The following is a 288,358-nucleotide window of genomic DNA, read 5'->3' as shown; positions in this document are numbered from 1 at the left end:
GTGCTCCCCAAGTTTTGTGTCCTTTCACAAACACACCCATAATCTTGTGACCAACCTTCCTAAAAAGAATAGAGGCTGCTAGGGTTGAGCGGACACCTAGATGTCCGTGTTCGACGGGTTCGGCCGAACTTTAAAAAAAAGTCCGGGTCCGTGTCCCGGACTTTTACCGAACTTTTCCCGGACACCGAACCCCATTGAAGTCAATGGGGACCCGAACTTTAAGGCACTAAAATGGCTCTAAAACACCAAAGGAAAGGGCTAGAGTGCTGCAAATGGCAGCAAAACGTAATTAAGAGCATGGCAAGTGCTCTGCAAACAAATGTGGATAGGGAAATAACTTAAAACAACAAAAAAAAACAGAAAAATAAAACAATGTTCTTCTTCATCTCTGAAGGACGAGGCCCATATGGAGTAGGAGGGAGGTTGAGGTGGTGGTGGATGTGGCGGTGACATAGGCGTGCGCACAGGGTGTGCTGGGTGTGCCTGGGCACACCCTAATCACCTAGGGCACATAGCATTGCCAGTGAGGAGATGGGAAAGATCTCCCTGGGACCTGCTCTGCTCTATTTCTCCTTGCCTACAGGTACATGGCCCCGATACATTACTCTCCCTGCTGGCAAACACATGCATGTGTATTTCAACTTTGGGGTGCACACCTTAATGCAATAGGCTGCGCACACCTATGGGCGGTGTAGGTGGAAGCGGCGGTGGAGGAGGACCAGGGCCGGATTAACAGCATCATGGGCTTGGTGCTGAGGATTTTGAAGGGCCTTAAGGGCCGTGCCTTGCCATGCACCCAGAGGAGGAAGGGTGCAGCCATGCATGCCTAATTCAACATGGGATGCTGTCTCTGAAGCCCATAAACACATCCATGCATCGCCAACTGTCCCTCCTTGTCCGGCCTTCACGCTGTGTGGGGAGGTTCTGAGGGTGCTGCCTGGGGAAGCGAGCATAGAAGCCAGACTTCTGTGTTTACAAGTGACAGAAGAGCGGTAACAGTGAATATGGCCAACCCGGGGCCTATATAAAAGGTAGGGGCCTGGAGCTGCAGCTCCAATAGCCCCTACATTAATCTGGCCCTGAGGAGGAGGACGAGGTAGCCAACACTGCTTCTTTTCAAAAATTTTAAATGAGGGTACACCCCAAAAGAGTGAGAAAGAGCAAAAATGGAACAATGGGTGGGTAAGGTCGGTATCCATTGCTATTCTGCATAAGGTACGGAAAAGTCCCGTGGGATCCATGCCTGGTTCATTTTAATGAACGTGAGCTTGTCCACATTGTCTCTGGACAGGCGGCTGCGCTTGTCTGTTATAACGCCCCCAGCCGTGCTAAATACCCGTTCAGATAATACACTGGCTGCAGGGCACGCCAGCACCTCCAAGGCGTAAAGGGCAAGCTCAGGCCATGTGCCCAATTTGGAGACCCAGAAGTTGAAGGGGGCAGACCCGTCATTCACTACATGTAGGCGTGTGCACACATACTGCTCCACCATGTTGGTAAAATGCTGCCTCCTGCTAAGACGTTCCATCTGAGCTGCTGGTGCTGCTGTTTGTTGTGGCGTGCTGACAAAGCTTTTCCACATTTCGGCCATGCTAACCCTGCCTTCTGAGGTGCTGGCGGTGCCCTGGTTGCGTTGGCGACCTCCTCCTCCTCTGCCTTGTGCTTCCACTGTGGCCCCGCTGTCAGATGGGAATGCCAGCAGCATGGCGTCTACCAGCGTGCGCTTGTACTCGCGCATCTTGCGATCGCGCTCCAGTGAGTGAATTAAGGACGGTACGTTGTCCTTGTAACGGGGATCCAGCAGCGTGGCCACCCAGTAATCAGCACAAGTTAGAATGTGGGCAACTCGGCGGTCGTTGTGGAGACACTGCAGCATGTAATCGCTCATGTGTGCCAGGCTGCCCAGAGGCAACGAAAGGCTGTCCTCTGTGGGAGGTGTATCGTCCGTGTCCTCTGTATCCCCCCAGCCACGCACCAGTGATGGCCATGAGCTGGCCTGGGTGCCACCCTGCTGTGAACATGGTTCCATCTCCTCCTCCAGCTCCTCCTCCTCCTCATCCTCCTCATCCTCCAGAACTGTGCCCCTGCTGGACAATTGCGTCCCTGGCGTTTGCGTGTGCAGGAACCCACCCTCGGAGTCCCTTGCGAATGACTGCCCTGAAAGCCTTGGAAATGTTACCTCTTCATCCTCCTCCTCCTCCTCATCCTGTGCCACATCCTCTTCCATCATCGCCCGAATTGTTTTTTCAAGGAGGCATAGAAGTGGGATAGTTAAGCTGAGAACGGCGTCATTGCCACTGGCCATGTTGGTGGAGTACTCAAAACAGCGCAACAAGGCACACAGGTCTCGCATGGAGGCCCAGTTAAATTAAATAGCGGAATAGAAAATATGATCCAAAAAAAGTGTATGTATATCACACGTACACAACCACACTGGGCCCCAATTACTATTGTTTGTACCCCTAAAAGGCTAGATGAGGAGTAGGGGGAGTATGGAACAGGCAGCACCCTCAAACCTTCAGAAGTATGAGATGAACCCCAACAACTTGGAAAGGTGGATCTCTCTCACACGTACCAACACAGACTATCCCCCAATTTAACTGATCCCCAAAGGTTTTTGATTAAATAGCGGAATAGAAAATATGATCCAAAAAAAGTGTATGTATATCACACGTACACAACCACACTAGGCCCCAATTACTATTGTTTGTACCCCTAAAAGGCTAGATGAGGAGTAGGGGGGGTATGGAACAGGCAGCACCCTCAAACCTTCAGAAGTATGAGATGAACCCCAACAACTTGGAAAGGTGGATCTCTCTCACACGTACCAACACAGACTATCCCCCAATTTAACTGATCCCCAAAGGTTTTTGATTAAATAGCGGAATAGAAAATATGATCCAAAAAAAGTGTATGTATATCACACGTACACAACCACACTAGGCCCCAATTACTATTGTTTGTACCCCTAAAAGGCTAGATGAGGAGTAGGGGGGGTATGGAACAGGCAGCACCCTCAAACCTTCAGAAGTATGAGATGAACCCCAACAACTTGGAAAGGTGGATCTCTCTCACACGTACCAACACAGACTATCCCCCAATTTAACTGATCCCCAAAGGTTTTTGATTAAATAGCGGAATAGAAAATATGATCCAAAAAAAGTGTATGTATATCACACGTACACAACCACACTGGGCCCCAATTACTATTGTTTGTACCCCTAAAAGGCTAGATGAGGAGTAGGGGGAGTATGGAACAGGCAGCACCCTCAAACCTTCAGAAGTATGAGATGAACCCCAACAACTTGGAAAGGTGGATCTCTCTCACACGTACCAACACAGACTATCCCCCAATTTAACTGATCCCCAAAGGTTTTTGATTAAATAGCGGAATAGAAAATATGATCCAAAAAAAGTGTATGTATATCACACGTACACAACCACACTAGGCCCCAATTACTATTGTTTGTACCCCTAAAAGGCTAGGAGTAGGGGGAGTATGGAACAGGCAGCACCCTCAAACCTTCAGAAGTATGAGATGAACCCAAACAACTTGGAAAGGTGGATCTCTCTCACACGTACCAACACAGACTATCCCCCAATTTAACTGATCCCCAAAGGTTTTTGATTAAATAGCGGAATAGAAAATATGATCCAAAAAAAGTGTATGTATATCACACGTACACAACCACACTAGGCCCCAATTACTATTGTTTGTACCCCTAAAAGGCTAGATGAGGAGTAGGGGGGGTATGGAACAGGCAGCACCCTCAAATCTTCAGAAGTATGAGATGAACCCCAAAAACTTGGAAAGGTGGATCTCTCTCACACGTACCAACACAGACTATCCCCCAATTTAACTGATCCCCAAAGGTTTTTGATTAAATAGCGGAATAGAAAATATGATCCAAAAAAAGTGTATGTATATCACACGTACACAACCACACTAGGCCCCAATTACTATTGTTTGTACCCCTAAAAGGCTAGATGAGGAGTAGGGGGGGTATGGAACAGGCAGCACCCTCAAACCTTCAGAAGTATGAGATGAACCCCAACAACTTGGAAAGGTGGATCTCTCTCACACGTACCAACACAGACTATCCCCCAATTTAACTGATCCCCAAAGGTTTTTGATTAAATAGCGGAATAGAAAATATGATCCAAAAAAAGTGTATGTATATCACACGTACACAACCACACTAGGCCCCAATTACTATTGTTTGTACCCCTAAAAGGCTAGATGAGGAGTAGGGGGGGTATGGAACAGGCAGCACCCTCAAACCTTCAGAAGTATGAGATGAACCCCAACAACTTGGAAAGGTGGATCTCTCTCACACGTACCAACACAGACTATCCCCCAATTTAACTGATCCCCAAAGGTTTTTGATTAAATAGCGGAATAGAAAATATGATCCAAAAAAAGTGTATGTATATCACACGTACACAACCACACTAGGCCCCAATTACTATTGTTTGTACCCCTAAAAGGCTAGATGAGGAGTAGGGGGGGTATGGAACAGGCAGCACCCTCAAACCTTCAGAAGTATGAGATGAACCCCAACAACTTGGAAAGGTGGATCTCTCTCACACGTACCAACACAGACTATCCCCCAATTTAACTGATCCCCAAAGGTTTTTGATTAAATAGCGGAATAGAAAATATGATCCAAAAAAAGTGTATGTATATCACACGTACACAACCACACTAGGCCCCAATTACTATTGTTTGTACCCCTAAAAGGCTAGGAGTAGGGGGAGTATGGAACAGGCAGCACCCTCAAACCTTCAGAAGTATGAGATGAACCCCAACAACTTGGAAAGGTGGATCTCTCTCACACGTACCAACACAGACTATCCCCCAATTTAACTGATCCCCAAAGGTTTTTGATTAAATAGCGGAATAGAAAATATGATCCAAAAAAAGTGTATGTATATCACACGTACACAACCACACTAGGCCCCAATTACTATTGTTTGTACCCCTAAAAGGCTAGATGAGGAGTAGGGGGAGTATGGAACAGGCAGCACCCTCAAATCTTCAGAAGTATGAGATTGTGTTCACTGTACCCCACAAAGATTGAGTTCACTGCACCCCACAATGATTGTGTTCACTGCACCCCACAAAGATTGTGTTCACTGCACCTCACAAAGATTGTGTTCACTGTACCCCCCAAAGATTGTGTTCACTGCACCCCACAAAGATTCTGTTCACTGTACCCCACAAAGATTGTGTTCACTGCACCCTAAAAGGATGTTGTTCACTGCACCCCACAAAGATTGTGTTCACTGCACCCTAAAAGGATGTTGTTCACTGCACCCCAAAAAGATTGTGTTCACTGTACCCCCCCAAAGATTGTGTTCACTGCACCCCACAAAGATTGTGTTCACTGCACCCCAAAAAGATTGTGTTCACTGTACCCCCCAAAGATTGTGTTCACTGCACCCCAAAAAGATTGTGTTCACTGTACCCCCCAAAGATTGTGTTCACTGCACCCCACAAAGATTCTGTTCACTGTACCCCACAAAGATTGTGTTCACTGCACCCCAAAAAGATTGTGTTCACTGTACCCCCCCAAAGATTGTGTTCACTGCACCCCACAAAGATTCTGTTCACTGCACCCCACAAAGGATTTTGTTCACTGCACCCCAAAAAGATTGTGTTCACTGCACCCCAAAAAGGATTTTGATCACTGCACCCCAAAAAGGATGTTGTTCACTGCACCCCAAAAATGATTTTGTTCACTCCACCCCAAAAAGATTGTGTTCACTGCACCCCACAAAGATTGTGTTCACTGCACCCCAAAAAGATTGTGTTCACTGTACCCCCCAAAGATTGTGTTCACTGCACCCCACAAAGATTCTGTTCACTGTACCCCACAAAGATTGTGTTCACTGCACCCCAAAAAGATTGTGTTCACTGCACCCCAAAAAGGATGTTGTTCACTGCACCCCAAAAAGGATGTTGTTCACTCCACCCCAAAAAGATTGTGTTCACTGCACCCCACAAAGATTGTGTTCACTGCACCCCAAAAATGATTTTGTTCACTGCACCCCAAAAAGGATTTTGTTCACTGCACCCCAAAAAGGATGTTGTTCACTCCACCCCAAAAAGATTGTGTTCACTGCACCCCAAAAAGATTGTGTTCACTGCACCCCACAAAGGATTTTGTTCACTGCACCCCAAAAAGATTGTGTTCACTGCACCCCAAAAAGGATGTTGTTCACTGCACCCCAAAAAGGATTTTGTTCACTGCACCCCAAAAAGATTGTGTTCACTGCACCCCACAAAGGATTTTGTTCACTGCACCCCACAAAGATTGTGTTCACTGCACACCAAAAAGGATTGTGTTCACTGCACCCCAAAAAGATTTTGTTCACTGCACCCCAAAAAGATTGTGTTCACTGCAGCCCAAAAAGATTGTGTTCACTGCAGCCCAAAAAGATTGTGTTCACTGCAGCCCAAAAAGATTGTGTTCACTGCAGCTCACACACAGAAAAATGGATGTGGATCACTGACACCTGCCTATCTCCAATCCCACACCACACAGCAATATCGATTGTAGTTTGTAGAACACAGTTTCCCTAAAATTCAGCAGACTCTGTCCCTAACAGGATTGAGAAGAGATCGTAGATCAGGATTGAGTGCAGATTCACCCCACCCCCCACACAGCAATATCGATTGTAGTTTGTAGAAGACACTGACCCTATAATTCAGCAGACTCTATCCCTAAAATGCCTACAACTCGCCCTGCCTAAACACTCCGACCTGTCCCTCAATTCTATCCGGACACAAATGTTTTTTTCCTGCCTATCTTTCCCTAATCAGCAGCCAGCACATTGATGTGTGCTCTGTCCCTTAGCTAAGCAGCAGAATGACGCTGCTGCGGCGGCTGCCTCGAACTTATAAAGACTTGGTCACATGCTTCAGACGGCCAATCACAGCTACTAAGACATTTGCAGGCATGGCTGGGATGGCTTAAGGCACACCAGTTAAACGATTGTTGATTGGCTGTTGAAAGCCCGCCATGAAAAGAGCGCCAAAGCATGCAAAACCCGGAAATAAAACGACCGAACACGGATTTTTACCCGAACATACAGTAAAGTGTCCGTGTCCGTGTTCGGGTAAAAAAAATCCAATTATTCGGTACGAACACGAATAATACAGTCCGTGTTCGCTCAACACTAGAGGCTGCTATAACTGCTCAGAAGGGAGATGGTGGGCAACTGCTTACTAATGCCCATTGTTTAGAAATGGAATGTCCAACAAATTCATTATTTTTTTAAGTACCTTTGTTTATATACAACATTAACAGTGCCCCAAGAAAATGTTTTTTGAAATACAAAAAATGTAAAAAATGTTTTCTCTTGTAGCATGAGCCTCAACTGGTGTCATTTTAGCAAACAGCATGCTCCCTAAAAACCTCTTATTTCAACATTGTAAGTGGGCAGAAGGGTTGTTATCGTATTTGTCCTATTAGTCATAGGAAGGTTAGTTACTTAAAAGCAGAAATTTACTTCACAGTAGGCATCTGCCAAAAATGAGAGCTTCATCCCTCTGGGATCATGGGCTAAAGGCAACATGCGGCACCCTCTTTTTATGGCATGAGATTGCAAAGCAATAATAGCTGTCTTGGTATAAATAAATTAGGGCATTATATGTGCATATCATTTTTCTAAATGCTTCCACATTTGGACAGTAGCCCCAACAAGCCTGAAAATAATTAATTAGAAAGCACTTAAAATGGAAATAACATTTTTAGTTTTACTTTTCAGAGTTTTACATTTTAGATATTTTGTTTTATAAGCTTTTCTCAATTTACATTCTATCTAAGTTTTTATTTATTATTATTTTTATTTTTATTTTTTTTTGGGGGGGGGGTAAGAGGGCGATTGGCTGTAAGAACAATATGCTATGATTTGGCTAAGCTGGTACCGGCCTTGGCAGCCAGCATCATTCACTTAGAAGTCAGAATTATTACAGATATGCTGTAGTTAGAAGTATAGTAGTAGCAGTAGCAGCAGCAGCGCCACCACCTTGCAGGAAAAGTGTGTGTACTTAATTTTGTAAATTTATACTCCATCACAAATATCACAGGCAAGGAAAATGTATGTGGCAACTAATCAGTGGAAGCCACTGGAGGTGTGTGGAAATCATCTCAGATCTAAGCTAATTCATTTTGATAAAATTCAGAAAGCCACCACTGACTATGGACAGGGGGATGCGTCTGTTGGCCATCACACATCCAACTGTGCTAAACACCCTTTCTAAAAAGACACTTCTAGCAGGAAAGCTCAGCACCTCTAAACTAGTAGGGATGGACTCAAACATCAGCTGTTCGTGTGTTCGCTGAACACACAAACAAATGGGGCCCACTGATGAGCGCCCCATAATGCACTGCGCTGGTGCAGTGAATAAATTACTGATGATTGGCCAAAGCATGCAATAAGGAGGGGTGGGCTCCCTCCATTCACCTGTCCTCCATCTATCTCATCAGAATGCATGTGCTCCCATTGTGGAGACTCTTTAAAGGTAGAGTTAGGGACTGCAGATATCAGGGTGCTTTGGCGCGGCCTGCAGCTTACGCATGTATTTGCAAATGTGTGCAACTAAACCCCTGTTTTTAACGCATACTGTTAGACAGGTTAATTTGGCTGGTTGGTAAGTAGTGACTGGAAATCCCTTCGTTTTTGATCTGCGTTTGCCCTTCCAGTGCTCCTTACTATTTAGTCCAGTTATAGATGGAGGAGATGACCACTTTTTGCAATATTGTATAACGTTTATATTGGTCAGGCAACGCACTGACACCTTCGCTGCCATTGTGCTATGTGCTGGGTGCTCAGTGTGACCCTGCGCCTTTATGGAGGGGTGGGCTCCCTCCAGTCATCTGTCCTCCATCTATCTCATCAGAATGCATGTGCTCCCATTGTGGAGACTCTTTAAAGGTAGAGTTAGGGACTTCAGATATCAGGGTGCCTTGGCGCGGCCTGCAGCTTACGCATGTATTTGCAAATGTGTGCAACTAAATCCCTGTTTTTAACGCATACTGTTAGACAGGTTAATTTGGCTGGTTGCTGGCTGGTTGGTAAGTAGTGACTGGAAATCCCTTCATTTTTGACATGACCTGTATGCTTTGGCCAATCACAGCACAGCATCCTGTCAGAGACATGATTGGCCAAAGGCAGGGTGCCCTTAGCCAATCATGGCTTAGGGGCTAAGTCCACGCCCCACACTATATAAGGCTGCTGCTACATAGCAGCCATGTATAGTGTATAGTAATAGAGGTTAGGCAGTTAGTTAGTGGATAGTTTGTTGAGTTAGTTTAGTGCAGTCAGTGTAGTGAACAGGCATACCCCGCTTTTATAATGTATAGATATGTTGTAGTCCCGGGTGCTCTCTCAGTGCTCCCCAAGTTTTGTGTCCTTGTCACTTATAGTTCATGAGCAGTGCCATGTCAAGCTGACCAAGATTTCCCATATACACCAATGTTAAAGACAGGGAGCAGTGCCATGTCAAGCTAACCAAGATTTCCCATAGACACCAATGTTAAAGACAGAGAGCAGTGCCATGTCAAGCTAACCAAGATTTCCCATGGACGCCAATGAGCACTGAAAGCTGAAAATTGGTCTAGGCAGGAAGGGGGTGAAAGTGCCCTGTATTTAAGTGGTTAAGGAAAACCCTATGACAGAGTTAAAAAAAAAATGCCCTCCCCCCAAAAATCTATACCAGGCCCTCTTTTCAGTGTGTCTTTAGTTTTTGTTCAAAACACATGTAAATGCTGGAGCTGGACATATTATATATATTTTTTTACCGATCTGATATTCATCTATTATCTGCACAAGTCTTTGGAATAAAGCTTTTTACGATCTGCAAGATGTCATTTAGAGGGAGTCACTGTCTGCCAAACTACTGACACTGCAAGTTAAGCTAGCTCACAACGGGATCAATTATAACAATAACACTTTCAGTGCTTAGATTGCAGAAGCAGAACAGGAGAAGAAATACTTGTTGTTCCTCAAGGACAAATCATGCCAGTCAGGGATATCTGGCGCCAGGTCTGCCCATTGTGGCCTGAAATTTTGCAATGTCTTTGATAGACAATTGCTGCTGGTAGTGGTGCTATTGCTGCTGCCTGCTTTGCCATTGGTAGCTGAGCTGCAATGTAACATTTTTTAAATGTATCTGTTTAACTTTATTCATACATGCATTTATTTATGTGTGTATTGTACAGAACACTAGGATTAAGTCCCGAATAGCAGGTATATTTTACCACTATTTTGGTTATAGTCCCTTTAAGGAAGACAATTTGAAGGTAGGTTGAGTACTCAGGGGTTCTTACCCATGCAGGGTAAGGGGTTCTGGGGTAGTCTGGCTATAGACTGACTTGTAGTACTCCGGATTGCTAAGTCCTTATTAGGTAGCCGAAATTTCAGAGGTTCAAAGAGTTGTGGGTGGAAAGAACCTCCAAAACCTAATTACAGGGACTTTGGTCCTGAAGGGGTTAACATGTCAGCTTGTGAGTCCTTAAACAAAAGAGAAATCAGTTGGCACCTAGCAGTAAGAGAATGAGCTGAACACACCCAAACGAGCAGGGTGAACAAAGGTTGGAGCTGCGCCATGGCTGCTGACAGTGAAAGTCTCATCTTTTCACCTAGCTATAAGAGGTGAGCCAAACTGCTGTGCATTAGGTTTGAGCAGGGTTCACTGAACTTCCAAGAATTCTTATGCCAAAACCAAACCCTATTAAAATCAATAGGAGCTGAATGTATAAAATTAAAAATGGCAATTTTATGGGCTAAAAGGCAGGAGGATGTCAAAAACAGCATAAGGGGTGGGCAATGACCAGGGTACCAATGCAAAAAAAATATATATACATAACAAAATTCCATTTTGGAGCAGTGATTTTTCTTTTTTATGGTTATAGTAAAACATGACAAATGTCCAATTTCTTTAAATAATATGCTTGGGAGTTGTCCAAACCTGCTTGTAAATGGGCAAATCTCTAGAAAGTGCTGCATCAAAACTGACAAAAAGTGTTTTAATTTACTAGCATGACATGTCATTGACAGTTTCTTTAAAAAAAATAAAAAATAAATAAAAAACAGTGCACAGAGACCCCTACGTGGGTCTGCTATATATTTTGGAGGATCTTTGGAGGGGTCTGTATGCTTCTAATATCATTGGCTGGAAATTAAGCTGTATCATTTTTTTTCCCCTTTGTAAATGTTACTTTTGCAGTGGTACATGCTATATTCTTCTGGTCTTGTGCAGATTTTAAGGGGGGCATCACACAAAAAAATGTGTGAGATCCCCCTAAAAATCCATACAGGACCCTTAATCTGAGTATGGAGCTTGGCTGGCCAGGAAAGGGGTAGGGATGAGCATGAGGCTCCAGCAGCTTATTTTGACTAGATCACAAGCCCTCTACATGTAAGGGATGCCTTGTTGATGAGGATGAGAGCCTCTTCCCCTCACACCTGGCCAATGGTTGTGGGGGTCTTTGGGTTGGAGAATGTGAAAGCTTCTTTAATAATAAAATGTTCCTAGTTACCCCCCTCTATTAATGAATATGGGGTAACCTACAATTAAAGACACCCAAATGTTTGACAAGTCCCTTATTTAAATAACTATTTAAATGCCCCCCCCCCCCAAAAAAAAAAAAATCCCTAGCTGTACGTGCATCAACCATAATGTTCACTGCCTCAAAAAAAAAAAAAAAACTGACAACCCTGGCTACACAATTAAACAATTGAATGAACATTTTCCAAGAGTGGTGATTCCAAACTCTTTGCCAGGGGTTGTATAAATTATTTTTGGCTCCATCCGAACAGGGATCTTAACAGGAAAATGTTTGGGAGTTCATTCGAATGCCCAAACAGCTAAAGTTTGGTCCAAAACTAATTTCGGACCAATCCATCAGCTCATCCCTACTAGCTATTCTTAGGGATCAGAGATGTATACTAACTAAGTAGAACTACTTCACTACTGTACTTAAGTACCGAAAGGCGGTATCTGTACTTTCCTAGAGTAGAATTTCTTTCTCCTACTTCCACTTTTACTTCACTACATTTTTTCGATGATTTCAATACTTCTACTCCGATATTTTTTTTTTGTGCTGCATAGTTACTCGTTACAATTATAAAAATTACCACTGCAAGAACAGTAGATGGCAGGTTTCATGAAGCTCAAAACATGTGTATTATCAGCGCATACGAAAATAAATGCTACTGTATGTATAAATAAAAGCTGCATTTGAAATAATAAAAAACAATATGATGTTCAAACTTTTGACTTCTTTCTTTAACCACTTAAGCCCCGGAGGATTTGGCTGCTAAAGGACCAGGGTTTTTTTTGCGATTTTTTACTGCGTGACTTTAACGGACAATTGCGCGGTCGTGCGACGCTGTACCTAAACGAATTTGACGTCCTTTTTTTCCCACAAACAGAGCTTTCTTTTGGTGGTATTTGATCACCTGTGCGGTTTTTTGATCACGCGCTATAAACAAAAAAAGAGCGTAAATTTTGCAAAAATAACAATATTTTTCACATTTTTTTATATGAAATTCCCCCAAAAAAAAAGTAAAAATCAAAATTTTTTAACATTTTTCGGCCAATTTGTTTTATGCTACCTATGTTTGGTAAAAAAAATCGCAAAAAGCGTATTTTGATTGGTTTGCGCAAAAGTTATCGCGTTTACTAACAAAGGGAAAGATTTTTGTCATTTTTGGTGTTTTTTATTTTAACGCGTAATGGCGGCGATCTGCGATTTTTTTTTCGGTACTGCGACATTGCGGCGGACAGATCGGACCCTTGACTGACATTTTTGACACTTTTGGGGGTACCAGTGACATTACTGCAGTAATCAGTGCTATACATATGCACTGTTACTGCAAAAATGACACTGGCAGGGAAGGGGTTAACTTTATTGGACAGGGAGGGGTTAAGTGTGTCCTAGGGGCGTGATTCTAACTGTGTAGGGACATTCCTATTGGTGTAAAAGCAAAGATCAACCGTTCTACATAGTAGAACGGACAGATCTTCACTTTTACACAGGGAGAACTGACAGGCAGCTTGTTTACACAAGCCGCTCTGTCTTTCTCCCTTCACAGGAGCGATCGCAGTGTGACTGGCGGACATCGAGTCCGCCGGTCACACGCACTGACTTGTCTGTGAACGAGCCGCGGCGGGCGCGCGCCCACCCGCGATAGGCTCGCAAGTCAGTGACAGGCGAGTGACGTACCGATACGTCACTCTGCCTGGCCGGGGCTGACCGCCGCAGTATATAGTCGTGCGGCGGTCGGCAACCGGTTAACTACATAACACAGTACTTGTACTTTTACTTTCAGTACTTGAGTAGCAATTTTTTTTCAAAACTACTGGTACTTTTACTTTCAGTACTTGAGTAGCAACATTTAAAAAAAAAAACTACTTGCAATACTTAAGTACAAAAAATGTTAAATACTTTAGTACTTCTACTCAAGTCACTTTTTGATCGAGCACTTCCACTTCTACTCAAGTCACTTTTTGATCGAGCACTTGTACTTTTACTCAAGTATGGGTTTCGAGTACTTTATACAACTCTGTTAGAGATAAGCTCCATGATTTAGGCCCTTTGTGAGAATTTGGGATAGCTAAATCTGCCTGGGTTTGATTCACAGGAGGGTAAGTCAAATCTTGTCTGCTGTTTAAAAAACCTGATCTTACCAGTGAACCCGATTTAATTCTGTGATGGGCAAACACCACTGTGAAATTCTTTCCATTTTAGGGGACAATAGGCAAATATTTATTAAATGTGTGAGCAAAAAATATTTTTAAAAGTACTGTACAGCAGGAAGAGGACCTTTTTGATGCAAATTAGGAGGGCGATATGAAAAAGAAAACCATCCTTTAATATACATGTTTGGTAGATGCCTTTAAGTTGTAAATGGGGTACATGGTGTTTTTTATGAACAATGCCAGTAAAACCATATTATGACATCACATAAATTTAATTTTTACTTTTATATTTAGCTTGGCATAAATACAACAGCAGCATGCCAATTTGATTTGTTTTAGTTTGAAAAAAATATATATTTTTTTTGCAGTTTTAGCTGCAACATCTGATTTTTTTTTTTGTTAATATGCCTAAATTACTGATGAATGTAGCAACCACAACAGATGTATGTTTGAACATTGAAGGAATACTAGGAAGAAATCTATGCCAAATTTTTTACCTGCCACATGCTTTCCTGGCTCTAGAATTTCATCCCCTATGGCCTAAGGTATTCCTCTTGCTGCTATGATGACTCCAGTGTCCTAATTGTAATAAAATAAATAAACAATAATATGAAGTCTGGCCCATTTCCTCATTGCCATGACCCCAACCCTCCTCATCCTCGAATTCAGATGTAGTCGGCAATCATGTGGTTAATGAGCTGCCTGTGAGTGCTGAGTTAATTTTAGGGATCAGAGGTGCAGAAGTTGAACATCAGAGGGGATCCTGCCACCATCAGTGCAGCACATTTTCTTTCTTGCAGCATATCCAAATGTGCAAGTTTTGTGCTTCCCCTAGGTTGGTGACAGTAGATTGTCCATTTTTTCCTCATATTGGAGTTCTAATAGGGTAACTACACACTTGTGATCCCCCTCTACTGTGGTTCCCAATTCCACTATCTAATTCAGGCCTATTACCGTTGGATTAAAAAAAAAAAAAAAAAAAAAAATAAGATGTCATAGTCCAAACTATCTAAAAAAATAGCATTTTATATTGGATTAACTTGGGGTGTTGCAACTGTATTTAGGCCAAGCAGTGGTTTAAAAGATAAAAAATCAATTATACATCCAAAAAAATATGTGATGCCAGAGACAGCATCCATGAGAGTTGTACTGTTCTGTAACACCACATACAGTTTAGAAGCATCTCCCAAACATGTAATTGAAAGGATTTGTGTTTTTAGGCATTAAGAGCAGGACTTACAGAATTATATTTTAAACAATTTTGAGGGGACTAATACATGTCTCCAATGGCAGTGTCCACATCACCATGCCCTTTGCTTGACAATTCCAAATGCACAAATTGGGGTGATTTTGGTGTAATTTCACCAATGTGTAAAAGATGAAATAAAGGTGGATGTTTGTGATTTTTAATAGGACTTTAACTGGTTTCTAAGTGTTGTGAAAGCTCCTTTTAACTATCCTGGACTTGTACCTAAAGATATATAATTGTCATTATTTTAGGTATAAAAAAGACAGTAAAAAAGTATATTAAAGGAGAAGTAGAACCAAAACTTGTTTCTGCACTCCTGTGACCCAATTTCAGAAGACAGCGAGCTGGAGCCTGCTGTCGGCTGACGTCACAGCTCTGGTAAGATTACGACAATGGAGTGGGTATCCACCCACATGCCAGGACTGGCACCCAGCTCAGCCACTCAGCAAGCTGCTGAGAGCCTGAGCCGGCTGCTTCCGTCCCCTCCAAAGCCTAGTGAGCGGGGGCAGAGCAGAGAGCTGCTGACTTGCAGTCAGCAGCTCTCTGCTCATGGATCTGTGAGAACCTAGCGACCAGCGGCATTCGATTGCTTGGTTCTCAGTGTTAGAGGCTCTGGGGGACAGATCCAACGTTGGGCCGATCCTAGGTAAGTATGACACTTAAAAAAAAAAATACATATCTCTTTTAACTCCTTTATGACCACCCGCCGCAGATATACTGTGGCACGCAGTCGCTCCTGGGCGAATCGCCATACATGTATGGCGCTCGCTCTCGGGAGTCTAGGGGGCAAGCCTGCGTCGGGGGCAAGCGCTTCCGTCCCAGCTCGTCAGCGGGAAGCTGATGCGTGTGTCAGGCAGCTCCAATTCCCGACTGACAATCTTGATCGTTCCCCACTGAGAGAGAAGGACGGTCAGCTGTCCTTCTCCCTGGGATGATCACAGAGCCCATGTGATCCTTCTATATAGGATCACATGTCTCTATGGTCATCTCAGAAGCCATGCCCCCCACAGTTAGAATCACTCCCCTAGGGTCACATTTAACCCCTTGATCATCTATACTGTTAACCCCTTCCCTGCCAGTGTCATTATTACAGTAACAGTACATACTTTTAGCACTGAATACTGTAGTAATGTTACTGGTACCCCCAAAAGTTAGTAGACGCAATACCTTTTGTGCAAACCAATCAAAATACGCTTATTGTGATTTTTTTTACCAAAAATATGTAGCAGAAAACAAGTTGGCCTAAAATGTTAAAAAAAATTTGGGAATGTCATATAGCAGAAATTGAAAAATATTGTTTTTTTTTTTTTTTTAAAATTGTCGCTATTTTTTGTTTATAGTGCAAAAAATAAAAATCTCACAGGTGATCAAATACTACCAAAAGAAAGCTCTATTTATGGGAAAGGACGTAAATTTAGTTTGAATACAGCGCTGCACGACCGCGCAATTGTCCGTTAAAGTAACGCAGTGCCGAATCGCAAAAAAGGGCCTGGTCAGGAAGGGGGTAAATTCTTCCGGGGGTGAAGTGGTTAAACAATATATATATTGACAGCACATAAATAACAATGAAATGCACACACAAACAAATGCAAATAAAATAAAATTAATTAAACTAATCTACCGTTACAAACGATGGTGGAGTCTTTTGAGTAAACAGATTTTTCAGAACATGTCAAGGGGCATTATGTCATGCCACTGTAAGTAAAGATTTAACATGAAAAAGAGTCTTCATGTCTGGGCATTCTTGTGAGTTACATCTTTGATGACTGAATTTCAGTAGGACAAACTGGGAGGAATGAGGGTGGGTGTGGATTGATCTCCTACATGGTAGCAGTTGTATATGAGTGGGGTTAAACCAAGTCTCGTATTTAGGTGGCATTATCAATTGAATATACTGTATGTCCTACTCCTGGTACAACTGGTACAAGTTAAATGCTTTTGGAATAAAAAAAATTGTAAGTATGGGTAAGGAGGAACTAGGAATCAAGAACTAACTGTACAGGACCTAAAAAAATATTTTTGAGCTGGTTTTTAAATCTTTTAGAAAAATTAATTTTATTCTATATATTATGTGGAGTTACCATAGCAGCACAAGGATGGCCTTCAAATCAACTATCATATATAGATAATTACTTTAATAATGTAATATTTATTTTCTATTCTATTCATTGGTTACTTTACAGGGTCACATACAGTATGTACTTTTTAAACATAGACAGTGATTAATGTGCAGTAGAGAAAAGTGGTCTCTACAACAAGTTTGGTGCATTCCTGGAGACACAAAAGGTTTATATGTTTGTAATGCAAGCTTTTCCTGTGACTGTTTCATACAAATCACCATATTCAGCATTATAGTACTTTTCTATCTCTTATTTTAATAGCATCTTTTATTTGCAGGTCTTTTATCTAGAAGGACAAATCCTCTGGACTTAATGACATTTTTAGCATGTTAATTCACAGGTTCTAAAGCTATTTGCCCTTATACATGCTTTTCAACCACTTACATCTGGTTAAAAAAAGAAGCCAGCATTGGTAGCTCCACTAATGCAAATCACTACATATGACACGTATGCCTAAATGAGGGGGAAAAGTAAAGTGAAAGACTACGCACTGGGGATGAAATAATAAAAGAGTGCAATTAGTTAGCTCATACGGATGAAAATTTATTGTAAAACGCTGCAAAGCAAAGAACTTCTAAGTTAAAAGGGTCAAACTACACAAGGACAAATGATGGTGGCATGGCCATGGTGTCATTAAATTGTTCCGTATGAGCATAATTGATATTAAAGAGAAGGATAATTCACTTTAAGGTGAAGCACTACACACACTGACATTTTTGAAAGCAGAAATATTCTTTTATTATATTGATTTATGCAAACACGTTTTAAAGGGTTTCTTAGAGATCAAAGTGCAAACAAAAAGTATATACACCATTTATACATAGATAAATGTGAGTGTACATATGCGTACTAGTATAATATATATTATATATATATATATATATAAATATATAGCGAGAGAGAGACCGGGAGAGAGAGAGAGATACACTTACATATTAACAGTTATGCGTGTATGAACAATAGTAGTAATAATAAAAATAAGAATCATATATTTGTGTTATCGTGCCTTTGTACATTCGTTTATTGTCTTTATTACACACTTCTGCACACGTGAAAGAAGCAGAAATATAAATTTTTCTTTTATTCCCAATAAAAATGATTAAAGCAAACACAATTTAAAAGGTTTCCAGAGTTCCAAATGAAAACAAAACTCTTATAGTGTATATAATGTATTATAAGCAGCAAGGTAATTCTATTTTGCTCTTAGGCTCACTTTACTGTATGGAGCAAACAGACCACTTATCTTACCTTCAACTCCCCCTCTGCCTCCATCCACTGCCAGTCTATTTGAGATTCTTTGCTGAGGAAGTCAAAAGCATATATGTAGAAGTCAGAAGGGATGAAACGTTGGTTGGGGCCATGATCCCTGGTAAGAGTTTAACCATTGGGAGTGGTTTGTGGCAGATTGGTGGAGGAATCTTTAAGGTGCTTGAATTTTACTCAACAGCCACAGCTGGATAGTGCACATGGGACTCTGATTACTCAGAGGATCATATCCATGATTTCTTCACAGTTGGCACCAGTGGTGGCTGGTGCGTTGGGGGCGCAGGGGCGCCCCCCCATCAATGCATCCGGCCCCCTAATCTACATGCGGGGGAGTTCAATGGGTTTTTTTTTTTAATCACCTAATTAGAGCCAGAGGCTCTAATAGGCTTCAGAAAAGGGTGGACCCGGGGCGCAGAGCAGTGCGCCCCGAGCCCACCTATTGTGTGACAATAGCAAATGAAAATTCGCTATTGTCACACGGATCCTCCTCCTGGCCAATCAGGAAGCGGGTCCGAGACCTGCTTCCTGATTGGTCGAAAGGCGAACGCATGCCATTGGCCGAGGAGGAGGCGGGAGGACACCAGGAGATGCGGGGGACTGAGGTAAGTCTCTCTGCATTGAAGGGGACAAGGCACGCTGGTCACTGCATTGATGGGGGCACACTGGTCTCTCTGCATTGAAGGGGGCACGGCACGCTGGTCACTGCATTGAAAGGGGGCACGCTAGTCACTGCATCGAAAGGGGGCACGATGGTCTCTCTGCATTGAAGGGGCACGCTGGTCACTGCATTGATTGGGGCACGCTGGTCACTCTGCATTGAAAGGGGGCATGCTAGTCTCTCTGCATTGAAAGGGGGCACACTGGTCACTCTGCATTGGAAGGGGGTACAGCACGCTGGTCACTGCATTGATGGGGGCACGCTGGTCTCTCTGCATTGAAAGGGGGCACGCTGGTCACTCTGCATTGAATGGGGGCACGCTGGTCTCTCTGCATTGAAAGGGGGCATGCTGTGGTCACGATGCATTGAAAGGGGGCATGCTGTGGACTCTATGCATTGAAAGGGGGCACGCTGTGGTCTCTCTGCATTGAAAAGGGGCATGCTGGTCTCTCTGCATTGAAAGGGGGCACACTGTGGTCACTCTGCATTTAAAGGGGGCACGCTGTGGTCACTCTGCATTGAAAGGGGGCACACTGGTCTCTCTGCATTGAAGGGGGGCATGCTGGTCACTCTGCATTGAAAGGGGGCACACTGGTCTCTCTGCATTGAAGGGGGGCATGCTGGTCACTCTGCATTGAAAGGGGGCACGCTGGTCACTCTGCATTGAAAGGGGGCATGCTGGTCTATCTGCATTGAAAGGGGGCACACTGTGGTCACTCTGCATTGAAAGGGGGCATGCTGTGGTCACTCTGCATTGAAAGGGGGAACACTGGTCTCTCTGCACTGAAAGGAGGCATGCTGGTCACTCTGCATTGAAAGGAGGCATGCTGGTCACTCTGCATTGAAAGGGGGCATGCTGGTCACTCAGCATTGAAAGGGGGCATGCTGGTCTCTCTGCATTGAAAGGGGGCACACTGTGGTCACTCTGCATTGAAATGGGGCACGCTGTGGTCACTCTGCATTGAAAGGGGGCATGCTGGTCTCTCTGCATTGAAAGGGGGCACGCTGGTCACTCTGCATTGAAAGGGGGCAAGCTGGTCACTCTGCATTGAAAGGGGGCACGCTGGTCTCTCTGCACTGAAAGGAGGCACGCTGGTCACTCTGCATTGAAAGGGGGCACGCTGGTCACTCTGCATTGAAAGGGGGCACGCTGGTCACTCTGCATTGAAAGGGGGCACGCTGGTCACTCTGCATTGAAAGGGGGCACGCTGGTCTCTCTGCATTGAAAGGGGGCACACTGGTCTCTCTGCATTGAATGAGGCAATCTGGTCTCTCTGCATTGAAAGGGGGCACGCTGGTCACTCTGCATTGAAAGGGGGCACGCTGGTCACTCTGCATTGAAAGGGGGCACGCTGGTCACTCTGCATTGAAAGGGGGCATGCTGGTCACTCTGCATTGAAAGGGGGCATGCTGGTCTCTCTGAATATAGTGAAAAAACTATCAGCGCAAGACTAAGTGAAATTCAAATGTGTATAAATGTGCTAGAATAAATCAATATATAAATCCGGCTGCATACACAAATTGTGTCCACACCTCACAACAAAAACATAAAAATCAAAAAACGTGCTGCGCCAGAAGTGCACAAAAATAATAAGTGATTAATGAATCAACAAGTGTTATCAACAAAATATAGTGTCCATCATATGTGCTCTGATGAAACATAAATGTTCATATAAAGTGCTCCAAAGTAATGATTAGTATATCCAGGTGATGACAGGACAGCCTCAATCCCTTGTGAATCAAGCAGGAACCACCAGTGTGTGAACTCCCTCCACCAGTAAGATTGGCCTCTCACCTTGATACCAGACCCAAACGGGCCAGCATGAGCATATCAGGGGATAAACAGACTATCACAGGTAACCTCTCCAGCCTTCACCTCCGGGGGTCGCCAGGACATAAAATAAAGATAAAGCAAAGATCTAGTGCTCTCTGAATGTAAATAATGAGCTTTTATTGAGCATAAAGGGGTAACTCACATTTGTTGGGCACTCAGCCGTGCCTGCTGTTATGGCATTCAGTGTTAGAGAGTAGCACCCGAGCGATCGGCGTCAGGCACGCAGGCTCCGCCTCCCTATACGCGTTACGCCTGGAGCGTGGGCTCCGTTTGGCTTCTTCGGTACTCCTCATGTCCTCTGAGCTCAGAGTGAGGAGGACATGTGACCGCTGGCCAATCCACCGTTAGCAGCATTGGTAAATAGGCGAGGCTGGACACGCAAACTTCACCCCTACCGAAGAAGCCAAACGGAGCCCACGCTCCAGGCGTAACGCGTATAGGGAGGCGGAGCCTGCGTGCCTGACGCCGATCGCTCGGGTGCTACTCTCTAACACTGAATGCCATAACAGCAGGCACGGCTGAGTGCCCAACAAATGTGAGTTACCCCTTTATGCTCAATAAAAGCTCATTATTTACATTCAGAGAGCACTAGATCTTTGCTTTATCTTTATTTTATGTCCTGGCGACCCCCGGAGGTGAAGGCTGGAGAGGTTACCTGTGATAGTCTGTTTATCCCCTGATATGCTCATGCTGGCCCGTTTGGGTCTGGTATCAAGGTGAGAGGCCAATCTTACTGGTGGAGGGAGTTCACACACTGGTGGTTCCTGCTTGATTCACAAGGGATTGAGGCTGTCCTGTCATCACCTGGATATACTAATCATTACTTTGGAGCACTTTATATGAACATTTATGTTTCATCAGAGCACATATGATGGACACTATATTTTGTTGATAACACTTGTTGATTCATTAATCACTTATTATTTTTGTGCACTTCTGGCGCAGCACGTTTTTTGATTTTTATGCTGGTCTCTCTGCATTGAAAGAGGGCACACTGTGGTCACTCTGCATTGAAATGGGGCACGCTGTGGTCACTCTGCATTGAAAGGGGGCACGCTGGTCACTCTGCATTGAAAGGGGGCACGCTGGTCACTCTGCATTGTAAGGGGTCACGCTGGTCACTCTGCATTGAAAGGGGGCCCACTGGTCTCTCTGCACTGAAAGGAGGCACGCTGGTCACTCTGCATTGAAAGGGGGCATGCTGGTCACTCTGCATTGAAAGGGGGCATGCTGGTCACTCTGCATTGAAAGGGGGCATGCTGGTCTGTCTGCATTGAAAGGGGGCACACTGTGGTCACTCTGCATTGAAATGGGGCACGCTGTGGTCACTCTGCATTGAAAGGGGGCATGCTGGTCTCTCTGCATTGAAAGGTGGCACGCTGGTCACTCTGCATTGAAAGGGGGCACGCTGGTCACTCTGCATTGAAAGGGGGCACACTGATCACTCTGCATTGTAAGGGGGCACGCTGGTCACTCTGCATTGAAAGGGGGAACGCTGGTCACTCTGCACTGAAAGGAGGCACGCTGGTCACTCTGCATTGAAAGGGGGAACGCTGGTCACTCTGCACTTAAAGGAGGCACGATGGACACTCTGCATTGAAAGGGGGCATGCTGGTCACTCTGCATTGAAAGGGGGCACGCTGGTCACTCTGCATTGAAAGGGGGCACGCTGGTCTCTCTGCATTGAAAGGGGGCACACTGGTCTCTCTGCATTGAATGAGGCAATCTGGTCTCTCTGCATTGAAAGGGGGCACGCTGGTCACTCTGCATTGAAAGGGGGCACGCTGGTCACTCTGCATTTAAAGGGGGCACGCTGGTCACTCTGCATTGTAAGGGGTCATGCTGGTCACTCTGCATTGAAAGGGGGCCCGCTGGTCTCTCTGCAATGAAAGGGGGCATGCTGGTCTCTCTGCATTGAAAGGGGACACGCTGGTGTCTCTGCATTAAGAGGGGGCACGTTGGTCTCTCTGCACTGAAAGGGGGCACGCTGGTCTCTCTGCATTGAAAGGGGGCACGCTGGTCACTCTGCATTGTAAGGGGTCACGCTGGTCACTCTGCATTGAAAGGGGGCCCACTGGTCTCTCTGCACTGAAAGGAGGCACGCTGGTCACTCTGCATTGAAAGGGGGCATGCTGGTCACTCTGCATTGAAAGGGGGCATGCTGGTCACTCTGCATTGAAAGGGGGCATGCTGGTCTGTCTGCATTGAAAGGGGGCACACTGTGGTCACTCTGCATTGAAATGGGGCACGCTGTGGTCACTCTGCATTGAAAGGGGGCATGCTGGTCTCTCTGCATTGAAAGGGGGCACGCTGGTCACTCTGCATTGAAAGGGGGCACGCTGGTCACTCTGCATTGAAAGGGGGCACACTGATAACTCTGCATTGTAAGGGGGCACGCTGGTCACTCTGCATTGAAAGGGGGAACGCTGGCCACTCTGCACTGAAAGGAGGCACGCTGGTCACTCTGCATTGAAAGGGGGCATGCTGGTCACTCTGCATTGAAAGGGGGCACGCTGGTCACTCTGCATTGAAAGGGGGCACGCTGGTCACTCTGCATTGAAAGGGGGCACGCTGGTCTCTCTGCATTGAAAGGGGGCACACTGGTCTCTCTGCATTGAATGAGGCAATCTGGTCTCTCTGCATTGAAAGGGGGCACGCTGGTCACTCTGCATTTAAAGGGGGCACGCTGGTCACTCTGCATTGTAAGGGGTCATGCTGGTCACTCTGCATTGAAAGGGGGCCCGCTGGTCTCTCTGCAATGAAAGGGGGCATGCTGGTCTCTCTGCATTGAAAGGGGACACGCTGGTGTCTCTGCATTAAGAGGGGGCACGTTGGTCTCTCTGCACTGAAAGGGGGCATGCTGGTCTCTCTGCATTGAAAGGGGGCACGCTGGTCCCTCTGCATTGAAAGAGGGAACGCTGGTCACTCTGCATTGAAAGGGGCCATGCTGGTCACTCTGCATTGAAGGGGGAATACTATACATTGATTACCGAAGGCCCCTTTCACACTTTTGTGACCTCAAAGTCACGCAATTTTTTACAGCGTTATTTGCCGCAAAGCAATGCCTATTACATTTTTCTGTTTGCACCCCCCAAAAAAATTTTGAACACCAGCCGCCACTGGTTGGCACGAGTGTTTTCAGCACATTGAGGGACTTTATATTCATTTCTATTTTGCATATTTTCTTCACGGAATTCATGATATAATGTTTATGGAAATACACAGGCACATATTTATTTATTTTATTAATTTGTATTACTTTATGCGCAACTTGGTGTAGGATTTTTGTTTGTATGTACACTAATTTATCAAAAGCGTACATGGCTGTTCATGCTTCCAGGAGGAGCCAAAGCAAGTTAAATTGGTTTTACAGGCTGAAAGTTCTTTATTTTCATGCATTATGCATTAAGGTTAAAAAACTTCTGTGTGCCCCCCCCCCCTCCCAATCCTTACCTTAGCTCCCTCCGATCCAACAATGTTCATGATAGCCTCAGCTGTCCCTGGAATCTCCCTCCTCATTGTCTGAGACAGCAGAAGGAGCCCATTGGCTCCCATTGCTGTCAGTCACAGCCAGTGAGCCAATGAGGAGAGAGTGGGGGTAGAGTGAAACCGCAGCACTATGTGTCTTATAGACACATAGAGCAGCAACTTTGGAGTGAGCATGCCCCCTCTGGGGGCACTTCTAGAGGGGGAGGAGCCAGGAGTGCCAGTTGGGTACCCAAAAAGAAGATAATCAGAGCTGCTCTGTGCAAAACCACTGCACAGAGCAGGTAATATTACATGCTTGTTATTAAAAAAAAAAACGTTAGTATCTCTTTAACTCGCATCTAAAGCCAATAACAAACATTTAATATATTGCAGCCTTCCAGTCCTTAGGTTTTGTGGCTGGATTCATTTTTTTAGGCTTTTTTTCCTTTTATTTTCACCTAGTAACACACATTTTGGTTTAGGGTGGCTAACAGTGACGGCCCATCCTTACAGGGCGCAGGGGCACCGCCCCCCTAATCCATGCGTCCGGCCCCTAATCTACATGCAGGGTGCCAGATGCATGGATTCCAATTGGCTTCAAAAAGGGTGGGCTCGGAGTGCAGAGCACTGCGCCCAAAGCCCACCCAGTTGTGTGACATTAGCAAATTAATATTCGCTAATGTCTCCCTGTTTCTCCTCACGGCCAATCAGGAAGTGGGTCCTGAGTCCCGATTGGCCAGAAATCGTAAGACCCGATTGGCCGCGAGTCCTAACTCCTGATTGGCCAAAGGGAAATCGACTGCCAGGACTCTGGAGGAGACGCGGGGGTGAGGATGCCACCTGCATGGGGTAAGTGCAAGGGCTGGTGGGGGTCCTGACAGGCGATCGATCGATCGAGCGATGGGGGGGTTATGTGGTTGGCTGGCTGGGGAGGGGGCTGTGGGCCGCCCCCCAAAGTACATTAATCCCCAGCCACCACTGCTCACACCTTTATTCTATCTATGGAGGAGCAGCAATTCCACCCTTAGGCGGTAGCACTATCAACTTATAGGATGGGAGTGTTAGCTATATTAGTAGATTTAGGTAGACTTTACATAAATGACTAATAAATTGAAGCCCAACTTGAGCTAACACTTTTTTAACAGTAACAGAAATATTTTATTTTTGATTTTTTTTGATTTTGGTATAAAGGTTTTTCATAAATAAGTAAAAGCTGATCATTGTAAGCATCCCTATCAGTGTGAAATGTTTTTTCATAACCCTCCCACTGCCATCTGTGATGGACAGCTTGGCCTGTTGCTAACAATACACTAAACTTCAGCAATAGCACTAACTGGAAAAATGGACCTCTGGACTACATGGCATATACAGATTCATAGAGTGTGAGGGGCTTGCGCTTAGGAAACCTCGGTTCGGTGAATATAAATAAAAACAATAACTCAGTAATAAATCAATAAATTAAATACATAAGCTGCTGCTAGGTAGAAAAGGTGATACCTTTCAAACAATACTGAAAAACTAAGTACCTGCGCTGCTTAAACCGAAACCATAAACATAAACATCAGTTGTGCTAATAAATAAATATCATCATAAAGTGCTCGTGCAAATAACTGTGCAATTGTGTATATAAATATAGTGTTACACTAAATATAACAGCATAAATATTATAAATAAACTCATATGTGTGACATATCATATATCAAAAGTAATTATAAATATAAAGTTCATAACAATAAATATCTTCCAAACTGAATAAAGTGCAAGTCTCTTGTGCTACTATAAGTGCTCCGTGCTCAAGGTATATGGATAAAGTGCCGGTGCTCAGTCCTTGTGAGTTAGTGCTCCCCTCTCGGTCCCACACTCACCAGAAGCAGAGAGTAATATCGCCTTAAAACTGGTTGTATAAGGTAACCGCCTCTTATGGATCACCAACAGATATAAGCTGTAGATCTCCTGTGCCTCTATATCCAGGTAAATATCCAGGTGATGCTCCCCAGTATCATAAAAAGAAAAGGGCCATCATCGTGCAGTATGTTCTAAAAGGTTTATTTTCCACGCAATAAAAAGATACACTTACAAAACATAAAGAATTAATCCGCCTTTAGCAAACCCACGGGACGCCAAACGAATGGCCGTGCGTTCCACCCGTGTAACCGGAAGCCGGAAGCCGGAAGAGGTTGCAGCCGGAAATGACGTACTACGTGTTCGGACGGCTTGACGCGTTTCGCTCCGCCAATCAGAGCGTTCTCAAAAGCGCTTTTGAGAACGCTCTGATTGGCGGAGCGAAACGCGTCAAGCCGTCCGAACACGTAGTACGTCATTTCCGGCTGCAACCTCTTCCGGCTTCCGGTTACACGGGTGGAACGCACGGCCATTCGTTTGGCGTCCCGTGGGTTTGCTAAAGGCGGATTAATTCTTTATGTTTTGTAAGTGTATCTTTTTATTGCGTGGAAAATAAACCTTTTAGAACATACTGCACGATGATGGCCCTTTTCTTTTTATGATACTGGGGAGCATCACCTGGATATTTACCTGGATATAGAGGCACAGGAGATCTACAGCTTATATCTGTTGGTGATCCATAAGAGGCGGTTACCTTATACAACCAGTTTTAAGGCGATATTACTCTCTGCTTCTGGTGAGTGTGGGACCGAGAGGGGAGCACTAACTCACAAGGACTGAGCACCGGCACTTTATCCATATACCTTGAGCACGGAGCACTTATAGTAGCACAAGAGACTTGCACTTTATTCAGTTTGGAAGATATTTATTGTTATGAACTTTATATTTATAATTACTTTTGATATATGATATGTCACACATATGAGTTTATTTATAATATTTATGCTGTTATATTTAGTGTAACACTATATTTATATACACAATTGCACAGTTATTTGCACGAGCACTTTATGATGATATTTATTTATTAGCACAACTGATGTTTATGTTTATGGTTTCGGTTTAAGCAGCGCAGGTACTTAGTTTTTCAATATACAGATTCATGTAGTCCCAATGTACAGAACGGTAATATGGAACTACAAGACCTATCCTATATATTTATACACATAAAACAACAGAGTTATATGGACTTAAAACACATCTAAAGAAAGCAACTAAATATACAGATTTAATACATATAAAGTAGTTGTTTTACCAGCAATGGATTTTTGTTCCTGTCTATCTATTTCTATTCTGCCAGACAGTGCAGTCCTTTCTTGCAGGACAAAATACTTGATCTTTTTCTAGTTAAGGAGGAACTGCAGTGAAAATAGCTGAATCCTAAAGCAAACATGAGTATGCAGATCAATTATTATACATCATAATTTTTCAATAGTAGTGAATGCTAGCTTACTCTTTCTGTGTCTAGATCCTTTTTGAACCTAAATTATCCAGATAAAACAATGTAATTTATTATTTTAACACAGCCGTTTAAGCATTCTACCTTATATATCCTTTTTTCTTTGTATTTTTTTCTTCAGTATTTTTGTAGCTACTGCAGCTTTGGCGTCCACTAGTTTGGACTTCGGTTGCTCACATTGGGAGACATCTGTTTTGGCTTTATCCATTACCTTTTCCATCTAATATATCTAACGGACGATTCTTATTCTGACAATCAAATGGGACACTGCCAAGTAGACCACGTTTACTTGTTGATTTTAAAGTTCTCTGCAAGCATCATGAACTCTATACATAGTCTACCCTGTAAGTGCTCCAACATTTATATTTCTGTAAAAATGTTTTTTTGTATAATGCAATATGTATATACCACCATATGCACGATTCTATTACTATTTTTCTGTGTTGACAGAGCATTATTCAGAACCACCCCTGAGGAAGAAGAGTCCAATCTTCGAAACATGTTGGGTTTTGGTTTCTAGACTACATGGTTGTAAACTATGATATTGATTGCTGCTTGCTACAGTTTTTAATCTTATCATTTTTTGTATAATTGTTTAATAAAATATCACATTTTTTCTATATACTTCAGTCTTTGTGCCTAAAAAGTCCCAATTTAGGGGAATTCCCCAATCTTTAGATCCTTTTTCTATATCGCTCTCTCTGGTGTTGAGAGCTCCCATTTCTTGTAAGGGCAAATGAAGCCCAGGCCATAGTCTTCCTGGGATAACGCCAACTGCTCCGCCTCGCCGGCCCAGTATATCTTGCACATGCACGGTAATGGACATGCGCAGCAGAAAAGCTTAGTCCCTTCCGACATGGAAAGGTTACTATAGCAGCGGCGTACACGAAGGTCTGGGAGCGCATGCACATGAAGGGCTCCGTTCAACCAAGCCTGCGCAATAGATACAGAGCTGACACATTGACCCTTGCAGTCTCCTCCTATGTGAGCCCACTTCCAGCCCCCTCCGACCCTGCAGCCGTCCTTGGCTTTACAGTCTATCCCCCCAGCCCTGCTCCACTCTCCCCAGCAAACTCTCATGAGAGTAATGCCCCATACACACGTGCAGATTATCTGCAGACTTTTGTCTGCAGACTTACCTTTTCTATGTAGTGCAAGGGCCTGCCGGATTGCATACAAATTGAAAGTGTTTAGATTTGACCTCATATTATATGGTTTTGGTAAGTCTGCAGACAAAAGTCTGCAGACAATCTGCACGTGTGTATGGGGCATAAGAGGGAAAAAAAGAACACTGCAGGTATAGCTGGAGTCAGTGCAAATGCAGGAAACAAAGATATTAGCCTAGGCATTTTACAAACAGGGCAAGCGGAAGTACAGAAAAAAAGGTATTCAATTGCACCAAATTAAATGTTTATTCTCAATGATTGCACGGCAAGAGGTGAAGGTTTCATTAAATGAAAGAAGAAAAAAATGACTGAAGGACCTCTTTAAGTAATGCCTACAGGTACAGGGGGATGGGGAAACGATGCAAGGACACATAAATATTGGGGGATGGAGGAGGGCTTTGTAATTGTTCTAGAGCATTTTTTACCTTTATTCTGTGAATGCATTAAAGTGGATGTAAACCCCATTCAAAATATTTGACGTGGGCACATCTATCTGTAGTGTTTAATTATCGCTCTTCAAAGTCCTAAGTTCCGTGGCTTTCTCCTACTCCATTCTTCTGATATCAGCATGATAATTTATGACAAGTTCTAGTTGACTGAGCAAAAACCAGGCTGCATTTTGTGTCAGGGTGGATGCATAGAAATGGAATAGCAGAGAGCTGGTCTATTCACAGCACAGCTCTTCTTGTTTCTGCCTATGTGGAGGGGGGGGTGTGCCTTTCCTCCAATCAGCAGTCTCACAGTGTATGGCCAAACTTCCCTCCCACAGGTCAATCAGGAAGAGAAGAGTCTAACAGGATGTTCACTTTATAAACAGTATAGAAAGCTGAAGACAGCACATATACAAGGAAAACTTATGTAGGGAGATGTGTTTGATCTCTGTGTATCATCTGAGACTGTTCACTTCAATAGGTATAAGTGAGGGTTTACATCCACTTTAAGGTAAAAATAAACTTTGAGGCTTAAATACTACTTTAATAAATACAGGGCTGCATAATTAGTATCTTTTATATACAATATACCTGGAGTTTAGCTTTTAGTCCTGGAGACAAGGATGCTTAAAAATCACTAGGAGGCTTACACATCCAGGAGATTCAGGTACAAAAAAAAACCCAGATGTCAAATGACTACAGCAACAAAAAACACTAGGATGTGTGTGGCATGGTAGCCAAAAGCCAGTAAATCTGGCAAGTGGTAAGGTTCTGTGTCCCCAAGGAATCCATTAGTCCGATGCAGGCAGGTCCTTTTCATCTTTCTAATGTTCATCCTTTTAACCACTTGCTGACCGCTCTATAGCAGGCGGTGCGCAGGATGACGTATATATACAGTACGCGATCCTGCACTTCCTGGTAGCGGGCACAAATGTGTGGCACCCGCAGCTCGGTCTAGCTGTGATTATGCACAGCGGGTACCGCAGACTCAATGTCTGCTGGCACCCGCTGATCATTCATTACACAGGCAGAACGGCAGTATGCCTATGTAAACAAGGCAGGTTGCCGTTCTGTCAGTACAAAAGGCATGGATCCTGTGATCCTGCAAAGCAGTGACAAGGATCTATGCCTTCCCTTAGTAAAAGCACCTCCTACACAGTGCACAAACACTGGCTAGGCACGCAGTTAATATTTTGATCGCCCCTGATGTTAACCCCTTCTCATCCAATGTCATTAGTACAGTGACCGTGCATATTTTTAGCACTGATAACTGTATTAGTGTCAATAGTCCCCAAAAAGTGTCAAAAGTAAATAATAATAAAAAAATCCACAAATTTATCCCATAGTTTGTAGACGCTATAACTTTAGCGCAAACGAATCAATATACGCTTATTAGGATTTTGTTTGCCGAAACTATGTAGCAGAGTACATATTGATAAAGAAATTTGATTTTTTTTTTACATTTTTTTATTGGATATGTTCTATAACAGAAAGTAAAAAATGTTTTTTCAAAATTGTCAGTCTTTTTTGGTTATAGCGCAAAAAATAGAAAAACACAGATGTGATCAAATACCACCAAAAGAAAGCTCAATTTGTGGGGGAAAAAGAACATCATTTTTTTTTTCGGGTACAGCGTCGCACAACCGCACAATTGTCAGTTAAAGTAACACAGTGGTGCAGCGCAAGAAATAACCTGGTCATGAAGGGGGATAAATCTTCTGGAGCTGAAGTGAGAGGTTTGCGTGCCTTGGCTTCTGCTTTATCTGTCAACACTGCCTACATATTTGCTACACATTTCTTCCTTCATATAAGGGCTCTTTCACACGGGCGGTCCGATCAGATCCGCCTGTCAGTTTTTTAGGCGGATCTGATCGGATCCTCCATGCAGCTCTATGGGGCAGCGGGTGTCAGCGGAGGTCACCTCCGCTGACACCCGCTGCCATCCGCATCCGATCCTGTGCTGAAATCTGGACGGATGGAAACCCTATTTTTCCATCCGTTCAGTAATCGGAGCGGAGTGGATCTGATGAGAGCGGACAAGCGGTCCGCTCTCCTCCGATCCCCCATAGAGGGCAGCGGGTGCTGAGACACCTCCCTCTCCGCTCTGCAAGCGGAGACGGAGCTGTCATCCGCCCGGCTCAGCGGGGATCGCGGATCGATCCCCGCTGAGCAACACGGATCCGCCTGAGGCGGACCGTGTGAAAGAGCCCTAATAGTACATATTTCTCTCTGTTGTTAAGTATTATGTTAAACATGCTATAATTGATATGCTGTTTGGGTTAATATGTAAGTAAACCCTTGTCATAAAAACCAGGATTTTGCACGACATTATGCTAATAAAGGCATCTGCCTCTGTAAAAAAAAAGAAAATCACAAACTCAAAGGTTTAAAAATGTATACTCCCCATTCACACTCGCATAATGGGAACTAGTGTTCCTGCTTGCAATTTTGTGTGGGCGCTTTTCACGTGATTCCAAATATCACGCATAGAGCAGCCCATTCACTTCAATGAGCTTCCCTATGCGTGTTTGTCACTCAAAATAAGCAACAATTATATGCCCCAGTTAAATGAAAAGGTGGAAGTGAGTTGCCAACATCCCTAAAGACTGAACAAAAGTGGACAAGGGGTCCCCCTGGGTTGCGGGATTTTAGCGGCAAATACACTTCCACAAGAAAGTAAAATTTAAATCATTTTATTAACAAAAACATATTAAAATTGTTCTGTAAAAGATCTAGAATGTAGGCATATTACAATATATACAGAGAGTGTGTATGGATGTAAAACCAGGACAATAAAGATGATAATGGTACATATACTCAATGGCATATGTTTGCTTTGAAGAAAATCCTCCCACCCGATGCGTTTTAGGCACGCAGGCCTTTCTTCAGGGGTCTGGATGTGGAGAGATTTTGATTTCCAGTAGAGTGATCCGAGTGTGACAAGAGAGTCACAGCTGATAAAAGCAGAGAAGGGAGAGGTCCATTGTGACAGTGCACCAAGAGGGGGTCCTAGGGGTACCGATCCTCCCGCATGTGGTCCCAGCGAGGATACCCAGTGGAAGGTCGCAATAGCGTCTTGTGGAAATATTAGTACGTCTGTGGAGGCGAGATCCTGTATTGAGCGGGTCCAAATGCAGGAGAGTATGTTTCCAACCGGAATCACCTTCCTTGGTATGTCAATGGGTGAATAATGGGGTGATCGGGGGGCCTCCAAACAGAAGCGTTATGGGGGTCCAGTGTTCCCCCAAATAAACAAGATGTGTGTAGGGATAGGGTGGTCCCAGGATAGGTACTGAGGAGTAGGGATTCAAGTGTATCCAGATCTTGAATTGAGTAGTTGAATCATACACCTGGAGTAGCTGGACCCAGATATTAGGAGCTGTAAATAGGATGAAGCTTCTTGTTAGGTTCCTAGAATAGCAAATTTCGAATCAGATGCAGTGAAATTATTCAAAAGCAGATTTTTAGAGAGAGAAGGGGAGTTGTAGAGTACCTTGCAGTCCTATCTTGGATACCCTGGTCCGGATAAACAGCAGCAGTCACTCAAAATAAGCTCTTACTTCTTTTTGGGCAACAAGCTTCACGTGATTTTGCCACGATTGTAGCGCATTACTGTTGTGTGTCAATTTAGCATTTGGAATTTTTTCATTTAGCATGAATAGCACCCAAACATGCATTGCACAATTTGCAGTGATTGGCAATCAATTTGGATTCGCAGGCAGAATTGTGAGCAGAATCATGGCAATTCCACCCACGATTATAAACAATCAAGTGTCAATGGGGCCCTAAGGGTGGCAATGGTACTTCTGCTTACCAAGCTGCTTACCGAACTTCTCACAGAGCATTGTCACCTAAGACAGGAAGTTCTAATTGGCTGGATCAATAGGTTGAAGAGAAAGCATGATAAAGTATAGCTAATTCCAAACAAGTGTACTAAAATATTTATTCATTTTCAAAATCAAAGTGTATGTAAACTTGAATGTACTTTTCTTATTTACTTCCTTTTGGGTAGTACGATATAGGACTGAAAACCTGGAATATCTCAGCACACGTTGACTAAAGTATATTTATTTCAGCATGAGTTTGCCTCTGTGTTTTTATCAGCAGAACCACAGCAGGGAGTAGGGAGTAACAGGTGTGGATAGATGGGACTTTCAAGCCCAACTGCTGACAACTAAAAAATTATCCCTTGCAGTTGGGCCTGCACTGCAAGAGTTAAAGGGATTGTAAAGGTCCTTTTTTTAAAAAAAATAACAAATATCTCTATACTTGCTTGCTCTGTGCAATGGAATTGCTCAGAGCGCCCATGAAACTCCTCTTCTCAGCCCCCCCCCCCCCCCGCCGGCCCTCCTGGCCCATCCTACTTTTCCAGTGTCCCCATGGGAAACGGCTTCCCATGGGGCACTCATGCGTGCTCACTCCCGAGTGTAACTGCTGCGTCCATTCACACAGACAGCGGGACTCGGCCGCACCCCTAGCTCCCTCATCACTGGCTTTGATTCACAGATGGACAGCAGCAGGAGACAATAGCTCCCAGTGCCCCAGCAAAGTCAGTGAAACCTGGGAGTGACATTAAATGCTTGTTTTGGTTTAACAAAAAATAATGTTTAGGCCTTTTTCACACAAGAGGTCTGATCTGGTCCGGCTGTCTGTTTTTCAGCTGGATCTGATCAGACCCTACATTCAACTTTCTGGTGCCCATTTACACCCAATTATCTCCCAGTCTGGCTGTCCATTCACACCTGACTGTCCTCCAATTCAATCCAGCCAGATGGAGGGAAATGGATCGCCTTCATATTTTTTTTTTTTTTTTTTGTAGGATCAGATTTGAGGGCAGTTGGGTGTACACAGACAGCTGCTCCATTTACATCCGGCTACCCATAGAGCAGAGCAGATACGGACCTGTCATCCAGCCACTCTGCTCAGCTCAGCAGAAAAGCAGCAGATGGGTCCCCTGCTGAGAAAAAAACTGATATGGCCCATATGAAAGGGGCCTTACTTACCTGATTCTCTGCTCTTCACCGCAGCTGCACTGGTCACTGCAGCTTCTTCTCCCTTCAGTGGTCTACGGCCCTGACATCAACAAGATTAAAGCAGCATCCATGATGCCAAGGGAAAGTCCACCAATAGAGCATGGGGGACCACCATCTGCCAAGATCAAATTATTAACCTATGCAACCCCACTGCAAGACATATGTTTTTAGTTGCCCAGATTTGGGCTTTAGGACACTAGCATTTCAAGCCTTTAGGCTCATGAGATAAATCCAGTTCCAAGAGAAATATTGATATATAGCCAATGCTGCTCTTTTTATTCAAGAGCTAAATGCTGATTGGCATCTATAATTCTTGTGTACAAACCCTATGTTTTTTTAACCCACTATGATTTGTAAAGCCACAAAGCAATTCATCTAATATGTTTTGTTTTTCTGTTTATTATCCAAAGCAACATGCTTATACCCCTATGTATGTTATTATGCTGTGCTTTTTTGTTGTATTTCAAGATCTAAGAATATATATTTCATTTAAGGTTTAAACAACCAACCTGTGATTTATCAGTCAAGCAAAAAAAAAAAAAAAAAAACAGAAAAAAAGAGAAATGCAACATATTGACTATGTAAAAATTGGACAAATGAGTCTAATGCGGAGAGGAACAATGCGTAATTACCAAACCGGTGTAAACATCAGCATCCCTTCTGTGCTTATTTAGAATTACTTTATTACCCATAATGTTTATCGAATTTTCTTAAAGGAAGCAATAGTTGCTGAATGAATGACTATGCTATTGTTAAAGGTTATTATCACCTCTGTGTGACTTTTCTCCTTGGAAGTGAGCGTTATTGACTATTCTCAGAGAGTCTGATAATGAATATAATAACAGGACATTTTATCTGTGTCTGCTATAAACTAAATGAATGGCACCGTTTACTCTTCACATGCTTCCACATACCAAAGTGAGCAAATAGGTGAACAAAAAGCTGTAAATCAGAAGACTAAAATATACATATTAAGGGTTAATTATATTAGGTGACCATCGAAAATTGGCAGGCATATGTATGAACTCCCTATTGATATATATCCTTTCAAGTGTGTTACTGGAGATGAAAGCATCACTTCGTATTTTCCTGCCAATCAAGCTGATATGGTCAACTTACTTTCCAGGTTAAGTGAGTCTTCAGAGTATGTTAAACAAATTTTTAATTCCAGTCAAATCTGATATTTCCATGTGGATGGAAGTTATTTCCCAGATGTGAATAGTAAAGCTGTATGTAATAGGATTTTAGATACCCCTCCAGAAAGCACACATCCCATAACTGATGTTAAAAAAATATACAAATTTTTTTTTTATCCCATAAAAACATTTATAGAAAAAAACAGTTTACTGTATATATTTGTACATTACTATCCTTGATTGTCACCCACCAAATGGATATGGGCCATGGGGGTTTGGTTGAAGCAAGCAAGAAGTAAGATCGACACGTTTCGTGGGATTGCCGCTACTTCAGGACCTCCTGTTTCTTACATATACATTAGACAAACAGACAAAACTATAATCCTTCCACTTTATAAATCACTGGTCCGACCACATCTGGAGTATTCTGTCCAGTTCTGGTCAGGAGTTCTCAGAAGGGATGTGTTGGAGCTGGAGAGGGTCCAGAGAAGGGCAACAAAACTTATTAGGGGATTAGAGGACCTTAATTCTGAAGAGCGTTTGAAGGTGCTTGATTTATTCTCCCTGGAGAAGAGATGCATGAGAGGGGACATAATAGCAATTTACAAATACCTCAACGGTGATCAGAGCATAGAAAAAAAACAATTTAGTCGCAAGGAATGCATGAGGACACGAGGCCATATAATGCGATTGGAGGAGAAGCATTTTAACCTCAGGCTACGGAGGGGGTTCTTTACAGTAAGGGCTGCAAGACTGGAATTCTCTGCCACAAATGGTAGTAACTGTGGGAAGTATGGCTACTTTTAAAAGACTCTTGGACATACATCTCAAGGACATTAACATTCAAGGGTATGGGACATGATTAACACCGACACAGGTTGAACTGGATGGACTATTGCCTTTATTCAACCTCAACTACTATGTATTTGAAGATTAATACACTCTTTCAATAAAATGTAAATCTGCACATGTGCAATCCCACTATTTAAGTCATCAAAAATAATATAGCAATGCAGGAAGCAGAACTTGTGTGGATGTGGTCTCAACGGCCCGTGGGAGAGTGACCAAAGCAAAGGTGGATTCTGAGGGTTGACAGGTGTCGCAGGGGCATAAGATGTTACAATGTATCCCTTCTAGTGACCACTAAGCAGTGGATTGATGGAAGGTGGTAATTGCATGCTGATAACGAAGAGTCAACACAAAAGAAAATGTTTGATATACAGAGTAGAGCTAACAGGATAAGCTGGCTGCCTGACATCCGAGCCAGAGTCAGCAGAGAAAAGGGCAGGGGTCAGCAGGGCAGAGAAAAGGGGTCAGCAGGCCAGAGAACAGCAGTTAGTAGGACAGAGGACTTGGGGTCAGTAGTGCAGAGAATTGGGGGTTAGCAAGGAAATGTACAGGGGTCATCAGTGCAGAGGACAGAGGTCAGCATGACAGATAATAGAGGTCAGTAGGGCAGTGGATAATGGCCAACAGGGTAGTGGACAGAAGTCAGCAGAGCAGAAGACAGGGTTAGCAGTGCATTGGACAGAGGTAAGCAGGACAGGGGTCAGCAGAGCAGTGGACTGGGGTCAGCATATTAGAGGACAGGGGTCAGCAGGGCAAAGTGGAGGAGATGGCAGGGCAGTGGACATGGATCAGCAGAGCAGTGGACAGGGGTAAGCAGGGCAGTGAACAGGGGTCAGTAAGGCAATGTATGAGGGTCAGCAGGGCAGAGCACAGGAGTAAACAAGGTAGAGGACAGGGCTCAGCTGGGCAGTGGACAGGAGGTCAGCAGGGAAGAGGACCAGGGTCAGCAGGGCAGTGCACCAGGGTCAGCATAGTAGTGAACAGGGGTCAGCAGGGCAGTGGACAGGAGTCAGCAGGACAATGGGCAGGAGCACCTTCTGGCAGGGCACTCAGCAGAGTTCCTCTTCCCTGCACAGCACATAATTGAGATCAGATTATCTTACAGGCATAGCCTTGATCTACACTGTGTAGCTGGCTGCTGCAGCTGTGCTCCCAATCCGATCTGGGAGTTTCACAGGCTGCGGGCAGTTCAGGGATCGGAGAAGGAGGTCAGTGGGCCAGACTGAGCTTCCAAGAAAGAATGCAACCAAAATCTGGGAAGTGCAACCTACCCCAGAACCACCTTAGATCCAGCAGAACATGAACAATTAATTCAATTTGACCCTGCTAACAATTAGATAGTCAATTGAACATTCTGAAAATAAAAAAATTATACTAGTGTATAGCCAGCTTAAAGTAGAACTCAATGCAAAACTTTTATTTTTATTTTAAATAGAGTATGGGTGGGTTATAACCTCTGTAAGTTTTTTACTGTGCTCCATTGAGGAGATTTTCTTTCATGTCCTGTCACATAGCCAAAACAGGAAGTATGAGGAAATCCCTCCAAAGTGAGGGAATCCCAAGGTGTCACCAGGGTCACCAGAACTTGGGTCCTCATTGGAAGATTTTTCCTCTTTTGCTATTCTAGGGTCAACCGAAATTTAGGATTTTCTTTTAATTTCACTTTCAATGATAATCATAGGCGTGCCCTGGGCTGATGTTGCACCTGCCCCAGGACGCGGAGCGATGCATGGACTATAGGCGGGTCTCTGCCCCTGTCCCATGCTTTGTTCCATCACCATACACTGCCCAGCCACGTCACTTCCACCGGTGGGCCGAGAGGACGATATACATGACATCCAGTCCGGAGACTTTCAGGTCACGGACGCCGATTGTTTGGCGCTAAGGCGGGGGGACATGGGCCCTATATATGGTCAGTGCGACCATGAACAGGTAGGCAGGCAGACATAGAGAGCGTGGGTGCGCAGGTACATGATTGAAGTATAAGGTAACCCTTTGCAAGATAAGATCTCATGGACATATGCTCCTGTAGTAATGAGTGTCTGTATCTCCCAGGGAGGGCTTATATATACCCTCTTATGTACCCTTTCCCTGTGGCTAGCGGAACGAATGTCTCCTTATGGTGAGCACACACAAGATTCCTGCCTGGGGTGACATACTATCCCCATTAAGGTAACCCATGTTCTGATGTTTATGAGATGAGTGAGGAAATATGAGAGTCACTTATAATGGCCACTATTATCTCTTATACTGCCATATCATGCTCTTTTACTAGGTTGGCATTCAATATCATCTCTATGGAGATGGACAGATTCTAAATACCTCTGGACTATTACAAACGATTACCAGAAGCTGTAATATTAGCTTCTTGATTACATATAATATAGTATAATATATATGCACATCTCCGCATATAATATATTAAATTGAAGTGATTACGTGACCCATGCCCGGCGCCTGCACAGACAATGGCTGCCCGCCTGCTATTTTCTTCTAGTGGGGTTAGTGATTATTTTGTTTGGTTGTTTGAATATACCATCAGATATTTTTGAACACTATGATATAAAATACCCTGCAATACAAATATTGTTATGCTATGTACTGACTGTAGTATTTTTGTATACTCCATAGAATATTGGTTGGTTTTTCGTCTCTTGAGCCCTAAAGAAGCACGACCATGCGAAACGCGTCGGCTGTGCAGGGACCACTTTCCACCATTTTCAACTGAGACCTATCACTTGTTTTTTTTTATATATTTGCATTACCGCTATGGGGACAACTGTATTCATGTATATGTTTTGTATGTGATGTGCTTTATGATGTTTATTGTAAGGCATGTATTGTGCATGCTTTTTATCCATTTGATTGAATAAATATGGATTTTATATAACATTTGTGTGGTATATTGTGACCATCCCCTTAAAGGCCTAAAAAACCCCACTTTTTCTCTTCTTTCTGGTCTTGCATATCAATAGGGGGTGTGGCCTATATTTCACAGTATATGTTTTGCACCTATTTTACCTGTTTTAATCCCTCTCAAATCCATCCAAAACTAAAAAAAAAGTTTTGCCTTTCATTATACTTTAAGTGAAACTTATGAGGCAAACTGAGACAGAATACACAAGCGGGTTCCACTATAGACAGGGAGTGGCTGCAACGAGACTGCAGGAGTTTAACAGCACTGAGATGCAACTACTTTCTGCCTGTAGGATGTCCATGGAAGTCCTCGAGTTGAGGTGGTTATACTGAGATGATGCCTGCACCTACAGGTATCATTCCACAATGAAATTTTTCAGCCGGCAATTGCGTTTCTAGCAGAAGTGATTTGAGTGGCTATTTAAATTACTTCTGTGGGGAACAGAAGGGGTACGACCCCCCCCTCCCGCCTCTGCCATCGCTACCTTTCCCGGGCTCTGTTGTATGATCGCAGAGCCCAGGAGTGATGCGACCAGCCTCAATGGCTGAACAGGAATGAGAGAGAGGAACTGACCTTGTTCCTCTCTCTGTGACCCCGGAAACTGGAAGCAATGAGTATGTCATCACTTCCAGTTCCACCTCTTTGTTTCCCTGGCCGTTAGCTGCCAGGAAAGCAGCCAATCTAATAGACCCCAGATTTCACCATAGAGAGGATCTGTCATGGCCCATGCTGTCACAAGGGATGTTGTTCATCCCTTGTGATATCAATAAAGTTAATCAAAAGAAAAATAAATAATAAAAAAGTATAAAAATAAAGTTGTGTATAAAATAAATAATAATACTAATAATAACTAATAATTTAAAGCACCCCCATCCTCCCATGCCTACATGCAAATGTGAATGCATATGTTACTCCCACACACATATGTAAATGGTGATTGCACAACACATGTGAGGTATTGTCGCAAATGTCAGAATGAGAGCAATAATACACCAGACCCCCTGTGTAACTCTAAACTAGTAACTAGTAGCTAGTAAACTAAACTGTAACTCTAAACTAGTAAACTGTGAAGGTGTTTAAAGCATTGCCTAGGGAGAATTTTAAGCACTGTAGTTTTCCGCCATTCCACATGCAGACGCAATTAAAGCATGACATGTTAGGTATCCACAGTATCTCACAAAAGTGAGTACACCCTTCACATTTTTGTAAATATGTTATTATATCTTTTCATGTGACAACACTGAAGAAATTACACTCTGCTACAATGTAAAGTAGTGAGTGTACAGCTTGTATAACAGTGAAAAATTTGCTGTCTCCTCAAAATAACTCAACGCACATTAATGTCTAAACCGCTGGCAACAAAAGTGAGTACACCCCTAAGTGAACATGTCCAAATTGGGCCCAACTAGCCATTCTCCCTCCTCAAAGTCATGTGACTCATTAGTGTTAGAAGGTCTCAAGTGTGAATGGGGAGCAGGTGTTAAATTAAATTTGGTGTTATCGCTCTCACTCTCTCATACTGGTCACTGGAATTTCAACAGGGCACCTCATGGCAAAGCACTCTCTGAGGATCTGAAAAAAATAATTGTTGCTCTACATAAAGATAGTCTAGGCTACAGGAAGATTGCCAAGACCCTGATACTGAGCTGCAGCACGGTGGCCAAGACCATACAGTGGTTTAACAGGACAGGTTCTTCTCAGAACAGGCCTCGCCATGGTCGACCAAGTTGACTGCACATGCTTAGCGTCATATCCAGAGGTTGCCTTTGGCAAATAGACGTATGAGTGCTGCCAGCATTGCTGCAGAGGTTGAAGGGGTAGGGGATCAGCCTGTCAGTGCTCAAACCATACGCTGCACACTGCATCAAATGTATCTGCATGGCTGTCATCCCATGCCCGCAAACAGTTTGCTGGAGACAAGCAGACTAAGGACATGGATTACTGGAACCATGTCCTGTGGTGAGACCAAAATAAACTTATTTGATTCAGATGGTATCAAGCGTGTGTGGCGGCAACCAGGTGAGGAGCACAAAGACAAGTGTGTCTTGCCTACAGTCAAGCATGGTGGTGGGAGTGTCATGGTCTGGGGCTGCATGAGTGCTGCTGGCACTGGGGAGCTACAGTTGATTGAGGGAACCATGAATGCCAACATGTACTGTGACATACTGAAGCAAAACATGATCCCCTCCCTTCAGACACTGGGCTGCAGGGAAATATTCCAACATGATAATGACCCCAAACACGCCTCCAAGATGACCACTGCCTTGCTAAAAAAAAGCTGAGGGTAAAAGTAATGGACTGGCCAAGGATGTCTCCAGACCTAAACCATATTGAGCATCTGTGGGGCATCCTCAAATGGAAGGTGGAGGAGCGCAAGGTCTCAAACATCCACCAGCTCCGTGATGTTATCAAGGAGGAGTAGAGGAGGGCTCCATTGACAACCTGTGAAGCTCTGGTGAATTTCATGCCCAAGAGGGTTAAGACAGTGCTGGAAAATAGTGGTGACTAACAAAATATTGACACTTTGGGCACAGTTTGGACTTTTTAACGTAGGGGTGTACTCACTTTTTTTGCCAGCGGTTTAAACATTAATAGCTGTGTGTTGAGCTATTTTGAGGGGACAGCAAATTTACATTTTTATACAAGCTGTACACTCACTACTTTACATTGTAGCAAACTGTCATTTCTGCAGTGTTGTCACATGAAAAGTAATGAAAAAAAATTACAAAAATGTGAGGGGTGTACTCACTTTTGTGAGATACTGCATTTACTCTGTGTAACATCATCTTTCAGATTATACAAAAAAATTGGGGTAAATATTGTGTTTTTTTGTTATTCATTGACCGCTTCTGGACCGGAAGGATTTGCCCCTTAAAGCGTTTTTTTTTTAAATACTTCCCAAATAATGATCCACCACCCTTCATACATCTGCTAATCCGGTTTTACACAGTTTAATAAGTGATTTTCAATCATAAAATCTTACTTTAGAAATCATTTGCTGAGCGCCGCCATCTTTGTTGTGGTCACCCGAAGCCGCAGTATGAAAATGTATGCCCTGCTTCCTGGTTCTTGCTGAATGGGGCAGATGAATGCAGCGCGAAATCTCGCGCATGCCCAGTACTATGCAATCGGCATAGTAAGGGTTTCCATAGGGACGCCTATCATCGCATCATTTCCTGTTTGCAAATAACGCGATGAGAGGAGCGGCCGGCCGCCTACGTCACTGCCCATTGCCTCCTGGGAGTGATGAGTAAGAGCTCCCAGGACGCATTGCAGGACAGGAAGTGACAGCGTGGCGCAGCCGCAGAGGGAGGAAGTGGAAGGAAGGTAAGTATATTTGCTTCTAAAACAAGGTAAGTAAAAAAAATAAAAAATCGGGAATATCCAATTGTTTTTCAGATGACACTAAGGAAGCAGGTGGCACAAAATCTATTGTGACGATTTTGCGGTCGGAACTCCGTTTTAATGACCAGGCCATTTTTTGCGATTCGGCACTGCGTTATTTTAATGGACAATTGCGCGGTCGTGCGATGCTGTACCTAAATAAACTTGATGTCCTTTTTTTTCCTACAAATAGAGCTTTCTTTTGGGGGTAATTGATTAGCTGTTCGATTTTTTATTTTTTGCTCTATAAACAAAAAAAAGAGCAAAAATTCTGAAAAGAAAAACAATATTTTTCACATTCTGCTATATAACATTCCCAAAAATTTTTTAAAATCAAATGTTTTTATCCTTTTAGGCCAATTTGTATTCTGCTAAATATTTTTGGTAAATAAAATCACCATAAGTGTATATTTTGGTTGGTTTGTGCAAAAGTTATACAATCTAGGGGAAAGATTTATGTCATTTTTATTTATTTATTTATTTCTTACTTGTAATGGCGGTGATCTGCGATTTTTAGCGGGACTGCGACATTATGGCGGACAGATTGGACCCCTAACTGACATTTTTTTAACTTTTGGGAGGGCCAGTGAGTGACATTACTACAGTAATCAGTGCTAAAATGCACTGTTACTGTATTAATGACACTGGCAGTGAAGGGGTAAACCCAGTGGTGATCAAAGGGTTAAGTGTGAGCCTAGGGGAGTGTTTTTTATCTTTATGGGGGAGGGATTCATGAAATGAACGCAGAGACCTGTGATCCTATATAGAAGGATCACAGGCGCTCTGTGATCATTTCAGAGAGAACAGCAGTCTGCTGTGTTTACAACAGCTGACCGTTGTTCTCTCTCAGCGGGGAGTGATCGCGGGTGGCTGGCGGCAATCGGTGCTGCCGGTCCCGTAGATCGGCATCCCCGCTGCCTAGTGGGGTGCACTCACCCCCCAGGACCACTCCCCCGACCCGACGTACCCATACGTCAATTTGCGCAGCCGAGCCAGCCTGCCACAGTATATTTGGCAGGCGGTTGGCAAGCAGTTAACGTGTATTTGTTCCAAAAAAATTGCGTTTGAAAACCTGTTGCGCAAATACCATGTGACATAAAAAATTTCAACACCCATCATTTTATTCTATAGTGCCTCTACTTAAAAAATATGTATACTGTTTGGGAGTTCTAAATAATTTTCTAGCAAAAAAAAGTAGATTTGTACATGTAGGAGCAATGTGTCAGAATTGGCCTGGATGTGAAGTGGTTGTAAACCTCAATCTTGTACTTGCACCTAGAGGTAAGCCTATAATAAGGCTTACATATAGGTACTGTAAATATCTCCTAAACGTGCACCATTTTGGAGATATTTACTATATATGCAGCCAATGACGTCATCGGCGCATGCACTCTGAAAGAACAGCCACCCGGGCCGTTCCTTCAGTATCCTGTGCCATAAATGATAAGTCCCCCCTGCATTAATCAGAGTGATGCCAATGCGGCTCCAGACAGTCACACGGCCGGAGTCCGCGGACCTGGAAGGAAGACAGGTGAAGCTGGAATGCTTTGTTTTCAGGTAAGTTTCACAAAATGTGCAGGTCTACACCTTGGAGGTCTTAAAAAAAAAAAGAACCCAACGGTTTACAACAACTTTAAAAAAAGGTGAAAACAGTAGTGACAATTTCTTATGATGCATATTGCTTTACCAAACTAAATGTCATTCATTCCGGATTGCATTTGCTTTAAATAAGGATTTCAGGTATGGATATTTCATAGCTGGCCAAAACCCCTGGAAGCTGGAAATTGCTGAAGGAGACATCACTACTCCAGTGATCTTCTCTTTCCTCTGGGTGCCATGCCGAGTGGCTGCTCCAAAGTGTTTTGAACACGGGTGTTCAAAAAGTGTGAATCCTGGGTGATTTTTATGTTAATCATGTGTAAAACATTTTCAAATAGACCTCCAAGCATTCATAATGTATTGAAAGTGAAATAAATGCAGGTCCTTAAAAATGTAGTCACCTGTGTTTATCCTGCTGAATATTGAAAGAGCCAAGGACTAATTGCATTGAAAATGTTATAACAGGCTGTAACCACACAAACAATCTAACTGATAGAATGTATCCAGTCAGAAAACTATTCCGTTTTCTGACTTATTGTCATTGGTAAAATTTGTTTCTGGAATGTATTCCGCACTTGTAAGGATGCATACATTAGCCCAGAGACCCAGTAAAAATGTAGGTTAGCATGAAGAATGTTTTAACACACTTTAGCTTAACAACATAGAAATTGAATAGAAACATACTGTATAATACAATCCACTCACTAGAAAATAAATTAAAATTCTAAGGACATTATACTAATTCTTATAATTATCAGATTTTAGGCACTGCTTAAATCAGCAGTAATAATTCTCTTCCTCTCAATCTAAAATATCATTTTTTTGAAATACAGAATAATTAGAGCATGGAGTCAAATTAATACAATAACTTCCAGTAATATTGGCCTTACTTGGCCCAATATTTTGCACTCTTCTTCCATAAATGATATATAAAAAAAAATGTGTGACTGCTTTTATTTCAACAGCTTTAAAAATCTCACTAAGTTATTTTAATCAATATACTTCTTTTAAGTAAAAGGCATTTAATCTTATGACTTTTACATTAACCTTCTATTAAGTATTAGTGAAGAAGTTTAATGTACCTTAGTCAATAATGCTAATGCAGGAACTGTTGCATTACCTATAGAGAAATACGTATTCATATTATGTTAAAGTGCCTATCCTTAACGATTAGCCATTATACGTCAGGAAACTGATAATAAATTTGAAGTATTCCACTGGAAAATGAATTATATCATTGAAACTGAGTTCTTGGTACTATAATAATTTTGAAATTAGGTCATCTTCTTATTCTGGTCAGTGCCTTTTAAGGCAATGATATTGAAGTGATGAAGATACCCTTGGTGACACTTTAACCTCTCTCAGCAGTTCCCCATCTTAGTGGCTGATAAATGAGTCTAGTAATTGAACCATATTGCACTGAGATAGATTAATCTTTTCCAAGTGGAGATAGACGAGGAATATACTGCTGTACATTTTTATTTATTATTTCTTTTTATTTCAGAACATTGATACAATTTTCTCGTGTACAAGTTATGTTAAAAAATTTTTAAATCTTCCTAAAACTTCTAAAATGTCCAAAAACAGGTCGGTACTACTGTAAGCAAAGGAGAATGAAGCCACAGGGGCCAAAATGGTTCATGAGTAGGGATGATCAAACGGTTCGACCCGAACATTGGGTGTTCGAGGTTCGGCCAAATTTAGAACTTTTTGCCCAAAAAGTTCGGAATTCGGCAACCAGAACTGACCAAAATGCAATGGTTCAGGAAATGGGTTTTAAAAGCCCGTGATTAGACCAGAACCATTAGCAAAAGCCAATTGAGGGGGCAGGAGAATGCTAGGAATGTGATTGGAGTGACTAGGGGGGTCCCTAGGCCAATCATTAGTGAATACGCCCCCCCCAGTATATAAGATAGCCCCCACCAAATTCCTAGCATTGTTATACAGGGACATGGAAGAGAGTGGAAGCAGTTCTGTTAATTTTACTTTAAAAGTGTCATTTACCATTTATTAGTGTGAGCAAAGGGATATCTAGTGTAGTTAGGGTGCTCTTTTACACTTTAGTTAGCTTCAAAAATTTAGTTTCTGTAGGGAAAGTGTGAAGTGTCAGGGTGACCGTAATGTAGTGTAGGGTGAACTGACTGCTATGGCAGGGTGACCAAACCCTTCCATATCAGGGTGACCGTAATGTAGTGTAGGGTGAACTGACAGTGACTGCTATGGCAGGGTGACCAAACCCTTCCATATCAGGGTGACCGCTATAGAGAAAAGCTAGTTTCTCTCGTCACTTTCGCTGCAGTAATATGGCTTTGCCCCTGTCAGCTTGCTTTTTGGCTGCAGGTGTCTATAGTGATTTTTTGAGCACATGTTTGGAGTCAGGCATGACATCTGAACATGTGTATAGGGGGTTTATATACACACCAATGTATGTATATATACACCTGCACATATATAGGTGTGAAAGGAGCAGAAAAAACTACTTATCACACCTATATATGTCTAGGTGTGTATATACATATAAGTATGTGTGTATATAAGCCCGTATACACAAGTTCAGATGTTTTGCCTGCCTCCAAAGAACCCCAAAAAATGCCCAAAACAACACTAGCGTAAAAAAAAACGCCCAGGTGTGTTGTTGCGGGCATTTTTTGGGGGTTTTTGGAGGCAGGCAAAACATCTGAACTTGTGTACACACACATACTTATATGTATTTTACACTTAGACATATATAGGTGTTATAGGAGCATAACCATATTAGTGTAAATGATTTCATTAGCGCAAGCATATATTTCTGCTACTATCACACCTATATATGTCTATATACATATAAGTATGTGTGTATATATACCCGTATACACAAGTTCAGATGTTTTGCCTGCCTCCAAAGAACCCAAAAAAATGCCCAAAAAAACGCTAGCGCCCAAAAAAAAAAAAACGCCCAGGTGTGTTGTTGCAGGCATTTTTTTGGGGTTTTTGGAGGCAGGCAAAACATCTGAACTTGTGTATACGGTATATATACACACATACTTATATATATATATATATATATATATATATATACACACCTAGGAATATATAGGTGTGATAGTAGCAGAAATATATGCTTGCGCTAATGAAATCATTTACACTAATATGGTTACGCTCCTATAACACCTATATATGTCTAAGTGTAAAATACATATAAGTATGTGTGTGTACACAATTTCAGATGTTTTGCCTGCCTCCAAAAACCCCAAAAAAATGCCTGCAACAACACACCTGGGCGTTTTTTTTGTTTTTTTGACGCTAGCGTTTTTTTGGGAATTTTTTGGGGTTCTTTGGAGGCAGGCAAAACATCTGAACTTGTGTATAGTGGTATATATACCACTATACACAAGTTCAGATGTTTTTCCTGCCTCCAAAGAACCCAAAAAATGCCCAAAAAAACGCTTGCTACTAAACTGACAAGGTGTGAAAAGCGAGAAGCCACTAACCTGTTCTATAAGTGACCTAATACAAAAATGTTTTTTTTTATGGTTCTGGACATGCTACAGAGCTGAAACTCCACAGGTACACTTTTTAGACCCCCCAGATACTAAATCCAAAGAATTTTTTTTTTTTTAAATTTTTTCAATAATTGGCTCTCTATCAAAAATGACAATTTTTAAGAACTTTTTTTGTGTGATTTTGTGTCTGGGGGGTCTAAAAGGTGTACCTGTGAAGTTTCAGCTCTGTAGCATGTCCAGAACCATAAAAAAAGAGATCATTTGTATTAGGTCACTTATAGAACATGTGAAAAAATAAAGGTGCGCTGATAAACGTGCGTAAAGCTGCTACCAAGATATATAAGTGATATGAATGTAAAAAAAGGTTGGTGCGCTAAACTTGAATTTTCACAAATGAACAATACATACAAAAGTAATAGTGAAAAATTCAAAGGAAAAGTCCATTCTCATTGTGACAACGTGCAAATGAATAAACTTTGAAGTGACTTGAAACAAATTGTGAATCCTGTAACTTGATTGGATGTGTATAACCACCACGTGAAACGATCCCCACCACCGACAAGCTGTTCTTCTTACCAGATAGACAGATATATACGTGAGTTGATTGATAATACAACTACTCACTCCCCATGCAGCTTCACCCGAGGTGTGTGTGTAAGCCGCTTACCAGATAACAATATGGTTGAGCATGGGAATGTAATCTCCTCTCTTCAGAATCAAGGCTGTCTGTTGGTATGACGATCCAAATACAAAGTATAGTGTCTCCTTGTGGCTCCGCAACGAATATGTAAAGAATGCAAGAGGACCAATAGTGCATTACCCCCAATTTATTAAAGATTAAAAGCAATTGCACTTACATGTCTCTAGGTGATCACAGGCATAAACGTTGAGACGTTATATGGATACAGGAACGCTCCCGTGTCCGGCTGCAGCAACGGACGAACGGGATGACGCGAGTGACGGCGCGGCACGCCTCCTCTCTGACGCGTTTCCTCTTACGAGACTTCCACCGATATAGGAATCATCTGAACTTGTGTATAGTGGTATATATACCCGTATACACAAGTTCAGATGTTTTTCCTGCCTCCAAAGAACCCAAACAATGCCCAAAAAAACGCCTGCTATTAAACCGGCAAGGTGTGAAAAGCAAGAAGCCACTAACCTGTTCTATAAGTGACAAAATACAAACCATCTTTTTTATGGTTCTGGACATGCTACAGAGCTGAAACTTCACAGGTACACTTTTTAGACACCCCAGATACTAAATCCAAAGAATTTTTTTTTTTTTTTTTTTTTTTAATTTTTCCAATAATTGGCTCTCTATCAAAAATGACAATTTTTAAGAACTTTTTTTGTGTGATTAATAGTCCCTGGGGTATGACCCAGATCCCTTGGCACTTTTTAGGGGCATTTATTGGGTTTCAGGGCTTCAAAATGGTGTTTTTTGATTACCGAAGTTCGGGTCCCATTGATTTCAATGGGGTTCTGAAATCCGGGCCGAACTTTCGGAAAGTTCGGATGTTCTGGCCGAACCGAACTTTTGAAAAGTTCGATCATCCCTATTCATGAGACCTGGACTACCACAACCCACACTACATGGAATGGAATACCCCTGGTCTCCACTGTGAGAAGGACACATAGGAAGCCACCCTCTTTCTGGATGAGAAGCTTTGTTTACTGATATCAAATTCAACTATGCAAGAGTCTCCCATCAGCTGTATGGAATTTCAAATAGAATGATTGGTGGCAGACATATGCTGTTAAATATTTGGGGGAATCTTAGATAAATGTTCCCTGTGAAAACTGCCCAGTGGATCTTCTATGGATACACACCATAGTGGAAAAACCACAATTAACTTTCCACTCATTTGCTATTAAAATTTGAAGGATATTTTACTTATTCCTATAATTATCAGATTGTAAGCACTACTTAAATCAGCAGTAATAATGCTCTCCCTCTCAATAAAAGTTAAAATGTATTTGAAATACTGAATAATTAGAGCATGTAGTCAAATTAATAACGTCCAGTAATATTGGTCTTATTTGGACCAATCTTTTGCACTCTTCTTCTATAAATGTAATGACACTTGTGAAGAATCTGCCCAACAGGAACACAGACAGCTTTGATAACCTGTCTGTAGTTGTTGGGGTGTACCTAGATCCTTAGAAAGTGAGCTCCCAGGAGATGCCCCTCTAAGACTTTTATGATGTCACAGGGAACAATAATAGCTGTATCTTACCACCGGAACAAGGTTTATATATATATATATACAATTCTGGGACATGTTCTGGTGGGGGAGACTGATCTCTGGGATTTAATTTTTGTAACGCCTAAGAACACCCTTTAAAGGAATTGCAGTGTGTTTCTACACAGCTCAGAAAAGGCAACAAGCTAAAAAAAAAAAAAAAAATAAAAAACCTATGTGTATAATGAATTTCACTGGTATTCTGGAATTATAATAAAGGATGCTAAAACCAAAGGCATTGGTTTCAAATGATCAGTATGATATAACTTTCTGGGTAAAAATATAAAACCCCAGAAGCCATCAGTTATATGTTAACTGTAATAAAGCAGCCCTGGCAACATACAGTATATTATTTTTAGAATAAGTGCATGCAGCATGCATGCTAGGACATTTCTAAGCCTGGATTCATATCCTTCTATGTGTGTTTTCATGCACTTTTCTATGTGTTATCAACAAGCATGCATTTTTGATGCTCTGCCATTGTCATCAATAGGCCCTATAACGTACATTGATGGATTAATAATAGGCTATGGACAACAAGACATCATACAAACATAAACTAGCACTGTTTAAAACAAGGGATAACCTGTGCACTCACGTTGATGATCCATCATTTGCATTAAAAATGCAGTGATGGAATGGACCTTTAGTGCAAGGCTGGAAACACAGCTTTGTGTTTTTGAATAATTGATTTTTTTTAATTAAAATGAATGTTAAGCTGCTTCATGACACACATCTATGTGCATTCATACACTTTGACATGAGTTATGATATTTGTTGATGAGGAAGGTAAAGTGCATTGCAATGAGTGCCAGTTCACACTTGTGCGGTTTGCAAGATCGCATGTAATTCGGAGCGCACTGCTCCTAAATTACATGCGATCTCATGTGCGGATGCGAGTTCAGCAATACACTTTGTATGGCTGAATTCGCAGCGCATCCGCAGCAAACTCGCACATGAGGCATTTTTTGAGCCGCCTCAGGATCGGATCGCACAGTGGTTCACAGTTGTGCGATCCGATTCTGTGCAAACTGTCAGATCGCACTGCGATATGCAATCAAACTGGGGGTGTCGTTAAAATTTAATTGACACCCCCTGCATATCGCATATGGCAGTGTGAACTGCCTCTTGTGCGGATGCGATGCGGGAACACGCTGCATATTCGCAGCCTTCCCGCATCGCACAAATGTGAACCGAGCCTGAAAGTTAAGATGAACGATATTGTGTGTCAATGTGTTTAACATGAATTTTGAAGTATTTCTTTTGATTTTAGTGGACATATTAAAGGGAAAATACACAAAAATATAAAGGTGTGTCCTAAACAGAGATCACAGTAATCCCTTCACAATTCTTTCATCAACTTTTCTCTCTAGAAAGATGGAGTCATCTTTGTTCATCTTGGGTCAACATTAGATATAAGCCAATGTTTGCTGAACAGGCAACCTAAATAGTCATATTTTGGTCTGGTCACATGCCCAAACCTCTGGCTGCAGTTCTAGACTATTACTACCACCACTGATTAAAAGACTTCCCATCCCACCTGCTGGTGGGTTTCACATAGTAAAAAAGCCAGAGTTTATTCCAGGCGACACCCTATTTGGTCGATGACATCAGCCAGCATCACTGGCCAGTTTGTTGAAATTCAGCTGTAGGTTGGGGAGCTGCCATTGGTGCTGAAAGTCTGTACAGAGCATTATTGTTGTGCACAGATAGTCGTGTTTGTGACAGTGGGTTGGAAGGGTGTCGTTTAATGTGCCGCATGCCTGGATATTGATCTGGTATCTGCTTTGAGAGGACCCACATAGTTTTTTTTTTCTGGGGTCCCTCTCTAAATCCATACCAGACTCTTTTCACAAATTGAAGTCTAATATAGATTTAGATTTTTAGGGGGACCATATGCAAAACAAACAAAAATGGCCAGCATTACCGTCTGTTTTTTTTTTCTTACAGTCAATTGCTGGCAAGAAAGTTGCTGTTCATGCTGAGAGACTAATGGGAGTAGGATTTTTAAGAGCTAGGCTTCGTATTTGTGTCCAGAGGACATTGTATAGGTTTTTAAGGGGACCTCTTGCAAAAATAAAATGGCATCAAAGCAATCTGTCTCCATGTTGATGGGAACAAGGCCTTATCCCCACATCCCTTACCTGGTGGATGTGAGGATCTGGGGGGTGGGGACTTAACAGAATCTCTTTTTAAAAAGAGGCCCCCAAGATATCTGCCTCCTACATCAATGATTAAGGAGTTAATAGTACCCCTTGTTACTCATTCCAAAAAGGTTATATGTAAATAACATCCCCACTGTGACAAAGTCCTTTATTTTGAACCTCGCCCCCCCCCCCCCCCCCCAATAAAAAAAAAAGTCCCACAGTATAAATTTTAAATAATTGTCAATTAAGTCAGTCATCAGACGCTTTCCCAATGAAACAATGCCTCGAAGACCCGTCAATACAAATGAGATGACCCATACAAGAAGATTCTGCTCCTGACTGACTCTTGGAGGCTCCCCAGACAGCAGCTGAATCTCAACAAATGGGTCGGGGATGATGGAATCATTGATCGATTTGTCCTGCATTTTATTTAACCACTTCAGCTTCAGAAAGTTTTACACTCTTAATGACCAGGCCGTTTTTTTGCGATTTGGCACTGTGTTACTTTGACTAACAATTGCATGGTCGTGCGATGCTGTACCAAAATACAATTAATGTTCTTTTTTTCTCACAAATAGAAATTTCTTTCTTTTGGTGTATTTGATCACCTCTGCATTTTTAGATTTTGTGCTTTAAACAAAAAAAGAGCGACAATTTTGAAAAAACACAATGCTTTTTACTTTCTGCTATGAAACATTCCCAATAATTTTTTTTTTTTTAATTCAAATTTTTTATCAGTTTAGGCTAATTTGTATTCTGTTACATATTTTTGGTAAAAAAAAATCCCAAAAAGAGTATTTTAATTGGTTTGCGCAAAAGTTATAGCGTTTAAAAACTATGGGATAGATTTTTGGACTTTTTCTTTTTTTTTTATTAGTAATGGCGGCGATCAGCGATTTTTAGCGGGACTGCAACATTGCAGCGGACAGATCAGACCCCTAACTGACTGACATATTTGACACTTCTGTAGGGACCAGTGTCATTAGTACAGTAATCAGTGCTAAATAATATGCGCTGTTACTTTATAAATGACACTGGCAGGGATAGGGTTAATACTGGGGGTGATCAAGCGGTTAAATGTAAGCCTAAATGTGCTAACTGTGTGGGGGGGGGGAGCAGGGCTGTGTGGCAGACACACAGAGATCGGTGTTTCAGCTGAAACATACAGTCTCACTGTGCCTGTGTGGCAGGAGAGCCGACCGCTTTGTTTAGGTAGGCATCAGATATCACTGATGTTTATGGCCACCAAAGTGGCAGAGAGAGGGCTGGAAAAGAGAGGGGGACTTTAATGGTACCTGATAATATATTGTCACTCACAGACAAGATAAAATCAATATATTTTATTGGTGTATAAAAACAAAAAATAAAACAACACATACATATACAATAGAAATATCCATTTGGTGTATAGAACTGTGGAGATGATATGTCACAGTGACCTTAAATGACTAAGCCGAATAGGACGGCTAGTATCCACAAACAGCGTCCAACATGTTTCCCCATTGCTTCCTCAGGGGTGGATAACTAAAGTAGATTTGGTCATATAGGTTCTACATTGAAACATAAGTAAAATATTACATACAGAATTTACATAGCATTAATAGTTTATAAGCATTTCGTCATGTGAACCCAGCACCGCTACACCAAAGTGTATTCACCAGGAAAAACTCACATCCCATAGAGTGAACTGCAGGGCATGCAAGAGGCTGTAACCTTTGGGGACAAGTGCGGGAGCTGGTATTAAGAAAAGGGGGCATAGACTTTGCTAAAGGAGAATTAATTTATACCAGAAAAAAGGAAAAAAAGGTAAAAAAAAAGGGGGGTCCATTTTCAAACAGAGTATGTTGAAAAAATGGAGGGGTGTAATGGACATATCAAAAGTTTGTACCTCTTAGACAGAATATCAAAAGGATGGTTATACACTTGAAGATTTCAAAACAGAAAACAGGGCCACAGGAGAGGGTAAAGCATACCACTAGGGAGCAGGATATGTCTGTTCCACAGGTCTGTGATGCATTGGGCTATAGGAGACATAGAAAGTACATACCTTTAGATAGAAAGGGGAAGGAAAGGTAAACCTACCACCAAATGTGTACATCTTTGTAAGCTTACATGCGTTTAAACGGTTGTATATACTATATCATAATATCATAGATGATATAGGTCCATAAACGGATCCAATTGGTATTGGGTTAGTATCATGTTTGTAAATAAGACAAAAAACAAAAATGTATACATGTACTCATACCTAATGCTTAAATAGCCGCTGGACTGAGCATTTCCCCGGTGATCCTTAATGGGTCACAGGAGGTATGGAGGTGGAACTTTCCACAATCTCTTGACAAGATGGCTATATTGCCAAGTGGATGGAGTCTGGCAAAAACAAGGGGGTCTGTAATGCCAGTGAGGCAGAGTATACTGGACCTACAAGTCTCCAAAGAAAAAAGCCATTAGTATTGTTCCTATTGTCCTTCTCACTTTAAAGCCCATGCTCGTGTGTTTGTGGAACTTACCCGCTCTCTCGGCAGTGTCAGCGGCTCCCATGACCTAACGCCGCCATGGCGGCGTCAGATTATATACCGGCTCCAACCCTGCCGGTCATCTCCTTCCGGAAATGACACAAGCCGGCTCCAATCTCTAACTGTGCATGCGTCGAACACGGCGCAGGCGCAGTGCTCAAAAAGGGAAACAAGGGATGCCCCGAGTTCCTATAGTCATAGGGAAACAGGGGATACCATAGGTCATCCCCTGCTACTCCTATCCAGAGACCGCACACTCATCCCCAGAAAATAAAGCCCATGAACACACCTGCTGTCTCCCGAGGTAGGGAGGAAACCATGACGAATAGTGCAAACTGAACTATTCCAAGGGGACATAAGGGTTCACATAGGGGGATGCCCTTACAGATTCCAAAGTGCAGTCTTAATATGTTATAAAAAAATACAATAACACAAATTACATATACAATATACATTTGAATTGGACTTTATGGATATATAATTTCACCAAACATGTGTAAAGTCAAAACGAAGTTATAATATAAACTCTCAATTGTTAATACAGTAAAAAGGAAATAAATTGTATTGGAGTATAAGGACAATATTGTCATTAGCTGTATAGTTTTGTTTACATAGGCAGCTTTGTTTACATCGGCAGGCGGCTATCCTGTCAGTTTCCCCAAAGATCACGGGAGGCCGGTGGCGATCGAGCCTGCTGCTCCCATGGTCTGGCTCCCGCTGTGTCTAATCCCAGCGGGAGCGTGGCTCCAGGGGGGTGCATATAATCAGGTACATGTACGTGATTATGCGCAGCCAAGCCACCCTGCCACAGTAAATGTGCGTGGGTCGGTCGGCAAGTGGTTAACGGAGGTAAAGGTGTGTGATGTTTTGGGTGCACAGTGTTTGTAATATTTTTTAACAGGTGGTTTCCAAAGGATGCAGTGAAGTGTTGGGCTGATAAGAACAGGTCTGGAACAGATTGTCAGCAACAAATGACTGATGCAGTCTGATTAACACAAAGCTAAATGTTATATTTGAAATTATACATTTGAAATTCAATATATAGAGATGAAATAAAAAAATGACAATTATTCAAATACGATTTTATTTTATTTCAGAAATAACATTCAGAAATATTGTAGAGACTTTCTTCACAATATGTAAGCATGTTTACAAGGCTGAAATTTCAAATGGAGAAACAAGACAGGCATTGAATTATGCAAGCAAATAAAATATGTTTTCAGGGGAAAATCCTGACATATTGCACAGATTCGATACACACACAATGCAAGCATCTTTAGTGGACCATAGGTTTACAGGGTGACAAAAGGCAGGTATTTGATCAGGAAATCCAATATAAAGGTTTATTATTTACCAAAGAGCCATATTGTACTGACAGCATAAACAGTATGTAAGAAGTTTTACTAAGCCACAAGTTCAGAGGAAGAGATCGGGCAGAAAGTGTATTATTTTAAAGAAGAAAAAAAAACTGAAATATTATACACAAAACATGAGCAACATAAGTAGGCCACAGTTTAGGTGGGACAGACCAGGCAGGTGCTCATTAAAACAATCTAATGTTTAGTGTATTGATTAACACAAAAAAAGAAAGAAATATTGATCAGACTTCATTCAGACAATACAGACAGCTTTAACATGCAATACATCAACCTTATAGTGCATTATTTCACAGAAAAACCATACATACTGTAATGACTACATGCACAGTGTTTTTTTTTTTTTTGCTAGGCTGCTTATTTAGCAGGAGAGACACCAGATACATTTTAAACCAAAAATCAGCAGTAGAGTACATTTATTAGGTGAGAAAAGCCAGCAAACAAAGAATTTAGGTACTTTTGCATTGTCAACAGGTTGCATTGTCAATAGGACACACACCAACCAGCTTTTAATATAAATATCAACACTAGATTATATTTCTTTAGACAAATAGGGGACTTTAAAGGTATCATACTGAAACTGATGACACACTTGAGTAAAAAAAATATTTATTATATCCCGTTACAAAATAGTGGAGTATTACACAGTCACCTCATAAAAGTTACATAAATATAATATTAAAAAATATATATAAAAAATTATACAAATGAATAAGTATCAGCATCTGAAATATAGAAAAATATTTTGACAGTACAAAAAATCATCCTCAATTTTTTTCAAATAGAATACAGTACCATGTCACCATACATATTCAAATGCTTACCACAGCCATTGTCACCTATATAGTCTCCAGCCACTTTCAAAAGGATGCCACAACCAAGGTCTAAAAACCCCCAAACCTCCAATGACACAACACTGGGAGAGGGGAGTAAGTTTTATGCGTTGACTGTGTAATACTCCACTGTTTTTTAACGGGATATAATAAATCTTTGTTTTATTCAAGTGTGTCATCAGTTTCAGTACGATGCCTTTAAAGTCCCCTATTTTTTTTGGAAGAAATGTCCTTGTTGGTTGTTTTGGTATAACTTGGGATAACGCATTGTGTTCCTTCCCTAAAATATGGTAATCTTGTTTGCAACATTAGATTATAGTAATTCACTGGCACAAAAAAGGTGTTGTAGTGTCTACATGTACACTATTCAATGGCTTGTACGAGGCCCTGTTATTTAATAAGACCCCCAAAGTATTTTTACATGGGAAGAAATAAACATTACATCGTGAAATATTCACAGAAAAAAATCCCCAAAAATATTTTTGTCCCCACATGCCCAGTATTTAATCATGTGTACTTAGTCTCATATTTAACAGGACATCCATAACCCATTAAAAAAAAAAAAAAAGAAACACTGAAGTGTATTTTTTTGCTGAAAAAAATAAAATCATACAATAATTATAGTTCCTGAGTGCTTTTTTAACTTGGAATTCATCTTTGAAGGAAAAGATTAGGCAGGATTTCTTGTGAAATAAAAATTACAATGCACCGTGCTAACCAGTGGTTCATGCTGGACACTCAATTGTCCACTGCTCACTTCAAAGGGTGAATCATAGGGTTTAGGCAAATTGTTTTCATTTGCAAATGCAGAAAATGTTTGTCCCCTACTAGTTAGGTAACTAGTAAAGTGCGCATAATATCTGTTGAATGCACATTACATACATAGTATTTTATTCACTTGTAGTTTAAGCAGGTCTGCCAAAATCTAAATAAAACATGCAATTAAAGCGGTTGATTTACTAAAGGCAAATAGACTGTGCACTTTGCAAAGTGCAGTTGCACTCTGCAAGAGCAGTTGCCCCAGAGCTTAGAAAAAGGGCAGAAGCTCTGCTGACTTCCATCATACAATCATGTGCTAGCAAAAATGCTTTTTTTTTTTTTTCCTTGCATGTGATTGGCTATCCTTTGCAAAGTGAAGCTTATTCTCATTTACTAAGCTCTGGAGCATCTGCATTTACAGAGTACAACAGTCTATTTGACTTTAGTAAATCAACACGAATATTGAATCTGGTTGTACTGAGTGAGAACTGTTTTGTACACTAAATGTTTATGACACTTACCTTTCCTGTATTTGCTAACCAGTACTGTTGGTTTATACTGTTTTGTATATGCAAATGTTCAATAAAAATTTTCCTGATTTATAAAAAAAAACGAAATAAAAACTAAAAAAAAAAAAAAAAAAAAAAAGAAACAACATGAGAGTCTCATTTATTTCAATAAATAAATAAAAAAAAAAAACAGCTCAAGAAACTGTTTTGTTGTTCACAGGAAAAAAATTGCAGCCTCAATGTGAACAGGACTCCCAAAACAAACTGTCCAATCTAGAAATCAACTAGCCATTTATTCACAGAAAAACATTATAGGAGAATTTAGTACATACAACTGTACATTTGTATGATTAGGACCCCCAGCAGCCATTTTTAAATCAATATTACAGTGTCATTTATTCCCTGAAGAAAAAGTTCACAAGAGACGTATGTTAATGTTTTCAGTATTAATTTATTTTCTCTCAAGCCCCCAAGTTGAACAGCACCACCAGCACCCATTTTAAATCTAGAAATTCAAACAGGAACTGCTGTCTGCTCAAATAATTTGTAATAAAAACGTATTTGCCATTCTGAAGCTTTCCTCCAACCACTTTGTATATTGTCTTATATGTACTGTGATTCTGTACTTGCCAAATATGCTGCAGAAATCTCCCTCCACTAAGTCTGGCTGCAGCCATTTTAAGTGTGGGCAGCTGAAGCTGCCGACTGTTCACTTCCTGTCACTTCCTGGATTTACACAGACACAAAGAGGCACACAGACTCATACACACACACACACACACACACATACACACACATATATATATATATATATATATATATATATATAAAACCCAATTCCAAAAACGTTGGGACACATAATTGTACAAATTGTGAGTAAAAAAGGAATGGACTAATTTTCAAATCTCATAAACTGATATTTTATTCACAATATAATATAGATATAGAACATATCAAATATTGAAAGTGAGACATTTTGAAATGTCTTGCCAAATATTGGCTCATTTTGGATTTCATTTTGGATTTCATGAGAGCTACAAAAAAAAAGTTATGACAGGTAGCAATATAAGACCGGAAAAGTTAAATGTACATATAAGGAACAGCTGGAGGACCAATTTGCAATTTATTAGGTCAATTGGCAACATGATTGGGTATAAAAAGAGCCTCTCAGAGTGGCAGTGTCTCTCAGAAGTCAAGATGGGCAGAAAATCACCCATTCCCCCAATGCTGCGGCGAAAAATAGTGGAGCAATATCAGAAAGGGGTTTCTCAGAGAAAAATTGAAAAGAGTTTGAAGTTATCATCATCTACAGTGCATAATATCATCCAAAGATTCAGAGAATCTGGAACAATCTCTGTGCGTAAGGGTCAAGGCAAGAAAACCATACTGGATACCCGTGATCTTCGGGCCCTTAGACGGCACTGCATCACATACAGGAATGCTACTGTAATGGAAATCACAACATGGGCTGAGGAATACTTCCAGAAAACATTGTCGGTGAACACAATCCGCCGTGCCATTCGCCGTTGCCGGCTAAAACTCTATAGGCCAAAAAAAAAGCCATATCTAAACATGATCCAGAAGGCATTTTCTCTGGGCCAAGGCTCATTTAAAATGGACTGTGGCAAAGGGGAAAACTGTTCTGTGGTCAGACGAATCAAAATTTGAAGTTCGTTTTGGAAAACTGGGACACTATGTCATCCGGACTAAAGAGGACAAGGACAACCCAAGTTGTTATCAGCGCTCAGTTCAGAAGCCTGCATCTCTGATGGTATGGGGTTGCATGAGTGCGTGTGGCATAGGCAGCTTACACATCTGGAAAGGCACCATCAATGCTGAAAGGTATATCCAAGTTCTAGAACAACATATGCTCCCATCCAGATGTCGTCTCTTCCAGGGAAGACCTTGCATTTTCCAACATGACAATGCCAGACCACATATTGCATCAATTACAACATCATGGCTGCATGGAACAAGGATCCAGGTACTGAAATGGCCAGTCCGCAGCCCAGATCTTTCCCCTATAGAAAACATTTGATGCATCATAAAGAGGAAGATGCGACAAAGAATACCTAAGACAGTTGAGCAACTAGAAGCCTGAATTAGACAAGAATGTGACACCATTCCTATTCCTAAACTTGAGCAACTTGTCTCCTCAGTCCCCAGACGTTTGCAGACCATTATAAAAAAAGAAGAGGGGATGACACACAGTGGTAAACATGGCCTTGTCACAACTATTTTGAGATGTGTTGATGCCATGAAATTTAAAATCAACTTATGTTTCCCTTAAAATTATACATTTTCTCAGTTTAAACATTTGATATGTCATCTATGTTGTATTCTGAAAAAAAATATTGAAATTTGAAACTTCCACATCATTGCATTTTGTTTTTATTCAAAATTTGTACAGTTTCCCAACTTTTTGGGAATCGGGCTTGTATATATATATATATATATATATATATATATATATATGTAGCACCCTCCTAGGCAGGTGCTAGGCAAAGTATATGTGTGGTCCTGTCTGATTATCAGGAGGGCCTGATCTGTTAGTTAGCCTGTCACATGCTTCTAGTTGTAACCTGTTGAGTCTAGGGAGTCTCCCCACTGTACCAATGAGGGACCTTGTTGGACAGTGGTGGAAACCTAGCCAATAGCACACCAGGGTTTATGACTGTCCCAGTGGGTGGGCAGCTCTTTTCACAGCAAGTGCCAAGTGAAATAGCGGCTTAGCCGTGACTAGCTCAACTCAGCGTTAATCAGCATTAACCAGCATTAATCAGCTTTTTTAAGATCATCCCTGCCTATTGTGCATAGTTGAGTTCAGTTGGAGTATCCCACTCATCCCTTCTCCTATCCAAGTTCCTAATAAAACATAAAAACCAAAGAAACTGGACTGGTCCTTGTCTGAGGTAAAAACACTTGGAAACAGAATGTCAGAATGTTCTACCATTGCTAGTGGTAACCCAGGAAAACCCATCATCAGCAGCTCCCTTACAGTACACAGACACACACACACACATATATACAGACAGACACACTCACACCACTGCTTGCCTGTACATTTCTTCTCTCTGGATGAATAGATCTCTGCAGTCTCCAGTTATCTCTGCCGTCATCCAGCCCCCTCCAGCTCTGCAGCTATCATTGGCTTTCCTATGACTCACTCCTCCTCCCTTGCTGGTAAACTCTCATGAGAGTTACAGAAAGAGCTGTGCATGATGTCACTAGCCTAGGCTAATTACCAGACAAGAAAGAGGAATTGGGCTGTATAAGGTATTTACTGGCAGAAAAAAAAATATTTTACTATCCAAAGTTAAAACAACATGGGCAGATGATTTAATAGATGGAAAGAAGAAAAAATAACTGAAGAGCCGCTTTAACATTACAATGTCATTTATTCCCAAAAGCAACCCACAAAAGATTGCTGAGCCCATGATCTCAGTATTAATACATTTGCACTTCATCTCCAATTTTAACAGGACCTCCAATAGCCAGTTTTAAATCTAGAAATAAACACAAGAGTGTAATTTCATACCAGAAAAAAAACATCACAAATATTGTAATGGGTGGGTTGCCAGTATTCACTTCTTTGCACCAGAAAAAACACCCCCAAAATTGTAGAGATTACACCGCTTTGTCAATAGAACACAAAACAGCCAGCTAAAAAAATAGCTATGTAGTGTTTTTATTTCACATTAAACAGTCCCTCAAAATATTGGTGCATGGACTGAAAAAGTCACTTTAATAACATGACTCAAATCTGCCAACTTTTAATGAAAATCAACATCAACATTTCAGTGTATTTATTTTGCTGAGAGAGAGAAAAACAATATCTAGTGAGTATGTGTTCAGTCTTTTAGCACTTTTTCTGAACACTAAATCCCACCTCTTTTTTTAAACCTACTAAAAGAAAAAAAATGAAAACACGAAATATAAAAGTACCCTCAAGAAATAAAACAAGGAGGGTATAGCAATCAAACAGCAACTGAAGTTGTTGCTGTAGCATTGTCAGGAAAGATGAAATGTGCCCAGGCGTAAAGTTCTGCGCAGACAGAGAATTTCTGTTAACCAAACCTGTGCTCATACACATGTGCACACATGTGTGCTTGCTGACACGCACGCCTTTCCCAAAGGTGGTGCTAAGTGGGATATTTAAACACCTCTGCTGCACGAGGACCTTGCCTTATGGTCTACAGCGTGCTGCCCTATGACCTTGCCTTATGGTCTACAACGTTCTGTTACCTTTAACCTGTTCCTGTGTTTGATCTCCTGTAGCTGTTCTGATCTGTCTGACCACGCTTGTACTCTGCCTGAACTGATCCCTGGCTTGCTCTTCAACCATGTCCCTGTTTGATCCCTCAGCCTTTCTGTTTACCATTGCCAATGCCAACCTGAACCTGACTACTCTTCTGCTTGCTGCTCCGTTCCTGACATGCCTGCTACTGACCTACCCGGCTTGCTTGACCCTGCTCTGTGTCCAGCCTGTGGTGGCCATCCTAATTTTTGCTGCCTGCCAGGTACCTGCCTGCCAAGTGCCTGTTGCCTGTGACCTGCCAGCCAGCTAATTGTCTGCTGACTGTCTACCAGCCTGATGTGCCTGCTGCCCTGCATCACGATCCAGCATCCAAATGCGCACTGACCTCTCATCTGCAGCCGTCATCACCCAAACTGCCAGGCACTCACGCAACGTCAGGCTCTTGAGTCTCCTGTTACTTAACCACAGGTACCAAGCTGGAGATGTAAGAGATCACCTTTCTTTCCACATCAGGCTCCATCACCAGGTATGTGATAAGCATACATAGAAAGGTATAACTAACTAGGAAAAACATTATGTGATGTCCCAAAAATCTGCAATAGGAATGTACAAAACACACCCTGTGCCTTTATATAAAGATTGATGTTTTTATTAAGCAATAACCACCAGCATTTAACTGTCCCTGATAACACTTTGAAAATCTCTACCTAATTTGCTATAACACTGTAAAACAAATTCTGTTAGAGTGTCTGTGATTGCATTTAAAAATAAAGGGACATTTTTTTAAAAAAGAAGGAGTTTTCTAATAAAAATACATTAATGATGTGTATTGTAACATGTCAGGAACTTATGCAGACTTGTACAGTTACTGAAAGGTCCACTTTAAGCCTTCACTGGTGGCTTAATTGATTGCTAGCACATGTAGGACTCAAGGACTCAAAGCATAGAAAAAAATAGAAGAGTAATGGAAGAAAACAAGATCAAGTTTTCTATAAAATTTCTACTTTGTTAGCTTTTTATCTGACTATATATCTATGTTTGCCCCAAGTATGTTTTTCACTGCCATCAATGTATGCCATACGTAGGCAGCAGCAGGGGGTTTACACACATTCCCTGTCACAGCAGCTGGTAATTTGTGTAAATCTGACAATCCCAATGTTGACCTCTAGTGTTGAGCGAACACGGACTGTATTATTCGTGTTCGTACCGAATAATTGGATTTTTTTTACCCGAACACGGACACGGACACTTTACTGTATGTTCGGGTAAAAATCCGTGTTCGGTCGTTTTATTTCCGGGTTTTGCATGCTTTGGCGCTCTTTTCATGGCGGGCTTTCAACAGCCAATCAACAATCGTTTAACTGGTGTGCCTTAAGCCATCCCAGCCATGCCTGCAAATGTCTTAGTAGCTGTGATTGGCCGTCTGAAGCATGTGACCAAGTCTTTATAAGTTCGAGGCAGCCGCCGCAGCAGCGTCATTCTGCTGCTTAGCTAAGGGACAGAGCACACATCAATGTGCTGGCTGCTGATTAGGGAAAGATAGGCAGGAAAAAACCATTTGTGTCCGGATAGAATTGAGGGACAGGTCGGAGTGTTTAGGCAGGGCGAGTTGTAGGCATTTTAGGGATAGAGTCTGCTGAATTATAGGGTCAGTGTCTTCTACAAACTACAATCGATATTGCTGTGTGGGGGGTGGGGTGAATCTGCACTCAATCCTGATCTACGATCTCTTCTCAATCCTGTTAGGGACAGAGTCTGCTGAATTTTAGGGAAACTGTGTTCTACAAACTACAATCGATATTGCTGTGTGGTGTGGGATTGGAGATAGGCAGGTGTCAGTGATCCACATCCATTTTTCTGTGTGTGAGCTGCAGTGAACACAATCTTTTTGGGCTACAGTGAACACAATCTTTTTGGGCTGCAGTGAACACAATCTTTTTGGGCTGCAGTGAACACAATCTTTTTGGGGTGCAGTGAACAAAATCCTTTGTGGGGTGCAGTGAACACAATCTTTTTGGGGTGCAGTGAACAAAATCCTTTTTGGGGTGCAGTGAACAACATCCTTTTTGGGGTGCAGTGAACACAATCTTTTTGGGGTGCAGTGAACAAAATCCTTTGTGGAGTGCAGTGAACACAATCTTTTTGGGGTGCAGTGAACACAATCTTTTTGGGGTGGAGTGAACAACATCCTTTTTGGGGTGCAGTGAACAAAATCCTTTTTGGGGTGCAGTGAACAAAATCATTTTTGGGGTGCAGTGAACACAATCTTTTTGGGGTGCAGTGAACACAATCTTTGTGGGGTGCAGTGAACACAATCTTTTTGGGGTGGAGTGAACAACATCCTTTTTGGGGTGCAGTGAACAACATCCTTTTTGGGGTGCAGTGAACACAATCTTTTTGGGGTGCAGTGAACACAATCTTTGTGGGGTACAGTGAACAGAATCTTTGTGGGGTGCAGTGAACACAATCTTTGGGGGGTACAGTGAACACAATCTTTTTGGGGTGCAGTGAACACAATCTTTGTGGGGTGCAGTGAACACAATCTTTTTGGGGTGGAGTGAACAAAATCATTTTTGGGGTGCAGTGAACAACATCCTTTTTGGGGTGCAGTGATCAAAATCCTTTTTGGGGTGCAGTGAACACAATCTTTTTGGGGTGCAGTGAACAAAATCCTTTGTGGGGTGCAGTGAACAGAATCTTTGTGGGGTGCAGTGAACACAATCTTTGGGGGGGTACAGTGAACACAATCTTTTTGGGGTGCAGTGAACACAATCTTTGTGGGGTACAGTGAACAGAATCTTTGTGGGGTGCAGTGAACACAATCTTTGGGGGGTACAGTGAACACAATCTTTTTGGGGTGCAGTGAACACAATCTTTGGGGGGTACAGTGAACACAATCTTTTTGGGGTGCAGTGAACACAATCTTTGTGGGGTGCAGTGAACACAATCTTTGGGGGGGTACAGTGAACACAATCTTTTTGGGGTGCAGTGAACAACATCCTTTTAGGGTGCAGTGAACACAATCTTTGTGGGGTGCAGTGAACAACATCCTTTTAGGGTGCAGTGAACACAATCTTTGTGGGGTACAGTGAACAGAATCTTTGTGGGGTGCAGTGAACACAATCTTTGGGGGGTACAGTGAACACAATCTTTGTGAGGTGCAGTGAACACAATCTTTGTGGGGTGCAGTGAACACAATCATTGTGGGGTGCAGTGAACTCAATCTTTGTGGGGTACAGTGAACACAATCTCATACTTCTGAAGATTTGAGGGTGCTGCCTGTTCCATACTCCCCCTACTCCTCATCTAGCCTTTTAGGGGTACAAACAATAGTAATTGGGGCCTAGTGTGGTTGTGTACGTGTGATATACATACACTTTTTTTGGATCATATTTTCTATTCCGCTATTTAATCAAAAACCTTTGGGGATCAGTTAAATTGGGGGATAGTCTGTGTTGGTACGTGTGAGAGAGATCCACCTTTCCAAGTTGTTGGGGTTCATCTCATACTTCTGAAGGTTTGAGGGTGCTGCCTGTTCCATACTCCCCCTACTCCTAGCCTTTTAGGGGTACAAACAATAGTAATTGGGGCCTAGTGTGGTTGTGTACGTGTGATATACATACACTTTTTTTGGATCATATTTTCTATTCCGCTATTTAATCAAAAACCTTTGGGGATCAGTTAAATTGGGGGATAGTCTGTGTTGGTACGTGTGAGAGAGATCCACCTTTCCAAGTTGTTGGGGTTCATCTCATACTTCTGAAGGTTTGAGGGTGCTGCCTGTTCCATACCCCCCCTACTCCTCATCTAGCCTTTTAGGGGTACAAACAATAGTAATTGGGGCCTAGTGTGGTTGTGTACGTGTGATATACATACACTTTTTTTGGATCATATATTCTATTCCGCTATTTAATCAAAAACCTTTGGGGATCAGTTAAATTGGGGGATAGTCTGTGTTGGTACGTGTGAGAGAGATCCACCTTTCCAAGTTGTTGGGGTTCATCTCATACTTCTGAAGGTTTGAGGGTGCTGCCTGTTCCATACTCCCCCTACTCCTCATCTAGCCTTTTAGGGGTACAAACAATAGTAATTGGGGCCCAGTGTGGTTGTGTACGTGTGATATACATACACTTTTTTTGGATCATATTTTCTATTCCGCTATTTAATCAAAAACCTTTGGGGATCAGTTAAATTGGGGGATAGTCTGTGTTGGTACGTGTGAGAGAGATCCACCTTTCCAAGTTGTTGGGGTTCATCTCATACTTCTGAAGGTTTGAGGGTGCTGCCTGTTCCATACTCCCCCTACTCCTCATCTAGCCTTTTAGGGGTACAAACAATAGTAATTGGGGCCTAGTGTGGTTGTGTACGTGTGATATACATACACTTTTTTTGGATCATATTTTCTATTCCGCTATTTAATCAAAAACCTTTGGGGATCAGTTAAATTGGGGGATAGTCTGTGTTGGTACGTGTGAGAGAGATCCACCTTTCCAAGTTGTTGGGGTTCATCTCATACTTCTGAAGGTTTGAGGGTGCTGCCTGTTCCATACCCCCCCCTACTCCTCATCTAGCCTTTTAGGGGTACAAACAATAGTAATTGGGGCCTAGTGTGGTTGTGTACGTGTGATATACATACACTTTTTTTGGATCATATTTTCTATTCCGCTATTTAATCAAAAACCTTTGGGGATCAGTTAAATTGGGGGATAGTCTGTGTTGGTACGTGTGAGAGAGATCCACCTTTCCAAGTTGTTGGGGTTCATCTCATACTTCTGAAGGTTTGAGGGTGCTGCCTGTTCCATACCCCCCCTACTCCTCATCTATCCTTTTAGGGGTACAAACAATAGTAATTGGGGCCTAGTGTGGTTGTGTACGTGTGATATACATACACTTTTTTTGGATCATATTTTCTATTCCGCTATTTAATCAAAAACCTTTGGGGATCAGTTAAATTGGGGGATAGTCTGTGTTGGTACGTGTGAGAGAGATCCACCTTTCCAAGTTGTTGGGGTTCATCTCATACTTCTGAAGGTTTGAGGGTGCTGCCTGTTCCATACTCCCCCTACTCCTCATCTAGCCTTTTAGGGGTACAAACAATAGTAATTGGGGCCTAGTGTGGTTGTGTACGTGTGATATACATACACTTTTTTTGGATCATATTTTCTATTCCGCTATTTAATCAAAAACCTTTGGGGATCAGTTAAATTGGGGGATAGTCTGTGTTGGTACGTGTGAGAGAGATCCACCTTTCCAAGTTGTTGGGGTTCATCTCATACTTCTGAAGGTTTGAGGGTGCTGCCTGTTCCATACTCCCCCTACTCCTCATCTAGCCTTTTAGGGGTACAAACAATAGTAATTGGGGCCTAGTGTGGTTGTGTACGTGTGATATACATACACTTTTTTTGGATCATATTTTCTATTCCGCTATTTAATCAAAAACCTTTGGGGATCAGTTAAATTGGGGGATAGTCTGTGTTGGTACGTGTGAGAGAGATCCACCTTTCCAAGTTGTTGGGGTTCATCTCATACTTCTGAAGGTTTGAGGGTGCTGCCTGTTCCATACCCCCCTACTCCTCATCTAGCCTTTTAGGGGTACAAACAATAGTAATTGGGGCCTAGTGTGGTTGTGTACGTGTGATATACATACACTTTTTTTGGATCATATTTTCTATTCCGCTATTTAATCAAAAACCTTTGGGGATCAGTTAAATTGGGGGATAGTCTGTGTTGGTACGTGTGAGAGAGATCCACCTTTCCAAGTTGTTGGGGTTCATCTCATACTTCTGAAGGTTTGAGGGTGCTGCCTGTTCCATACCCCCCCTACTCCTCATCTAGCCTTTTAGGGGTACAAACAATAGTAATTGGGGCCTAGTGTGGTTGTGTACGTGTGATATACATACACTTTTTTTGGATCATATTTTCTATTCCGCTATTTAATCAAAAACCTTTGGGGATCAGTTAAATTGGGGGATAGTCTGTGTTGGTACGTGTGAGAGAGATCCACCTTTCCAAGTTGTTGGGGTTCATCTCATACTTCTGAAGGTTTGAGGGTGCTGCCTGTTCCATACCCCCCCTACTCCTCATCTAGCCTTTTAGGGGTACAAACAATAGTAATTGGGGCCTAGTGTGGTTGTGTACGTGTGATATACATACACTTTTTTTGGATCATATTTTCTATTCCGCTATTTAATCAAAAACCTTTGGGGATCAGTTAAATTGGGGGATAGTCTGTGTTGGTACGTGTGAGAGAGATCCACCTTTCCAAGTTGTTGGGGTTCATCTCATACTTCTGAAGGTTTGAGGGTGCTGCCTGTTCCATACTCCCCCTACTCCTCATCTAGCCTTTTAGGGGTACAAACAATAGTAATTGGGGCCTAGTGTGGTTGTGTACGTGTGATATACATACACTTTTTTTGGATCATATTTTCTATTCCGCTATTTAATCAAAAACCTTTGGGGATCAGTTAAATTGGGGGATAGTCTGTGTTGGTACGTGTGAGAGAGATCCACCTTTCCAAGTTGTTGGGGTTCATCTCATACTTCTGAAGGTTTGAGGGTGCTGCCTGTTCCATACTCCCCCTACTCCTAGCCTTTTAGGGGTACAAACAATAGTAATTGGGGCCTAGTGTGGTTGTGTACGTGTGATATACATACACTTTTTTTGGATCATATTTTCTATTCCGCTATTTAATCAAAAACCTTTGGGGATCAGTTAAATTGGGGGATAGTCTGTGTTGGTACGTGTGAGAGAGATCCACCTTTCCAAGTTGTTGGGGTTCATCTCATACTTCTGAAGGTTTGAGGGTGCTGCCTGTTCCATACTCCCCCTACTCCTAGCCTTTTAGGGGTACAAACAATAGTAATTGGGGCCTAGTGTGGTTGTGTACGTGTGATATACATACACTTTTTTTGGATCATATTTTCTATTCCGCTATTTAATCAAAAACCTTTGGGGATCAGTTAAATTGGGGGATAGTCTGTGTTGGTACGTGTGAGAGAGATCCACCTTTCCAAGTTGTTGGGGTTCATCTCATACTTCTGAAGGTTTGAGGGTGCTGCCTGTTCCATACTCCCCCTACTCCTAGCCTTTTAGGGGTACAAACAATAGTAATTGGGGCCTAGTGTGGTTGTGTACGTGTGATATACATACACTTTTTTTGGATCATATTTTCTATTCCGCTATTTAATCAAAAACCTTTGGGGATCAGTTAAATTGGGGGATAGTCTGTGTTGGTACGTGTGAGAGAGATCCACCTTTCCAAGTTGTTGGGGTTCATCTCATACTTCTGAAGGTTTGAGGGTGCTGCCTGTTCCATACTCCCCCTACTCCTCATCTAGCCTTTTAGGGGTACAAACAATAGTAATTGGGGCCCAGTGTGGTTGTGTACGTGTGATATACATACACTTTTTTTGGATCATATTTTCTATTCCGCTATTTAATCAAAAACCTTTGGGGATCAGTTAAATTGGGGGATAGTCTGTGTTGGTACGTGTGAGAGAGATCCACCTTTCCAAGTTGTTGGGGTTCATCTCATACTTCTGAAGGTTTGAGGGTGCTGCCTGTTCCATACTCCCCCTACTCCTCATCTAGCCTTTTAGGGGTACAAACAATAGTAATTGGGGCCTAGTGTGGTTGTGTACGTGTGATATACATACACTTTTTTTGGATCATATTTTCTATTCCGCTATTTAATCAAAAACCTTTGGGGATCAGTTAAATTGGGGGATAGTCTGTGTTGGTACGTGTGAGAGAGATCCACCTTTCCAAGTTGTTGGGGTTCATCTCATACTTCTGAAGGTTTGAGGGTGCTGCCTGTTCCATACCCCCCCCTACTCCTCATCTAGCCTTTTAGGGGTACAAACAATAGTAATTGGGGCCTAGTGTGGTTGTGTACGTGTGATATACATACACTTTTTTTGGATCATATTTTCTATTCCGCTATTTAATCAAAAACCTTTGGGGATCAGTTAAATTGGGGGATAGTCTGTGTTGGTACGTGTGAGAGAGATCCACCTTTCCAAGTTGTTGGGGTTCATCTCATACTTCTGAAGGTTTGAGGGTGCTGCCTGTTCCATACCCCCCCTACTCCTCATCTATCCTTTTAGGGGTACAAACAATAGTAATTGGGGCCTAGTGTGGTTGTGTACGTGTGATATACATACACTTTTTTTGGATCATATTTTCTATTCCGCTATTTAATCAAAAACCTTTGGGGATCAGTTAAATTGGGGGATAGTCTGTGTTGGTACGTGTGAGAGAGATCCACCTTTCCAAGTTGTTGGGGTTCATCTCATACTTCTGAAGGTTTGAGGGTGCTGCCTGTTCCATACCCCCCCTACTCCTCATCTAGCCTTTTAGGGGTACAAACAATAGTAATTGGGGCCTAGTGTGGTTGTGTACGTGTGATATACATACACTTTTTTTGGATCATATTTTCTATTCCGCTATTTAATCAAAAACCTTTGGGGATCAGTTAAATTGGGGGATAGTCTGTGTTGGTACGTGTGAGAGAGATCCACCTTTCCAAGTTGTTGGGGTTCATCTCATACTTCTGAAGGTTTGAGGGTGCTGCCTGTTCCATACCCCCCCTACTCCTCATCTAGCCTTTTAGGGGTACAAACAATAGTAATTGGGGCCTAGTGTGGTTGTGTACGTGTGATATACATACACTTTTTTTGGATCATATTTTCTATTCCGCTATTTAATCAAAAACCTTTGGGGATCAGTTAAATTGGGGGATAGTCTGTGTTGGTACGTGTGAGAGAGATCCACCTTTCCAAGTTGTTGGGGTTCATCTCATACTTCTGAAGGTTTGAGGGTGCTGCCTGTTCCATACCCCCCCTACTCCTCATCTAGCCTTTTAGGGGTACAAACAATAGTAATTGGGGCCTAGTGTGGTTGTGTACGTGTGATATACATACACTTTTTTTGGATCATATTTTCTATTCCGCTATTTAATCAAAAACCTTTGGGGATCAGTTAAATTGGGGGATAGTCTGTGTTGGTACGTGTGAGAGAGATCCACCTTTCCAAGTTGTTGGGGTTCATCTCATACTTCTGAAGGTTTGAGGGTGCTGCCTGTTCCATACTCCCCCTACTCCTCATCTAGCCTTTTAGGGGTACAAACAATAGTAATTGGGGCCTAGTGTGGTTGTGTACGTGTGATATACATACACTTTTTTTGGATCATATTTTCTATTCCGCTATTTAATCAAAAACCTTTGGGGATCAGTTAAATTGGGGGATAGTCTGTGTTGGTACGTGTGAGAGAGATCCACCTTTCCAAGTTGTTGGGGTTCATCTCATACTTCTGAAGGTTTGAGGGTGCTGCCTGTTCCATACTCCCCCTACTCCTAGCCTTTTAGGGGTACAAACAATAGTAATTGGGGCCTAGTGTGGTTGTGTACGTGTGATATACATACACTTTTTTTGGATCATATTTTCTATTCCGCTATTTAATCAAAAACCTTTGGGGATCAGTTAAATTGGGGGATAGTCTGTGTTGGTACGTGTGAGAGAGATCCACCTTTCCAAGTTGTTGGGGTTCATCTCATACTTCTGAAGGTTTGAGGGTGCTGCCTGTTCCATACTCCCCCTACTCCTCATCTAGCCTTTTAGGGGTACAAACAATAGTAATTGGGGCCTAGTGTGGTTGTGTACGTGTGATATACATACACTTTTTTTGGATCATATTTTCTATTCCGCTATTTAATCAAAAACCTTTGGGGATCAGTTAAATTGGGGGATAGTCTGTGTTGGTACGTGTGAGAGAGATCCACCTTTCCAAGTTGTTGGGGTTCATCTCATACTTCTGAAGGTTTGAGGGTGCTGCCTGTTCCATACTCCCCCTACTCCTAGCCTTTTAGGGGTACAAACAATAGTAATTGGGGCCTAGTGTGGTTGTGTACGTGTGATATACATACACTTTTTTTGGATCATATTTTCTATTCCGCTATTTAATCAAAAACCTTTGGGGATCAGTTAAATTGGGGGATAGTCTGTGTTGGTACGTGTGAGAGAGATCCACCTTTCCAAGTTGTTGGGGTTCATCTCATACTTCTGAAGGTTTGAGGGTGCTGCCTGTTCCATACTCCCCCTACTCCTCATCTAGCCTTTTAGGGGTACAAACAATAGTAATTGGGGCCCAGTGTGGTTGTGTACGTGTGATATACATACACTTTTTTTGGATCATATTTTCTATTCCGCTATTTAATCAAAAACCTTTGGGGATCAGTTAAATTGGGGGATAGTCTGTGTTGGTACGTGTGAGAGAGATCCACCTTTCCAAGTTGTTGGGGTTCATCTCATACTTCTGAAGGTTTGAGGGTGCTGCCTGTTCCATACCCCCCCTACTCCTCATCTAGCCTTTTAGGGGTACAAACAATAGTAATTGGGGCCTAGTGTGGTTGTGTACGTGTGATATACATACACTTTTTTTGGATCATATTTTCTATTCCGCTATTTAATCAAAAACCTTTGGGGATCAGTTAAATTGGGGGATAGTCTGTGTTGGTACGTGTGAGAGAGATCCACCTTTCCAAGTTGTTGGGGTTCATCTCATACTTCTGAAGGTTTGAGGGTGCTGCCTGTTCCATACCCCCCTACTCCTCATCTAGCCTTTTAGGGGTACAAACAATAGTAATTGGGGCCTAGTGTGGTTGTGTACGTGTGATATACATACACTTTTTTTGGATCATATTTTCTATTCCGCTATTTAATCAAAAACCTTTGGGGATCAGTTAAATTGGGGGATAGTCTGTGTTGGTACGTGTGAGAGAGATCCACCTTTCCAAGTTGTTGGGGTTCATCTCATACTTCTGAAGGTTTGAGGGTGCTGCCTGTTCCATACTCCCCCTACTCCTCATCTAGCCTTTTAGGGGTACAAACAATAGTAATTGGGGCCTAGTGTGGTTGTGTACGTGTGATATACATACACTTTTTTTGGATCATATTTTCTATTCCGCTATTTAATCAAAAACCTTTGGGGATCAGTTAAATTGGGGGATAGTCTGTGTTGGTACGTGTGAGAGAGATCCACCTTTCCAAGTTGTTGGGGTTCATCTCATACTTCTGAAGGTTTGAGGGTGCTGCCTGTTCCATACCCCCCCTACTCCTCATCTAGCCTTTTAGGGGTACAAACAATAGTAATTGGGGCCTAGTGTGGTTGTGTACGTGTGATATACATACACTTTTTTTGGATCATATTTTCTATTCCGCTATTTAATCAAAAACCTTTGGGGATCAGTTAAATTGGGGGATAGTCTGTGTTGGTACGTGTGAGAGAGATCCACCTTTCCAAGTTGTTGGGGTTCATCTCATACTTCTGAAGGTTTGAGGGTGCTGCCTGTTCCATACCCCCCCTACTCCTCATCTAGCCTTTTAGGGGTACAAACAATAGTAATTGGGGCCTAGTGTGGTTGTGTACGTGTGATATACATACACTTTTTTTGGATCATATTTTCTATTCCGCTATTTAATCAAAAACCTTTGGGGATCAGTTAAATTGGGGGATAGTCTGTGTTGGTACGTGTGAGAGAGATCCACCTTTCCAAGTTGTTGGGGTTCATCTCATACTTCTGAAGGTTTGAGGGTGCTGCCTGTTCCATACCCCCCCTACTCCTCATCTAGCCTTTTAGGGGTACAAACAATAGTCATTGGGGCCTAGTGTGGTTGTGTACGTGTGATATACATACACTTTTTTTGGATCATATTTTCTATTCCGCTATTTAATCAAAAACCTTTGGGGATCAGTTAAATTGGGGGATAGTCTGTGTTGGTACGTGTGAGAGAGATCCACCTTTCCAAGTTGTTGGGGTTCATCTCATACTTCTGAAGGTTTGAGGGTGCTGCCTGTTCCATACCCCCCCTACTCCTCATCTAGCCTTTTAGGGGTACAAACAATAGTAATTGGGGCCTAGTGTGGTTGTGTACGTGTGATATACATACACTTTTTTTGGATCATATTTTCTATTCCGCTATTTAATCAAAAACCTTTGGGGATCAGTTAAATTGGGGGATAGTCTGTGTTGGTACGTGTGAGAGAGATCCACCTTTCCAAGTTGTTGGGGTTCATCTCATACTTCTGAAGGTTTGAGGGTGCTGCCTGTTCCATACTCCCCCTACTCCTCATCTAGCCTTTTAGGGGTACAAACAATAGTAATTGGGGCCTAGTGTGGTTGTGTACGTGTGATATACATACACTTTTTTTGGATCATATTTTCTATTCCGCTATTTAATCAAAAACCTTTGGGGATCAGTTAAATTGGGGGATAGTCTGTGTTGGTACGTGTGAGAGAGATCCACCTTTCCAAGTTTTTGGGGTTCATCTCATACTACTGAAGATTTGAGGGTGCTGCCTGTTCCATACTCCTCCTCCTACTGCTCAACCATCCTTTTAGGGGTACAAACAATAGTAGTTGGGGCCTAGTGTGGTGGTGTACGTGCGAGATACATACACTTTCTTTTTGATCATATTTTCTATTCCGCTATTCAATTAAAACCTTTGGGGATCAATTCAATTGCGAGATAGTCTGTGTCGGTACGTGTGAGATCCACCTTTCCAAGTTGTTGGGGTTCATCTCATACTTCTGAAGATTTGAGGGTGCTGCCTGTTCCATACTCCTGCTCCTACTGCTCAACCATCCTTTTAGGGGTACAAACAATAGTAATTGGGGCCTAGTGTGGTTGTGTACGTGCGAGATACATACACTTTTTTTGATCATATTTCCTATTCCGCTATTCAATAAAAACCTTTGAGGATCAATTGAATTGCGGGATAGTCTGTGTCGGTACGTGTGAGATCCACCTTTCCAAGTTTTTGGGGTTCATCTCATACTTCTGAAGATTTGAGGGTGCTGCCTGTTCCATACTCCTCCTCCTACTCCTCATCCATCCTTTTAGGGGTACAAACAATAGTAATTGGGGCCTAGTGTGGTTGTGTACGTGCGAGATACATACACTTTTTTTGATCATATTTCCTATTCCGCTATTCAATAAAAACCTTTGAGGATCAATTGAATTGCGGGATAGTCTGTGTCGGTACGTGTGAGATCCACCTTTCCAAGTTTTTGGGGTTCATCTCATACTTCTGAAGATTTGAGGGTGCTGTCTGTTCCATACTCCTCCTACTCCTCATCCATCCTTTTAGGGGTAGAAACAATAGTAATTGGGGCCTAGTGTGGTTTTGTACGTGCGAGATACATACACTTTTTTGGATCATATTTCCTATTCCGCTATTCAATAAAAACCTTTCTAGGGCAAGATCTTAAATTACAGAAATATGAGGAGACCGTCAAATAAGGGCCGTGGCCTGGGTCGTGGTGCTGCTGGTAGAGCTCCTGTTGCAAGGAGAGGACGTGGTCGATCTGTGCCAGCTACACGCACAAGTGAAACACCTTCCTCAAGTGTGAGTAGGCGACAGAACCTGCATCAGTATTTGGTAGGGCATCAAACGCCCCTAGAAGTGATGAGGCCAGAACAAGTTGAGGCGATAGTAGATTGGTTTGCTGCTGACAGTGCCTCCAGTTCCTTCACATTGTCTCCCACCCAGTCTACTGCAGAAAGGTCAGAGTTGGCACCTGCAGCCAATGTCCAACCGTCTTTCACCTCACCCCCTTGCAAATCAGGCCAGCAGTCTGAGCCCCAAGCCATACAGCAGTCTCTTATTCTTTTTGAGGACTCTGTCAGCAGGGTTTCCCAGGGCCATCCACCTAGCCCTGCCCCAGAAGTGGAAGAGATTGAGTGCAGCGATGCCCAACCACTTATTTCTCAAGATGAGTACATGCAAGGATCATCGCAGCACGTCTCCGATGATGACGAAACGCAGGTGCCAACTGCTGCGGCGTTCAGCATTGTGGAGACCGACAAGGAGGGCAGGGGTGAAGACTGGGTGGAAGATGATGTGGAGGACGATGAGGTCCTCGACCCCACATGGAATGAACGTCATGCAGGTGACCTGAGTAGTTTGGAGGAAGAGGCGGTGGTCGCACAGAGCCACCAGCACAGCAGAAGAGGGAGCAGGGTGCAGAAGCAGAGCGGCCGTGCCCTAGACACTACGCCCGCTACTGCCCAACGCAGCAAGGGAACGAGCGCACCAAAGTCAGCTCAAAGGAGTTCTCTAGCGTGGAAGTTCTTTAGAAAATGTGCTGATGACAGGACACGAGTGGTTTGCACCCTGTGCAATCAGAGCTTGAAGCGAGGCATAAACCTTCTCAACCTGAGCACAACCTGCATGATCAGGCATCTAAGTGCAAAGCACGAGCTGCAGTGGAGTACACACCTTCAAAACCAAGAAACGTCTCTGGCTCATCCTGCTTCCTCTTCTGCTGCAGTCTCGGCCGCTCCAGCCACATCTGTAGTGATACCGGCACCTGCCACCCCGCAAACAGACGATCTGTCAGCAACACCACCACCTGGGTCACCAACAACCATCTCCACAATGTCCCGTGGAAGCGTTCAGCTTTCCATCTCCCAAACACTTGAGAGGAAGAGGAAGTACCCCCCTACCCACCCGCGATCCCTGGCCCTGAATGCCAGCATTTCAAAATTATTGGCCTTTGAAATGCTGTCATTCCGTCTGGTGGAGACGCACAGTTTTAAAAACCTTATGTCGGTGGCTGTCCCACAGTACGTCGTGCCCAGCCGCCACTACTTTTCCAGGCAAGCCATCCCTTCCCTGCACAACCAAGTGGGGGAAAATATCAGGTGTGCACTGCGCAACGCCATCTGTGCCAAGGTCCACCTAACTACGGATACGTGGACCAGTAAGCACGGTCAGGGGCGTTATATCTCCCTAACGGCACACTGGGTAAATGCAGTGGCGGATGGGCCTGAGGCGGATAGCAATTTGGCGCATGTCCTTCCACCACCGAGGATTGCAGGGCGCTTCAGTTTGCCTCCTGTTCCTAACTCCTCCTACTCCGCTTCCTCATCCTCTACCGCCTCCTCATCCGGACAGCGTAACACCTTCACCACCAACTTCAGCACGGCCAGGGGTAAACGACAGCAGGCAGTTTTACAACTTGCCTGTTTGGGGGACAAACCACACACCGCGCAGGAGTTGTGGAGGAGCATGGAACAGCAGACAAATGAGTGGTTGCTGCCAGCGAGCCTCAAGCCCGGCCTGGTGGTGTGCGATAACGGGCGAAATCTCATAGCAGCTCTGGGCCTAGCCGGTTTGACGCACATCCCTTGCCTGGCGCATGTGCTGAATTTGGTGGTGCAGAGGTTCCTTAAAAACTACCCCGATATGTCAGAGCTGCTGCAGAAAGTGCGGGCCGTTTGTGCGCACTTTCGGCGTTCTCACCCTGCTGCTGCTCGCCTGGCAGCGCTGCAGCGTAACTTCGGCCTTCCCGCTCACCGCCTCATATGTGACGTGCCCACAAGGTGGAACTCCACCTTGCACATGCTGGAAAGACTGTGCGAGCAGCAGCAGGCCATAGTGGAGTTTCAGCTGCAGCACGCACGCGTGAGTCGCTCTGCGGAACAGCACCACTTCACCACCAATAACTGGGCCTCCATGCGAGACCTGTGTGCCTTGTTGCGCTGTTTTGAGTACTCCACCAACATGGCCAGTGGCAATGACGCCGTTCTCAGCTTAACTATCCCACTTCTATGCCTCCTTGAAAAAACAATTCGGGCGATGATGGAAGAGGATGTGGCACAGGATGAGGAGGAGGAGGAGGATGAAGAGGTAACATTTCCAAGGCTTTCAGGGCAGTCATTCGCAAGGGGCTCCGAGGGTGGGTTCCTGCACACGCAAACGCCAGGGACGCAATTGTCCAGCAGGGGCACAGTTCTGGAGGATGAGGAGGATGAGGAGGAGGAGGAGCTGGAGGAGGAGATGGAACCATGTTCACAGCAGGGTGGCACCCAGGCCAGCTCATGGCCATCACTGGTGCGTGGCTGGGGGGATACAGAGGACACGGACGATACACCTCCCACAGAGGACAGCCTTTCGTTGCCTCTGGGCAGCCTGGCACACATGAGCGATTACATGCTGCAGTGTCTCCACAACGACCGCCGAGTTGCCCACATTCTAACTTGTGCTGATTACTGGGTGGCCACGCTGCTGGATCCCCGTTACAAGGACAACGTACCGTCCTTAATTCACTCACTGGAGCGCGATCGCAAGATGCGCGAGTACAAGCGCACACTGGTAGACGCCATGCTGCTGGCATTCCCATCTGACAGCGGGGCCACAGTGGAAGCACAAGGCAGAGGAGGAGGAGGAGGAGGTCGCCAACGCAACCAGGGCACCGCCAGCACCTCAGAAGGCAGGGTTAGCATGGCCGAAATGTGGAAAAGCTTTGTCAGCACGCCACAACAAACAGCAGCACCAGCAGCTCAGATGGAACGTCTTAGCAGGAGGCAGCATTTTACCAACATGGTGGAGCAGTATGTGTGCACACGCCTACATGTAGTGAATGACGGGTCTGCCCCCTTCAACTTCTGGGTCTCCAAATTGGGCACATGGCCTGAGCTTGCCCTTTACGCCTTGGAGGTGCTGGCGTGCCCTGCAGCCAGTGTATTATCTGAACGGGTATTTAGCACGGCTGGGGGCGTTATAACAGACAAGCGCAGCCGCCTGTCCAGAGACAATGTGGACAAGCTCACGTTCATTAAAATGAACCAGGCATGGATCCCACGGGACTTTTCCGTACCTTATGCAGAATAGCAATGGATACCGACCTTACCCACCCATTGTTCCATTTTTGCTCTTTCTCACTCTTTTGGGGTGTACCCTCATTTAAAATTTTTGAAAAGAAGCAGTGTTGGCTACCTCGTCCTCCTCCTCAGGGCCAGATTAATGTAGGGGCTATTGGAGCTGCAGCTCCAGGCCCCTACCTTTTATATAGGCCCCGGGTTGGCCATATTCACTGTTACCGCTCTTCTGTCACTTGTAAACACAGAAGTCTGGCTTCTATGCTCGCTTCCCCAGGCAGCACCCTCAGAACCTCCCCACACAGCGTGAAGGCCGGACAAGGAGGGACAGTTGGCGATGCATGGATGTGTTTATGGGCTTCAGAGACAGCATCCCATGTTGAATTAGGCATGCATGGCTGCACCCTTCCTCCTCTGGGTGCATGGCAAGGCACGGCCCTTAAGGCCCTTCAAAATCCTCAGCACCAAGCCCATGATGCTGTTAATCCGGCCCTGGTCCTCCTCCACCGCCGCTTCCACCTACACCGCCCATAGGTGTGCGCAGCCTATTGCATTAAGGTGTGCACCCCAAAGTTGAAATACACATGCATGTGTTTGCCAGCAGGGAGAGTAATGTATCGGGGCCATGTACCTGTAGGCAAGGAGAAATAGAGCAGAGCAGGTCCCAGGGAGATCTTTCCCATCTCCTCACTGGCAATGCTATGTGCCCTAGGTGATTAGGGTGTGCCCAGGCACACCCAGCACACCCTGTGCGCACGCCTATGTCACCGCCACATCCACCACCACCTCAACCTCCCTCCTACTCCATATGGGCCTCGTCCTTCAGAGATGAAGAAGAACATTGTTTTATTTTTCTGTTTTTTTTTTTGTTGTTTTAAGTTATTTCCCTATCCACATTTGTTTGCAGAGCACTTGCCATGCTCTTAATTACGTTTTGCTGCCATTTGCAGCACTCTAGCCCTTTCCTTTGGTGTTTTAGAGCCATTTTAGTGCCTTAAAGTTCGGGTCCCCATTGACTTCAATGGGGTTCGGTGTCCGGGAAAAGTTCGGTAAAAGTCCGGGACACGGACCCGGACTTTTTTTTAAAGTTCGGCCGAACCCGTCGAACACGGACATCTAGGTGTCCGCTCAACCCTATTGACCTCTTTTAAGAGAACCTGTCACTTAAAAATAAAAATCACATTTTTTTGTCCGGTAAATGATGAAAAATAAAGTTTAAGTAAAAAAAAAAGGTTACGCCAAAGTGCCCAAGCACTTAATCCCCCCCCCCCAAAAAATTTTGTAGCCTAATCCTACCCCCACATATATGCACATACAAACATACAAGTGTTGGGGGGCAGTTGCCAAACAGTTACGCTAATTTTGTTTGACTGAAAAATCTAGAAGCTACCACTATTTTATTCTTTAGGGTCTCTACTTTCAAAAAAATATATCATGTTTTGGTTATTAAGCAATATTCAGGCCTAAATACATTTTAAACATGGGTGCACATGTGTACAAAAAAATCTAGCAGCGAAAGGGTAAATCAACTTACGTTGAGTGTCTCACTACCTCTGCTGGAAGTTTGTTCCAAGTATCAACTACATTTTTGCAGAAAAAAAACCTCACCATTTTTGTTGCCAGTCTCTGGATTCATTCCTATTAAGATATTTTTGTAAATAAGATCTGGACACGGTATTGTAAGTGAGGTTCAAGTAAAGATCTATATAGGGAAATTAGGACCTCCTTCCTCATGTGGTAGTCCCTTAGGGGTTGTTCCTAAGAAAAAGAGCAATCCTTAACCGCTTGCCGACCGCGGCACGACTAGTTACTGCGGCGGTCAGCCCCTCACAGGCAAAGCAACGTAGGTCTACGTCGCTAGCCTGTGAGGCTCTAGGGAGGCGCGCTTCCGCTCCCGTGCGGTCACGGACCCCCCCTCCCCCGTGCGTGTGCCCGGCGGACCCGATGCCCGCTGGGCACTTGCGATCTTCCGTTACACCGGAAGAAAGGCAGGCGGCTAATGTAAACAAAACCGCCTGTCATTCTTCCCTGTGTAAGAATGGAGATCACACGGTTCTACTATGTAGGACCATTGATCTCTGTTCTTACACTAGTAGCCACAGCCAATCACAGTTAGAAACATGCCCCTAGGGACACACTTAGCCCCTCCCTCTCCAATAAAGTTAACTCCTTCATTTTTACAGTAACATTGCATATGTATAGCACTGATTACTGCAGTAATGTCACTGGTAACCCCAAAAGTGTCAAAAATGTCAGCCAAGGGTCGGATCTGTCCGCTGCAATGTAGCAGTCCCGCAAAAAAAATCGCAGATCGCCGACATTACTCGTTAAAAAAAAAAAAAAAACAACAAAAATGACAAAAATATTTCCCTTTGTTAGTAAACGCAATAACTTTTGCGCAAACCAATCAAAATACGCTGTTTGCGATTTTTTTTATCAAACATAGGTAACATAAAACAAATTGGCCTAAAATGTTAGAAAATTTTGATTTTTACATTTTTTGGGGGGAATTTCATATAAAAAAATGTGAAAAATATTGTTATTTTTGCAAAATTGACGCTCTTTTTTTGTTTATAGCGCATGATCAAAGAATCGCACAGGTGATCAAATACCACCAAAAGAAAGCTCTGTTTGTGGGAAAAAAAGGACGTCAAATTCGTTTAGGTGCAGCATCGCACGACCGCGCAATTGTCCATTAAAGTCACGCAGTGCCGAATCGCAAAATAGGCCCTGGTCAGGAAGGGGGTAAAATCTTCTGGGGCTTAAGTGGTTAAATATATCTTATCCAAGCTGCTTCTTAGCTCCAATATTCCTCACATTAGAGCTGAAGAAGCTACTTGGAGGATTAGTAAAAAATCTTTCCACATTACAGAACAAGTCCAGGTGAATGTAACTAACTACTGTACTACCTACAGTAAGTTCTAAATACAAGGTATTAATTAGAAGGCTCTTAAAAGTTAAATAAAGTGATTTGTGACTTGTTATTAAAAAAATATTGTTGCGTATTATATTCACATGAACATTTCAAAATGTGTTTAAATGTTGACTTCCCTCATAGTTTAGTCATATAGCAGCCATATGCAACTCGAGATAGGAAAAAATGTTACACACGCTAGATCAAGGAGAGAATTTCATCAGTTCACAAAGCATTATTAAGTCTGAAGGTTTAAAGAAATAAATTATATGTGATAACGCCCTTGAAATGCTGATTTGACAGTCACACAGTACAATAAATTGCAGTCCTCTGCAACGCACCATGTGACACATAAAATATTATTTAGATAAATCTGAAATGCTTTTGAAATCATGTTACCATTAAAAAGAGGCTGAACCTGAAAAAAAAAAAGCATTTTCCTTTTACATTTTTAATGCCTTAGGTATTAAATTAAAGAGGAGTCAAAAAGTCATTTTAATGAAAAAAAAAATCATATTTCTGTGCAGCTCTTTGCCATTAGGTTAAAGCTGAATTCCAAACAGATATAAAAGACTGATAAACATTCTTTTTAATGCCAATTCCTGGGCAGAAATGAACCCCTGCTCCCCCCAGGACCACTACTTAAGTGGTGTCATTCAGTTACCTGTGGTGCTTGGTAAGACTGTATGAATTCCTAGAATGGATGGACAGAAGTACAAATTCTTTAGCAGGTAAACCAGCTCCTAAATACATATTTTATCTGTGTATTCAGCTGTTTGCATGAAACTCAGATTTCTTTTTGTCAGAGTAGGCACTCCCTTTTGTTAGCTATAATTTAACCACTTTACCACCAGAGGATTTTGCTGTCTTACGTCCAGGCCACTTTTTGTGATTCGGTACTGTGCGACTTTAACTGACAATTGCGCGGTCGTGCGACGCCGTACCCAAAAGAAATTTACGTCCTTTTTTTCCCACAAACAGAGCTTTCTTTTGGTGATATTTGATCACTGGTGCGATTTAACTTTTTGCGCTATAAACAAAAAAAGAGCGACAATTTTGAAAAAAATAACAATATTTTTCACATTTTTTTATATGAAATTCCCCCCCCCCCCCAAAAAAAAAGTAAAAATCTAAATTTTTTTAAATTTTTGGCCAATTTGTTTTCTGCTACCTATTTTTGGTAAAAAAAAAATCACAATAAGCGTATTTTGATTGGTTTGCGCAAAAGTTATTGCGTTTACTAACTAAGGGAAAGATTTCTGTCATTTTTTTTTTAACGAGTAATGGCGGCGATCTGCAATTTTTTTTGCGGGGCTGCGACATTGCGGCGGACAGATCGGACCCTTGACTGAAATTTTTGACACTTTTGGGGGTACCAGTGACATTTCTATAGTAATCAATGCTATAAATATGCACAGTTACTGTAAAAATGACACTGGCAGGGAAGGGGTTAATTTTATTGGAGAGGGAGGGGTTAATGTATGCCTGGTGCTTACTGACGTGTGTGGGGGGAGGTTACTGAGTGACACAGGGACAGATCGCATGTTCAGCTATGCTGAACCCTGCAATCTGTCACTGTCTGTCACTTAGGAGATCCGCCCGCTTTGTTTACACAAGCGGGCGGATCTCCAGACTCGATTCCCCGATGATCGGGGAAGAGCGGTGGTGATCACCGCCGCTCTTCCCCTGGCCCGACTCCCACTGTGACTGAAAACAGCGGGAGCGAGCCTCCGGCGGTGCACGAGCGCCGCCCACATGGGGAGGAGTCCAGTGACGTAGGCTGGACGGAATCAAGACACTTTGCCGCAGTACAGTCCCAGTGACTGGTCGGCAAGTGGTTAAAGAGGAAATTCACGCCTTCTTTCCTGGTCCTATGAGGTGAGCTATAACAGGATACTCACCCACTTAGCAAATCCAGCTCTGTACAGCTGTTACCTGAGAAAAGCCCCAAAGCCCCCTGGGATATGTGACATGGCTATCCCAGAAGGCTTTGGGTGAGGTAGCACGTAATTGTTTAGAGGAAAATGGAAGCGCTTCATGTGCTCTGCCAAAGCTTTCCCCACCCCCACAAAAAAATGTTTTTTTGCAAACATGAAACCTGTACCAAAGGAAAAACATTTTTCAAAAATACTATTGGAGGGGAAGCAATGATATTAATAGTGCTTAACCACTTCCCGACAGCTTACATTATATTTACTGCGGCAGGCTGGCTCGTACAAGCAAAACAATGTAGGTCTACGTCGCTCGCCTGGGAGAAGCTAGGGGGCGAGTGCGCCCCCCATCATCAGCGGGGAAGCCGATGCGTATGTTAGGCGGCTCCGATTGCCGCCTGACACCCGTGACCGCTCCCCGCAGAGAGAGAAGGATGCTTGGCTGTTGTAAACACAGCCGACCATCCTTCTCCCTGAAATGATCACAGAGCTTATGTGATCCTTCTATATAGGATCACATGTCTCTATGGTCATCTCAGAAGCCACGTAGTAATGTCACTAGTACCCCCAAAAGTGTCAACAATGTCAGTTAACCACCTAGGCGGTAATCCCAAGCATGACTCGGGGTTGATTTTTCATATCAGGAGCGGTAACCCCGAGTCACCCCCCAAGGTGGATTGCAGAGAGTGCAGCGGTGTTCTCTTACCTTATCCTGGCGATCCAGCGATGATCTCTCATTGCTGCGTCCGCCAGCCGAGAGTCCCGCCGCTCCTCCGTCCCTCTGTCGGTATGATCACTTCCTAGTTCCGTTCCCTGCAGCAGCAATGCTGCATGGGAGCGGAACTAGGGAGGGAAATTAAAAAAAAAACAAAAAAAAACGTTGCACAAAACACATTTTATATTATATATATATATATATATATATATATATATATATATATATGCATATATATATATATATATATATATATGCATATATATATATATATATATATATATATATATATATATATATATATATATATATATATATATATATATATATATATATATATATATATATATATATTTATTTACCGGTATATATATATATATATATATATATATATATATATATATATATATATGTGTGCATCTATATTTATATGTGTATATATATATATGTATGCACACACACACACATATATATATATATATATATAAAATTATATTATTGATTCAATTATAATTCATGCGTTATATATTATATATAGATATATGTGTGTGTGTATATATATATATATATATATATATATATATATATATATATATATATATATATATACATACATATATGTATATATATATATATATATATATATATATACACACACACATATATCTATATATAATATATAATGCATGAATTATAATCTAATCAATAATATAATTTTATTATATATATTATATATTAAATAATAAAATAATATTATTGATTCGATTATAATTTATCACATCTGGGAGTCTTGTTTTGGTCAGGTTTAAGTCAGTAATTACTAAGAATTGTAGGCCTATAATACATAATGCCAAATTTCCATGAAAACATTTGTACCGCTTTTGGTATGTAATTCCTGACATAATCATACCGCCAGGGAGGTTAATAGTCTGATCTATCCTCTGCAATGTCGCAGTCCCACTAAAAATCGCAGATCGCCGCCATTACTAGTAAAAAAAGAAAACAATAAAAATGACAAATCTTTCCCGTAGTTAGTAGACGCGATAACTTTTGCGTAAACCAATCAAAATACGCCTATTGCAATTTTTTCTACCAAAAATATGTAGCAGAAAACAAATTGGGCTTAAATGTTAAAAAAATTAGATTTTTACATTTTTTTGGGGGAATGTTATATAGCAGAATGTGAAAAATATTGTTTTTTTTTTTTTCAAAATTGTCGCATTTTTTTGTTTATAACGCAAAAAATAAAAATTGCACAGGTGATCAAATACCACAAAAAGAAAGCTCTATTTGTGAAAAAAAAGGACATCAATTTTGTTTCAGTACAGCGTCGCACGACCGCGCAATTGTCCATTAAAGTAATGCAGTGCCGAATCGCAAAATAGGGCCTGGTCATTAAGGGGGCAAATCCTTCCGGTCTTAAAGTGGTTAAAGAGCAGCTTTAAAAATGCAAAATGGCCAATGTCCCTAGCATGGCTGTGAAGTAACACATCTGTATGATAAACAACACCTACTACAGCAAAACTGTCATTTACAAAGAAGAAAAATTCTGTTTAACCACTTAAGCCCCGGAAGATTTTACCCCCTTCCTGACCAGGGCCTATTTTGCGATTCGGCACTGTGTGACTTTAGTGGACAATTGCGCGATCGTGCGACACTGTACCTAAAGAAATTTGACGTCCTTTTTTTCCCACATGCGCTATAAACAAAAAAAGAGCGACAATTTTGCAAAAATAACAATATTTTTCACATTTTTTTATATGAAATTCCCCCCCAAAAAATGTAAAAAACTAAATTTTTTAACATTGTTGGCCAATTTTTTTTTCTGCTACATATGCTTGGTAAAAAAAATCACAATAAGCATATTTTGATTGGTTTGCGCAAACGTTATTGTGTTTACTAACTAAGGGAAAGATTTTTGTCATTTTTGTTGTTTTTTTTGGCGGTGATCTGCGATTTTTTTTGCGGGACTGCGACATTGCGGCAGACAGATCGGACCCTTGACTGACATTTTTGACACTTTTGGGGGTACCAGTGACATTACTACAGTAATCAGTGCTATACATATGCACTGTTACTGTAAAAATGACACTGGGAGGGAAGGGGTTAACTTTATTGGGGAAGGAGGGGTTAAGTGTGTCTCTAGGGGAGTGTTTCTAAATGTGATTGGACATGGCTACTGGTGTAAGAACAGAGATCAACGGTCCTACATAGTAGAACCGTATGATCTCCATTTTTACACAGGGAAGAATGACAGAAGGCTTTGTTTTACATTAGCCGACTGCCTTTCTCCCTTCACGGCGGACGATCGCGAGTGACCGGCGGACATCCTGTCCGCCGGTCACACGCACGGACCTGTTAGGGAATGAGCCAGGGTGGGAGCGCGCCTCCGGGGGCGCGCGCTCGCCCGCTATTGCCTTACAAGCTAGTGACAGGCTAGTGACATACCGATACGTCACTTTGCCTGGCTGGGGCTGACTGCCGCAGTATATGTACTTGCGGCAGTCGGCAAGAGGTTAAATTTCAGCTCCCAGCAGGACTGTAACAGATTTTAGTGAAGGTTCCCTTAAGAATACATACCAGACTCTTATGTTGACGAGAGTATAGTATGGATGTCTGGGGAAACCATGAGTTTGATATAAATTTGAAGGGGGAACTCCATGCAAAAAAATTTAAGATCCTTCCAAAATCCATACTAGACCCCTATATGATGCTGCAGCCTCGCAGGCCAGAAAAGGGGGGTACAAGGCTGCGCCTTATCCCTCCTGAACCATCCCTTAACATGGAGGGTACTTGTACTAATACCTAAACAAGCAAAGCTCATTCCAACTCTGTGTTCAGGCCAAACCTTAAACTCATCCCTAATGACTACATGTGAAAGTGCTTACGTGGAATATATTACTTGTATTTATAAAAAAAGCTAGGGAAAAATAAATTTTACTATCTGCAATGTGATGCATTTGAAGCACTGCACAATTTCTCTTGGTCCTGGAATTAAAATCCCCCCTGAAGTTGTAGCTATTACAAACAATGTGTTCTAAAGAAAAAAATCTGTAGTCAATTATTCACAAAATTAAAAGTTGCCCATCTGGTTCTAGCCTTATGCCTCGTACACACGATCAGATTAGAATCGGACGTCTTATTGTTTGCATTTTGCTGCATGATACTAATATCGAATTCATAATGTGTACTAAACGTATGATTTTTTTTGTACGATTCTGGAAAAGCTTCCTGGTTGCGTAGCTACGTATCGGATAGTGCAAAACAAAAACAATGGCAGCCAGGCTTTTTCCGGGTTATTTTAGTGTTTCTGATCATGCGTGGTCTTTGAATATCCATTTTTAGCAGACGCATACTGTACTGATTAACCTCCCTGTCGGTATGATTGTTTTGGATTTTAGGTGCTGAAAGCGGTACCATTATTTTGCATGTAATTTTTAGTGATGAGCAGCCCAAACCAACTATTTATATATATTTTTTTTTTACTGTGCGTTCTTCTTTATAACATCTCGGTTATGATAAAGTTTGAAACACAAAATCATAAATTATAATATAATAAATAACTATAAATAAGTTAAAGTATGTATGTATATATATATATATTTATATTTATATATACATATACATATACATATATGTATACATATATTTTATATTATTTCATTCACAACATACATTTACAACAAGGGAGTGCTAGCGGCATCCTAAAATTTACACCACCATAGATTGCTAGCAGTCCCATTTAAATGTATTTAAACCTCAGATAAGTTTAAAGCAGGACTTAAAGTGGTTCTAAAGCCTAAAAATTTTTTACCCTAATTAATTCCTTGCGTTAATGTTAAAAATGTTTAGGTGTCGAATTTAACGCCTCACCCCCCCCCTTTAAACTTACCTGAGCCCTCACTTAATCCTGCACTGTGCACGTCTGCAGCTCTTTTCTCCCCTCCTTTCTGTGTCTCACTGGCTTTGCTGGGGCATCGGAAGCCATTTGCCCCTAGTGCAGTCAATCAAAGCCAGTGATGAGGGAGTGGGGCGGTGGGGTGAGCACGCACGAGTGCCTACACACGTGTGTGCTCACGCACGAAATTTAACTTTGTAACTTCGTAAATGTAACTCATGCAAAAAATGTATTTTTTACTGCAATCCTCACCTCATCTCCAGCACTGTTCTCCCTGCAGGCACTCCACTCTGCGGCTGCTTCTCTTCTGTAGCGGGGAAGCTGAGGAAAAGGCTCTTCTTCGATACCTGCTTTCAGCTCTGCTCTTGTGCTGATTCCCCTTTCTGAAAAGTGTCTCAGCAGGGAGGGTGGGTGAAGGCTTTTGGTCCCAGATGTGTCTAAACAGCTGGAGGGTGGTGCCCTCTTCTGCCTCTCGCTTCAACTCTGCTCCGAAATCAGATCAAATCTAAGCTTTTTAATTGGAAGGAAGATACAAGAAGACTGTTCTCCAAAACCTTTCCCTCCATCACACTTCCAGGAATGACCTACCCTGCAGCCCATGGTTCCTGTCTTTTCAGCCTCTCCTTACCACCTGTCAGTGATCTACCAATCAAGTAGGACCTCTGCCCAAAACTCTATCTTTCTCACTTTAACCCTTTCAGGACCTGTCCCTTCTTTTTTTACACAGTAAAATTTCCCATTAGCTTAGTGATTTAGGTAAAGCAGTGCTGACTTTAATCAGCCAATCGTGTGTAAGAAAAAATATCTTTTATATTTTCCTTACTTATTGGTTTTTAGTTTGAAAGCCAAATTTCCACTTGTCTTCAAACTCATTTATTAACCACTTTACGACCGGCGCACGACGATCTACGTCGGCACTCAGCCCCGGCCAGGCAAACTGACGTAGGCCTACGTCAGCACAATTTGCCGGCCCTGTGCGCGCTCCCGCGCGTCCCCGCCGCCGATGATGACTCGATTGGGTTCAGAACCGATCAGTCATCAGGTCCAGGCCAATCATTTTTGGTCTGGACCTGTTGATCGGTCCTGCCCAATCAGATCATCCTCTAAGCCTGTGAAATGTAAACACAGGCTTAGAGGAGATGTGCCCTCCCCCCACAACGGTCTTTTCGGATCCAGCGTGAGAGGAGAGCACATCTTACTGTGAGTACTGCACCAAGCACACCCACACACAGTTAGATAGGCACATTTCACCCCCGATCGCCCCCCCAATTAACCCCTACAGCACCTGACACAACACACACTATATACAGCATATAGCATATACCTATATACCTGTATAAGTGTGATTTGTGAACAGGTGTAGCCCTTGCGACCCCCCCTTTTCCACTCAAATTACCCCCCACCCCCCCCTAATAAAGATTTAACCCACTGATCCCCCCTGAACCCCCCCTGATCACCGCCGTTAACCCCTACACCCTCTGTCACATCAGCACTAATACAAACGCAATATACGGTGTTATTGTATTTTTGTATTAGTGTCATTGTGATCAGAATTAGCGCAGGCGACTAAGTTTCTGTCCCAAGAAGGTTTAGGGTCCCCGCCACCCGCCCAATAAAGATTTAAGCCCCTGACCCCCCCCTGATCACCCCTACACCCCCTGCCATAACACACACCGTATACAGTATATAGCATTTTGCTATATACCCGTATAAGTGTGATTTGTGGTCAGGTCTAGCGCTTGCGACCCCCCTTTTTCCACTTGAATTACCCGCCACCCCCCCCTAATAAAGATTTAAGCCCCTGATCCCACCTGATCCCCCCCTGATCACCGCTAGTTAACCCCTACACCCTCTGTCACATTAGCACTAATACAAACGTAATATACTGTGTTTTTGTATTTTTGTATTAGTGTCATTGTGATCAGAATTAGCGCAGGCGACTAAGTTTGTGTCCCAAGCAGGTTTAGGGTCCCCCCCACCCGCCCAATAAAGATTTAATCCCCTGATCCCCTCCTGATCACCCCTACACCCCCTGCCACAACGCACACTGTATACAGTATATAGCATTTTCTATATACCCGTATAAGTGTGACTTGTGACCAGGTTTAGCGCTTGCCACCGTTCCTTTTATCCTTAGGATACCCGCCAGTCCCTTCCAATAAAGATTTAAACCCCTGATCCCCCCCTGATCACATCCCGTTAACCCCTACACCCTCTGTCACATTAGCACTAATACACACATAATATACTGTTTTTACTGTATTTTGTATTGGTGTCATTGTGACTTGAGGTTGCGCTAGCTAGCTAGTTTCTTTCCCAAAGGAGGTTTAGGGTCCCCGCCACCCCCCCCCCAGATCCCCAGCGCATAGTTTAGAAGTAACCCCTTGATTGCCACACACGCACGCACGCACGCACGCACGCACGCACGCACCTACACTTCCATTTCTAGTATAGTGTTTGAACAGATCAATATCTGATCTGATCAGAACTATACTAGCGCCCCCATAGTTTAGGGTTCCCAAAACGCGGTGTTTGCACGATCAGTACTGATTCCGGCCAGCACCTGCGTTTAACCCTTTCACCCAGGCAAGTGTAGTAATCAATAGATTACTGTCACTTGCAAAAAAACACAAGACACAAAACCGCTGTGTTAGCAGAGTCAGGCCTGATCCCTGCTAGCATTAGCAGTTTTTTTTGTAGCGCTTGAAATAGTCTTCGACAACCAGGTGCTTTTATTACCTGTGAGTCGCATCACTGTACGAGTAAATTTAGTTGCCAAAATGACCAAACGTTCGTACAGGGATGAAGAGCTTCTCAGTTATATGCTGACCGAGTCATCTGATAGCGAAGGGGAAGCTACAATGACCGAATTAGTGTCAGTATATGAACCTGATGACGGCAGCGGCTCCCTGACAGATAGCTCCGACGACAGATGGGTCCCTGTTAGACCCAGGCGTACCCGACCCCATTCTGAAGTTGTTGTGATGCAGGAATCGCAGGGTGCTCGTATGGAGCAGAGTGTGGGTACTAGTGCCGCTCATCCTTCTGGCGACCTGGCAAGCGCCAGCGGCCTAGTACAACCTGGACCTAGTACAACCAGCACTGCAGTAAGACCTGGTGACGTGGCGAGTCCCCTAAGTGCAGTTGAAGCTGGTGCGGTGGCTAGCACAAGTAGTGGCCCGCAGCCACCGCGTATTCGAAGACAGGCCCGTAGAGCCCATAGTGCCCTCCCTGATGCGCTGGCATTTCCTAATTGGCAACCCACCGATACTACAGCGCCAGTACTTCCCCCATTCACCGCCCAACCTGGAATCCACGTGGAGACAGCTGGTTTTACGCCCCTGAACTTTTTTGAGCTGTTCTTCACGGAAGATCTTTACAGATCTATTGTGGATCAATCAAATTTGTATGCACAACAGTTCATCGCCGCCAACCCAAATTCACACCTTGCCAGACAATTCGGCTGGAAACCTATAACGGTTTCCGAATTTAAGATCTTTCTGGGCCTTTCCCTCCACATGGGCATAACTAAACAGAGTGAATTGCGGCTATATTGGTCCACTAGCCCAATTCACCATATGCGCATGTACTCTGCCTCTATGTCCAGGACGAGATACGAGAAAATTCTGCGATTTATGCATTTCAGCGACAATGAACTCTGTCGTCCTCGGGGAGACCCTGCATACGATCGGCTCCACAAAATTCGGCCCCTCATAGACCACTTCAATCAGCGGTTTGCAGCCTTGTTTACCCCCGAACAAGTTGTCTGCGTTGACGAGTCCCTGATTAAATTTACTGGCCGCCTTGCTATGAAACAGTACCTCCCCAGCAAGCGTGCCAAGTACGGGGTCAAACTGTATAAATTGTGTGACAGGGCCACAGGCTATACAGTTAGTTTCCGGGTCTATGAGGGAAAAGATAGCTGTGTGGAGCCCCCCAACTGCCCAGACTACATAGGGAGTAGCGGTAAGATCGTTTGGGACTTGGTGTCACCCTTATCCGGAAAGGGGTACCATTTGTACGTGGACAACTTTTATACAAGCGTGCCACTATTTAGTCACCTTCTTGATTTACAAATTGGCGCATGTGGCACCGTGCGACCTAATCGCCGGGGCTTCCCCCAACGGCTTGTAGATTCCCGTCTTAGTCGGGGGGCGAGAGCCTGCTTGAAAACGGACAAATTACTTGCGGTGAAGTGGAAGGATACACGGGATGTTTATGTTCTGTCCTCCCTTCACCCAGACACGACGATCCAAATTCCTACGGCAACTGGCGTTATGGAGAAACCCCTCTGTGTCCACGAATATAACCTTAACATGGGAGGGGTGGACCTTAACGACCAGCTTTTGGCGCCGTATTTAGTTGCCCGTAAAGCCAGACGCTGGTACAAAAAAGTGTCTGTTTACCTATACCAATTGGCTATGCTGAACGCCTTTGTCCTATACAGGGCGTCAGGACGAACTGGATCTTTCCGGGAATTCCAGGAAGAGATCATCCTTGCCTACCTGTACCCAGGAGGCATGCCTGCCCAACTTCCCCTTCCAGATGCAGTGAGCCGGCTGCATGAGAGGCATTTTTCACATGTCCTCCCGAGTACCCCTACCCAAAGATGGCCCCAAAGAAGATGTCGTGTCTGTAGCAAGCGCGGATTTAGGCGTGACACCCGTTATTATTGTCCCAAATGTCCTGACCAACCTGGTCTCTGCATCGGGGAATGTTTCGAGCGCTACCATACACTAGTGGATTATTAGCGTAGGGTACAGCACGACACAGTGTAGGGCACATAAACACAGGGTCTCGAAGGATGTTGGATGTCCATCGACATTTTGAGAGACCCAAGCTGGAAGAGAAGATCGCAGATGATCGCAGTCCCTCCCAAATCAAGAAGTAAAGGAACAGTTAGAAAGAAAAATAAAAGGATCCAAAAACTGTTGTGGTGTCAGTAATTTTATATGTCCTTCTACTCCTTCCTACTATACTTTTTTTCAATGTCCTTTGTTTGTTTTTTCATTCTTTTGTGACCTGTTTCTCTTGCAGGTCCCTCGTCGGCTACCACGCATTGATTTTATATATTCTGACACAAACAGCGTTTGCGCTCAGCATATATGGATACCTTTGCTGATAGCAGCTGTGGTGATTTTCTGATTTCAGCACTGCAGTTAAAATCCTATTTTGGTATACGTGGATAGCGCCGTGTATACCCATCATTAAATTCAGTGGGTGGTTGTTTGGGCGGTTAATGATGAAAATCCAAAAACTGTTGTTGTCAGTCATTTTATATGTCCTTCTACTCCTTCCTACTATACTTTTTTTCAATGTCCTTTGTTTGTTTTTTCATTCTTTTGTGACCTGTTTCTCTTGCAGGTCCCTCGTCGGCTACCACGCATTGATTTTATATATTCTGACACAAACAGCGTTTGCGCTCAGCATATATGGATACCTTTGCTGATAGCAGCTGTGGTGATTTTCTGATTTCAGCACTGCAGTTAAAATCCTATTTTGGTATACGTGGATAGCGCCGTGTATACCCATCATTAAATTCAGTGGGTGGTTGTTTGGGCGGTTAATGATGAAAATCCAAAAACTGTTGTTGTCAGTCATTTTATATGTCCTTCTACTCCTTCCTACTATACTTTTTTTCAATGTCCTTTGTTTGTTTTTTCATTCTTTTGTGACCTGTTTCTCTTGCAGGTCCCTCGTCGGCTACCACGCATTGATTTTATATATTCTGACACAAACAGCGTTTGCGCTCAGCATATATGGATACCTTTGCTGATAGCAGCTGTGGTGATTTTCTGATTTCAGCACTGCAGTTAAAATCCTATTTTGGTATACGTGGATAGTGTCGTGTATACCCATCATTAAATTCAGTGGGTGGTTGTTTGGGCGGTTAATGATGAGTAATACTACGCATTATTCCTGTGCTGATTTCTGATAGGTTCTCTTTTTTTCCGTTCAGCCCACAGGCTGCATGAAAAAAAAAAAAACCTATATGCCAAACAAGGACCAGCAATGTACTGGTACGTTGCTGGACTTTGAGTGGTTATACCAGGATGATGCCTGCAGATTTAGGCATCATCTTGGTATCGTTTTTTACAGCCAGCGGTCGGCTTACATGTAAAAGCAATTCTAGCAGGTAATTGGCCGCTAGACTGCTTTTACATGCAGTGGGAGGGGCCTCCCCCCCCCCACCGCCGCCTTCCGCAGCCTTCCATGGTTTTTCTCTGGCTCTCCTGTCCCACCGGTTAACCCGAGAGTGCAGCCGGTGGTTCAATTATCTAACCATAGAGCTAATTGGAGATGAGAATGGCTCCAATCATCTCTATGGCCTAAGATGCCGGAGGCTACGAGCATTTTATGACTTCTGTTTCGCCAGAAATAAACAGGGCCATTGGGAAATTGGGAAAGTATTTTATCACACCAATTTTGGTGTGGTCAGATGCGTTAAGGTCAGAGGAGAGATCTAGAGTCTAAAAGACCCCAATTTTTTTTAAAAAGAGTACCTGTCACTACAGATTGCTATCATAGGGGATATTTAAATTCACTATGATAACAATAAAAATGATTTAAAAAAAAAAAAAATTAAAGGAAAGGTGTCAAAATAACATAAAAAAGCAAAAGAAAAAAAAAAAAAAAAAAAAAAAAATTGAGCCCCCCCCCTTACCCCCGGTGCTTGCGCGCAATGGCGCACGCAAGCGGTGGTCTAGTGTCATATGTAAACCACAATTGCAGCATGCATGTGAGGTATCGCCGCGATCGCCAGATCGAGTGCAGTAATTCTTGCAGTAGACCTCCTCTGTAAGTCTAAAGTGGTAACCTGTAGAGACTTTTAAAGGTTTTCAAAAATGTACATAAGTTTTTGTCGCTGCGCAGGCATGCGCAATTTTTAAAGCATGTCATGTTAGGTGTCTATGAACTCGGCATAAGATCATCTTTTAAATTTTACCAAAAAAATTGGAATTATATAGTGTATTTGTGCAATAAATTAAAAAAAAATGTATTTTTTTCGCAAAAATTGCGTTTGGAAAATCTGTGCGCAAATACCGTGTGACAAAAAAATTTGCAACATCCACCATTTTATTCTATAGGGCCTCTGCTTTAAAAAAATATATAATGTTTGGGGGTTCAAAGTAATTTTCTAGTAAAAAAAAAATATTTTTTCATGTAAACAAAAAGGCACAGAAAAGGCTTGGTTTTCAAGTGGTTAGAAGAGTGGGTGATGTGTGGATAAGATTGAGTATAAAATGCCGGAACTGTTCAAACACCCCCCTAATGACCCCTTTTTGAAAAGTAGACACCCAAAGCTTTTTTCTGAGAGGCATGGTGAGTCCATGGAGTATTTTATATTTTGCCACAAGTTTCGGGAAAATTATTATTTTTTTTTTTTTTTGTTGTTTTTTTACAGAAAGTTGTCACTAAATGATATATTGCTCATGCATGCCATGGGAATATGTGAAATGACACCCCAAAATACATTCTTTTGCTTCTCCTGAGTACAGGGATACCACATGTGTGAGACTTTTTGGGAGCCTAGCTGTGTACGCGCCCCCGAAAACCAATCCACATCTTCAGGTTTTCTAATGGCGTAAATTGCTGATTTTACCCCTGACTACCTGTCACAGTTTCAGAGGCCCTGAAATTTTAAGATGGCACAAAACCCCCCCAAATGACCCCATTTTGCAAAGTAGACACTCCAAGCTACTGGCTGAGAAGTATGGTGAGTCCATGGAATAGTTTATATTTTGCCACAAGTTTCGAGGAAAAAAATTTTTTTTATTTTTTTTTATTTTTTTACACAAAGTTGTCAGTAAATGATATATTGCTCACACAGGCCATGGGTATATGTGAAATGACACCCCAAAATACATTCTGCTGCTTCTCCTGAGTACAATGATACCCCATGTGTGAGACTTTTTGCCAGTCTAGCCGCGTACAGGACCCGGAAAACCAATGCGCACCTTTAGGCTTTCTAAGGGCGTAAATTGTTGATCTCACTCCTTACTACCTATCACAGTTTTGAAGTCCATAAAAAGCCAAGATTGCACAAACCCCCCCCAAATGACCCCATTTTGCAAAGTAGACACTCCAATCTATTTGCTGAGAGGCATGGTGAGTATTTTGCAGCTCTAATTTTTTTTGGAAAATGAAGAAAAAACAGGAAAATGCATTTTTTTTCCTCTTTTTTCAATTTCCAAAACTTTGTGACAAAAAGTGAGATCTGCAAAACACTCAACATGCCTCTCTGCAAATAGCTCAGGGTGTCTACTTTCCGAAAAGGGGTCATTTGGGGGGGGGTTGTGCTGTCTTGGCATTTCATGGCCTCCAAAACTGTGATAGGTAGTCAGGAGTGAAATCAACAATTTACGCCCTTGGAAAGCCTGAAGGCGATGATTGGTTTTCGGGGTCCTGTACTCGGCTAGACTGCAAAAAAGTCTCACACATGGGGTATCCCTATACTCAGGAGAAGCAGCAGAATGTATTTTGGGGTGTCAGTTCACATATACCCATGGCATGTGTGAGCAATATATCATTTACTGACAACTTTGTGTAAAAAAAAAAAAAAAAATATATATATATATATATTTCCCGGAACTTGTGGCAAAATATAAAATATTCCATGGACTCACCATGCCTCTCAGCAAATAGCTTGGGGTGTCTACTTTCCAAAATGGGGTCATTTGGGGGGGTTTTGTGCTATCTTGGAATTTTAGGGCCTCCGAAACTGTGATAGGTAGTCAGGAGTGAAATCAACAATTTACGCCCTTGGAAAGCCTGAAAGTGGGGACTGGTTTTCGGGGACCTGTACTCGGCTAGACTGCAAAAAAGTCTCACACATGGGGTATCCCTGTACTCAGGAGAAGCAGCAGAATGTATTTTGGGGTGTCATTTCACATATACCCATGGCATGTGTGAGCAATATTTCATTTACTGACAACTTTGTGAAAAAAAAAAAAAATATATATATATATATATATTTCCCGGAACTTGTGGCAAAATATAAAATATTCCATGGACTCACCATGCCTCTCAGCAAATAGCTTGGGGTGTCTACTTTCCAAAATGGGGTCATTTGGGGGGGTTTTGTGCTATCTTGGAATTTTAGGGCCTCCGAAACTGTGATAGGTAGTCAGGAGTGAAATCAACAATTTACGCCCTTGGAAAGCCTGAAAGCGGGGACTGGTTTTCGGGGACCTGTACTCGGCTAGACTGCAAAAAAGTCTCACACATGGGGTATCCCTGTACTCAGGAGAAGCAGCAGAATGTATTTTGGGGTGTCATTTCACATATACCCATGGCATGTGTGAGCAATATTTCATTTACTGACAACTTTGTGAAAAAAAAAAAAAAAAATATATATATATATGTATTTCCCGGAACTTGTGGCAGAATATAAAATATTCCATGGACTCACCATGCCTCTCAGCAAATAGCTTGGGGTGTCTACTTTCCAAAATGGGGTCATTTGGGGGGGGTTTGTGCTATCTTGGAATTTTAGGGCCTCCGAAACTGTGACAGGTAGTGCAGAGGTGACATGCACAATTTACGCCATTAGAAAACCTGGGAGTGTTGATTGGTTTTCGCGGTCCTGTACACAGCTAGGCTCCCAAAAAGTCTCACACATGGGGCATCCCCATACTCAGGAGAAGTGGCAGAATGTATTTTGGGGTGTAATTCCACATATACCCATGTCATGTGTGAGAATTTTATCTTTTAGTGACAACGTTGTGTAAAAAAAAAAAATAAAAAAAAAAAATAGTAATATTCCCAAAACTTGTGGTAAAATATAAAATATTCCATGGACTCACCATGCCTCTTAGCAAACAGCTTGGGGTGTCTACTTTCCAAAATGGGGTCATTTGGGGGGGTTTTGTGGTATCTTGACATTTCAGGGCCTCCTAAACCGTTAGAGGTAGTGAGAAAATGCAATGAAAAATGTACGCCCTTTGAAATTCTGATGGTGGGGATTTGTTTTTGTGGTCCCGTACACAGCTAGGCTCCCAAAAAGTCCCACATATGTGGTATCCCTGTACTCAGGAGAAGCAGCAGAATATATTTTGGGGTGTAATTACACATATACCCATGGCATGTGTGAGCAATATATCATTTCAATGACAACTTTGTGTAAAAAAAAAAAAAAAAAAATTTTTAGTCATTTTTCAAACACCTGTGACAAAAAAATGAAATATTCAATGAGCTCAACATGCCTCTCAGAACATTCCTTAGGATGTCTACTTTCCAAAAAGTGGTAGTTTGGGGGGGTTTTGTACTGCCCTGCCATTTTAGCACTTCATGAAATGAGATAGGCAGTCAAAAATTAAAGCTGCGTAAATTTCTGTATTTACACCATAGTTTGTAGACGCTATAACTTTTGCGCAAACCAATAAAAATACGCTCATTGAATTTTTTTTTGTCAAAGACATGTAGCTAAATATATTTTGGCCAAAAAAAAATACATAAATTGAGTATATTGGATATTTTTTAAAAGACAAAGTTGAAAATGTCATTTTTTTGCAAAATTTTCGCTCTTTTTTTATTAATATCGCAAAAAATAAAAAGCGCAGAGGTGATCAAATACCACCAAAAGAAAGCTCTGTTTGTGGGAAAAAAAGGACGTAAATTTCGTTTGGGTACCACATTGCATGACCGCACAATTGTCAGTTAAAGTCACGCAGTGCCGAGTCGTAAAATACCCCCTGGTCGGAATGGGGGTAAAATCTTCCGGGGCTTAAGTGGTTAAGCCAGATAAAAGTTCACTCTACAACGTGAATGGGCGGTTTTCCTTTAGTATATGAACCCCAATATGTCAATATGCCAGTGTAATCAATAGGTGTTGAAGCCTAGGTGTTGCAGCCTTAGTGACATGAAAAGTGCAACAGCTGTGCAACAGAAAAATTCAAGGTGCTGGCCAGCAGTAAGACTAGATCAGTCATCAGAACCTCCACCTGGACAGGTGGTGGAATGCTAATGCCCAGAGCAGCAGAGCAGTTGTATCCACTCCTTTACAATGCAGTATGTGGAGAACGCTGTACTGCTGCCTTCCTAGGCAGCACATTTCACCATGTGAGTGTATCAGCTCAGTAGTCCAGGATCACAGGAGGATGCCTAAGAGAAATGCATGGCCACCAAGAGGAAGAGGGTTCCAGGATGGCACATGACCATTGGAACATAAGTGGGCTGGAAGGGGACAAAGGTTAGGTGTATGTAAATTTAAACAGATATATATATATACACTTATTGATGCACAAATATAGGAATATGTGAGGTTATCCTGTTGTACACCACTATTAATTATATATATACATAAATTATTACCAATCTCTAAAACACGTATATATCATATGCATTGATAATACATATATAAATTGATAAATAAAGTGACTAAGTGACGTGATCTAGGCTCCAATATGTTGGCCTAGTAAGGTGACTAGGTGATAAATGGTGCAAACAAAAACTGATATTGTAACCATAAATAAATTAAATAACTAAAGCTGCATAAATATATAACAAATAATGTACCAAAGAAAGGCGAAAAAAAAATTTGGAAGTGATATTAGAAAGTTGGCAAAAAGACAATTAATCCAGTATTATGTGGTATTAAAAGTGACCAGTGCTCAGTGTAATTTGTACCATGCTATAGAATGCTATAATAATAATAATCGTGATATTTTAAAGTGACCAGTGCTAGGTGTGGTCTGATAAATAACTTAGACCATGTGCAAATATAAAGTGCTAATGGGATCTTAAAGTGACATGTGCATACATATTCCAATATTGGCATATAGTAGGCGTAAGATGAGAATTGGTAATCATATGACCCCTTAGGGTATGGATGATATATTGCACAGTCTAGTCCCAGAAATATATATAAATAATTCAAAAGTTGGAGTCCATATATGGGAGTAAAAATTCTGCAGCCTAGTTCTTTCATCCATAGCGTGGGAGTTTTCTCAATTCATATGGAAGAGGACAAAGGTGTGAATAATGGAGTTGGTTTTTAATAAAAAAAAAGAGATGATAGATTGTATCTACTGAAGTAGATCACATTAGGGGACCTGGAGTTTTGACAAGCCAACATGTGATTCAATATTTATAGCAGTTGCACAAAGCTAAAGTAGCAGGTATAACCAGAGATGGCCTTTCCTTTAAAATTAGGGCTTACAGGGGGGCGTGTCCGGCCGGCGCTGAGTATGGCCGCATAGTGTGAGAGCTCCCTGCCATCTCTCCTCACAGCGGCTCACAGCGACGGACCGAAGCAGCTCTTCGTGCCAGCACCTCACCTGCAGTCTCCCGAGCCTCCCGCTGACCGTTCCCGACATGTCTAAACGGCGCAAGCACAATAAGCCGCCGCAGCGGCTGACGGACTTCTACCCGGCGGCTCCTCACACTAGCAGGCAAGATGGCGCCGGCTCCGGACCCGGTCTCCCGCGCTCTGCTGCAGGTATCATCCCTACTTCAGTCCTGTCTCCTCCAGCCTCTGGATCCCCTCAGAGCGCCCGGGAAGTGCCATCTCCACCCCTGTCTCCTACCACCAGTAGCCCCACTAAAACTAAGTACCGCAGGCATGAGGGGGAAGACCCCCCTGGAGCTCATGCTGCGGCCTATCAGGCACTGATTATGACTAACCCGGGCATAACTATTGAAGCATTCCCTGCCTCAGATCAGGCAATCTCAGAGGCCACCATGAAACGGATGCTCCTCTCCATGAAAAGTACCCTGTTCAATGAGCTTGCCACCATGTTCTCTCCACTTCATGACACTGTACAAGTACATGATGACAGGATACAGCATCTAGAGTCTAAAATGGCGGATCTGTACACTGCTCACAATGACCTTGTTGATGCCTATGCTGACCAGGAAAGTGAGATGCAGCGCCTCCAGTACAAAATTGCGGACTTAGAGGACCGCTCTAGGCGCAATAACATTAAATTCAGGGGCATTCCTGAATCGGTGCCGCATAAGGATTTGACCAACTTTGTCCAGCGCCTCATGAAGTCACTTATCCCCTCTCTCAGTGATATTGAGTTGTGTGTGGATAGGGCTCACCGCATTCCTAAGCCTAACTTCCTACCGGACACCGCACCTAGAGACACTCTGGCCCGTATCCACTACTATCATGTTAAGGAGAGAGTTATGGCGGCGGCCAAACACAACCCGGTTGTGCCGGATGAATTTACGGGTATATCCCTTTACACTGATATATCCCAACAAACGGCCCTCAACAGGAAGAAATTGTCCCCGCTTACAAAAATTCTCCGTAACAACAGTGTCATCTACAAATGGGGCTTCCCCACTAAACTGCTTGTCACGTGGAATGGTAAAATGTTTCCTATTCACAGCGTGGATAAGGGCATCCAACTGTTCAAACAATGGAACCTGCTGCCAGCTGACTCTGAGCCGCCTGGGAGGTCCACCCCTGAGCGTCTGAACCAAACCGGGTCTGGGATGGATACCTGAATGACTATGCTTCTCTGCTTCCTTATGCCACTATAGGATGGATGGGACAGGGAACCTCTCACATTGGTTGATTTTTTGTCTCTCAGTGATGCTTCTCTGTCATCTCCCCCGCTGTGCTGTAGCGGCCTCGGCCGCCCATTGCGCCTGCATGCTCAGGTTTTTTTTATGTGTAACTGTGTACTTTTTTGGTTTGATTTTTTTTCCCCTGCTTTCCCCTCTTCTGGCTTTCTCCCTCCTGGTCCAGTGTCCACCGTGGCTCATTATGCTCACCATCGCCCTCCTATTTGGCTGTCAAAGTGCACTGTTGCTCCGAAGATGTCGTGATGACTGCTCCCCAGGTTGCTTGGACTTCGTGGCGTATACCCAACTCCGGTGCAGGACATTCTATCGGCAAGTAGTAGTATTAGATCTTCTCTTAATGCATTTCATTGCCACTAATCTACACAGCCCTCCTATGCTGTTATGCCGCTGAAGTTCGTGTCATTGAATGCTAAGGGCCTGAACTGTCCAGCTAAAAGGGCCTCGTTGCTGAGAGAAGCGAAGTCCCTCCGCGCAGACGTTCTGTTTGTGCAGGAATCCCACTTCGCCAAGGAAAAGTGTCCGAAGTTCTCCTTCCCTGACTATCCTCACCTGTATATGGCTAATGCTCCTAAAAAGGCATGCGGGGTTTTTATAGCCATAAATGCCTCAGCTACCTTCCTGCACAAATGCACCATTGAGGATCCGATGGGGAGGTATATTGTTCTGATTTGTGAAATTAACGGCTCCCTTTTCACCCTGGTGAACTTGTACGCTCCCAACGTCCGGCAGAGATACTTTCTCACCCGCCTCTTTAAGTTGCTAGATGGGTCTGTGCAAGGCACGCTTATCGTTGGAGGGGACTTTAATACTGTTGTGCATCCAAACATGGACTCTACGGCCCCGGCTAGGAGACCGACTTGCTCTCTTTCATCCCTGCTTCAAAAATATGACTTGTATGATATATGGAGATGCTTCCATGGTAACGAGAAGGACTTCACCTTTCTGTCAGCTGCTCACTCTTCTTATTCTCGTATTGATTATTTTTTGACGGATAAGAGGTCCTTACAAAATGTTCTGCGCGCTGAGATTGGTACGATATCTTGGTCCGACCACGCCCCGATTACATTGGAATTTGACGATAATCTAAGCAACTCGCCTCCCCCCATTTGGAGGATGAATACCTCCTTGCTGGAGGACAAGCTTTCGTACCAAAAGATCGTGCAGGCGCATGAGGATTTCTTTGAGTTTAATGATAAAGCTGATATTTCCCGTTTCACCCTGTGGCTTACGTATAAGGTGTATATGAGGGGTATTTTGCTACAACTGGCTTCAGGTCTTAAGAAAAGAAGGAGGAAGCAGGTTGAGGAACTTTTAGCTGCCATAGCTGCCAAGGAGGCAACCAACAAATCTAATCCGACTCCTACTCTTACTCAGGAATTGTTGCTTGAGAGGCAAAAACTGCGCTCACTACTTCTCTATAAGTATGAGAACGACCTGAAATATACCAAGGCCAAATTTTATGGTCTTCGGGACAGGGCTGGGGCGTGGCTAGCCAGGCGGGTCAAAACGCAACAAGCCAAACGCAAAATTGCTTCCATCCTGCACCCTGACACAAAAGTCCCTAAGACTAATCCGAAAGATATAGCCGACGCCTTTGCAGATTACTATCAATCGCTTTATGACCTGCGGTCGGACCCTGCCACTCCTCAGCCCAGCCCTGAATTGATTGCGGACTTTCTTAGCAAGGTCCAGCTCCCCGCTCTTTCGGTGGATCAACTCCAGTCTATATCTCAACCCTTTACTTCTCTTGAAATATCATCGACCATCAGCAAACTCCCCAACCATAAATCTCCGGGGGAAGACGGTCTCCCCAATGAATTTTATAAGGCGTTGGTTAATGACATTACTCCGCACCTGCAGCCTGTTTTTGAACTTGCTTCCTCCTCGTCTATGTTCCCTCCGGAAATGTTGAGGGCTGTGATAGTGACTCTTCCTAAGCCAGGCAAGGACCCTGAGGTTACGGCCAATTATAGGCCGATTTCCCTTCTAAACACCGACGTTAAAGTATTCGCTAAACTGCTAGCCCTCAGGATCCAAAAGGTTCTGCCTATTTTGGTTCATCCGGATCAGGTTGGCTTTGTCCCTGGCCGTCAGGCTCCGGATGGAACGAGGCGACTTGTCGGTTTGATCTCCCGGGCTGGGGCCGCTCGAACGCCTTCTCTGCTTCTCTCTTTGGACGCGGAGAAGGCGTTCGACCGGGTCCACTGGGGGTATCTACGGGCGGTTCTTGGGGCCTTTGGGATTGGAGGATGGATACAGTCAGCCGTCCTGTCTCTGTACTCCAACCCATCAGCCACTGTCCTCACCTCGGGACTGAAATCGAAACCCATCCAGATATCTAATGGCACTAGACAGGGCTGTCCTCTGTCCCCCATTATGTTCGCCCTTCTCATGGAGCCCCTGGCGGAACGGTTTCGCTCCCACCCAGGCATCAAAGGCTTGTCGGTGGCCGGCTTGGACCACAAAATAAGCCTTTTTGCCGACGATGTTATGCTTATGCTCACAGACCCTGCCTCCTCCCTACCGGAAGCATACTCCCTTCTGACTGAGTTCAGTAGGGTATCATACTATAAACTCAATGCTACCAAATCCCAAATTTTGGGCCTTAACGTGCCACCCGCCCTGCAGAGTTCCTTGGCCAGGAGGTTTCCCTTCATCTGGTCTCCTCATTCAATCCCCTTTCTCGGTATTCACCTTACGCCTCACACGTCACAATTGTATGCTCAAAACTTTAAACCCTTCCTAGATTCCCTGCCCTCCCTTTTGCAACAGCTGAGAACGCAGGAACTATCCACTACGGGTCGGATAGCTTCCTTTAAAATGCTTGTCCTTCCGAAGCTACTTTATCTATTCCGAACCCTTGCCATAACCTTGCCGGTGTCCTTCCTCTCTGCTCTCCAAAAACAACTGACCTGTTTTGTGTGGAACGCAAAGCCTCCGAGATGCCCTCTTAAAACCATGGTCTTACACAGCAGGCACGGCGGTATGGGGGTCCCTAATTTGGCCGCCTACCACAAGGCATGTGTTTTAGACCAACTTAGGTATTGGTGGGTGCCATCCCCACACAAGTCATGGACTTCCGTTGAGTCCTCTGACGTCTCGGGTCTTGACTTACAGTTGGCTCTTGTAGCTACTGCATTGGGAGACTGGCCTGGGACGTCCGAGAACCCGATGGTGCAGGCCTCCCTCTCCCTGTGGAGGGAGTTTTGTCATTTAAAATTACCTGCCACTTCTATGCACAAATTACATGTCCCGTTGAAGGTCCTGGGCTACATCCTCCCACACCTAGATGTACAACCATGGTTGCGACATGGAGTACTGCTCCTCAGTGACCTGTATCTCGACTCTCGCATATGTACATTTGCTAGCCTACAAGCCCGCTACGGCCTCCCGCAGGGGGCATTCCTCTCATACCTCCAGATTAGATCCTTTCTCCACAAACATCCGCTCCCCACTTATATAGAGATACCCAATTTGGTATACCTTTTCCTTCAAAACACAGCAGCTCACATGAAAGGTATCACGCTGTTTTATGCCATTTACAACAAACACAATTCTTTTGCTAAACCCCCTTCAGTCCTCCAATGGGAACGTACCTTGGCGTCCTCGTTCTCTGATTCCACCTGGCTTAGAACATTTGCCTCCACTTACTCAGCTACAAAATGTGTGACCCATTGGGAACAGTACCAGAAGGTGTTACACTCCTGGTACCTCACCCCATTCAAACTTTCTAAGTTCTACCCAACCCACTCCTCCCTCTGCTGGAGGCACTGCGGGGAAATAGGTACTCTATATCACACGATGTGGTCCTGTATGTCGCTGCGGTCCTTCTGGAATGCTTTATTTGCACTCATTTCGGACATAACACGAGATAAGGTCCTTCCATCACCGGCTTTGGCCATCCTCCATATCAATGTACATGACTTTAAACCCTGTCATAGGACGATTATCATACATCTGCTTCTTGCAGCAAAAACTGCCATAGCTAAATACTGGAAATCCCCAACACCCCCTTCTTGCACCGAAGTTGTCCTTGCACTTAACCACCATTGCATGATGGAGAAAACACTTGCAGTTGTCAATCTTGCTGCTCCCTCCTTCCGGAGGAAGTGGGGAGTTTGGCTATCTCACCCCAAGTGCACAGTCTTAGACTGATATAGAGGTTCCTTACTTGGACCCCGCTGGACCTTTCCCTGTCATGTCCTCCCCATCCTTCCCACTCCTCTCTTCTGCTATTCCCACCCCTTGTTCCTGTTCCTTCCCTTTGCCTCCCCTCTCCTTCGTTCTGCCTTTCTATTCCATGTCTCCTCCAAGTGCTCTTCCTAGGTATCTGGGTCACCCTCCTGTGCCTCGCTGTTTGCCCCGGGCATGTTGTTATTATTAATGGTTGCAAGATTGTTTGCACTGCGACTCATGCACCTGTCATGGGGTTTCTCCTTCACCCTCTCCGGGCACAGTTTGTTCCCCTTGGGGTGCCCGGGGGGGGGGGGGGGGGTGATGTTTCAGGTGTTATGATTACCAGTAGTTGTTTGTTATGCTGCCATGTTATCAGTGATTGGTTATCTCACTACTATGCCTTTTATATATTTTGGACCCATTTGTAATGCATTGTTTGATTGCACACTTGGCTGTTTATTCGGTTATGTATGTCAAACTTAATAAAAACTAATGAAACTAAAATTAGGGCTTACACATAATTATGCTTAGCCATTTTAACACCTTTTGGTGGAGTTCTATAATAGATCAAATGAAAACACCTAAGTGAGAATTATTAGAAAGGTGTCCGGCTTTTATGCTGAAGGAGAAAATGTAATTTCAACATTATTTAACTCGTGAAGCCCTTGTGCAGGCAGAGGAACATTAATGAGTTACCAGTTATCATACATTATTTTGTGTCATAAATGTAAAGCCCCCACAATAAATACAGGTGGCTTTCTAGAGATCACATTTGTAAAGTGAAGAGCCGTATAAATGTAATAACGTATAGTGCTTCTAATGCAACTATCAATAACAGCTGGAGAGCTCCTATTGATTTTTGCTCTCCGTACAAATGGCAGCAGCCTGACTGCACTTATTTCTCATTCTCATAAAACTGTAATTCTGCAGAGAGAATGGAGAGGGAAAAAAGTTCAGTCACTAAAGTGCATCCCTGCAATATTGATGCTCCTGGAAAAAAAAATATATGCCATACATCTATTCCACGGTCAATTCATTACGCTGACTTAATAAAAACAAAGTTGAATCTGAGCACAGAGGGTTGTGTGTTCTTAGTTCAAGGCAATCTCCCTGGTGTGTACAGATCTATTTATTCTCCGAGAGCCTGGTCTAATATGCGCATTGAGTGGAGAGCCATTTCTGCTCAGGACAAGGTGAATTTTTCAGGACATAGAAGTGATAATTGGTCAACACCTTTTGATTTAAGGCAAATTAACAGTCAAAGGGCAACTGCATTTCTTTAAAAAGATCCACCCCCCCTGTTTGGGTATTCTGACAGCCACAGGAGCAGCGTCTGCAAGAAAATAAAGCTGGCAGGGGAGATTCCATCATCCTAAATTATAAACTTTTCTGCATGACAGTGGCCTTCTGTGGTGTTTACATACAAGGTAAAGCAAAGCTTTCCATAAATGCCTCTCACACCTAACCTAATGTAAGAGTACTACCCCTTTAACATGACACTCTATTTGTACTGCCTGTGGGGGGGGGGGGAGGTGCCTGTGGAGCGGGGATGCCTAACCCCTCAGACCTTTACTCTCTCCCTTCCTCTCATCTTCCTCCCCCTTTTTGCTCTTCTTTTCCTGTAGTCCCTCCTCCCTTCTTCACTTTAATTGCTTCTCTACTCTCCTATATCTTACAGTCTACAAAGCCCTGGAAGTGCCATAATATTACTGAAACTATATCTCTAACTTGCTCCTGAATGCTACATTTTTTAATCTTGTTTCTAATCTATAGTATCCATGGTGTACAAGATCTGCAGTTGTATATTTTCTTGTCCTATGTTTTGAACATTAGGCATGCCTTGCATTCCTGTGAGCAACCTGTTCTGACCAAATTTGTTTTGGGGCTTTAGTGGCCTCCTGTATTGTCTCTCTCCCACTGATTTTGTATTAAAAGTCTAATTAGAAAGAAAATAGCAATGTTTCCATGCCGGGTAGGACCCCTTCTTCAGGCATGGTTCCGAAACATTGCTGTTTTATACTGTGATGTGATCACTTCAATAAAACTTCTGGCCACTATCTCAGAGATCCTTGGTGTATTGGTGACATATAATTTTATCTGAGCTAACACTGGACCCTAGGCAGTAGTTGCTGCAGCATCCACTTACTTTACAGCCATTTCCAGGAATGTGTGCAATAGGAATATTTCACTCTACTACTAAAGTAGGGATGCTTGAGTTAAGGTCCCATTTGGTGCTCACCCCATACTTACCTGTCCTGCCACCCTCGCTGCACAACTAGATGGGCAATTTATAATAAAGGAAATCATCTTTTCGGTTCAGCAATTCAGCATTCTATTTCAACTCTCCAGCTCTTGCCTTGAAAATGGAAAATTAATCAACATCATTGCCTTAATCCAGTGAGCAGGAAGTGGACCTACAAAACAGGTGGTTGAGTGACCTTGCTGAACAGCATAGTGTGTGTAATGGCTGAACGTTTTAAATTGTTCTTATTGGTTTCTATTTTGAATTTTGCTGGATTTGGGGCTTCAGCTGCCTTGTAGCTGTACAGGGCTTCTGGTATTGATGTACCTTTAAAGCAGTGCTTCAGCCAAAAATAACAAGATAAAAACAAACAGCTCGTTAAATGTGAAAATGACGAACCAGTGTTCATATCAATCATGTGATTTCCCCCAAAATACCTTTTTCTGCTACTGGGTGTCCTTGGTCAGCATCATTCAACTTACTTAATCTGAGCTGAGGTCATCCTGTATTTGCCTCAGTGTGTGGCTGGATAGTGAAAGGTGAATCAGCATATTAATGAGCTACGCTCTCTGTCACTCTGCTTTAGATTCCTTTCAGTATTCTTCTTGCCAGTACATGAATTTAGTGGTTCATTGTTCTGCTTCTTTCCTTAACAATTCATCCCTGCTTTTTAGGGACTGCAAGAAACAGATATACGGTCAAAGTTAGGTACTTACACTGCTTACATTAAAATATGAATTCCAGATATGAACATGGTACCAGCTTGGACCAATGGAACCATGTATAAACATAGTTGGCCGATGCCTCTGAAAGCTGAAAATCACTGAAGTAGACACCAATAATCCAGTGATCTCCACTGCTATATTGTGAACATAAGAGGTTAACTGGTGGGCATTCAGAAAGAATGTAAAGCATTCTCTGATTGGATCATGGGAAAGCTAAGAATACAAAAATGCACATGAATGCCCATCTGCACTGTTGCTTCAAAACAATTAACATCAGTCGCTAGGTCTACAGATATATATATAAAGCAATAATTAGTATGCATATGGAGCTAGTTAGTATCCCTCTTTCATTAGCTATAAGTACACAAAAAAAAATACTGTGTATGTGATATATAAGAACTGTAGTTGGGAAATCCATATGTAAAAGAATCTGTTAAAAAGAAGAAAACTGTGCGAGAAGCCTCAGATAAAAGCTGCCATTCTTCGCTTCTCAGGCAGCAAAGTAGTTCATGAAAATGAAATGTCCAGGAATTTGCATGCTGCTCTAAAGTCAGGGAATGGTAGTCACCATTTGAATTATCTCTCATTTTCATACATTATGGGTTCTCTAAAATCCAAGCTCATGGGGTTCCTGGACAAATTCCAAAGTTTGCTGAACTTTGTGACTGAAGCACAGAATTAGCATTAGAAGGATACATTGCTGCCAGGAAGAAATGCATCTGACTGCCAGCCATATTTGGATATCCTGTAGCTTATAAATGTTGCCCTTCTTATGTTAAATGGGGGCTATAAAAAAACCTTTTAACTGAGCACTCACCTGCCATTATTTTATAAAGGATAAATGCGACAACCATGAATTACTCAAATGGCAAAACTGAAATTTGCCTACTTCTACTCCCTTATAAACTGGAATGGGTTCACAAAGAGGGCAATGCTTGGAACCCAGAAGCTCCAACACAACCCATTTTGTTAGATAGTGAATACTGTGCCTCACCTAGAAGTATTTATAACATTCTAACATTCTAAATGACACTTGGCATCTACAGCATAAATCCAAGGCAAAATTATTATATTGTAAAATGAAAAAAAAAAGGTCTCACCTCACCGTCCTTTGTATTATTATTTTTCCTCAGAAAATTCTGTAAATGTTGAGTGTCATGGATCCATCCCTGAGGGTGAATCACCACGGCACCCTGCACTTACAATTTAAAAAACACAGACTGCTAAACTTATATAATCTTTTAGGACTATCCACTGCCAGAAGAAGATCCAAAGAGGAAGAGGAATCTGGTCATCTTGTGACAGGCCTATTGACAGCTTAAAAAGTAATACATAGAAAAAACATAAAGTTCATACTAGGGGCCTGGGGCTCTGGGGGAGTATTGGGTGGGGGGGGGGGGTTGGAGGCTTTAAAACAGAACTAAACTCGCTCAATCAACATTAACTATTTTCAATCCTTATGCTGCTAGTTATAATAAATAGATAGGAAGGTATACTATATTTACTTGTCTTTTGTATTTTTTTTTCCATTTCTTCAGTTGCTTTCTGGTTTCTAGCCTAGGCTAAATGATGTCATGCATCCAAGGAGTCTTCATGGCCTTTTTTTTCCTTTCATCTGGAGAAGAGAAGGAGGGGCTTTCTCAGCAATGCATGCCCTCCTGCCTGCATAGGTATGCAGGGCAGATGGATTCCTAGATGTAAATGCTACATGAATCATTTGCTTTTACTCAAGATTGCTGGAGCTATAAATACTAAAGGAGTGTTATTCAAAGTGATTTCTTAACAAAATAAAGCATGGAGACATAAATGGATGGGTAAGTTTTCTTTGGATATTAAGAATGAATTAAATATTATTTTCAGTTTGTGGTGCTCAGATACAGTTAACTTTCATTTTAAACAAATTCCTTTAAAAAATTCACTGATTAGATTAAGTCCATGTTTTTTAAGAAGTGAGGGATAATGAAGTCTTTAAGTAGAGAAACTTGCATTTTATGAGGAGGGTCACATTGGAAGGTTTGGAAACTTGGAACACCTTTACAAAGTTTCACTGGTCCAAATTCAAGATCGTTCAAAAGAACATGATTAGGGATGAGCAAAATCATTTTCACTTAGCTTTTAGGACATCCCCAAAACATGTTATTTGATGGATTTTTGCATGTTCAATATTGAAATTATAAAATAAACTCTCCTGCGCACCAGATTGTGTCACTAAAAAACTCAAAATTAAGTGAATCACAAACTTTAATACAAATAAAGTGTTGCACAATCAAATTTACACCAAATAATTACTAATCAAAAATATCTGATAGGTTGTAAACCCTAAATAAACAAAATTAAACAAAAGTATAAACTATATCAGCATATATCCAATTCAAATAAAATAATCAATCTGTGTATTTTGTTTCACAGTCTCTCAAAACAAAAGCAATGTTGTGTCCAAACACATTAGTGCACTTGTTTCTTCTTCGTGAAAGAACTCTTTCAAACAATTCACTCCAATTTTCCGTTGTTTGTAATAGAACATCCGTGCTCCACCACCAATGTGCAAAGAGTGCCCTCACCTTCTTAAATTGACCCACATCATATAGATCTAATGCGCTTTGGGACACTTCCAATGCACTCAAAGAATCCAGGTATCAATCCCTCTTCCCTCACTGGTTTATCAAAAATTCTGGGTGTGTCCCTTTGAAGGGGTCAAGAGGTCCATTGTCCTCACTCATTACCTCAAATGGGAAAGGTATAGCAGACTCATAGTACAGTATGAATAGTAACCAATACCTCTTAATTAAATAGCTCATAAAAGGTAAAAAGTACTGTGATAGTACTCACCGTCACTGGGAGTGAAAGACAGATACTTAATGGACACTGAGAAAATGGTTTGGATAACTTCAAATGGGAGAGTAATATTTATCAACAATATCTCTCAAGAAATATGAAGATCTAATCCCACTTTACATTGTGAGACCTATAGCCTGTTGCCATGAAATCTTTTACTCCTAAATAATCAAAGCAATGCATAGATGTGTATTCCATGTACTTCAATGTAGGAGATGGACAGACTGTCACTGGCAGTATTTTCCTTTTTTCTGTCTATTGAGGTGTGATGTGGATTGTGTTGAGTCTGTCTGTTCCATTGTTAAATGTTAATGACCTCACATTGTTTCTGTCCAGATGTGATTACATTACCCGGCTCCACCCTATGTTTTGTGTCATGTTCATGTAACCATTCCCTTGATGAGTCATGTGGGCCTGGCTTCATCACGCCCATGAGAGACTGTTTCAAAGAATTAATAGATTCATTATTTTATTTGGATACTGTATATGGTGCTAAGCTTATGCTTTTGTTTATAAAGAGCTTATATCTTATCAGATATTTTTTGATTAGTTATTATTTGGTGTAAATTTAATTGCACAACACTTTATTTTTATTCTTTGTTTTGTTTTCAATATTGCCCTCAGAGTCACATGAAGAAATCCTCTTTTCACTGTACAGTATTTAATAGTATTTAAAAAAAATGTATTGGTACATGCCATCAATGGTAGTGCCTGGATTTCCATGCCTTTTGTTGACAGCATTTTTTCTATTAGTCCTGAAAAAAAAATACATTATTATTTGTCTTTATTTAGACCAGGGGTGTCCAAACCGCAGGCCGCATGCGACCCCAGAGAGTTTGGCATGCAGGAAAATGCCCATCTTGAGAGACGCCAGGGATGCTGTGCAAGCACAGCAGCCACGGCAGTTGACACAGACAAGCCCGGCCCAGCTCATACATGTCTGAAGGAACACCATGGATGCCGTGCAAACATAGCAGCCACAGCAGCCTACATTGGCAAGCCAGGCAAATGCATGGTTAGAGGAATGCCATGTTTGCAATAACACAGGCAGCAGGGGGTGCAGGGGTACCAGGTAAGTAAATGCTACATGGCTGGATCTAGGGGGGTGCTGGGGTGGGCTGCACCCCCAGATTACAATTTTGTCCCCCCCAAAGCTCCCCTGCTCACAGTCCCCCACATCCCTGTACAGCACATACAAAGGCTACATTCACACCGGTGATTGGGCTAGTGCAAACTGTAATGGCAGTTCCTTCTACGGCTCTCAGCAGCTCCCAACAGCTAGGTGCAGCTGCCAGCCCTGTTCACTATAATGACAGTTCACTGGCAGCCGCACCTATTCACGGCTCTCTACACCGCCAGGGGTTACCTGAAGTGATCACTGCTGGACAAATTTTGTCTGTGTCCCGAAGTGATCACCGCAGGTAATTGCTGGCTGTGTAGAGAGCTGTGAATAGGTGTAACTGCCGGCGACCTGTCATTATAATGAACGGGCCCAGCGGTCTGCACCTACCTGCTGAGAGCCACAGGAGAAACTGCTCATCATCTATCCTTATTGTTAGTGTATTTTATGTGGGCCCCAAGACAATTTCTCTTCTTCCAATGAGGCCCAAGAAGGTCAAAAGTTTAGACATCCTGATTTAGACTGTGTAACATTTTTGTGGGGGTCATTTAATGTATTTAAAAAATGTGTTTTTTTCTTTGTGTTTTCTTTTCTTTTGTAAATGTGGTTGTTATTTTTGTGCTGCCACCTACATATTTTTTTTGGCTACTTTTTCAGTACAAGAACAGATCCATATCCCTCAGAAATAGTAAATAGCAGGGCTTTTTTTCAGCTGGAACTTGGTGGAACTGAATTCCACCACCTCTGGCTCAGGCCCTCTGCTCCCTGCTCACCCCTATCACTTGTAAACCCAGAAGTCTGACTTCTGTGTTTACAAGTGACAGTTTGTCTCCCAATGGCTCCCACAGATACAATCTCCTGAGCGGCTCTTACTCAGTGCAGGATGGGGACAAGGAGGGATGCAGGTCACGTGCAGATGCCGACACCCCCACTGGATAATCTCCATGCAAGAGAGAGTCTGAGCCACCTACAGTGTGGTCGTGGTTGAGTTCCTGCACCTATTTTCTAAGAAAAAAAGCCCCGGTAAATTGTAAATCTGCCTCGGTTCAATTTGCCAAGGTTTTGGAGAAATATGTTCAAAATTCAATTAATCTGAACTTACAGGTGAATCCTATTAAGATCTGTGGGGAGGATATGGGTCTGTGTGTCTAGCTCTTTATAGGGCTAATAGGAAAATTGCTGTTAACAATAGGCATGGGAAACCAGGGCTTACTTAAAGGGATATGTTCCAATGCAAGAAAAAAAAAGATGACCCATAAAAACAATTTTAGAGCACCAAGGTGCACCACAAAAGATTTTTTTTCCACTAGATAACATGCCCTTAACTCTTTCACTGCTAACTTTAGTCAAATATTTAGTATTGCCATTTTAATCTGCATGGTTAAGAAAAAGCTTAGCTACGGTTTAAAAACAATATCAGATCTAATTTTGCTTTAATCTTTGGGAAGGTGAATTGGGTAAAATGGTTTTTAACACATTCTTGTCCTACATTTTCCTCTTTATAACAATTGTAATACAAATATATAAAAAGCATTAAAAATTGCATACAAAAAATGTAATACCCATCACTGTTTACCTGCAACTATCCTTGGTGCATGCATGCTTAAGTAAAAAAGGAAGAGGGGCAGGAGTCCTCTTTATAGAAACATCAGGGGTCTATTGCACCCTTGATATCCTGCTTGCAAAAAAAATTGAGTACAGAGAGTACTTGGTTTATATACATTCCTGGCCACTGCTGGCCAGAATCTGAAATTTGCAAACCCGAAAATTGCTCAGAGAGGGAGGATCAGAGAATTCTTAAAAATGCCTTCCTGAAATTGGGTCTTCTTAGCATTTACCAAAAGTAATGTTCTTGGGGTTCATTCAAAGGAAAAAGATAACAAAACCCTTTGTGCTACATAAACATATATTCAATCATACCCTAGTTGGTGGTGCCTTGACGCAGCTGAGCATGTGTTTCACATTCCACATTTTTGTTATGTTAGCCAAGGAACATAATAGTAACAATACATGGAACAGACAGGAGTGCTTGTAACAAAGTACAGTACATACAAAGAAGGCAGGAATAAAACAAGGGGTGACTGATGGGTGATGGTTTAAACACTTAAAACCAACATTCGATCAGCACTGATCAGTGTATCAGCACTAATCAGTGTTTTACCGCTGTCAGAATACAATAGTGCAGCAGGGGAGATCCCTTTATCCACATCATTTGTGTGGATGCTGGAATCTGTTGTGTGGATGCTGGAATCTGTGAGGTTTCTTTTTTTTAATCAACCCCCTGATTGAAGAAAATAAAACTCTGAACGTAAACCAAGCTTAAGGGTGGCCATACATGTTCAACTTTTGTTGTACAATTTTATGTTAGAATTACCACAAACCACATAATATGAGGTCAAAGCTAAACAACACTTTCACTTGTATATAATTAGGCAGGCCTTTGTACTACATAGTTGAAGGTAAATTTCAAGAAAATTGTTCAGAAAATTGTAAGAAAATTGTATCGTGTATGGCCAGCCTAAGTCTCCTTAAGCTTGCCTGATTAGTTATGGAAAGAGATCAAAGACTCTCTGTGCTCTGTTTCCATACGATTCTCTACACAAACAGATACCTATTAGTTGTGCCCAATCAGGTGAACATTTTCTTGTTAAAATGCTGCTGGCAATTTAAAGCCCCAATCTAACCCACTGATATTTTAGTTAAAGGTAGATGCTGGAGAGTTAAACCATTTGACAATATCTAAAAACTCTTTCAGACTCCTATTACCATAGATTCATGGAACTTCCAATTTGCTTAGGGATCAGGAATTATTTATTTATTTTACTTTTTGAAACAAATTGAACCATTCTTTCATGGGGATTTTTGCCTTCCTCTAAACTGTGGGTTTAGGGTTCTATGTATGCAGGTTTTTAATTTAACTATTTTCATTTAATTTTTCTATTGGTTAAACTTGATGGTCTTTTTAGTCTATGTAACTAATTTCTTTGTGATATATTAATTTATGGAGAATGTAACAGGAGGTGCTGGAACACATAGTAGTCAAGCTTATTCCATGATACAAATTGCTTCATTCCACTCTGTGCCTTACAGGACCCAATTTACTAAAATAAAAGATAAAGGTAACACTGTTAAGGTGCACTTTGATTATGGGCTTGCATGAACACTTACTATGCACATGAATGTTACCAACTTTCTTTGCAATGATATGCTAATAAGCCAAAGTTAAATGGCATATCAAAAACGCATCATACAAAAAGATTTTGTATGAGTATTTATCACTAAGATCTGCATTTTAATCACAAGTACATGAAATCTTGTGAGCTGTTCTTGAACTTTTGTGGATGTCCGCAAGAAATGAGCATGGTTCACTGATAAGTATATATGCACTGCATGAAGGTAAGAAAGATCTGCTGCTCCAGGTGAGATGTGTGAATCTAATGGAACCTCCTCATGAGTGCCAGCCCCGGCTCACCTCCGTGAACCATGTTAAGATAAGAAGAAATGGCCGCACATCACTGGAGTTCCAAATTCCTTTATTGTGATTACCAAAGTGGCATGACAAAAGACGAATCAGTCCAGGTAGATGCGTTTCACACAGTACAACTGTGCTTAATCATTACACAGAAATGTCACACTGGTACATCTTATGGCACTTTTTCACTGCAAGTACCGGCTTGGCTCTACTCGGCCCTGCTTGGCCCGGTTTGCTTTTCCACTGCTGGTACCGCATGGTACGGTGGTGGAACAGTTCGGTTCGGTACGGTATGGTATGGTTTGCTTTTCCACTAAAGTAGTACTAAAGGTAAGTGGGTGGGATAACAACGATTCTCTGACCAATCAGTGGCTAGTAGTGACTGCATGCAAAGGATTGTGGGATATGGTACCGGGTATGGTACCTCTTGGAACCACAATTGAGCTGGTACTGTTTTTGAGAGCCGTACCGTTCGGTTCCATGCAGTGGAAAAGCGCCGCCGTACCGTACCGAACCATTCCTACACCATACCATGCGGTACCAGCAGTGGAAAAGCACAAAAGCGAGCCGAACCGTTCGGTTCCATGCAGTGGAAAAGCGCCTTTAAATAGACCCATCCCCAGTAGTCACAGATATTGAGGTGGTAGTAATTAACAACAGGTGACTAATTCAATCAACCTCAAGACAAAAGATGAACAAATAATCAAACATATAAAAACAAATCTTCTCTGGATAAAACCTCCAGTAAATATAATATATAAGTGCTAGAATAAACCCAAATATATGTGCAAATGAAGGGTATCATATTAGGCAAAAAATAAAAAATAAAAAAGATGGAAAATATATATATAAACAATCACGACAATGTATATATGTGTGTGTACATATATGCAAACACACGTACACATATAATAAAACGCATTCAGAGCAACAAGCTCTCCCTGCATGATTATACTATGGAGCCCTTCTTCAAAAAATGCATTACACCAAACCACTTTATAAAAAGTAAAGAGGAGAAATAGAGAGGAAAATAAAGATGGAGATGACACATAGGTATAAAAGACAAGTCCATGATATAAAATGATCAAAATGTATAGCTACCTAAAGGCCACAGTATAGACAGTAAAGACCACACCATATGTTCCATAAGATGATACGCCCTAAATCGGTGATGCCTGTAAAGTTATGTCCATGCAGGTAAATTCCCGATCGCAACTGCACTCTTGACTCATCACATGTGGGTAGATATATGGATGTGTCTATGTAGGGAGTATACTGGCCTTCAGGTCATAAACCTCTGTACTGTCATCAGGCACAAAAAAGGAGCCTGATGACAGTACAGAGGTTTATGACCTGAAGGCCAGTATACACCCTACATAGACACATCCATATATCTACCCACATGTGATGAGTCAAGAGTGCAAGAGTGCAGTTGCGATTGGGAATCGCACCCGAATATTGGAATGCCTTTGACCTTCACGGGTCTTTCTCTGAAAATACACATTGGTATCATCTGTTTAAAGGGATTATTTGATATTGCTCTCAGTCCCTAGTAGGCTAGGAAGAATACGTATCTATATGGTTGTGCATTGTATATAAAAATGTTTTATTCATGTTTTTTATCTTTTGCATCTAATATTTCTTAAATTGAGTGTTTCACAAGCTGCTTTGTTTAAGTGCTACTGCCTTGACCTGGTACAGTGGAGGGGTTAGGTGGATGTTGCTGGTATCGGTGGGTGCTCCTTCCATCCCCACGCCTGTCGACCTTTGCCCCTTGTGGGGCGGGACAGGAGTGAGTGGAGCCAGCCTCCATTTAGCCCCCTGTGGGTGCAGTGTGTGATTTAGCAGCATTTCTTGGCTCTGAGAAAGGGGGTTCGTCCTCGAAACGCATCAGCCTAGCCATAGCAAGTTAATGCTGTACACTGCATGCTATCCAGCATTGCACAGTGCCGTGGCTAACTTGGAGATTCCATGTTGACCATGTTGATATTCACACCTGCTTTGTGAGTATAATATATATGTTTTACTATTTTAATAAATGTTTTTAGGGGTAATGCACTAAGTCGGTGCGCCCCTCTTTTTGTTGTTGTCTTCCAATAAAAGGGAATTGCCAGACAATGGCTTCATATAGAACACGAGAGACATATAGCGGAGGAGAGTAAAAAGAACCCCAAGAAGTTCTTTAAGTATATAAACAGTAGGAAAGCGAGGCCAGAGCACATTGGCCCCATAAAAGATGATAAAGGAAAAAAAGGCCACAGAGGACAGAGAAAAGGCGAAAGTGTTAAATAATTTATTTTCTTCAGTCTTCACAAAGGAATCGGGGGGCTACACGAACCCAGCTTGTAAGGCCGAACTAAATAATACACCTCAGGAAGTGCCGCCATGGCTAACAGAGGATAGACTTAGAGCTAAACTAGAGAAACTTAACATAAATAAATCCCCGAGACCGGATGGCTTGCACCCGAGGGTTCTTAATGAGCTCAGCCAGGTGATTGCCAGACCATTATTCTTGATCTTTAAGGATAGTTTACAGACGGGTATGGTGCCAGCTGATTGGAAAAAAGCCAACGTGGTACCAATATTTAAAAAGGGGCCGAGATATATCCCGGGTAACTATAGGCCGGTCAGCCTAACATCAGTAGTCTGCAAAATTTTGGAGGGGATGATAAGGGACCACATACAAGACTTTAGTAATGAAAACGGTATTATAAGTAGTAATCAGCATGGATTCATGAAAAATCGTTTGTGCCAAACCAATCTATTAACCTTCTACGATGAAGTGAGCTGCCACCTAGATAAAGGTAAGCCTGTGGATGTGGTGTATCTGGACTTTGCAAAGGCCTTTGACACCATTCCCCACAAACGCTTACTGTACAAACTAAGGAAGGTAGGTATGGACCATAAGGTGAGTACCTGGATAGAGAACTGGCTCCAGGGGAGAGTACAGAGGGTGGTGATTAATGGGGAGTACTCGGATTGGGCGGGTGTGGAAAGTGGGGTCCCCCAGGGTTCTGTCCTGGGACCAATCCTGTTTAATTTATTCATAAATGATCTAGAGGAGGGGATATCTAGTACAATCTCAGTATTTGCAGATGATACTAAATTAGGCTTGCCAATATCTTCTATGCAGGATGTGGAAACCTTGCAAGCGGACCTGAACAAAATAACGGGGTGGGCAACTACATGGCAGATGAGATTTAATGTTGAAAAATGTAAAGTAATGCACTTAGGGGCCAGAAACCAGAAAGCAAGCTACTCACTAGGGGGGGAACCTCTGGGTGAGTCTAGGATGGAAAGGGACCTGGGGGTACTGGTAGACAACAGGCTTGGCAGTGGCATGCAATGCCAAGCCGCCGCAAGCAAAGCCAACAAATTACTGGGTTGTATAAAAAAGGGGATTCACTCCAGAAATAAAGAGATTATTCTTCCACTCTACAAGACTCTGGTCCGGCCACATCTGGAGTATGCTGTCCAGTTCTGGGCACCGGTCCTCAGGAAGGATGTGCTGGAACTGGAGAAAGTCCAGAGAAGGGCAACAAAAATAATTAGGGGAATGGAGGACATCAGCTATGAGGAAAGACTACAAGCACTGAACCTATTCTCTCTGGAGAAGAGACGATTGAGGGGGGATATGATATCAATGTACAAATACTGTACTGGCGACCCTAGCATAAGGAACAAACTATTCAGAGAGAGGAGATACAATAAGACACGTGGCCACTCACTAAAACTTGAGGAAAGGCGGTTTAACCTTAAAGTGCGTAAGGGGTTCTTCACTGTAAGAGCGGTAAGGATGTGGAATTCTCTTCCACAAGCAGTCGTATCAGCAGGGAGCATTGATAGTTTCAAAAAACTATTAGATGGACACCTTAAAGACCACAACATACAGGGGTATACAATGTACGGTTAAAAGCAAACACACACACACATCATAGGTTGAACTGGATGGACTGATGTCTTTTTTCAACCTCACTAACTATGTAACTATGTAACTATATAGAGGTTTGAAGATACCAACCCATTGGTTCCAGTCAGGTGAACATCCAAATAGCACACTTCCCTATTATCTGCATAACCAGTGAAGGATAGATTTCTGTCATTACAATTTAGGTATTCCAGAAGTGATGGTAGACATTCTACCTCATTCTGCACAACTAATAGTAGGTCATCAATAAATGTTAAATAAATCATATTGGGCGACCTAAAGGGGTTCTCTACTCCAAAAATGTGGGACAGCTTCCCCCAACCCATATAAAGGTTGGTGAGAGAGGGTGAAAACTTTGCTCCCATAGCGGCCCCACACCTCTGGAGGTAGAACTCTCCATCAAAAACAAAATAGTTGTGAGACAATAGGTACTCAAGAAAATCTGCAATGTATAGCCTATATTCAATTGATAGGTTAGTAAAGGTTTCTAGATAAAATAGAACGACAATCACTGCAGGATATAGAGAAATACAGACTAGTTACATCACTGGTGATCCACGAAAAACCATCTTCCCAAATGAAATCCATCAAATCTTTTCATGCACTGCAGCCTGTGCATGTGTTCACACACATCAGGGGTACATAAAAAATATCTTAAGTCTGCAATTTAATTGACCCAAATCAATTATACATCATCATATGTGCATATCTGTTAGTAAATCAACTCCACTGTTAGAGTATAAATAATTTAGGCTGAGCACCCCAAAATATAGCTGTATTAAAAAGCAGTTGAAAGACAGGGCTAAACTTGGAAGAAGTCAATCAGCATGCAAATGAACCATAAATAATAGGGTCGTCTGGGAATCTCACCTTCATTCACAAAAAAAAAATATATATATATATATATATATTATATATATTATATATATATATATATATATATATATATACATATATGATTTTCTCCATCTAAGTCAAGTGAAGGTTGCCCACACCTGTCAAATTGTTGCCATACATTATCAGACTCAAAGTGTAAAGACATTTTTGCAGTTGATTTACTAAAGGCAAATAGACTGTGGACTTTGAAAAGTGCACTTTCTCCAGAACTTGATAAATGAGATAAAGCTTCACTTTGGAAAGGAAAATTGTAAAAAACAATGAATTTTTGCTTGCACATGATTGGATGATGGCTGTCAGCAGAGCTTCTGCTTATTTACTAAGCTGTGGAGCAGCTGCACTTTGCAAAGTGCACAGCCTATTTGCCTTTTGTAAATCAACCCCTTTGCTGAACAATTAAGTTAATATGCAGTTGCCCCTTTTGTGGCTATTACAGCCTCCACTCTTCTGGTAAGACTTTCCACAAGATTTTGGAGTGTGCCTTTTGGAATTTCATTCAGCCAAAAGGGCTTTTTTTGGGTTTAGGTGCTAAATTTGAACAAGAAGAGTTGGTTTGCAATTAGCATTCCAATACACCCCAGGGATATTAAATTTGAGGTCAGGGCTCTGTGTAGGCATCTTAAGTTCCTTCAGAGAAAAATTGCCGGAAAACACCTTAACATAAAAAGTCTGCTCACAGAGCAATTGATAAGGAACACTTCTAACACTGGGTAAGGGCTCCCTTCATTCTTCACAATTCTTTGTAGAATAAATTCCATATTTTGTAACACATTCCTTTGAGATTTGACATGGATACATTACACAATTTCACCAGACATGTTAGCTGCTCATTTATGCTCCAGGTCTCCAATTGTACCACATGCTAAAATAATATTTACCAAAATAATTCATACCACAGGACACTGTCATCTACACCATGGCCCACACTTGACAAGCCTACTTTCTAGTCAGTCATGCCAGACTATACCCACATTAAAGTTATGTTACACCCATAAAAATATAGGAGCTCATCAAAATGACTCCCTTGGGTAATACCTTTTTTAAATTAGTGTGCATTCTCAGTAACTCACATAATGGTGATTTTGTGGTCCTTAGACAAGGCCTGGAACATAGCATCATAACGACATAGGTCAATTCCAGGACCAGTGGCATCCATGCAAAGGTCTTTTATTGGATTTAGATCTAATGACCTGCTTATTATCTGTGTGCCTAAGTGTGAATCAAGATTGATCAGACGGGCTACATTTTGTGTCCACTGCAGCCTCATCTTACTGTTCTTGGTGGACAGAAGTGGAGTCCAAAGTGGTCTTCTGCTGTAGTCCAGCCACCTCAAGGTTAGATGTGCTTTCTGAGTGCTTTTCTGCTTAGCAAAGTTTCAAAGAGTGGTTATATTAATGTTCTTAGCCTTTTTGTCAGCTTTATTAAGTTAGGCCATTCTTCTCTTACTTTTGTTACTAGCAAGATGTTTCCATCTGCAGGACAGTCACTCAATGGATGTTTTTTCTGGTTTTCATACCATTAAAAAGTAAACCCTAGAGACTTGTTTGTATCCCTGGAGATCAGAAGGCACATAGATACTTAAATCAGCCACTCTGGTATCAGCAATCATGCCAAGGCCTTAATTACTGGGATCCTATTTTTTCCCCATTGTGGTGTTTAATGTAAACAATAACTAAAGCTCTGTATGTGCTTTGTAGTGTATGTGGTAAAATTTGATTTTAGGCTCAATCCCCAAATCAAGGTATTTCATTGACAGAATTGTACCAAACCTGTACAAAATAATTGCCGCAAGATGTGAGCCACACCCCTGTACAGTACAGAACCAGAAATAGACAAAAGTGGGGCTTTCAAGGCTCGAATGTGATGGTCAGTTCACTCAACGCCACACAATGGTAAAGTAAAAACACATTTTATTAACTATTAATTGATAAAAAGAGGCATGAAGACATGCCTAAAAAAACACATATACAACCCAAAGTAGGTAACCAGATGGTAGAGTCTCAGTCAAAAGGACCACATCAGGGACCACATCCATCCTTTTGACTGAGACTCTACCATCTGGTTACCTACTTTGTGTTCCTCAGTTTTAATTATATGTGGTATATGTATATGTGTTTTTTTAGGCATGTCTTCATGCCTCTTTTTATCAATTAATAGTTATTAAAATGTGTATTTACTTTACCATTTTGTGGCGTTGAGTGAATTGACCATCTCATTCGAGCCTTGAAAGCCCCACTTTTGTCTATTTCTGGTTCTGAATTGTACCAAACCTTTTGAGGCATACAAGAAAATCATTAACAAGTGAAAAAAAAAAAAAAACAAGTGATGAGGATTTCTAGAAGTATTCATTGTTATTATTTTATGCACTAACAAAACTGTTTAATTACACTACTGAGCACATTTTAAAAAAAACTGCCAAAAATCAAACCATTCTATTTTTATTTAATATTATGCATATTTTTTTCCAAACAATGTTCATACCTGTAGGTTGCCAATTTCTTTATGAACTATGTATAGGGACATTTGCATTATTTTCACTTAATTTCCCTAAAAGAGAGGTCAACGTGTTTTGGCAGTGAGGTGTCCTGTGGCTGGTCAACAACTTTTAATGAATTTTAGTTTTAATGTTTAGTTGGTTAACTTTTAACATTTTACAGTGTTTAGAATCAAATTTTAACATAATATAAAAGAAGAAGGTCATACACTGGATTTAAAGGAAATTTTCCTGAAATTCAATACACAACTGGGTGATGGGTACCAGGAGTTACAGTACATCATCACTGTCTACCCAAAGGCTGAAGAAAGAAGAATCAAAGAATGTGTCCAAGAATAGTGCAATGAGGGAGAGCATGGAGCTCTCAACTCTCTTAGTTTTTGCAAAAAAAACAAAGAAAAAAGACTAGGAACATTTAAAATACATCTGGCCAACAACTATTTCTCATGGAACAGATGCAAAATTCTTAAGGTGTTTGCTTTGATCGGAATGCCTTGAGAACATTGCCTTTAAAAAATAAAATTGATTTTGCTGAGTGCGAGTTATCTGACACATGTATTGTGTGAGAATTGATACTAAAGAATAAGTGAACCGTCATAGTAGTCTCATCTTGTGACATCTAGTTAGATGTCATCTGATTTGTTAGAAGAGGTTTGTTCCTGACTTGAAAAATCATGGCTGTTGCATGAGAAACAGATGTTATTGCATTTTAAATATTTTTAGCCATTGCTGTTTTGCTACATTAAGGAGAATTAAATGCAGAGAGTTTTTTTGTAGTTTACCTTTGCATACTTTGATTACAACATTGCAAGTGAATACCTGTAGAGTAACACAGAAGGGAAAATTGAGACTTCTCTTGAGGCTGCCTCTTTTGCATATGAATTAGTCTGCATCTTCCTTGGTTCAGCTGTGAGTAACACATATCTTTTTTTCTTTTTAAATATGAATCTTCCAAATTCACAAGATATGCAGTTTTGGTGATTCATTTTCAGTCTCAGCATTTTGCTCTCTCTGCTCTTTTTGTGCACCAACTCTGTGTTTACATTACAGATCAGAAACCTGGCAGGTGGCCAACTCAATGCTGGCAGGGAGGGGTAGAGGGAATGGAGGGTTGGATTGGTTTCCAGCATTAAGATCTACAGTGCATGAAGAAAACAAAAATTAAAGTGTTTTTTCAGGATCTTGAGGATGAATTGTTCCACAGTGCAGACCACAGAGGTCAGAATGGGCTTGTTTTAAAATATTTTTGCTGCTACCTAATAATATATAAACGGTTGACTGTCTTTCTTTGTGGATAGCATTTAAATCATAATTTTCAGAAATATAAATAAAGAAAAATTGTTACCATAACCAGGATGGATGCAGGAAAAGCAGGTCTCTTTTGTAACTTATAGATAGATAGATAGATAGATAGATAGATAGATAGATAGATAGATAGATAGATAGATAGATAGATAGATAGATAGATAGATAGATAGATAGATAGATAGATAGATAGATAGATAGATAGATAGATAGATAGATAGATAGATAGATAGATAGATAGATAGATAGATAGATAGATAGATAGATAGATAGATAGATAGATAGATAGATAGATAGATAGATATTTTTACGTAATTTTTCTTATGCAGTCTTTTGTGTTTACATATTTTTGTTTCTGCATACTTTAGATGATATGAAACCACTGTGGAACCTTAGAAAGGACACCATAAACAGTTCTCCAGTAAAGAGCACTGCAAAGGAGAGCTTTTAATCTGATTGACGAAATAAATGGGACGTAATCTATCCTTCTGTTCAACAGTTTGTTGATGATATGAAAGAATTCCTGTTCAAGCCAGCGTGGCACTGGAGGAAAAAAAAAATCGAAATCTGGAATAAAAAGGGCCATTTTATCTTTTTCCTGTCAGCCTCTCATTTTTTGCAAAAGTTAAGTTTTTCATCATGGTTCAGGGGAGATCTTGTAAAACGTTCATTGAAAATTTTAGAGCAATTACGGTGTCAGACAGCAAGGAAAAATTGCTTTTACTGAGTGAGAGTTGTCTGACAGATGCATTGTGGGAGAATTGATTCTAAGGGATAAGTGAACTGTCATTGTAGTCTCATCTTGTGACATCCAGTTAGATGTCACCTGATTTGTTAGAAGAGATTTGAATGAGACAACGGTGCCCAGTATCAGCCTATACCTACGGTTCTGGGAGAAATTACACTCCTTTCTCTATATGGGACATGCTAAATTGTTCTAGCTAAAAATCAGCGCATGGCTAAAAAAAAATAAAAAAAAAAGTTGGTATTGAAAAAAAAAAATCTTTGCAGGCACTTTAGTAGTGCCTGGCTTCTTTAAGCAGCGAGAAAGGCTGTCAAATGCTTGAGAAAAGCACATAGTGAAAAGATCAATCTAATCTAGAAGCTCCATTAGTCTGATTTATAAGGGGAAGAAGTAAAGCAGTTCTTCTGTAGCAGAAAAAAAAAAGAGGCACATTATTCTTGGGATTAAACAGGATCACTACTCCATGCAGCAGAGAAGATGAAGAGTACAAAATTAAAGAAAGAAGATTTGTGTTGGGGCAAATCTGAAGAGAAGGGGATTTGTCAGGTAAATGCACTGTTGATTTTAAAAAAATGCATTGTATTTCATAAGTGGCATCATTAAACAAGTCTGTAGTAGCATGACCAGTACTGATTAGCAGCAGCAACACCTAGATAAAGAAGCTAGTTAGTCTGGAGTAAAACTTCAACATGCTCCATCGTGGCATTCTGCAGTACATTTCTTCTTCTTCTTTTTTTTTTTTTTGCTTTGCACTTGATATGATTATTTTACATTGTTGTTTAACTATAAATCGAAAGACCTATTTATTAGCAATTAGATGAACATAGTTGCTGCAGTAAGATTGTGGAATAAAACTTTCACATGTTACATTTGGGCTGTTGAATTACATATTATTATTTTGTTTTGTGTATTCCTTGCTACTGTTTTTATACCTTTCTGATAACCGATTTGCCATGTTATGTATTAATAGAAAGGAGTTTTTCTATAGCAGTGTAAAGTCCCTTCCCCAAAATTTCTGTTTACTTTTGCTTTTTTTGTTTATAGGCTGCAGATGAAATAGCTAGCATATCAAATAGACCTGTACTAGCTGTAAGTAATATCATAATTAAAAATAATTTATGTAGGTCTTGATTAACACTGCTGGTATACATCATTAGATGGAGAATCTACTTCAAATAAATGACTCTGGGATACTTTCACTTGTTCAATCACTGCTTTCTATTTTTTATTTTTTCTGTTGTTTGCTTTGCTCCTCGTGTAGTTCTTTTGTGCTCTTTTATACCTGTAAAATAATAATAATAATAATACATTTGTCAGATATTAACTGAACATGTTGTATAAAACCTAAGCAGAGGCACTTTCCTGCTTTGCTATTTTCTTTTACTTTTGTTTGTTTTCCTATTGACTAATAATGAGAATGTTCCTGCGCGCAAGTAGACTTGTTAAATCATGCTAGTTGTAAGTAATATAATTATGGAAAGGCAGGCAGCATTTGTTTGATTGTTTGTTTCTATTTGCCTCTTAGTAGGTGCTGTCTGTTTAATGAGTTTAATCTGTATCAGTGATCTCTATTTAAGTAGCTGTTAATTACCAGTTTTTCTGATGTTCATTACTGTGTAGTGCATTTGTTGAGTTATAAATGTTCATTGGAAACACATATGTAGACTTCACTGCCAAATGTGTTTTAATCCTATTTTTCTGCAGCATCCCTCAGGATAATTAAATCATTTGAATATGTAAAAATATTTGAGTATATGCAATTTTTTTCTATTGTTTGGGTTATGTGCTATGTTATGTGCTATGTTGCACGATATAATAGTTCTGCTGAGGCTTTACAGTACTGTAATCAGCTGGAAAGTTAAAAAGCACAATAGTGACTTTGTCAAGGACATATCTGATACATGCATGTAAATAATTTCATCTAACTCTCTTTTGTCTCATTTCAATAACCTTGACTCAAATGAGAATAGTATGCATGCTAGCTAATTAAAAGATGTGTCTGAATATACAAAAAATTGATATTTCAAGAGAATACATAATAGTATCGGTTGTTGAAATGATGAAAAGATGTTTTATGAAAAACTGAGCTTAATAAATGTTTTTAAGGTCAAAAAGTTATACATTAGTGAATATACTGTATATAGATTATGTTGCCATCAACATAACAGCATCAATTGCTGAAATAATGAAAAGATTATTTTATGAAATCAGAAAGTCTGAACTCAATTAAAGTTTTTAAAGTCAAAAAGTTATACAGTAATGAATACACTGTATATAGCTTATGTTGTCATCAAATAACCATTGATCTGATTTTAGTTCAAAAAGTTTATTTAATGATCTTCAAATTCCTCAGGATTTTGGGATTAAAATATGATAAACATTTATTTCCCATCAATTTATTTTCTATTAAGTAAAGAAGAACTAACTTTTATATGTCATAGTTCATCCTGATAGTAAATTATGCCTACAATTGAATTACTTTTAACATTAAATAAAATCCTAATTTTATTGAACATTTGATTGTGAAACTGGAAGTGCAAAAAAAGTTAGCAGAAAATCCCTCATAAGATAATTAAATTACATTTTACTAAGACATTTCTCAATGTTATGCATAACATGAATGAATGAAAATCAAATTGTATACATTATTGTATTGTTTAAAGATCAGAAATCATATTAAGCAGAGTGTTAAGTTTAGATACAGTATATTAGTTACATTTTTCTTTAAAGCTGAACTCCAAGAATTCAGACACTTTCTAAAAAGTGCTGGCTGGCTATGAGTTAAGTCCAATGAGGTGCATGTCATCTCTTTTATTTACAACTGATAGTTTTACTACTGAGCACTGGGTACATGCCACCTTATGGACTTATTTCTTTAATATACAATTTCCATTTCTACTGAGCACCAGTAATATACCTATCACTATACTTCCAGAGCTCTGACGCTGGATCTTAAGGTCTCAGCTACTACAGTTGCAGAGTTGTCTGTAGCTGCTCTGCCCACCCCTCCTCTCTTCTTGCCCTATGAGAAAGCACTTTGTATTATGTAAACCCATCCACAAAATACAAAGCTTTCTGTGACTGGAAAGCATAAGGGAGGGGTGGGAAGAGTGATAACTGTGTGAGAAAGCTGCATCACCCCTGTTAGAATTATCAAGATTGTAGATATAGCTGTCTCCCAACCCTCTGTAAATATATACTGTATATGTACAGAATATCACAAAAGTGAGTACACCCCTCACATTTTTATAAATATTTTATTATATATTTTCATGTGACAACACTGAAGAAATGACACTTTGCTACAATGTAAAGTAGTGAGTGTACAGCTTGCATGACAGTGTCAATTTTCTGTCCCCTCAAAATAAGTCAACATACAGCCATTAATGTATAAACTGCTGGTAACAAAAGTGAGTACACCCCTAAGTGAAAATGTCCAAATTGGACCCAATTAGCAATTTTCCCTGTCATGTGACTCGTTAGTGTTACAAGGTCTCAGGTGTGAAGTGGGAGCAGGTGTGTTAAATTTAGTGTTATTGATCTCACTCTCTCTCATACCGGTCACTGAAAGTTCAACATGGCACCTCATAGCAAAGAACTCTCTGAGGATCTGAAAAAAAAATTGTTGCTCTACATAAAGATGGCCTAGGCTATAAGAAGATTGCCAAGAACCTGAAACTGAGCTGCATCATGGTGGCCAAGACCATACAGTGGTTTGACAGGACAGGTTCCACTCAGAACAGGTCTCGCCATGGTCGACCAAAGAAGTTGAGTGCACTTGCTGAGATTCATATCCAGAGGTTGTCTTTGGGAAATAGACGTATGAGTGCTGCCAGCATTGCTGCAGAGGTTGAAGGGGTGGGGGGTCAGCCTGTCAGTGCTCAGACCATACGCCGCACACTACATCAAATTGGTCTGCATGGCTGTTGTCCAAGAAGAAAGTCTCTTCTGAAGATGATGCACAAGAAAGCCCGCAAACAGTTTGCTAAAGACAAGCAGACTAAGGACATGGATTAATGGAACAATGTCCTGTGGTGTGATGAGACCAAGATGTCATGGTCTGGGGCTGCATAAGTGCTGCCGGTACTGGGGAGCTATAGTTCATTGATAGAACCATGAATGTCAACATGTACTGTGACATACTGAAGCAGAGCATGATCCCCTCCTCTCAGAGACTGGGCCACAGGGCAGTATTCCAACATGATAACGACCCCAAATACACCTCCACAACAACCACTGCCTTGCTAAAGAAGCTGAGGGTAAAAGTGATAGACTGGCCAAGCATGTCTCCAGACCTAAACCCTATTGGGCATCTGTGGAACATCCTCAATGGAAGGTGGAGCTGCTCTGTGATGTCGTCATGGAGGAGTTGAAGAGGACTCCAGTGGTAACCTGTGAAGCTCTGGTGAACTCCATACCCAAGAGGGTTAAGGCAGTGCTGGAAAAAATGATGGTGGCCACACAAAATATTGACACTTTGGGCCCAATTTGGACATTTCCACTTAGGGGTTTACTCACTTTTGTTGCCAGTGGTTTAGATATTAATGGCTGTGTGTTGAGTTATTTTGAAGGGGACAACAAATTTACACTGTTATACAAGCTGTACACTCACTACTTTACATTGTAGCAAAGTGTAATTTCTTCAGTGTTGTCACATAAAAAGATATAATAAAATATTTACAGAAATTTGAGGGGTGTACCCACTTTTGTGAGATACTGTATATTGTAAATAAAAGAGATGACATGCACCTCATTGGACTTAACTCATAGTAAGCCAACACATGAATTGCTAGTGATCAGCTTTGAATATTTTTTCTTTTAAAGTTGTAAAAGAAAGGGTAGTTGCTATATTTAACACACTGGCAGCATATCTATCAAATCATTTACCTATCCATAAATTTAGAGGCAATCTCATTACTGCCATTCTAAAGGAACAACTAAAATGACCCACAGATTTGAGATAATAGTATCTGATATTGCTGATTTGGCCGTATCAGGTGACTATCTTCCAACAGTCTGAACTAAACTCCCCAACTAATCAGTCTTTTCACTATAAGAGGTTTTCTGCAGAATAAGCTGGCTTATGAGGGGTTTTTTATGCCCCTCCCCCACTCTCAGCAAAATATTTCTGAGGTCTATGGCCATCTTAAAGTGATTGTAAAATCTGTTTTTTTTTAAATAACAAACAAACTTGCTCTGTGCAGTTGGTTTTGCACAGAGCAGCTTGGATCCTCCTTTTCTCGGGGTTCCTCTTCCGCTCTCCTGGCCCCTCCCTCCTGTTGAGTGCCCCTACAGCAAGCAGCTTGCTATGGTGGCTCCCGAGCCGAGTCACAGCTCCCTGTGTCTATTCAGACACGGAGCCACGACCTCCCTCCCCCCACCTCTCTTCTCTGTGGCTGAATTATTTTGATTGTCAGCAGCGGGAGCCAATCTCATCGCGCTGCTGTCTCAGCCAATGAGGATTTAAAAAAACGTCTGCCTTTACAATCACTTTAAATAATGATAAAAAAGCTCTCTGCAATAGAATCTGAAACTCCTTACTGTCTTGAAGTGCAACAATCTTTAAATCTGACACACATCTGAATGTGTCAGATGCCGGGTCCCCCACTGCGCTTCATGATTCCTCCCATTGACCTCTGTCTGGTAGGGATGTTGGGACTGGCAGATGAAACAGTCCCCTGTGGCAGGGGATGCAGTAATTTGAAACCACTCAATATGTGTCAGATTTGTACTTTGTAGACTGTAGCCTTGAAAACTGTGACGTTTAGAAACCTTGAATGCCAAGGAATCTGCTTGAGGTCATTGTGCTTGACGAAAGAAACTTCAATTATGGAGTATGGGAGAGGGGGTTATTACTGTTTACAGATATCTTCCCTACTACTACCCTAAAAATGCATTGCTCTGTATCCCTACAGTATGTGGAGGTGGCCATCTTGGTTAAGGCAGGGCTTTTGATTCCTCATGACAGAGCCTCCATTAAGCAAAACAGTTGATAAAACCTAACTTTGAATCTAATGAGACTAGCAGTAGAAATAGCAGCGCTTTAACCCTTTTGCTGTGTCTGGTCCACTTTTACCTTCTGGTAACCAGACCATTTTTGCAATTTTTCACTTCTTTTTTTATTCTTTACTTACAGCTTTTAGAGTTTGTAAAACACCCCCCAAACCATACTTTTTCCAAAAGCGCACAAACAGTAAAATAAAAACATGGTGCTCCAGATTTTTTAAGTCCCATGATATTTCCATAAATGTTTATTTAACCATATTTTCTATAAAAATAGTTAACTGTCATTTTTACTGTACGCAAACACAACATAACTTACAGACATCCTACTAAATCGAAAAAAAATTATGAGTTTATAAATAACATATATTTGTAATTTTTTAATTTTGCCTTTATGCCAAATGGTGAAAATTGAAGGTGCGCAAATCTGTAAACAAGCAACTAAAATCTGGAGGTTCGCTTCACATATACAGTATGTGTTGTGTCTGTGCTGCATTTGTGTGTGTGGTGATAAAATGAGGCAGACTTTTTTACCAATCCTGGGGCTTTTGGGCTTTTAGGAACCATTAGGGGTCTAAGTCACATAGTCACTGTCATGGTTCAGTGTACATTGATCTGGTGCCAGGTTTTACATCCTGTTTGAGCTGATCGGGTTCCGGCCATTCTGCCCTGAGCCTAGGTACTATCAAACCTGTGCACCTGTGGCTTAGTGTTCAAGCAATGTGTTTCCACACTGAAGCTGGACCCTCCTTTTTCTTCTGACAACTTCTCCAAAGGCTCAGTGCTCAACAGTCTTGTCAAGTTCAAGTCATTCATCAGTCACCTCCAGACTCTAACCACTAGTCTAGATAAAATCCAGACTTTGCTTCCGGTGCCTGCAGACTTAACTAAGGCACAAACCACTCCAGTGGCATCGTCCACGCTTCACCTTTCGGCCCCTCCTTGATTCTCTGGAGATCCTAAAGCCTACCTTGGGTTTATTAACCAATGTAACATTTATTTTGAATTACAGATGCACTGTTGAAAAAGGTTGATCCTGCAAGCAATGATATCACAGTATTTGTGTGTCCTCTGTTGCAGCTGCATTTCACCTCTGTCAAAGCAACCTCACCATTGGATAGTTCACTATTCAGTTCTGCACCTTTGCAGCTGAACTCTCCTGGAACAATGAAGCACTTACAGCAGCCTTCTGGCAAGATTTGATGGAACATATCAAGGACGAGCTGGCAGGTCATGAAATTCCTATCAACCTAGAAAATCCTATTTCTTTGGCAGTGCAGATCAACACCCATTTCCAGGAGCACTCCCAGGAGAGGGCTCGACAGTGCAAATTCTCAGCTCCTCATCTGGCTCCAACTTTTCAACACCCCATAGTATTTCCCAATGACTGCTTTCCCTCCTCTCAAGAAGAGCCTATGAATATGCAACTAGGCCATATACACCTATCAATGGAAGAAAGTACTGTCATCCAATGCAGGTGCATCTACTGTGGGCTAAAAGGACATTTCCTGAAACAGTGCCTACAGCGGTCAGGAAACTTTCAAGGATAGTTTACCTAGAGGGGAGTATTCTAGACTGCAATTCTTGCCCCTCAAGTCCAGATCCAACTTTTATTGTTCAGTTGCACTTCCCCACTTCCACTGTCTCAATAGAAGCATACGTTGATACTGGTGCAGCGGGACAATTTCATCTCTGCATCCCTGGTAAAGGAATTGGCTTGGACCACAGAGCCCCTTCCTCAGATCCTTCGAGTTTCGGCCCTTGATGGAACCATTCTGGCCTGGGTACCTGTGTTGCCATGCAGCTTTAACTGTCTAGCAGTTGTTATTACATGTTATGTTATGCTATGTTATTGGTATCTTCCTTGCACCCCTGCTGTTTCTGGCTAGTTGGTTGCTCCACCCTCCATTTCCTGCTTAACTTCATTTTGTGTAGTTGTTATGGAGATACTGCAGAGTGTGGAAGCTGTGTAACTTCATTGGAAATTTAACTATGGAAAAGCCTCTATGTTAATGCCTTTGCTAACTTGAAGCATAAAGAAGCATTGGAGAACACCTCTGGAGTCTTTATTCATTGAGTAAACTATCTGTTAAAGTCATCATTCAACCTGCTGCACACACTTACAGACTGGGTCTACAAGAAGGTCACAGGTACAATCGATGCTGAGACAGAACAGTACCTATTCGTTCCTGCACCACTTCCATCAAGATGTTGGTGGGAGTGCTTCACCAGGAGTCCATCTCCTTTTTGGTATTACCACTGGCTACCTATAAGTTTGTTCTTCCTTGACTTCAAAAGCATTCCCTAATAATATTCGACTGGTCTGGCCCTTATTTGTTGTCTTGGGGCCTACCTGTCACACCAAATGCCTTGGAAAAGTGGTCCCAGTTAAGACCTTTCCCATGGCATCCGCTGAGTTTGCTTCCTGGTGCCAAAGCACTATTCTGAATTTCTGGACTTCCAAATGTAAGGCGGATTAACTTCCTCCTCACAGACCCTACAATTGTTCTATTGACCTAGTAGCAGGTCCTAGCATCCCTAGTGTCTGGGAATATCCCCCCAGTCTCCCTGAGACCAATGTTATGTCTGAGTATGTTGCAGAGAATCTCTAAAGGTTAGGTTGTTAACAAAAAAGAAGGTTCCCTCCATGAAGTTTACTCCCCATTATATGTCATCTCTGCCAGAATCAATCCAGTTTGCTATAAACTCTGTTTGCCCTCTCATCTTAAAAATGCCCAATTCCTTTCATGAATCTCTACCGAAGCTGTTGGTCTTGAATAAACTTTTTCATTCATCAATGCTGGCAACCCCTCCTACTGAAAGCGAAAAGAGAAGAGAACTGCACACCGACCTAGTGCAATACCATAGGATATTTATTAAAAAATAGTAAAACAACATATATTCTACTCACAAGAGTTCGCTATAAACAAGAAAAAAGGAGAGAGTCCGTTCAGCTGTCCAGAGACCACAGGACCGTAATACTTAGTTGTGACAGGCAAGCTTGAAGGTGTCCATATGGCTAACGCGTTTCGACAGAGAACCCTCTTCCTCAGAGCCGGCTCAGAGTGTACTCTTGTGAGTAGAATATATGTTGTTTTTACTATTTTTTAAAATATCTTATGTTATTGTACTTCTCTTGTCTTTTTGCTTTCAGTTTGTGTGGATACCCATCATCCCGAGAGGGCAGTAAGACCTTTGATGCTTATGATGCAGCCAATGCCTCTCTGGCCTACATGCATCTTTTGAGCGCAGGGGATATTTACTTGTCTTTCAACCCCTCCTACTAGTCCTTCTCAAGAATATGAGGTTAACTAAATCCTGGATTCCAAAGTCTCCCAAGGTAACTTCCAATATCTGATTGTTTTGAAAGCTTTTGGTCCCGAGGAGAGATCTTAGGTCCCTGCTTCTGACGTTTCTGCTACTCATCTGGTGAAAAGATTCCATCTTCGCTTTCCCTTGAAACCAATACCCTGGCAGCTAGGGAGGCCTGTAAAAAGGAAGGTCATGTTGTGGTTCCATGTCTGGTACCAGGTTTTACATCCTGTTCGAGCTGCTCTGCCTAAGTATTATTAAGCCTGTGCAACTATGGCTTAGGGTTCGAGCAACATGACTCCACGCTGAAGAAGGACTCTTCTGTTCCCCTGACAATTGCTGTTCTGAGTATTACCTCATTCTGTGTGTTATTTTATCCTGTTTTTGTTCTCAGTGTTTCCCTCTAGCCTTATTCCCTTTGGTTTCTTTCAGTTGTTTCCCATATTTCCTGTTGCTATGTGTGTCTCTCTCTGCTTAGGCACACATCACACACATCACAACCATTTTTTCACACTTAACAATGTATTCCCAACAGCTCAGTGTTTGGGTGATTGAAGCTATCCCCAAAAATTTCCCTATAGCCAAAAGGTTCAAACGCCTTTGTTCTTGAGAGTCATGGTTCTACCGACTTGATACCCTGGCACCTGGGGGGTTAAACGAAGATCTAGAGGTTAGCCCCCTGCTCTAATCACTCCTGTTTCATTTGAATTTACATCTACAGTGTTCCCTTTTCTTCTGTGTGTTTGCCTTTAACTTAGTTTCTATATTGTGACGTCTTTATACTGTATATACTTATATCATATCAATTATTGCAACCTATGTCCCATCAGAGTGTATGATTGACTTTAGCAAACTCTACAATATAGTCCCTTATCATCCCCTCCAGAAGTTTACATACTATCGATGTCAGACTGACAGGCCTATAATTTCCCGGGACATGCCTCTGCCCTTTTTTGAATATCGGTATCACGTTAGCTTTCCTCCAATCCCCTGGTACATTTCCTGTCATACTACTGTCAGCAAAGATCAGGAACAGTGGTCTAGATATAATCTTACTGAGTTCTTTGAGTACTCTCGGATGTACGCCATCCGGGCCTGGTGATTTGTTTGTGTTAATTTTATCCAGCCTTTCCCTGATTTCACCCTCTGTTAGCAATAGCGGCAAGTCCTGTGTATTACTACTAACCATATAGTCGTGGTCAGTGTACCCCTCCTTTTCCTGTGTAAAGACTGACAAGAAAAAAGCGTTCAGCACGGTTGCTTTTTAGTGTCCTCTGTAACCATCCTCCCATCATCGTTAATTATGTGTGCAATTTGCTCTGCCCTAGTTTTTTTGCTGTTGATATATTTAAATAATTTCTTTGGATTTTTTTTACTATCCTCCGCTATTTTTCTCTCAAAGTTGATTTTAGCCATTTTGATTTCGTATTTACTTTTCCTTTTTGCCTCCTTGTATTGCTCGAAAGCCGATACTGTGCCCTCTGATTTATATTTCTTGAAGGCCATTTTTTTCCCCTAATACATTTTTTAACATTACGGTTTAGCCAGCCAGGTTGTACCATCCCCATTAAGGTGCAGCCCATCCTTACTAAAGAGCCGGTAGCCGACTGAGAAGTCAGCCCAGTTCTCCAGGAACCCAAACCCCTCCTTCCTACACCAATTCCTCAGCCACTTGTTAAGTTCCCTAAGCTCCTTCTGCCTCTCCTGTGTGGCTCGAGGTACCGGCAGTATTTCAGAGAAAACCACCTTGGTGGTCCTATTCCTCAATCTATTCCCTAAGTTCCTGAAATCGTTCTTTTGGATCCTCCACCTTCCTTTTACTTGGTCATTAGTGCCCACATGCACCATGACCGCTGGGTCATCCCCAGCCCCGCCCAATAATTTGTCTACCCGATCCTCGATGTGCCGAACTCGAGCGCCCGGTAAACAACATACTGTTCGGCTACCGCGATCTTTTAGACAGATCCAATTCATTGCTTTAGGTTAGGGACCCTATGGTCTCTATCCCTGTGCTGACACTCATCAAAAGCAAGTACACCTTTTACCCCCAATGTTCCTACCAGATCAAACATAGAGGTTTATTTTTTACGATTTGGTATATATATAAATATATATATATATATATATATATATATATATATATATATATATATATATATACATATATTTATATATATATATATATATATATATATATATACATATATTTTATTTATTATTATGCACAATTTGAATGTATCTTTTTCTGCTTGTTATAGTATGAGCCACATTACTTCTTATTATTATTACTAGCTTGTCATTGTTCAGTTCTAGATTCACTTGTTCAGTACTGCATCATCTTTTGATAGTTTTAGTATGAGTTTCCAACTTGTTGATTTGTTGCCATGGTGCTGCCCTGACACTCCCACTGGCGTCAGCCCAGTATTTATACCACCTCCAACATGGCTCCATTGATTGCCTGATGAGGGAGCATGCATGCTCCGAGCCCGTGCATCCCCTGCTCTAGCCAGAACCCAGATGTAATGTCAGCATCTTTCTCTGAGTTGCCAAGGATCCAGGAAGCGTTGGACATCACCAGCGTGACCAAGACCAGAGGCTGCTCTCTGGTCCCTCTGCCCCACGTCCTTCCTCCCTGAGCGGATGAACTACTACCAGCTACATGCTCTTTTGTACCTGACACACTGTTACACTCATCACTTGGAAAAAAAGTTGTTTTACTACTGCACTTAGGTGGCGCTGCTCTTTCCACTCACCTTTTGTTCCTGTGTGTACTCTGTGTCCTTCCAGCGTGCTATTTGGCTGCACTGTGCCCACACAGGTGCACTACAAAGATACAACCTGGGGGCTGCCACGCAGCGCAACATCCACATCTCCAGAAGACCAGGTGGTTTCTTAGATCCTGCGACTCTGGCACACCACCGTTGCGTGCATTCACACTGCTGCGCCCACATCTGTGAAGACCTGTTCCCGGTCACAACTAGTTAGTTGTTGCATTTGTTGACAGATCTTGAGGTACAGTCCCAGGTGATCCTACCCTCTGATTGTGACAGTTACACAGTTAGGTTGCAAAAAAAGCACATTTTGTTAAACCAATAGAAAAATAGACAACTAAAAAACCTCCATATTGTAACGTTCATGCGTTTTTGTTAGTGGATGGATTTACAGCTACAGAATTATTACACTCAGTAGCCTTGTAGAGAATCTGTTGAACAACATATCCAACTCTCAGGACTTCATCACCGTGTACAGCCTGTTATATACTATATATATATTAATAGATGTTTAATGGAGGAATAGAGTATATGAGGATATATAGATGAGAGACAGGCTATTGTATGGTGAGCACTAGAAGTAGTATTAGGAGAGTTGCAGGTGATGGTAAAGCAGATAGGTTCTGATGTCAAGTATAGTGCAGATGGTAAGAGGACACAGATGGAGTATACTTAGACAGAGTAACCTAGTGCAAGGATAGTTGAAGGTAGTCCCAAGAGCTAACAGTCTATGCAGATGATAGTGAATAGATAGATACAGATAGTCTTGGTAATTGCAGTAGATGACAGTAGGAGATTGGTTAGCAAGAATCCCCTGCGGGGTACTTATCACTTAGATAGGTTTAGAAATAACAGTGTCCATTGGAGAGGGGTGATCCCGTAGCGAGATACGGATCACCAGCGAGGTTTCCGGCTTCAGTTCAGCAAGGGAGGTATGTCAGCAGCTCCGACTTCTCAGGCGTAGATGCGATGAACATGTGGGTTTGAACGAGCGATGAGTGAGAGCAAACCGGCGATTGAAATAGCCGCTCATAGCGGCGCTCGGCAATGATGTCATCCGGTCTTAAAGGTATATGCGTCCCTTGTTACACAAGATGGGACGCAATTAGGAGAGGAGAAATATGAAGACAAGGGTACCAGAGGTACCGGAACATTACACATATACACAATTCTATACTCACAGCTGATCCAGAGGAAGGAAACAAACCCTATGAAGCATGGATTTATTTGTCCCAACAGGGGGAAAAAATTCCTTTGTGATCCCCTCGGAGGCAATCAGATATTGCATAGCTCCCAACTATCCCTGATTTCAAAGGACTGTCCCTGATTTGGAACAAAGTGTATTTATCCTCAATCTCCAAACCCCCATGCATCCCAGCGCTCATGGATGAACAGGAAGTGCTCTGCACAGAGTTCTTTCTGTTCATCCACAAACTGAACTATTAATATGAACTGTGTATGTTCCCTCCACAACCCGCTGTCCCAGACAGTAAAGGTGTAAGGGGAAAAGCGGGGATCTGAGGGCACACAGAGGACATTCAGGGATGTAGAACGCATGTAGAGTGTTAGTATTTCTTTGCTCTTATCTACAAAATATCTCACACTGCAGATATACAGCTATAAGGTGGAGGGCACAGGAGTGCCTAGGTGACTTTCATGTCAAGAAGTTCCTTGCTATTTTTCAGGAGGCATTACAGACAAAGGGTACTAATTAGGCACAATTACACTTCAAAATTTTCCCTATGAAATTATGTAATTTATGAAATTAGTTACACATTAACAATGAAACCTGCTAATTATTGTCATGATAATTTAAATGGTATATAAGGATAGAAATATAATACATTGCTGCTAACAGTAATTAGCTGTTAGCTGCATTCTTTTCTTTTTTTTCAGACCTAAAACGTAATTTTCAGCAGGTACAGAAAACACCTGTGAATCTTTCTATCAATAAAGTTTCCTTATCATGTCCTGTAATTTGCCTCAAAGATGATATTCCTTCCTAGCTATATTTGGTAACTACCTATAGCCCTGACCACCCCCCCATGCAATAGAGATGAAGAGATATGGACATGTTTGTAGCCTAGATCAGGAAAGCAGCCTAGAATGACAACCATGGCTCCTTCCATAGTTACAGTTAAGGGGTGTTGTAGCCACCCTTGGTCAAGAAGTGTGTTAAATGCAGGATCACCAGATATAAATAAAGCAGAAAAATCTTGAAAAAAAGAAAATGAACATAAGGACTGGTAAACTCCAATGCTTAAAATATTTTTTTTGGGTGCAGATACAGTTTAACGGTGGTCTGTTTTAGTGTTTAATTAGACTTAAATTATACAGCCTTACTCAAAGATACTCAAAGATACAACTACTGCATGTATTTTTCAGTTGCATCTTATATCTGACAATGTATTTAAAACAGATGCCAAAAAAAAAAAAAAGCTGAACCAGCGTTCTGTTGTTCTGAACTATTGGAAATACAGTATAATTAAGAAGTCACATTTCTCTATCTAGGAGAAAGTCTACCTACATCCATTGAATAGGTACTTTTTATGTATAATAGATATCCGAATCTGAAGGTTTTATTGTGCTTCCCCTTATTAATTTTTACAGAGCTTGTACAAAAGGAATCTATCGTTCAAGTGTGCTTAAAGCAGTTTTGTGTCTAATTATGGCCTCAATTCTGTTCCCACTGCAGCAGAATATTAAAGCAATGAAATCACAAAATTCATGTGGCTAAAGAAAATGCTTACCTATTGCTTTGAATTAAAGTGATTGTAAAGCCTAGTTTTTTTTTTTTTTTTTTTTACAACATGTTATACTTACCTCCTCTGAGCAGTTTGTTTTGCACAGGGCAGCCTGAATCCTCCTCTTTTTGGTCACTCTTGGCTGCTCCTGGCCCCTCCCACCTATTGAGTGCCCCCACAGCAAGCAGCTTGCTATGGGGCACCCAAGCCGGGCTGCAGCTCTGTGTGTTCATTCAGACAGGGAGCTGCCATTGGGCTCTACCCCCTCCCTCTCCTGATTGGCTCACTGACTTTGATTGATAACTGCGGGAGCCAATTGCTCTGTGGCTGTATCTCAGCCAATCAGGAGGGAGAGTCCCAGGCAGCCGAGGGACTTGTGGACATTGCTGGACAGAGGGGGCACAGGTACGTTTTTGGGGGGGCTGAAGGAGGCTGCTTCACACAGAAGACTTTTTATCTTAATACATAGAATGCATTAAGATAAAAAAAAATAATTCTTCCTGCCTTTACAAATCTGTGCCTAGAGAGATTCAGTATGAGGCTTCTATTGATGACTGAAAATGCTAGTTTATTGACTCTCATGCTAACTTATTGGTGTTTATGCTTTCTGAGTTACTTGGCTATACCAAGCATGCTGGAGTTCTGTCTTCGCTATGACTTCACTGGTTACATGCTTGCCCCTTCTGGGTCAAATAATAACTTATGACCATCTGGTTCAATCAAAAAAAAACAGTATTGAAAACCCAACCATACAATCTCATATACACAATTCTATACCCGCAGTTGATCCAGAGGAAGGCAAAAAACCCCAGCAAAGCATGATCCAATTTGCTACAGCAGGGGAAAAATTTCCTTCCTGATCCCACGAGAGGCAATCGGATATTCCCTGGATCACCTTTACCTAACAACATTTTAGTACCCACTTATATTATGTACACCCAGGAAATAATCCAGGCCTTTTTTAAAGCAATCTAGTGAGCAGGCCAGAACCACCTCTGGAGGGAGTCTATTCCACATTTTCACAGCTCTTACGGTGAAGAAACCTTTCCATATTTGGAGACGAAATCTGTTTTCCTCTAGACATAAAGAGTGCCCCCTTGTCCTCTGTGATGACCTTAAAGTGAATAACTCAACAACAAGTTCACTATATGGACCCCTTATGTATTTATACATGTTGATTATATCCCCCTTAAACTCCTCTTCTCAAGAGAGAATAAATTCAGTTTCTCTAATCTTTTCTCATAGCTGAGCTCTTCCATGCCTCCTATCAGTTTGGTTGCCCTTCTCTGCACTTTCTCCAGTTCCCCAATATCTTTTTTTAAGAACTGGTGCCCAAAATTTAACTGTATATTCCAGATGAGGTCTTACTAATGATTTGTAAAGGGACAAAATTATATCTCTCTCTTTGGAGTCCATGCCTCTCTTAATACAAGAAAGGACTTTGCTTGCTTTGGAAACCGCAGCTTGGCATTGCATGCTATTATTAAGCTTATGATCTACCAGGACACCCAGATCCTTCTCCGCTATGGATCCCCCCAGGTCTACTCCACCTAGTATGTATGATGCATGCATATTCATAGCCCCCAAGTGCATAACTTTACATTTATCAACGTTAAACCTCATTTGCCACATAGTTGCCCAATGAAACAGTGCATTGAGGTCAGATTGTAAGTTGGAGACATCCTGTAAGGAAGTTATTCCACTGCAAAGCTTGATGTCATCTGCAAAGGCTGAAATTGTACTTTTAATCCCAGACCCTATATCATTTATAAAGATATTAAAAAGTAAGGGTCCCAACACTGAACTTTGGGGTACTTTACCACCACTGGTGGACCACAGCTGTGGAATACAGCTGATTATACAACTGGGTAGGGGGAAGAGGGGTTTTTGGTGAGCAGGGCCTAAGGGCAAAAAGCATAAGTGCATTTCCTGTTATATTTCTGTGCCTACTTTTTGCAATAGCTGTCAGAATGAGCAGGTAAGCACTATACACAAAATAAATGTGAGGATACTGTTTGGTTGTCCATGCACAATCATTGCACAGCATACAGTATGGGCATAAGCTATAATAAATTAGCCCATAGACATGAAGTGTGAGAAGAAGCAATAATGCACAGCCACTGTGCGGCATTGATAAGCAGAAAAAAAGAGCCTGCATATGTAATGAACAAAAATGTCTGTCCCTATGTACATACTGTACATATTTCCAAGCTATACACAATGATATACATAGTGTTAACATTATTTATATCAAGCTGTATTTTTTATTGCTTGTGTAACTAAAAATAAATAAAAAAAAAGACTATACATTCCCCGAGGATGTTAATACTTGAGAAAATCTAAGCCTGCTTCTGTGACACCTAGCAATGACTCCTTTTCTGTGTTTGGCGCACATCTTTCACTTGGCAAGTACATCATGTTTCAAGGTCATAATCAACTAGAGCACACCGAGTGAAACTTTCTTGAATGACTGAAGGTCATTTAAAAAATTGAAACAAGATCTGGATTGAAGTCAGATTTTGCTATGTTGCAGTAAATGTTGGTAAACCAGCTTTGACTCCACTTTTTTTCTGTAAGAAAGGAAATTATCTGTTCCTCCTAAGTTATAGAAAAATGGTTGCAGGTCCCGAATGCAAAAATTAGATGCACGGGCCTCACAATATCTACTCATTGGACTTGTATTATTAAAGTAGACATGACCTAATAAAAGTGAAGATTTACTCTCCTATAAGGAACATTTCGGAAAGTTGCTTGTGCATAAGCCAGAGGTGGGGGACTCAAGTCACATGACTTGACTTAAGTCAGACTTAAGTCACCAGTTTGAGGACTTGAGACTTGCTTGAATAAAATTAATAAAAGACTCGACTTGACTTTGACTTGGTATTCATGACTTGAGACTTGACTTTGACTTGAGACATATGACTCAAAATGACTTTACTTTTTTAAGTTATTAAATATTTGCATTTTCTCAAGATGTGTTAAAGCAAAATTAATGTGCCTGTTATGTTTCTGACACCACAGTCACTTAAAACACCTCAGTGTGTTCTGATTTTTAGGACACTGGCTGTTTAACAATGGAAATACTTAACATGTCTTTAGTGACTGTGGTGTTTAAACACGACGAAGGATTTTGAGCTGTTTGGGCATTCAAAGTGTTTCTTTAATATGCCAAGAAAAAAAGCACTAAGCAGTTTTGTTAATGTGGAAAATAAAACAAAACCTTTCCTTTCCTGACCACTGACTTTTAACTGATTTAAAGGTGAAAATTGGGGTGGATCAGTATTTTGACTTGATTTGTGACTTGACCAAAATGAATGACTTGACTTGATTTGCTTGACTTCTAGCAGGGGCTCGACTTGACTTGCTTGCTTTTTGCCACATTAACTTGGGACTTGCTTGAGACTTGAAGGTTAAGACTTGAGACTTGCTTGTGACTTGCACATGTGTGACTTACTCCCATGTCTGGCAAAAGCAGTACCTTGAAAAATGTACCATTTGTCTTAAAATCCTCCTAAAACAGCAGTGCACTTCCCATACCTATGAAGTCCTCTGCTTTCAGTTGCATAGCTGTATATCAGCAGTGTGAGATCATTAAAAGCACTGCTTTCCCTAACTGCTAATTTAACGACTACTGTGCTGCTTGCTGGAGTACCTGAACACCAGCAAGGCAAGGATCTCCCGCATCTGCTTCAACCATTCTGTGGATCTGTGCATTCTGATCATGAGGAAGTAAAGCACCCCACCTCCATTAGTATGGCTACCTCCAAAAAGAGACACGGTGTGGGACAAGGCATGGTAGGTCAGTTGTTTAGGATGAATAAGGGTTAACTGGCGCTCTGGTCTGATGTGGTACGGTCAATGTTAGGATATAAGGGATATTAGTATCCACAGTACAATAAAACTAGGTTACCTATGTGACATGCTGCAGGGAATCACATGAAGTCCATAGGTAAATAACAAATAAAGATGATGAGGCTGGGATAACGGATAAAAGGTCTGCAAAACAAAGAGCCAGCTTCTCCATACAGGAAGTCAAATCTGTGAATGATGCAAGAAAGAGAAAAACAGGCGAAGCGCCTCTAAGTGCAGTAGATTTATTAAATTTTGGCACACAAGTAAAAAGCAACTCACAAGAGAGTAGATGACAATCAGCTCATTCAAAAGTCAAGCGGTGAGCGGACAATCCAAGAAAGCCAATTCCGAAAGGAAGGAGAGGGTGGAAGAGTCCTTTCTGATGGATGGCAAGCCGGCTTCCTTCTGTCCTCTATTGCCATCCACCGGAAAGGACTCTTCCACCCTCTCCTTCCTTTCGGAATTGGCTTTCTTGGATTGTCCGCTCACCGCTTGACTTTTGAATGAGCTGATTGTCATCTACTCTCTTGTGAGTTGCTTTTTACTTGTGTGCCAAAATTTAATAAATCTACTGCACTTAGAGGCGCTTCGCCTGTTTTTCTCTTGGTTGTTTAGGATGGGATGATACTGTCTCTGGGAGTTTTTCATTCAGGCTTGCATGTAAATGGACTAAACCTATAGCAAAGGCATTATCCAACTTTGATCAAAGCTGTATAGTTCATTTGTATCTACAGATGCCCCTTAGCTGCAAAGGCAGTTTTTATAAAGGTAAACTAACCATTTAATGTGCCTCAGATAGCTGTTCTTATTGTCCCATAGTCTAATCAAAAAAATCAGCAAGAGAATGAGTATTTGAATGCGACTGCCTCTCGGGCTGTAAACACAGTTTATATGTGACATATTGCATGAGGTAAAAACTATTGACACCCCCACCCCCACCACAACAATGCCTCAGAAAAGATTTTTAAAAAAATGTCAATGGATTGGGCTTTTACTTCTCCATTTTGTTAAACCATTATTTTGTTTGTGTAGATTTGTATCTAGGTTTTCTGACAAAAAAAAAAAGAAACACATGGACTGGAAAAAGACTGTACATTCCTCATAAAACAACTTCACCTGCACTAATCTCACCGATTGATAAAGAGACGTGTAAAACATTTTCATGGCCATTTAATGAGTATACATATCTAGCTTGTTGTTTTCAGTGACAAATTCCTTCTCTATCTTCAGCTGACTTAGACAAGTATTGCAATGTTAGGAAATTGAATGTGCCTGTCCTATTATATTATAAAGTGTCCTCATATACTGAAGAGGACATGAAAAGTTCTGTGTATTTCCATGAGCACATAAATAATGACATTGGAAATATTGTAACTATAAGTGATAATTTTTTTTTTCCAATTTTTTATTTTATGATGTATTTTCAACAACACGAAGTACAGATGATACATATGCAAATGACCCTGTCCAAGTCCTCATAATGCAACTCAATGAACAACACTCAATATCAGAAACAGCAGTCTATTTAACCCTAGCAGCAACCCATCCAATGGATAAATTGTTACAGAACTCTTCATTGGTCCCAATGTGGCAAAGCATAATGCACAAAAAAAAAATACCAAAACTACTACATACAGCAAATCATTCTCTGCACACACACAAAAAAAGTCAGTAAGACAAAATTTGGCAAATTTAGGGGACATAAAAACAAAAAAAGGGAAAGGGGAGGGGAGATTGGGGAATGGGGAGGAGAGGGGGATAGCCATCAGAGTGGGGAGGAGAACAGGAAGAATCTCTCCCTGACCATCGCATTACAGAGCCTTTAAAGGTGCACATGCCAGCTCTTTCATATCGTGTCCAGCAAAGATTTGCAAGCAGAGAAATACACAAAGTCTGACAATCAGGGCTAGCCCAAGACATTGTGCTGCCTGGGTCCAAGAGTGAAATGCTGACCACCCCCAACAAAAAAAAATGATACATTTCAATCAAGCAAAGAGACATCCCTAAATAGTAAAGAGAAAGCCCTATCCATAAGATATATCCATATGTATTCAGCGAGAGACATGCCCAAATTCAGCAAAGAGAAATGCCCAATCCAGCAAAGTGAAATGCCCCCTGAAGCAAAGAGTCATGCCTCTTCCACCAAAGAGACATGCCCAGTCCAGCACAGAGACATGTCCCTTCTAGCAAAGAAACATGCCCCCTTCAACAAAGAGACATACCCCCTCCAGCAAAGAGACATGCCCAATCCAGCAAAGATGTGACATGCGGCAAGAGCAGCACTGCAGTGGCAGCGAGTGCTCCTGCTTTTGAAGCCTGTACTGTTTTGGGACTAGGAGAGCTGCTCTCCCCCACCCTTCACTGTTCCTCTCGACTCCCTAGCAGTACAAGTTGTACTGCTGTTGAGTGGAGCAGGGCTGAACTGGGGAGCGGAGTGGAGCATGATGCAAAGATGACACTGCATGCTAGAGGGAGGGAGCCTTGGGTCCTCAGGCAGTGCGCCCCCAGTCCAGCAAAGAGACATGCCCCCTTCAGCAAAGAGACATGCCCCCTCCAGCAAAGAGACATGCCCAATGCAGCAAGAGACATGCCCCTCCTGCAAAGAGACATGTCCCCTCCCGCAAAGAGACATGCCTACTCCCACAAAGAGACATGCCCAAAACAGCAAAGAGGCCCAAATCCCTCCACAAGAGTACCTGTAAAATAAAAAATAAATAAAAAAAAAATGTCTTAAATGTCCGGAAATATTGGCAAATATCAGCCGATACCGACCAAAATATCGGTATCGGCAATAAAAAAACTATATCAGTCGATCACTACTGTATATAATAAACCTGAGGGTTAACATGAAGAAGTGCATTGAAATGTGCCTAAAGCCAAAACTTTTTTTTTAGCTTTGTACGGAGTAGGGAAGGATCAGCCTATAGGCTGGCGAAACGCGTTGACGTAATTTCCTGTTAGCTATACGTCACATTACGTCACTTCCGCAAACCACCATGGAACGCACGCCGGCAGCGTACCCGGAAGTGTATCGGCTGATTGTGACCACCGATCTTTACACAATGCTATGAAAATTTGTATGTTTGTGAGTAACATTTTATACCTTTTTACAATAAAATTACCCTACGGGCTTCACTATTTTCGGCTCCTTCCCCTTCTTTTGTCTGAGACCCTATGTGCAAAGGAATCTTGGAGGCACTCGAAAGTTCTTTGGAGGCTTATTCCCATTGTTATCCTGGGGGACACCAAGGCTTTATAGCATCCTGTATCTGAGGCTGGAGGCTGATTTGGAGGTGTTGCTTGTCATACATAAGGCTCTTGATTCTCTTGAGTCTGGTGAGTGGATCCCCAAGAGGGCTCTTTGGAAGCACTGGGCACTTTTTTTTGTGTGGAGCACGATATTCAGTACTTTATATACAAGTGGACTATTCACCTTTTTTGGACTGCACCTTAACTATTTTATATATTTTTTTGCACTTTTTTGCACATCTTGGCACTTTATATTTATTGCATATTTTTCTGCACTTTAACCATGTATGTGGTACATTATTTTCATTTATCTATGTGAGTTTATGAGCATATATTTTTCAGCACTGATGCACTTTTTCTATTAACATTTTAGAGAACTTTAGTGCACCTTATATTTATTCTTATATACCTGGTAGCACTGTTTTAATATTGTATTTCATTGCAGACTGGAACTGCTGACTGTCTGGGACAGAAAGTATCCAGCACTAAGCGCAGGAGCTGAAACAATCAGCACTCCACAGAAATGTTGTACCAGAACAGTGAAAATCATTCTTCTATGGTTTCTAAATTCTGGAAAACATATCATATCAAAGATTCATATCAAATCTCCTTTTTGAGCAAGGTTACAGCTGCAAAAATGACTATCCTGCCTAAACTTGTACTGTATACCTTTTAATGCCCCCCCCCCCCCCCCATTAGAATCACTAAATTATCTATCACCTCCTTTCAGAGAGATTTAAATATTTTATATATGGGCAGACTCTCCCTCAAGATTCTCTAAAACTGTGTTATATTCCTCTACATATAAGAGGGGACTGGGGTTACCGATTCTATAGAAATATTACCTAGCATTCAGATTCTCTCAACTAGTTTTTAAATACTTTAGTATGCCAATCATTCCAATTATGGTACACCTATGAGGGCAAATTTTCTCCACAGATGGCCTTCTTGGGTGGCCCAGCGTTCCCTCCAGGCTTTACTGATACCTCCAGCTTTGCTGATACCTCCAGCTTCAGCTTTGGTGGATGGACCCTGATCTACTCTCCATACATAAACTGGTTGAAAATTCAGAACAGTGAAAACCAATACTCCCACACTGTGCTCAAGTCAGAAGTGCAATGACATCTCCTGTAACATCACAGCACCTTCCTAAAATGAAAAAAACTCAAGGGGATTTAGAGAGAAAAAGGCCCTGGCACTTAAATGGCTAAGAACCAGAACTAGATCACCTCCCTGTCCCTAGTCACGACCAGTCAAATTCCTCCACCCCAAACTCGCTCATCCATGTCTTTATGGAGCTTGTTTGTGCACTGGTGAGCAGTCATGATGGAACAGGAAGGGGTCATCCCCAAAATGTTTTTACAAAGTTGGGAGCATGAAATTGTCCAAAGTGTCTTGGTATGCTGACGATTTAAGAGTTCCCTACACTGAAACTAAAGGGGCAAAGCCCAAACCTTGAAAAATAACCACATACCATAATGACCCCTCAACCAAAGGATTTAGACCAGTGCACAAAGCAAGGTCTATAAAGACATGAATGAGCATGTTTTTGGTGGAGGAACTTGACTGGCCTGAAAAGATTCCTGACCTCAACACCTTTGGGATGAATTAGAGCGGAGACAGTGAGTCAGGCCTTCTCATCCAGATCAGTGCCTGACCTCAAAAATGCGCTTCTGGAAGAATGGTCAAACATTCCCTTAGACACACTCCTAAACCTTGTGGACAGTCTTCCCAAAAGAGTTGAAGCTGTTATAGCTGCAAAGGGTGGGCCAACTCAATATTGAAGCCTACAGACTAAGACAAGGATGCCATTAAAGTTCATGTGTATGTAAAGGCAGGTGTCACAATACCTTTGTTAATATAGTGTATGTGCATTTGTTTTATTTATTAATTTTTTTGTAAAAGGTGGGCTTAGGCTTTAAATTTAAAAAATAATAATACTACATATCTACTAAAGCAGGCATCCCTAAATGGTGAACCACGGTCGGAATCTAGATTGAGTCACTGTCTCACCCAGACAGCAGTGGTCCCGACATTTAGGAGCTGGTTCTTCACTTCAGCCAACACTATTGCTGTCATTATCATAGCAGAGTGGAGAGGTAGCCAGAACAATTGATTGCTAGGATACAGGGTGGTCCTAGCAACCTGCTGTTTAACTTGAAAAGTTGTTGATGGAATTTTAAGTGTCACCATAGGATGGCACTATGGACACTAGGATAAATCCGTGCCTTGTCCTAGTATGTATAGGAAAAAGAATATACCAAGCGGGGACTACTTTGCCCCAGTGTGAGGACCGGAACCCCTGTTTTCCAGGTGAAGACTACTCTAACACATCGCATTATCAGACTGTGAAGCTGCCACTTTTATCGTAACCCTGGAGACACTCGAGGGATAGCCTAAAACATGGAGGGATACAGGCTTGTCCATCTTGCCCCACTCTAACTTTCTTGTGTTACTACACTGCGATTTATACATTGCTCTGTCTCTCATATTGGACCTTGGTCAGAAGACTTTCTCCATCTTAAATATCCCCTTACCTCCACTTGGTTTGGGCTTTGACATGTGTTTTATCCGCCGCTTTAGCTGATTACTCAATGTTTTTGGATTATTCAATGTATTTTGCAACATTTTAGCTACTATTGACTTTGTGAATAATACATTTAACGATATTCTCCAGAAGAAGTGTGGCAGCACGAAACATGTAGGGAACAATATCGTTTGCAGTGAATCCACCACCACCGTTGGAAACTTACCATCAACCAATTTACTACACAGTTCTAGCAATAGAACATATGGTTTTCGTTTTTGCTTATTATTTTGAATTGTGTGGTATGGTGGGGTTCATCTGTGTTCACTAACAATGCGCATACATTTTTTTCTAACAATGCTTTTTGTATATGTTTTTCTAAAAAAATTTAATATTTTTTGAATAAAATTATAGTTTTTTACGACATTTTGTCATGGTGATGTGCCTGTAAAGACCACTTTGAGAGTACTATTCTTTTTCCTAACTTGAAAAGTTAACTTGGCAGCTCCTGCTCCTGCCCTTCATTCAGAGCTGCTGTGCCTCCTGCTCTCTGCTCTGTGTACCCAAGTAAGGTAGGAGGATGAAGGGGCAGAGGTGAGGAAGGCTGTGATGTGAAGGGGGCAGAGGACACTGCTGTGGGGGTGGTGTAAAAGGGGGCAGAGGACACTACTGTGTGTGGGGGGGGTGATGTGAAGTTGGGGGGAAGAAACTTCTGTAAAGGGGGACTGAGGACACTGATGTAAGAAGGGGATTGTGATATAAGGGTGGCTGTGATGTGAAGGACCTGAGTCATCACACAAACATGTGATTCAGGCCTCTGCTTGAAAACATTTATACTGATCGGACCTCCGTGAATTATAATTCAATACCCCTGTATTAAAGATGATTATAATTTATCTTCAATGCAAAATGGAATTATAATGGAATACTAATAAAAAAATATCAGAAAGCATATGTGGGGGATTATATGTATTTATTTTTTTTAATCTTTTAGTTTCTTATTATTCTGATAAAGTATGAGTACTAGCTTTCTGATCTAGCTAACCTTCAACAAATTTTCAACATTTTTTTCAAATCTTTCTTCCAGAATTAAATGCGCTTTTAGCTTTTATATATAACAACAGAAAATGTTTAAAGATGACAAGCTGTTTTCCATAACACAATACGTTTTATTTTATTTATTTTTGTGTAAGTTGCTTTGCAATTGTTAAAATGATACAAACCAAAAGATTGAAGAAAAAACATTTCCTTAATTAATCAGCTTGTATAAGCTTTTTCCAAGTCCATGAATAAATATTTCATTTACTTTCCCTGTGAAAAAGATAAATAGTATCTTGTGTATATCCTTGATGAAACTCTTATCTTTTTTATAATTAATGAACCCATTTTAAGAACTCGTGGCCGTATCCATCTTTTGTGGTATTGAAAAGAATGACATTGTGATTATGTCTGTAAAAGATAAGTACATATATGTGTACTTAGATCATCCGAAATTACAAATTGCTGCAACCCTATGCATAGACCATAATCTGAGCTAAGAAAATAAAATAAATGGAAATGGAGGAAATAATCTGCAAGTGAAAGTGATTTTTAAGACAAGAAAAAAAACGAACCCAAAAATGAATAATACTGGAAAAAAGCAAAAGAAGATACAAAAATAATATATAGTGACCTCAATCAATGATAGAAACTGTCCATCAAGGACACCTTTAAAGTAGGAGGTACTGAGTACTTTCTAAGGGAAAAATTTTTATGGTAATATAAATATTTTACTTTAGGTATCTAGAGTAAACCAAGATTAGAAACAAAAAAGCACAAGGCCAAAAAAGGATAACTTTGCAGAACGTAAATTGTCCAGCTATTGATAAAAGTCTTCAACTTGTGAACTGGAATAGACTTTCATATTACTGACACTGTTAGCAAATGCTTTTCCAGACGACTAAACCAGTATTTTTACTGGTATTTTGCAATATTTTTCCCCTTTTTATCATAATTGACTTTTTAAATCTAATATTGGTTTACTGAGACTGTAAATTACCTATAAAATTAGATAACTTGGTATGTAAGTGTCGGTTCACATTATTGCGGCTGCGGCAATCGCATGTAATTTGGAGCTCACTGCTCCTTCATTACAATGGTATTATTATAGCATCCTAACAAATATGTGTATGTGTTTTTTTTATTTTTTATTGTTGGTATTATTTAACAACAATAAACAATTTATATTAATTAATTTAGTTAATGGCCTCTCATACAACATAAACATCCTCAACTTGAGAACTGAGTTTCTAGGAGAGTTCTGGATCATCATTGCTTTGGGCAAAAAAAAAAAGGTTTTGCTTATTTCATTATCTGATACTATATGTACGTTTTTTGTTGCACATTTGTCATTTTCTTATTTTGTATTTTTTTAGGTAAAGTGTATGATAAGCCAAAACTTTTTTTACTTGTTTTGGGTGGAGCAGGGAAGGGTTAAAAATGTTGTCTGTTTTTTATTGCTATTCTGTATCCCGACTTGGGACAGTCACCCTTTCTATTTGCTCTAGTGACCATTTTCACTGGGATGAAAAGTGATGGGAAACCCAACTTTTACAGCTGTGACCAGAACAGGTGGTGAACATAAAACTTTTAATAAGTGTACCTGTTCAGTGGCAATAGACTAAGAAGTGAATTTTCCTTAATTGTAGAGATTTCCTCTCATTTCCTGTTGTGCATCAGGGACAGGAAGTTATGGAAAATCCTCCTATTAGAACAGATAGAAAAAAAATGGTGAATTTAACACTTCTCTACTCTATCCAAAATGTAACAAAAACAAATGGCTATACGTATGCCAATGGACAACTGTACACAAAAGAACCCTTTATGTATATAGATATACATATCGATATATATGGTTGCTAGAAAGAAACAAAATTGATTAAAACTTCAAACAAATACTTGTTGTAGTACAGCATAGAGATTGGTGACTGTCCCAAGTGGGGATACAGATAGCAATAAAAACCAGACAAAGTTTTTACCCTTCCGTGCTCCACCCAAAACATCAGAAGATTTTTTTTAATAATATTTTTTATTGGGTTTTTTGTTTTTCATACCAAAAAGTAGAAACAATACAAAATAGTCCAACATGTGTACAAAAGGTACTGGTAAGAGCATAAACAAACTCATAATAAGAATAAAATCAAACATATAGTAGTCCGTTGCCACTGATTCCAAGGGAAGTTAGTATAGGTAACTAGTGTTGAGTGAACACAGACTGTATTATTCGGGTTCATACCAAACAATTGGATTTTTGTTACCCGAACACGGACCCGAAAACTTTACTGTATGTTCGGGTTTAAAATCCATGTATTGTATGTAATGGCGCGCTTTTAATGGTGGGCTTTCAACAGCCAATCAACAAGCGTTTAACTGGTGTGCGCCATCCCAGCCATGCCTACTAATGTATTAGTAGCTGTGATTGGCCATCTGAAGCATGTGACCCATGTCTTTCTAAGTTCGAGAGTCACAGCGCGGTGCGTCATTCTGCTGTAGTATACGTGCTGGCTGCTGATTAGGGACAGACAGTGAAAAATTGTGTCAGAAAAGAATGCACGGACAGGTTGGAGTGTAGGCAGGGAATGTTATTTGAGCATTTTAGGGACAGGCTGGAGAGATTAGGCAGGGACAGTCTACATTGATTTTGCTGTGTGGGGGGTGGTGCAGTGAACGATCTTTTTGAGCATTTTAGGGACAGGCTGGAGAGATTAGGCAGGGACAGTCTACATCGATTTTGCTGTGTGGGGGGTGGTGCAGTGAACGATCTTTTTGAGCATTTTAGGGACAGGCTGGAGAGGTTAGGCAGGGACAGTCTACATCGATTTTGCTGTGTGGGGGGTGGTGCAGTGAACGATCTTTTTGCCCTCTCACTTGAGCCCACTGAGGAGGAGGAGGAGGAGGAGGAGGAGGAGGGAGAAAAAATCTACTTTTATCAGTCTGTTGTGTGCAGCGTTCAGCTATATTTTACTACAGATAGCTGTTCTAATCTGCTATTAAAAAATTAAGTTAAAGGGGATTTTTTTTTTTTTAAGAGCACTTGCCATGCTCTTAACTACGTTTTGCTGCCATTTGCAGCACTCTAGCCCTTTCCATTGGTGTTTTAGAGCCATTTTAGTGCCTGAAAGTTCGGGTCCCCATTGACTTCAATGGAGTTCGGTGTCCGGGTAAAGTTCGGAAAAAGTCCGGGACACGGACCCGGACTTTTTTTTCAAGTTCGGCCAAACCCGCCGAACACAAACATCCAGGTGTTCGCTCAACTCTATAGGTAACATACATACTATCTGAGCACAATACTGGTTTGAATAATTACAGAGGTAAGATCAGCTGGTTAGCACCCCCGATGGGAACATAACGAGCCAGGGAGACAGAACTCTCCATTGGGATATATGTGTTAGATGAGAGTATGTATACTTCGGTAGTAGAAGTTATAATAGGTTACACTAAGCATTCAATTGTGATACATCCAGTTTTTCCAAGAGAGGTTAAACTTGCGGTAGGAAAGTGAATTAAATGCCAGAGATTTCTCTAGTTGATAATTATTATTGACAATATCTATGACTTCAGAAAGGTTTGGGGCCTTTGTGGCTTTCCACTTATGGAGTATGAAAGACCTAGAGGCTTAGAGGATGTGTGGGACCATCTGTCTATAGACTTGTCGGGTAATTATCAATGCCTGTGTTCAGTAGGGCAAGTTCTTTTTTAGGTGGAGAGAGCAGACCAGTGCAGGAGGAGACGCACTGAAAGAAGAAGACCCTTTTTTAATTGGCTGTACACACCTCAAATCAGACTCTTAGATTACAGATCCAGAAATATGTAAGGCATGTTAATTATCAAAGATTAGCTTGTTTTCTAATGAACAACATGGATCTATGTATGGTTTGTTCTGAGGTGTTAACGTGAATTTTTTGACATGTAAATATATAATGAATAAAGAAAACAAAAAGAAAAAAAAAATAAAGAAAAATTGTAAATAAAAGAAAATTCTGCATTTTACTTATGTGACACTGATTGTAGGCTACAAGAGTTTGAGTGTAGCACAAAATGGGTCTGATTCACTCAAGAAAATTCTTGTAAGCTGTTGCAATAAAGTACCTGAAAACCCAGCTGAACAGTCAACATGTATTGTATTTACTACACACGTGTAATGCAAATAGAGATGCACACAACTGAGTACAATCAGTTGTTGATGCACTGACAAATGTGGTATTCAAAATTTCCATGACAGCAAAAAATGTCATATTGCATATGTGAAAAAATTATTGGTAGGTCTTTATGATAGTGCTTGACAGTTATTTCTCCATTTTCACTGCTTTAACCAGTTCTGGACCGGAAGGGTTTGCCCCTTAATGACCAGGCTGTTTTTTGCGATTTGGCACTGTTTTACTTTAACTGACAATTGCCGAGTCATGCAACACTGTACTGAAATACAATTGATGTCCTTTTTTTCCCCACAAATAGAGCTTTCTTTTGGTGGTATTTCATCACCTGTACCATTTTAAATTTTTTTTGCGCTATAAACAAAAAAATGACAATTCTGAAAAAAAAAAAAAAAAAATATATATATATATATATATATATATATATATATATATATATATATATTTCACATTTTGCTATATAACATTCCCAAAAAAAATAAAAAATGTAAAAATCAAACTTTTTCATCCTTTCAGGCTAATTTGTACTCTGCTACATATTTTTGGTAAAAAAAAAAAAATCGCAATAAGCTTATTTTGGTTGGTTTGCGCAAAAGTTATCGCGTCTACAAACTAGGGGAAAGATTTATGTCATTTTTATTTATTTTTTTTTTTACTAGTATTGGTGGCGATTTGAGATTTTCAGCAGGGCTGCGACATTGCGGTGGACAGATCGGACCCCCAACTGACATTTTTGGCACTTTTGGGGGAACAAGTGACATTACTACAGTAATCATTGCTAAAAATATGCACTGTTAATGTAATAATGACACTGACAGGGAAGGGGTTAACCTAGGGGTGATTAAAGGGTTAATTTTGAGCCTGGGGAGTGTTTAGTAACTGTGGGGGGAGGGACTTGTGAAATGATCACAGAGACCCGTGATCCTATATAGAAGGATAACAGGCGCTCTGTGATCGTTTCAGAGAGAAGAACGGTCAGCTGTGTTTACAACAGCTGACCGCGCTTCTCTCTCAGCGGGGAGCGATTGCGGGTGCCCCCAGACATCACTCCCAAGTACCAGTACGTTGATTCGCGCAGCCGAGACAACCTGCCGCAGTATGTATGCGGTTGGAGGTCGACAAATGGTTAAACAAAGATTTTCACAGTGAACAGCTAAAATAAACTATTTGATGTGAAACTGCAAATCATAGGGGAAAAAAAAAAAAAAAAACACAAATACAAAGAACAATAATAATAATAAAAAAAAAAGTTAACTACCCTATAAAAACATTCCATCTAAATAATTGGGGAAACAAAAGAGTAGAACATTTGACTAAGAAGCTCAGTGATCAGACCTGAGTATTTCTACTTTGCGGAGACTTACCCAAGGAAGAAACTGGTAATTTTGCAGCTAAACCAATTTCACCAAAATACCTCAGCTTATCCCTACTGACCACACACATCTAATCATACATTCACCTTATCAACAACTATGCAGCCCAACTGCCTGCTTGACTGGATGTTAAATAAATGAGTAGATTAGGTAGGCATTTAAACTTACGATGTAAAGGATATCATACTGAAACTGTACAATTTGATTGTAATAAATGCGGCTAGGCCTGGTCACACAGTAGTGCAATCACAGAAGCACCAGCGTAGCAGACTTCTTATAATTCCTCATGATATGTTAATGGTAAAAGAAACTGAAAAAAAATTCTTTACTTATCTACTGTGCATTTTTTAACCTGCTGAGTGACATTAGGAACATTAATGGACTCGTTCTTTTCCTAAAATCTACAGATTCAATCATAAGTTATATTGTATATTATTACTGAACTTCTTGATACAGTAATGTAAACAAGTGTAATTTTATAGTGTACATAATATGTGTGAAATGTGAGTATTGGTATGGGAAAGCCTACAATTTTATCTCTATAATATATTTGCTTTGTCAGCAGATTCAGTTACTTGGCTTGACCAAAACCAGACCACCCCCTTTTATCTGAGCCAGGTCATCCACACCTCGTATATTCCCACAGTGCATACACATACAGTACGACTGCCCCTGAGAGAAAAATAAATATCTCCAAATTCAACATATCTTCAAAATGTGGCAGTGCCAACTATTAAACTACCGCTCCCCTGCACAATAAATAATAAAAGCAGGTTGCCCAGAATAAAGGATTAACTTTTATGTCATAAGCTTTCTTGAATTAGGCAGGGGAAAACATATGATTATGAAGAAAGAAAGAAAGAAAGAAAGAAAGAAAGAAAGAAAGAAAGAAAGAAAGAAAGAAAGAAAGAAAGAAAGAAAGAAAGAAAGAAAGAAAGAAAGAAAGAAAGAAAGAAAGAAAGAAAGAAAGAAAGAAAGAAAGAAAGAAAGAAAGAAAGAAAGAAAGAAAGATTATATGTTATACTGTATCATGTTTTTGGCAAATGTTAGTTAATGCTAGTTAGTTGATAGCTGATAAAGTTGACAGTTGTTAGTTGATAAACTGATCTTTTTTTTTCAATTTTTATATATATTAAAAATATATATATATATATATATTCTTTAAAAATAAATGTTTAACCCCTAATGACTGAAGAAGATAAAAACGATATATTTATAATTGTTGTTTTTGAGTTTTTTAAAAAAAATTGTCAAGGTTACAAGAACCAAATAAGTGTAGGATTATTCAATACAGAGTACACATCAAAGGACATGGTTGCTTATCAGACTCACTAATACACATTATGTTTCCTATAGCTAATCAATAAGTACACTCCAGAACGGATACCATCTTTCAGTTTATAATTAATGCAGGGTGGAAATCTCATTAGAGGGGATGGATTGTATATTATTAGGTAGGCTATAAGGTGAGTTATCCCAAAAATACCATGTTTGGTTAAAGTAAACTAATTGGTCCTTCACTTTTGCCGTAAGATGTTTTATTCTTCTTAAGTCTGCTATACTATTTAAACATTGGGGATGAGATGGGATCAAGGTTGTTCTCCAAAGAAGTGGAATAAGCCACCTGGCTACTGTCGGAATGAGTGGCAATTTTTTTATTTTTGCGTGTTTGGACAAACCCAGAAAACCCAGTAGTCCTAGAAGGCAATGAATAGGGTCCAATTGTAGAGATACATCTAACACCTGTATGTGCATATGCATCACTTGTGTCCAAAAAGTTTGTATAAGGGGACAGAAAATGTTATATAAGGTTCCTGTTGCCTGGTCATATTTCCAGCACTCTCCAGGTATTGTCGGGTCATAAGCATTTAAGACCTTAGGTGTCCTGTACCAGAACATCAGGATCTTATAAATATTTTCTTTGTATATCACACATAATGAGGATTTGGCTGTCACTGATCAGATTTTGTACCACCAAGCCGAGGGGATAGGAAGTTAAAGGGCTTTTTCCCATTTTGTCATACAGAGGTGGCGCTCTCCAGGCAACTGAGAGACTTTGTGTAGAAGCTTATAGATAATGAAAATCAACTGTATTTGGGAGGGGCCCTGTGAACAGATATATTCAAATTTTGTGGGGCGATCCAAGGTTAAAGAGGGTTGTTTAGTTAAGAAATCATGTTTAAATAAGTTGTGGTACAGCTTAGAGATGTAAAGTAAAGTAGGTGTGTTGGTAACTTCTTTCTGAACCTTAAATCATCAAAAGTGTGAAGTTTGCAGGTGGCCGGGCTGGTAAAGTGTCTAATTTGAAATAATTTAGCTTGGGCCAGATCCAACCAGGACAGGGGCATTTTGAGGGGACTGCAGGCTAGTCTCTTGCGTACTAACTATGGGCCCTCGATTTTGAGGGGGCTCTATTCTTGGGAGGTGTGTGCCTGGGGGACCTTTGGAGTGGTCTTGCTTTGGGTTCAGATCCATGTCTCTGCGAAACACACATTGTTAATTGAGTCACCTATTGTTTCTGTCTGTCTGCTCATCTCTTGGAGATATGATTAATATTATGTCTACTTTACCTTGTTATTGAACCATTGTGGGATGTTTATGTGTTTATGCTTATTATAATGTGTCATTTACTTTGTGTATCCAGGGTTGTGGGCTTGTTGCAGGATTGTCTGCGCAACCCCTGACTAATCAAGGTTTGTTGTTAATTAGAGTACTGTGTATGTTTATGTTGGCTGTACCTTAGATGTGTTTATTGTCTAGGATAATGTGATCAAGCTATTACCTGATCTTGCATGGTATATATTCTGTGTGAATTTACAATAAAGAGTTCAGTTTCAATTTGCACTTAAGCTAGTGTCATATAGTCCTTGGGTGCTCAGCTATAATATCTGGTTTGTGGTTCCAGAGTGGAGGAATCTGTATACTGACAGAAGCACCCAAGCTGGGTGCTGGACAGTCCCTCACAGGCCCAAGGTAACATTTCTACCATAGACAAACTGTCTCTGGGTTAAAGGAACATTAAACCTTCGGATTTTTTGTTTTAAAAAAAATAAACATGTAATACTCACCCACCCCGTGCAATGGTTTTGCACAGAGCAACCCCGATCCTTCTCTTCTCTGGTCCCCCTCTGGCATTCCTTCCCCCTGCTGAATGCCCCCAGAGTAACCTGCTAGCTCTGCGGGCACTCGTGTGTACTCCCTCCTGAGCCATCTCTGATCTGTCTGTCTACAGGATTAGTCAGAAAACATGCCAATCACCAGGTAATTGAATGCTGGAACCCAGCGATCAGGTCTGAGTCTCACAGAACACAGCTCTGTCAGTGTAAACAGCACAGAGCTGTGTCAGTGACAGGGGATCTATTTGGTTTTTCATTCCCTGCTAAGCAGGAAATAAAAACAACTAGATCCACAGTAAAAGCAGCATACAGTACACACACAAACACATGTTAGGCACATATTTAACTCGTTGATCATAGTAGATGGTAACCTCTTCCTGCTCAGTATCACTGATCATGCTAATATTGGCACTGGCGATGTCAGTGGCAGTTAGTTAGCTCCCCCCAGTGTCAGTTAGTGTCAGTTGCGTAACTGTAACATGGGTGCTGGGACAGGAAGAGTCTCAAAAAGATACAACAATTTAGGGGAAAATGGATATCTTAGGAGCTGAAATATGCCCAAGGGTAATGTTTAAATGTAGGTTAGCAACGTTGGCATGTGTTAGTAAAACTGTACATATAATTTTGACTACTTAGTTTATCTACTACAGAATCATTTGGACCTTCTAGTGGTTGTAAAGTCCACTTGTTTATTTATACCTACAGGTAGGCCTTACCTGTAGGTACAGTAAATATCTCCTAAACATGCAACGTTTAGGAGATATTTACTTTAGTAACAACCGGTAATGCCACCAGCGCATGCGCACTGCCATCCATTACGAGAACTGTGATGTAGCCATGACTCTTGTGCACATGTGCGGGAGTGATGTCATCATGGCTCGGCCATTCAAGCTGCACGAACCTGGAAGGAAGACCCGGTGAAGATGGAAGCCCCGTCAGCAGTGACAGTGCACCACTGAAGGGCTTTGTTTATAGTAAGTCTTTCTTAACGTGCTGGTGTGGGATGCATACCAGCACATTATGCTCTTAACTTGCAGGGGGAAGATTTTTTTTTTCCGGTTTACTACTGGTTTTATTAGTGGAAAATGCAAAGGGATATCTTCTGTTTTTCTTTTATTATAAGAAAAATCTGCCCCAAAATAATAAAAAGTAATCCCTTTTTTAAACTTTAGCTGTTCTTGCCATTACCATGGTTCACCACCAGAAAAACTCTGCAAATAAATTATCTTACTCCTGACGTTCACAGTGATACCAAATATGTGTATGCTATTACTTTTTACCCATAGTAGGAACAAAAAACAGTGTGTTTTTTTTTTTTTTTTAATCCTATTCATAACAGTAAGACTAAATAAAGTATTTTTCCTACCTAAGAATACTGGTCCTGACCTTTGACCCCTCTCCTGACTTTTGACCCTTAAAATTACCTTTGATCCTGACACTAACCTAGATCAAGCCCTGATCTAGCTAGTTTACCTTTAATTGTTTTCATTATTTTTACAGACACAGACTTTTCTCCTCCTCTGGCTAGGAGAAAAAGATCAATCAGAGGCTATCACAGTGACCATGTGATCAGGAGCTGGATCTCCTGGCTCCCAATTGTTAGTCGGTGACAGCTTGATCTCTGTGCTGAGAGTGAGCTATGGAGTGCGCTTCCAGCTTGGGTGCTGAGTGCATTTCTGTATTGCCTGTGAAGAAGTCCCATTTCCGAGATATCAGGTTAAAGGCTACGATCATTATACTGTTAATTCTATGAAGAAATTTGGCCTCCTATTAAAAAAATATGTGCTGCAGCATTTAATTAAAAATGCATTTGCCCTCACAATTTTCTCTTACTCTCCTTGCAAAGTCCTACAAATGCTTGTTGATCCCACCAGTAAAGCCCACCTAATCCAGCTTGTGATGCTGTGGCAACAATGCTGCACTGCTCCTTAATTAATTGCAGAGATAGTAGTGTCTGCTTTCACTACAGTGGGATGGGAAAATGTTGCATAGGGTGCAATTATCAGCATTTTCACTGCTGATTCAAAAGTCTGTAGTTTCTCACTTGTATTTTAAAATGCTGTGTTTTTTTTTTTTTTTTTGTGGCGGCGTTACAAAAAAGAGAGCACAAAATATGTGAAAGAAAGTACTAAAAAAAATGTTAAAATTGTGCAAAGAAAACTAAAATGGGAAGGTGAATGAAAGGTTAATAGCAGCTAATTAGTTAACCAGGCGGATTTCTTCCTTACATATATCTGTACAAAGAGCTGGAAGGCAAGGCTTCACAGAGGTACCATGCTGATTATTGATTAAGCAACAAAGGATATGGAGAGGAGAGCGGTTTTATTGAGTGAGCTATGGACTATATTTAGTACAATATATGAATGTGGAAAGTTGCAGGGATTTCTACTGATTGATACAATTTCCATGTACTGTACTTGGAGATTTGGGATTTAGGAATCTGGGTGGATTCTGTGCAAAATAAGAATAGGAAAGTTGCAAGCAGCAGGAATTATTGTTCACTGGCACACTATTGATACATTCTGAGATTTGAAGTAGTCAATATTGTATCAAGAGGAGGGTGGGTCGGCTTTTGGTGGACGGCAGCTTTTCTCTTCTAAGCTCAGTGACAGATTTACATTCTTTTACAATTCTGTATATAGCTGTAACATTATACAGTACATATGGAATACACTAAAGGAATAAACTATGATACATTTACTTATTTTAGTATAGGTAGCACCTAGTACAAAAAATCATTACAAAAGAAATCAAATCAGATCAAAATGTTTATTGAACAAAGGTTTTAGTTGAAGCCAACGTGTTTTGGGGGAAATGCCTCCCATTTCCAGAAGGCTGGGGCTGAACCCATGGATATGATGAATCACAATGAGATACAATTAGGAGGCCTATGTTAGGATTTAATCCAAACTGTCAACCTGGATATATTGCAAACTGTGGGCAAAAAAAAAAACAATGCCAAAATAATATCGAAGAGTTAATCCCTGAGGAAGAGGAGGACATTTCTCCTGAAACATGCTGGCTTTATCTAAAACCTTTATTCAATTAACATTTATATTTGACCTCTGAGTGTCATAAACCTTTGTACCAGACACTCCTCAATACCCACCCCAAAGTTTGTCACCTACTGAGTTTTCTCCTTGAGGCTATCATAGAGGCAGCAGTCCAGGATCAGAACAAGGTGCCTATCTGCACTACACCTTCTTTGCACATCAGCCCCTTTGAAGGAGGACATTGCGTCTATTAGTCCAGCACTATCACACCTTCAGATCAGTAGTTTAAACATTTAGATTCGTCTTGATACAGTTTTCTGTAACCCCCTGCACAGTTGACTGGTAGGGAGAGGGGCAGCTCTAGGAGCAGCCAGGCTGTTGCATGCATATGTATTTTATCAGGAATGCTGCCCTCCTAGGGTCACTGGGAACCCAATGGAAACACTGTAAAAAGAACAAAAAGAGGGCACACCAACCTTGTGCATTACCCAAGTGGTGTTTTATTGATAAAAGAGAAAGGAAATATAACCACAAACACAAAAATCTTAAAAGCGTATCCATTCCACAATGGACAAAAACCAACCAGGTCACCAGAACAATGTCCAGCATGCCAGAGGACCCTCCAAGTGACTGGCGCGTTTCGAGGGGAGACCCCCTTCTTCCTCAAAGCCAGACTGGCTCTGAGGGAGAGGAGATCTCCCCTCAAAATGAGTCAGCCATGTGGAGGGTCCTCCGGCACGGTGGACATTGTCCTGGTGACCTGGTTGGTTTGTGTCCATTGTGGAATGGATACGCTTTTAAGATTTTTGTATATTTCCTTTCTCTTTTATCAATAAAACACCACTTTGGTAATGCACAAGGTTGGTGTGCCCTCTTTTTGTTCTTTTTATAGTATATCAGCTCATGTATGTGCGTTGAGTTAAAAGAAAAGTTTGAGTTTCCAGGGAAAAAAAATATACCTAGGTGAATGCAGCATCAATCCAATTCTGTATCTGTCCCCTGCCGTTTCTAAGACTAAGAAATTAGAGATCAAAGACTGCAGATTGCTCAGTTCTCAGTCTTCACTTTCAGTCACCGACTCTCTTCTCTGCCCCTCCTGAGCCCCTCTGCTCACTGAAGCGCCGGGCTAAGGAGAGGGTGGGAGCAGCTGGCTCAGTCTCCCAGCAGTCCATGCTGGTCCACATCCAGGCAACTGGGTGGATCTTGACTGTAAAGGTGGGATTTTTCCTGAGTCTGGACCGGTTGAGTGACATCAGCCGACAGAAAGAACTGCACTCCTGTGACCTACAGGAGAAGTATAGCCAAAATAGCTCTAAACCTTTTTTATGGCAGGCCATATGGTCATCCTGCACATGGCACCTTATGGAGCATCTGATAGCATAAAGCTGGCAGAAAGATCCAGCATAAAAATGATTTTCATTTCACTACTTCCTGAAATTCCAAAATATGACTTTATCATAAATATAATTCCTCTCCAGCATGGTGGGGTTGGAAGCTACTTTTCTCCAACACTCCTCCTCATTCCTGAACCTCTCTTCTGTCTCCCCTTCATACCCCAACCCTCCAGTGACTGGTACTAATCACTCACTGTGTTTATTTGGAAAGGCCTGTAAATAAGACAAGCGACTTGCTGTGGGGGAGACTCAGAGAGGAGAAGGATTGGAGGGCACTTACAGGGGACCTCAGACGAGGAAGTTTGGAGCCTCTATGTACAAAACCATTGCAAAGAGTAGGTAAATATATAATGTTTTTTTATTTTAAGAAAAATTCCTTTTTTAATTTAGGCTCACCAAGGCTTGGCTGGCATATAATGAGAGGCTGTAGTACACTCCTGCACAGGATGTGCATGTATTTGTGTGGATCATCAGCTTATAGTAATTTCTGTAAGCATATGATTTGCTTTCTTGTGCAAAATTGATGCACTAGCATACACGAATATCTTTATATAAAGCAGGCCCAATTAATTTTTAGGGACTATATAAAGAGGAAATATGGGTCAACCAAGGACCACTATATAGTGTTTCCATGAAAAATGCACTTTTGTTAGTTTTTCAAGCACAAACCCTAAAATTTTAAGCACGCTTATCCCCTCCATTAAAAACCAGTCAATGTTGTCCAAAAAAATAATCTAGGCTAGCCTTCCCCCCTTATATCCACACTCTAAACTTCACTATATTAAAAAAAAAAGCCTTTTTAGTATAGTGAGGTTGAGTGTAGATAATCAAAGGGAAAGTAGTACCACCTGTAGTGGTCCCTGGTTATCATTTCCTGTTAATATAGTTCATAAACTATTATTAGGTGCAAGGCCTTGCCCTATTAACTGAGGACAGGATTTATTTAACCACTTGCCGACTGCCGCACGACTATTTACTGCGGCAGTCTGGCTCTCCTGGGCAAACCGACGTAGGGCTCCCGCCCCCGCTCGTTCCCGCACATCCCCGTGCGAGTGACCGGCCGCTCTGATGTCCGCCGGTCACTCGCGATCTCCCGCTGGAGAGGGAGAAAGGCAGACGGCTGATGTAAACAAAGCCGCCTATCATTCTCCCTGATGTAACTTCAGAGACGACACGATCCTGCTATGTAGGATTGTATGTCTCTGTTGTTACATCACAAGCCATGCCCGTTTACAGTTAAAATCACGCCCCTAGGGACACACTTAACCCCTTCATCACTAATAAAGTTAACCCCTTCCCTGCCAGTGTAATTTTTATAGTAACAGTGCATATGTATAGCACTGATTACTGTAGTAATGTCACTGGTACCCTCAAAAGTGTCAAAAATGTTAGTCAGGGGTCCGATCTGTCCGCCGCAATGTCGCAGTCCCGCAAAAAAAATCGCAGATCGCCGCCATTACTAGTTAAAAAAAAACAATAAAAATGACATAAATCTTTCCCTTAGTTAGTAAAAGCAATAACTTTTGCGCAAACCAATCAAAATACGCTTATTGCGATTTTTTTTAATAAAAAAAAAAATGGAGCAGAAAATAAATTGGCCTAAAATGTTAAAAAATTTTGATTTTTACATTTTTTTGGGGGGGAATTTCATATAAAAAAATGTGAAAAATATTGTTATTTTTTCCAAATTTACGCTATTTTTTTGTTTATAGTGCAAAAAATAAAAAGCTCTGTTTGTGGGAAAAAAAGGACGTCAATTTAATTTGGGTACAGTGTCGCACGACCGCGCAATTGTCCGTTAAATTCACGCAATGCCAAATCGCAAAATAGGCCCTGGTCTTTGAGTAGGAAAATCCTCCGGGGCTTAAGTGGTTAATTTAAAATGTAGGAACGCTTGCTTCCACATAATTTATTGTTATTTTTTTTATCATTTATATATTACCAATGCATTTTAACTGGGAGATGAGTAAAACGCACACGACAGAGAATCTGTAGCTTTAGAAACACGCTGATATGTGTTGCAAATAAATCACTTGCTGTTTTAGGCCATTTTCTATATGAATTAAGTAGGTTCTTATAGTCTGTGTTTCTGGTAACACTTTTATCAACTGAAATCTCAACACTGACTAATGGATATTTGCAGGTTGTCTGTTTCTGCAGATTTAAGCCTCCACCAATTTGTCAAGCAAAACATAGAACAACCTTATCTGATGCAACGAAAATGTTCTAACATGCCATATTGACACAAAAGGTTCTTCCTGCCTCCTTGAACAATTTTTCTTTATGTGGTTTCTAGGCAGGCTAATATAATAATGGTCTTCTCAGTAGTTTTATTATTTTTAAAAAAATGTACTAGTTATATGCAAATTCTTTCTCAATATTCAGTAGGTAAAACTAATTGAAAATATGTACTTAAGGGCCATACACACTATAAGATTTTCTGAAGACTTTTTCCTTCAGATTTACCTTTTCTATGTAGTGCAAGGGCCTGCCAGATTGCATACAAATTGAAAGTGTTTAGGTTTGACCTCATATTATCTGGTTTTGGTAAATCTAAAGGAAAGAGTCTTCAGAAAATCTTATAGTGTGTATGGCCCATTAGGTAGGTATGTACTGGGTAGCAATAGGCAGAGCTCTGAGTTAAAATCCCTGTATGCTCCAAGGTGAATTACATGTCACTGATGACTACTGCAGTTTACATTGGGGAACCATTCGCAATTGGTTGTACAGATTTTACAGGTCAGAAAATCTCTATGAAACTAAAATGTGCTGATTATCACTTCTTATGGCCCTGTTAACCTCCACACAGCCAGACTGCCAAAAGCAATGCTTACCTCCTTGCTTTCCTTAACCACTTAAGCCCCGTAAGATTTTACCCCCATTCCGACCAGGCGGTATTTTGCGATTCGGCACTGCGTGACTTTAACGGACAATTGCGCGGTCGTGCGACGCTGTACCTAAACGAATTTGGCGTCCTTTTTTTTTTCCCACAAACAGAGCTTTCTTTTGGTGGTATTTGATCACCTGTGCGATTTTTTGATCACGCGCTATAAACAAAAAAAGATAGTCAATTTTGCAAAAATAGCAATATTTTTCACATTTTTTTATATGAAATTCCCCCCCAAAAAAATGTAAAAATCAAAATTTTTTAACATTTTCGGCCAATTTGTTTTATGCTACCTATGTTTGGTAGCCAAGCTATGCATCGTCACCCTAAGGCTTCCTCTACAGTAGGTGGACAGATCTTTCATATAGAACAAGAGAGCAATCCGTTCCTCAATATAGCCATCAGGACATTTTAGACTACCCCAGTAAATATAATACATCAACAATGAAGGGATCATACTATTTCTTAGTATTTATACTGTATATATACATATAGTGTAGATAGATAGATAGATAGATAGATAGATAGATAGATAGATAGATAGATAGATAGATAGATAGATAGATAGATAGATAGATAGATAGATAGATAGATAGATAGATAGATAGATAGATAGATAGATAGATAGATAGATAGATAGATAGATAGATAGATAGATAGATAGATAGATAGATAGATAGATTTATATTACAATTTTAAATTCAGCCTGTTTGGTCAATGTTGAAGTTGCACCTGTCTGTAGGCTTCTTCTTTTGATGTGTAATTGTTTAGCATCATCAACTAACACTTCAATCGAGGAATGCCCTTAATATATCCAGTTAGCACTATTGTGTGTGCTACTCACTAATTGAAAATCCTAGCCAGGCTCACTCTACTGCTAGAGAGCCTATTTAGTGACTTAGAATATCTAGATAAGGACATTTATTAGGTGGATACTCAACCTATGTTCATCCACAATGCCCTTTCTGGTGACTTTATTAATGTTGAACATGAAAGCCATTACTTCTTTAGTTAAGCTGATGACAGCTCATAATTATACACAACATCTGATTCTCCAATGGTGCAGGTGGACATAGCAAACAAATAACTAATTTTGGGGGTGTCTCCTCGTTTATTAGTGTAATGCTGTGTACAATTGTATGGCATTACCAAACACTTGTAAGCTCTAACGAGCAGCGCCCTCTGATTCCTTCTGTATTGAATCGTATTGTAACTGTACAGTCTGCCCTCACGCTGTTGGTGTTATATAAATCCTGTATAATAATAATAGTCAGTGGATTTTTGAAAAAAAAAAAAAGATCCCTAAGGTCTGCCAAAAATACTATTGAAAGCATTTTGTTATATCTGTTTCATAAGTGCAAAAAATGTCTGTTGATCCAGTGCTGACCTGTGCAGTCTCCTGGATTACATCAAACAACGTTATCAGAAAGCCTGTTAAACTGGCCATAGATGGATAAAATTTTGAACAAACATTCTTAAGAAAAGTCTTAGGGGCCATACACACTATAAGATTTTCTGAAGACTTTTTCCTTTAGATTTACCAAAACCATATAATATGAGGTCAAACCTAAACACTTTCAATTTGTATGCAATCTGGCAGGCCTTTGCACTACATAGAAAAGGTAAATCTGAAGGAAAAAGTCTTCATAAAATCTTATAGTGTGTATGGCCCTTTAGGATGTGTACGCACACACACTCAGTTTTTTTCTCTGTTTAGCCTTGCAGGCTGAACGAAAACAAACCTCACAGACTGCCGTGCTAATCAAGCGATGTTAGTGCGGCGATCTCCCCTGCTGTGCCTTTGTGTCAGCGCTGATCAGCTGCTGGTCAGATGTTGGTTTTCCAGCATGTCTGTTTAACAGAAGCCAGTGCTGAGAACAACTTCTGTCGGACGGGCAACTTTACAAACTCAACGAATATTTACAAAACTTTAGGAAAATGCGTACAAAAATTATCAGAATATTTTCAGGACATTCAAATGCTATTCAAAAGATTTAATTTACATTTATTATTTGATTTTGGAATGAATGGACTTTATTAAAGAAAAATTGAAGAGAAATTTGTTTGTTCGAGAAAAAATTTCCTTCCTGCTCCTTCGAACTTTCTCATCACTAAGGTCAAAAATCAACTTTCATTCGACCCCACTAATGATTTAATAAATAAACTAACTTTCTTAGAACATTCTTTTCCTAGGAATTTTAATTTGAAATTCTACTCATCTATGCCCAGCATTAGGAGAGCAGAATACCCCTTCCTTTGTGTTATGGAGAAGAGGAGTTGCTTTGTAGTCCTTTTCCCGTTCTATGGTTCTATGAACGTTGCTCCTCCATAGAAACAGTACAGCGAGAGATTGTTGTCACCCTAGGACAGGAAATGTGTTACTGGCAGGACCAAAAGATGAAAAAAAAAATAAAATAAAAAATAAATAAATTCCTGCAAACTAACTAACTAAATAACTAACTAACTAACATTTAAAGAAGGCAATTAGCCTAGCAGGTGTTAACAAATCTGCAGCCTCCAATCCATTTACCACGGAATAGATTATAAATATATGTGTAATATATATATATATATATATATATATATATATATATATATATATATATATATATATATATATATATAGATAGATAGATATCTACACCTATAGATAGATAGATAGATAGATAGATAGATAGATAGATAGATAGATAGATAGATAGATAGATAGATAGATAGATAGATAGATAGATAGATAGATAGATAGATAGATAGATAGATAGATAGATAGATAGATAGATAGATAGATAGATAGATAGATAGATAGATAGATAGATAGATAGATAGATATTTTTTTTTCATTTTGTGCGGTACAGTTCTGAGCTTGACACTGGCATTAAACTCTACCCATAGCAACTTGATAAATATAATGTTCTTTAATAAAGAACATACATTACACAATAATTATGCTACCAAAATGAGTGTGTGCTGTAAATTTACTCCAGCATTGCTTCTGTGTCTTCTTGCTGGAGGCTGCCATTTTGCAGAAGCCCAGAGCCCCTGAACAATAGTTAATGGTAAAGCGGAACTAAACCTGTGGATTTAACAATTTCAAAAACAGTTACAGTACATTGACAAAACAAATTTTTCAGTGCCTAAAATGGGAGAGCAACTGAGCATGTGCAGAGCAGCGTGAGGTGGTGTATAATCAGACCATTTCTCTCCACACAATTTCCTACCTGAGGTGGTGTATCACTGGATTGTAAATAGTATAGGCATTTATTTTTAATGCTTTATATATTGTTTATATATATATACAGTATCTCACAGAACACTGAGTACACCCCTCACATTTTTGTAAATATTTTATTATATCTTTTCATGTGACAACACTGAAGAAATGACACTTTGCTACAATGTAAAGTAGTGAGTGTACAGCTTGTATAACAGTGTAAATTTGCTGTCCCCTCAAAATAACTCAACATGCAGCCATTAATATCTAAACCACTGGCAACAAAAGTGAGTACACCCTTAAGTAAAAAATTTCCATATTGGGCCCAAAGTGTCAATATTTTGTATGGCCACCATTATTTTCCAGCACTGCCTTAGCCCTCTTGGGCATGGAGTTCACCAGAGCTTCACAGGTTGCTACTGGAGTCCTCTTCCACTCCTCTATGAGGACATAATGGAACTGGTGGATGTTAGAGACCTTGCGCTCCTCTACCTTCCTTTTGAGGATGCTCCACAGATGCTCAATAGGGTTTAGGTCTGGAGACAAGCTTGGCCAGTCCACCTTTACTCTCAGCTTCTTTAGCAAGGCAGTGGTCATCTTGGAGGTGAGTTTGGGGTTGTTATCATGTTGGAATACTGCCCTGTGGCCCAGTCTCCGAAGGAAGGGGATCATGCTCTGCTTTAGTATGTCACACTACATGTTGGCATTCATGGTTCCCTCAATGAACTTTAGCTCCCCAGTGTCAGCAGCACTAATGCAGCCCCAGACCATGACACTCCCACCACCATGCTTGACTGTAGGCAAGACACACTTGTCTTTGTACTCCTCACCTGGTTGCCACCACACACGCTTGGCACCTTCTGAACCAAATAGGTTTATCTAGGTCTCATCAGACCACAAGACATGGTTTCAATAATCTATGTCCTTAGTCTGCTTGTCTTCAGCAAACTGTTTGTGAGCTTTCTTGTCATCATCTTTAGAAGAGGCTTCCTTCTGGGACGACTGCTATGCAGACCTATTTGATGCAGTGTGCGGCATATGATTGAAGCACTCTTAGGCTGACCTCCCCACCCCTTCAACCTCTGCAGCAATGCTCGCAGCACTCATATGTCTATTTCCCAAAGACAACCTCTGGATATGATGCTGAGCATGTGCACTCAAATTCGTTGGTCGACCATGGTGCGGCCTGTTCTTAGTGGAACCTGTCAAGTTAAACCACTGTATGGTCTTGGCCACCGTGCTGCAGCTCAGTTTTAGGGTTTTGTCAATCTTCTTATAGCCTAGGCCATCTTTATGTAGAGCAGCAATTCTTTTTTTCAGATCCTTAGAGAGTTCTTTGCCATGAGGTGCCATGTTGAGCTTCCAGTGACCAGTATGAGAGAGTGAGAGCGATAACACCAAATTTAACACACTTGTGCCCCATTCACACCTGAGACCTTGTGACACTAACGAGTCACCAGGGAGGGAAAATGGCTATTTGGGAACAATTTGGACATTTTTACTTGTGAGGGTATACTCACTTTTGTTGCCAGCGGTTTAGACATTAATGGCTGTATGTTGAGTTATTTTGAGAGGACAGCTAATGTACACTGTTATACAAGCTGTACACTCACTACTTTACATTGTAGAAAAGTGTCATTTCTTCAGTGTTGTCACATGAAAAGAGATAATAAAATGTTTACTAAAGTGTACTCACTTTTCTGAGATACTGTATATATATATATATATATATAATATATTTTAATAGCTATACCAGCAAAATGGGCCAGCCTGAAGTGACCTAGCAGGACTTAAGTTCCACTTTAACAATACAACAGTTTTCACTCATGCTTATATGTGCTAAGTCTTGTAAATGCCCCATGCACTTCCTCATGAGAAAGGCGGGCTGTGACTCGTCAAAACTTTCATATAATAAAACAAATAAAAGCTATTCCCATGTAAAGGCTCTCTAAATGCCTACTACTGTCTACTTGATATTGCTATTTGTGTGGAGTACCCAGGCAGATTTCTTGTGTTACAGTAAAAGTACTGCCCTCCTGAAAATACAGTATATACTGGATGTATTTACAAGCTTTGCTGGCCTTTAGTTTCTGCTGATGCTTTCACTCCCACAAAAATTAAATAAAAAACTAAACAGATATGTCCTTTCTACTTCTACCTGAACACTGGTTTTCCAATGTAAAAAAAAATGTTTAAAAAATTATATTTTATTTTCTACCACCAATCTTGCGTATAATTAATTAAAAATTAAATCAACAACGTTATCATTACATCACTAAGAAGTAAGCTCATTGCAACCCAAAACCTTTACTCTTTAGTAAATACGATACATTTTATATAATTTGTTTATATATATATATATATATATATATATATATATATATATATATAAATAAAACACACATATGCACACACATATACAGTTACGCATACAAGCCTAGCTACTTTTGGTTGTCCCTTACAACCCCTTCTTATTATTTTCATCTATTTTGTTCTTGAACAATGTTAAGAAAAATGTACTCTACATTTATAGCATGACACTATAATCTTCCCTGTCTTTTTTTCAAAGATGGTCTCTTTGTCTACAACAAAACAGACAATGGAGGCCGTTCTCTGCTTTCCCATCCAATACAATGTGACACCTGCTTTTCAGCTATTCCACCACACTGACAGCTCCTGGGTATTTTTCCTACTTTGACAACTTAAATATACCACCACTTCTGTTTTCTTATAATAGTAGGTGTGTACAGAAAATATCACAAAACATTGCCGGCGATCTATCTTTGTTTACAAAGATCTGCTGCAGCTTCATTTTCTTTAGAGATAAGTTTGGTGTATTAATTGCAACTTAGAACATCTGATTTATCTGTATGAAGTGCTGGTAAAAATGAGGAATTTTCACACATAAAAAAAAATCTCTTTTGCACCTTCATTATCGTTTTTAGTTAGACTTTTTCAAATGTTTTTTGATATTGCTTAAATTGCCTTGGTTTCATTTTTTTAAATTATTAGGATTTTTTCCACTAGAAAAGTTGATTACACATCCACAATACTGCTGTGAAAGCAGACAGTTCTACGAGTCTTAGTTTGTAACCTATCTAGAAAGTACTATGTATGTTTTAAAAACAAATGTGTTTTCCTAACCTGTATACATGATGAAAAAAATGATCAGTCAGTGTCGGTTCACATTGGTGTGATGCGGGAACCCTGGGAATCCACTGCGGGTTTCCACATCTCACCCGACTCGCAGGCAGTTCACACTGCCGTATGCAAATGGCTGGGAGTGTCAATAAAAAGTTAACGACACCTCCAGATTAGTTTGCATATCACAGTGGGAACTGTCATTTTGGACAGGAATCAGATTGCATTGGTGTGAAAAACCATGCGATCCGATTCTGGTGCAGACCAAAAAAAAGGGTCCTGCCGAATTTTGTCAGAATGCAATGCAAATTTAGCCATACGATCTGTATGGCTGAATTTGCATCGCACAGACATTGCATGTGATTTGCAAAGCAGTGCGGTGCGAATCACATGCAATGTCTCACATCGCATATGTGTTAACCGGCTCTTACAATTTTTATTCCTTTTATGTCATTGTTTTAGTTTTAAACAATAAACTGCCATGTAAGACAACTCTTCTTGTGTTTTTATATAAACTCCTGTGTATCAGGATGCAGCATGACTTTATATATGAAGGACACAGTAAACATCACTGCTTCAAAATACAAACAAATATGCAACTTTCTTTAGGGCTGTATTAAAGGACAAGTTAAGGTATATTTTAAAATCCCCCTCAATACTATAAACCAGGGATTCCCAACTTACGGCCCGCCAGTTGTTTAGCAACTACAATTCCCATCATGCCTAGTCATGTATGTGAATGTCAGAATTTTACAATGCCTGCTCTAAACTGTAAAAACACTCCCTTGGTCCTAGGGCCCTAGGAGGGCCCCATAGGTCCGTAATTACCTTCCTTGACATTTTTATCCTCCCACGCTGTCTACAGTCCAGACAGTAAAAATCAAGTGTTGGGCTGTCTGTGCCTGCACATTCTCTTCCCATAGACTTGAATGTGATGGAATTTTTGGCTTCAGATAAGGTAATACAATGTCTGACCAAGAATTAACTTAATATTGAATTATATATATTGCAAAAATTCTGATGTAAATATAGTTTACCCACGTATCAGTTTTTCAGAAAACTGGCATAGTATGTCCCTTTTTTTTTTTTTTTTTTTTTTTTTTTTTCAAAAACATTTTATTAAGGAATAAAGCATATATAGCACAAAAGAACACAGCAATAAAGGGCAGGTAATAGAGCCCACAAAAAATGAACAGGTACAAAAGTGATACACATATAAACAGTACAATGCATGTAAGGAGCAACAAAATTAACAGGTAAACCCACAAAGTGTCATGTAGCAACATGGTGCGAAAACAGAGGGCCAGTGGGAGAACCAAGTGGGCGTAAGGCTAATGGAGGGGTTCGCTGGGTAGAGCGCCCACCCACCTTATGAGAACCGGAACAAGAGAGTTACCTATGATGGAGCATAGTGGATCCCCCAAGCCCGACACCCCGTAAAGGGAACTATCTGTGTCAAGGAGTGGGGGACCCACCGCATAAAAGTGGGGAATCCGGTATGCACATCTCTGAACGTGGGCGCCATAGCTGTTGCCGGTGGAGGCAGAGCCACCACAGAGTGCAAAATAGAGAACCCTAAGTGATTTTTGAAAATGCATAAAAGGGAGGGAATGAGGAAGGGGGGCGGGGGAAGAAGATGGGGAAGGAGGCGGGTAGGGCAAATAAGGGAAACACAAAAGGAGGAAGGAAGAAGGGAAGGGAGAGGTGTGGAAAGGAGCAGTACACTCTGGAACACTACTAGCATCAGAAGAGGCAGAACGAACTGAACATCCAGGAAAGCACCCCAGAACATGGGGTTCCTCCTCAGAACAAGCTCCAAGGAGCCACTGAGTGGCCTACGAGTATCAAGTGCTCAATCGTTGGAAGTCTGGCAAGGATTGAAAGTGGGTCCAGGGTGCCCAAGTTGTACGATACTGGCGGTGAGTGTCCTTGGCCTGAGCCACTATGTCCTCCATCTCCGCCACCCGCCGAACCCTGCGAAGCCAGTCGGCAACCGACGGGGGTGAGGTGGACAGCCAATGGCATGGTACGCACATCCGGGCTGCGTTGATCAGATGCAAGGTCAGGGACTTTTTGTAGCTGGCGTAGGAGAGGGAGGTGTGGTGTAAAAGGTATTGCGCCGGTGAATAGTCAGGAGTGTACGTGGTGATACGGCAGATTAAGGCGTGGACCTCTTTCCAGAATGGTTGCAAAACTGGGCAATCCCACCATATATGCAGCAGAGTCCCCTTATGTTGCAGACACCTCCAACACAGTGGGGAATTCGAGGTGGAAAACTTGTGCAAAAGGTCTGGAGTCCTATACCACCTAGAGTAGAGCTTATAGCCGGTTTCTTGGGTCAGCACGTTTAAGGAACCCTTGTGCATGTGAAAAAGCACCCTAGACCAATCCTCCTCTGCGAGGTCCACACCCAACTCCCGCACCCACCGTGCTTGAAGAGCTTCCGTGGGGGCGTGAGAGGGGGGGAATAGCATGGAATATAAAATCGAGACCATGTGTCGGTGCGGGCCAGGGGCGTCACAAACACCATAGTATGTCCCTTTAACCAACTACAAACTCCAACTTCTCCTGGAAGTTCCGGGATTAGGCCAGAAAAGGTTGGGAGACATAATCCTGCCACCACATTCTACGTATACCCTAGGACATTCTGCTAGTTCTGGGGGGCTTCCTAGGAAACCCAAACACCCTCAACTAATAACTCTCAATTTAAAGTAGCAATGGTTCTGCCCACAGAACTTCTGCTCTCCTTACATGTACCCAACAATCCTCTGTGTTTTCTACTATTTACACCCACAACCTTGTTCTTTTAATTATAATTACCCTTTGCCTGAGACTATAAACATTTGGCAGAGCAGACAAACACAACTTACTGGACTTTTGGACTTTTCATGGCAGTTTTCTGTGCATTACACAAGTGTGTTGCTGTGATTGTTAGCCAAGGTGAATGGCGAGTGTTGTCCTAAGGAACATGGTTTATTGTAGTACGTCTTTTCACTGGGGATGAGGTTCAGGTTTACTGCTACTGTAGGTTTGAGGAGAATCGCGAGGCTTCAAGATTTAAGGTTGCGGCAAATTCATGTGCAGATTTACCCAGGGGATATTTTCAAAACCATATTGCAATTGCATTAAATTATGGCCAGTAGGATTTGAAGGGCCAGTAAGTGGGCTTTTGGTTAGGCCAGCCCCCTAACTATAAATTGGGGGAAAGGGATACAGAGCAGCCATAAGGTCAGTAAATTGGAAGCTGTTGCAATGAAAGTATTGTTAAGTCTGACCAACTGTATGGGGAGAGATTACAGTCAATTATGACACTTTACTTCAATTCTGATTGCTAGCTCTTTTTCTTTTTTCAAAAAAGTTTATTGAAGAAACATGGTATAACAATAACATAACATTACAATGTGATCAATGTGGTAAGTATAGTAAACATAGATCATTGAAGTACAGATAATAATATATCTTGAAGGTTGACAATAACAAAGATGCAAATTATTGAATCCATGAAGAGATAAAGTAAGGGGGGGGGGAGTAATAATACATCCCTGTTACCAGCACAAGGAGGGGAAGAGGAGGGAGGGAACAAGGGGGGAGGAAACAATCCAAAAGCTGACATTCCTCATATTAAATATTTCAGTTTATAAGAAGTGAAAAGGGATATACAGTATATAGGAACTTTGTTAATGAAAAATTGTTTGACGGAAATCTAATCAATGCAATGGGGCATTAATCAGTTTTTGAAAATGAGGTGAATTACGAAAAGAGATCCAGTTTTTCCAGGTATCAGAATAGCGGGTAGGGTTATCGTGTGCGGTGGTGATCAGTTCTTCCATTTCTGAAATCCGCTCAATTTGCAGTAACCAGGTTTGTAAAGAAGGAATTTTGGAGGTACCCCATAATCTGGGGATACACAACTTTGCTGCATTATTCATAATCATGGGTAATGATCTAAAATATTTAGGTGGTGGAGCAGAAAAGTGATGCAGGAGGAAATGAGATGGTAATAGTTCTATGGATTGGTTCGTTATTTTTGTAATATGTTGACGGTCCACGCTCCAGAATGGCCTGATGGACGGACACTCCCACCAAATGTGGAGCATATCTGCAGGATGCGTTTTACAATGCCAGCAAAGGTCAGATATTTTGTTATCAAATTTATTTAATAAATATGGAGTGCGGTGCCATTTTGTGAGGATTTTGTAATTATTTTCCTGTATGGAAACATTTATTGAGCCTCTGAGGGTATTCCTATAAATTTTTTTCCCAATGATGTTCTTGGATCTCTATGTTTAGAGCTTTATTCCAATCATCACTCAGTTTGCCAAGATGTGTAGGACATGTGTCCCAAAGAAGAGTATGAATTTTGGAAAGTAAGTGTTGTTGTGGAGATGCTGCAACACATAATTTTTCAAACTTCGTGAAGATTGATGGATGGGAATTTGATTTTTTAATTATAGGGGAGATGAAGTGGTGTAATTGAGCATATTTCCAGAACAAAAAGGAATTGTTTTGAAGCTTTTCTTTTAATTCAGGATGTGATAGTAATTTCCCATTATGTAATAAATGGAAAATTCTTAAACCCATTTCACAAGAAGTTTTGTGTAGAGAATGACGTGTTTGGCCTGGAGGAAATAGAGGGTTATGTAGAATCGGGGTTAAGGGACCAAGCTGTCTTGCCAGAGAGTGATTGGGGTTGGAAGAGTGAAAGCAGTGTATGGTAGGACCAATGAGAGGATGAAGTTTTAACGAGTTTGTTAATTCTGAGTATGGTAACCATGGGATACTTTGGATTGGGAGCTTAGTGAAGGTGTTTTCCAATGCAACCCAATCTTTTTTTTGTATATAACAAAAAAGAAATAAAATATGTAACGCTAAAACATTATGAACAAAGTCCATAAATGAAGTCCATTTCCACCAGTGATATTGCACTGCACCAATTTGCAGTAAAGTGAAAGGAATCCACCACCAAAAGGAGTGTTCAAAACACTCTTACCAGATAGTTATGTATATTGGGCCTTGAACTATCATAGAACTGCAACACACTCGGTGACGAATTGGACCGGACCTCTTCACAAAGATGAATCCCAGAATTGATACCTTGACAATATACTGGACTGATACCTTAACAATATACTGGAATATATTATGGACTTTGTTCATAATGTTTTAGCGCTACATATTTTATTTCTTTTTTGTTATATACATATGCTCAATGTATGATTTGAGTGTAGCTGCTTTGTTAATTATTTTATTGTGCGTTCAATCGCTTACTTTTTAAGTTTTTTTAGCGCAACTATACCCATATTTTAATCTTTTTTTTTGTGTTTGAGTATGCCAATCAACGATTCGTAGGAGGTGCGATGCTTTGTAATAGAGTAGGATATCTGGGATTCCCATTCCCCCTTTCACTTTTGGTTTGGTTAGAGTGAAGAATTTTATGCGTGGGGATTTATGTTGCCAAATGAATGTTCTAATTGCTTTCTTGATGGAGGAGAAGAAACTAGAGGGAAGTTGGATAGGGATTGTTTGAAAAAGATATAGTATTCGGGGTAGTATATTCATTTTTACTATGGCAGCCCTGCCAAACCACGAAAAATGTGCTTGATGCCACCTTTTGAGGTCTTGAAAAATCGTTTGCACTTTGACTGTGTGATTCATTTTATATAAGTCTTGTAGTTTGTGTGGGATTTCTATTCCCAGATAGGTGATGGAGTCCGCTTTCCATGTGAAAGGGAATGATTTTTTGCATTGCTTAACTTGGGTATCAGAGAGAGAAATATTAAGTGCTTCACATTTCGACTTGTTTATCTTGAAGTTTGCAATGTACTGGAATATTAGGAGTTCTTTTTGCAGATTCGGGAGGGATATAACCGGGTTGGAATGGAATACTAAAATGTCATCAGCATATGCTGCCACCTTGTAGTGATGTGAAGAGGTTTTGATGCCAGAGATGTCAGGGTTTTTCCTAATGCAATTTAGTAGTGGTTCGAGTGTGAGGATAAACAGAAGGGGTGAAAGGGGGCATCCTTGACGAGTGCCATTACCAATTGTGAAGGGCTTGGAGAGCGAACCATTAATCTGAACCTTTGCTGAGGGGCGGGAGTACAGGGACAACACAAGGGCAATAAATCTGGGTCCCAATCCTATGGACTCAAGAATTGCCCCCAAATAGTCCCAAGCCAGCCTGTCAAAGGCTTTCTCGGCATCTAGAGAAAGCATAAAGCCTTTCTGTTTTGTTGACGAGATTAGGTGGTGTATATTCAAAGCTTTAATTGTGTTGTCCCTGGCCTCCCGCCCCAGTACGAAGCCCACCTGATCCTTATTATTCAGGGAGGGGATAAAATCAATTAATCTGTTGACAAGTATTTTTGCAAAAATCTTTAAGTCGACATTTAGTAATGATATAGGGCGATAGTTTTGCACTAGTGATGGATCTTTTCCAGGTTTCGGTATTACCGAAATATGCGCTTCCAACAGACTCAAATGGTTTGATTTGCGGTTAGTTAAATTGTTAAAGGTTTGTAAGAAAGGCTCAGTCAGAATGTTAGAGAACATTCTGTAGTACGCTAATGAAAATCCGTCTGGTCCCGGACTTTTCCCAGGTTTAATTTGTTGCAATGCATTAAGGAATTCTTCTTTTGTAAGTGGACCATCTATTTTGTCTGATTGTTGTCTGGTTAAAGGTGGAAAGCCATTGTCTCTGATATATTCTTCAATAATTTTGGATCTAGAATTAGGTTTGGAGAAGGGGTTGTGCTCAGGAGGAAGATTGTAGAGTTTTTCGTAATAAATAGTGAATTCTTGAGCTATGTCGGTGTTTGACTGTTTTTTTGTTACCCGCCGAGTCAATGATGTAATGAATAGTATTTTGGCTTTTTTGAGTGGCGAGGGCTCTGGCAAGAAATTTCCCACTCTTATTACTGAATTCGTAAAATCATTTTTTGGAAAGTACATATCTTTTCTTGATTTTTTTACCGAGTATATCCCTAATTTTTCCTCTTATTTCTTCCAATTCTTTTAAATGATTTTGGGCGTGGGATAATTTATGGATGAGCTCTTTTGGTCATCAATCTTTGTTTTTGTTGTCTTTCATTTTATTTTGAGGTAAGCAGTCAATTTTAGCACACTTTTTTTGTGCCAGGCTTCCCTTTACATTATTGAGCTTTTTTCAGGGATTGACATTTTTGGGTTTTTCATTTATTTTGGTGTTATATTGATTTTTTATTTATTGATAGAGCCTTCATTATAGGTTAAATTTCTTTTTTTTTTTTTTTTTTTGTTTTGCTGTGAGGATTTCCTTTAAAAAAATGTTGGCTTTTCTTTTCTGAGGTGATATTTTGTGGTTTTCATTCCTTTTATGGCTTTTTCACTTTGTTGATAGGGCCTTTTTTATGTTTGGGGTGCTCAATGTGAAACATTCATTTTTTACTGACCATATATTCTAGGAGCAGCCTTTCAAAAGCTGTTTGTCACTGCAAAGTTTGTAGGGAAAAATATCCAAAGGAAGAACAATGTGCATCAAAATAACATCACTTTATATCATTATTGCTCATTGATAATACTTATCCCCACAGAGAAATGTAAACTTAGGCATACACCATTTGGGCCTGGTATCCCTAGTTAGAACTGTATATTTTCAAAGTTGCCCTCAAAGCAGCATAATAGGTCCCTCTCCCCACTGTACGGTATTTATTTATTTATTTATTTATATTTTGGATTCGTACATGTCTCACATGGTGGTGCCATCCTTTTTGTGACAGTAGTTTGCCTGGTAGCCCAAAAATGGGCAAAATGAAATTACAAGATTCACCCCCTGTAGACTTCAATAGGATTTGCCTCTAAGTTTGGATTTGTCAAGTTTTTACCAAGATTTGCTGAATCAAACGCAGGCACATTTGCCAATCATTACTATTCTCTAGGGATGAGGAAGCGAGCAAAGTTTGGTATGCAGGAGATTCTGCAAACTGGGAAGGAAATTTGCAAACTTCAAACATAAAGTCAAGCACCATTGAAGTCTATGGGAGACAAATTATTATTATTCTGGTCTTTTTCAACACTAATTTACAAGATTTTGCTAAACAAAAGGCATGGGTAGCTGGGCACTGGACATCTTAAACAAAAAAAAAAAAAAAAAAATACTGTTCAGCAGGGAGAAGGTCTTTTATCTTTGCTTAAAGGACAACATTTTGGGAAAGCCTTAAAACTTCATTGAAAGATTTGCATAAGTACAAGTTAACCCTTTAAAGTTGACTTTACTAAAAAGGTAAAGCAGTGCCACTGCTGCAAAATGACAGATCCTGGGCCAGCTGCTGTTTATAATATAAAATATATATGTTTGTAAAAACACTGGGCAGTAATGCTTGGTGACATCATTGACTTAGTATAGTCATGACCAGATTTGGTGAATGACATCACTCAGGAGGATCCCTGGCCAGTTTGTTTGTAAACGCCATCTGTCTTGTGATCTGTCAATGTGTTGTGGTAGTGCGGTGGGCCATCATAAATAATGCTGGATCAACATCACTGAACAAAGTGAGTTTACTTTTTTTTAAACATTTTTTATTAAAGGACTTTTTCACTGTGTAAGTGTCTTCATTTGTTTTTTTTTTTATATTTAGTTGGGAATGAGTAATAAGGGGTACTCATGCCATGTACCCAATAATCACCTCTATGAAGGAGCCAGATACCTGGGGGTCCCCTTATTATAAAAAGAGTTTCCATATTCTAATAAGTCCCCTCACCTCTATTTGGGAATAAAGCCCTTGGTCTCCTTAACAAGGGACCCGTTTGGTGGCTTGACAGCATTTGGTCAATTACATTACTCAGCATCCTTGTCTAGAACAGAACCGTCCAGGGATCTGTCATTTAGTGGTGGTAGTGCTATCGCTACTAAATGACAAATCTCTGGACAGTTTGTTTACAACAGCAGCTGGGAACTTACATACTGAACGGGCACAGGTATAAAAAAATAATAATATCTGTCCCATTCAACTTCGGTTCAGCAGGGGATATGCTTATAGATCTACATCTAAACAGAACAGAGCAGTATCATGTGAAAGAGCCCTAAATATAATATCATGCCATCCTCACAGATAATCCTCATCATGCAATTCACTTTAACAAAAGGACAAGGCATTTAACAGTTTAACATTTTTTTTATCATTTACTTCCTCAGGCACACAACATCTCAGAGCCATAATGAAATTCAATACTGGAAGATTTTCCTCTGTCAAACTATAAATGAAGGTCTGAACATGGGGTATATAGCTATACAGTAAACCCCCCTCCATTGCGGGGGTTACGTTCCGGACCCAGCCGCAAAAAGTGAAAATCCGCGAAATAGAAAAACCCTATTAAAATGCATTGTAGGCATGTTTTTTTTTACTGTCACTGTACGTGTAAAAGCATTTTAAGGTCTTTAAACACACTTTTAAAACAATAGAAACTCAATTAAACACATAAAAGATACTGAGAGACATAGCAAGAGCTATGGAAAACACAAAAATATTTCATTTTTAATGATTTATATAGTAAAATAACATTACAAAAAAAACTGAAATATACCGGGACTGCAAAAACTGAACCGCGATGGAGCGGGGGTTTACTGTATAACAAATACCAGTTGTCTCTGAATTTTAGCTCCAATTTGATAAAATTGAGGAGTATTTTCACTGAAGGCCTCCAGCCCCACATATTTTTTTATATGTACTGGCCCAAAGGGCACATCCCCGCTCAATCCTCCCCTGCCCATAGCTCCTAAATATAGGCAAGGACAGGGAAATAGTAGAATAGCTGTTTGAATACACAGACATTTTTTCTCACGGACCAGTACATAGTCTGCAAAATTGCTGCTAACGATTCAATGGTCAACTGCAGAATAAAGTATGTGTGCTAATTATTTAAAAAAAAAAAGGTTTTGTATCTCTATAAAAAGCACCATAAATCCTTCACCTGAAGAACAGCAAATCTTCACCGGCTTTACCATACGTAACTCTGAAGCAGTTGATACAGTATACGCCAGCATTATAGTAAAACAAGAGTTTTTTACATGAGCGAGTAAGATGATCTTTTGAAAAATGCACAAGTGCTTTGAAATAACATAAAAACTACTTAATTCAATCTTCTCCCATACAATTTCTATCAAGGAGAACAGACACAGCTTGTTAAAATAACAAAGAATGTACGGTTTCTATTCACAGACAAAGTGTCCTCATTCAAATGCTCGTTCTAAAGCCACCTATTCTACAGATCTGGCTTTCTGTGCAAGGAGGAAACACGATTCCACAGAGGCTCTGTTGATTTTGTTTTATGTTAATTGGCAGTGCTCTTTTAGATTCACAGACTTGGTGTCACCTCAATGGCACACACTTGGGATTGTCTTGTTGTGTGGAAAAGGTAGACAGGGGAGGAGGAAGGAGGAGAAACATTAAACAGGTGGAGAAGGGTAAAATGTCATTATCAAATGTTTCATGGATCAGGGCCCGGACTCAGGTTTATTTCAGAGATAAAACAATTGCTCTACGGAAATGATTTTTAAATCGGGTGTCCTATTACTTGCCGAGCCCTGAGAATCCAGCAATGTATGGTAGCCTCTCTGAGTGATATCACAAAGATGGACTTGTTAAATGGAAGATCCTTTGAACCCAGAGACAGGAAATGAGCAGAGACTTACAGGCTACTAATTGTAATGAGAGTTTATAAGTGCGGCTCAGAAGTTCTCTGCCAGTAATACCTGGTATTAAGCCCTGTGGAGGGCTGACAGCCTTTGTTGTGTTTGAAAGCTCTAGAGGATCAGATACAGGCTTTTAGTGTAGATGTTGTCTTGATATGTAGGTCATTGCTTGTAATAGCCTTCCAACATTTGCAACAGTAGGTTTTCTGTGGTTCATAGCTGACAAATAGAAAGACTTAGGACAAGCAGCAATGTATTATTTAGTAAGACAGTGATGTTAAAAAGCAACAGCGGGCAACTATGTCAGTCAGGGAAATGTTAGAACTGTGCTAAAGTCAAAATGTTCATTTAACTTACCTTATAGCCCAATAGAATATGAAAGGCTTACAGTTCTTTTTCTTTAGAAAGCAGACACAGCCTGAGTAGAAAAGGCTGTCCCCAGGCAGCATGCTGACCACTCCCCCCCCCTCGCTCCTGTTGAGTTAAACCTTCAGTTTTGCAATTAGCAAAGCTCACAGTCTATGCTGACTGGAGCCCTTCTACTTTAGCTTTGATGGCGAGAAATCTGCTTGTGTATTGCTAGTTTAGGTTTGCTTTCCAATTTTTTTGTTAAAGATGTTTATAGTTTTTCATTAATAACATTTTTTTTTTGGGGGGGGGGGGCAGGTCCTGCCAGTATAAATTATTTTATTCTTAGACACATCAGAGTTAAATAGACGACACACATAGAGCACAATGGGCGAGATCAAATTCTTCAAGTATAGTAGAATGACATTCCAAGCATAGAAAAAAAGCAGACATACTGTACGTCTAATTTTTTTTGGCATAGGGAAATTAGATTGGGTTCCAGCAAATTTTAGAAATCATACCAAAATGCTGTTATTTGGGAACAAGTCCAGAACATATGTAGGATGTTTGCAGATGATTCGTCATACCTTGGGCAACAAGCTTGGGTTGTGGAGTTCATGCAAACGAGTTTTGCAGGAGCATGGTGTAGGTGATGGACAAATTTGAACCAGTCAGCGTTACTGATGGCATTTTTGAAGAATGTTTTGTTGACCTCATCCCATCCATCCTCTGTGAGATCAAGAAATAAAACAAAGCCGCTTTCTATAGGAAGTTGTAAATGGATTTGAGACCTCAATTTGTAATAGCTTATAAAAGGTAGTAGTTTATTTTTCATTTTTATTCCAATAGGGAGGGAGATTCTTCATCCTGGGCAACACCAAATTGGGCTTTAATGGCATGTCTCAATAAAAGATATTTAAGAATGAACTTATTTTGAAATCTGTGTCTTTCTTTCAAACCTGGTTCAAATCAGGAAAGGAACTGGTTGTTGTTAAACAGCTGAGACACATACAGTACACAACCCTCTTGTCAAGGAACCAGGGTGCATCGGGGTACCTGTAGAGTTCTTTGAATTTACAGTTACAACATATAGAAGCATGAGGTGTGATACATTGGATAACAGGTGATAAAAATCTATTTCCCAAAATCCAGGCCAAGTAACTCACATCCTCTGGGAAAGATTTGTCACAGTGAGTGGTTACCGGCTATCATCTGTCAGACACCAAAAACCACCTCCCAGGGCTGCTACGAGGATGGTGGATGGGTTGGGAGTGTCAGAGTTTAACCAATCATTTACATATTGGGTATATTAACTCTAATAGACTTTTAAAGGAAATTTGATTAAAATACATAGTACAAATTAAAGTTCTTGTAATATACTACTCAAGACACCACATAAACATCACCATAACCACCAATATGGCCGCAACATAGCCATATAAATATGCCATTAAAATAGAGCAGTCAATATCTAAACAGGCCTGTTGTAGATTGGTGTGTGGACGAGTGAAGCTCTACATGTTTCGCACGGATGTGCTTCTTCAGGCGCTTGAAGTAGGTATTCCATACAAATAAGTAGAAAGTTGGCATGCTTAGACAGGTTCTCAGGCAAAGGGTAGTTAAAGAGTTAATGCACGTAGCAAAGAGTATTGTGTGCATGACATGCCATAATATAAACTCTGATAAGGGAAAGCCTAACTCACAGGCTGCTTGCGAAGTACCCTTAATCACTCGATCAGTCCCTAGACGCAACAGTGTCCCAGCTGGAGTCCACCCAAGTAATAGATAACCTTAGCCATCTATATTAAGAGAGCAGTGGCCTCCTCACTCTCCATCCACCCTAGTAGTGTGCTAAGTACACTATGACCACCGTAGCCGTCTATATGAAGAGAGCAGCGGCCTCCCCACTGTCCATCAACCCAGGGTCAATGAATGGTAGGGAGGCCCCTAATCTCTTCATATATTTGGCTATGGTCATCCATTACTTGGGTGGTCTCGGGCTGGGACATTGTTGTGTCTAGGGACTGATCGTGAGATTGAGGGTATTTCACAAACAGCTGGCAAGGTAGGCTTTCCTTTATCAGAGTTCATAATAAAGCATTTATGCACACAATACCCTTTGCTACATGCACTAACCCTTTAAATACCCTATGCCTGAGAAGCTGCCCAAGCATACCAACTTTCTACCTATTTGTATGGAATACCTACTTCAAGCTCCTGAAGAAGTGCATCCTTGCGAAACATGTGGAGCTTCACTCCCCCACACACCAATCTACACCAGGCCCATTTAGATATTGACGGCTGTATTTTATTGGCATATTTACATGGTTATGCTGTAGCAATATTGGTGGTTATGGTGATGTTTATAAGGTGCTTGAGTAGTATATCACAAGAATTTTAATTTATACTATGTATTTTAATCTAAACATAATAAAAACAAAATTGTTTTTAAACAATCTGTGTATTCTGGTGCCTAAGTCCCCGTTCACACTAAGGTGACCTGTGAGGCGACCTGGTCGCCTCACAGGTCGCCGTAGGTCGCCTTCCATAGGGAAGCTGCGGACCCGTTCTAATAGGAGCGACACAAGTCGCTCCGACTTAGAAAAAGGGTCCGGAGCTTCTTTGGGGTGACCCGGAGGCGACCGCCATAGACTTCAATGTTATGAAGTCCGTGGCGGCCGCTCCGAGGTCGCAAGGCGCGCTGCTTGCACCGCGACCTCGGAGGTCGCCTCCCGAAGTCGGATCGCCCCTATGTGAACGGGGCCTAAAAAGTCCATTAGAGTTATTGACCCAAATTGTCAATTATTTTGGGATGTGGCACTTGTTTACTATGTTTTCATTCACAGTACCACCCTTTGGGGATGCCCCTTTTCTCCAATCATAGACATACCTGAACTGAGAAACGAGAAAATATAAATAAAAATCGGGATACGTCAAATCACAATTCTCAGGAGAGGCTTGCAAAAGTTCCAAGCAAATCTGGGAGGAGAGATGTTTCAAATGATAGGTGAAATTATAGTATCTATATATTGAAGCAACTTTTTAGGAAGAAAAATAGGGGACGCTGTCAAAACATATAATAATTTAGGCAAAAAAAAACATCTTTACAATATTTATTTTACCTATCAGAATAAGTGACTGGTGTGTCATTTCCCTTCCAATTGAGCCACTAAGGGAGTGATATTAAAAGATTCATAATCAGGAAGATCTGCATGAATATGGATCCCAAAATATTTAAATGTATCAGCTAACCTAAAATTCGAGGTGTGCAAAAAACAATAGCATGCGGTGGGGCCTACAGAAAAAAGCAATAGACTTGTCCAAACCAACTTTAACCCTTGAGCCTTTCCCGAAACTCTCCACCACCCACATCAAAACACAAAAAGAATTCTCAGAGCCATTCAGATAAATCAACGCATCATCAGCATAGAGGGAAATTGTATTCTTCAGAGGGCCCAAACGTGTGCCTACTACCTCCATAGTCTGTTGGATTAACAGTGCCAGAGATTCAATAGTAATTGAAAGGTGGAGACAGCTGGCACCCATGTCAGGTGCCCCTCTGGAGGAAAAATACATAAACAACAACTTTGTTAATATGATCCCTTGCCTGGGGATTACAATTATAGTAGACAGACATTTAAGAAAAGATGGTCCAAAACCCATATGTGACAGGTTTCCCACAAAAGTCCACTTTTCTTGTGTTTAGGGGCACTATGGATACTCTATGTAAGTTTCTAAATTGCTTAAAGTTATAAACAGATCAGCTTTATGTAAATGATGTCATGGATGTATGCTTAAGTGGAACTGAACTTATTTAGTGATTTTTTTTTATATATAATAAGGACCAGCTGGAAATGTTAATTGTGCCAAAGCAATATGATAGAAAATGTACCTTTTTGTCTGGAGTTCCTCCTGAAAAATGTTTGTGCACTTCCTGATATGTGAATGTGCATTCCTGTGTCTAAAGCTTCATATCTGTGTATCTGCAGCATGAGATCTCAGGAACTGCTTTGTCTGATTGCTGGTCTATTTCGATTTTCAGTGTGATTTGGTGATTTCACTGCTGTGCTGGTCACTATTCTTTTTGATGAAGGTTCTGACATGAGGAAGCAAAGCCAAAGCCACCTCTACACAAAGACACCACGGTGAAGTACAAGGCAATGTAATGCAGTAATAGAAATATAAAAGAGTGACAGCAAAAAAATACCAAGTTGTCTATATATATGTGTATAGAGAGGCGACACTGGGTCACTGTGTGTGTTAGCAATTTATGCCTGGTTTTGGTAAAGAGAGGCCTGCTGATTGCACACCTGTGGGCTGGGTTTATATTATTCCCAGGAATAGCACTCAGGGCTTCCAGTTGGAGACAGCTGCACCCGTGCAGACAGGAGGTCTGGCCCAGGAGTCAGGAGGACTCCACCATACAGACACAAGGTCTTTGTATAGGAGTCAGGAGTTGGCAGCAAGAGCATACACATCTGCAGGAGGCAGATGTAGTCTGTGACAGAGTAGGAGACGTGCATCTGACAGCACTTCGGAGAAGCAGACCTAAGGCCTAAGCGTGAGGCCTGAAGTAGCCAGGTTGCAAGTGAGTAAGCCAGGAGGCTGAATGAACAATATACAGTAATGGTGGAACCCCCTGCGAGGAATGCTGTTTATTGAATTTTCCGTTCATTAAATAAATATGGGCTGGCATGCCCTTGAACATGCCTCCCGAGTGACACTACTTTCTGAAATCGCATGCACCATTTGAGTTCAATCGCCCCAATTCGTTACAATATATATATATATATATATACAGTATCTCACCAAAGTGAGTGCACCCCTCCCATTTTTGTAAATATTTTATTCTATCTTTTCATGTGACAACACTGAAGAAATGACACTTTGCTACAATGTAAAGTAGTGAGTGTACAGCTTGTATAACAGTGAACATTTGCTGTCCCATCAAAATAACTCAACACACCGCCATAAATGTCTAAACCGCTGGCAACAAAAGTGAGTACACCCCTTAGTTACAATGTCCAAATTGGGCCCAAAGTGTCAATATTTTGAGTGGCCACCATTATTTCCAGCACTGCCTTAACCCTCTTGGGCATGGAGTTCACCAGAGCTTCACAGGTTGCCACTGGAGTCCTCTTCCACTCCTTTATGATGACATCACAGAGCTGGTGGATGTTAGAGACCTTGTGCTTCTCCATCTTATGTTTGAGGATGCCCCATAGATGCTTGATAGGGTTGAGGTCTGGAAACATGCTTGGCCAGTCCATCACCTTTACTCTCAGCTTCTTTAGCAAGGCAGTGGTCATCTTGGAGATGTGTTTGGGGTTGTTATGTTGGAATATTGTCCTGCAGCCCAGTCTCCGAAGGTAGGGGATCATGCTCTGCTTTAGTATGTCATAGTCCATGTTGGCATTCATGGTTCCCTCAATGAACTGTAGCTCCCCAGTGCTGGCAGCACTCATGCAGCCCCAGACCATGAGACTCCCACCACCATGCTTGACTGTAGGCAAGACACACTTGTCTTTGTACTCCTCACCTGGTTGCCGCCACACACGCTTGACACGTTTATCTTGGTCTCATGAGACCACAGGACATGGTTCCAGTAATCCATGCCCTTAGTCTGCTTGTCTTCAGCAAACTGAAGAGGCTTCCTTCTGGGGTGACAGCCATGCAGACAGCCATGCAGACCAATTTGATGCAGTGCGCGGCGTATGGTCTGAGCACTGACAGGCTGACCCCCACCCCACCCCTTCAACCTCTGCAGCAATGCTGGCAGCACTCATATGTCTTTTTCCCAAAGACAACCTCTGGATATTACGCTGAGCACATGCACTAATCTCCTTTAGTGGATCATGATGAGGCCTGTTCTGAGTGGAACCTGTCCTGTTAAACCGCTGTATGGTCTTGGCCACCATGCTGCAGCTCAGTTTCAGGGTCTTGGCAATCTTCTTATAGCCTAGGCCCTCTTTATGTAGAGTAACAATTCTTTTTCTCAGATCCTCAGAGAGTTTTTTTGCCATGAGGTGCAATGTTGAACTTCCAGTGACCAGTATGAGAGAGTGAGAGCAATAACACCAAATTTACCACACCTGCTCCCCATTCACACCTGAGACCTTGTAACACTAATGAGTTGCATGACACCGGGGAGGGAAAATGGCTAATTGGGCCCAATTTGGACATTGTCACTTAGAGGTGTACTCACTTTTGCTGCCAGTGGTTTAGACATTAATGGCTGTGTGTTGAGTTATTTTTTGAGGGGACAACAAATTTACACTGTTATACAAGCTGTACACTCAATACTTTACATTGTAGCAAAGTGTAATTTCTTCAGTGTTGTCACAAGAAAAGATAATACAAATATGTGAGGAGTGTACTCACTTTTTTGAGATACTGTGTATGTATGTATATATATATATATATATATATATATATATATATATATATATACATATATATATATATATATATATATATATATATATAAACTTTTTTTGTCAGTGTATAGATCTATGGTTATCCCAAACATGTTTGATGTTTCCCTTACTGTTGACTGACTAACTGCCTCTGCTGGAAGTCTATCCCAAGTGCCAAACACTGCACCAGCTACTGCTGCCCGCTTTATTAAGATTCTCTGCAGGGAGACCACAATGCTGCCAACTAATCTAATGTCCTCTGCCTTTTTTTTTTTTTTTTGAGGAGCCACAGTTTCATTTCAGCTTTATTTTGATATACTGTACTTGGCAGTATATAATTCTACAGCCTTGTGAATGGCAGGAAAATGTGCTTTTGTTTTAGCAGTCATCTTTACATCTTTATATTGTTTTTCCTTGTAACTAAAATATTTTGTTTTGTTGGCATTTCATGGACAGATAAAACAATGGTAGGGAATACTGTATGTTTTATGTCATTTCAGCTAGTTTTTTTTTGTTACTTCAAGTTCATGTACTTTAACGTTCCATTTCTGTAAATGCATCCAGGACCTCCAAAATTAAAAAGGGCAAAACCCCGGGCAATATGAAAACAACTCACTAAAAACATACAGTAGAATGTAAACTAATTCTTGAATTTGTTTCCTTTTTGAAGCTAGGAGGATTTACATGGGGTTAGAAACCTTTGAAATGAGTAATAAAAACAACATGTCAGGAGGAAAGAGGTTTTTGCAGGTGGAAGTGTAGAGGTCAAAGGTTATGAGAGCGAATCCCAAGAACAGACAGTGAAGAAGACTAGAAAACCGGGATAATGGTTGTCATAAAGAACATGAGGAGGCCTTTTGTCAATAGTGTGTAAATTATCATTAATTAACTTGGGAAGAAGAACTTGGTGAATCAGGGAACATCTTATTTAGGTCTTCTTTAGGAGAAAAATGTGGAAAACACACAAAGAGGTTCAAGTATAGAGAGGTATTGGCTTTTACAATTAGAGTGGCCACATAGGATTTGATAATAGCATGCTAAGAGGCAGATATGTGCATCTATTGTCATGACTGGGCTTTACGGGGCTCAGAGCTACTTAAAGACATGAGATAATAGTCACCTTATTTACATCCTTCCCAATTTCCTATCCAGTTTACATACATCCCAATTTTCTGTGAGGAGAAGGATTAGATTTTAGTACAAAGTATGTAAGCAAAATACAAGCCTCTGTTATGCACCCAATTACATGGGCCATAAAGAATTGATAGGAAAACTGTATTTGTTAACCCCCTGGTGCCTCATCCACCACTATTTTTTTATATTAGCTTTTAAAATAATAAAACAAGATTATAGACATTGGATGGAAGGATTAGTGTCGCATAACACTTCTAGTAGTAAAATAGTGCATTTTTATAGAGGTATAGTTATCAACCAAATGAGAGACAAATTGTGAGGAATGATAAAGAATGGGGGCTGTTTTTTTTTTTTGGAACAGGGGGATAGAAATTAAACTGAATGGATTGCGGCTGTTGCAAGATGGTACAATACCCCAGATAGAACCCATAACTATCAAAATGAGAAATTAAAATATTGCTGGAGGGGTTGTATAGAAGTGGGCACAATGGCCCACCTGTGGTGGGATTGCCCAAAAATTAAAACATTTTGGAAGGAGGTTCTAGCTCAAATTAAAGAAATTACGAAAATAGAGATAAAAGAAGATCCTTGGTTCTGTCTTTTCCACGGTACAAAAAGTTCAATAAAACAATATAAAGTGACACTAATCCCCCACTTGATGAATGCTGCAAAGGGTTTGATCCCATTATTCTGCCAGAAAAATAAAGCACCGACATTAGGCGATTGGGTAAAAAGAGTAGAAAAAATAAGAATATTGGAATATCTAAAAGAGTGGGAGGAAGACTATAGAGTGGGAAGATGTCTGGGAGGATTGGATAGACTTTAAGAAAACAAAGGTATATACCAAGTGGAACAAGGAATAGGCAACAAGAAAAATAGATCTGAGGGAGTAGTCGGGAGAGATGTAAAGGGTAAAATGGGGAGGGTGGTTAAATTGGGTGATATGCTGTTTTATATTTTATAAGAATTTGTAATTTTTCCATATTTTGAAAACAATAAAAAATGTATAAAAAAAAAAACTGAATGGATTGCTGTTGCCAGAGGAAGAAGGATGCAAGATATGGGGTTTGCAGTTAGAAAATAGAGAGCCAGGAGTGGGAGAAATTTCCCCAGAGACTAGGAGAAGATGGAGGATGAGGAAAGTAAGATGGGAGCGCGATGTTTATGAACACACATATCTCACTGCATTGGTGTTTAGTTCAGCATGTGGGTTCAGTATTTGCAGGAGGTGATGGTTGCAGGAGTAGGGAGAGGGTAGGAGTGAGGGTGATATGTGTAGGCTGAGAAGTAGAGAGGGGGGATAGAGTAAAGACAATTTGAGGACAGAGAACACTAAAGTTAGAAGGAAGAGCAGAGGGATCTTCTCATCCGTCTTAGTTTTTAACTTTGTATCACCTGACCCTCCCTTTTAGATTGTAAGCTTTCACGAACAGGGCCATCTCTTGTATTGAATTACTGTACATTGTAATTGTACTGTAACCCTTCAGTTTGTAAATTGCTATGGAATTTTTTGCACCATACAAATCCTGTATAATAATAATAATAATAATAATAATAATAATAATAATAATAATAATAATAATAAAATTTAAAATAATAAGGAATAGAGGGATTTTGTTCCAAAAGAGGGACACTGCCTTTAATTAAGGGAACATTTGAAGCTATGTGTTTATAGCCAGATAGGGCAACAATTGCACTGTTCCCCCATCAGGAAGTCAGTCAGTCAGGCAGTATAAAATACCTACCTCCTTTCCTTTTGTTCCCTATGCTGACAACACTTCTCTTCTCTGTCCCTTCTCCCTATTCAGTGGATTTTCTAGAATTTGCTAGATTGGTAAAGAGATCTTTGCAAGTCTGTGGAGCATTCTTCAGATTTTCTGCCCTGAGGGTGGCTGGATCATGCCACCATATTATGCCCAGAGGCAGCCTGACAATCATCCATATTAGAAAACAGCATATTCCTCTTATGGATTCTGATAGTTTTTTATTTATTTATATTTTGTTTTTTTTAAGGTAGAACTTCAGAAAAAAAAAATTCTTATATATTTACTTATAAATATAAATGCCATTCAATGTTTAAAGTCCAATGTGTAGAGATAGTGTATATAACTATCAGCACAATAAATATGTGCAAAAATAATAAGTGTAAAATAAATCGTGACACACTGTGTATTTGATGTCAGAACAAGCTGACAATATCCGGCTGCAAACACTGATTGTGTTCCCACTTCACAAAACAATAATATATAACCAAAAAAAGTGTTGCGCCAGATAATTTAATCTCACAATACATAAACGTAATGTGAAAAAATATATATATCTCAACTTCCCTACTGAAGAAGTCAACGCCTCCAAGCGCCGACGTAATGCGTATAGGGGGGCGGAGCCTATCTGCAGATGTCATATCCTCTCCTTATCAACACGGAACCGCTGTTTTTATGCACTGTGAAGTGCTTTGTATGTAAGTGCATTGGCTTTAATAAATTATTTAACTATATCCTAACGGAGGGCATTCAATTCTTTACTCTTCTCTTCTTACCTGGGTATTTTATGCATGGGTAAATGCCCCTGGGTCTTGGATGTCCCCTTGGTGATAATTTACTAACCATCCTGTTACCCCCGAGGGGGACTGCTGCATGTGACCCTGCATCCTGGGTCAGAAATTAAGTTGAGAGGCTTTGATTTCGTGGTGGTGGTGGTGGATTGGAGCACTTTCATGGTGGTGCTGATTTGGTTATTGATTCATTGGGATCCCAGCATCACTCTTCACTTGGACTTGGATTGTCTTTAGCCCTTTTTTGGAAGTTGAGATATATATATTTTTTCACATTAAGTTTATGTATTGTGAGATTAAATTATCTGGCACAACACTTTTTTTGATTATATACAATGTGTAGAGATGCTTCTGAATTTTATAAAAATCTTTCATTCTACCTTACAGTTATGGCTGTCATACAGTACATATAGTAAAGGATAGTGGGTCGGTCACACTCCAGTTTTGCATTCTTTTAACAGAAGGCAAGACATTCTTTGATTGGACAAGGAAAGGAGAGAGGTGGATGAACACCAAAGTCTCTTTTTGTCCAGTCACAGAATGCTTTGTTTTTCGTAAAAAGAATACAGAAGATTTTGTGAGTAGCTGAGTGCGAACAATCCACTAAAATGTCTAAAATTTGTTATAAACAATATACATTTACAATGTACATGAAGACGAGTAAATTCCTTACCAACTGTTGTCCTGGGCTAGAAATGTGCCTTTTAATTGTTACCAGTAAATTTTATTTCCCACAAGAAACATGCTACAACTTAGTGGGCAGATATTATTTAAAAAATGGGTGTACGGAGTATTTATTTTGACCAATATAATCTAAATAACATGACCGAACCCTTGTTAAACAATTCATGCTATTTCTAAAAAGAAATGACATTTCTGTGCCAAATTTTATTCACTCTCCTAAATTACACATAAAATTAATATAAGTATATTATTTAAACAGCTACATTACAATTTTAGGTGTGCACAAAAATAATGAAATGCAGCTTACAGCAAGTACCTAGTTCTGAGGTCTCATTTAAACTATGCATTGCATTACAATATGTGTTATCATACATTAAATCAGCCCATTCATTTTGAATTTGATGGAAATGCACCTTACACACAAAAAATAGACCTCACATGTTTTCACTACAGTGCTCCATAACACATGGCATGTATGTAATGGTGCACTGCAGTGTGGCTGCTACTGTAATAATGTGTTGGGTGCCTTTGAAAATTAATAGAACCAAAAAGCACAGCACTTCATGCATTTCTATGTATGTCAGTATTGCATGGTAAAACACTTATTTTACTGCAACATTACCTCAACTCAAAATGAGAATGAATTTCATTACCTGGGTACCAGTGTATAATAATATATATTTTTTTGGTCCCAAGGACATCATCATTTGACTTCATCTAATGGTTCTATATTCATATTTTTCTGGTTACACATCCTGTCACCTGTATTTGTAGAGAAAGCTGTGTTCAAATTTTTCTGCTATGTTACCTGGAAAAATAGAAGAGTGAATTACAAAGAAGACCGAGTGGGCCATGAAGTCTGACCCTTTTATTAATTATTATTTATTTTTTTTGTCAGAATATGGATTTATGTTCTTTCCAAGCATGTTTAAATTCACTTGTTGGCTAACTCCCTACAAGTATCAACTATTCTTAATAATACCTTCTAAGGTTGGTTTTGAACTAACTGCTAATTTGATTCCGAGTTCTTGATCTTCGCCTTATATTTAAAATACAGCTTTTCAAAACCTTATTCACACCTGTAATGTACTTAAAGGTTAGTCATGTCTCCCCTTTCCCTTCTTTCCTTCAGACTGTACATATTAAGTCCCGGAAGTCTTTCCTGATATGTTTTATGCTTGAGACATTTCACCATATGCTTGTCTCTGAACTTATTCTTATCAATATATTTTTCTAAGTGAGGACTTCAAAACAGGACACAGTATCCTAACTTAGGTCCAAATCAAGACCTACTATATAGGAATCTGGATCTCCTTCCTCCTGCTGGCGATGCCCCTATCAATTTAGAGGTGTGACTCTTCTCTTAGCAGCTTCAAACCCATGAAATAGTGTAGGGACCTTGCCTTAAACTGGAGGTTATCTATCCGAACATAGTGTTTTGCAGTTAGGCTGCATCCAGCCTAAACTTTGAATATGTTATCTGTGGCCATTGGGCTTTTCTTATGCTTAGAACATCGATTGGATCTGCGTGCTGCTATTTAGTGTTCTCCAACTGTTAGAATGAAAAGTAACAATGTATAGGTTTAGGAATATGTATTCTGCATTGGCCAATCACTTAAGGGTTTATGCCAGTGATGTGTTCTTGGGAAGAGGATAAATATTTGCAGACCCTTCTACAAGGGTCTTTCACTTTTAGACTGCTGCCTAGAGAATTTTTTTCCATAAGAGGGTCTTTGCATCCCAGTCCCTAGATCCCAGGTTTTGTTTTCCTACATGTGAAAGAGGCCCATAGGTGTGTGGAGCCCATTGCATTAGGGTGTGCACCCCATAGCTCAAACACACACACAATGGAAAGTGAATCAATGGGAAGTGCTCTGTGCTGAGCGGCTTCCTGTTTATTCACAAACTGAAGCATAGTAAACATATGTCACTATGCTTCAGTTATTATGCTTATTGCGTTATTATTATTCAGTTATATGCTTCCCCTTACCCTGCTCTCCACCCTGAAACATCCCTTGCAGAAGCTCAGGGGAGAGGAGAGGAGGGAAGCCAGCAGCACTGTGGTAGGGGAACAAAACAGGGGGAAGCAAACAGGGGAAGCTCAGGCAGTAGGGGAAATCCGCACCACACAGAGGGATTAGGGTGTACCCAGGCAATACTGGAAGATAGTAAATTGTCTGGGCTTAAGAAGTTCTTAACTCTGCTGGGCAGAGGGATTTTTGCTCCTGTTTTGGCATATCCTGCCTCCTTAACCCTCTCTTCCTAAGACAAAAAAAGAAGATTGAAAGATCTGATATCTGTCTGTCATTGTCTGTGGGCCAGGGAGTGTCTGGGAGCAGCTACAGGGCAGGGGGCAGGTCACCATTAGGAAGATAGGAAGGCGAGGAGAGGCTGTTAAAAATCCAGCAGCCCTTATGGGGATAGTGCTAGTCTAAATTCTCCTATTGGATAAGTTCATCTTTGGGAACAAGTTACATTTTTAGGGTGGAATATGTAACATATTCCCATTTCTTTAGCCACTGTATACCCCCCCGCCCCCGCCCTGTGACAGTGGGCCAGGGATCTTCCCTCCACACCTGCTCTCACTATTTGAAAAGAGCGTGGCCATGCGGGGCTCCACCCATATGGCCGCATCATTTGTCCACAGAGTTCTCTGAATGAATGAATTACAGGTAACAGTCTGTTGAGCACTCTAGGTAGTTCATTGATTCTTCTTGTCATTGTTTAACTGCCTGCCCATGCGAGGTACAAGCAGACAGCTTACACTGTTAGTGTGAGGGAGCCCTGCATTGCACCTGTGATCTGCTAAAATCCATATTTATAATCCATATCATTTCCATATATATATATTTTTTTTTTTTTAAGTCTGCAGCTTTCACTTAAATATCTGGTGATCTTCTCATGAAGGTCCTTTTTTGTTTAGGAATTCCGTGTTATGGGGAGACCAATGTCTGCAAATTGTGCTCTTGTGTTGTTGCTTTTTTACATGGTCTCCTAATGGAGGCCAGAAGTGAGGTCAAAACAAGAGAGGTCATAGCGGGCACCTTAAAAGTGTAGATCTGCATATTTGTTCCAGGTCAGTAACTGAAAGTATTGAAGCTCTTGGATTGGCCTGACAGCTTGGCATCCAGCACTTTCCAAAGGGGAAGTCAGCGGCAGAAGGCCACAAATTTCTATGAGCACAGGACTCCTTGAAACAGCAGTTTTGAGTGTGATGTAAGAAAATGCTAAAATAAAATCAGAAGATCAGAATCAGCTGGCTAGCAGAAGGAATCACAAATTACAAAGTAGCTGGATCTATGTGAATACATGTGCCTATTAAAATAACACACCTAATTTTACTACCAAATGTAAAGTTATGCTTTGCTTAAAAAAAACCCTTAAATTTATTATATTAAAAATGCTTACAAGGCCAGAAGTTCAGTAAGATTTACTTTTCATGTAGGCAGATTTTATTTTTTCTGAAACAGAATATCTCATAAATCCTTTTACCGTTCTTCTTACAAAAACATTCACTGCATTTGCTCATTCCATAAATTTTATATATTTATTCAATTTTCTTCAACCAAAATTACCTATGTTGGAAACGCAATAGACGCTGCAAATGGAATAAATGAATATACTTAATGTAGCATATAGCAAAGGAAGTGTATGCAAACATTAAACATCTTGAACATAAACTGTGTGTTTTGTAGTTCATGTTTATTACGCAGTATTGTCATTTTCTTTTTTTGTCTTAGGAATACATTTGTGTAACACTTCTATAGTGATGTTCACGTGTTCAGATTTGTATCTATAGAGCTTGTTGTGAGACCTTTGGGCCCTTAAGCTACTCCTATTAGATCGCATTCACAGCTGTCCGAAGTAGGTATGGATTCCTAAGTCGTTGTAAAAAATGGTGCAGGGCTAGATCACATACAAATATGAAAAAAATCAACCTAGATTGATAAATTGAGTACACTAGATATATCAATAATAAAATATATCAATAGTAAAATATATAAAAGTGTTAAAAAAGTTCATCAAAGTCCATAACAGACATTCCAGAGGAGCCAGTATTCCCAGAAAGGAGCCAGACAGACGGACAGGGAGATGAGGATGACTGAAAGGTTGATAAGAACACTTCACACCCCAGGTGGTAAAGGGATATCCTTACCAGACTATGTGGACCACTAAATTATAGGTGGTCAGATAGGCATCCCATCCAACGAAAGGGGGAACAGGGGCATACTTTCCAGATAATCAGCCAGGACACATCAATAAATACAAGGTAATCCACAGATACTCCAGATCACCATAGGGAGACAGTCATCAATCATGTTCAAAAGAAAGAAGAGCTCCAATAGTGCATTAAAAGATATAATTTTAATAATAAACCATATAAAATAGTGCACTCACGAATGATCAGGTGATATACAGCACTGGGGAATACATAGGGCACCGCCGTGGCATTCCTGCGGGCTCAGTCTCACACAAACCCGGCTTCCAGGAGGGGAGCAGACCGTCCTCCAATCAAAGCCAGGAAACGCGAGGCCTTCACCGCCGCTGACCACGTCTGACCACGCTACTGACCCAAAGCCAGTATTTAGATCAAAAAGTCCTTCAGAAGTCCTTATCTGCATTTTCTTAGGAAAATTCTCATAACATTAGAATATCTTTCAAAATTAGTTCAAGATTTAATTTGTTATTAACATTTAATTTGGGAATGAATGCACTTTACAATATGAAAACCGCATACTCTGTTAGAAAATTGTTTAAGAATTTTTTGTCACTGCTCTGAAAAATGAATGTCGATTTAAACCCACTAATGATTAGAAAAACTAACAAAACAATCTTACATCATTCTAACAACAAAAAATCTTGAATACAATTCTACTAGTGTATAACCAGCTTTAGTGTTAAATCCAAATAATCTGTGTGACTGCCAGGCCACTAGAATTGTCCAAAATTCATATTTTTGCCATGGCGCAGCTCTAAATATAGGGATAAATAAAAGAATGTAGGGTACTTATATTATTACCACTTTAAGAGGATCATTCTTTAACACCTCCTGTTCTATATGGCATATTTATTTTAAGTATGATTCATAGCAGCAGTAGAGTCTTGTCCTGTGTTAGCCATCAATTATTACAGAAAATTTGGAGTTTTTTGGATACATTTATGTGATCTTCTCCAAACATTTGCTGCAGGTTAATCTTGCTGGTAAATCTTGCTGGTACGTGTAATATCCTTCATTGCCTAACTAATATTATTATATATGCAAACATTTGTTGCCTTCTTTAGGTCCCTTCCTTGGCAATTAAACAAATCTGAATTGTATAATGCTTGTGGAAGGGACCTAAAGAAGGCCCCAAAAGCTTTTTATTTTTATGTTTAATTTTTTTTTATGTTTTATTTCATTTATGTTTCATTAGCCAGTAAAGGGTATTCTCTAAACTCTGAATTATCTGTAGTAATAATCATAAAATTATTTATACATTATAATAATGAAAGCCATAAAAGAAATAAAGATATTACAAAAAACAGCATTGGACATTGTAGAAAGGTATTATTACATTGGTGGTAAATGGATAAATGCTCTGTAGATTTTTGGATGGTGGGAAAGGGACCCCATTACATTGGTGGTTAGTGGAAAGAAAGTCATGTAACATTGGTGGACAGTGGCAAGAATGCTCCTTATATTGATGTTCAGTAGGAAGAATGCCGCTTACAGCAGTGTGATGATGCCTTACATTAATAGTCACTTTTTCCCATGCCCATGCTCAGTCAATAGACATTGTTAATGGAATTGGTACTGGTACTGTAAGCAGGTGATCACTTCTACTAAAGTAATCCTTAGGGCCCTTTCAAACTGATCAGTTTTTCTTCCATTTTTGCCTTACCAAAAACGGAAGAAAAATGCATGAGCATTAAATCCTATAGAACTCTTCACGCGAATCAGTTGTGGGTCAGTTTTAAAAGTCTTGCATGCTGAATTTTTGGAGCCTGTTTGGTGTGTTTAAAAATAATGTAGCAAAAACGCACCTCCCCATTGAAATAAATGGAAAACACATCAAAAACTCGGCAAAAACGCATAAAAAAATGCAAGTGAATTTTTTAGGTCATTTTTCTGGTGCAAAATGCATCAGAAACACAGCAAAAATGCCGGAAAAAAGAATATGTACTTTTACTGCATTTTTGCAACGGAGAAGTGTAAAAGCAGCCTAGGTTTAGAAAGGCTGCTGTAGTATTTCAGAAAGCATTGATCGAAGAGGCTGATGCAGATAACCTGTAAACTCTGTAAGGGAAAATCGAAATATTTTTAATAGTGTAAATATGTAAAAGAAAAAAAAAAACTTATAATAGTGGAGCTGTGCAATACATTGCAAGTTTTTAGCTACATATCATATAAATAGAATATACCCATAGTCAGTTCATGGGACATTCTCCTAGCAACAAATTAATTATTTAAATGTGGAAAAAGAAAACTCTTTGTGAGATATAATTAAAATCAGTAAGCCATCTGGGAAATTTGCTAGATGAAAAGTGTGACAAGCTAAGGCAACAACAATATTCTAGCTGTACTGTACATAATTTAGAATCCCCTCCATGAATATTTCAGGTTGTATCATTTGGGTATGAATTATAACCCACGTATGCTCAGATTCACACAGGAGGCCTGCAGAGTCATGGGTATGAAATGGCTCTTTATAAATAACTTAGCAATTACATTGTAACTGACTTGAACATCTTGTTTGGAGGGTGGAGAAAAACAAATTAACACATGCAAAGAAAGTTTGACGCGTTTGCCACTACTGCTTGCTTGATGGCTTAAAGCAAACCTGTTTCTACCAAAAAGTTAGAATGCTTTTCTAAGTTAACAACAGAGCTGCATTGCAGGCATCTTGTGGTGACAGTATGTACCCACTATAGGTTAGTCTTCAATTCAATTACTGTGCCCCTATTAAGCCCTTTGGATCACAGGCTTAGTATGTATATGCAACTATGATTCCTATAAGCAAGTCAAAAATAAAGTACCTGAGCACAATTATTTTTCATCTCTTACCTATCTGGATCCTATAGCTTCCTGCAGCATCAATTTTTCAAGCTATCATTGCATCTCCATTAAAAAGTTTGTTAGTAGAGACTCATTTTAAGTAGGGCCCAATAAGACTATTCATTGCATTAAAGCACATGAATTTACAAGTGTTAAGGCACGCAGCATTAAGGCAGCCTGTTATTTTTTTAATTAGCTGACAGCGCACCTTAAAGCTCAAGTTTAGCTAAAATGAAAAACATACGGTGGTCTTGGCCAGGCTTCTGATGCGAGAGAATGCTTAAACTGCAGCTCCCACCGACACTGTTTTTATCAGCCATGGAGGATTTCAGCTGTTTAAATCTACTTCTCACCTGCTTTCTATCTACCTGGTCACCCCAGCGAGCTACCTTGCAGCAGCGTCCACACACTAGAGCCATGGCAAAGTACAACAAAGAGGATGACACAGTGCCGGACAAGTATGTTCAAGATGGAGCCAGGCTGCTTCCACCATGCACCCACAGAGACAAAGATGTTGCTGCAAAGCTTGAGAGTTTTGCATGAACATTTGGTAAAGACATGCAATTCATATACCAACAATCTTTATAAATAATAAAAACATATACTGTGCAAATATGATATTTCATATAGTACAAATTGAAATATATCAAGTGCTGTAAACAAAGTGCAAAAGGTGCTTTCTTGAAGAGTGCAAAAAGTGCTCCAATTCTTCTGTGCGCAGTTTATAAAGTCTTGTGCTCCCCTCCTATGTGCCCTCATTCACTAACTTTAAGGCTAAAATGTACCTATTGATAGAGATAAATTCCTCTGTAGTTGCTGTTTCTCCAGCTCCTCTGCTCATATCCATGAAATGCCAGGTTAAGATGGTGTTTTGTTCTCTGATGTTAAGATTGGGAACCACATAAATGGACTAAATAAAGCCCAATCCTACTTTGACATCCAACTTTTCGGCAACAATCTTTCAGGTTCCAAGAATTCAGGAAAAAAAAACTTTCCAAATCAGTACTGGACTCTTTAAATAAAGTAGCTGCATTTTGTTTTCTTTTCCCTTTACTATCACCTAGTAATCCAGGCATTAACACTTTCAACGGGACTGAACAAATTTCGATCAGTATGTGGAAAAAAGTTGATTGATTGACTTCTGAGGCCAGAAGTTTTTATGGTTGTGTGGGCAAGACCAGAATTAGACTCCTGTACTGTAAATATGGCAACCAGTGAACATTGTTATAAAAGCATTGGCTTATCATTTATCACCATACAGACTGTATAACACTCAGAAGTTATTTTGGAAGTTTTTTCGCAATTTTATTTTGACATGTTTTGCCATACTGGCTTCTTCAGGAAAACACACAGTGCATTATAACTTGGAAATAAGAAAAATATTTACCTATAAGTTACCATATTCCATAATTTCTTACATATACCACCCTTGGGTGGAATGTGCATACAAAAAGAGATATGCAACGCAATACATTATACAAAAGGTATCAAACATAAAAAGTATATGTATACATGTCCCTCATCCCCAGCATAAGCTCCCCATTGAAAATGGCTTCATACCAATGAAAGGATGTAGCCCTCTGATGATTGGGTGTAGAACGTCAGCTTGAGATCTGACACGCCAGCCAAACAAGGGGGAACATCCCTATATGCAGAGTCTCCCACAGAGGGGAGTATAAATGGCCCAAAAATCCTACATAGATAAGCGAGCAGACAATTATAATAGGGCCAGAACTATATTAGGCCTATAGTGAAGCTCAAGAATTCTCCCACTGTGATGCATACTTATGATCGAAAAATAAATGGCACATGTGGGGAGCTAGGATGTCCACTGAAGGTCTTGAGTATCCCACAGAGCATTCAATAGAGCTGTAATAACATGTACAAATATATATATATATATATATATATATATATATATATATATATATACACACATATATACATATAATATATATATATATATATATATATATATATATATACACACATGTATGTCCCAATGTGTTACCTTAATACCATAAATAAAGATGAATAAGGACACATATGAAGGGATACTCCTAAAGGGTAAGTATAGGGCAAAGGTACATATGGAGGGATATTCCCAAAGGGTAAGTATAAATTGTTTAAATAAATACGGGTCAAGTAAAATTACAAGCTTACACCTCTATTTGGACCATAGTGAAATACTGCCCACCATTTATTAAATTGATATTGGGCACACTCTATCCCAGGCCTTAGGTTTCTCATAGCCCAACCAATCCTGTGGTCCTGGTAGGCCTCATCGTGTCTGATTGGAGGATAGTATAAATGCTTCATATCAATAATGCATTCTCTTTGTTTTATAGATTGGTAAAATATAACCATGGAGTTTAAAAGTTCCAACCTGCCTTCCATGGTGGACTGTCCAGCTCCCCGTGCTCCCTCATTATTCTCTCTACCTAGTGGGTCTATATATACCCCCTGGCGCGAAGGGGTGCAGACGTGGCGTAGGGGAATGCGCACACACGCACGCATCTTATCGGCCAAAGACCCGGAAGTGCACCCTGGTCATCCGGAGTTCAAAAGCATGGGAGCAAAGAGGAGCGGGGCACGTCATCGGTGTCTCCACCTAGACAGGCTACCCACACCCATCGGCTCCCATGCCCGCCCCCCGCAGCCGAGCGCTTGGAGGCACCAGATCAAGGCCAGGGCTCTGCCTCGATGTACACCTCCCTAAAGGTGGCATGTGACCATCCCGACTAGGTCCGGCAACCAACTGAGGTGCCTTGAATCGGTGACCCCAGTGGCACCATCTCCCGCGGGGCAGAATGCATGCCTCGGGAGTCCATACGGGGACCCATGGCCAGTTGAGGTAGTCCCCAAAGCAGGCTCGCAAGAGCCAGCAGATAAAAAGACTATGCAATCCTAAAAATAATTGAAAAATAATAAATAAAGCCTAGCTGGTTAGAACAGACATGTACACATTGCATTAAACATTTCTCAGTTAATGTGGCAATAATAATACATAATACAAAGATTACTACTTACAAAACAAGCCCCTCTGCTGTGTGCATGTTGGACCATTACATACATATGTATATGCAATATAACAGAACAACATTAAAGTTGTACATCGAAAATACAAACATTTAGGTATAATATCTACAGGTAAACTTACATATCTATTCCAAATGGGGGCTCCTCAAAACAATGCAACAAAATATAGCCCTCTCAGATGGTTTATAGAAACGGCTTAAAATTGTGTGGTGGTAGTTGCAATTACTGCAACCACATTCTAAGGGGTGAGAGTATTTCTCTACCCAATGACACTACATGGACACCAAAACACAGAATCACATATCAAACGGTGGGGGTGGTCTCAGGGATATGTTTTTAGAGGTTTAGAGCTGCAACTCCTTGCTTTCTGCACTTACTACCTAGTTTCAACACTTCAGGGAGGATGTAGCCAGTATGCACAATATTCAAAAGGTGAGAGAGCGCATGGCTACCCTGGAGGGATGACTGGAATCCAAAAATAGGAGAGACCTTAAAGCTATAAGCCTCATGGTTGCTAATCACCATAATCACATTGATGACATAGAAAATAGACTTCTCGGGCTACCTGAGTGCATTAGGGGAAAACCCCTACTACCTATATAGAGAAGTGACTCCTGAGACTTTTGACAAGCAGAACCTTACTCTATTTTTTGTTGTAGACCAAGTGCACAGGGTCCCAGGCATATCACCCCCCCCCCCCCGGTAACCCGACACAACTCTTCATATTCAAATTACTGTACTATAAAGATGGAGAAAATATTCTATCCATAGCCTGCATCAGTGGAAATAAAGAGATAAATGGATGATTGATCCAAAAACTGAGAGCAAACTGATGTGAAGGAGAGACTCCAGCGGTTGAAAACTTCTTATGCAATGCTCTATTCTTTAATTAAGAATTAAGAATAGTTGTCAGGACATGCACACATTATTTTTGACAATGGTAAAGCTTCTGCTCAATGTGTAGATAGAAATTAGCAACATCTACACTGCCCTAACAATCACGATTAAAGGAATTATAAAAGCAGAAGGTTTTTTTATCTTAATGCACACCTTTTAGACCCCCCCCAGACACAAAATCACACAAAAAAAAGTTCTTAAAAATTGTCATTTTTGATAGATTTTTGATAGAGAGCCAATTAATGAAAAAAAAAAATGTCTTTGGGTTTAGTATCTGGGGGGTCTAAAAAGTGTACCTGTGAAGTTTAAGCTCTGTAGCATGTCCAAAACCATAAAAAAAAGATTGTTTGTATTTTGTCACTTAGAACACAGGTAGTTGGCTTCTCGCTTTTCACACATTGCCGGTTTAGTAGCAAGCGTTTTTTGGGCATTTTTTGGGTTCTTGGGAGTCTGGAAAAACATCTGAACTTGTGTATAGTGGTATATATACCACTATACACAAGTTCAGATGTTTTGCCTGCCTCCAAAGAACCCAAAAAAATGGCCGCAACAACACACCTGGGCGTTTTTTTTTTACGCTAGCGTTTTTTTGGGCATTTTTTTGGGTTCTTTGGAGACAGGCAAAACATCTGAACTTGTATATACGGGTATATATACACACATACTTATATGTATATACACACCTAGGAATATATAGGTGTGATAGTAGCAGAAATATATGCTTGCGCTAATGAAATCATTTACACTAATATAGTTATGCTCCTATAACATCTATATATGTCTAAGTGTAAAATACATATAAGTATGTGTGTGTACACAAGTTCAGATGTTTTGCCTGCCTCCAAAAACCCCCAAAAAATGCTTGCAACAACACACCTGGGCGTTTTTTTTTTTTACGCTAGCATTTATTTGGGCATTTTTTTTGGGTTCTTTGGAGGCAGGCAAAACATCTGAACTTGTGTATAGTGGTATATATACCACTATACACAAGTTCATATGTTTTTCCTGACTCCAAAGAACCCAAAAAATGCCCAAAAAAATGCTTGCTACTAAACCGGCAAGGTGTGAAAGGAGCGAAGCCATATTACAGATCTATAATTGCACTAATACAAACAATCTTTTTTTTTAATGGTTCTGGACATGCTACAGAGCTGAAACTTCACAGGTACACTTTTTAGACCCCCCCAGATATGAAATCCAATTTTTTTTTTTTTTTCAATAATTGTCTCTCTATCAAAAAACTATCAAAAATGAAAATTTTTAAGAACTTTTTTTGTGTGATTTTGTGTCTGGGGGGTCTAAAAGGTGTACCTGTGAAGTTTCAGCTCTGTAGCATGTCCAGAACCCCCCAAAAAAGATCATATAGGTGTAAAAGGGGGGTCCCACCATCCCTGCTCTACTGAAAAATGATCTTTTTTCTAGTTCTGGACATTCTACAGAGCTGAAACTTCACATGTACACTTTTTAGACCCCCCAGATACTAAATCCAAAGACATTTTTTTTTAATTGTTTCAATAATTGGCTCTCTATCAAAAATCTATCAAAAATGAAAATTTTTAAGAACTTTTTTTGTGTGATTTAGTGTCGGGGGGGGGGGGTCTAAAAAGTGTACCTGTGAAGTTTCAGCTCTGTAGCATGTCCAGAACCATAAAAAAAGATCATTTGCATTAGTGCAATTATAGATCTGTAACATGGCTTCGCTCCTTTCACACCTTGCCGGTTTAGTAGCAGGCGTTTTTTTGGGCATTTTTTTGGGTTCTTTAGAGGCAGGCAAAACATCTGAACTTGTGTATAGTAGTATATATACCCGTATACACAAGTTCAGATGTTTTTCCTGCCTCAAAAGAACCCAAAAAAATGCCGGCAATGTGTGAAAAGCGAGAAGCCAACTGCCTGTGTTCTAAGTGACAAAATACAAACAATCTTTTTTTTATGGTTCTGGACATGCTACAGAGCTGAAACTCCACAGGTACACTTTTTAGACCCCCCAGATACTAATTCCAAGGTCAAAATAAAAAAAATCCCTTTTTTTTCAATAATTGGCTTTTTTATTAAAAATGACAATTTTTAAGAACTTTTTTTGTGTGATTAATAGTCCCTGGGGCATGACCCAGAACCTTAGGCACTTTTTAGGGGCATTTATTGGGTTTTAGGGCTTTAAAATTGTGTTTTTTGATTACCGAAGTTCGGGTCCATTTATTTCAATGGGGTTCTGAAATCCGAGCCGAACTTTCGGGTAGTTCGGATGTTCTGGCCGAACCGAACTTTTCAAAAGTTCGATCATCCCTATTTATGATGCCAAATGTGTGACAATAAATTCTCACTTTGTTTTTAAGCCAGTCTGGCTATTAATACTAATCATCCAGAAACCTATAGATACTAAAATATTAGATATCTTCAATAATTTTCACTCTTCAGTTTCTTAGACTTAGGACAAAGGTGGAAATCCATCCTTTTTTCCAGTATGGCTACCCTGGAACTACCTATATGGGCTGTTACTGTTGGGAAGCATATCCTATTTGTTATGCGTGGCTCTTTTTTCTTCTATCTCAATTTCCTCCAGGAATGGACTTCTACCTGATTTTTTGCAGGAAATGTAATTTCTTCATGCCTCCTGCTACTCACATTCTGGACTCTTACAGCTATGAATAAAGGATTGATGGTCACATCATGGAATGTAAGAGGGGTGAAAACCTCAGTAAAAAGAGAGCTATATTTACCACTTTAATGCAACGTAGCACTGCAATAGTCTGCCTGCAGGAAACACACTTAACAAAGGAAGCTCCCAATGTCATGTATCATAGGGAATACCTAATACAATACCAGTGTGCTCATCTATGCTAATCTGAGTTTTTCCTGCAATCAGATGTTGATAGATCCTAGAGCAGGTATAGGTAACATCCCTGTCCCCTACTCAGAGCTTATCTCACTTGTTCATTGTACACAGGGTATATCGCACCCCTCAGAAACTGTTTTAGTGGCACTGTTGAGACAGCCAAGACTACCTGAGATGCCAAAGAGCCTCAGCGTATCTCTTACTTATGTAACGCTATCCCTGAAAAAGCCAAGGCATGCAGAGCTGTGCCTGCAAAGCTTAATGTAGATTCTAAAGAGCAGGCAGGTAAAGGGGCTTTAAAATAGACAAAACATATTGCATTTTTTTTGTAAGCAAAGTTTAAATCTATGATGTAGAATGGGGGAGCATGAAGAGACACAGCAAATGTTTGTTGATTTTCAGAAAAACAATTTAAAGTCCATTCGACATTGCAAATAGCCAGGTTACCTGAAAATAAATCTCCAGGGGGTAACTGTTGCTGTCTACTGGTAACAAATTCTGTTATTTTAAAATGACTGCAATTTAGCTCATAAAAATGTGTAGACCAAAGTTTTGATTACAAAATGAATGTGGGTTACCTGAACACATAAGGGTGGAGAATGATAAATGCTTGTAAATGGAAAATACTCAGTGTTACCTATAAACAGGCTTTAATGCTTTCAATATATGATGTGATATACAAAATGGGAATGATTTACAGAAGCAAATAAATATGAGCAGAGATAAATTGTTTCAGTATGCTTGCATTAGAGCTGATCATACAATGATGTTTAATGGGTACTGTGTGGGCCAAGCATCCAGATAATGCTGCCTCTGTGCTGTTCATTCCAGTAAGGTACACTACAAAATGTAGTATAGGAGTATACTGTATATCAACATTTTACTTGAAAATGAGTTCAAATGAAAAAAAATGGGATTGGCTCACTAAGGAATATATTGCCAAAGCTAAGCAGCATGTTAAAAAATAGTCATGGAAGAAAAATGGCAGTACACATATGGGTGTTAAACACCTTTATTCCAAGAACCAGCGTATATACTTTGACTGTACATAAAGGTACACACACATGCATTATAATACTCCTCTGTGTATGGTTCGCTGCTTCCTGTGATGGTGTGGCAACAATGCTGCACTGTCCTTGAATTCAGATTGGAGTTGCCACACTTATGTAGGCTGTGCCTACTTGCACTACAGTGGGATGAAAAAAATGTTGGGAAGTCACTATCAGCATTTAATTGTGATTCTAAAGCCTGTAGCTTGGCAATCAGCCCCTGACCATACCTAGTTCTGCCCACTGCTTACTGATTTGGCACCTCTGCCTTTATAGCTGAAACCCTCCCACTGTGAGCTGCAGTGTTACATAGTTACATATTTCATCAGGTTGAAAAAAGACAATCTAGTTCAACCAAAAAAATCATACAATCCCATATACACAATCCTATACCGACAGTTGATCCAGAGGAAGGTGAAACCCCCCAGCAAAGCATGATTCAATTTGCTACAGAAGGGTTTGGGAGGGGGGATGATGAGACACAAATTAAGGAAAGGTAAATGACTTTTGTTTGCTTACTTTATGAGGTTTATATCCAGTTATATCACATAATAACTGGATATGGTACTCGCCCTACACACTATGCCATAGACTCAAAAAAGAATTAGCCAGCGAGGAGCAAGGTTCAGTGGGCTTAAATGGGGACATTAGCGGTAGGGTGTTCAGAGTTCCTAAACCCAGGGTGGGTAGAGGGAAAAATCGCAAGAGCAGCCTAAAAACATAGAACGACGATATGGTATACAACATGACAAAACTATGACGTTTATATGCCAATGCTAGAAGCCTGGCCAACAAGATGGGAGAACTGGAACTGTTAATGTATGAGGAGGGTTTAGATTTTGTGGGAATTTCAGAGACTTGGTTTGACAGCTCTCATGATTGGCTGGCGACCATTCAGGGGTATTCCCTATATAGCAGAGATAGAAAAGGTAAAAAGAGGGAGGGGTATGTCTGTATATTAAGAACAGTGTGTAAGTAAATAGGAGAGATGACATTACAAATGGAGCTAAGGATCAGGTAGAATCCCTATGGGTAGAACTTCAAAGGGAAGGCACTTTGGGGAAAGTAATATTGGGCGTATGCTATAGGCCCCCAAACCAGAGGGAGGAGGGGGAAGCGGACCTCCTATCACAGCTTGAAATGGCAGCAAGGATGGGAAATGTAATTATAATGGGGGACTTGAATTATCTAGATATAGACTGGGCAGAAGGAACCTCAGATTCATCTAAGGCTCGGCAATTCCTAAATGTTTTCAGAACAATTTCATGGGTCAGATGGGGAACGCACCGACAAGGAACAATGCGGTACTAGACCTACTGATCACTAACAATGCAGACCTGATCACGGATATTCAAATATGGGGCAACTTAGGAAACAGTGACAATAGGTCAATCAGTTTCAGTATAAATCCTAGAAATAGGAAACACAAGGGTAATATAAGGATACTAACGTTCGAAAGAGCCAACTTCCCTAAACTGCGCTCTTGCTAGACAATATAAAATGGGATAGAACCCTAGTAATAAAGAACACAGAGGAAAAATGGGAGTGCTTCAAGAACATACAAAATAAAGGGATTGGCCAGTGCATTCCAAAGGGGAATACGTTTAAAAGAGCAAAAATAAACCCTGGGTGGCTAAACTCCAACATATAAATGCATATTAAAAAAAAAAGAAGAGGCCTTCAAAAAATACAAGGCTGAGGGGTCATTGGCAGCATTCCAACATTACAAAGAGTGCAATAAGAAATGTAAAGGCGAAATCAAGGTGGCTAAAATAGAACACAAAAGACACATAGCGGAAGAGAGTAAAAAAAAACAAAAAAAAACAAGAAATTCTTTAAGTACATAAATAGTAAGAAAGCGAGACCAGAACACTTTGGCCCCATAAAAGGTGATGAAGGGAATCTGGCCACAGAGGACAGAGAGAAGGCTAAAGTGCTAAATAAATTCTTCTCTTCAGTCTTCCCAAAAGAATTCGGGAGCTACACTAACCAAGCTTGTAATGTTAAATTAAATAATACACCTCAGGAAGCACCCCCAGAAGATAGACTTAGAACTAAACTTGAGAAGCTTAACATAAGTAAATCACCGGGTCCAGATGGCTTGCACCCGAGGATCCTTAAAGAACTCAGCCAGGTGATAGCCAGACCATCATTCTTGATCTTTATGGATAATCTACAGATGGATATGGTGCCAGCAGATTAGAAAAAAGCCAACATGGTACCAATATTTAAAAAAGGGCCGAGATATGTCCTGGGAAACTATAGGCCAGTCAGCCTAACATCAGTAGTCTACAAAATTTTGGAGGGGATGTTAAAGGACTATATACAAGACTTTAGTAAAGAAAATGGTGTTATTAGTAGAAATCAGCATGAATTAATGAAAAATGGTTCTTGCCAGACCAATCTATTAACCTTCTATGATGAAGTGAGTTGCCATCTAGATGAAGGAAGGCCTGTGGATTTGGTGTATGTGAACTTTGCAAAGGCATTTGACACAGTTCTCTACAAACGTTTACTATACAAACTAAGGTATGTAGGTATGGGCCATAGGGTGAGTACCTGGATAGAGAACTGGCTCCAGGGGAAAGTCCAGAGGGTGGTGATAAATAGGGAGTACTCGGATTGGGCAGGCGTGGAAAGTTGGGTCTCCCAAGGATCTGTCCTGGGACCAATCCTGTTTAATTTATTCACAAACGACCTAGAGGATGGGATATCAAGCACAATCTCGGTATATGCGGACAATACTAAGCTAAGCAGGCCAATATCTTATATGCAGGACGTGGTAACCTTACAAGCAGGTGATTACAAAAAACGAAGGTGCGCAAACTAGTGAGTGTCCTATCATCAGCAACCGAAACTCCAACCTGAATGGAGTGAGTGAACGTGATAGTATATATAATCAAAATCATCAAAAATGTGATCAGAATTGAAAAGTGATACTCCAAAAAACCATCAAAGGTAATAAATTATTTAAAAATAAAATAAAGGAATAAAATATAAAGTAGGTACATAAAATTCACAACAAAGGTGCACTGTGTATGTGAAAACACGCATGTAATATTCAAGTCCCAAGAGTCCATAAACATGTGTACATGAAACTTCTTGATGATAAAGTGCAAATGAGAAAGTGCAATAATGGTTCACAGACTTGTGTCCTCCACAACACCACGTGAAAAGTGGGAATGGTGATGGTACCTTTACCAGCTAACAAGATAGCATACACTTTATAACTTTCAAGGGCTGGTGTAGTGCAGCAAGAAATCTTCCCACAACTGAATCTTTCACCTCGTAAAATAGTGAGAATGAAACTCTTACCAGATGTAAATTATTATGGGTCAGGTATGGGAAATATTGCCAGCAACCACTGGTATCTCTGATATCCAAGTTGTCTCCCTCTGAACAATCCTACTGCGGCTCCATATCAATATGGGTCTATGGGTCTATGGGTCACTCCCAGTGTGTCTCATTCACAGTGATAGTCCCCACATAAGAAAGTAAGGAGCAGGCAATAGTGCATTATCTCAATGATAAGTTTAATGCAAATAAATACTGGTATTGGAGGGGCCTCCAATCCTCCAATCCCCTCCAATCCCAGTGGACGCCTTCTTAGGGGAAACGCGTCAGATGGAGAAGCTGCGCTGTCACTTCTCACGGTCCGCGTTGCAGAGCGGCCGCGATCATCTGTTATCATCTACTCGCCCATCTTATCGTCGGTTTATGTAAGTGTTCTACCTTTATTTGCATTAAACTTATCATTGAGATAATGCACTATTGCCTGCTCCTTACTTTCTTATGTGGGGACTATCACTGTGAATGAGACAGACGGGAGTGACCCATAGACCCATATTGATACGGAGCCGCAGTAGGATTGTTCAGAGGGAGACAACTTGGATATCAGAGATACCGGTGGTTCCTGGCAATATTTCCCATACCTGACCCATAATAATTTACATCTGGTAAGAGCCTCTTCTTCTTTCTGCCCAGTAGACACAGCTCTACATTTATGTGGTTTAAGTTTTTCCTCAGAGTTCCTCTGGGCCCCTTCACAGCTACCATGCGGCTCTTCAAGGAAATGGCAACCTTGTCAGGTATGTCAACAGTCTGTTTGCTGAGAATGGTCTTCATTCTCACTGATTTTAAAGAAATATTGCTAGAGATGAAGTAGAAAGCACCACATCCCTTTGTTTAAAGTAGCTACAATGGAGGGGGGCAAAGTGGGACTTTACCGGTGCAAAATGATGGAGAAGAATCTGAATTCTCAAAAATTATACATTTTATTACACATAAGAGGTGAGGACAAGACAGTACATCAATATAAAATGATAAAATCAAGAAAATGCACTCGAAAATATCAACTCTACATGTTTCGCCATCTTCATAATAGCTTCTTCAGGAGTTTTCATAGACATTTCTCGAGAGTGAACATTTCTTGAGATGACCTGAACCCTTTCTTATGCCGAAGGTGGAGGCAATAAAGGTGACGCCACCCAAGCGAGCACAGAGGGGGAGGGGAACCGAGACATCCAACCTCTTAAAGTTGACCCATAGAGAGGGTGACAGCCAAGCTGATTATAATGAAAGTGCAGTTGATTCACTAGGTACCCCAATGTAAAAAAGCAGGGAGGGAAAACAAAGTTTCCTTAGTATCCCCAAATGGGAGGTATCCCCAAAATTGGCAAAATTGGGCACATGGATTATCATGCAGTATTCAAAAGTTCACCGCCATTGTAATTGAACAAATTTTCCAATAGTACGCTCAAAATGAAAGAGACGCAAATGGTCTCGAAGCTCATATGTCGTTCCCCGGTGGTCTCGCTGCTGACGGGGGAAAGGGACAATGTACGGTTAACAGCAAACACACACATTATGGGTTGAACTGGATTGACTGATGTATTTTTTCAACCTCACTAGCTACGTAACTACTTTCCTTCACAAGTTGGGGCTGTAGTATAAGGGAAAGGGGGAGCCAACGGTGGGTATATGTTTTTAAACCATATATGTTGTGGAGTATGAAAGTTTGTATGATTTTTAAAACGTACAATTAAAAAATGATGATTTGCACATTGGAATATAACTGTATGCACCAAGTCTCTTTTACTTTGATAAGGTATAGGATATCTGTGGTTCAATTTGGAACGTATTAGCATACAATTGCCACTTTGAGATTGTGGTTTGGTCAGAGCTATAAAATCATTATTGATCCTGAGTCTATGTTACATCATGACTTTTAATTTGGGAGCCTCCTTGCTTAAAAAGGAACTTCTGTGTTGCTTTAAAAAATAAAATACCAGTATTTGTAGCTGCTGACTTTTAACGGACACTTACCAGCTCAGGAGTCCTGTACTGCCTTCAATGGAGCCAATTCTTACCTGGGCTTCAGTTCCCTTGTGCCGCCATCTTGGATTTGGGATCTAGCTGTGATGTCTTGCTGTTTGACAGCTGGCTTCCCACTGTACATGTGAGAGATTATCCTGTGCTTTACCTGGGCCATGTGTCGTGTCCCAAGAGGCTGCAGGTGGGTGGGGAGTGGGCCAACCTGTTGCAATTCTCGGCTAGGTAAGAGTTGTGGAGGTGGTAGTGGGTAGCTGTCATGACCTTTTGCAGGTTCAGAAATTTTCCTTCCTTGAACCACAACATCACAAGAGCTGGAGTTTCTCTAACCCAGTTGTTTAGCGCAGTGTTTCTCAACCTTTTTTTTAGTCAAAGCACCCTTTAAAATCATGGACAATTTTGAGGCACCCTCCAGAATAATGACAGTCTTGAGGCACCCCATGCTAAAATATAAATAATATTCTAATAGTTTTACTTGCAAAAGTTTTTTATTTTGTAAGACATATGTAGATTAATAACATACAATCTCAGGAAATATTGCATAAGAAAGGTATACAATGTGTCATATACAGAGCCCTCTCGGAAAGGGACTTTGTAATGATAACAATGGCAACAATGCAATACGAGATAGGCATGGTTACTAAAACAGTAGTACTAAAACGTCTGAGGATCAGAACAGAATCCCAGCCCGCAAGCAAAGCACAGAAAAATATAACCGTGGACCTCCATGTAAGTTACAAATGCCCTCTGTAAACCAGGAAGGGGAACCCCCCCCCCTGAATCTTATGAACTGGGGTTGCATATAATCACCCTCTGAAGATATAGGTCCTGAGAGAGGTAGATACCCTATAAGCCACAAGAAAGGAGGAAGTATGGAATATCCGAAAGGAAGAAAAGGAAAGGAAAAGAAGGAAAGAACACAAGAAGAGAAAGGGGATAGGAGAAAGGATGGAGATGCTGGAGTGGATGCAAGAAGGGATCGGGTGGAGAAAATACAAAACACAGACAATTAGGATGAGGGAGGTGAGATGTACAGACGCCAGGGAATATTCTAATAGTTTTACATAATGCAGCAACATCCACACAAGTAGGAGGCCCAAACTGGTACTGACTAGTATTCCAATGTTCCTCTTCTTCAGCAGTTTTTCTCCATCACTCAGCTAATGTGACCTCAAAGTTGATGGAGAGAGGCAGGGAAGGGTCAAATAAGGATGCTATACAGGCTACCTACATCCTCCTTATGGACTTATGATGTAATTGGTTGTTAGGAGGTTGGCAGCTAGAAGGTCGTAATGGTGACCAACGAAAACCCATAGCTTTGTGTTACTAAAGGGCAGGCTTCATCTACCCGCCGCCTTGTATAACATTTTTGGCCATTTTTTGTAGGCAATTTGACAAGGTACCCCCTGAAGAAACCTCAAGACACCCCAGGGTGGTTTAGCCATTACAATTTGGAACTAGTCAAAGTTGCTAAAATTGTTATGCTTGCCCATTATTTCTTCTTTCAATACATCAACTTCAGGGATAACATGTTTACTTGCTGCCTAATATATCACACCCACTTTCAGATCCATTTTTAGGAGATAATCCATATTGTTCACTTTACTTATAAGAGATTATAATGTTATCACTGATTGGTGTATATACACTTTAAGAAAAATGTTGCATAGTAATGCCTATTCATTTTAGAAATATACACTTAGGCAGGGTAGATTTGCCAAGGAACGGTTCATTAGAAACTGTCAGGCACACATACCACCTCTTTTGCACTGCTGGAACTTACTGCAATCTCCCTCCCAGTCCCAATGATGAAGGACATAGGGCACATGCGGCAAAAACTTTCTTCACTTCTGACTACCTGTAAGCTTGCAAGTGGTCTTTCGTTAACACAGCCTATATGTCAGAAGCTGCAGTCAAGTCAGTTGCATATCATGCTTTGAAGATGGAACAAAATACACTTGGTCAGTAGGCTTATCTGGGTAGTGGAAAGAGCTGCATCTGGAAGTAACAGAAGGACATTTGGGAGGTGTTAGAATGATGCATGTAGACAGTAGTCAATCTCAATCTGTAAACCTCTCTAAAAACCTGAATCTGTCACTGAAGGACAATTGCCATATTCTTAACACATGGCCAGATGCTGCCTCATTTACTAACGTGCCCAAAATAGTTTTGGATGGAGAAAAGTGAAATATACACCAGCTGTTGCAGCTAGTTAAGTACTGCTGTCCATCATACGCATAGTAAAAGTGCTATAAAGTAATTGGCTGGCTATTGCCTTGATGGAGTTTTTGCCTCCCCTAGAGAGAACATCTTCACTCTAGCAGATTACACAATCCATTTAAAACATTTGTGTTTTTATTCCTCAGTGAAAAGTAGCACATGATGTGGAAGCCTAAATGGAACTTGTCTTAATGAGACTGCCAAAAGGTGTGATAACCCATTAGTATATCAACTGGACCTTTTCTCAAGCTACTGTGTTACTACTGTTCTTTCAGTTTTAGAGGAGCAAGAATATATGTGCTGGCAATCCATACCATCACACTCTGACTCTCTTGCACAACACAGAGCCTTGCCTCTTTGCAATTACTGTTTTCATAAATTTGGGATATTCGTAGATATAGGCATGTAACTTTCCTCCTGCATGGCAACTCCTATTTCTACCAATTGGTCACTTAGGCGCCAGCCAGTGCATTAACCACTTTACCACCGGAGGATTTTGCTGTCTTACGTCTGGGCCACCTTTTGAGATTCGGCACTGTGCGATTTTAACTGACAATTGCACGGTCATGCAACGCCGTACCCAAAGAAATTTACGTCCTTTTTTTCTCCACAAACAGAGCTTTCTTTTGGTGGTATTTGATCACCTGTGCGATTTTTACTTTTTGCGCTATAAACAAAAAAAGAGCGACAATTTTGAAAAAATAACAATATTTTTTACATTTTTTTTATATTAAATTCCCCCCCCCTCAAAAAAAAGTAAAAATCAAAATTTTTTATCATTTTAGGCCAATTTGTTTTCTGCTACATATTTTTGGTAAAAAAATCTCAATGAGCATATTTTTATTGGTTTGCGCAAAAGTTTTTGAGTTTACTAACTAAGGGAAAGATTTCTGTCGTTTTTGGTGGGTTTTTTTTTAAACGAGTAATGGTGGCGATCTGCGATTTTTTTTGCAGGACTGCGACATTGCAGCGGACAGATCGGACCCTTGACTGACATTTTTGACACTTTTGGGGTTACCAGTGACATTACTACAGTAATCAGTGCTATAAATATGCACTGTCACTGTAAAATGACACTGGCAGGGAAGGGGTTCATTTTATTGGAGAGGGAGGGGTTAATGTATGCCTGGTGCTTACTAACGTGTGTGGGGGGAGGTGACTGAGTGACACAGGGACAGATCGCATGTTCAGCTATGCTGAACCCTGCAATCTGACCCTGCCTGTCACTTAGGAGATCCGCCCTCTTTGTTTACACAAGCGGGCGGATCTCCAGACTCGATTCCCCGGCGATCGGGGAAGATCGGCAGTGATCACCGCCTCTCCTCCCCTGGCCCGACTCCCGCTGTGACTGAATACAGAGGGGGGAGTATCTGGTGACGTAGGTCTACGTCGCCAGACGATAACGAACCACTTTACCGCAGTAGAGCTCTAGTGAGCAGCGGTAAAGTGGTGATCGTAAAGTCAAGTTATAAAAAAATTTAAAAAAATTTAAAAATGTCATACTTACCTCCTCTGTGCAGTTGGTTTTGCACAGAGTGGCCCTGATCCTGCTCTTCTCGGGTCCCTCTTCTGTTATCATGGCCTTTCCCTCCTGTTGAGTGCCCCCACAGCAAGCAGCTTGCTAGGGGGGCACCCGAGCCGAGTCACAGCTGTCTGTGTCCATTTAGACAAGGAGCCGTGACCTACCCCTCTCCCTACTGATTGGCTTACTGACTTTGATTGACAGCAGCAAGAGCCAATCACACTGTGCTGCTGTCTTAGCCAATGAGGAGGGGAGTCCTGAGCAGCTTAGACACTTCGGCAACATCCCTGGGTAAGGATGGGCTCAGGTAAGTATTAGGGGGGCTGCTGAACACAGAAGGTTTTTGTCTTAATTCATAGAATGCATTAAGATAAAAAAAAAAACAAAAAAAAACTTCTGCCTTTACAACTCCTTTAAGGGATGAGGAGTGGGGCCTCATGTCTATACTGGATTCCAGGCTATGCTGGAATAAAAGAGCATAAAATAAAATAAAACATATGAACTTCACATAGTTACATTTGAACACAATAAATAATAAGTAAGTTAGAGTAATGAAAGAGAAGAAGGGGAATTCCATCTAACAAAAAGTAGTTGCAAACTTTTACATATAAATATAAAACAAGCTGCGCTAAGTGAGTAAAGACATAATGATAGTCAAACAATATGTAAATATAATAATAAAGTGCAAAAATTAAAATTGCAACAATAATGTGAAAACACATAAATCCGTGAAGAATGAATAATAAAGATTATAATATGAATTGGGTTATAAAAAAGTCTCTGATATAGTCCAAATGTTCCCAAGATTTTAGTGAGAAATGTGAATCCAAATAAATCACCAGAAGTGCTGTATCCACCACCAGTAAGGAGGCATATATCCTTCAGCATTTGGGGTTCCTGAGCCTGCCTGGCTGATCTTTATGGGATATTTGAGCTGAGAGACGGCATTTGTACAGGCTAAATTTATATCAGTATCTGGTAAGCAGACTACCTTACTGGTGGTGGATATAGCACTTCTGGCGATTTATTTGGATTCACATTTCTCACTAAAATCTTGGGAACATTTGGACTATATCAGAGACTTTTTTATAACCCAATTCATATTTTAATCTTCATTATTCATTCTTCACGGATTTATATGTTTACACATTATTGTTGCAAATTAAATTTTTGCACTTTATTATTATATTTACATATTGTTTGACTATCATTATTAGAGTTGAGCGGACACCTGGATGTCCGTATTCGGCGGGTTCGGCCGAACTTGAAAAAAAAGTCCGGGTCCGTGTCCCGGACTTTTTTCGAACTTTACCCGGACACCGAACCCCATTGAAGTCAATGGGGACCCGAACTTTCAGGCACTAAAATGGCTCTAAAAAAACAATGGAAAGGGCTAGAGTGCTGCAAATGGCAGCAAAATGTAGTTAAGAGCATGGCAAGTGCTCTTAAAAAAAAATTCCCCTTTAAATTTGTAATTTTTAAATAGCAGATTAGAACAGCAATCTGTAGTAAAATATAGCTGAACGCTGCTCACAACAGACTGATAAAAATATATTTGTTTCTCCCTCCTCCTCCTCAGTGGGCTCAAGTGAGGGCAAAAAGATTGTTCACCGCACCACCCCCCACACAGCAAAATCGATGTAGATCCCTAACGGAAGATTGTTCTGTCCTGTGTCTCCTAATCTCTCCCTGCCTAATCTCTCCAGCCTGTCCCTAAAATGCTCAAATATCTTTCCCTGTCTACACTCCGACCTGTCCCTGCATTCTTTTCAGCACAATGTTGTTTTTCCCTGTCTGTCCCTAATCAGCAGCAGCCAGCACCGTTCTGTGTGCTCTCTCCCTACACTATAGCAGACTGACGCACCGCGCTGTGTCTCTCGAGCTTATAAAGACCTGGGTCACATGCTTCAGCTGGCCAATCACAGCTCCTAATACATTAGTAGGCATGGCTGTGATGCGCACACCAGTTAAACGCTTGTTGATTGGCTGTTGAAAGCCCGCCATTAAAAGCGCGCCATTACATACAAAACAGGAAATAAAATTACCGATCACGGATTTTAAACCCGAACATACAGTAAAGTTTTTGGGTCCGTGTACGGGTAACAAAAATCCAATTATCCGGTACGGACCCGAATAATACAGTCCGTGTTCGCTCAACACTAATCATTATGTCTTTACTCATTTAGCGCAGCCTGTTTTATATTTATTTGCCTTCGGTGTTATCACACTGGAAGCTGCCGCTTTTTTTGTTTAATTTTCACATCAGCGCGGTTATAGTTTGTGGTAAACTTTTACATATACCCACTAAAGTGACTAGATACAGGTGATACACAGAGATGAAAAAAATCTATCCTACATAAAGTGTACCTATTTATCTGAAGCCCTCTTGTTCCTGTACAGCTTCCTAAACATAGGCGTGCGCACAGGGTGTGCCGGGTGTGCCTGGGCACACCCTAATCACCTAGGGCACATTAGCATTATCGCTCTGTTTGCCAGTGAGGAGATGGGAAAGATCTCCCTCTGACCTGCTCTGCCATAAGAGAAGTGCCACACACTTCTATTTCACTTTGCCAGCAGGGAGAGTAATGTACCGGGGCCATATACATGTAGGCAAACACATGCATGTGTATTTAAACCTTGGGGATGCAAACCCTAATGCAATAGGCTGCGCACACCTATGTTCCTAAAGCACATATTTTACACAGCATTTCTGATCGTTTGGAGGCAGGGGATGGAAATCAAAACAGTACAGAGAGAAAAACTGGGTGTAATCTGATACCTGAGTGGAAGGAATTGACACACCCCCCTCTACACAGTTTCCCAAGAAAACATGCACAACCGAGACTGGGTTGCTGTCACTCATAGGATGTGTGCTGGAGCTCCCCTATGCCCCCTCCCCCCTCCAACCTTGGATCCCTTGGAGACAGCATTATCTATCAGAAGTGACTTGTAAAGATAGCGGAGGAATAAGAGAGGAGTCAGAAATCACACTAAATGCTTTGGATTGAAGTAAAACACACTATAGAAGAATATGCTTTGTTCATTTTTAATTTCAGAGGTTTACAACTACTTTAAAAGGGGGAAAGGTGTATCTCGAAGTATTTCTCTCTTTGCCTCTTTACATTAACTGTACACATGTAATTCCTCTACCCACTGTGGGAGGGTGGGTTACTGCCTGTAAAATGATCTGCTGGCTAGGTAACAGGGTAGGGGACACAATGGACTTATGTTTAATCTATCCCTTGCTAGTAGAGGAGGGGCAGTTATTAAAGAAATTATATGATCACAGCATACACTTTCCTTTGATAACATCAGAATTGTAATAACACAAACGATAGTTTTATTTGACAATCCAATATAAGTTCTGCCTGTCTGCTGGCTGTCTCTTTAGACAGTTTCCTGGATTCAAGGGATGCTTTGCGGCCTCTCCTTATTTCTAAAGACTACGTATCCCATGGTACCTTGCTGCCTGCAGTGATTCCTGTATTGACTCCACCTCCTGAACCACCCCCCCCCCCTCCCGCCAGCACCTCTGTAGTTCAGAAGGCAGGCTATGTGAAATATGTGACACAACAGTGCTACTCACAGGGCATAGTGAATACGTGTCACAGGAAAAAAACGCTGCTCCATTGGAAGTCTGTATTACATTGCAAAAATGCAAGAAAACAGTTGGGAGACAGGGACATGGCATTGTCACTTTACAACAGGAGGTTCCTAGACAAGGACCTCTGAAGCAGGATGCCTAGGTATTTTTTCCTACCCACCCCCATCGCCAAACACTTGCTTGACTCCTGTCACGGCTCCAATGCTTTCTTGGCTTCACCATTAGTCTAATTTCCTGCTTTCACAGGAGACACTGCTGTCAATCAAAGGGAGGGGGAGCATGGCCTACTGATGCTGTGTGTGCCTATGGACACACACAACCCAGCTTGGGAGAAATGTGCACAATTTTCTCCTTAGCACCCCATTTGCTAAAGAGGCACACAAAGAAGGCAGAAGCTGACAGCACCGGTGGGGAACTTCCAGAAGAGGAGGTAAGGGACCTCTGCAATATTGTTGCACAGAGAGCAGGTACGAATATCTTCTTTTTTATTTTAACAAAAAAAGAAAATGTTTGCACCAACATTCAATCGAATTATCTCAACACATTTGATGACTTGATGAAAAAGTTTGTTTGCTTTTAACCACCTCATTACTATGCTTAAGTCGAAAGATGGCTACAGTGCAGCTCGTTATGGCTGGGCGTCCATGGACGTCCTCCCAAAACCACACCACCCTCACCTAGGGAATGTATCAGGCGAACTCTGATCATAGATAACTGTAAAGGGCCAATAACAGCAGCCCTTTACCATGTGATTAGCTGTGTCAAGTCACAGCTGATCTCATGAAAACAGACTTGCAGGTTATCAGCAGTCCTTTCCCCATGCACTGTCACTGTGTAAGGAAAGGAGTGCCGTCGTCACATTGTTTACACTGATAATCAGGGCACTAATCTTCAGTGTCCTGATTATCAGTGCAGCTTCCTCATTGCCAATCAGTGCCCTTTAGTGCTGCCTATCAGTGCCACCTATCAATGCCCATCAGTGCTCATCAGTTCCGCCTCATCAGTGTCAATTCATGCTGCCTATCAGTGCCCATCAGTGCCACCTATCAGTGCCCATCAGTGCCTCCTTAACAGTGACCATCAGTGCTGCCTCATCGGTGCATGCTCATCAGTGCATGCTCATCAGTGCATGCTCATCAGTGTCCATCAGTGCAGCCTCATGAGTGCCCATCAGTGCAGCCCCATCAGTTCCCACCAGTGAAGCCTCATCAGTGCCCATCATTGCACACTATCAGTGCCCATCAGTGCAGCCTCATCAGTGCTCATCGGTGAAAAAGAAAAATGACTTACTTGTAAAATTCTCATTATTTTTTTGTTTATTTAGCAAAAAATAAAACACCCAGTGATGACTTAATGCCATTAAAAGAGAGCTCTATCTGTCTCAAAAAAAGTATAGCAATTTCATATGGGTACAGCGTTGCATGACTGTGCATTTGTCATTCAAAGTGCAACAACGCTGGAAGCTGAAAATTGGCCTGGACAGAAGGGGGGTGAAAGTGCCCGGTATTAAAGTAGTTAACATTTAATTTTGGAATGAATGTAATTTCCTTAAAGAAAACCACATACACTGTTGGAAATTTGTTGGTCAAGAAAATGTTTCCTTCTACTTAAAATTGAAGGTCAATTTGACCTCAACTAATGATTAGAAAGTCGAATGAACATTTTTAAATACATAAAAAAAATCACACAAAAGACTAATAGTGTATGACCAGCTTTAAACTGGTCCCCAGTTAGGTCTTTAACCACATCCCGCCTGCCCTATAGCAGATTGATGGCGGGATTGTGGTTGTATTATCCTGACCGGATGTCATATGACGGCGGCAGGATAATACAGCTCTGCAGAGCGGCGATCGGTGATGTGGCATGTCAGTCTGACTCCCTGCATCTCCGATCTTGGTAAAGAGCCTACTGACGTAGGCTCTTTACCATGTGATCAGCCGTGTCCAATCACGGCTGGTCACATAGTAAACAGGAACAGCCGTTGATCGGCTTTCCTTAGTTCGTGCCTGACAGGCACGAGTAAAGGAGCGCTGATCGGCGGCTCCCCTGAGAGAGGGGGGGGGTCGGCACTGGTAATCAGATCATTGATTACCAGTGCAGACCCTCGGGGGGTGGTGCCACTAGAACCACCAGGGATGCCCACCCATGACCCCAGGGATGCCCAGCTATGACCCCAGGGATGCCCACTATGGCCACCAGGGATAGCAATCAGGGCTCAGGGAGCCCCCCGTTGCCCTCCCCATCAGTGCTGCCCGCCAGTGCCCTCCCTATCAGTGCTGCCCACCAGTGCCCATCATTGCCATCTTTTCAGTGTCGCCCACCAGTGCCCATTATTGCCCACCAGTGCCGCCTATCAGTGCCCATTAGTGTCCATCAGTGCTGCCTATCAGTGCCCATCAGTACCCACCAGTGCTGCCTATCAGTGCCAATTAGTGCCCATCAGTGCCACCTATCAGTGCCCATCAGTGACACCTATCAGTACCCATCAATGCCGCCTATCAGTGCCCAGCAGTGAGGCCTATCAGTGCCCATCAATGCTGCATATCAGTGCTACTTATCAGTGCCACATATCAGTGCCGCGTATCAGTGCCACCTATCAGTGCCGCCTATCAGTGCCACCCCATGAGTGCCACCCCATCAGTGTCACCCCATCAGTGCCTCCTCATCAGTGCCTGTCAGTGCAGTCTCATCAGTGCTCATCAGTGCAGGAAAAAACTTATTTATTTACAAAATTTTATAACATAAACAAAAAACCTTTTTTTTTCCAAACTTTTCGGGCTTTTTTTATTTGTTTAGCAAAAAGGAAAAAACCCAGAGGTGATCAAATACCACCAAAAGAAAGCTCTATTTGTGGGGGGAAAATGACATAAATTTGGTGTAGGTACAGTGTTGCATGACCGCGCAATTGTCATTCAAAATTCAACAGCGCTAAAAGGGGAAAATTGGCCTGGGCAGGAAGGGGGTGAAAGTGCCCGGTATTGAAGTGGTTAATGTGATTGGTTTGAGGCCTTTGAATGTGAAGTCAATTCAGGGCCTATTTACATAAGCTTCGATCTCTGAAGAGCAATCAGGGTTCAGATGGTTCTTCAGAGAGAATTTGACAGGCAATGAGGAGGTGTTCCCATCTTTACTGCCTGCTTTTAACCCCTTGACTCCCACATTAATGTGAAACAACTCTGTGTTTCACACTAACTCTGTGCCTGTAGGGCACTTGCAGAATGGCCCTATTCAATTCCTGCCACAGCATGTGTACATCCCTAGCCACTGACTCTACAGCTAAAGGGGGTAGCAGTTGGGGTGGGGTGGTAAAATTGGTGCTCAACTGCAGGGTTTTATTGCCCTCCAACCACTAGTGTGAACAAGCCCTTAAGAGGTACATTTTTTACTACACTAAAAAAATAAGAAATAAAAAATAGAAAGATATTAATTATTTAACTCTCCACTCCACAAAAAAAAAAAAAGTGTCTCAGTGTAACCTTTTACTGTGTGTGGATGCATACAGTAAAAAGTTACACAGTAACTTGAGATTTTTTTTTTTTTTTCAGACTGGAGAGTTGGAGGCTAAGTAAAAGGTAGAGGTTACATAATTAATCTTTTTTTATTTTTTATTTTTAATTTTATTAATGTGCTGGCATAGTCTTTACAGTGTGGCATTACTTCTTCTGGCTCGCACATTAGTGTCACATGTCAGCCATAAAAACAGGACTAATAGGCGACGTATACTTATAAAATGACATCATTAAATAATTGATGGGTGCAAAGGATAACTATCTCTCCTCTGCTGAGAATCCTACAGCAGGGAGCTCAGAGATTAAAACACACTTATGGAAGTGCCATTTTTTTTATTCGATTTCCGATTGTCTTTGTAACTGGAAGGAAACCATTTTGTAAGATGGGACACAAGAAATGAGAACAAGGATTACGGCATTTTTAATGATAAAGAAAAGGTTAGAAAACGGGATTATATAATATTAAAAAATCTGCTGTTAAAAGAGAAAGAAAACATACATAATATCAGATTGTGTGAATTTTATTTTGTTTTTCTGAAAAAAAAAAAAAAAAAAACAATTTATTTAATTATGCCTTTATTAGAATATTATAAAGTGTATTTACATAGAACTAGTTTAGGTACCTAAATGTGTCTTCCAGTAAAATGGTGCTGTAGGCCTGAACTTTAATGTAACAAACATACCTTTTTTTTTTTTTTTTTTTTAAAAAGAAGACTTGACAACAGACTTGCTGGATTGATTGGCCGCGGCCATTTATTAAAATATAAATACAATATATACTTAAAATGGTTCAGCTCAAGAGCTCGAACCAACCAAACTCCACACACAAATGTAATGCAGCTTAGCCAAAGAGCTCAAACTGTATATCCAATAACTTAAAATAAAAAAACCATTCCAATTTAGGAATTTACAAAAACAAAATGACCGCGACAAATGGGGGCGGGAGGGAGGGAAAAAACCTTCTTCCTCTGCTCCCGCTGACTGAGCCAGGGCTCACTTAAACTTCTTCTTTTATAGGCAACTGATTAACATAACGGTATTCAAATTTGACCAATTACCTTTTAGTGACCAGTATTTTACCAATCTATTTCATCCCTTTAACTGACCAATTGTATTTCTATGTTTAATGACCAATAACCTTACTACTTTAAAAAACTGACAATTTTTCCTTAACTATTGTCAAGCCACAGCCCCATATATGCTGATTGGGTACTTTTGGACCCCATCTGCATATTCATTCTGTACAACAATACTTGGACTTGGGGCTGGAAAGACTCCAATCTGAGCCATGCAGAATTCTACTGCATTGCATAATGCTGTCTGTGAGCATTGTTAAAGGGACAGGGAGTGGAGGGATTACTTCATCAGTGTGCTGCTCCTTCTTCATTGTCCAATCACAGGCTTGATTAGCCCAGGGACTAATGCCTAGTACACACGCAACGATTATCGGCCGACCGATCGGCCATCTTTCGTCCAGTGTTGTTATGTTGGTTGAAATGTGCTCTAGACTGCGCACGAATTTTCTCGGCCAACAACAACCAACTTCAGAAGTGATGTCATGTGCTGGTTTACTTTCCGTGTGTTTTTTCGTCTCTGAGCATGCCCAGTCTTGCTCATCAGACTTTTGTCTGCCGAAATCTTTATTGACTGACGGAAAATCGGCCGTTCTGTTGACGGCCAACAAAAATTTTATAGCATGCACACCAGATTTTTTTCGGCCGAAAAGTCGGAGTCAGTTGTCGAAAGCATCATACTAACAAGCCGAAAATCGGCCGATCGGACATTGGCCGAAAATTCACGGCCAACTTTTGATGCGTGTGTACGAGGCATTAGAGGCACTGCTTAAAGTAAGTGTCCAGCCATTTTTTTTTATTTTTTGTTTTAGAAAGGATGTTTTCGTTTTTATTGCTATCTGGAGACAGAAAAAAAACACTTTTTTTGTAGATTATAACCCCTGATTTCAGAACCCTAGCAGAGATAATAGGGCACATTCAAGCTAGCAGTGCTCTCTAAAGATTAATCAACTTTCCAATTGCTCTTCAGAGAACGTGTGATAGGCAGTGAGGAGGTATTGGATAACCTCCTAACCAGCTGCTGTAACCCTTTAATGCCCACAGTAGCTCGCTGCAACCATGTGCATTGATGGTGGTTGTGGGGCACTTAAAAAGTGGCCCCATTCACTTCAGTGAGCACTAATCCCACTAAAAGAGAAAGGATATAATTCTTACCGTGGCCACAAAGCAAAACATCATGGCTATGGCAGGAATTATACCCCATCACTTTCAGTGGGCATAGTACTTGCTTAACGCCTCCCAATCAAGTGAATGGGGCCACTTTGTAAGCACCCCAAAACCACTTGCTATGCATGTGTATACCCCTGGCCTTTGCCTCTGCCCTTAAAGGGGGTTGCGATTGAGGGGCGGTAAAAGCGTAGCTCTACTGTGGTTTTTTAAAACCACCCTCTGCTAGTGTGAACAGGCCCTAAAAGCACCTCAAATGCACCTCTAGAAACCTGCTTTACAGCCATGTTGTGGGTTGTAAAACTATTTTGACACCTTTAAATTAAACTTTGTGCGGGGACACATCCCACCTACTGAATGCCACTTATTTTCATCCTGGTTGCCCCTCAAGACAAATACCTGTAGTGGTTGCCAATTCTATGTTCCATAGTGTGAAATGTGCAGAAACTGCGCTAATTCCAATGCATCTCTAGCAGATCGCACTACAATGGACAATAGTCATTGCAATAAACAGGGTTTCCTACCATTCGGGCCATTGCACTTTGATCTTGTATACTGGATGATGTTACAAGCGCTTGTTTATTGAGAATAATGTAAGTTTTCTACTTTTTTAACCACTTCTGGACCGGAAGATTTTCCCCATTAATGACCAGGCCATATTTTGTGATTCCGTACTGTGTTACTTTAACGGACAATAGCGCAGTCGTGCAACGCTGTACCTAAATAGAATTGATGTCCTTTTTTTCCCACAAATGGAGCTTTCTTTTGGTAGCATTTGATCACCTGTGCAATTTTTATTTTTGCGTTATAAACAAAAAAAGAGCGACAATTCTGAAAAAAAACAAAACAAAACAATATTTCTCACATTCTGCTATATAACACCCCCCCCCCCCCCCCCCCAAAGAAAAATTAAAAATCAAAATTGTTTAACATTTTAGGCCAATGTGTTTTCTGCTACATATTTTTGGTAAAAAAAAATCGCAATAAGATTATTTTGATTGATTTGTGCACAAGTTATCGCGTCTACAAACTAGGGAAAGATTTATGTCATTTCTATTGTTTTTTTTTTTTTTACTAGTAATGGCGGCGATCTGCGATTTTTTGCGGGACTGCGACATTTCGGCGCCCAGATGACCAGTGAGGGGGATGAGGGGACCAGTGACATTACTACAGTAATCAGTGCTAAAAATATGCACTGTTACTGTAATAATGACACTGGCAGGGAAGGGGTTAACAGTGGTGGTGATCAAGGGGTTAAATGTGTACCTAGGGGCGTGTTTCTAACTGTGGGGGGGCATGGCTTGTGGAATGACCATAGAGACATGTGATCCTATATAGAAGGATCACAGGGGCTCTATGATCATTCCAGGGAGAAGAACGGTCAGCTGTGTTTACAACAGCTGCCCGTCCTTCTCTCTCAGCGGGGAGCGATCACGGGTGTCAGGCATCAATCGGAGCCGCCTGACCCGTGCATTGGCTTCCCTGTTGACGAGAGGGGGCGGGAGCGCGCCGCCAGCAGCGTGTGCTCGCCCTACATTGGTTTGCCTGGGAGAGCCACACTGCAGCAGTATATAGGCGGCGTGTGGTCGGCAACCGGTTAAATACATTTTGGAGATACAGTTTACACAATGTGGAGCCTTTCTCTATCTTTATGGTCCAACACACAGTTTTGACACCAATCTATGTCGAGCAGATTCATTGCGTTGTTACATGTGGAAAGTTTGGAGTCCTTTAGTACCACTCCTGGACACATTCAAAACGTGGTTGACCCACTACCTGTATGGGTAACTGAGTCCATATGTTCTGGTAAGCCGCCATTTTTACAAGTGGTGGAAGGTTTTCACATTGAGGATTGGAGCACAGAAGGTGGCACGACTCTGTTCTGTGATTATTCACTGCACTGGGATTTATGTTTTCTATTCTGCAGACTTTATTCCCTTGGAGTGCACTGTCATTTTATTATTGTTGTTATTATATATATTTCTTCACATTTTTGTTCAGTTTATTGTGGGATATCTATTTTGGGATTTGGTTTAGCTCTGCACTGTCTTTGATTAACTCTATGTTCCAAATGGGCTCAATCTAAACCTGAAAAATTCTAGATCGATGTGTCATGGACTCATGGGCTCCAGCACTGCCTTTTATCAAAGGCCACTGCAGCCAATAATCCCACCCAAAATCTCTGCAGAAAGACTATTGAATATGACTTCAAGGGGTTATCTGAAAATCAGATTGAGTTGTTTAGGCAGACTTTTCAATGCAGCACATATGAAGTGTTTCCAGGATAAGATCAGCTCATTGATTTTATTTGTTTTCTGAAGATGCTCTTTGAAAGATAAAAATCAAGGGACATAATTGAACCTCAGTCATTTAGAAGAATGTTTTACACTTTTGTTTTAAAATGTATTTTGTATCTGATTTGGGAAGATTTGCATACTTAGAATTCATTTACAGTCTGCTTCTTCCTCTCAATATAAAGCCTCTCATATTCCTAGCTGGTGTTATGTTACTTTCCGGACTGATACCTGTGTGCTGTGTTTTCCAGTGAAGTCCAAAGAGGTGAATAATGATTGCTGGCAATGAGAGGTCACATGACTCATTTGAAGTGGGCTCCAAACATTGACATGAAGGGGGACAGTATACATTTCATGGGTGGGCTCCCTCTTTTTTAGTGCAATTTGCAGTTTGCAGAAACGCACTACAGTCCATTTAACATGGTTACCCATGGTAAATGCTCACATCCATGCTTTTTTCAGCATGTGCATTCTTGGAAAGGGTCAGCAACTTCTTTTTTCCCAGCAGATTACGTTTTGTGTGTAATGAACTTCAATGGACCCACACCAAAAAATGCAAGAGATAAGGTTTTCATGCATTTTTACATGCATTTTGCGTTTGCGTTTTTCTCCATAACAAACTATAAATACCTGGTTGTTAAGGAGGGGGCCAGGAAGCCAGACGCTGCTTCCTTAACAACTGATGAGTGGATTCCCTGCTGACAGCTAAATGTAAAAAAGCAATTGCCAGCAATAAAAAAATTGGGTAAAAAACACCAAATTGTTTTTTAAAAATGGCGTAAGGGTCTACTGAAAATCCATATTAGACCCCTATCCGAGTATGCAGGCTGGCAGCTCAGGAAAGGGATGAGTGAATGCCTCCCCTCAACATGGAGGGATGCCTTGTTGATGGGGACAAGGGCCTCTTTCCCACAACTCTGGCCTCTGGTGGTTGTGGGGGTCTGCGGTTGGGGGACTTATTAAAATCTGGAAGTCCCCATTACCAAGAGGACCCTCAGATTCCAGCCCCCCTATATGAATGAGTATGGGGTACATAGTACCCCTATTCATTCACCAAAATATAAAGGTGTAGTGTAAAAAATGACAGTAGGCAGTTTTTTATTTAAAAGTCCTTTATTTAAAAAACAAAAAGCAATGTCTCCCAATGTAGATCCATCGTCAATCGTGACGCTCTTTTTTTTTGTGCCGTGGTAGGGGCCGGCCATTTTACCCCCGCTTTTATTATTGCTGGCAATTCTTTTATTTACATCCAGCTGTCAGCTAATTACTCATTGGTTGTTAGGGGTGTAGGGGTGTGGCGGCTGGCTTCCTGGCCCTCTCCTTAATAACCAGCTATTCCGAAAAAAAAAAATCCATAAAAACTATATGCAAAAATGCCCCAACCCAGCCCAACATATTTAGATCAAAAAATTGCCAAGTGGAGAATTGTCAACCAAACAGTAACTGCATCAGATGCAGTCACAGTTCAGGTATTGAGACAGGTGCTGCAGCTGTCTGAATACAATAGCCAGCATTAAAGAATCTTCCATCCATGCTGTTTTGTGTGAATTGGTGGAATTGAGTAATTCATCTCATTTAGCCTGTGGGGCTGGACAAGATCAGTCTCACTTGCCAGCCTTACCATTAATTTTCTTTGTTAAAGTGTCACTATACCCACATCATTAAAAACACTCAATCACTATGAGATTAGTTTTCTGTATTCTGCAAAAACCTGGTTGATCCTGCTGTTCTCTATCTCCCCCTTCTGTCCATGCCCCCAATTCAGCTAGAGATTTTGCAGAGCAGTGTTGGAAACTCTGCACAAGCTCAGCATTCAGTGGGTTTCTATATACTATAAAGTCACACGTGTGGGCATATACACAGTGGTAAATGACAGCCCACTACCTCCCTCCTTCTCCATGCCAACTAACCAGCTAGAAACAATGAGGGTGGGATATTATGTGTAGATTGATGGAGGCTACACCTCCCTCCTATTCAAAGACACAGGCTGGAGGGGCGTGACATAGCCTATTACAGGCAGAAATCTGCCCACACCATGTTATTGCCAGAAAAAAAAAAAGGTTTGTTTTCAAATATATTGTATATTTGTATGACAATTTAAAACAGTTTATATTATTTATTTATTTTACCCTATATTCCAAGTGCTGTTTTTGTTTTATTTTTAACTAGAAGCTCCTCCTGCTTATGCAAATATGTGAGTTTCATCGCTGCTTGATAAACTAACCACTCTAATTACATAAACAATGACAATAATCAATATTAAATAATACATATAATAATACAAATAAAGTGCTGAGGGCAATCTGTACATAAATCAGTGCAATGTGTACATATGATATTGTCCTTTAGAGAATAAGTTCTTCAATTGCTGCCAAAAATAGCAAAAAAGTGCTGTAGTGCTTCAAATCGTGCTCTGTGGATTTGTGATCCCCTGCTGCGTCCCTACTCACCGGAACGACTCAAGACAAGAGCCTGTATCACATAGATGGTGTCCCAATGTGGGTCTGAGCAATACTCCTTCAGACCAATTCAGGATAAGAGCCTGTATCTCATGGATGGAGTCCTAGTGCAGGTCTGAACAGGAACCATAAACACTGTGCGGGGCTGCTGTGCCCTATAGCTGGCCGTATCCTCCTCCTCAGTGACATATAAAACAAGGACTCGCCATAGTGAAATACGTTTATATCACTTTATTGTAGGAAAAATATCCACTTACATTAAAACTTAGAACAATCCGTAGATTGCAGCGTGCGTTCCACCGGCCGGAAATGATGTCGTACAGTCGTACCCAGTAGTAATGTTTTGAACTGTCATGAATGAGTTATTTAATAACATCTGTGATTACTATTGTGTGCCGTGATTAGCCCACAGCTATAACATGGTACAGGATGTTGTGATTGGCCCAGGTACCATGTGATAGCTATGGGCAAATCACAGCATCTCTATAGGAATCACAGCTGTTGACATTGTGATCATAGCTATCACAGGGTCACCTGACCGATCAAAGTGGCCCGCCCCTCAGCTGGATGACATACATGTACAAGATCTAGCCTGCCTGTGCCGCCCTGCAATGTACTGTAGCTGGAAGGCAACTGGTCATACATGCTACAGGATGGCTTGTGGAGAGGGATGAGCTGGGTGGTATCCTTGCAGTAGATAACTGGTGTGCAGTGTAGTGTTTGGATATTTTATTGTTTGAAAACACCACAGTATAAGTTGAAATTCCATCTTAAAGTGGTAGCAAATCACAGTTGGTAAACAAAAAAAAAATCCCTGCAAGGCAATGTCATAATATGTTACTAACACATTATGAGAAACTTACCTTAGAACAAAGCCCTCCTCCCTCCGGGACTCCACTCCCCAACAAAAGACCTCAAACACATGTGCTCCTGGTTTTTATACAGTATCCCAACATGCACTGAGGCAACTTTCCCTCTGCCAATTGTCAGGACTGTATCAAAAGCCCATGCACCCATTCGTCAGGTTTCTTACCAATGTCCAACATGCCTCCCTATTGGACCAGTGTGAAACACTCTCTAGACAGAACGAGTTGCACTCTGAGCACAATGAGCAGACATCACTAACAGATCCCATTCTCCGGTAGGCAGAGAACAATATAGATTTACCTGAAGCCCCTCTGGTAAACAGACAGAGCTCAAAAACTATACTTTCTCACTAGCACCTACCTAGGAGGGTGCTCCATGTACATACACTAAGAAGGCTGTAGGCTGACTGCAATGTTTATTTTTTTCTGTGAAGCAATCCAAAAAAGTTTTACACACTCAGATTAGGGCCCCACTTGTGTGACTCGTCCTGTGATTTGGGACTGCAAAGTCGCATGGCAATTCGTATAAAATAGCAAAAAGTTTGGGACTTTGTGTTAGGTGTGTGGCCCTTAGTGGCTAATATGAATATAAACACATCCAAAAAATGAGAAGGTCAGATCAATATAAATCCCTTTTTAATAAAATCATCAAAAATAATGATAATGTACATGAAGGATAGAATAAAGGGGTATGAATACACATGGGTAGAACAGTAAAAACTTTTTCACTTGCACACTCTACTAGCCTATCTCACCACTTTGAGAGGCACTTCCCAGCACTTTATTATTTCTTATTTTCACCTCTCCATTCACCCTATGGGCATGCCTCCTATGCGTTTGGTTCTCTGATCTGGGTATTCCATTGTATCTCACCACTACTAGAATAATATCTACAGTCACATATTGATTATTACCTTATCATTATACCATATTACTTTATTACTTTTCTAGTATCCTATTTTGGATGAGTGGCTGAGTTGTCCATACCTCCACATGAGGATTCATATGATTCACCTATTTAACAATACACCTATCTGACGTGTGCAGGCTTTGCCCCCTCAGCTCCCGTGTCAGGCATACCCTCTGGTGGCGCACTACATTATACATTCTGTGACTCTGACTGGAATCCATCTGTGAGTTTAATTTTTAAAGGGTTTGATTTACAGAGCTTTTTATTAGCTATATACCAAATTACCTTACATATATATGTATATATTATATTTTTTCTAGATACATGAATCGTATCTGCTCCTGATGAAGTGTTTATTCACGAAACGCGTTGAGCTTTTTAGGAAGCAATTCCTTTTACTATCTTTGATTTATCATGTACTTGATTGTATTGTTGTTCTACATCTGTGTGTTTCATGTATATTCATGTTTTTACCCAATATGAATACATGTATAATATCCATTCACCAGTGCTGATGTTTTTACTGTTCTACCCATGTGCATCCATACCCCATTTATCCTATCCTCTATGTACATTATCATTATTTTTGATGATTTTATTAAAAAGTGATTTATATTGATCTGACCATCTCATTTTTTTGGATGTGTTTATATTCATATTAGCTACAAAGAGCCACACACCTCACACAAAGTCCCAAACTGTTTGCTATTTTATACATATAGGGATGGAGGCACATGTCTTTGTGAGCCTCATTTAAAGTCCCAACTCTTCTTCCTCTTTACATGACAATTTGCACTCCATGATTTTCAATGAGTACCGTTCATATCTGTGCGGCTTCAAGCGGCAACAACTTCAAAGTAGTCCCTGCACTACTTTGGTCCGACTTTGATGTGTTTTGAAGCACATTACACAGGCCAAGTCAAGTCAAGTCCAGTCAAAATCGCAGCAAAATCACATCAAAATTGTGGCAAAAAAATGTGGCAAAATTGCGTGATTTTTAGATAGCACAAGTGGGAAATGGGCCTAAAGCTAACCACTCTAGGCAGATGTAAAAGAGAAAAAGAATGCAGCTTTGTATTAATAATACAATACCATGGGGAAAATGTATGAAACCTGGTGCACACAGAATCTGGCACAGCTCTGCATAGTAACCAATCAGCCTCCAGGTTTTATTGTCAAAGGTAACAGTAGAACTACAGGCAAAACTTATTTTTTTTTTCCATTTTGGATAGAGTAAGGGAGAGTAATAACCCCTGTCAGTTTTGTTTTCACCATCTGTATCTGATTGTAGAGATTTCCCTTCATTTCCTGTCCCGTAGCCAAACAGGAAGTGAGAGGAAATCCCTCCAAATTAAGGGAATTCCTTGGGGTCCATCCATTCACCAGAACTAGTATCCCCAATTGGAAGATTTCCCCTCTATTACTTTTCTGGAGACAATCCAAAATTTGGGATTTTCTTTTACTTCCACTTTTAATGATAATGGTAAACAGGACATATAGAGAGGGTGAATCTTCAAAACGGGGCCACAGACAGCAATAAAATCTGACAAGCATTCTAATCCCTCCACACTCCATCCAAAACTAAAAAAAATGTTTTGTCTTTTGTTATACTTTTATTGAACAAGCTAAAGTTAGGAGCTGATTGGTTTATTATACACAACTGCACCAGATTCTGTGGGCACCAGGTTTAGTAAATCTCCCCCTAAATGTAATTTATTTTTCAATGCAAGCAGTGTAAGTACCTCAAACTTTGACTTAATACCTGTCCCTGTACAGCAAAATGCAGACTGAAAGAAGGAGAAATCAGCCAATCAGCAATGCTGCAATGCAAGGAGCTTGCTGATAGGAAGAGAGACTGGAGTAACAGGAAGTGGAACTCATCAGTGTGCTGCTTTCACTGTCCAGGGGCTGGGGGAGGGACCAGGGCCATATTACTGAATGGACAATTGCCCGGGGGCCCCACTTGCCCGGGGGCCCACTTGCCCGGGGGGACCCACCTGCCCAGCGACCCAACCAAGCATTAGTCCCGATTCCCGTGTGCATCCCGCTGCTGAAATTAGCAGGTGGCGAGTGCCTGTCTGCCTTGTGCTTCTGTAATGCCACTTGGGCCGTGGAGGGGGAGCCCACAACTGCAGGAATCCATGTCCTTCTCCATGGGAACAGGCACACACAGGACAGTCGAATTTGACTCCCGTCCGTGTGTGTGTTCACCGGACCCAGCCGCTTAACTTGGAAGCTGTCATTAGCCTTGCACTGCTGTACCAATAAACACCACCTTATCAAAATTTTGCATTTTTATTCTCATGGGTGATTGTGTAGGCAGGGCCCCAGTGCACTGCATTTTCTGGGGGCCCTTTAATTCTCTTAAGATGGCACCGGGAGGGACAAGAGCTGTATGTGTTACTGGGCTGTGCTTTGTGGCAGAGCTGTGTAAATCTCAGAACTGGATGGACAGAAATACAAATCTTTTTGCAGGCAAAAGAACTCCAATGTATTTCATCTGTGTATTTAGCTGTTTGCCTGGAGTTCAGCTTTAAGCCAGGCATGTTATCAGTCATTCCCTGCCGATAGAAATCTTCCTCTAATTAAATCAGGGTGGATCATTTGTTGTATATGGTAATACCACCAAAGATTTTACCTGTCCTAAAAAATGGCTTTACAAAGCCTGTAAAAAAAAATCTTACTGAGTAATGACTTGTTGAACGTTACAAAGTAATCACTTTTAAAGGGAAAGATTAGAGTCTTGAAAACATTAGAATTTAAAGGGCTTTAGTGGTCCTGTTACAAGAATGCTGGGAGAGGATCCTGGCCACTTATTATAGAATGTTAATAGCATCTGTCACTTTAACGGTGACAGCTCTGAAGTGAGAGCTAACTAATCTCTGTTTGTAATACCCACAGCTGAAACAAAAATTCTTATTGATTCCTAAGCTGAGGATAAGCTTTAACTGTCTAAAAATGCAGAGAATGTCGTTTGACTTATCAAGACGTAGAACAATTTTTTTTCCTTTTTTTAAAAATAAGTGATTGTCAGTGTAGACTTGTCTGCTGAATGCGGTAAAATACCTTTACCTGTAATTTGGTGAGTATCTGAAAGTCATGTTACACCCATAAAATTGATGGAATCCTAATGTAATTTATAGTTGTGTGAACTGTATTTGAAGAGTAGCAAAATAAGCTGATAAGGTGCAAAAAGGAATGAACAAGTCAAAATTGTGGCACAGTGCTACTGGCACCGTGAGCCCAACGCTAGATTTAAGCCCCGTACACACACAACGATTATCGGCCAACCGATCGTCCGTCTTTTGTCCAGAGTTGTGTTTTGTTGGTTGGAATGTGCTCTAGGCTGCACACGAATTTTCCCGCACGACAAAATTCTACTTCAGAAGTGATGTCATGTGTTGGTTTGCTTTCTTTGTGTTTTTTCTTCTCTGAGCATGCCCAGACTTGCTCATCAGATTTTTCCCTGTCGAAATCTGTACTGACTGCACGAAAATCAGCGTTATGTTGACGGCCAACAAAAATTTTATAGTCTGCACACCAGATTTTTTTCGGCCGAAAAGTCAGAGTTGGTTGTCGGAAGCATCATACTAACAAGCCGAAAATCGGCAGATCGGACGTTGGCCGAAAATTCCCTGCCAATTTTAGACGCTTGTGTACGGGGCTTTAGGCTATATTCACATGTGCATAAATATTTTACTTATCTCATTACACATGTTTTTTTTTCTAGCACAAAAGTTCCTGCGAAATAATCAGACTAGTTTTTCTCTTTTTCATAGTTTGGTATATATTTGGTTTTTAATCATTATATTTACGTAAATGTTATTTTTACATAAATTGGTGTATTGTGTTTATGGGGTAATGAATTCATTTTTGTTTTTTCTATTTCTATATTTCTATTTCTATTGATAGGATGTGGTGTCTCCTTCTCCCCTCTTTTTTAACTTTTTTCTTTTATGGCATTGATCCTAATCTTTGCTTAGACTTGGGTAAAATTATCATGTTTTTTTTTTTTTTCCAAAAAAAAGTTTTTATTACTTTTTAAAGAAGTGCAACAATTTAACAAGTACAGAAGTAACATTATAAGGAAGCTGGAAAACAACCAGATATTTAGTAGGTTATACAACATGAATCTGTGTAGTAGTGTACAGTCAAAATCAGCGTTATATGGACAGCAATAGAACTGTCAGTATAACCGGTTGTGGGATCCATTTGGACGTCCCAAATGGGAACACATTACGCCCGAGGATGGAAGCTACCTCCGTCAAGTTAGAAGTCCATGTGACTGTGAACTGGTAAAGCAAAACATCGGAGTAAAGTAGAATGTTGGACATAGGGACAAGGGAAAACCAAAAAAAAAGAGAGGGGGGTTAGAATGGGGGGATGTATCTATAGCTTGTTAATGGTGTCAGTTGGAGAAATGTGAAAGAGGTTTGTAATTGTGCATTTTTCTATAGTTGCAATAAGAGATAATTTAGATCGTAGTATTCTGCAGATTTGTGAAAGACTCGGTATGTCGGGAGTGGTCCCAACCGGCCCATGTTGTTTCCTACGGCTTGAATACGTGTATATGTATGTCCTCAAATGCATATTTTCGGATGTTGTGTTACCAATCCTAATGCTGTGACAGAGAAAAGTGCTTTTAATAAAAGTCCAAAGTCTAATGAGATTAAGAGGCGGTTCACACCGGGGCGACTCAAAGTCGCCCCGACTTTGAAGCCGCCCGTGCAGCACGGCTTCATCGCGGCTTGCAAACGACTTCTCTAATAGAGACCAAGTCGCCTGACAAGTCGTGGTAGTGTGAACTGGCTCTAAAACTTCAAACGCAGAAGCGAATGCGAAGGTGGATTGTAGAGATCCAGAAAGGGCCACCACCAACACCAAACACACTGCTTCTTAACCCAAATAGTGGACTTCCTGTAAAGAAGGTCAAACTGGCATAATAATTAAAGACTAATGCCTCCTACACACAATCAGGTAATCATACGGAAAAAAAAACTCTTTCGAATTGATTGCACGATAATCTGATCGTTAGTACACAGCTTTTGAAGAGACAAGAACTCACTGCTCAAGGTGGTGTAATTGCCTGATGACTCACACCGGTGCATGCCCCGGCTCGCCTCTGTGGAAACTTGATAAAGGAAAAGGAATTGGCAGCACTCCAGGTTGAGTCAAAATCCAGATTTATTGACTGGACATCCAAATATGACAATCGTGACAAGGTAGACGCGTTTCACACAGCCGATTACGACAGTTCGTCCAACAAAATCCGATGGGACAAACACGAAAACGTTTGTCGTACGCTAGCCTAGCGAACGACAATCGTTTAATCAGTACAGTATGTGTTCGCTAGAAATCAATAGACAAAGACCACGCATGATCAGAAACACAAAAATAACCCGGAAAAAGCCTGGCTGCCATTGTATTTGTTTTGCACTATCCGATACGTAGCTACGCAACCAGGAAGCTTTTCCAGAATCGTATGAAAAAAATCATACGTTTAGTACGCATTGTTGAATTCTATATTAGTATTATGCAAAAAAATGCGAACGATAAGTCGTCCGATCATCTGATCGTTTGTACGTGGCAATAAGCCGGATACACACTATACAACTTTTGTTGGTAGATTTCCTTTAGATTTAGCTTCAAATATGTAGTGCAAGGGCCTGCCTGATTACATATAAATTGAGAGTGTTTAGGTCTGACCTCATATTATATGGTTTTGGTAAATTTAAAGGAAAAAATATAAAGAAAATTGTATAGTGTGTACCCAGCTTAAGGCACAGAAATATAACCATGGGAAACTGAATCAGATGAATGAGCCCTTAAGGGTCCCCTTATTTTAGTCCCAGTGAGGTTTCACTGGATTTCTTTGCATCTCTATGCCAGAGATGTATAGTAACTAAGTAGAACTACTTCACAACTGTACTTAAATACCGAAAGGCGGTATCTGTACTTTCCTCTTTCAATAATTTTTATTCAAGTATAACAAGTGAACATAGCATCAAAATACAATAATGAAATGTTGAGAAAGTAACATATCTTGGAGAAATAGCAATAATAATAGAACAAGGCAATCAAAAGAATGAAGGTTTTCAGTCCATACGGCAACATTCCCGAGAGCAAAGCAGTACAGAAAACACTAGAAATGTAATGGCCAATGAGAAAACAGGAAAAGTACATTTAAAAGTAACAGTACGGCCTCAAGAATAGCATACCTGTCTGCCAGCTCTCTTCCCAACAGGGGGGCTAATTTGAACACGGTAAAAAGAAAAAAATAGCACAAGCAAAAGCAGAATATACCTTGTACAGTTCCATAGCTAACTAGAGTTCTATCTCCCCCAACAAGCTTAACGTAATAAAGAGTAGTTACCTCCCAAAAACATGGAAGAGGGGCCACGGGCCCAGAGAAGTACTAGGTAGGAGAGGATCAGGGGTAGAGAAGGAAGGGAAAGAGAAAAGAGAAGAGAATAGGACAGAAAGAAGAGGGTACAGCCAATCCCCAGGAGACAATTAGGTAATCTAATTCAAGGTCACTCCAGGTACCAGTGAGATACCTACATATTTGGCCCAGGACTCCCAGATTAATTCAAATCTGGGTACCGTATTGGTCAGGACACTGACCATCCTTTCTTGGGTCATTATCCAGGTGATTTTATTTCGTATCTTCCTGATGGAGACCCTGGATAATTTCCAGGACCCCGCAATGGAGAGTTTTGCACCCAGTAGAATATAGCGAACTAATGTTTGGGTGTATTTCGGAATGCCAGGGAGCCTCGAATGCAGAAGAGCAACAGGGGCAGTGGTGGGAAGCCTGTGACCGGTAACTTTGTATATCATGTGAAAAATTCTGTTCCACGTGCCTCTTAGTCTAGGACACTCCCACCAAACATGTAGCATAGTACCAGGCATCTGACATCCCCTGAAGCATAAAGGTGAGGAAGAGGGATACATCTTGTGAAGTTTAACTGGTACAAGATACCATCGGGTCATTACTTTTAATCCCGCTTCCATTAAAGGAACACTTCCGATCCCCTGAAAGGAGCGAAAGCCAGCTCTGCTCCATTCCTCCATGTCCCAGGTGAACGCCAGATCCCTTTCCCAAGCCTGCATATATGGAAGCTTCTCTTGATCGGATATCAGTGACTGATAGATTATTGAGATGCCCCCTCTCTGCTCTGCAGAGTTACAGCACCATACCTCATAGCTTGTGAAGGAGAAGGGGGGTGTCTCATCTTTCGAAATGGTTGCAAGAAAGTGAGAGATTTGCAGAAATCTATACTTTTCCGATAGTGGCATTTTGAGCTTGTCAGAGCAATATTTAAGTGTGAAGGGGCCCTTGGGAGTGAAAAAGTGTCCTATACGATAAATTCCCTTATCCAGCCACCATTGAAAGGCCTTGATGTCCATACCGGGTTGGAAGGCCGGGTTATGGAATAAGTGTGAAAGTGGTCTCATACAGGAAGTAAGAGAGGAGGACTGCCGTAGCCTATCCCACAAAGCGAAGGAAGAGGACAATACTGGGGACAGTATGGGGGGTCTGAGTCTGGGCGGACTCCAGAGAAGGAAATCCAGAGTGTATGAGGGGACTGCCTGTCTCTCGATTTGTATCCAGTCTGGTTTTTCAAATCTAGAGTAAACCACAGAGAGCTGAGCCAGTCGTGCTGCACGATAGTAGAGCCACAGGTTGGGGACTGCCAACCCCCCCCTTCGTCTATGAGTGTATAAAACCTTGCGGGAGAGTCTATGACCCATGCCCCCCCAAATAAAATCGATTACCGCATTTTGAAACTTGCGCAATGGTTCCCTGAGGAGGTGAATTGGGAGAGCCCTAAATAGGTATAGTAGTCTAGGAAGCAGGTTCATCTTAATGGCATTAATTCTGCCTAGCCATGATAAGCGATAGAGAGACCAACTCTGTAGTTCTCCACTTAGGGATTGGTAGACAGCTGGGTAATTTGCTTTGTGTAGATCCTCGAACTTGGCTGTAAGATTAACCCCTAGATATCTGATATGGGAATTATTCCAGAGGAACTCGAAGGAGGATTGTAGGCGTTGGGCCTCCTCCCTTTTAACTGAAATATTCAGGATGGATGATTTCGTTAAGTTAACCCGAAGGCCTGAAACTTTCGCAAAGTCCTCCAGTGTTTTGCAGATATTAGGAAGGGAAACGGAAGGTGAAGTGACGAATAGAAGCAGGTCGTCTGCAAATAACGCACATTTATGTTCTTGGGTGCCACATGTGACCCCCTTGATGTCTGGATTGGATCTGAGTGCAAGGGCGAGAGTCTCAATCGCGATCGCGAAAATAAGAGGAGAAAGGGGACACCCCTGTCTCGTCCCCTTAGAGATTGGGAACGAGTCAGAGTAATAGCCCTGATATCTAATCCTTGCTTCGGGGGAGGAATAAAGAGCCCTGATTATGCCCATGAAGCTTGTGCCAAATCCCCATCTTTCCAGAATTGTGAATAGATATGGCCATTCGACAGTGTCAAATGCCTTTTGAAGATCTATAGAAAGAAGTAATCCTTCCTGCGGATCCCCCCCAGCCCATCCCGACTGTAGTATAGAGATGATGTTGATCGCCCGCCTTACTTGGTCAGAGCCCTGTCTACCCGGGATAAAGCCTACCTGATCCTTATGAACGTACAGATTAATAAAGGACGCTAACCTATTCGCTAGTAGTTTGGTAAGTATCTTTAAATCATTATTTATAAGCGAGATGGGCCTATAGTTGCTAACTTCTCCTGGGTCCTTATCTGGCTTAGGTATTACTGAGATGAAAGCCTGATTGTTTTGCTTGTCGACTGGACTACCTTCTTTAAGGTTGTTAAAGTACCTAGTTAAGTAGGGGGAGAGCAACTCAGAGAATGTCTTGTAGTAAAGGTTAGGGAAACCATCTGGTCCCGGTGCAGAACCCAATTTAAGGTCTTTAATCACTCCTCTAATCTCCGCTTCAGAGAAGTGTGCTTCCATGACCTCCTTATGTTGTTTAGATATACTAGGGATAGGCAAATTGTCTAGAAAGGAATGTAACGCTTGTGACTTGTCGGAGCGGGCATCGCTATAAAGGTTTTGAAAGTAGGTTGCAAATTCCTGCAATATGCGTGTTGGGTTCTGGGTTTTACCTCCCCCCCCGATGGACATTTTGGGCATTGCGTGGAGTCTCATCCTGGGTCTAAGTTTCAGGGCAAGTAGTGTCCCTATTTTATCCCTCTGATGGTAGAATTTAGCTCCCTGCCATCTAATGTGCTTCTCAGCCGAGCTGGTCAGAGCCATATTGAGGTCAGCCCTGGTTGCGTCGAGAGCCCTCAGAGACGCCCTGGAAGGTTTACGTTTGTGTTCGGCACTTAAAGCCGCAAAGTCCTTTTCCAGGCTCAATAGGTGAGCCTTCCGTTCCCTTTTGATATTGGACGAAATCTGTATCAGTTTCCCCCTAATGGTCGATTTATGAGCTGCCCAGAGGGTTTCAGGAGAGATCCCATCTAGGTCGTTCAAAGAAAAATATTCCGAAATTGCGCGTTCAACTTCCGTCACTCGACATGGGTCACTAAGAATGGACTCATTAAGTCTCCAGTGAAATGGGCCCTTAGGGGCGCAGGATCCAGTAATCTTAATTATCACCATCGAGTGGTCCGACCAGACCAAATCTTTGATAGATGCCATAACCAGTGAGGGGATCAAGGCCTGAGAGACCAGAACATGGTCTATGCGAGCAAAGGTCTGGTGTGGATGAGAGAAGTGTGTGTAATCTTTCGAGGTTGGGTGTAATTCCCTCCAGCTGTCCACCAATCCCATTTAATTGATCAATTTGGCAATCTGTGAACTACGTTTGGGTGGTTTGACCGTTTGAGAACCCGGTGGTTTGGACTTGTCTAAGCCATAATCAAAAGCCGTGTTGGAGTCCCCCCCAAAAATGACGTGGCCCTCTAGTTGTGGCAAAATCCGGCTAAACATATTCTGGAAGAAGTGTGTCTGATTCTGATTAGGCGCGTAGTAGGAGACAAAAGTATACAATTGTCCCTCTATGTTCCCTTTAACAAGGATGAATCGCCCCCCGGGGTCCCGTAGTTCATAGTGGGGGGTGAAATTACAAGATTTAGCAAAAAGGATAGCTACTCCCCGCGTTTTGTCCTCTGCATTAGCTAAAAAAAATTTTGGGTACTTAGCGTGTATAAACTAGGGGCAGTAAGATCGGGGAAAGTGAGTTTCCTGGATCATTAAGACCTCTATCCCCCTGCGGTGAAAGTCCTGAAATGCCTTCCTTCGCTTCATGGGAGAGTTGAGACCTTGGGTATTGTGGGAAGCTATTTTGAGGTATGGGGCTATAGTTTTAGAAAGAGACATGAGGCAGGCAGTGTTGGTGCATCTGAAGAATCTTTTCACTCACCCCGTTCCAAGACAATATATCTGGAGTGCAGAGTCGATATTGCATGAGGATCCAGTTTAGAGCTGAAGTGGTATGTGATATCCTCCCGGAGACCAGCTGTGAGAAAAGAAGAGAGGCAGTAAGAAAGAGGAACAGGGGAAAATAGGAAAGAGGAGAGAAAGGGAGAGAGAGTGGACCTGCGTCAAAAAAGGACATCCAATGCTGGGTTGAGGTCCACACCAACCCGACAAGGTTAAGTACGGGGTTCCAGCCTCCCGGAAAGGGGGGCTGGAGAGAGTCACGCGAGAAAACCGAAATCCTCTCCCGTGACTGGTGGAGGCGTCATCCGACCACTCCGGCAGGGCTCCCGCCCCATAGAAAAAAATGCTGTAGAGATAAAACAAACAAATGTGGTAAAGCATGCAAAAATAATTCACTGCAATAAACGCACGACCCTCAGGGGCTCCGCTACCTCCCAGCTACTCAGCCGGAAGGGTCCCCAAGAGTGGTGTCAGAGTCCACTGCTGAGTACATAAATTGGTAGTAGGCTCATGTACCGGCTGCGAATTGCCTCGATCAGGGCCCCCCCCCCCCCGCTGAGGGGGGACCCGCTCAAGGGGCTGAAACAAAAACAGCAGGCATCCAAAAAAGAAAAAAGGGGTGCAGTAATTGCAGACAAAAGCCAAAAAGTAAACGGAACGTCTGAAGGCCAGTTCAACAGGGTCTAGTCTGAAGAGAAAAAGGAAAAGCCATGAAATTCCATAGACATCAATCTCGAACCAGGAGGGTGGAGACAGACACATGAGGAGGAACTCCACTGTGAAGGAACTCTTGCTAGAAGCTTCCGCGGCGACGATCAGGGAGGTTTTCCATCTTTAGAGCGCTAAAATTTGGATCCATTCCAAAGGGGAGCAATGGGGCTTGATGGGTTAGGGCGTTTTGACGGGCCTGATCCGGTGGAGGATGCCGGGTGATCCGGGGGCTGTGGCAGTAGTTGCAAATGCTGAAGTAGCCTTTCTCCCTCCGCGAAGCTGGAAAAAGTATAGGTCTTATTCCTGTAAGTGAATTTGAGGGCGAAGGGGAAAGCCCACCAATATTTAAGCTCCTTCTGTGACAGAATGGAAAGAAGTGGCTTCAATGTTCTCCGCCGTTGTATTGTAGAGGGGGCTAGATCAGTGAAAACCTGGACTGCGTGGCCCTGACAAGTAAGATTTGGAACCTTCCTGGCTCTGCTGACAATTTCTTCCTTTATCATATAGAATTGGGGTTTGACCACTATGTCCCTCGGATTACCGTCCCGCCTTGGGGGACCCAGTGCTCTGTGCGCTCTGTCAAGTTCAAGTTTGTGTGCTGGTATATCAGGGATAAGAGCCTTAATGAGCCCCTGCACAGCGGTCTGGACATCCGCAATCGATTCCGGCAGACCCCTCAGTCTAAAATTGTACCTGCGAGACCTGTTTTCAAGGTCTTCCACCTTAAGGAGGGCCGAGTCCAGCTGATCCTGAAGTGATTGTATAAGGGTAGTGTGCTGGTTAGTTTTTGTCACTGTCCTGTCAATTTTATTCTCCATGGCTTCCATCCTGTCCCCCAGGTTTTGAAAATCCACTTTTAAGTTTGAGGTAATTTTGTCAGCAATTTGTGACATACCCCTCTCCATCATGATGGACATTTTGAGGAGAAGATCCTCATAATCTGAGCGGGAGAGCCCTCCGGATCCCTCTGTGGCAGGGGGTCTGATGGTGGTTATTGGTGTATAGCAGGCAGGGGAGAAATCTCCCAGCACCCTGCTCAGGAGGGACTCAGTGGAGGCTGGAGAGGGAGTCAGAAGCAGGGGGTTACTCACAGGTCCCTGAGGATTAGTTAGGCAGTGTCCTCTAGTCTGAGAGTCCGAGTGTGGCTGAGCGGAGTCCCCCTCCTCCATCTCCTCACGCTGCGGGGACGGGTCCGCCATATTGGAATGCTCGGCCGCCGGAAAGCCTGAGGTAAAGATCTCCGTTAGGCTTCTTCTGACCCGATCGGCCTGCATAGATCGTTTCCCGCGGGTCCGGTGGAGGTGCGGACCCCGATTTGGGTCTGCTAGTGTGCCGCTTCACCGCGCTGGGCGGGAGACAGTGCCGGGATGGCGCGGAGCTCCGGTCCTAAGCGGCCATCTTGGGAGCTACCGCGCATGCGCCTTATCTGTACTTTCCTAGAGTAGAATTTTTTTTCTCCTACTTCCACTTTTACTTCACTACATTTTTTCAATGATTTCAATACTTCTACTCCGATATTTTTTTTTTTGTGCTGCATAGTTACTCGTTACAATTATAAAAATTACCACTGCCAGAATAGTAGATGGCAGGTTTCATGAAGCTCAAAACATGTGTATTATCAGCGCATACGAAAATAAATGCTACTGTATGTATAAATAAAATCTGCATTTGAAATAATAAAAACCAATATGATGTTCAAACTTTTGACTTCTTTCTTTAATAACTACATAACACAGTACTTGTACTTTTACTTTCAGTACTTGAGTAGCAAAATTTAAAAAAAAACTACTTGCAATACTTAAGTACAAAAAATGTTGAATACTTTAGTACTTCTACTCAAGTCACTTTTTGATCGAGCACTTCCACTTCTACTCAAGTCACTTTTTGATCGAGCACTTGTACTTTTACTCAAGTATGGGTTTTGAGTACTTTATACAACTCTGCTCTATGCAATGCAGCCATGATCTGCCTGCATTGTATAGAGATGCAAATAAACCCAGTTCATCTGATTCAGTTTCCCATGTTTCCATTCTGTGCCTTAGGCTGGATACACACTATACAACTTTTGTTGTTAGATTTCCTTTAGATTTACCTTCAACTATGTAGTGCAGGGGCCTGCCTGATTGCATACTAATTGAAAGTGTTTAGATTTGACCTCATATTATATGGTTTTGGTAAATCTAAAGAGAATTGTATAGTGTGTATTTAGCTTTAGTCTCTAATTTGGGGGTTGTCTGCACACCAAAGCCTCTGGACTATACAGAAGAAGATTCAGTGTTATCTGAGAGAAATCTCTGAGGAATGAATGGTGTTTGGGGCTCCAATCACTGAGGATTTTATCATGCCACTTTGACCTTCTTTACAGGAGGTCCACTATTTGGGGTAAGAGGCAGTGTGTTTGGTGTTGGTGGTGGTTCTTTCTGGATCTCTACCTGATCAACCTTCGCATTCGCTTCTACGTTTGAAGTTTTAATCTCATTCGATTTTGGACTTTTATTTATTTATAGCGCTGCACTTTGCTCTGTCATTCTCATTATATGCTAGTAATCCTGCATACGTGTGCTAGTAGCTTGTTCTTAGTGATTATTTAGGATATGAGATGTCTATGGAATCATTTGATATATGAGCCATTTATGTCAATCTAGCGCAGCTTTTTGACAATTTGAATCCTAACGCAGTGCATGTTTGTGTACCTATGTCAATGTCTTCTTTGAAAACAATGCAGCTGATCTGTAAATAAAAAAAACGCTTGTAAATGTTTTTTTTTTTTTTTCTACCGCAGTGTGAATTAAGTCTTTTACTGGCTGGGCTTCAGACAGTACAGGTGACACGAGGTAATGAAAGACCTGTGAAGGACATTTCTTTTTTTGTGGTTAGCTCACTAGTTAATAAAATGCTCACTCTGACAAGCAAATAAGCATGTAGAAAAAAAAAAAAAAAACTGCTGTCCGAACAAAATAAGCAATTAGGGATGAGCATGAGTTGAGTTGTTTTTGATAAAATACATTTTTGCCCAAAAATAAATAAATAAATAAATAAATAAATAAAATGAGCAAAATTTGCTTAAAATGTTTAAACATTATCTGGAGGATGTTTCTTTCCTTTTTTTTTTAATATATGTTAGTTTGTGTTTTCCCTTTTGTTGTGTGTTTGATTCCTACTGGTATACTGTCCCTTATTTTTTTTAATTTTTTTCACTTTTTTTGTCTTTTGTCTCCCATTCTTGTAAAAATGTAATATAATAGGCGGGCATTTTTGTGGCACAGGTCTACGATAAGTGAAAGGAGCTTCCATAACTCTCTGAAGCCATTTAAAGTTGATTTCATTCTTAATTCCCACAAAAATAAACACATTTTTTTTTTCTGTCCTGACTACAAAGCATTTTGCCAAAATGGGACATAAAATTCTCAATTTCCCCCATCAGTAGCAGTAGCATATGAAATTGTGCATACACCCTGGCTGGCATATCTGTGCCTGCATTTTCCGATTCCCCAAGCACAGCATACATTATGGGGGTTGATTTGCTAAAGATGGAGTGTGCATATTCTGGTGCAGCTCTGCATAGAAACCAATCAGCTTCCAGTTTTGTTTGCCAAAGCTTAATTGAACAAGTTGAAGTTAGAAGCTGGGTACAATGCAAAGATTAGTACACTTATTAGTACACATTTCAGATGAGTAAAATTGCTAACAATGGTTATATAGTCTAAACAGCCTGAAGGCACTTTCACACTGCAGCATGGGTGCAGCACAGTGTGCCACCGATTTTTGTGCAGGTTATTCACACTTTCCCATAGTTTTTCTATTAAATCTGGCATTTTGGTGAGTTTCCTGAAAGGGCACCAAAAGTCCTGCATGCTGCATCTTTGTTTGCTTTTTGATCTAATAGAAGTCTATAGGAAGGCGAGGGTAACCCACATGAAAACAGTGGGTAGCAGTGTTGCCCCTGTGCTGCAGTTTGGCAATATGAGAAAAATCACATTTTTATTTTAAGGGCTTTAAGTCTTAGATTATATACAGTATGTAGGTAAACCAGACATACGATTTTACTGGTAAACAAAGATAAGCATGTTGGTCTTTTTTACAAAATCCAACTACCATTACTTCTTCAGTTCTTGTTCTTGTCTGCTCTAAGAAGCATCAGCCACTCAGCTATACACAATCAGTTTTTTTGTTCAACCAGTAGGTTGAACGAGAAAAACTGACAGACCTCCACATCAACACAACAATGTGTAATGCAGGGACTTTCCTGCACTGCTATTGTATTCTGACGGGGGGACCCCATCCCCCCCCCCGACTGCCAGAATACACCGATTAGCCAATAGCTGCCTGCAAGCACTGATCAAATGCTGGTTTCCAGTAAGCCCATTTGACAGAAGTCTGTTGAACAGACAAAGGTACACATGTATCAAAAGTCAGTCTGTTCCTGCTCCAGCGACTGACTTTCAGTGTACCAGGCTTAAAGTTATTGTAAAGTCTTGTTTTTTTTTTTTTTTCAGTAAAAATAACAAACATGTTATACTTACCTGCTCTGTTGCAGTGGATTTACACAGGGCAGCCCCAATCCTCCTCTTATCGGGTCCCTCTTCCATGCTCCTTGCCCCTCCCTCCTGTGAGTGCCCCCACAGCAAGCAGCAGGGAGCCGAGTCACAGCTCCCTGTGGCCCTCTCTCCTGATTGGCTGACTGACTTTGATTGACAGCAGCGGGAGCCAATGGCACCACTGCTGTGTCTCAGCCAATCAGGACAGAGAGTCTTGGATGGCCCGAGACACTCGTGGACATCGGTGGACAAAGATGGGCTTAGGTAAGTATTAGGGGGGGCTGAGAGAGGCTGCTGCACACAGCATAGAATGCACTAAGATAAAAAAACCTTCTGACTTCACAACTTCTTTAAGACTTCCCCATAGTTCCCCTAAAGAGTAACCTGACATCTCATGTATATCTTTCCTACATTAATCTTATATGATTTATGTATCTTAGGAGGACTTTAATTGCAAAGGACCAGTCACCAGTCCCCTACATGACCTACAGCCCCCCTTCAGCTGATCTGTTCCTCATAGCTGACTTTCCATGCCTTATTTTGCACCTGGCTGTGATTGACATCAGTGGGAGCCAATGGCTCCCGCTGCTGTCTTAGCCAATGAGGAGAGGGAGCCACCCTTGAAAAAACCTTGAGCTTTAAGAACAACCTTAAAAGATAAGTCCACCCTAACACTAAAATCTCTACATCCACAGACATCCACAATCTAACACTAACCTATCTAACCCTGTAAAGAAGAAATCAGTATACTTATGTTTTTTGAAGCCAATCCGGTCTGGTCTCCAGCGGAAGCTGTGCAGAGGACACGGCCGACAACAGCTATAAAATGAATGGGGTGTGATGTCACCCATAGATTTTCTATGGAGCTTCTGTTGTCAGATGTGTCCTCTACACCTGCTTACACAGCAAAGCCGCAGGTGAGATCGGGCTGGATCGGCTTTAAAAGAAGTAAGTATACTGATTTCTTCTTTACAGGGCTAGATAGGGTAGTGTTAGATCGTGGATGTCTGTAGATGCAGTGGATTTTAGTGTTAGGGTGGACTTATTCTTTAAGGCAAAAGGTAGATTTCTTAGGGTACTGCTTAGACCCAAATAATATTTCAATATATTTCCTGTAAGGTAGCAAATCTTCACTTTTTGCGTTCAAGTCCACTTTCAGTAGACTTTAAGGTGATTAAAGCAGCATACATTTCTGTAATATAATAAAAAGGTGGATAGATGGCAGAACTGTAGGTCAGATGTCAAAGTGTATTGGTTTTATATACATGAAATAAAAATTTTGATGTCAGGGAATGTATAAACTGTACTGTACAGATTCTGAAGTCTCCCTATGTAGAACATTGTAACATGGTCTATGATCACTAGTACCTAATTTGGTATTGGCATAAGACAGTATGCAGGCTTCAATGGGGCTCCGGCAGCGTATACTTTATTATATAATGTAAGCCTGTCTCAGTAGGAAGTAATTTATCCTCTCTATTACAGTTGTTGTTGGTTGTAACATACATTTGTATTATAAATAACCAACAAAACAGGTAAATCCTACCCATGACCAATGTACGAACACAGGGACATATTTGTAAAGCCAGGCAAATTCACCCTGAGGTTTGTACTTCAAGGGATGAGCGCAGAGGTTTAAACAACATTTATGTGACCACCAAATTACCAATTTTTCCCTCTGAACAATCTCACCAAAGCGAGAATTCACAATTATGGTTATTAGGTAAAATTTGCTTTAAAAACAATTACTCTTCATTTTCTTTCTTAAAAGTACAAGACCACCAAGGGGCCTATTTGCACCGTCCTAGGAAAGTGAAAATAGCTTCCCTAACTCCCAGGAATCATTTAAAGCGCATTTTACTCTGAAAAGCCACCAGAACCCATTTTTGCCTATCCCATTGACTGCAAAATTGCTTTAAAGCGGAAGTAAACTCTGCCCATCAAAAGCTCCTTTTTAATAAAAGCAGTACAGTAAAGCTTTAGTAATGATGTTAAGCCCCTTCATATGTCTCTTACTTATTTTCTAGTGTTTTGTAAAATATTTCTGTCTGGGAGAAGCCAGCTCCATGTCAGCTAATGTCTTCTGAGTTCGCAGTGCACTCTACTTCCTCCCTTTCTTCTTGTCCCGGCTGTAATCTCGCACATGCCGAGTAACTGCTTAGTCAACATTCATTTTTGTCATTTCTAGATGGCACTATATGGAATTTTCCTTTTCAGCAGAGGAGATTTCTCTTCACCTGACCCCCTTCCAATACTCCACATGGTGCCTCCTGGCAGCAGCCACTGGCACTCTTGGCAAGCCTATCTTAACTCACCATCCTGATGCCGAATGCTCCCTGGTCATTCCACATGGTTCACTCCCCTCCACCATTGGCCTGGGCCAAGTGCCCATTGCTGTTCTCCTTACTTACCTGTTAGTTAGTTGTTTCCATAACTTGTTGAATTACCTGGATACTGCTCTTGGCTTCCATTCCTTAGCCCTCCCTTAGTCAGAATTTTCTATTAGATAACAATGCACTAACCCAAATACCCAAATGTTTCCTCTACTGCTAGTTTTCTTCTAGCTAATGTTTTATTTGTTGGATCCCTTAATTGGTTGATTGTATTTTTGTTACCCTGCCATATAACGCCTGCTGTTACTCATATACTTATTATCTTGCTACAACTTTGTTGTTTGTTATTGAAAAAGTCAAAAATGCAAATGTCTGCCATTTTTGTACTTGTTTATGTTATCAACTAATAAAAATGTATTAAAAAAAAAACATTCATTTTTGTAGCGGTTACTATTGCAACCGTGTCCACTCTTCGCTTCTGTGTGCTGTACTGTGGGGGCCGATATTTACACTCACTGTGAGTCACATAGGGTGTATCAGGAACTTGTGAATGGGAAATCTCATGGAATCTCGGTGCAGTGCCCCTAGAGAGAGGAAATGACAGAGTCACAGCATATAATGAAAGGAATGATGGCACAATAAGCGTGCCGTAAACAGAGGGAAATATGCGCATGCCCCAGTGATGTCAGGAAAAGAAACAGGAGGGATTACAAGAGAAAGGAGAAGGTTAGAGTGATTTTAAACAAAGTGATTAGTTAAGTGTTTATTAGAGATTTATATGGAGGGAATTTATCATGTAGAGCTTGCAACCACTTTAAAAAACCTTAATACAATAAAACTGTATGTATAATTCAGTTCATAAATTTTAACACACTTCTTTGGCTTCTTAAAAAGACGCTGTCACCTTGCCACTGCAGGGCAAAGGGACAGTTCCTTGCAAACGGTACGTACCCCCTCCATACTCCCCCAATTAGGGACCACTTGCAGCTTCTTGGTACTTTGTATCAATGAGTGAATCTGCGATTGTAAAATGCTCAGTGAATCTTGTGAGGAATTTGGCAATCCAAAACTTAGAGCTGAATCCCAATAAAGTCTCTGGAGGTGAATCGTATTGATAAATTCTTGTCATTTTAGGTCTAATGTGCAAACAATCAAAAAAGGTATGGAATGCTGGGCACTCCCATAGGGGACATACATCAATGCAAAAATAAATAAATTAATAAATACGCCGTACATTTAGGACATGGTCTTTTAATGTGGCTTCAAAGCCAACATTGAAAATACACAAATCCTTTAAATAACTTAGCTTGGAAATACCTTATGGGGCAGACTTGATGGACCACGTTTTTTGCCATCAGTCTTCTGTGTTCTATGGCTTAAGAAATATATAAACCCATCAATTCATATTCCTGATATGTGCCTGCTTGTCACATACCTGACTGTGGAGCCCAAAATCATGAGGATGACCTCTTGCCCAATTCCGGTCCAAACAGTACTGGTAGTAGAGAAAGGGACTGTTTGGGCAGTGGAAGGGTGCAGGTGCCAGGAAGCTGCAGTAGTGAGCTGTAGCTTGGGGACACAGGAGTCCTTCCACTGGTGGTATGGAGTCTGGTCCCAAGCCTTGTTTAGCGGAAGCTAGGCAGACAGGTGCAGGGTCAGGATCAGGTTCAAGGTTGGGAACAGGCAGAAGTCAGTAACATGCTGGCCCTGGGGTACCAAATCAGAATGCGGAGACGTAGTCAGAAATCCAAGCCAAGGTGGCTAACATAAGCAAGCAGCAGATTTAGCAGGCACGGGTGATCCAAGAGAGGTGTCAGACGTAGCCAGTTCAGGAACAAGGTTATCAGACTTTCTAGAATCAGGAACAGGAACCAGAGCTGAAGACAATCCAGCACTTAGGCCAGGCAGACTCTCAGTTTAAATAGACTGCTGGGCGCCAGAATCTGTGGATGTGCACATGTCTACGTGTATGAGCATGTATCCACATGTATGCGCTAGTGCACATCTGCGTGCGCATTCTAGCCCTTGCTCTTGGGCTTATTTGCTCCTGAATCTGCACATGTGCATAAGAATAAGCACCTGCTGCATGAGATCCCTGACACTGCTGAACTGTGTTCTTGTATTAAAAAAAAAAATCCTGTTCTGTTTGTATTTGCTATATGTGTGAAATTCCTGGTGTTCCTGTAAGCCCCTCTGCTGTTTCCTGTTAAAAACTGACCACACCAAACAGGAGAACACATCGTGGTTAGTCCTGTAGCTATGCTGGGAACTTAGCCTGCTCTCCTCCACTGATCAGACACACTCTTCCCAGCACAGCCATTCACTAGGAAGTTCAGTGGGCTGTTGTTTCTCCTCCACTCAGCTCTTATGCAGCTGATAACAAAGGGAATGTGATCTCTTGTAAAATAGGGAAAAAGTGTTTATAATTGTATTTATTTATTTATTTTATATCTATACACACATGTTTTGCATTTCATTTCTATTTTAAACTGAATGTTTTGTTTTACAAGGTGAGGATTTACATACACTTTAAAGCTGTATATAGTGAAACAGAATAGTCCGATTTTCATGGAAAATCTCAGCTACAATGTATAGTGGCAGTGCCTATTTGGCTTTTTTTTAGGTAGTTTTAATAGCAACACATGGTAATTTATCAACCAACCAGTAATGGGCTTCCTTTACTTAGCAGATAGAAACTAGCCTGTAGTTCGCTGAGGCTGTCCCTGTGCTTAACTAAGAGAATTAGGAGATTGCAGATGATACAGCAGTGTGGAATTAGCCAGCAGCAGAAAAATTTCAAATAGCAAGGCTAGGCTAACACTTACTAGAGACAAAGAACACATGCTGGGTCTTTACTACAAAAAAAAAAGCTTTTAATATTAAGTAGACAAAATTCAGAAAAGAGGTTGATTGCCCAAAGAGCTAGCAATCAGAAGAACAGTGTCCTAACTGACCCCAATATCTCCTATTTTTTCCCTTCAACAGCTTCCTATACACTGATAGTATGTCTGACCTATGCCTCTCTCTCTTTTATAGTAAGAGGGATAGCTTAAAGATATGTGCGGTTCGTTTCGTTCCAAAATAAAAGATCGGACACATTTTTCGTTATTCAGAGATTTGGATATTTTATTTAAGTATTTGTTTCAGGTACTTATATAGCACCCTCAATTTAGACATCAGTCCCTACCCCCAAGGAGCTTACAATCTAAGGTCCCTAGCTCACATTCATACATACAAATACTAGGGCCAATTTAGACAGGAGCGAATTAACCTACCAGAATGTTTTTGGATGTCCGAATACCCGAATTACAGTATAAACGCTCCGAATAACTAAGCGAAATTCGTTCCAATTTCAGAAATTCAAATTAAGGTTCAAATCGAATTTTACATTGAATTCCAATCAAATTCGAACTGAAAACATATTTCTGAAATCAAAGACTGTGTGTTATTAGAGTACCATTTCAAAATAATGCTGTTTTTGTTAAGCCAGAAGTGATTTCAACTGGTTTGGAGAAAGCTGGTGATATTGTAATTCATTTTAGTTAGGTCACAACATTTTATTAAATTGTACATCTAGTACGTATTCCTGGAATACATCTTTTACTCTAGCAATTGCAGGGATTGTTACTACTAAACCAGTGCAAGCAGCAATTGCTTGTTTGATGGCCATACATTGTCACAATTTCCAATTTCTTGTCTGAACATTGGTTCAGTGCCTGTTTGCTGCCCGCATATTGTCACCATTATCAATTTGTTGCCCGCATATTGTCACCATAGTCCGGGTATTGTCACAATTACCCAGGGGTTCCTCACATATTGGGGTTGATTTACTAAAAGTGGAGAGTGCAAAATCTGGTGTAGCTGTTCATGGTAGCCAATCAGCTTCTAACTTCAGCTTCATCAATTAAGCTTTGACAATAAAACCTGGAAGCTGATTGGTTTCTATGTAGAGCTGCACCAGATTTTACACTCTTCAGTTTTAGTAAATCTCATAGGCGTGCGCACGGGGTGTGCCGGGTGTGCCCAGGCACACCCTAATCACCCTCGTGCCCGCCATGTCCGCCGCCCGCCGCTGAGTCTGCTCTGCGGGCTGCGGCTCTCCTCTGCCCCTGGGCTGACTCATTTGGCGCCGCTCAGCTCCAGACTGAATCTGAGCCAGCGCCGCCCACTGTGGAGGGGGAGACAGGCGTGCCGGAGAGGGACTGTCGGGTCTGGGGCTGGGGGAGGGACTGCCTGTGCAGCGGCCGCCCAGCGCAGTCAGCGCGGGAGAGAACCAGGCAGGACTCAGGAGGAGGCACAGCAGAGAACGAGCAAGCCGGCCGCACGGCGAGTCAGACTCAGCAAGCAATCATCCATCACCCATCAGCATTCTGCAATAAGGAGGGGGAGAGAGGCCAGAGAGAGAGCCTGAAGTGAGTTGTGTGGAATTATTATTATTTTTTTTTTTACAGATCACTGGCACTGGTCACTCAGCATTGATGGGGGCAGCTGGTCACTCTGCGTTAAAGGGGGCACACTAGTCACTCTGCATTAAAGGGGGCACACTAGTCACTCTGCATTAAAGGGGGCACACTAGTCACTCTGCATTGATGGGGACACGCTGGTCACTCCGCATTGAAGGGGGCACGCTGGTCACTCCGCATTGAAGGGGGCACGCTGGTCACTCCGCATTGAAGGGGGCACGCTGGTCACTCCGCATTAAAGGGGGGCGCTGGTCACTCCGCATTGAAGGGGGCACGCTGGTCACTCCACCTTGAAGGGGGCACGCTGGTCACTCTGCCTTGAAGGGGGCATGCTGGTCACTCCGCCTTGAAGGGGGCACGCTGGTCACTCCGCCTTGAAGGGGGCACGCTGGTCACTCCGCCTTGAAGGGGGCACGCTGGTCACTCTGCATTGAAGGGGGCACGCTGGTCACTCTGCATTGAAGGGGGCACGCTGGTCACTCCGCATTGAAGGGGGCACGCTGGTCACTCCGCATTGAAGGTGGCACGCTGGTCACTCTGCCTTGAAGGGGGCACACTGGTCACTGTGCATTGATGGGGGCACACTGGTCACTGTGCATTGATGGGGGCATGCTGGTCACTCTGCATTGATGGGGGCACACTTTAATACCGCTTAAAATGTTTGTTTACATTTATTTATAAAAGTGTGTGTATATATTCATATATATATATATATATATATATACATACATACATACACACACACCCATATATACACACGCACACATATATACACACGCACATGTGTTTGAGCTTTGGTTTGAGGTGCACACCCTAATGCCATAGGCTGCGCACGCCTATGGTAAATCTTCTATTTTTCTTGCCCATGTAGTTTAAACAGGAATTCCCTTTTTGCCTTTTGGCACTGTTTTTTTAGAGCAGTTTTTCTCCACCTTTTTTTCAGACAGGACACCCTTTAAAATTCTTCAAACTCTCGAGGCACCCATTCTGAAATGTAAAAAAACATTAACATATAGTTTTACAGAATGCACCAGCATCTTCACAAACAGAGGACATCCAATGTTACAGGTGATTTATTCTTTTAAAGCAAACACACATTTGCACAATGGTGCCAGATAGTATTCCAGTGTTTATCTTCTCCCTCAGTTTCTCTCATTCAGCTAATTTGACCCCCCAGGGCTGATAGAGAGGGGCAAACAAGGGTGTTGCGCAGGTGCTGGACGTCCTTCTTATCCACTGATTACTTCACTGGTTGTTACGATGACGGTGACTAGAAGGTTGTAATGGTGCACAATGAAAATCTGTGGCTTTCTCTAACTTAAGGGGAGACCTGATCCACCTGTTGGCTTGTATACAATTTTTGGGCAATTTGTAGGCATTTTGCCTGGGCACCCTGGTGGAAAAGGGCTGTTTTAGAGGAGCATATTATTGGAATTGAATCCCCTGCAGACCTGTCACTTTCAAACTACCGCACTAGTAACCCTATGTTTGGTCACTGCCCACTCTGTAAAACATTGCTTCTATTTTTTCTATGTGCCCGTATTTAGCCTCTTCCCATCTCCATTGCCAATTTCAGGCTAATTAACTTCTCCAAGTTTCCTGATAGATATATATATATATATATATATATATATATATACATATATACATATATATATATATATATATATATACAGTGTATAAATATACTGTGTGTACATATATATATATACAGTGTATAAATTGCCTGTATATACAGCTCTGTCTTCCCATAATGTACTTGTGAATGTTTACTGATATTAGCAGGTGATATTAATCAAAGAGTTTTCTGCCGTATTGCATTATTGAATTATTGTTATTAATATGATGATGATAATTATTATTTGATTTGTTTTTTTAGTATTCACTGCTGTATTACCTATGATTCTTTTACCCTCTCAATCACAATAACAATAATAATAATCGTAATAATTATTATTATTATTTTACATTTGATTTGTAAAGCGTTTTTGATCTAGAATATTTGAATACCTGCATGGCTTCTTTTATTCTTTTGTATATGGCCAGTGCATCAATGTGGCAAAGTTACTACAGAAGCAGTTGCACAGAGATTAGAAGTTAGAACACCTACCAAAACCATATAATAACCATATGTCCATGCTGATTGCTGCTATTAGGGACTTGACTGTAGGTTCATGGTTTTTTTTTAAATATTATTATTATTAATTTACATTTGATTTGTATATTATTTTTGGTCTAGAATACGTATATATGTGTCCGTGCTGCCTTTTACACACTTCTTAGCTATTCTCATATCTACGTCTTCAGCAGTACAGTAGTGCCTCCAAATTATCATGTGAAAACAGTACCATTTGCTACCTTAATTGCCACACTGGTTCTGCAGGTGGTGTGAGCGCAGCAACATGAGAGTGTGGAGTCCTGCTGTACTTGTGAAAGCACAGAGGTATAAGTGGCAGTGAGTGACAGCCTGGACATAGACGCAAGCCAGCCAAAGCTTCTTACTGGAGGGTATTGAGCTCTTATAAAACACTTTAAAGACCTCTTTATTTTATGATATGTGAATACCTTCCTTTCTAAGAAGAATTTACTGATTTGGTTGGAGGTCTTCTTGATTGCTTTAGTACCTTCTTACCATAACCTTAGTTATACTGTTTTACCTATAAATTCATTTTAAATGTTCTGTAAGAGATGCTGAGCAAGCGGTGCCCCTAAATTAATTTGAGAAGAGCTGCCCAGGAAAGCAAATACCTCCTGCCATTCTAGTCAAGCTGCCCTTGAATGCATAGGTGCTAATGAGCCATCAAGACATGTCTTCTCAGGCACAGCTTTGATGCCCCTTGATTAGAACATGAATGTGCAGTGGGTGTACAGAAAGAAGAAGTGAAACACGTGTTAAGTCTGGATTGATCAAATACATTGTTTTCTACAAACTGATTTTATTTCCATTGACGTGGGGTGTCATTTGCTGCAACCCTTATTACTGTATTTTCTGGCGTATAAGACTACTTTTGAACCTCAAAAAAATCCCCCAAAAATGGGGGGTCGTCTTATACGCCGAGTATAATATCTCCAAGGTAATCTAAGTATAAGTATTACCAGTGGATCATGTAATAGGGGGGTCGTCTTATACGCCCAGTCGTCTTATACGCCGGAAAATACGGTAATATTAATGTAGAGCAACTCTATCTAAAGCCATATGTGTGTCTGTGTACCTGCTGGGGGGATTTACTCTCTTGATTTTACCCGAAGAACATTTTTACCAGGGTTTTGAGCTCTCGCAGTATCAGAGGGGCAGTCTTGCAATGGGGACACCGGGGACAATTGTCTAAATGAGAATTGGAATAGTTCAAAATATTAAGGGGTTGACTTACTGAAGGTAAACAGATTGTGCACTTTGCAAAGTGCAGTTGCACAGTCTATTTGCCTTTAGTAATTTTCATTCCTGCAAAGAAAATCACTCAATTCCCCCATCAATACATGCAGTGTGGATGGGGGAATCCCTCCTTCAAAGCCATTGTGTTCTCCCGGCAGGGGGAGCACAGTGATTATACCAGCCGCTAGCAAAAATCAAATGTAAAATTTAGCAGGCTGGTTGTACCCAAGTTGATTGATTGATCAACTTGGGTATGTTCAGCCTTCCCAACTGGCATCAAGTCTAAGCCAGTTCCTGCTAAACTGGCCGAGATTCGAACTGTCTATGGCTGACTTTAAGGTAGAAAAAAAAAAGAAAAGAAAAATTGGCTTTAGATATGCCATAAGGTTAGAATGCCATTAAAAGATCTATTGATTTTAGATTATCTGGCAAACTAGCTGTAATTGTGATCTTTAGTCCACTAAAATAACTGTACAGTAAACCCCCGTTATATCGCGGTTCAGTTTTGCGGTATATAGCGTTTTTTTTCTGTAAGACCTATTAATATTATTTTACTAATTAAATGATAGGTAATTAAATATTTTTGTGTTTTCCATTGCTCTTGCTCTGTCTCTCAATATATTTTATGTGTTTCTATTGTTTTAAAAGTGTGTTTTAAGACCTTAAAATGCTTTTAAAAGTACAGTAAAAGTTACAAAAACATGCCTAGAGTGTATTTAAATAGGGTCTTTCTATTTTGTGGATTTTCATTCATCGCGGGTGGGTCCGGAATGTAACCCCCGTGATGGAGGGGGGTTTACTGTATAGCTTACAACTAAGAATGGTGCCTTGAGAAAGAATACCAGTCTTATGCTATGTTAGTAACATTGCCACCAAGTCCCTGGTGACTGCTAATTGTTATCTTTGTTTGAAAACACAGTTATTATTTTACCTTTGGTCACAAAATCTTTTACATAGTAGCTGAGTAATTATCACTAAATCTGCTAATACTTGCCTTTCCTCTTTGACCATTGGTCCTCAAGTGATCCTCCTCCCTACTGTCACTCAAAATCCACAGCTCTACCTAAATAGATGTGTAAAAGTGTCTCTGCCTCTTTTCACAACTCCCGTCCTGATTTACTAAAAGAAAATCAATAAGAACATCTCTAAATCACTATGGCACGCCTGTGCTGCAGGATCATATATTTGCATTAATGTATGTCTACGTAGAGAACATCATCTTAAACCTATCTTGCAGCAGAATGGCTTATCGGTTGGAGTTTATATTCTGGGCTGGGAATTATCTGCATGAAGTTTGTGTGAGTTTCCTCCAGGTTCTCTGGTTTTCTTCTCAGACACCAAAGACACACTTGGTCGCCCAGAAGAAGTCTTTCTTATGACGAAACGTTGGCGATCCCAGACATAAACGTCCACACGCCCCCCAACGAAGCCGGCTGTTTATCCATATGCTGATCTGGAGACTTGCGGGACGCCGCGGTTAGATCCATGACCGGCACATACTACATGCCTGTTTTTGTCTTTTAAATTGTAAGTAGTTTTTTTAATAAATTTACCTATTGGTTTACGGGATTACGCTATGGGCCTCTGTTTCTTTCTACATATGGCTTTACGTTCAATGGAGTATATGAGAAGTTCCAAGTGTGCCACATATTAATGTGATCGGTTTAACAACACACCGGAAACGGCTTTCGGCTTTTGGAGTCTTTCGAAGCACCTGAGCTTGATATCGGTTGACCTACTGGTTTACTACTAGCTGGGAGAGGCTGTCTCATTAAATTGAGCAGCCACGGAATTTCGGTAAGCTGCTTGTTATACCTGAGCACAAGGGTGTCCCCTTCCTACACTTTTCCCTGGTGTCACTGGAAGAAAGTTATTTTGCACGTGGATTCACATCTCTGCACTTAATATTGGGACTATTCATTTGGACATTATCCCCTCTCCTTTTTTGTTTTCTTTATATGAGCTTTTCAGCTATATAATTGTATACTGATTTCAGCGCTGCACTTTTTGGTTTTTATTACACTTGGTCAGTTAATAGGCTCCTGTTTAAATTGGCCTTAGTATGTGTATGGATGTACTGTATGTAAAATAGGGGATCTTAGATTGCAAGCTCTTGAGGGCAGGGACTGATGTGAAAGTACAATATGTAAAGCACTGCATACATTGACAACACTATATAAATATCTGTAATAAATAAATTGGTCACTGTTGTTCAGAGTTTCTGATGCAAAATTTTGCAATGCACATTAAACAAATTATGTTGTGTGTTGTGTCAACATGAAAATAACACAAAAAAAATGTAAAAAAGAAAGTAACATGACCAGCATAATCAATAAGGTGCATATATAAAACTAAGCCCTATACGTGCACTAGCAGCACTAATTGATTAATTGATTAGCGCTAGTGCACTTATAGGGCTTTGTTTTATATATGCACCTTATTGAGTTTGATTTTGTTATAGCAGCTGCATATTCAAATATTGTTTTTTACCTATAATATATTTATCCTTAAAGAGGTTGTAAACTCGTTTGATTTTTTTTTTTTTTTTTTTACACCCTGCAAAAGAAAGACATAATGAGCTAGTATGCATCGCATATTAGCTCATTATGCAATACTTACCTTAGAACGAGCCCCCGCCGTGCCGCTCACTCACCTCTATGACGGGCGACATGTCTAGTCGCCCGTCTTCCGGGATCGCGGCATCCGGCCATCTGATTGGCCGGAGCCGTGGTGACGTCACTCCCGCGCACGCGCGCGGGAGCCGACAGTCACGGCACGGGGCTCTGAAGGAACGGCACGATCGGCCGTTCCTTCAGAGCGCATGCGCCAGTGACGTCACTGGCGACATGTAAGGTAAATATCTCCTAAACGGTACATGTTTAGGAGATATTTACAGTACCTATAGGTAAGCCTTATCATAGGCTTGCCTATAGGTACAAGTTGTAGAGGAGGGTTTACTTCCTCTTTAAGTGGTGACCGCCACTTTTAGGATCGCATATTTCCTGAGCGCTGAGTGGGTAGGACAGGGCATTTGCCTTGATTTTGCCTGTTTCTTTGGATGACCAGCATAATTATTATGCATTTGAATGAAATGCAAGTGCGCCAAGGAAAGCAGCAATGCTGTAAAAGCACTTGTAGCAGAGTATTAGGGGTATTAACTGGAACCTCCATTCCATGCAGAAGTTGTCAGGAAGTGCTGGAATATTGAAAATATTTCTGATATTAACCACTTATGGACCGGAAAGGAACTACTTTAGTTTAACGGATAATTGATGTCCTTTTTTCCCACAAATAGAGCTTTCATTTGGTGGTATTTGATCACCTGTATGATTTTTATTTTTTGCGCTATAAACAAAAAAGAGCGACAATTCTGAAAATATATACGGTATATATTTTTTACACATTCTGCTATATAACATTCCCAATAAAAAAAATATTGTATTTATAAATTCTGCTACATATTTTTTGGTAAAAGAAAATCCCAATAAGACTTTCAGCGTTGGTGCAAGTTAAAACAGGAAGTCCGGGATCATCTGTGCATTCCATGGACATAAACCGGAAGTGGTGCAATGGCGGCCACACCAGATGACGTCAGTGTGATGAAACGCGTAGGGCAGAGCCTAGCCTAATTGCGCCACTTCCAGTTTATGTCCGTGGAACGCACAGACGTTTCCGGACTTCCTGTTTTAACTTGCTCCAACGCTGAAAGTTTTCTACTTAAATGTAAGTGTTTGATTTTGAATAAATATGAGTTCTAAATGATACTGCACTATGGAAGTTTATCTTTTATACCAATGTGGAGCATATTCTATTGAGTGAAGATGTGAGGAGTGGAGTCACTCGTGGGAGCGATACATACTTAAAGCGGGTTAACCTTGTTTAGGGGGTCACTGTCTGGTGAGTGCAACCCAAACAGGGTAAAATGTGTGAGAACACTGTGAACTATTGCACAAAAGTTGGTGTGTTTCTGGATCTGCTGCCTTTTATAACAAGAGATTGCTTTATGGGCAATATTACTAAAAGGGCAGTGGGATTTTTAAGCAGCGGACTTTAAAAGTACACGGAGCACAAATGTTTAATTGTCAACTTATACCTATTGATTAAAGTCACCCCTTTTAAGGGGTCTTCTGCTGCCATTTTTTCACTGCCAATTGGAACTTGCACTTTTTTGCACGGATTCGTTTTTGGCACTTAGTCACTTTAGTGTATACACTTACACTATATGGTGTGTCACTGACCAGCACCTATATTGTGTTCATTATATTTGTCTAAATAATATTTTAATTATCTTTGATTAAGGTATATGTCTATTACTACACATGTCCCATTAATTGCAAATGCATCAATTGCACATATTTATAGTGTCCCCTTAGCACATCATTTTCTGAGGGGACACCCACAGGAAAGGAGTAGAGAGTACCAGTGGGGGGGGGGGGGGATGCTCCAAAAGAGAAGGTAAGGGGCCACTCTCTGCAATAGTAAGTATAACTTATTTTTGATTTTAATAAAACAAACTAACAAACTTAAAAAGAAAGAAAGAAATGCCTTTACAATCACTTTAACTGATTTTCTTATACGTTGTGTTCTTTTAGAAATAGACTTTTTAGGTGCCTCAGGAGTACACACATAATGTCACCAATCTGAGGGAGCTATATTCTTCATCACATTTCATGAGGCATAGTCTACTTCATCAGGAGGATGAAGTGAGTTGTGTCCCACTAAACACATGAGGAATACAGCTCCCTTTGGATATCTCATTAAGGACCCATGTTAAAAGTTCACTGCATACAATTGTACAACATATTACTATGTACTGTTAAAGGATTGGTATCATTTATGGGATATTAAGGGGGCACTATTCTAGGAAGGAAAAAAATTTCCCTGTAATGTGTATAGACAGGGGGTCTTTTTATTCATTGTGGTTTTCTAAATCACTTTTAACCCGTTCAGCTCCGAAAGGTTACCTCCCTTCATGACCAGGCAATTTTTTGCGATACGGCACTGTGTTACTTTAACTGATAATTGTGCAGTTGTGCGACGCTGTACACAAATTAAATTTGATGTCCTTTTTTTCTCATAAATTGAGATTTTTTTCTTATTTTTTGCGCTATAAAAAAAAAAGACAGACAATTTATAAAAAAAAAAAAAAAAAATAAACATTATTTTTTACTTTCTGCTATAAAACACATTCAATAAAAAAAATGTAAAAATCCAATTTCTTCATCAATTTAGGCCAATATTTATTCTGCTACAAGTTTTTGGTAAAATAAAGTCCCAATAAGTGTATATTGATTGGTTTGCGCAAAGGTTATAGCGTCTACAAACTGGGATATTTGTATGGAATTTTTAAATATTTTTTTTACTAGTTATGGCAGTGATCAGCGACTTATTGCGGGACTGCAATATTGCAGCGGACAAATTGGACACCTAACTGACACTTTTGATACTTTTTTGGGGACCAGTGACACCAATAGAGTGATCAGTGCTAAACCATTTGCTCTGTCATTGTACTAATGACACTGGCAGGGAAGGGGGTTAACATCAGGGGAGATTAAAGGGTTAAATATGTCCCAACGGAGTGCTTTCTAACTGTGTGGGGGATGATTTAACTGTTGGAAGACAGAGATCCGTGTTTCTGCTTAGCAGAAACACAGGATCTCTGTCTTTCCTTGTCACAGAACAACAATCTGCCTTCTTTACTCTCTTGGGAACGATTGGCGGGTCCTGGTGGACATTGAGTCCATAGTCCTCTGACTCGATAATTGGCTCCTGCTGTGTCCAATCATAGCGGGAGCAGGTCCCCAGCAGCGCAGACACAGAAGCACAAAATGACATACAGGCACATGATTTTGCGCAGAAGACCCGCCACCCCTCAGTACATGTGCGTGGGGTGGTCGGCAAGTGGTTAAAATAGTATTTTTCTATTTTGGGTATGAATACATTTTGTAAAAAAAAATGTTTAGGACATTGTGTACTCCTGGGGCACCTAAAAAGTCCATTCCTAAAATAATGCAATCCTTTATCTAAATTCTGCATGTGGTTTCCATATATAAAATCCACCAACATTATGGAAGCTTGCGCGCCTGATTTTCTTTTTGTTTATGCCCTAGGAAAACACAACAGTGAATCCTAAAATTATTGTAACAGTAAAAATTGACATGCATATGGAGTATTATTATAGATGGATATGCATTTATTAATAAAGATTAATAGCATACGGAGTATTTATTAATAAAGATGGACATGCATACAGATTATTAATAAAAATGGACATGCATATTGAATATTAATAAAGATGGATAGCATACAGAGTGTTTTTAAAGATGTATATTCAAACAGAGTATTAACAAGGAGGGATTAGCATATAGAGTATTAATATATATGTAAATGCAAATAGAGCACGGCTCAAAATTTTAAGTCCTGAGCTACTAGCCAGGCCTTAAGTGTTACTCGCCACCAGTTGCCCCACCCAACTCCTACCCTGCCCCTAATTCCGCCCCTAAACACACCTTGATAAATTATCTCATAGAATGATACTGTTAAATTTTTTTGCATTAATGTAGAAGTTCTAAAAATAAATATTAATAACAACATTATCAGTGCCCATCAATGCAGCCTACCAGTGCCCATCAGTGCAGCAGCATCAATGAAGCTTATCAGTGCGGCCTGATCAGTGCTCATCAGTGCAGCTTGATCAGTGCCCATCAATGCAGCCTCATAAGCGCCCATCAATGCAGCCTCCCCTGTGCCCATCAATGCAGCCTCCCCTGTGCCCATCAATGCAGCCTCCCTGTGCCAATCAATGCAGCCTCCCCTGTGTCAATCAACGCAGCCTCCCCTGTGCCAATCAAATCAGCATCACCTGTGCCCTTCAATGCAGAATCACCTGTGCCCTTCAATGCAGGTTCACCTGTGCCATCAATGCAGCTTTACATGGGCCCCGTAATGCAGCTTCACCTGTGCCCTTTAATGCAGCTTCACCTGTGCCCTTCAATGCAGCTTCACCTTTGCCATCAATGCAGCTTTATATGGGCCATCAATGCAGCTTTACATGGGCCATCAATGCAGCTTTAACTGTGCCATCAATGCAGCTTCACCTGTGCCATCAATGCAGCTTCACCTGTGCCATCAATGCAGCTTTACCTGTGCCATCAATGCAGCTTTACCTGTGCCATCAATGCAGCTTTACATGGGCCATCAATGCAGCTTCACCTGTGCCATCAATGCAGCTTTACATGGGCCATCAATGCAGCTTTACCTGTGCCATCAATGCAGCTTTACATGGGACATCAATGCAGCTTTACCTGTGCCATCAATGCAGCTTTACATGGGCCAGCAATGCAGCTTCACCTGTGCCATCAATGCAGCTTTACGTGGGCCATCAATGCAGCTTTACCTGGGCCATCAATGCACTGACCAGTGCAGAAAAGAGAGAGGAGAGGAAGAGGATATCTGGCCGGATAATCACAAAGCGGGATCGTCCCGCTGTAACAGCTTTAATTTGAATGGCCGGGCACTGCTCCGGGTGTCGCTCAGGGGAAAAGAGTGGAAGAGGAAAGCCGATGGACGGGATTACCATAGAGCAGGGATCGTTCCGCTGTAACAGCATTCATTGTAATTGCCGGGCACTCGCCGACACACACAGTCCTGCATCCTAGCCCGACACCTTTGATAGACGTCACATGTTCCGGTTGGCCAGGTGTTCTGTCTATCAAAGGAGTCGGGCTAGGAGGCGGGACTGTGTGTGTCGGCGAGTGCCCGGCAATTACAATGAATGCTGTTACAACGGAATGATCCCCGCTCTATGGTCATCCCGTCCATCGGCTTTCCTCTTCCACTCTCTTCCCGGAGCAGCCCCACGCTCGCCCTAAGTAATTTTCCACTCGCAAAATGCGAGTAGGCGAGTGGAAAATTTGAGGGCTGAAATAGAGTATTAATAAAGATGGACATGCATATAGAATATTAGTAAAGATAGACATGCATATAGAGTATTATTAAAGATGGACTTGCATATAGAGTATTATTAAAGATGGACTTGCATATAGAATATTAGTGAAGATGGACGTGCATATGGAGTATTAATATAGATGGAAGTGCATGTAGAGTATTAAAAAAGAAGGAAATGCATATAGAGTATTAATAAAAATTAATTAATGACAAATTTCATAAAATCTGGCACCCTTGGCAGGTTTTTGTACTCTCACAAGAATACAAAGTCTTGAAATCCCTATGAAACAATTTCCCCTTCTGTTCAGCAACAGTTTTTTGACCCGATACAACCCTTGGTAAGGGAATACTGAAGATTAAATAACAAATATGAACCCACACCTTTCCCCTTCCACTCTCCCCCCTTTTTTTTTTCTATTTTCTTACTTACTTCTCTGCTCATTCTCCTTTTTTTTCTCCCTCTTACTTTTTTTCCGGCTCTTTGTCGGATTACCCACTTTATGGGTACCCGAAGGGCATCTCCGTGCCCCTTCTTGGATACTTGCGTGTTTTTTACCATTTTCTCAATGGTTTACCAAGAAACCATTATTGACTTCACTATAAAATTATACATGATTGTATTACTTTCTTCTCTATGTAACTAGTTGATATTTTACAAATTGTTTTATACCTATGTTACATGATATATGAGTGTCAACATTTTCCAAAGTTATTTGTTAAACATGTAACTTTATTCATTCAATAAAGCATCTTATTGTGAAAAAAAATGGACATGCATATAGAGTATTAATAAAGATGGACGTGCTTATAGAGTATTAATATAGATGGAAGTGCATGTAGAGTATTAATAAAGATGGGCGTGCTTCTGGAGTATTAATAAAGATGGACATGCATATAGAGTATTAATAAGGATGGGCGTGCATATAGAATATTAATAAAGATGGATGTGCTTATAGAGTATTAATAAAGATGGACGTGCTTCTGGAGTATTAATAAGGATGGACGTGCATATAGAGTATTAATAAAGATGGGCGTGCATATAGAATATTAATAAAGATGGATGTGCATATAGAATATTAATAAAGATGGATATGCATATAGATGGACGTGCATATAGAATATTAATAAAGATGGATATGCATATAGATGGACGTGCATATAGAGTATTAATAAAGATGGACGTGCTTATAGAGTGTTAATATAGATGGACGTGCATGTAGAGTATTAATAAAGATGGAAGTGCATGTAGAGTATTTATCTTCACTTTCTACCCAGTGCCTGTTGTTTGCATAATTCAGAAAGTGTCCTTAAGGAATTTTCTTGTCACCCAGTGTGACAGGTACACTTTAAATAAACCCTTCTACAGTAATTATTATATCTGCAAAGCCATGCAAATGCTGGTACTGTCCCTCACCTAAAATAAACCATATAGAACAGAAATAACAACTTCAAAACACTGCAAGGTACATACTTTAACTGTAACATGAAGCTACTTTGCAATTGTGAAGACAGACATCTCGAAGGTTCACTGTTTTATGAGGGCGAACGATTGGAATGGAAGAAAAATAGGGGCATGAAGTGAATGACAGCTCCCGCAATTTCATGACTTGAAAAACATACATAACTACACATCTGTACACTCCCAGGCCAATAATATGGGCGATAATTGTCGTGGTCATTTCAGAGCATCTAGCGATGGTTAGTGTAGAAGCGCATTATGTGAAAGCAACTGTAACCTTTTCACTGCCAAATCCAGCTCCAGCTAATATATATCCATGTACATATATCTGTCATTATTTGTAATAAAATCATGAAGCCTTAGTTTTAAATTGTCACTGTCATATCTTTATTGCAAGAACTCAATTTCATTTTATGTTTTAAAATTTTTAATAGCTGTTTTATAACATATGTCATTTCCTGTAAATTATTAAATAGCAGATTTGGCCATATTTAGACACCATGGAGCCACAAGCACTCTTTTGACACCCTTTTATAAAAAAAAAAAGAAAAAAAAAGCCTCTTGTGTATTGTGATTATTTTAGTAAATGCTACAGCTAGAATGAGAAGCACAGTGGCTTAGTGGTTAACACTTCTATCTTTGTACCACGGGGGGCCTTGGCTTGAATTTCAGCCAGGACACTACTGCATGGAGTTTGCATGTTTGTGTGGGTTTCCTCCCATTCTCCGAAGGCATACTGGTAGGTTAATTGGTTCCCGTCTGTATGGGCTCTAGTATGGCTAGGAAATTGTGTCATCACTTTCTGCATGCTGATCCCAAGCCTGAGCAAATAACGAGGGTTAAGGAAAGATCTGGAAACCTACCTTGTAAAAATTTACTAAGAAATTTGTAAGGAAAGGGGATTTTAAACATATCAAGCATGATGCCCAGAGATCTGGCTCATAGAACTGCCAAGCATGATATGCAAATTACGAGGGCTGTAGCTAAAGTAATTAAAACGTGGGCATCATTTTTTCCTAACTTTTATAGGTTGCTCAAACTACACATGGTAGAGTAGCTCTTTCACTAAAGTAACTCTTCCTTTTTTTTTTTTCATTGCAGGAATTAAAGGGTTCCAAACAGAAGCTACATGCTGTCAGTAAGTTTTTGATGGAGGGGTACAGGCTGTCCGAGATCCACAGAAGGCTAGAGAATGATTTTACTGAGATAATACCAAAAAGACAAAAGAAATGGCTTGTCATTGATGATTCTTGTCAATGATGTTATCTCTGTAAAGATTCAGTAGTCTTCAGTGGATGTTGGATAGCCTGCAACCCCTCCTTCATCATGAACTCAATGATGGCAGGTTGCTTCTGCTTAAAATCCATTATTTACTTGCAATGAAAAAGAAGAGTTACTTTTTTCCAACGTGTGATATATGAACAACCTATGTTCTGTAAATTAAAAAAAAAGTATGCCCACTTTAGCATTATAGTCCTCGTAATAGGTATATGTTGTATACATACAGACTCGTAGAATGCACAATGTGTCAGCATAGAAACCCCTAGTCCTAATATCAGAAGATGTTGATATAGTCTAAAGACTTAAACCTAGGGATCTTTGCTTTGAGTCAGTATGTCCCTAATAGGCCCTGCCCATTATTGTAGGAGGCACCTCCCACACCATTTAGAACTTCACTTACTTTGCAGAAGCCGTAGACCCAAAAGGGTCTGAAGCTTTACCTTGTGCTATAGGTTTGTTATGCCATGGTTTGGGCGTAATTTAACCTGAGGATTAGGATTAGGATAATTTATGCCTATCTCTTTGTGGCTGTCCAGTATCAGTTTGAGACAATGAGCACCTGTGCAGGCTCTCTGAAAATGACATGATCTCATGGGTGAGGACAGTGGCTGCGTCTATGTAGGGTAATAGACTTGGCAAGGGCTAGATTCATTAAACCTGTACTGAGATTAATATAGAGTCTGCCATTGCTGACAGTGCAAATACAAACTGCCTTGATGTCCCTGACCTCAACATTATCTGAGACACTAACGTGAAGTGTGAAAACCAGAATGATATCAGACCTATAAATCTACAAATGTACTAAAGGTCAGTGACTTAAAAGAAAGTCAAGGTGTAGGATTAGCTTGACAGCCGGGAATTACAAGTTTTAGAGGGTATTCCAACATTGATAGCCTCTATTCTTTGCTATATAGATCATTTTAAAGGATAAGTTCACCTTTTACCCGATTTTAGGGTGGAACATGGAACATGTTCCCACTGCTGCAACCGCCACCCGCTGGCCCCCTCCCTGTGGAAGCAGTATTGGGAGAAGTTTCCCATACTAGCTGCCAGTTTTTGAAAGCAGCGCAGTCATGCAGGGCTCCACCCAAGTGGCCACGTCATTCATATAAAGAGCTCGGAGGAAGGGGGGACACCCTCGAAATGCGCAAGCTGTATTTAGAGGTTTGCATCTAACCACAGTCTGTACCAGTGGACTAGGCCCAGTGGACCCCTCCGGTGGACATATTGTTCTATTTTGTGCATGTTTTTTTTTTTTATCCATTTTGTGAGTATGATGTGCATACGATTTTATTAAAATAAATTGTTTCAAAGGTAATGCGCTAGGCTGGTGTGCCCTCTGTACTTTTTCTCTTCGTAGTTTCATTTGGGTTTCCCCTGACCCGTTGAGAGTGGCAGCACAGCAGGACAACAACAATACCAGCTGAGTCGTGTTTCCAGTTATCCAAATCGCATGACAACCCCTCAAGCGCAGGAGAATCAATTCTCAATATTGGCTTACCCTTATGGGCTGAACGCTGGTGCAATGCTTTATAGGTTCCTGCAGCAAAAAAGTAATAAATGTACATTTTTTTTACTTGCAAAAAAAAAAAAAAGAAAAAAGTGTATTTATTTATTTTTGTTTTAAAGTGAAAGTATCCTTCAAATAGGTGAAAACCCTAACTGGATGACATTTGATTTGCTAGAGCACTGCTATGGTTTTTCTTTTTAAAAAAATTGTTTTATCCTTTTTTTTTATAAATTTAAGTACTGCTGGTTTTCACTAGTCTATGTGAAAGCTACTTCCTGTATAAATGCATGTGCTGTAGTGATAGTGGCACATCGCTGCTCTGTACTGACTTTATGATGGTGACAATGGCTAGCAGGCTTCTGTAATGAGTGTTGGAACAGCAATGTAAAGTCTACATGAGAAATGAACATAACAGGGCAACAACACAGGGAAGCAACTATGAGATGGGCAAAATCACAATAACTGGAGGTGCTTCAACAAAGATCTCCATGGCAGGATTATCAGGTAATATTTTAGATAATCGCTATAGGGTTAAAAATTGCTTCTTAAATTAAAGCGGAGTTCCAGCCATTTCACTCACCTGTCCAACGGTCCAGCGATGCGGCTGCCCGAAGCCTCGATCCTCTACCTCGGCGCCGGCATCACTGCTGTGGGCACCCGGCTGTGACAGTTTGCGGCTTCACAGCCGGGTACCCACTGCGCATGCGCGAGTCGCGCTGCACGCCTTGATTGGCCGGCAATCTTCTATGACCTCTGATGTGTCCCAGAAGATTGCAGGGAGGGAGGGGGAGAGGAGAACTTCCGCTCAGGGCGCCGCGGCGCTCCGAGCGGAAGTGGGAGCGGGTACCTGTCAAAACTAGGTACCCGCTCCCCCCCCCCCCCCCCAAAAAAATGACATGCCAAATGTGGCATGTCAGGGGGTTAGAATACCTAAAGCGGAAGTTCCACTTTTGGGTGGAACTCCGCTTTAAAGTGCATGTATATCCATTTTTTTTTAGAGAGAGAGTGGGGTAGGGTTAGAAGCCCTGCCAGTGCTTTTTTTTTTTTTGGCTACCTGTGATGCCACTGAGGATATTCACCCTCTTTTTTTTTTTTTTCAAATAGTATTTTTTTTAAGTTTTCCACAAGTTTTTTGTTACAGACAATTAACTGTATACATTTGTAGAAATTTATACAACAGAATTAGTCCTCATGCGCACTGGACATTATCAAAACAGCAGTAGAAAGCTGTAGCTGTAGAAGGGGTTTTTCAGCATTTTTGCAGTAGCGTTTTTTAGAGTTTTTCAGCTGTAGTGTTTTTTCAGTTTTATTTTTGCAAAACTATACTCCCACAAAATCTTATGGCTCAAAAAAGCTGATAAACACCAAATAGCTGCGTTTTCTGCGTTTTTAAGCTTTTATCAGAGTTAGAATGTTTTTATAGCTGAAAAACTCCTCTCAAAACCCACTAGTTCTGGGTTTTTTTCCAGCCAGAAAACGCCCCTGCTAAAAACTGCTGATAACAGCCTATGTGTGCATGGACACATAGGAAAACATGCTGGGAAGTTTATTGACTGCAGGAAAAAAACATCTTAAGCCAAAAACAGCAGCTGTAAAAACGTCCAGTATGCATGAGGTCTTATGATTTGACCAGAAAATTAAATATACACACAGGGATACACTGTAAATCAGCATTACACATTGTATTCATTAACAATACAACCTTTTAGTGCCAGTTCCGACTTGTGCGGCTTGCAAGATCGCATGTAATTCGGAGCGCACTGCTCCTTCATTACATGCGATTTCATGTGCGGATGCGAATTCAGCCATACATTTTGTATGGCTGAATTCACACTGTATCCGCACCAAAGACGCACATGACCATTTTTTCAGCCGCATCAGGATCGGATCGCACAGTGGTTCACACTTGTGCAATCTGATCCTGTGCGAACTGTCAGATCGCACTGCGATATGCGATCAAACTGGGGGTGTCGTTAATATTTAATTGACACCCCCTGCATATCGCATATGGCAGTGTGAACTGCCAGATGTGCGGGTGCGATGCGGAAACCAGCTGCGAATTTGCAGCCTTCCCGCATCGCACAAGTGTGAACCGACACTCAAGGGTGATGCATAAAGGCACAATTTAGGATAGTGTGTGTTTTATGCAATTTTCCTCAGCAATATTCCTTAACTAAAAAAATAAAGTTGTATTACAAGTAGGAGGAATATAGTCACATAGCTTGCATATAAGTGACGTGACATTATAGCTTGTCACCATTATTGGATAATCTGGTAAATGGAGATTGATCCTCTTTATCTGTGAGAGAAAAGAAACAAAGGGAAGGAAGCACCAGCTAAGTGTAATAATCCGGTAAAAACGTAAATATCAATGCATAAAAAACACTTACAAGAGGTATAAGATACAAAGGCTCATCTGGTGCAAAGTATGTAGGTGTACGTTCCTCCTTGATCCGACCTGCAGGACCACTGTGGGATGTTCCAGCTGCTGGGAGAGGAAGATGGAGCCTGGAGGAGCCCAGGGAAGCCATGCTAACCAGCATGGAAGGCACACCGGAAATGACGTCACCGGAAGGATAGAGGACAAGAGGAGAAAGCAAGGCTAGGAGCTCGGAGCATCTAGTTCCTTCTACAGGCCTGTATCCATGCTTGGGATTGGTTATCCTCTTTCATTGACCTATTACAGGTAGCGTAGCCTCATGTTGTGCCTACAAAGTCCGCTATGTCTATGAGAAATATTTTTCTCATTCAAGTCCTATATGATATTTTGGATGTTGGCAAGGTGAGGGTCCTCCTTTTCTGTAACTGTCCAAGAGAGTAATTCTTCTCAGTTTAAAGAGATTTCCTCTCTTTTCCTAATGGATCCCCTGGACAAATAGGATATAGACAATAAAAAATAAATGTTTTAAATTTTCCCTATAGTCCAAAATGTAAAAAAAAAAAACTTTTGTCTATATATTATATGAGATTATATTTACTGGGTTTACATCAACAGTTAAGAACATGAAAAGTTATTTTTTTAGAAAACAACTACATTTTATTCCTGGCACCAAACTGTGATGACTCTCAGCATATTTGATGCCTAAACTTTAAGGATGGCTAGACTGAATTTTGCTCCCCCCCCCCCCCCCATTGACAGGATTCAATTATTTAATCAACTTTAAAGGGACAGGGTAGAAAATTTTGCGATGATCAGCTGCTGCTTCCAATCAGCCGCAGTCACTGCAGTCACTGATCAGTGTATTCTGACAGTGGTGGGTGCCGCTGTCAGAATGCAATGTTCCACCAATGGGGATTCCACCATCCACCTCCCAGCAGGCTAAAAAAATAAAAAACTGTGCATAATAATACAACTGTGATTGCAGTCAGACAATCGGAGGTACCATGAGGTATGAATCATCCAATCTACAAAAGTACTGGTTGGCCATAGTAGCTTAGAAAGCACATTTCAGCTCTCTGTGTATCTTAGTACAAAATACTGGATGCATTCCTTAATAAAAAGCCAAAGTTACCAAAATACAACTATTCATTCCTACAAAAGCTCAAATAGAAAGTCTTCATAAGCAGCACAGGAAAGAAAAAAAAAATGAGTGAAATATAAAAAAGAAATTGTGTTCTACCTGCTTAGGGGCTGCACAGTACTTTCAGTGTCTATATTTAATACCTTCTTAGCAGCGGCACTAAAACGCTGCTTCACTTAATAAAAGAAAGCACATACTAAAAAGATCTCTCATCATTTGAAATCACTCCATATTAGGCTGTGCAATTTAAAATACAACTGGAGTGGTTCACTGTTTCATAAAAAGCATCTGCTTGAGGGTGGTCAATTTCTGGGTCTGCTCAGTGTAAAGCATTTTCAAATTGTTAGTTTCATTTTTATAAGCACTTGGAATTCAATTCTAAACTTCAGTGCCTTTAAACATTTAAAACACTTGAAAGAGTTTTGCTCACAAAATTATTTTATATTCTCTTTATACAGGAGGAAAAGTGAGAATTGATATGGAAATTCAAACAGCTATAATAAAAAAGAGAAGAGGGGAAAAAAAGGAAGGGAAAAGCTTGAATGGTGTAACAGAATATTATTTGCATCATTAAAAAAAAAATAAAAAGAAGAAAAGCCATTGAATAACAAAAAAATAATACACACTAAACATAAAAATGAAGAACATTTACCACTAGAGGTATGCAAATAATTGCACATCTTTTGTTGTCAGTTCTTCTTAGTTTCTTATTCTTATTTGTTTGCTGAGTTTGACTTCACCAATCTTCTTATTTTTCTTTTAAACAATCATATGATTGCCTTCCAGATATTAGTATTATTTAGCTGCATTGACCCACTGACACCACCCCTAATGCTGACTGCTATATGTGGTGGTACCAGCAAATTAAAGAGGTACACACTGCCAGCCCCTTGCAGGAGGGCTTACCAGACTAAATTCCTAATTAGTTGGCTGGTATCTTTCTCTGTTAGGGGTATGCTGTAGGACCATAAAAAGAGAAGAACTATGTGGTCTGGTGGAACCATTGCCAAAACAATTTAACACACAGGGAATTTTTGTCCTCCATTGTCCTGGATCTCTTGCCAAATGACCAAGGTGTTTGGTAAATGATAAAGTATTTCGACCCTAATGAGACTATGAGGGGGGGGGGGGGTTTACTAAAACCGGTGCACACAGAATCAGGTGCAGCTGTGCATAGTAACCAATCAGCTTCCAGGCTATATTGTCAAAGAGAAAGTCCACTTTTGTTTAAAAAAAAAAACATTCCCCTCTGGGTGATCTATGTACATTGCAGGGATTTTAACAAAATTTGTTGCAGATTCCTAACTTTTGTGTATTCTGAAGGAATAGCTGTTGTAATGGGAGTGGTTTCATAATTCTCTATCAGTTTCTGCACCTGCAGGGCTCTAATGAGGAAAGTGGCAAGGTCTGCATCCCTTTAGACGTGATTTCGCTTTGGGAGTATTGCACCAAAAAATTTTTTTTTGTTGCAGGGGATGCAAAATCGGACTTGTATTTTAGTGCAGACTTCTGGGAAAATCAGTGAGTCAATCACACAAGCAGGACATGACATATCTGGGGGTGTTCTGTACACCATCTGTGTACAGAAGGGCTTTAGGTAGCCATAGTACATTGCATTTTACATAATATTACAGAGCTGCAGATTGAAAAGGAAAGGTCATTTTTCTTAACATTTAATTACAGTATAACTTGTGTTGCAATTGTAGATACTATATAATATATGTGTTTTTTTAAATTGCAATTTTTTTCCCCACAAAAGTGGTGTTACCCTTTAAATGAGCAAGCTGAAGTTAGAAGCTGATTTGTTACTATGCACAGTATGCATCAGTATCTGTATGCACCACTTTTAGTAAATCTTCCCTATGTCACTTTACAATAATGTGTCCCCTGCCAAAAGAACATGAAACACTTACCTCTCCTGCTGCCATGCTGACAATCTCTGTATTAGTTAGGAGAAACTACCAGCTGTAATATTTGCAGAATCTGACACTTCCAGGAGTGTCAATTTATTAAACCCGGCGGCACGCTGTGGTTCCTCCCACTGGCCCCCATATCACTACAGAACACATTAGAGATCTAAGGAAATAGGAATATGACATTCCCAGAAGAGCCACATTCTTCTGGATTTTCAGGATGTGGTTTCTCTACATTACTGCAAAGATCAACAGCATGGGAAGCTGGAGAGGTTATTATTCCATGTCTTCTTTGCAGGAGGGACATTATTGTAAGTTTTTATTTTAGTGATTCGGTCACTTTACATGCTGTCCTACCATCTCCCAGTGCCTCCTTTATGTCATGTTACTGTAATAGACAAAGCCTATGATGAGGGAAATGGAGTACCCAGAGGAAATCGCAGGAACAAGGAGAACATGCAAACACCAGGCAGCAAGTTCCATTATTGGCATTTAAACTGGCAACCCTAGTGCTGCCAGACAGAAGTGCTAAGCACATGAAAGTGCAAACCAACTTATACGTGGAAACATGGGAGTATTATTAGTGGGTGCATGGGGTCATTCAGAATAAAAAAAAGATACATGGGAGCTACTAAACATAGAAGCAAGTGGGTATTGCACATGGAAGTATAGGAGGCTGGACATTGCTGCATAAGGGTATTATATATGATAGTGCACCTGGCTGCAGATTTTTTACTATTATTATTTACTGCTGAATGTGGGAATGTTACACATGGTCGCATGGGGGAAATTGTACATGGCTGCATAGGGAATACTATAAAAGGCTGCATGTGATGATATTACAGTATATATGTCTGCATTAGAAAAATGTTATACATGGCTGCATGAGAAATATTATAACAGGCTACATATGATAATATACATGGTTGCATTAGAAAAATGTTATAATGGCCACATGGATGAAATTATATTTGGCAACATGTAGAAATATTATATGCGGTTGCATGGGGGAAATGCTATACCCATAGTTAAATGGGTAAATTCTACATGGCAGCATGGGGCACTGTACATAGCTAGCTACATGGAGGTAATATACATGGCTGCATGAGAGATATTATGTGTGACTGCACTAAGGTAATGTTTTATATGAAAGCATGAGGGATACTGCACAGGGCTGCATGCAGGGGCGTAACTACAGGGGTTGCAGGGGTTGCAATCGCTACCGGGCCCCATGCTCCAGGGGGCCTGTGCGGCTCCCCTGTACACCTGAATAGGAGGGGCGGTGGGGGCAGCATGTAGAGAAATCACTGTCCTCCTTTTTCCTCTTGTAGCTGCAGGAGGAAAATTAGGAGATTGGTTCCTCTGTATGCTGCCCTCGCCACTCCTCCTATCTAGTTCACTTGTGTTCTGCTGTACCCCCCCCCCCCCCTCCCTGTGCTCCCTCTCCTCTCCTGCTGGCTGCTGCAGGGGATGTGTCACAATAGAGAACCAGGAAGGGGTCGGTAAAAATGTAATTTTCCAGCCCCTTCCTTTTCTGAATGGACAGAGTCATAGTCAGTGACGTTGTAAAAAAATAAAATAAAATGATAAAATATAATACAATTAAAATACCAAAAAAATAAAAACTACTGACACCAGTGGGTGAACTTCAAGGATCGCAAAGGTCACATTTGTGACGGGGCCCTGGTATTCCACCACTGTGGGGAGGCCCCAAGATGGCAGGAGGGGGGCCCACTGCAAAACTTGTGAAAGGGTCCCGCTGTGGGACCGTAATAAAGGGCCCCACAATGAGAGTAAAGGGCCCCAGGATCAGTGGGAAGAGCCCCAGGCTTGAAGGGAAGGGCCCCGGGCCAGGGGTCCGGGGGGCCCTTCATGGTTTCTTGCACCGGGGCCCTGAAGGTTCTAGTTACGCCTCTGGCTGCATGGGTTGGTATTATAGATGGTTGGATGGTGGATGTTATACATGGCTACACAGTAGAAATATTAAAACTTTCTGTAGCAATGATGTGCCTTTGACACTATCACTCTACAGACAAATGCTTCTGATAGACTTTAGCTGTTTACTGCCCACATTTACTTTCATTGCTCTAATCACCTAGAATACAATTTTATTTCTAGGCTGCTGTAAAATAATAAGATCCCCTGTGATGCACTTGATTCAATTAGAATAAATCTGTCATTCTGTCACCTGAAGTTGAAAGTAAACAAAATAATATACTGATAACTATTTCTTTTCTATATACCCCTATTCTATCAAGGAGCTGCAGTGTCTATGCCTAAAACTAAAATGTATATGAAGCTAAAACTTTTTTTAGATCTAGATCGAGTTGGAAAGTGTTGACACCCCTATTTCTCTTTCTGTCAATGTCCCCCTGAAAGATCCTCCTCTCTCAATTTGTCTTGGTGACCATGGTCTAATGGTCCAAAATGTTACCTCTGATACTAGAACAGGAGGTGAGTGGATATCTGGCAACGAAGAACCTGTTTCAGGTGACAGTCTTTCAAGGGATTTCTTTAGGGCTCATTTATACTTGCTTCAAACTTCAACACACATTAAAGCCCCTACCGCTTCAACATGCTTTTTTAATGTGTTTTTAATGCTTCTGCTGTGCTTCTGTGATGCTTAGGTGGTGCTTCAATGATGCTTTGGTGGTGCTTTGATGATGCTTTTTTGAAGCATTAATGAAGGTTGGCAGATGCCCTGGTGTTTCAAGAGAGCTTTGTCATAGACTTCTATGGAGGCTTTGAAGCACCAATAAAGTGACATGGGGTATAATTTTTGAAGCAAAGCAAGCGCAAGGTGTAAGCAGGACTGTAAGCTAGCCATTTTATTTAGTGACAGGGGCTTTAACTGGCGTTCAGAGAGCTTGAAAAAAGCTTGTCCAAAGCCATATTTTAAAGCAAGTGTCAATAACCCATAAGAGGGCTCTCTTTGGAGAGGTTTCCTTTTGCTTCCTGTTTTTCCTGCAATCTCCCCAGTGGAACACTGCACAAAATAACTGGAAAAGGGTCTTACGCTTCCCTACTGCTTTCACACTGCTCAGGGTTTTGTTCAGTTATTCAATTAAAAAAGCAGAAGAAAAGTGCAACAAAAATGCATCCCTTTTAAATGGAACTCTTCACACAAAGCATATAAAAAACTGGTCAGTGTGAACGAGCTGCTTAACCACTTAAGCCCCGGAAGATTTTACCCCCTTCCTGACCAGGGCCTATTTTGCGATTCGGCACTGCGTGACTTTAACGGACAATTGCGCGGTCATGCGACGCTGTACCTAAACGAATTTGGCGTCCTTTTTTTTCCCACAAACAGAGCTTTCTTTTGGTGGTATTTGATCACCTGTGCAATTTTTTCATCATGCGCTATAAACAAAAAAAGAACGTCAATTTTGCAAAAATAACAATATTTTTCACATTTTTTTTATATGAAATTCCCCAAAAAAAATGTAAAAATCAAAATTTTTTAACATTTTAGGCCAATTTTTTTTTTACCATATGTTTGGTAAAAAAAATCGCAAAAAGCGTATTTTGATTGGTTTGCGCAAAAGTTATTGCGTTTACTAACAAAGGGGAAGATTTTTGTAATTTGCATTGTTTTTTTATTTAGAGCGTAATGGTGGCAATCTGCGATTTTTTTGCGGGACTACATAGTAGAACCGTTTGATCATCATTCTTACACAGGGAGAACTGACAGGCGGCTTTGTTTACACTAGCCGCCTGCCTTTGTCCCGCTGTCACGGACGATCGCGAGTGCCCGGCGGACATTGGGTCTGCCGGGCACACGCGCGGGGGGGTCCGTGACCACGCGGGAGCGCGCCTCCAGTGACGCACGGTCGCTCCCAAAACCCTCACAGGCTAGCGACGTAGCCCTACGTTACTCTGCCTGTGAGGGGCTGACTGCCGACGTAAATAGTCGTGCGGCAGTCGGCAAGTGGTTAAACAGGCATCAAACATGCACCAAAAATTCAGCAAGCAGGACTTTTTTATACACAACTGACGGGTGTGAGGAGTTCCATAGAATTTAAAGGGATGCATTTTTTCTTCCACTTTTCTCCCTTTCTTTCTTTCGTTTTTTAAACTGAAAAACTAATCAGTTTGAAAAACTGGAGAAAAGCGCATCAAAAACTGATGAGTGTGAAAGCAGCCTAAAATTAAAAAAAATTTTGTTAGTTTTTTATCTTAATGATTTTAAAGATTTCTGATAACCTCCTAATTCTTTTTTTGAAGTACAGACGAGCGGAAAAAAAAGATAACCTCCTAATTCAGTAAAACTGGGCGACATTCTAGGGAGCACCCACAGGCTTAAAAGGTAGAATGGCAATCAAAAAATTTCTCGTTGAACTCATTCATATATCCCTGATAAATTGGTGCTGGAGACATCTACAGTACTCTTCTCCTGTCACTCTCCATAGACTAAGAGCATGTGGTCGACCAAAGCGACTGCGTGTAGGGAAGGCTGACTGGCATAAACAGATTTCCTGTCATGGTATATATACTGTGTGTGTGTGTATATATATATATATATATATATATATATAGATATATTTTTTTTTTTTTTTTGGGTAGGGTTGGGGGGAAAGCTTGAACCCCAAACAGTTGTAATTAGTAATTGCTGTCTGTGTCATTGTTATTCCCTCACATCAAAACCTGACTTGGATTTTTTTTCCCCATTGTATCCAAAACCAAAGAAGAAAGTTTTGGGTGAATAATAAATACATTTTAACAGTTCTCTCATAATGACAGGTGAGCAAAATCAGCAACCAATGGGTAGAAATAGAGAGGAACACGAGAAACTGCAGATGTTTTATTTTAATTTTGAGTGGTTTGCTTCTTTACTTTGACAAACTTGGGCCCATATAGGTGTTCCAAGCATATTTCTGCAAAATACAACCAACATCAGCTAGAGTTTAACTTCAAAAAGGAAAAAAGAATGGAAAGTTCATGCCAGGAGATTTCCATAGTGAAGACAGTGAAGACATACTACACCTTTATTCAGGTACACAAGAGGATTCTTTGTGGCACAAAGGTGGGCAAATGGTCACATCAGACATCACAAATATCCAGTCAGGCAGCTAAAATATATTCAAGTCCTGAAACGGTATCTCTGCATTATCATGAAAAACTCTGAATGTTTAATACAACAGTGTAACTAATCCTGTAGAGAATATACTGTGAAATGAAAGAAGCCGAGTAACTCTTCAGGCATAAACATGACCTGCAGAGCGTCATTCATGAAGGAACAGATGAGCGTGTTTTATTAGATGTAGCACTTAGGAAGATTTTCTTTTTTTTCTCATTGGCCTGCTGTCCTTTGTCATTACAATGACATGGTTGATCTAATGAATCCCTATTTGCAACATTAGAACCCCTATTTACATGAGTTTGTTGGGCCACATTGGGTGGTTTTTTTGAGCTTTAGGCATTGTTATGCAGATTAAACATGTCAACTTACACTACTTTTAATTCATCTGTCTTCCTCTGTAGAATTCATATGGCAGTCATCTATATCATTAGTCTGACCAGCAGCAGCTGCCTTGCTGCACTCAAAGGACAAGGACAAGCAAGTCATATGTATTAGGGCCTCATTTTGCCATGCATTTCAATGGGGCACATGCCGTCCATATGTAGTCATTTATGTGTAGTCATTTGCACATTTTGTTGCACTTAGAATCATTGCCCATTACATTAGTTCCTTGCATTTCCTTCCTCAGGTTCATCTGAAATGACCTAAGTACAAGAAAAAACAAGAAAAAGGAAAATGTCACAGAGGAAAAAAGCAGGCTGCAGATATAATATCTACCTCCCAGTGTGCTAAGAAGAGCAAAGGCTAATAGATATTCATACATTTCATTTAAAATAGACATTCTTATTGGCACATGCATGGCATCGACCTTCACAGCAGCTTCCACCTTAACTGCTTGCAGTAAACTAGCAGAAACCCTTCTGAATATGCTCTCTGCCACTTACATACCTTGACTGGGGGGGACAATGAGGAAAAAGTGTCATCGTCTGAACTATCCAGGACTTTGGACTTGAGAGCTACCAGAAGAATGATGTTAACCTCAAAGCCTCAGTCCAGTGGATGTCACTAGACAGATTCAAGAAATCGGCTCAGTTAGCCAAAATTGAGGACCTAGAGAGAAAAGTCTACAACCTGGAAATAAGTCACCCCAGAGGCGTAATTAGAACCTTCAGGGCCCCGGTGCAGGAAACCATGAAGAGCCCCCCAGACCCCTGGCTGGGGCCCTTCTCTTCAAGCCTGAGGCTCTTACCACTGATCATGGGGCCCTTTACTCTCATTGCGAAGCCTTTTATTACTGTCCCACAGCGGGACCCTTTCACAAGTTCTGCAGTGGGCCCCCTTCCTGCCATCTTGGGGCCTCTCCACGGTGGGTGGAATGCCAGGGCCCGTTTGCAAGTGTGATCTTTGCGATCCTGGAAGTTCACCCACTGGTGTCAGTTGTTTTTATTTTTTGGTATTTTAATTGTATTATTTTTTATCATTTTATTTTATTTTTTTACAATGTCAGTCACTATGACTCTGTCCATTCAGAAAAGGAAGGAGCTGGTAAATTACATATTTACTGACTGCTTCCTGGTTCTCTATTGTCAAATATTCCCTGCAGCAGCCGACAGGAGAGGGAAGGAAGCACAGTGGGGTGGGGGGGGGGGGGTACCAGGGGAGCACACAGAGGCCCAGAGACAGCAGAACACAAAGGAACTGGATAGGAGAGGCGGTGGGGGCAGCATACAGAGGAACCAATCTCCTCCATTTTCCTCCTGCAGCTACAGGAGGAAAAAGGAGGACAGTGATTTCTCTACATGCTGCTCCAGCCGCCCCTCCTATCCAGGTGCACAGGGGAGCCCCGCAGGCCCCCTGGAGTATGGGGCCTGGTTGCAATTGCAACCCCTGCAACCCCTGTATTTACGCCCCTGAGTCACCCCAAGCATTAGAATTCAAGAACTGTCAGAATCCTATGTTGAAAGAAAATGCTCTCAACTTATTGGCAGTGTTTCTTCCACAAAATGATCAAATTATGCTTTACTTTGACTAAATATATAGGTAATCAGACCATGGAACCTTGACCTTCCAAGAGCAGTAGTCCTCTAAAGCTGAATTATGTCAAGGCCCAAGAAGTAATTCTACTTAGGACTCTGGAATGGACTCCTTGATTCACATTTTCCCAGATGAGAAATGTATCCAGACACAGTTCTAGTGAGAATACAAAACTCTGTACAATTGGGGTTTCTTGCTTATTTTGTTTCAAATGCTGATATATGAAATGACATCTGTTTGGCTCCCAGTCTGTATGGCAGTATGGCTACTTCCTGTTTTTGCAGAATCCACAGACAGAAAAAAACGTTTTTCTAGTCTTTTAACCACTTGACCTCCAGAAGGTTTTACCCCCTTCAAGTCCAGAACATTTTTCACTATTCAGTACTGTGCTAATTTACCTGGCAAATGCTCAATCATGCAACACTGTACCCAAATTAAATTTATAGCATTTGCTTTACAGAAATAAAGCTTTATTTTGTTGGTATTTATTCACTATTGTTTTTTTTATATATATATAAATAAAAATAAAAAAATAAAAAACATTTTTGAAAAAAAAAAACATTTTAGTCTGCTACATTCCTTTGGTAAAAATAACCCAAATCAGTGTAAATTATTTAGTCTGTGTTAAGGTTATAGAGTCTACAAACTATGGTATATATATTTGAAATTGATCAGTCCTGATGTATTAACAGCCTATCTCTAAAATGCCGGGACTGTACAAATGCCACCCACTCAGTTACAATTTATTTGAATATGAAGAACTTGAATAAAATGCTATTTTTCAAATTTTTTTACATACTCTCACCACCAGTGCAGTACAGCATTGCCATATGACTGGTTTCAGGGATACTAACTGTTGACAGTATGTTAAAAAAATATATATACATTTTTATTACATTTTTCACTTGTTTTGCTTTTTTCTTTTTTATACATTGTTTTTTGCTTTTTTCACATACTTTCATCAGAGAAGGATTTGTAGGAGAAGGCAATTAAGGAAAGTGATGGGGATGATTATATAGAGATCACAATTGTAATGTAAAGTAATAGGGAAAGTGAGAAAAGTGATGGTGAGGATGATACAGATGATGATGACTATGATAATGATGACGAGGATGAGTATAATGATACTGAGAAAAGTGATAACTATATCAAGAAAATTAAAGAAAATAGATAGGAAAGGGATAACCATACCTCGATCGCATAGGAGGACTTTATAGGAAGTGGTGTTGTCACTGATATAAGCACACATCCATATATAAAAGAAAGATTTTTATTGGTATAAACAAAGATTAGACATAAAAACATGTATAAAGCTTAAAGGCAGCACATCTACAAGTATTACACATTTGCAGTGATTTCCGTAGATACATAAAGGTCCTACACCTTTCACAGAACACTTTCTCTGCTTCTTCAGGGAGCTTTATTATGTATCAATACTTTCCACAGTGTACTGTTAATACCTCCCAGATGTACATGGTATGTCCCAAGTCATATAATGACCAACTGGCTCCTGGTAAAACACCAGGGTCAGGTCTGATGGACACTGGACCGTATGTGTAAGATTCAGGTGGACCAAAATCGTTACCAAGTAACTTGTGTAGTAGCACTGTGGGTATGGCAGAAGAGGCCACTGCCATCAGACCTGACCCTGTATTACGGCCCTCATATCTAATACTTTTAATTTTCCAAAGGTTTGCAATCCTAAATGGTTTTTACCGGGTACACTATCTCACAAAGGTGAGTGCACCCCTCACATTTTTGTAAATATTTTATTATATCTTTTCATGTGACAACACTGAAGAAATTACACTTTGCTACAATGTAAAGTAGTGAGTGTACAGCTTGTATAACAGTGTAAATTTGCTGTCCCCTCAAAATAACTCAACACACAGCCAATTAATGTCTAAACTGCTGGCAACAAAAGTGAGTACACCGCTAAGTGAAAATGTCCAAATCGGGCCCAATTAGCCATTTTTCCTCCCCGGTGTTATGTGACACGTTAGTATCACAATGTCTCAGGTGTGAATGTGGAGCAGGTGTGTTAAATTTGGTGTTATCGTTCTCACTCTCGTACTGGTCACTGGACATTCAACATGGCACCTCATGGCAAAGAACTCTGTAAGGATCTGAAAAAAAAAGAATTGTTGCTCTACATAAAGATGGCCTAGGCTATAAGAAGTTTGCCAAGACCCTGAAACTGAGCTGCAGCACGGTGGGCAAGACCATACAGCGGTTTTACCAGGACAGGTTCCACTCAAAACAGGCCTCGCCATGGTCAACCAAAGAAGTTGAGTGCACGTGCTGAGTGTCATATCCAGAGGTTGTCTTTGAGAAATAGTCGTATGAGTGTTGCCAGCATTGAAGGGTTGGGGGGGTCAGCCTGTCAGTGCTCAAACCATATGCCGCACACTGCATCAAATTGGTCTGCATGGCTGTCGTCCCAGAAGGAAGCCTCTTCTAAATTCTATAAAATCTGGGGACCCTGGCTGGACAACCAAGACACTGCAGTCACTTTCCTTGCATTGCTTATAGACTCCACACCATAGATCT

The sequence above is a fragment of the Pelophylax lessonae genome, assembly GCF_965119305.1.
Source record: "Pelophylax lessonae genome assembly, chromosome: 1".
In the NCBI taxonomy this organism is placed as follows: Eukaryota; Metazoa; Chordata; class Amphibia; order Anura; family Ranidae; genus Pelophylax; species Pelophylax lessonae.
The sequence above is the reverse complement of the archived record's forward strand: the minus strand, read 5'-3'. Positions refer to the sequence as shown.